Source organism: Dromiciops gliroides, chromosome 2, assembly GCF_019393635.1.
Source record: "Dromiciops gliroides isolate mDroGli1 chromosome 2, mDroGli1.pri, whole genome shotgun sequence".
Classification (NCBI taxonomy): domain Eukaryota; kingdom Metazoa; phylum Chordata; class Mammalia; order Microbiotheria; family Microbiotheriidae; genus Dromiciops; species Dromiciops gliroides.
In genome coordinates this window covers 128788189-129025406 of record NC_057862.1, presented here as the reverse complement: position 1 = coordinate 129025406, position 237218 = coordinate 128788189, and the positions used below count along the sequence as shown (strand labels likewise).

Genomic DNA, 237218 nt, shown 5'->3' with positions numbered 1-237218 from the left:
AATATTAATAATAATAGAATGTTTTATTGTTACAGAGCACTTCACATGTTATCACATTTGATTCTCACAAAAATAAATGGGAATGGAAAACAGAAAAAATTCTGAAAATTCAAGAAAAAAAATCAATTGACATTTTAATTAAAGCAAAATGAAGGAGGGAGGACTGGAGAAAAAAGAAAAGATGGAATAAAGTTCAAAATTACTTAATCAGATCTTTCCAATGTTATGCTGCTAGGGGATTTGGTACTAGCTCATGAACTAACCCATGCTTTTTTTGAGTAGTTGAAAATCAATATTTGCATTGAAAGAGACCTAAGAGGTCATCTAATCCAACCCTTTCCACCTTATTCATTCTCTATCTCTCCCTCTCCACACACATACACAGACTTAATATATAAAATACTATATATTATTGGACTATGAGCATGGATAGATTTCCAAAGACCAGAATCCTATGGAGTAAGAGTTCAGAGTGCACAAAATATCTCCAGTTCACAATAAGGAGAAAATGCTATAGGCCCCAATTAAGAAGATATTCCTAGACTGGAACTTTATCAGAACCAGCAATTTAACCATGGAGAATTAAAAGCACCATCATAGTCAAACTAAGGGAATTTTCATTTTATCAAAAATACAGACTCAAAAGATCTTAGCTAAGTGATTGTCCTGAAGAACAGGGGTGTGTGTGTGTGTGTGTGTGTGTGTGTGTGTGTGTGTGTGTGTGTGTGTGCACGTGCATGCACTATACTCCCATCCTATAGGAAAAAACAAAGCAGTAGACATTTAAGCCAGACCAGAGTTGTATGTAAAACCTGGCACAGTGCCTTATACATAGTAGATGTACATATATAAGTACATGTTGAATGAGCAAATGAATACATTTAGGAATATTTGAGGAAGAAGCAAAAATGACAATTTCTATTGTGTCCTGAATTCTGAACCATACAGTGAGAGCCCTAGGGGTAGCATCATTGACTCTTGCATGCAAAACCAGGAGAGAAACAGTTTTAGAACAAGTAAATAATAGTTATTTGTAAGAAAGGCTCAGTTAACAAGGAGCAAAAGCCCATCAGGAAGGCTGAGCAATAACTACTCAATAAAATACAATGTTTTTCAAATTTTTACTTTTCAGAAAGGATGATATGCTACTCAAAGAATACCTTAAATAGCAAATTAACACAGAAGTGTATGCTTAGAACTATTTTCCAAAAGAATACTTAACTATGTAATTTATAAAGTGTAGGCCAAAGGTCACAAATATGGTGGCGTGGTGGTATAGGCACCAGGCTGGGAATAAGAAGATTCTTCATGAGTTCAAATCCAGCCTCAGACATTTGCTGTGTGATGCTGAGCAAGTCACTTAACCCTGTTTGTCTCAGTTTCTCATCTGTAAAATGAGCTGGAGAAAGAAATGACAAACTGCTCCAGTATCTTTGCCAAGAAAATCCTAAATGGGGTCATGAAGAGTCAGACACAACCAAAAAATGCCTGAACTAAAGATAAAGGCATAACAAGAATATATTTGACAATACTAAGAAAACACAGAATCCATAGGAAAAGACCTAGTGTGCACTTTTTAAGGTAATATGTGTGGAGGGAAAATATATCTCAGTTCATTAACATTTGGCACTGAAGTTCACTTCCCAAATACAGGTAAGTTGCTGTGACTCCTGTTTCATGATCGTGGACTGCATCATCAAAGTCTCAAAGTATGTCCCAGGAGCCTAGAAAAGAATTTTTTATGAATCAGGACTAATCTGCTGAAATGCCATTGCATTTTATTTGTAATCAAAGGACATTCCAGGGAGTCAAGGTGGCCATTTAAAGAGGTGACTTTCAAGGGGAAGAGAGGATCCTTTTTCAAAGAAAGAAACATCTAGTTTACTATGTGTGACAATAGTGTGAATTTTGATGACAATATTACTCCAAAGGATTTTTGGTTTCATACCACTAGTATTTGATTGTTTCTAGCATTTTAAAGATCAATTCTATCACTTGAAAAGTCCTTGCAGACAAGTTGGCATGAAGATGTTAAGTAGAATGTAAACCACTTGAGGGCAAGGACTTTATTTTTTGTCTTTGTCTCCCCATGACTTTGCACAGTGCCCTACGCATAAGAGGTGCTTAATAAACATTTGCTGAATTGAATGGAATGTTACAGAGAATGCTTTCAAAAATAGCTAAAACTAAAGTTAAAGAGTTGCTAAAGTAATTTGTAAATCCTTGATCATGACCAATTGAACATATTAAGGGCGAAAACATTATACCAAGGAACCTTCTACTTGATAATTGCACAGGACTTTGAGAGGCAATGGAATATATTGAGGAAAGAGACCTAGTTTGGGTTTCCAGTTCTGATATTTATGGCTGAGTGCCTCTGGGCAAATAACTTTACCACTCTCAGATTCAGTTTACTTATCTGTAAAAGAAGAATAATACTGGTATTATCTGATTCACATGGTTGATGTGAGGAGAGTAGTGCTACATAAATATGTTATTAATGTTACCATTATGAAAAACGGATGGAAAAATCTATACAAACCTATGACAATGAAAACTTCCGGAAAAAAACCAATCATTGTCACAGGGGAGAGGTACTGGTCCTTAGGTATTCTTCAAGAAAGAATTACACACAGTCCAATTAGAATTAAAGTGGTCTTTTATTTGGCGATAGGAAAGTGACCGAGTGGGAAGGAAAAAACTTCACCCCTTGAGGAAGAGGGCTTAGAAACATTCTCCTCCTCCTCGAACAGAGGGAAGGCAAAAGCTTTTATAAAGGATAAATGGAATGTCCATTTGAAAACTGGAAAGTTCCCTTTTGGGGTAGAGTGGGGAAAACTTGGATGATTGTAATATTCCTGAAAGTTGAGGATTCTTTTGAAATTACGGTCCTGACCTTTGGGGTTTTCTGTCTCCTAGCTCCATTCAGGTAGTACCCATGCCTAATTGACTTTTCTGTTATAGAATTTTATCTCCCCTTACTTCTTAAGTATTTCCATCCTGATATCTAGTTGGTCAATCTAAACTTTAATAGTCCCTCAATTCCTTGATATGTCTGTCCTGTTATCTGGTTATCTTTAGTTTTGCTTCTCACAGGAGAAATTTCTGATTTATTCCAAGCCCATGTCAATCATGGAAGCATAGTTATTTAATATGTCAAAGAGATCCCTAAAACAAATATGTAACTTGCTCCAGAAGAAGTGTCTGGCTCAGAGAAACTTCAGTCATAGATAGTCATATGTCCTACTTTGTTTTGAGAAACCATTGTGATCTAACTATAAAGAAAAAGTTCTGCTTTTCTTCCTCCATCTTGGATCCTGGGAGGCCTCCTGGAAACAGGACTTGTAGAACAGCAAAATGTTTGGAAGAATGTGGTCCAAGGCCATTTTTGCTGACTACAGGTGAGGCCTGTGAAACCAGAGGGAACATACAGCTCTTGAAAATTGAAGGAGTTTATGCTCAGGATGAAACTGAATTCTGTTTGGGCAAGAGGTGTATACAAGGCAAAAAACAATACAGTGACTCCTGGTGGGAAACCCAACAGAAAGAGAGTGATCTGGGAAAGTTACTCAGGTTCATGGTAATAGTGGAATGGTTCGGGACAAGTTCAGAAGCAATCTTCCTGCCAAGGCCATTGGACAGAGGATCTGAGTGATGCTGTATCCCTCAAGGATCTAGAATATGAAAACTGATTGAATAAAATTACACATTTTTTGCAAATGTAAAAAAAAAGAAAAAGTTCTAGTGAGAAGATAAAGAAGAAAACTTGGATCTCAGAGAAGAATTGAGTCTTTTTTTGTTTTGAGATAGTACAGACTCAGACATTCTCTACCAAAGGTGAGCAAGACAGAGGAGACACAAATTCAGAAAAAGGTTAAGATCTACAAATGAAAACATAACATACTTGTTCATTTCAATTCAACAAATACTTGATGAATGGGCATCACCATGTAGGCTCTCTGCCAATCGTTTCCAATCCAAAAAGCATTTCTTAATTACTTACTTAGTGCCAGGTTCTTAGCATACAAAGAAGAAGGGAAAAGAGAGTCCCAGCTTCAAAGAGTTTACATTTTTCTTGGAAATACAATATGTTTGTTTAACATTCTTACTGGTCAGTGTTCTAAGACACTACCACCAACATCTCTCCCTAGGTTATCAACAGATTCTAATACTGACTTATTGCATACTAGTTTTTCAATGCAGAAACAAGGCTAAGGAAAAAAACTGGTAGAACGTTTCCATCTGAATCAGCATAAATTGCGATATTTTTCATATCCTTAAATGATATCAAAAGCATGAAGGCAACACGGCAAGAAGCAATTGTATTAAGGATAAGGTTAGCCATTTAATGGTTCCAGTTCATGGTGATCTCATGTGAACTGGATTCAATCAAGAGACTATAATCCACATGGTAAGTATGCAATCCATTATTATAGTAGAGTGAATGTAATTTTTTTCTGTAAAGTAACAGAATACAGGGAATCTCCATTATGTTAGACCAAGATCAAGGTGCCTCATATTTTGTATTCCCAGTTGTGAGCAGTTAGATGTATCAGATATCAAAGAGCTGGAAGGGATAACGAGTCAACTGTTTCAATTCCCTCATTTTAGAGATAGAAATATAAATTCTGTAAATTGTAATGACTTTCCCAATGCCACCAAAAGAACAGACCCAGGGAATTGATTTCAAGCCTCTAATTCTCCTGTTAAATTCTATACTTTCAAAAGTTCTCCCAAATTTTCAGCCCATGATGACTTCCTTTCTCCACACTCAATAGGTTTCAGGGTTGTTTTGCCTGACCACGGAAATTAATATGAATATTAGTCTCTGCACCAAAATATTTAGCAAGGTAAATTCAATTCAATAAGCATTTATTAAGCACCTTGTCACACCTGAAGTTATGGTAAACTGAAGCACAAAATTCTAAGCATGTTCAATTTATTGGTAAGGCTGTTTCCAATAAAAGGGTCCTTAACTCCTCAGCAAGCCAAAAAGACTGAATGAGGGCTCACAGATTCTTTTTATGGACAGAAGGAAAAGCATAAAAAACCCTAAGAAGGCAGAATCATAGATGGGGAAAACTTTGCTTACAAATCCTGTAGTATCATAGACAGGGAAAACAATGCAATTGGTTTCAAAGTCAGAAACCTCATAGGTGTGGGGAACAATATTGTTGCAAATGGGGAATTCAGGGCTAGCAACCACCTCTCCTTCCATCTCACCACTATGAAAAGCTCATTGGTGGTGTCCATCTGCATGGGTAGTTAGTGTCACAGTGAAAACAGACTAGACTTTCTTGAAAGACAATGTTACAGAGATAACAGATCAGATTCCCTGGCATCCACCTGCATCCTTCCAAGATAACAGGTTTCCTTGACAGAAGAATAGAATAGTCATTAGCAGGAAAACAACTTCTAAATTTAATTCAGAGACAATGTGTTATTTACAGAAAACCTGAACTTCCAAACTTAACTCAGAGATAAATGAAATGTGGCTTAGGTTGCACAAAACACAAAATGATGGTAGTGACACAAAATGATTTTTTAAAAATGGAGACAATATCCATTTGATTTTCTCAATCTGCTGTGTGCTAGGCACTGTGCTAAGCTCTCCAGATACAAAAAGAGGCAAAGGACAATCCATGCCCATGAGGAGCTTGCAATCTAATGGGGGTCAGCATGCAAATATACACACACACACATACTTACATATATACATACATATATAGAGAGAGCAAGCTACCTACAAACTAAATAGGAAATAATTAATAGAGGGAAGGTACTGGAATTAAGAGGGGTTAGGGAAGGTTTCCTATAGGAAGTAGAATTTTAGTTGGGACTTAAAGGAAGCCAAGGAAGCCAGGCGTCAGGGTGATGGAGGGAGAGTATTCTAAGCATGGGAGGCAGCCTGAGAAGTACCTGGATGTGAAAGATCAAGTATCTTGTTCCTGGAACAGTCAGGAGGCCGGTGTCACTAGATCAAAGAGTATGTATTGAGGAGTAAGGTGTAAGAAGACTGCTGAGTAATAATGTATTTATTAATATAATAATTAATATAAAACACTGATGATTAATAATATAATTGGATGTATGATAATAGTGTAATTATATGTTACATGATAATATATGTGGTTATATTAATTATATGCATGATAATATATCATCCATAACTACATAGATAGATAGTATAAGGGACTAAAATTCTAGCTAAACTATCTAAAATCTAATGAGTTGTCACCAATAAATTATAAGCTTTAGCAAGAGCATTTAAATGTTTAACTATTTATTAAAGAGCATTAGGATCAGAGAGAAAGGTAAAAATCTAACTATTTCTAAGAGACCCTATCAGCCAACTCACCATGGCAAGGTCAGGAACCAAAAAGAGACAGAACCCCTCCACCGGTGTCTGCTTCCTACTTCGTGTCCCCCTCCCAGAAATGGGAGGCTCCTCAAGTTGATTGGCTGGTAGCCTTGATAGACAGAACCCATGAGCAAACGTCACTTCCTGACGCTAAGGACCTTGACCACATGGCTTGCCCTCAGAGTCCTCCTCATGGCGGAGCTTTGCTATAGTAAGTCTCCAGCAAGTGGCGTCATTCCAATTGTTATAATAGATATGCATCTATATATTGAATTCTAAATAAAACCAAATGGAAATTTCTTAGGGAATTGCCCAATGGTTATAGACTATCTTTGGAATTTCCACCCTGCCTTCTCTACCAATGTTGATTAAATAATTGAGAGCTCTACTGTTACATCTTAGATCAGTGTTAAAGTCATGATTGTGATGGTCATTGGAGCTAATCATAGAAGGGGAACATAGGGCAGCTAGGCGGCAAGGATAGAGCACTGGCCCTAGAGTCATGAGGACCTGAGTTCAAATCTCACCTCAGACACTTACTAGTCTCTGCACCAAAACATTTCACAAGGTAAATTCAATTCAATAAGCATTTATTAAGCACCTTGTCACAATTGAAATTAAGGTAAACTAAGGCACAAAATTCTAAGTACATGCAATTTATTGGTAAGGCTGTTTCCAATAAAAGAGTCCTTAACTCCTCAGCAAGCCAAAAGACTGAATGAGGTCTGACAGATTATTTTTATGGAAAGAAGAAAAAGCATTCAAAGAAAACCAACTTAGAAGGCAGCATCATTTACTACCTGTGTGACCCTGGGCAAGCTACTTAACTCCAAATGCTTTAAAAAAAAAAAAAAATCTGGGGCCATCTCCAGTGGTCCTGATATATATCTTGCCACTGAACCCAGATGGCTCTGAAGGAAAAAGTGAAGTTGGTGACTTTGCACAGTCCTTCCTCACTTAAATCCATTTTACTGCAAGTTATGACATCACCCCAATGTCATGGTCCACTTCAAGAACAGAAGGACAAACAACAAGAACAGATGGGGAAGAAAAAAAGCAGGGGAATGAAGAGTCCTAAGAACTTAACAGAGAGAGATAATGCTTCAGTCACAACTCAAGGATTAATAAATGGATTTAACCCCACAGGAGTAGCCTGCACAGGAATAATGTTTTGTGTCCACTGGCTAAATCCTGAAAGCTCCACTCTTTTAGAAGCTCAGCCTACTGCCCTGGTTATTATTAAAATAGTTCATCGCATTCCAGATCTAACTTCTTAGTTCCTCAGGTAATCACTTACAAATTGAAACTTTAGGGACCCCACAGGGCACAACACCAGGAATGAGATCATTTCCTATGAGCAACCAACCTCTGAGCATCTATATGGTCCCAATTGTTCTTCTCAGTTGCTCCCTACTAACACCTTGTGAAGCAGCATAAGGGACCCCATTATCCTTTAAATAATAATCATGTGTCCTTCCTATTTTAATCCAAGCAAATTACATGATCACTTGGCAGGTGAAGCAATTCAAGCTTCCCAACCAATCAAACAAGCAGACAAATGGCTAGGAGAAAATAGAAAGAGGCCAAATTTGTCTTCCAATAAGGCTGGTTCTGGCCACCATGAGTGATGGCCACCAGCCCTTACTGCTACTTCCTGAAGAGCAAGGTGATAGGAAGGTACAGGAAAGCAAGGACCATTTCCTACCAATAGGGTAACTTCCTCCCCTTCCAAGGAATATAAAGTGTGACTTAGTTTTCTAGGCTTCACAACTAGAGGCCAGATAGGGTAACCAGCCTAGAAAGAACCCTAGAGAATAGGATTAAAGATCAAAGTCTCACCCTTTGACTCTGTGTGTGTGTGTGTGTGTGTGTGTGTGTGTGTATACACACACACATACACATATACACACAAACATTTATTTATCTGCATGCACATGCATATACATATATACACATAAAATTTGTGTGTGTTTAATGACTTCACCTGGTGCCAGTTTTAGGAGAAAAAAGATGATATGATTTTGGGGGTGCTGATAAGTCCTCCCAACCAAAAATTCTCCAACCTATCCTTCCATCCTTTAAGTGCCTTCTTCTTGGTGGGGGGGAGGGGGTTGGTGAGGCAATTGAGGTTAAATGACTTGCCCAGGGTCACACAGCTAGTAAGTGTCAAGTGTCTGAGGCTGGATTTGAACTCAGGTGCTCCTGACTCCAGGGCCAGTACTCTATCCACTGCACCACCTAGCTGCCCCCATCCTTTAAGTGCCTTCTTAAGAAAACTGCAAGTGTTTGAAAAGGTTGTGCTTAGCATTTAGTGGATGGATCATCCACAGAGATACAACTGAAGATCCAGCAAAATGAAAAGTATTGTAGTATTCAGGGAGAATAGCTAATTAACAAGGCAGATAGTTTGGTACAGTAGTAGGGATTAGTATATTTGGTGAATTCCTACCCATTGTCAAAAAGATCTAGGTCCTAGGAGAAAGAAACTGAGAATCTAAATTGTGACTAGAAGAAAGAGAAGCATAGAGTTGCTGGTAGGAGACTAAAGTGTGGAACTAATGGGAAAGAGGCTCCAGTCAGTCAAGGGTAGAATGAAGGCATCAGGATTGGAGGATTAGTGTTGAAAGGGATCTTAGAAGTCATCTAGTTCAATTGACACATTTTATCAGTGAAGAAACTAGAGTCACACAGGTAGTAAATGACAAAGCCAGGATACAACTCCTTTCCACTGCACTACATGTCTAGGGAATAAGGTACTAAAGGGGCATTAAAAGGAGAGATAGGGTTGAGACATGTGGAAAGCTGATCAAGAGAAGGGCTTCTTAGAAACCAAAGACAGACTTCAGTGATTTCACAACTCTGCCTATGGAACAGCCTTGCTCTGACGTCCCCTTTTGTCAATTAATCAATACTTGACCCACCTTCCCAAGCCCGCTCCCATTTTTACAGATAAAATCCAATTCAATGGTGCTGGAAACCAAATGTATTATACAAAACAAGTACAAACATTTTCTGATTTTTTTTGTCTAGTTGTGACAAGAACTTGTTTCCTGTTACATGGTGAGCCGTCTATTGGACCCAGAAAAAAAAACCAACACTAAACAAGAGTCACCAGTTATTTCACAAAGACTATTTCCAGTATTTCCAGTACAAGCATTCTTCCCAATCTTGGGAAATTTATAAAGACTCTGCACCCATACTGATCCCCCACTAAGATGATCCCAGGATGGGAATGCTTTACTAATAGGATTTTGCAACTTTAGTAGCTTGCCATGAAAGATCACTTTAGCAATGGTCCAAGGGCTCAAGCTACAGAGAGAAAAGTGTTGGATTTTATGTCAGAAAACCTAGATTCAAATATCAGCTCTGCCACTTACTAACTAACCACTATTACTGTGGGTAAATCAGTGTCTGGGTCTCAGTTTCTTCATCTTTTAAAGGAAAGAATTAGACAAGAGGAATTCCAACTCCCTTTCCATTTCTAAATCTGTGATGTAAAATCTATGAAGACAATTGGAAGAGTAGGGGCCTAAAAAATATCCCAACTTCACTAGTACCCAGTGTTTCAGCAAACCTTAATCCCTGTAGAAAAAGACTGATAAGGAGAAACTGAACCCTGCCCACCAAGGAAAGCTCTCTTCTGAATATCCTTCTCTCTCTTCCACCAAATTTATCCACAATTGCCTATTTTCTGGCTAAAGTTGCAACTCAGCAGAAATGACTGAATTTCATGAAGGATAATTTCTTGGATGCCAGACTATTGGGCAGTTTCCTTGAGGGAACGGTTGGCTGTTACTTATGATTACCCTGTCACCTACAGTTGAGCAGTAAAATGGAACAAGGTACAAGTTATCTTCCAGGTCACTAGGGATGAGTCTCCATTGTTCAGGATCTTGGAAATCTAGGTAGGGCACTTGTCATTTTTCTAGGTCATATATAGCTTTCCTCTGTAAAATGGACAGTATATCTGTAGGATACCATCATGAAATTATGGTGAGGTGATCCACATACCCAAACACCAAGTTTCTGCTTCAAGAATATGAAATTGACATAAGTGCTTTCTATAGAAGGATGAAACAATAGAGGGAGCATAACAAACATAGAATACCACTTATTCCTCCCTGCTCTGTCTGTAGAGAAGGGAGGAAAGGGATTAAGCATTGTCTAAAGGGCTTCTAGCTGTAAGATGGGTTGTTTTTTAGAAATTTGCTGCCCTCTAGAGGGTTGCTCTTAAAACAGCACAAGGCAAATCTGATCACAAGCAACTTCTCAGGTTTGGTTTGATCCTGGGTGACCTTGGCATTTGTAAGATGATAGGATTCTAGATATAAAGCAGAAAGAGACCTCAGAGGCCTTTTAGACCAATCCCTTCATTTTACAAATGAAGAAACTGAGTCCTGAGAAGGTCAAGCGATTTACCTAAGGTGATATGTGTTGTAAGCATTAGAGATGCATGAAAATTGTTCTCTGACAGGTTCTCTGACTCCAACAACTCTCCAAGTGTTTTTCCACTGTGTTCTTTATAGCCTCATGCACAGGTGATGACCAAGTATGTAATACTCCTTCCCAAACCACTAATCCTTTTTTCAAAGCATTATTTTTCAGTGTCACATTTGTACATTTTATAACACATTTTCAGTGTCACAGAAAAAAAAAAACCCACTCCAAGCACCAGATGTTAACAGGAAGTGAGATGTAGGAATAAGGAAAGTCAGGAATGTTATACTTATTCTAGTCCCAAGTGTTAGTTCATCAAGGTAAAACTTATTGAAGACTAATCCATCAAGGGGAAATGGCTTGAGGAGTATCTCTTTCAGGTGATAAAAGACTTTCTGTCTCTTGAGTTTCTCTCCTCACTCAGAGTCCATGACACTGCCTTTTTTTTCTCTATCAGTGTGATCTCACCTGCTTGATCTCTTTTACCATCTCATCTTTTTCCACCATACTCTCTACCTAACTTTCTTATTTTTCCAGAAGAAACTGATATCTGATGGGCTGGGTGAGTGGCAAATTGGGAGGGCAGGTCTAATCATGTGACCACCTCTACTTAATAATAACCAGTGATTCCCTTTCACATCGAGTATCAAATAGAGTCATCTTTTAGGCATTTAAAGCCTTTCACAACCTGGACCCTTTCTACCATTACAGTGTTCTTACATTTTACACAGATTCTATGATCCAGCCTTGTCGCTGTTCCTCCCACAAAATGTATTCTCCTCACTCATTACCTTTGCATTATAGATGCTTGCAGTATTTTTTTCTTTGACCTGGAAACTCTGGATTTTGGTCATGACATTCCGGGAAGTTTTCATTTTGGGGTTTCTTTCAGGAAGCAACAAATGGATTCTTTTCATTTTCACTTTGCTCTCTGATTCTAAAAGATCTGAGCAGTTTTCTTTCATAGTTTCTTGAAGTATGGCAGCCCAGCAATGATTTTTAAATTAGTTCTCCTTGATTTTTTTTCCAGTTCAATTGGTTCTGAAATGAGATGCCTTACATTTTTTCTTCTTTGTTTTCAGTCCTTTGACTGTATTATTCCTTGTTGTTTCATGGTATCCTTAACTTCCATTTGGTTCATTCTAATTTTCAATGAATCTGTTAATTGGGCAAGGTTTTATACCTCTTTTTGCTAGGTTTTTAATTCTCTTTCCAAATCATTACCCATAGTTCTAATTTATTTTCCAATTCTTTCCTCCAGCATTATCATTTCATTTATAAAATCATTCTTGACTTTTTTTTTAAACACTTGCTTCATTTCTCCAAAGAAATTCTAGTTAAAATGGTAACCCAACTAAGTTGTTATTGTTATTATTGTTGCTGTTGTTGAGGCTTTATACATAAATGTTTTGGAGTCATTCTCTTCTGTTTGTTGTGTCTTGGGCATCCATTGAGTCATAATAGCTCTTTATGGTGGGGTTCTTTTGTTTGTTTCTTTGTTCATTTTTCTAGCCCTACTTCCCAACTTCAAGCTCTTCTCTTGGGCCATCTTCTATGTATTTGTAGAGGGAGTGTCAGGGCCAGATTTGATCCTGTTTTCTGTTCTCTTGAGGTCTGCTAATTCTTTCTCTTGATGTATAGTGCTGTGTTCTTTTTTTTTTTTTTTTTTTTTTGCCAGGGCAATGGAGGTTAAGTGACTTGCCCAGGGTCACACAACTAGTAAGTGTCAAGTGTCTGAAGCCAGATTTGAACTCGGGTACTCCTGAATCCAGGGCCAGTGCTTTATCCACTGTGCCACCTAGTTGCCCCCCTATAGTGCTGTATTTTTTAACAATCTCAGAATAGCTCAGGCCAGGGACCTGTAAGCTTTCAATGTGCCCAGAGGTATCTGATCTAAGATAGTCTGATCACTGAATTCTTGGTTCCCCTCCTGACTGTGCTTCTGACTTTCCCTGCTTCATCTTCAGTCTCACCTGGGACCATCCATAATCTCCCGTGGCCTTGTCACCCTAGATATCCCTCTGCTATACTGGCCCCCTTTTCTCAGTGGTGAGCTCCTCCCAGGGCCTCCATTTTGAGGAGAGGCCTAACCCTACCAACCTTAATTCTACTCCCAGCTTTGTTTCTTGCTTTCTTGATTTTAACACCATGCCTCTTAATATGTACCTTCAAACACATCCCCATCCCACTTTCTACCTCTCTGTTGCCAGTTGTCTTTCCCCATTAGCTTATTAGCTTTTTGAGGTCAGGAACTGTCATGTTTGTTCATTTATATTTGAATCCCCAGCACTTAACACAGTTCCTAGCACAGAGTAGGCACTTAGGTGATTATTGCCTTGTTTTTCTTGTCTGAACTTTGCAAATTCCTGGCCAGAGTTTGGATCTGAGCAACACTGCTGTGGACTTGCCCCCGGAATAAGTTCTAATAGATTATTCCTGGAGTCACCCACGGTTAACTAGCTGGAAGGCTGAGAGAGATAGAAATGTAGCCTCCCCTTTGGACTGAGTTACTTGCCCTAGTTATTATTTCCCTACAAGCTTCACATAGGGGAGGGGACCAGATCTGATACACTGCTTTGCTCTCAGAGTCAGCACCACAGAGCTGTCACTCCTTTCTGTTTCTGCTCTCTATCTAATATAGTCTTAGGCAACAAACTGCTACCCCTAGGCACAGGATTTCATGAGCAATTCAGTACTCACAGGTATAGCCCCTCTACTCAGTAAACTGGATCTGGAAATCAGCTCTGGGGTACCAGCAGCTGAACTACCAGTTGGCACTAGTTCCTGATCCCAGAACTCTAAAGCCCCTCTCTGCTGGATCCAGGACCTCTTTTAGCCCTGGTGCACAGCTAGAGACCCTCTTTTAGTGTCAGTGCTAGAAGGCTCTGTGTAATACCCTCTCCTGACTAGACCTTGGCCCCTGTTCACAGACTGTCTGCCTAAGCTGACCTGGGTTAGAAAAATGACTCATTGAAAATTTTCTTGTATTTTCTGATCAGGACCTAATCTAACCTGTTTTTTAGATCTTTGTAGAGTAGTTGTGAAGGGGGAGGGGTGCTCATCTTGGCTGGTCTCCCACACTCAGGGCCATTGCATTGGCTGGTGGTCTCCTTATACCAGGAAGGCTTTTTCAACTCACTTCAGATTCTTAACTTCTCTGGCTTTCTTCAAGACTCAGCTCAAATCCCACCTTTGCAAGAGGCCTTTTCCAATCTCCCCATCCCCCACCCGTTAGTGCCTTTCTTCAGAGATCATTTTTTATCTACTCTGCAGATATTTTGTATTTACTTTATATGTCCTCCCCCTTAGTATGTGAGCTTCTTGAGGGCAGAGGTGATGTTTTTGCATTTCTTTGTATCCCCAGAGCTTAACACAGAGCATGACATTAATTAGTAAGCCCTTATTATGTTTGACTGTGAACCCAGATCTTTCAGCCTTCCTCATTTTAGAGGAGAAAACGGATCAGTTGCTAACCAGATAAAAATAAGAATAGGATACAAATACCTTGGGGGGTGGGGGGAGAAGGGAAGAAGGGAAGGGAAAAGATGTAGATGGGTATCCCTTCCAGGAGGAAGGAAAGGAGCCTGATAAGGGGTTGGAAGAATGGCCAAAGATACAAGTTTCACAATTTTGCTTAGGGCCAGGCATGAACTTACTAGGGTTTTTTTTTGGTAAGTACTTTGTAAATCAGCTAGTACTATATAAATGTGAGTCTACTCAAAATTACTTGGTTGGCCTGTCATAGGTTGCCCATAGTTCATCCTCTACACTCCAGGGTCAGTAATTACTTGAGTTAATGTGTACTTCTGTATTAGGCCATCATGTGCTTATAAAAAGACTGCTGGATTTGGAATCAATGCACTTAGAGCTCCGTGTTGGCTTTTCTTACTGCCTGTAAGATATTAGTGTGAAGTTCCTGCCTGATTTCCCTGTTCCTACATTTCACTTCCTATTAACATCTGGTGTTTGTAGGGGGCGAGTCACTCCACCCTGCTGAGCTTCAATTCCCTCATCTATAAAATGAGGGTATTGGACTAGATGCCCATTCATTCAGGTCCCTCTCAGCACTAGATCTATGACCCTTGTGAATCACAACCCTAAAATGGATTTCCCTTGCATTTCCAACATTGTTATTTGAATGGCAAATATGTTGTCATTTCCCAGTTCAAAAATCTTTGGCAGCTCATTATTGCCCCTAGGACAAGATACAAGCTTCTTTGGCATTTGAAGCTCATACTAACCTGATTCCCTCCTTCCTGGATCCTCTCCCCATCTTTAAATTTTCTTACATGTACTTGTTTCTTTATATAACTCCCAGTAGAATGTAATCTTGAGGTCAGAGGCTACTTTTCAACTGTGTCTTCAGCGCCTAGCACAGTTCCTTGTATATAGTAGGCACTTAATAAATTTTTGAATTGTTGCCTTAAAGGAACCTTGGTGATTTACCAGACTTCTCAATGCCTTTTAAGTACCCTCCGTCTCCAGCTTATCTCTTATTACTCCTATACATGTACCTTACATTCCAGCTAAAATAGATTACTCTCTACCCCCTATTCTTGTCCCAACATCTCCTCCTATCTCTGTTCTTTGTGTCTAGAATGGATCCTCCTTTCCCCCATCTCTAACGGCTAAAGTTCTTCCTTTCCTTCAAGATCCAACTCAGGTGGCTCCTCCAGGAAGCCCTCCCTGATGAGCCTCCTTTATTTCCAGCCCCTGGGGCAAAAGTGATGTCTGCTGATTCTTAATATTTCATTGTGAGAGTGTCTCCTTTGAATCTATATTTTCCCTCACAGGTCTTCACCATACCCTATCCTCCCTTCACCCCCATTACATTATAATTTTGTGAAATAGGATCTGGGCTTTATATATATAAGCATCTGCATTGAACTCAGGACCAAATGAAATCACCAAGGGGAAAGAATATAGAAGAGTAATGAGGACCAAGCTTGAGATGACTATACTTGTGAGATTCAAGAGGGGGTTGAATTATATTATTTCTAAAGTTGCTTCCTGCTCTGAATCTCTATGATCTTATCATATCTAATTAGAAATACCCTGCAGACAATTGAAAAGATGCAGTGCATAAATGTATGTAAATATGTATGTGTATATACACACACATACATATTTGACATACTTGATGTTCAAGCACAGAAAAGATCCTCCCAAGAGGATGAGATGATTAAGGGAGATGATATAGAGAAAGCCCAAGACAGGTCCTTGAGGGACACTCTTGTTTAAGGGGCAGGAGGAAGAGGAGTCAGAAACAGAAAGAGCTGGAGATGTGGGAGAACTCTGAAAACTTAAATCACATAGGAACCAGGAGAGAGTCCATTATCAAATGTTGCAGAAGAGAGTATTGGGGCCTTAAGGGTGGAGGGGAGGAAAGAAAGGGGGGTGGGGTGGGAAGATGAGATTTAGTGATAAGATGAATGACCTTGGAGAGAACTTACAGTTGAGTAGAGGGGACAAAAACCAGATGGCATGGGGTTAGGCAGCTTCTAGGAGTGGGATGATAGAAACAAGGGAAAGTTTTAAGAGTTTGTAGAACATTCGAGATCTGAACAAGTCTGTATTGGAGAGAAGGGGATAACATAGAGACGGAAGATGGCAGATTGTTGGTAGAGCAAGGTCACAGGATAGACAGAGATGGAATCAAGGATACAAATGAAGACTGAACCTTGGCCCTAAAAGCCAACCTCTTCTCTCGAGACTAGAAGATGAGTGTGAACAATGAGAAATTTAGAGAAGGGAGAAGAGCTAAAAGAATTCACACCAAATGACCTCATTCTTCTCAATAGAAGAGAATGAAGGGGTAGATTTAGAGAGTCCAACAATGGAATGAAATAACTAGGATTTGGGGAAGTCACTGAGGGAAATGTTGTCAATGGTGTAGGTGGAGTCTAGGCTAGTATACATTTATAGGAGAATGTATGCTTCCAATAATGTAGCTGAGATTGTGTGAGATTGTGTGAGGTGGGCAGTTAATCTCTGGAATGCCTTTTTTATGTAGAATACTGTACCAGATCTCATAGCACTGTATCTAATGCATCTTTCTCACCCTTGAAGATACAAAAAGAATGTACTTCTCTCCCAAAGACAGAACACAGAGAGTTGGGGGGAGTACCCCCAACCTTAACATAGGGCAGAAAAGGACAAACATATAACATTGGTTAAGGCCTAAATTTGTTCTCTATTTCATTTGACACTGTCCCTTTAAGAGTCACAAGTTAAAATTCTGAGTTCTTAGTTCAGCAAAAGTTGTAATAAATGACCTTTATGTTGGCACTAATTGATGAGATTTGACTGGTGCCAGGCATAGGAGGCCCTGCCAAGGATCACAGGCCGGGTTCCTTCCAGTAAAAGGCAGGAGCTTTGGCAGCAGTCAGTTTGAAAGGATCATTACTATTGTAAATCATAATAAGCTGATTATTGCAGCACTTGTTCTTAAAATAAAATTTCCCAAGGCTGTTCCAGCTGGGTTGTGAGTTGCAATAGCCATTATTCTGAGAGTCCTTTATTAGCAGCAATAATCCAGGACACCATTTCAGCACCTTAGTCTCAAAAAATCTCAGTAACTTTACCAACAATGACTGCTGTGGTACCCATTTTCCTATATCTGCAATAATGACTGATGCATGTCAAGATTTTGGTAGGACCTTTCAAAAACTGGTTTCTGGTTGTCTGAGAAATGTAAGGTCCATTCAATACAAACTTTGGCAACTTCTATTAAAACAAGGTACCTCTAATCCCAAATTGCAGCAGCAACTCTTGTCCTTCCAGCTGAGGCCTGCGTCTCCTGAGCCAGTTCTGTCCTCAGTGCCAAGTTAACATTTGTGTCAGTGTTTCCATTATAAAATACATTTTTTTTCCAAGAGTATGTAACTCAGATGTTAAGTCTCCCTCATGGCTGTGAACTTGGCCATCAGAGAAGTTTAGCTGACAAGTCATTTTTATTCCCTTTTGAACACAGTGACATATTCCCCCCCCCCCTTTGGAAAAGTGCATTTTCAGAATGCAGATATGCAAGACAAGGAGTGAAAAACCTCTGTCATGCAGCTAAAGAGCTTCCCCCAAGAAAAGCGGCCACATTTTGCTGCTGCCTTCTATTCCTCTCCCTTTGCCAGTTGGGTAAGACTAGAATTGCTTGTGGAAGTGTGTCCAGAGCCTGAGAAGTGGACCAGGGTTCTGACTCTAACATCTGCTCTGAGTCTTAGAATGCTCAAACACTGTGCTAAAGCAATTAAAGTAGCACTATGAAATGCTATTAGAGCTAGGGACTGGACTTGTGATTGTGATTTCAACGGTACACAAAGTTCCTAAATTAGCAAACTTCCTCTACCAATGCACATCTACACTATCTTCTTTAGAGATTCACTCAGAGTACTGACAGGTTAAGTGACTTTTTCCCAGGTCACACAGCTAGTTTGTGTCCACAGACAGAACTTGAATTCCCAGGTCTTCTTCACTCTAAAGCCAGCTATCAACCCACTATCCCATGTTATCTCTCAAGGTTCTATTAGCCCTTTGAATTAAGCATGTAAAAATGACTATTGTTTTACTTAAAAAAAACAAACAAGGAAACAAGTTCTTCACTAGATGTCAGTGAATGTAGGGACTAAATAGCCACCACTGTAAGACAAGAAGTCACCAAATCACAGTACAATGTAGGCTAGCCCAGTTCTGAAAATCCTTAGTAACACTTTTTAATATACAAGAATCAAAAGTACAGCAGTTTTACAATGTAGGAAAATTTAATACATACTATATAAACAACATATTTACATCAGAAATCACTAGGACAGTGGCATTTTTTCACAAATATAAATTAATATTAATTACTGTTTTAGTTAACAGGTCTTAAAAGTCCACAATTTTACAAGAAAGAGAAATTGTCTGTCCCCACTCTACTGGGGGCAAATGGACTATAGCCGTCTGGATCATTGGCACGGATCTCTTACCTTGATCACAGTAAGATCTCAGACAGTCAGAAGCTCCACGTGTACTGGGCACTGGATCAACAATTTTTGTTGACCATAGGTTTTGGTCTGTAGAATTTCCGGGTCATAGTGTAAATTCATAACTGAATCAGGTTTGCACCACACTTCCTGATGAAATTTTTCAGACATCAGGCTAAAATGTACTTAACTTTAAAATGCAGCAAGAGGTGAGAAGTTTTCACTTTCCCATTAAAAAGGCTTAAGGAATGACTTACTAGGGTAATGTGGAGATATGGAAGGTAGGAGAAAGAAAAGCAGGAAAAGATATTGCCATCAGCCTCAAATCGTGCTCAGCTGTTTCCCCTTTGGACTCTGACTGAATGCTTTAAAAGTTTAGGCTTTAATTTTCTATTATCACTGAAGGCCACGTCATTTCGGCCACTGGCACTGTTTCCCTTCAAGCATTGTTTTTAATGGGTGTGATGTTGCCTTTCTTTCTCTTTCCCGTCACTGCCAAAGAGATCTCTGAACACATCTCTCCAACACAGGGGCCTGAGAACTCCTGAGGCCCTCATGCCAATTCCTCTTTTCTCCAATCATAGATGTAACTTCCATCTATGCATTATTTCTTTTTTTCTTTAAACATACCATTTTGTCACAATGATTTGGATTTTGAAGAAGGAAACACCTTTCTCCTACCCCCTCTTGGCCATAGTTCAGATGCCTAACATGTATAAATATATTTGGGATACTGCAGTTACACAATCAATTTAACACTGATCTGGCCAGCATTGCCTTTTGCTACATCTTATGGCACTAAAAGACTTGACAAAAACATTTCATGAATGTGAACAATGTGAAGTTGTTTTTTCCTCATGATGAGACATCTTTGTGCATAACATCCCTTGCCTAACTAGTTCAATGAAATCAAATATTGGTGAATATCAAAAAGCATATTCTCCAACCATCCACCCATACCTTCATTAAAGACTATTGAAAGCTGTAGGAAAACCCATAATCTGAATTCCCAAAGGGAAAAATATACCAGGGCTCAATCCCTCACCAGCCCACCATTCTATCAGCTGAGATTGAATGGAACTTTCTTAACACTTTCTGGTTTGCCTTGGATAAGACAAACACGTGGATGGCGCCAAAACTATTAGCAAAGCTAAAGGTTTTTGTTTCCATAGCACTTTGTGGCTGATAAAGGGACAGAATAATCTCCCAATTTCCTCAGTTATATCTGCTCTAAATCCTTGATAGGATTATTTCTGATCTGTGCAATATGACACCTTTGGGTGCTTAGCCCCAATGCTTCCACTGTCAAAGTCCAGGCGAAAGACCAAAAGCACCATGGGGTAAAACAAACAAAAAAAAAAACTTCAAAGAAAACGTGCCCACCAAACATTGCTGCATAGCCAACTGCAGAAGCTTCTGAATGTTCTCTGCCTTCCAGGAGGCCCTGGATCACCGGCTGTTTCCATGATATGCTTAGTATGGAGCAATGGACCACGAAACCATTTCTGCTTAAGTGGCATTAGATAATCGAGGCATTTCCTGGGAGTGTCTTTAATAGTTGCCCATAAGCACAGGAAATGAGTAATGGTATTTTCTTAGAGATCCACAAAGCATTTTAAGGACCTTAAACCCCTGGGATTATCCCAACAGAATGGAGGCCCAAAATCATCGTACTTATGTGTACCACTTCTGATCCTGGTTCTTGACACCTGGTAGGCTTAAATGTCTTATTACCAAGTTCATTGCGTATTCTAGTCAAATATCCTCTCTTCCTCTAGTTATGACTTTGGACACTAGCATATTTAAGAATACTGATGAACCAGGGCTTTAAAAATGAATAAAAATAATAGCCCCGAGCCTTCTCGAGATGGGCATAAAATTTTGTCCCTTCATCACACCAACTTTCCCCTCCCCTCACCATTCTGATTCAATTAATCTTGTCAATCTAACTCATTTGGTTCCTTCCCCCCCACCCCCATGCCTCCTTTTTTACCTATAAACCCAATGAGTATCTTCTACTCATCCTGAATGAATTAAAACTGAAGCTAGTCACCTGACAGTCTACTCACTGCAGCTCACCCTTGTTTTTATCTGACCAGCTGGTTATTGGTAGATATGAATTCTACCTCTTTTAATTTGTGCAAAAGGAGTCAAAATCTACAAATGTCAGACTTAAAATACTGAAAACCCCCTCTCATCTGTTAGCATTGCTAAGTATTCCACAATGTAAAGACCCATCAGAATCTACAGCCAGTCTCATATGCTAGCTAGCACCAAATGTTCAATGAGCCTTTTTACTGGGTGAATCAGACACCTCATTAGGGATTCAAGATTTCTGTCCTTTTCCTTCCCTCTTTTACCTCCCTCTTCCCCCCTCAAAAAAATAAAATCCAAGCTAAGTCCAATGTCACAGTACTGAAGTTCAGCCACAGTAGCCAGTTTTCCTCACACTGGAGGTAAACAATGGGACTACAGGAAACCAAACCTTTGAAATGTACAAAGACAATGTGGGAAAATTAGTGTAGACTGGATAGAGACAGCTATGCCAGCGCCACTACCCTCTGCTCTTCCCCGCCCCCCTTTCTAGGTGGGCCACACCTAAGTCTATTGCTTGTACACTTCTAAGGGCATGTTAAGAGCTCATTTAGTCATTTGAGAGGCTCACCTGCTCACCTTCAAATACTCTCGATGCCAGAATAAAATAAGACTTGGTTTTGTTTTTTCCCCCATCAGCAGCATCCATCATATAATAGTGAATCAAATCAAGCACTGTTCATTAATTCCTAAGCAGCAATCGTTCATTCCCTCCCCTGACCAAATCAGAGTACTGAAATACTGCACCTAGTTGTAAAAAACAACAACCAAAAAACCCCAAAAAACCCCAGGTAAAAATCCAAACCAATTCTTGTTCTTCCTTGGGGGGGGGGGGGGTTATAACCCCACAAAAGCCCACAGACAAAATGACACCTCTTTCCTTCTGGCAGCAAGGGAGGGTAGAAATGAAACTGAAACTATGGCAGGAGTGTAAAGGTGGTAACCAAAATCGAATCTCCACCAGAACTAACCCCTAGGAGAAGTCTCCCCCACTCCCTGAAAGTCCTCCTTCAGCCAGTGAGGGTGGTAGCAGCAGCATGTTCAGAGTCCTCCAGTTACTCGTTTTGATACTGGTTATCTTTTGGATCAGACCAAAAATCATCAGATGCTTGCTCACCTCTTGTTCTCCTTTTTGACCTTTGATTTATGTTTTGCGAACATTCCAGTTATAATCTGGGTTGTTTTTTTGTTCTAATGACCTATCCAGGGGAGACCTGTGATCCAGGGGTGATTTTGAATCATGGGGAGATTTCTGAGATGGTGGTGATCGAGGGTCTGTGACTACAGGGTTGGAGGTGTAGTGGCTGTTGTAGTCTCCCGATTTGTCTGTGTGGAAAGATCGGTAATGGTCTGAAGGTCCTTGGCCATGGTAGCCCATAGGAGGCCGATGATCAGACATTCTCCGGAAATCTTGCTGGTGGTAATTTTGAGGCCTGAAACTCATCAGATCTTCGTCGCTATTGAGTCATGATGATGTCTGAAAATTGAGACACAACAATTTTAGAACCAAGAGGAAAAAATAGTCAAGTTTAACCATTCCTTCTCCTATCCCCTCCCTCCTCTATACTCAGTATCACATTCTAGAACAATTCTATGGCACTTTATGAGTGAGCACAAAGGGCACCTTTCAGAATGTGTAAAACCTATTGTTTGAATACAGCTTCTGATGGTTTAAAACAAAGTGGCAGAATAGGGACCAGTTTCCTCGCCACTAGTCCACTCATAAATTCAGATGTATAAAGATCCACAAATGAGTCCTGTGAAATCAAACCAGTCTGATTTCATTCTGGCAGAAGGCAGCTGGAGAGAAGGTGGCAGAGAGAGTTGCCTTAGAGCTGGAAGACCTGCGTTGGAGTTCTGCTTTTGATAGAAATCATAGCCATGTGGTCCTGGGTGACTCACTTGGTGTCCTATTACAGTAGGCTTTAAGATTCTAAGGAACATCTGAGAGCTCCCTGTATTAACGTTATCTCCAACGATGTGGGTGACCTTGAACAAGTCAATTAACTTCTATGGCCTACAATTTCCCCACCTATGAAATGAAGGAGTAGGATTAAGTATACCTAAGGTCTTTCCAGCTCTAATACTTTATGATTCTATGCCTTTCCTCAACCAAACTTTGAGGTGTGATTTTTCCTACAGAACCACAGACTATCAGAGCCAGAATGTGCCCAGAAATCACCTAGTCCAATTCTTTATATATAGTTTAAGAACCCTGAGACACAGAGGCTAGAGAATAGTGTGCCAAATGTCACTGTCAACTTTCCACTATTGATCAAATGTCTTCTGCTTTTCAGGTAGCCAAACTTGTGCTATGGACCACTGTACAATGGGGATAGAAACAAAAAGAATTGGTAATTACATATTTGTAAAAATTTAAGTAAAATTTGAACTTATGGGTTATTTTGCTTTTCCCCCTAAGGAACAGAAACTGTTCTGCACTTTAGTAGCCTATGATCCTGCTTTTCATGACTTTGTGGTAAGGGCTGTTATCATAAAGCTGGGACAAGTTAAAACAGAGTGACCTAAACCAGTATGCTGCTGGGGGGTTTGGATTAGTCTAACAAGTCTAGGAAACAATTGGGAATTATTTCTTTAATTACAAAATTTTAAAACCTTTTGATCCAATAGATCCCATTATTAGATATATACCCTTGAGAAGATCAAAGATAAGGAAAAGAAAAAAAGAACTTATATATATCAAAATATTCATAGTTGCTCTTTTTGTAACAGCAAATAACTAGAGGGAAAAAAGTGAGTGCCCATTAATTAAGGAATGGCTAAAAAAAATTGGAATATGGAATGTGCAGAGAATGGGATATTGTAATTCTGTAAGAATCAATAGGTATAAGGAATTTGGGAGAAATGTGATGAAATTAATATGAATTAATATAAAGGAAAGTAAACAGAACCAGGAAAACAATATACACTGGGACTAGAACTATGTTGAAAAGAACAATGAAATGAAAACTGTTCTTGTTTAGTCGTTTTTCAGGTGTGTCTGACTCTTTGTAACCCCATTTGGGGTTTTCTTGGCAAAGACACTGGAGTGGTTTGCCATTTCTTTCTCTAGCTCATTTTCAGATAAGGAAACTGAGGCAAACAGTGTTTGAGGCCAGACTGAACTCACAAAGAAGAGTCTCCCTGATTCAAGTCCAGTGCTCTGTCCCTACAAAACCGCCTAGCTGCCAAATAAAACTGAGCAATGGGTAAATTATAATGACACATCTTCCCTCTGCAGAAGAGATGAAGCAATTTACCAACTGCCTTTTGCGAGGGCAAGTAAGGGACTATAGAGGTAGAATGTTAGACTTTGCTCAAGGGTGTGCTTAAATCTTTGTTGTTGTTGTTGTTGTTGTTATGAGGGAAGGGGGAAGGATGGAGCATACTACCTGGAAATGACTATGACATAAAAACAAATGGCATTTGGGGGCAGCTAGGTGGTGCAGTGAATAGAGCACCAGCCCTGGAGTTAGGAGGACCTGAGTTCAAATCCAGCCTAAGACACTTGACACTTACTAGCTGTATGATCCTGGGCAAGTCACTTAACCCCAACTGCCTCACAAAAAACAAAAAACAGAAACAGAAAACAAATGGCATTTAAGAAACCTTAAACAACAACAAAAAAAGTGCTACTCAGAATCTTCCAAGCCCTAGAATTCACCAGCTATACCCTATACCCCTAATTTTGTACATCTCATCCTTCCTTACAAGCTGTTTATGAAACATCCTACCTAATACACCCAGCCTTTGATGACCACTGTATCTAGTCATCTACTATCTCCCAGTGCCACTTACCTGGCATTTGTAATATGCTTCTGTTCCTTACCTTTTTCTTATGATCTTATTTTCTCTTGAGCACAGAGACTAGGGTTTACACGATTTCTACATCCCAAGTGCATGCTAACCATAATGGTAGGTTTCTGATTATTACTTTCTAGCTCAGATTCCTGGACCTTAAACAAGAGTACTTTTTACATTATTTAATAAACTCACTACTTGGTAAATGTACTTGATAAAAATCATTTTGTCATACTCACTTCAAACACAATGAATTTTAAGTATAAAAAATAACTTCCCCCAGTTTTTTGCCTTCATTAGCCATAAATCAGATTCCCTCAATACCTGTCATAATAATCTCTGTGTCCTCGATGGTCCTCGGTCACTGCTATATGGGTCATATGGTCTCTTGCGTGGACAGGTTGTTTGGACGTAATTCCTCAGAAACGATGAGGCTCACCATGAGAGCGCCCGGTCCCCATAGTGGTGATCCTTATACCAGTGCTGTTCATACTGGTGATGCCGATCTCCACCCCAGAGCTGGTTGCTGTTGCCGCCGTAATTGAACTTTCTCTCTCTTTGCCAGTCTCCTCGGTCTATAAGAAAAAAATGCCAATCTGGTGACAATGGCAAGCAATGACTGGTTTGCCTTCATTTTTGTCCAAGCCAAAATTCTGGCCCATCTCAAGTGAATAATATCAAATCTACTCTCCTTAAAATTCACTATTCATTATTTACAGAGCAGCTGTGTCTGTCTTAAATTCCTTTTCCCCAGAGTTTTGGGGGGTTTTTTTGTTTGTTTTTAAGTGAGGCAATTGGGGTTAAGTGACTTGCCCAGGATCACACAGGAAAGTAAGTATCTGAGGCCGGATGTGAACTCAGGTACTCCTGACTCCAGGGCCCGTGCTCTATCCACTGTGCCACCTAGCTGCCCCTTCCCCAGAGTTTTAAAAACAATCTTGAACTTAGCCCTCTCTCTCTAACCTTAGGAGGTGCTTACTGTTTAATTTTTCTACCTACCTTGAGATTATAGGAAGAGCTGTGAAATATCATTTCACTTTATGTACTGATTCAAAGGAATCATGATGTTTATTCAGTTAGTGCTGTTCATTTGTTTTTGTGACTTTTGCTACTATAATTGAGAATTTAATGAACAAAGACTTCTTTTATGCCTCTGGACTTAATGATAGTAACTAAAATAAATCTGCAAGATTTTAGAAATCTAACTCATATTAGCCTTTTTCTTATTATTGACTTCATATGGGAGTTAAGTAGTTCTTCCCCACCCCATCAGTTCTGTGATGCTTAAACATTTTTACTGTGGTTATAATAAATTTTTTCAAGAATTAGTTCTGTGTTTATGCACAAACACATCTCCCTTTCATGTTTAATAATTACAAGCTGATTTGTAGAAATTTTACTTTAATTCAGAGGAGTGCTTTTTATATTAATCCTTAGGTGCTAAATAACCTATCTTCCACTCTGCCAAATGTAGGGTTTCTGGTTAAAAGTCAGAGTAAATTGAGAAATATGGCTTTAGTGATGCAGTCCATTGTTTTAAATAAAATCATTTTACATCAGATGAATACAAGAATTTTTTTCTTAAATTGACAAGTATAAAAAAAAATCCCATTTCACTAAGAAATAATCTGGGAAAGCTGTATATATGACTATGTCATGCAGACTAGGTGGCACAGTGGATGGAGCCCTGGACCTGGAGTCAGTAGACCTCAGTTCATATCCATCCTCAAACACTTACCAGCTGTGTGACCTTGGACAAGTTACTTACTGTCCCTTTGCCTCACTTTCCTTAACTATAAAATACAGATAATAACAGCTCTTACCTCACAAGGTTGTTGAGAGGATCAAATGAGATTATTATTTGTAAAGTACCTAAAACAGTGCCAGGCACATAGTTACCACTATATAAATGCTTATTTACCTTTCCCCTTTGCTTCTAGAACATTTAAAGTCAATATTCTCAATATATATTTCAAAAATTTATTTTGCTGATACCCACAAGATTATCTGATACCCAAAAACCTAATAATTATTTGCCCTCTGCTTTAAATAGAAATAAAATATTTTGTATTGTATTTAACTAACTTCTCTAACTGGGGTAACTGAAGATGAGTTTTTCCATAACTCTTCTAGTACACACAGCAGTACTCAGTTAAGTAAGTGACTTCCCCCAGGTAATCATTTCCTATTTATTATGTATATATCTTGCTTGTACATATTTATTTGTTTGTGGTCTCCCTCTTTAAATTGTAAGCCCCTTGAGGGCAGGAGCTTTTGCCACTTTCTATATTCCTACCACTTAACACAGTACCTGGCACATAGCAGATGATAAATACTTCTTAACACACAAAGCCCAAATCCTCATTCAGGTTCTCAATACCTGGACTATTATAATAGCTTCCTGATTGGTCCCCTTATCTCCAAATGATCCCCACTCCAATTCATTTACAACCCAGCTGCAGAATTAATATTCCTAAAACACAGATGTGACCCTGTCACTACCCATACTCAAAAACCTTCAATGGTTCCCTATTATCTCAGGATAAATTACAAAATTCCCACCTTGGCCTTTAAAGATCCCATAAGTCAAAAAAGTAAAATAGAGGACTGGGGATGGACTGGTTCTAAGGGTTTTAAAAGGAACACACTAATATAGTAATATGTCAGAAAGCAGTAGAGCTGGCTAATGCTCATAACTGACAGGAGTGGGTGAGAGAGAATACAAACATGGAAGCAGGGCCAGGGAGAAGTGGGAAAAGAGAACTCAAATGAACATCACTTTTATCTAAAACAAAGGAAGGTTTCTTTTGTGTACATGTACACGGGCGCACACACACACACACACACACACACACACACACACACACACCCTCCTCTTGATGCAGAAACAAATTAAACTCAGCAGGAAAACTACTGAGAATAGAAGTAAGGGGGTTAAGAGAGCAGATAATACTGAGAAGGGAATAGCTGTAAGCAAAATGAACTTCCAGATCATATAAGGGAAATTAAAGAGAGAAAAGAACTTTGATCCAAGCACTGACATTTTTGAAAGACTTAAGAACTCTGATAAATGCAATCACTAACCATGTATCCAGAGAACTTATGGTGAGCTATGTTATTCATCTCCTGACAAAGAGGTAATGGAATAATTCAGCATGTGGAAAGAGATGAATATTTTTGGATATGGTCATTATGTGAGTTTGTTTTGTCTAATGACTATTTGTTACAAGAGATTTTCCCTACTCAGTTTTTAACTGAGGGGAATGGGAGTAAAGGGAGATAGGATAGAAAAAGTAGCAATAGCAATGCAAAAAATGTAATAGGGGAGGGGAAGGTGATGGGACATTTTAAAAAATTAACAATAGAAAAAAATTCCTATATATGATACATATGTGTATGTCCATATGTGTTACATGTAAGGGCACATGAAAATGTGCATATATATTTAAAAGCAAGCAGAGTCATGATTTCATACAATTCTCTTTTTTGTGGAAAAAAAACTAAAACAAAACAATGCCCTCCATAATCTGATGGCACTTGGTTCTAATCAAATTGGACTGCTACTTTTTTCTTGAATTCCTTCCTACCACCTTCTACTTTTTTACAAGTCCCTCCCAACTCCCACCCTACATCTATAATGTACCTTCCTCTCAACTTCCCTATCACTTAGCTTTCTTCAAAGCACAGCTTAGGTACTAACTCCTACATGAGACTTTTCCTGATCTCAGTTATTAGCTCTGAATTTATTTTAAATTACTTTACATTTTTATAAGGCTTTGTGTTGACTCATTTGAATACATCTATTCCCCCATGAAGCTCCTTGGTGGTAGGAACTATTTGGTTTTTGTATTTATAACCCCCTACACCTAGCATAGTACCATGCAACTCATACAAAATAAATGTCTGTTGATACAAATTGTATTCCCAGGGATCAAATGAGCCCTGGATAGAAGGATATATGGATAGAAATAAAAATCACAAACAAAAGGAAAATTGACTTTTCATTTTGCTAGGTAATCTAATGTTTTTTCTGATAGAAACACCAGATGATGACTTCAAAAAAATCTATGTAACAGAAAAATATGGGAGAAATTAAAACCATGAATATAACTTTGCACAAATGCTAACAGTCAACAAGGAGGACTATACTTCAATTCACTGATTTGGTGAAGAAAAAAAACAGTCAAGGGACCTAAAAATGAAAAGCTATTTTCTAACTGACCATACAATTTAAGAAAACACCCACCCACCCACACAGAGCAATTGCTAAAGACAGTTCAAAACCATGCTGGAGAAGAAGGCAATGAACAGGAATATTAATGGCTTAGTATCTATAGCATGTTAGAAATTCTTCAGTAAATTACTAAGCAGCTACTAGGCAGTTCAATGAATAAAGTACTAGACATGGAGTCAGGAAAAGCGGAGTTCAAATCTTGCCTTAGGACACTAGTAAGCTAGTAAGCTAGTAAGCTAGTAAGCTGTGTGACCCTTGATGAGGCCCTTAACGTCCATCTGCCTCCATTTCCTCAATTATAAATGGGGTTAGTGGTAGTAACTACTTCCCAGAGTTGTGGTGAGGATAAAATGAGATAAATGTTAAAGTGTTTGCAAACTTTAGAGTACTACATAAAGTATTATTATTATTAGAATTATTATTATTAGTATAAGTATCTTTAAGCATCATAATGAATCAAGCAATGTTTGCTTTCTTCTTGAGCTCATCACCAAGGAAAGACAAAGGGAAGCTACTGATTATTAAAAAAAAGAAACTACTAGAGGAAAAGGGTGATGAGTACCAAGTTTGTGGGAAACGAAATGGAATAGTCCCATTTCCTTAGTAAATTAGTAAGCTGCTTGCTAAGCAAATAAATCCTTCAGATGCTCCAAAAACTACAATTTTAATGAAGAACATGATACCAGCTGAATATCAGGAAAAACAATGTAATATCTAGAGTTATTATGGAACAAATTCCTGTGAAAAGTTTATAAGGGGGGTGCTGAGCTAGGTGGCGCAGTGGACAGAGCACTGGCCCTTGAGTCAGGAGGACCTGAGTTCAAATTTGGCCTCAGACACTTGACAATTACTAGCTGTGTGACCCTGGGCAAGTCACTTAACCCCAATTGCCTCACCAAAAAAAAAGTTTATAAGCGAGTGATTTTCTGACTTCTAAAAAGCACTCAAGAAGCATTTATAGCAAGATTCAGTTACTGACATCATAAAATGGAAATAATTCTTAATTTGCATCTGTTCTAAAAACCTCATCGAAAAACCTACCAGCATTATACCAATACTAGGTCTATATCCCAAAGAGATCATAAAAAAGGTAAAAAGACCCACATGTACAAAAATATTTAGTGGCAAAGAATTGGAAATTGAAGGGATACCCATCAACTGGGGAATGGCTGAACAAGTTGTGGTTCATGAATGTAATGGAATAGTATTGTGCCATAAGAAATAATGAGCAAGCAGATTCAGAAAAACCTGGAAAGATTTACATGAACTGATGCTGAGTGAAGTGAGCAGAAGCAGGAGAACATTGTATACAGTAATAGCAACATTGTGATGATCAACTGTGATAGACTTAGTTCTTCTCAGCAATACGATGATCCAAGACAATTCCAATAGACTGATGATGGAAAATGCTCTCCACATCCAGAAAAGACTATGAAGTCCTGAATGCAGATCAATGGCATACTACTTTCATTTTTTTTGTTGTTTTTTTTTGTTTCTGTTTTTTTCTTTTGTGTGGTTTTTCCTTTTGTTCTGATCCTTCTTTCACAACATGACAAATGTGGAAATGTGTTTTAACATGACTGTGCGTGTGTATAGCTCATACCGGATTGCTTGCTGTCTTTAGGAGGGGATAGGGAAGGGAGGGAGGAAGAAAAATTTCCAACTAAAATTTACGGAAATGAATGTTGAAAAACTATTTTTATATGTAATTGGAAAAAAAATTAAGTGCTACTAAGAAAAAGAAAAAGAAAGAAATACCTACCTGCATTGCTGAAATGTCTCTTGTTGGGGTGACCATAGTTATCTCGCTGGTGCCCATGCATCTGTGGTCCATGGGAAGGAGGCAAATGAAGCTTCTGAGAGTGAAGGTTGTGAGGTGTGTGAGACTGAGACATCAAAGAATCCCGGCTAGAGCCTGAAGGTTCTGGACGAAATGGTTTTTTACTGCCAGACATGTCATCTTTCTTTTTTGCTCCTGAAAGGGAATAAAATAGAAAAACCTTCAAGAATTAAGACAGATCTTTGACTTAATTCTACTGGTCTGGTTGAATTTTTCCCACTTATTATTATACCCTGCCATAAGTAATTTATACACTGTGGTTCAACAAAGCATGTATAAACCCCATAAACCTCATTTTCCTACTCTGATACTAATACATCTGCCATCACAATTCTGATCCATTACTGCAAGGATACCTCCAGTGGTTCATATCTGATATAATACCAGATGAAAAAGTCTATTAATTCCTACATTTAGGAATGGTCAGATAATTTATAGAAGTTAGAGAAAAACCATTAAGAACCTTTAAAATCGGGGCAGCCTAGATGGCGCAGTGGATAGAGCACCGGCCCTGGATTCAGGAGGACCTGAGTTCAAATCCGACCTCAGACACTTACCACTTACTAGCTGTGTGACCCTGGGCAAGTCACTTAACCCCAATTGCCTCACCAAAAAAAAAAAAAAAAAAGAACCATTTAAAATCCTAAGGACTATTATCCCTATCAAGATGAGCTGAATAAAGAGACTTCCCCCCACATTGTACCAAACAGGAACTAATTGACCTGCTTCTCTCCAACTTTCAGAGTGATCACAGTAAATTAAGCAAAGTGAACTTTAAAATTCATGAGTACCTATTGTAATAAATTCATTATTTTCTTATTCTGCTTATTTCACCACTTTTGATGTCTGTATTACTAAAATAACTTTTTTCAAAGTTAACATTGCAGTTAGTTTTGAATGGCTATTTTTTGGAAAGAGCAATGAATTTGTAGTCGGGAAACCTGGGTTTGAATCCTAGCTCTGCTACTTACCTTCTTCTTGTGACTGTGGGCAATTCCTTTAACTTCTTCCCATCCTTCTTTTCCTCAGCTATGGGAGGAAGTGGCTGTACTCTAAGTGGTTGGATCTCTTAGATCACTTCTAGCTCTAAATCTGTTAATCCTGTAACACAACCCAAAGCCTATTTCTTCCAAGAAGTTTTCCTTGACAACTCTAGTTTACTATGAGTTTTTCTTTTTTAAAAAATTCCTATAATATTTATTCCTACTACAAAATGTAATACTTATGTTATTCTGTTTTTCAATACTCCATATAGCAAACTATAAATTGCTTTGTGGTTAGAAAAGGTATATAAATTCCTAGCTAAGTGCTGAATAGTTAGTTGGTGCTTCCTTTAAGTTGGGGGCAGCTGGTGGCTCAGTGGATAGAGCACAGCCCTGGAGTCGGAGGACTGAGTTCAAATCTGGCCTCAGACACTTAACACTTACTAGCTGTGTGACCCTAGGCCAGTACTTAACCCCAATGCCCCCCCCCAAAAAACAACAACAACAAAAACCACAGGGTTCCAAAACAATCTTGGGGCAGCTAGGTGGCACAGTGGATAGAGCACTGGCCCTGGATTCAGGAGGACCTGAGTTCAAATCCAGCCTCAGACACTTGACACTTAACTAGCTGTGTGACCTTGGGCAAGTCACTTAACCCCAACTGCCTCACCCAAAAATAAAAAAAATAAAATAAAAAAGTAGTACCATATATTAAAAAAAAAAAGCTTTCTTTAAGTTGACTTGACCAAGTGGGCTTTGCCCCCCTGAGCTTTATCCAGCAGAAGACCTTACCATCCACAAATAGGCATGTTTCTCTAAAGAACATACCTTTTGCTGAAGCAATTACTTCAATTCAGTTTTAATGCTCTTTATTGCCAGAAAGGGAAAACACAGGAATCTTCTTTGTACCCCTACTTATACTGTCTTCTAAATAATGGAGTAATAGGTACTCTATGCACAAATAGAAGGGAACTGAGTATGGCCCAGAGAATAATAGAAAATATTCTCTTAGCCACATATTTAGGCTTTATCCTTCTTACACTCTGACCATCAGGTAATAAATGTGACCAAAGTGAATGTCCAAGATCTCTTGTTTATTAGAAAAGTGAAATCAACAAGAATTAGTTAAGCATATTTTATACTAGGCACTGTGTGTGCACATACACACACACACACACACAAACTCCACATGTATGTAAGAAGAGAAAGCTGCTTTATTATTTCAGGATAAATGACTAAAGGGTTTAAGGTTTTTATGCATTTGATACCATGCATTACATTAATGGGGCAGTTAGGTGGCACAGTGGATAGAGCACTGAACCTGGAGTCAGGAAGACCTAAGTTCAAATCCAGACTCATACACTTACTAGCCATGTGACCCTGGACAAATCACTTAACCCTGATTGCCTCAGTTTCCTCATCTATAAAATGAGCTGGAGAAGGAAATGGCAAACCACTCCAGTATCTTTGCCAAGAAAACCCCAAATGGACTCACAAAGAGTTGGACATGACTAAAACAATTAAACAACAACTGGATTCATGCCTTGTACTACTGCTAATAATATTTATTTTGCAAATTCCCTATGTAGGATAAAAGATATGGGCAGTATATTATTGTAAAACACAATATAATCTTCCCAGGGAAAAAAAAAATAAAGGAATCTTGAAAAGGTTTTTATTTTCCTTTCCTAAGATTAGGACTAAATTAGGATCTTACCTCCTCCTCCTGGGATCTTTTCTTATGAGCCATTTTGTATAATTTGTGTAGTTTCCGAGCATCAAATTCTGTGAACTTGGATACAAAAATCCACAGGTTCCTAAAAGAATAGTAAGAGAATTACAGAAATAAGTACCAGCCTTTTCTCTTCTCCCCACCCTTCCCCCACTACCCCACCATATAGAGAGTATATACTACTGAGTTTTTGAGTGGTGTGATCTACTGGTATACACGGTTATAAAAATGTTCTTTCAGGGTTTTGTATAAGTAATTTTAACCAGAGTTGGACTGAAGGTCAAGAGACCTGGTGTTTATTCCTACCTTGAGCAAATCACAATATTCTCTGTTTCAGTTTCCCTTTCTGGGGGAAAAAAAAGGGGGGGGGGCCTTTTAACCCTACCTGCTCCCAGAAATAGTATGGCAAATATCTGCCAAGTGCCTTGAAGGTTTATATAGAAAGCTTTTATATCTTCACAAGAATACCTAAAAATCAGGTTCTTTCTCCCTGCAGAACTAAGGTCTAAAATACCTTTCCTTTCTGCCTCCCCTTCATACCCTAAATTCCTGTATCAGTCAAAGGCAGAACTATTATCCCAATTACTCCTGCTAGAAAACATAGCCATTTCTGACTATTCTTTCTTCTACTTCCTAAGGCACCAAAACATCACACTTTGATATCGTCTCTTCTTTTGCAAAACGAAAATCTCAAAGACCACTTGCAATCATGACAGTCCAGAACCTGCTATAAATTCATGCCAGGATTAATGCAACAGCAGGCGTTATATGATGAAAGAATTTTTTTGATAAGAACAGTCTGGCAGGAGTATGAAGGGTAGCCTGGAGGAAGAAACCTCCCTGATACTCATCTTCTTCACTCCTCTCCCCCTGCCACTTCTAATTACATGAAGCTTAAGCTTTTCTATCTGGCTTTCAAGGACCTGTGGATGTCCCATAGGCATTCTGAACAAGTCCAGAATTCATTATATTTCTCCTTAAATCCACCCTTCTCTAATCTCCTTCTCTGCAGAACTTCCATTCACCAGATCTGAAAACCAATCTTCCCTCTCTCAATTCCTATTTCCCATCAGTTGCTAATTCTTATACCACAACATTTTTCTTGCATCTGTGTCCCCTTAACTCACACAGTTCTGTTTCTCATTTGGATTGTTCTATTAGCCACCTAATTGGTCTCCTCCTTGTTTCCAATTTCTACTCGCTCCAAACTATTCTCCACCCAGATGCTAAACTGATGGTCTTAAAATATAAATCTGATCATGTTTCTCTCATACTCAAATTCTTCCTATGGCTTCCTATTGCTTCTAGGACAAAATATGAAATAATCAGTCTACCACTTAAAGCCTTCCATAATTTGCCTCCCAGGTACCTTTTCAGTCTTATTTTTCCTTACTTCCACTTTGCACCTTCTCTATTCCAGTCAAATTGTCCTAGCTGTTCCTTGTTAAATGACATTCCATCTTCTACCTCTATCTCTTTGCACAAATGGTCTTCTGTGCCTGGAATGCACTCTCTCCTCACCTCTGTATCATAGAATCCTTACCTTCTTTCAAAGCACAGATCAAGTGTTACCTCCTCCAGGAAGACTTTCCTAACCTCCCACTCCATCTATTAGTGTTCTCTTCCTATTGAAACTACTTTGAACAAACTCTTCTTTGTACAAGTTGCATCCCACAATAGAATATAAGCTCCCTGAGGGCAGTGACTATTTTGGTTTTCTCTTTGTAATTCCAGCACCTGGCAAGGTCCTGCAGATAAGAGATACTTGATAAATTTTTACCAAATTAAATTCTTCTGCCATAATATGGCTCTAGCCTACCTATTCAACTTTATTCTTCACCCACATCTAGAAAAATCCCTTTGCTCTGATCTGTCTCACTGTTGCTTCCTGTTTGGAATGCCTTCTCCTTTCTACATAAAGAAATTTAACACATCCTTCAAAGTCCAAATGAAATCCTACCTACTCTCATGAAGCCCTTCCTGATTATTCAGATTCCCAGTGAGTTCTCCCTTCTTTGAATACCCACTTCATTTAAAGTCTATCCCACACCAGTTGGTACTTAACTATGTACTCTCATTTATCATTCTCTAATTGTTTTATAAACACTACTCTATTTATCCTCAGCAACACTGTAAGCTTCTTGAGGGCAGGGACTATACTATACTGTCTATTTCTTCAGTATTCCCCATATTTCTATCCTGGGCTTCTAATTAATAATAGTAATGACAAAGACTGACGTTAACACAAGGTTTATAACATTTGTAATATGCTGTACATCCATTTTCTCATAAGATCCTCATAACAATGCTGTTCGGCAAGAACTTTATTATCTCCATATGGGAAAAACAATCTCAGAGAGGTTAAGTGATTTGCCCATGGTCAAACAATAAGTATCAGAGGTAATTTTTATCCAACTCTTTTTCTGATTTCAAGACCAACACTCTCTATTACAACATCCCAACTCTCTACCGCACTACAGGTATTTAATAAATACTAATTAACTAATGTATCCACCAGGGTTTTTTTTAACATTTATTAGGAAACCTGCTAACATCTGTCTAAGGAACTATCTGGATTTTCAGTCTCTTTTAAACTAGTATAAAATCAGATTTCTAAAAACATGACAGATTAATTCATAGAGACCATATGATAATGGTGTTAGAAGGGAAATAAATCTGCTCTCAAGTGGGTATCAGGAATGACATCTGGTAGGCATTAAGATAGATCCTAAAACCCTATTTACATTTCCCTTCCAAAAGAAGTTCAAAAACAAGTGGACATATTATACATGATAGTTCTATTTAAATATGGAATTTATAAAGACATCTTTTCAAAATAAGTTATTAAAAAATAAACATAAAAAGCAACAATTTTGTCTCCTTTGGAAAGCCTAATAAAATGTTCCCAAACTATTACCAATACATCTCTCAGAACACCAAAGTCTACACTCTAACTCAACAAATATTTATTTTGTTTGTTCGTTCTGCCCTCTTTCTATGTATAGTTCTTGGTATAGGGAGAGACAAAAATAAACAAGATACAGTCCTTATCTTCATGAAGCTTACAATCTTATACACTTTGGGTTGATCATTTCATCTGAAGCTATTCTTCTGAATAATAATTTTTCTAAAAAAAATAGCAATAATAGAATTGATATAACATGATAGCAGAGTACTAATGTCAATTCCCATCCTAGAACTGAATAATAATGTATTTGATTTGGATGAGATTGAACTAGTCTAAGGTCTCTTTCAGCCCTAAAGACTCTTTTCTATGAATCTGGATCTTTATTTCTAGAAGAAACAATTGAAGTCAATATTACTGATACCATTGGTTCTGCTCAGAAAGAGTTTCCTTTCCACTCAAAGGACTGGCTCCCATAGATTAGTGGTACAACTTGGGTTCTGAAGGCAGCTATACCTTCAATGACACTTCCTGTGAATAGTTGGGGAAATAAATTCACATTTTTCCTATTAAAAAAATCACTTTGGCCAAGTCAAAACAGCCAAATTAAATGCAAAGTTCAGTTACCTCCTCCACAGTTTGATGTGCTCCTGATCAGAGTAGGCTTTAAGGCACTCTGATATGCGGTCTCCAATCTTCAGGAGGCAGTTTCGGGTGTGCTCTAGCTGTTCCTGCACAGTGAGTCCCTTGTCTGGTTTATCCAGCTGCTTCAAAGCCTTTTTCACTGGCCTCATCCTCTCTTTGCACTGGGGTAGAGCAACAGAGTAGAGATTACTTTACTTTTACACAGAAATCTTCTACTCCCTTGCTTTTTATGTACAATGTTCCCAACTGAAAAGGGCCTAGAGTTTTAGAGCAAGACACAAAAAAAAAAAACATATACCCTAATAGTACTGTTCTCTGGGGCAACCAAAGAAGAAATATAAAAAAAAAGTCAGAAAATACAGAAGAGTTGTGAATTTTCATTCAGTCAGATACTTTTATAGCTAAGAAACAGTTGAGGCATTTGATTTGCTAAATAAATATTTGATTGAACACTATTAGAAATAACTACTGAACTCCCTCAAGTCATATAGATTCAATTTGGAAACATTTCATAAGCATATATGGACAGAGCACTATGCTAGGCACTAAGGAAAATAAAGAGATAATAAAGGAGACCTTGTTCTGAGGGGGCTTACAATATAGTGAAAGCTACAACATATATATGAAAAATTGTAATACAAAATAGAACTGATCATTATGGTGCATAAGAGAAATGTTAAGTGCTAAGTGAAGTCCAAAGAAAGAAAGATCATTTTAACTGGGGGCTTGGGAATAAGGAAAATAGAGGGGGAAGCATCCGATCTAAGTTTTGAAGGATGGCTGAGATGATTTCAATAGGCTGAAATGGGGGACATTTCAGAGTTAGGAAACGGTGATATGTGTAAAATGCCAACTTAGTACAATGGCTGGCACTCATTCTTTTCCTTTCCTCTAACACACCTCAGAATGTATGGTTAGTACTACACAATTATAGATAGGGAGGATAGAGAGCATGGAGTATTATATTAAGCGGAGGGATGTGAAATGGTGGAATGAAGTGTTGACTAAGAATGGAATTTTGATTTCTGTACCACAATTTAAAATATAGGAACGACAGGGTCCTAGTCAGAGTTGAGTGTACAGCCAATTAAAATTTCCAGACACCAGAAAAGTACTTTTTATCAAAAAACCTTTAGGAGGCAGCTAGGTGGTGCAGTGGATGGAGTCCTGAAGTCAGGAAGGCCTGAGTTCAAATCCAGCCTCAGACACTTGGCACTTACTAGCTGGGTGACCCTGAGCAAGTCACTTAACCCCAGTTGCCGCCCCCCCCCCCCCAAAAAAAGCCTTGAACTAAATAGATGAGGTGAAGAAAAACTGCCCAGGAAGGGCAGCTAGGTGGCGCAGTGGATAGAGCACTGGCCCTGGAGTCAGGAGGACCTGAGTTCAAATCTAGCCTCAGACACTTGAAACTTACTAGCTGTGTGACCCTGGGGCAAGTCACTTAACCTCAATTGCCTCTCTCTCTCTCTCTCTCTCTCTCTCTCTCTCTCTCTCTTACACACACACACACACACACACACACACACACCCCACCACCACCACCACCACCACCACCACAACAAACAAAACTACCCCGGTATATCTACCAAGTTGTATTCCAAAGATTATTACACTTCTTCTTTGATCCTCATTTTCCTACCAATATAGCTAAAAAGGAGAATTTTCAGGGTAAATACCCTGAAATGCTGTTTTTACCTAAATTGAGTCCATATGAATTTAGAGTTAAAAACCTAGGATCAATACCATTCAAACAAATATTTATTGAGCAAATGAATACCTCATCTGCTTTCTGGGTTAATAAATATCTGATCTGTTGAAAATATAAAAAAGCAGGGTAAGAGGTAGTTATGTTGGGAGGAAAAGGAGGATCAAACAACAGAAAAATTTTTGCCTAAATTTTGTACAGTTATATATAAGCATTGGTGGCCATGGATTTAACTACAGGCTTCTTAAGATTATGTCTTTTAGCTGTCAGATTTACAGACAGGGGAAGAGTTCAGAACCAAAAAAGATTAAGAGATACAAAATGCAAAATAGGTAATTTTGATTATATAAAATTAAAAAGCTTTTGCACAAACAAAACAAATGCAACCAAAATTATAAGGAAAGTAGAAAACTGGCAAAGAATTTTTGCAACAAGTATCTCTGATAAAGGCCTCATTTTTCAAATATATAGAGAACTGAGTCAAATTTATGAAATCACAAGTCATTCCCCATTTGATAAATGGTCAAAGGATATAAACAGGCAGTTTTCAGACAAAGAAATCAAAAGCTATCTTTAGTCATGAAAAAATGCTCTAAGTCGTTATTAATTGGAGAGATGCAAATTAGAACAACTTTGAGGTACCAACTCACATGCCAGAGTGGCATATATAACAAAAAAGGAAAATGTTGAACGTTGAAGGGTATGTGGGAAAATTGGGACATTAATGCACATTGGTGTAGCTGTGAACTGATCCAACCATTCAGGAGAGCACTTTAGAACTATGCCCAAAAGGCTATAAAACTATGCATACCCTTTGATTCAGCAATACCACTGATAGCTTTACATCCCAAAGACATCCCCAAAAAAGAGAAAAAGACCTACTTGTACAAAAAATATTTATAGCAGCTCTTTTTGTGGTGGCTAAGAATTGGAAATCAAAAGGATGCTCATTAATTGGGGGGATGCCTAAACAAGATGTGGTATATTATTCTAATGAAATATTACTGTGCTATTAGAAATGACAAGCAGGATGATTTCAGAAAAATCTGGAAAGACTTTTATGAACTGATGTATATTGAAGTCAGAAGAACCAGGAGAATATTATGCATGGTGACAGCAATATTTTTGATGAAGAACTGTGAATGACTTAACTATTCTCAGCAAGACAATCCCAAAGGCCTAATGATGAAGCATACTATCCACTTCCAAAGAACTGATATTGACTGAACAGATTGAAGCATGCTATTTTTTACTTTCTTTCATTTTTTTCTTTTATTTAAATTTCTTACACAAAATGACTAATATGGTAATGTTTTAAATAACTGCATATGTTATAACCTATATCTGATAGTTTACTGCCTCAGGGAGGATTTGGAACTCAAAACTTTAAATAAAAATATTTATTTAAAAAAAAAAAAAAGAGAGACAGTGAATCTACCCAATAAGCTGAAGGGGGAAAAAAAGATGTGTTCTATGAACTTCTGGATGTGTCACTTGCTATATTGATGATCTAAGGAATCTAATTTGGTAGATGTAAATAGGTTAGTACTTCTGGTCAAAATGACTACGTGAAGAGGACACATGCTAGTTTTCACATATCTATTCCAGAAAACCCATGAAGTTTGCACCAGAATGAATGATGATCAAGAAATCAAATGAGATATTACAATAAATCACATCTTCTACTGTGAAGTGCACAAGATGTCAGTCAGAAGCCTATCGGCAATATGAGAGGAGGCTATCAGCCAAAACCAACATCAGTGCATCTGAGTGCTACCAGAGATTGGCCAGAGACACATGTAGCCTGCAAGGCTCTAATGTCTAGAGGAAATAAGAGGAGAAGGCTCTCCCTAGAAAGCCCCAGGGTAATTAGAAATCCCAAGGATAGGGACCCGGCCACTGCAAGGGACTAACAGACAGAAATCAGCACGGTGTCATAGCAGCCAGACAAAGATACTCCAGGTCCAAGAGTTCTAAGGTCCAAAGGCTTATGTCTTTATAGAAAGCCCTGAAAGTCTACAACTATTAATCTCAAAGACTGGGGTGAGAAGAAGGAGGCATTAGCTCAAGAGAGCAAAGTCAGTAAAGTCAGTAAAGGAACCAAGGTGACTGTAGGCAAGACCAAACAGAAATGACCGCCCCACCCAAAAGCCTAGGGTGGAGGACAGGAATAGCTGATGGTGGTACAAATTCTCAAATTAGGAATTAAACCTGGAGAAATGAACAAAACACCCAACAGTACAACAATTATTATAAAACTGGATAGAGATCCTCTAGAAGAAGCAAATAACTACATTAACAAATAACAACTATAAAAACAGACTCAAAGGGACTTTCCAAAAGGATTACATGAATATTTAGAGGAGGGAAAATGAAGACAGAAAATGATATAAATGAACACGAAGAAAGAATTAGAAGGAAAATAATTTAAAACCAAAAGTGGAGGGGCAGCTAGGTGGCATAAAGCACTGGCCCTGAATTCAGGAGGACCTGAGTTCAAATGCAGCCTCAAACACTTGACACTTACTAGCTATGTGACCTTGGGCAAGTCACTGAACCCTCATTGTCCCACCAAAAAAAAAAAAAGAGGGGTAAACCTTACAAGTAATGGAGACTATCTGAAAACTACGATAGCCAAACATAAATCAATGACTCAAAAAAATATGAAATATCAGAACAAAATTAAAGGACTGAAAAAAATAGAAGAAAATATGATATCTGATATTAAAAACTGGGAAAAAGGTCAAGGAGAGATAATTTAGTAATCACTGGAATCCCTGAAAACAAACAAACAAAAAACTTGGATACTATATTTTAAGAAGTCATAAATTAAAATTGCCCAGATTCAAATCAGAGAGCAAGTTAATCAAAAGGGAAGAGTATATGAAAACAGTGGAGCTCAGCTCTATCCCACCACTAAATAATCTAAATAATGTTCTCCTCCTTCTGATGCTGCTGGTCCCATTTCCTTGAGGCAAACCATCGTAATGCCTCTTTTGTGAAGTGGTGACTAATGAGATTGTGGGAGTCACCATAAACAACAAGAAGCCTAGGAAAGAATTCAAGACTGAAAATGACCACATTAATTTGAAGGTAGCAGGGCAAGATGGTTCTGTGGTACAATTTAAAATCAAGAGGCACACACCACTTGGTAAATTAAGGAAAGCCTATTGTGTACGATAGGGTTTGTCAGTGAGAGAGATTCAATTCTGATTTGATGGGAAGCCAATCAATGAAACAGACCCACCTGCACAGCTGGAAATGGAGGTGTTTACTAAAAAGAGAACTTACAACTCTACTCCAGAACTGTTCTCCCAAGGAAAACAATACATTCACAATTTAAAAACTGAGATTTGGTTCATCTAAATCCTGACTACTGCAGTACCATTTTCTCTCTTTTTAAATTTTCTTTCACCATTCCTTAATCATACATAAAAGTAACTAGTAAATGTGCATAGGCATAATGTATTTTGGTCAATGGTACATTTTGATCAACATCAAATGGAAATGAGGAAGGGAAAAAACAAACTAGTTCTGTGAAAATGTCCCTTTTCTCCATTAATGGCAGCTTGCTCATTCAGCTTTTATTTTTATATTCTAGTAAGTTCTTCTGCTCTTACTCTTTAACAACAACAACAAAAAAAAACCACACAAAAACACCACAAAAAATCCTAGTATATCCTGTTTGATTGGATAATTTGGGTGTTTTTCTTTTATTATTGTAAAACCAAGAACAATTTTATAACTTTTTGTATGTAGTTCTTTTAGTAGGGATATATTACTATAAAGAAATTAATACTAGGTACTTTTCCTTCAAGTAAAACATCTTGTTTATTCTCTCTCTCTCTCTCTCACACACACACACACGCACACATGCTACAATCCTTTCCAATAAAATCAGGAGTAAAAGAAAAATGCCCATTGTCACCACTCCTATTTGGCATAGGACTGAAGTGCTAGCTATAGCAATAAGACAAGAAGAAGAAACAGAACCCTAAAGAGTAAATTTTTAAAAAATTAACTGAAACAGTAACTTCAACAAATTTTAAGGGTATAAAATAAATTCACAAAAATCTATTTTTATTTTTTAAATAATATCAATAAAACATAGCAAGAAAATATGGATGCAGAAATACTGTTTAAAATTACTTCAAGGGGGTAGCTAGGTGGCGCAGTGGATAAAGCACCAGTCCTAGATTCAGGAGGACCTGAGTTCAAATCCAGCCTTAGACACTTGACATTTACTAGATATGTGACCCTGGGCAAGTCACTTAAACTTCATTGCCCCCCCCAAACCCCAACAATAAAATCACTTCAAAATATATAAAATACTAAGGAGTCTACTTACTAAGCTACACAGAAAAACTATATAAATCTATAAACCATTGTTTAAAAAATTTTAAACAGACCTAAATAACTGGAAAAATTAATTGCTCATAGGATGAATCAATCTAGTAAAAAGGTCAATTCTACCTAAACTAATTTACTTCTTCAATGCCATGATAACAAAACTATCAAAGGATTACTTTATATAATCTGAAAAAGATAATAACAAAATTGATATGTAGGTAAAAAAAGAAGTAATGAAGAGTGCCCTAGCAATTACATATCTCAAACTACACCACAAAGCAATAATTCTCAAAACAATTTAGTACTAGTTAAAAAATAGAAATCCATCAGTAGCTGTAGAATATATAGAAGTAAATGCTTCTAGTACTGCTATGATAAAGTCTCAATATATGGCAAAAACTTCTGGGAAAATTGGACAGTAGTACAGAAGAAATTAGACCAACACTTCACGCCTACAGCAAAATAAGTTCCTCAATGGATATGTGACCAAGATATAAAAGGTCACAGCAGAAACAAATTAGAAAAGTATGGAAAAAATTACTTATAAGATCAATGAAAAAAGTTTGTAACAAACAAGGGATAGAGAGGATAACAGAAAATAAAATGGATAATTTTTGTTAAATAAAATTCAAAGGTCTTTTCACAAGTATAAGAAAGCTAAGATTAAAACGGAAAAAACTAAATGAGATAAAAATTTGTAAGAAGTTTCTCTGATAAGGGTCTCATTTCCAAGATACATAAGGAACAGATTCAAATTTATAAGAATAAGAGCCATTCCTCAATTGATAAGTGATCTAAGGATATAAATAAGAGTTCTCAAAAGAAGCAGCCCACGATATCAATAACCATATTAAAAAATGCCCCAAACTGCCGTTAATTAGAGAAATGCAACTTAAAATAATTCTGAAATTCCACCTCAAAGCTATCATCAGACTGACAAAGGAAAAAAAAAAAAGCAAAATGATAAATGTTGTAGGGATGTAAAAAAACAGACACAATGATGCATAGTTGGTAGAGCTTTGATTGTGTACCAACCAAATGGTTGGGTACAACCATCCTGGAAAACAATTTGGAATTATACACAAAAAGTTACTGAAGCGTGCATGCCCTTGAACCCATCTATACCAATGTCAGGCCAGTACTAAAAGGTAATCAAAGAAATAGGAAAAGGTCTTATAAAACCAAAATATACTTAACAGTTCTTTTTCTGGCACTCAAGAAAATCCCCACAGAAACTAAAGGGATGTTCACAAATTGAAGAACAAAGAAATAAGTTGTGCTATATGAATGTGATAGAATGGCATTATGTGGTAAAAAATGAAGAATGATTTCAAAAGAGATACAGAAAAATTTACATAACTGATGAAGAGTGAAGTAAGCAGAACCAGAACAATTTATACTGTATTAATGCTATAAGAATAACTATAATAATTTTAATCAACTGATAAAGAATGAAATGACCAAAACGAAGATAATAATTTATACAGTAACAACATTATAAAAACAAAAAACTTTGAAAGACTAATAACTATGATCAATACCCACATACAAATATACACATGATATGTCTCATTCTGCACCCTCAATGCATCACTTCTCTGTCATAATGTGGATGTTATATTTCATCAGCAATCTTTTGAAATCACATATGGTCTTTGTTCTGAATTTGAATATATATAATCAATGAGAAAATTTGTTTTGCTTGACTATGAATATTTGTTGCAAAGAATTTGTTTTCCTTTTTCAGTGGGGAAAGGAAAGAGAGGAAGAGAAAACAGATTTCTATTAATTAAAAAAAAAACAACAATTAAAAAGAGAAAAGTCAGGAGTACCTAGATGTGGATACTGCAAGCACGTTCAGATGAGGTCACTATTTTGTTAGTTTTTGTTTAATTGTTTTACTTTGTTCTAAGAGATTTCTCAAGGACTGGTAGTGATATGTAAATATTTGTAATGTAGAAACAAAACATATCAATAAAACTTGAGGGGAAAAAAGATGACAAAAGCGAAAGAAGCTACAAAAGAAAAGGTCCCAGGAATGTCACAGTATAAATCCAGATTTTCTGGGTCAAAGAAAAAATAATGCAAGCACCCAGAAACAGTTCAAGAACCAAAAGAATAGACAGGATCACACAAGAGTTGGGAGCTTCTACGATAGAGAAAAGGAGATCTTTGAATATAATATTCAAAAAGGAAAAACTTATGGACATATAACCGAGAAAAACAACCTGCTGTGTATAATCCTGTAAGGGGGAAAACAATGCACCTTTAAGGGAATAGAGGACTTTCAAGTATTTATGAAAAGACAAGAATAGGACTGAAATAAAGTCAAGAGAAATCCAGAATAAAGAATCTTGAAAGACTTAGAAATTCAAGAGAAATATAGACCAGAAATGATTGCATAGGATCCTGGGTTAAACACTGAGTAAAGTAAAAAGAATTAAAAGAATAATTTGTATAAGGACAGCAACACTGTAAAGAAAAACTCTGAAAGACTTAAGAACTCAGATCAATACAAAGCTCAATCAAGTCTTCAATAGAACTATGATGAAACAAACTACCTAACTCCTGACAAAGAGGTTATGACACAAGGTACAGAAAGAGACAAACATTACTGGACATAATTGCTTTATGGATTTGTTTTGCTTGATTATGCCTATTTGTCACAAAAGTGTTTTTTTCTTTCTTTTTCTCAGTTTTTATTTGGGGAAGGAGGAGGATAGCAACAGTGATGCCAAGAGATAGCCATTGAAACACTATTTAAAATGCCCAGAAGAAAACAAAAAGAACCCCAGACATGTAGCAGTTTTGAAAGTAATGTGTAGAACTTAAAACACACACACATACACACACATGAATATTTTTTAAGGAGAAAATGGTATGAAATAGACTTACATTTTCATATAGAATCCTTTTTTGTTCTGTTGTGAATATAGGGGTTATTTTGGTGTTTTAAGTTTAAATTTTTAACAAAGAAATACATAGGGGTTTTTTAGCTATGTTGGGAGAAAAAGGAGGATCAAAGAAGAGATCTGACCTTCACTTGGGTCAGATTGGATAAGGATAACTGACAACGGAGAGAAAGCAGAGCTAATGAATTTTTATTTTATTTCATTTTCTCTGTAAAGGAGAAAGACTTGTACACTAGAAATGATAAAACAAAAATTACTAAAAGTGAGTTGATATCTATGATAATAAGAAGATAGTAAGAAAGCACCTAGTTGTCCTTAAAGAATTCAAGACACCTAATTCAAATTAACTATAGTCTCCTATCCTGAAAGAACTGGCAGATGTGATTACTGAACTGTGATTTAGAAATCATTGTTAATGATATTGAAAAGATCATGGAAAATGAAAGTACTACAATATTGGAAAAAAGCAAATATCCTGATTTTCAAAAAAGAGAGGGGCAGCTAGGTGGCACAGTGGATAGAGCACCGGCCCTGGAGTCAGGAGTACCTGAGTTGAAATCCGGCCTCAGACACTTAACACTTACTAGCTGTGTGACCCTGGGCAAGTCACTTAACCCCAATTGCCTTACTTAAAAAAAAAAAAAAAGAAAGAAAGGAAAAAAGAAGAGAACAATATCTGTAGACTCTAGACCAGTTAGTTTTACTTTGATTCCTAAGAAAATTCTAATATAGGTCATTAAAAGATGATTGGCAAATACCTAGAAAGGGAAGCAGCAAATTACAAAGAGCCAGCACAGCTTCATCAAGAACAAGTTATGCCAGGTTAACTTCCTATCCTTTTTTGATAGGATTATTTTACTAATGAATGACAAGAATCTTGTGGATTAGCTTATTTAGACATTAAAAAAGCTTATGATAAAGTATCATAATTTTTTGTGGAAAATATGGAGAAATATGGATTAGATAATAATGAATGGATTCACAACTCACTGGATCACTGGACTCAAAGAATAGTTGTTAATGGCTCAAGAGCAATGTGGCAGAAGGTTTCTAGTGTAGTATCCCAGGGATCTCTACTTGGATCTGTGCTGTTTAACATTCTTATCAATGACTTAGATAATAAAGATATTCATCATATCCTCTTTAAACTTAGAGATAACACAAAACTGGGAGGGTTAACTAACACAGTTGATTACAAAGTCAGGATCCAAAAGGAACTTGACCGACTAGAGCACTGTGTTGTATCTAATAAGATGAAATTCTACTTGAAAAGAGGGAAGTGCGGGGCAGCGAGGTGGCGCAGTGGATAGAGCACCGGCCCTGGAGTCAGGAGGACCTGAGTTCAAATCCGGCCTCAGACACTTAACACTTACTAGCTGTGTGACCCTGGGCAAGTCACTTAACCCCAATCGCCTCACCCAAAAAAAAAAAAAAAAAGAGGGAAGTGCTCTAGAGATATATGCTCCTCAACATTTTTATCAGAAACTTGGATAAAGACATAGATAGCATGCATATCAAATTTACAGATGACATAAAGCTGGGATTGGAATAACTAGTATGCTAAATGATGGACAGAGTCAGGATCCCAAAAAACACTTTGACAGGCTAAAACATGGAAGGATCAAATGAAGTTTAATAGGGATAAAATTTTATATTGGGGTTCAAAACATTAACGTAACTAGCATAGGATGCATGCAGCATAGTTAGTCAACAATTGTCCAAAAAAGATATAGGGGTTTTAGTGGAGGATAAACTCAATATGAATTAAGATTATGACACAGTACTCAAAAGAGCTGATGTCATTAAGAGAAACAGAACTTTTAGCAACAAAGAATTTTGCTATATTTTTTCCATATATGGGATGCTCTGGTCATGTTTGGATGCCACAGTTTGAAAAGGACAATGATGCTAGAGACAAAGAGAAATATAATTGCAGACACCCTTGAGTCCATGCCATATTAGGATTGTTTCAAAGAACATGGGATGTTCAGCTTAGAAAATGGAAGAGAGGGAGAGGATGTGAGGTGGGAAATTATATTTGTTGTCAAATACATGAAGCAGGGTCATATGGGAAAGGGTTTAGATTTGTTCTGTGTAGACCTAGGGAAGAATCAGGAGCAAAAGTTGCAAAGACTAAATTAAGGTATGACGTAAAAGTAGACTTCCTAACAAATACTGCCATCCAGAAAAGGGAGATAATGGATTCTACATTATTGAGGATATCAAAGCAGTGCCTAGATAACTATCTATCAAGGTAGGGTGTGCCCAGGATAAAACTAGGTGTCCATTACGTGTTTTCCAACTCTAAAATTTTTGATTCTATAATTCAAAGTCGTGGGAGAAAAGACTGAAAAGTAGTGAGGTACCAGTCTACAGAGGGGTTTGAATGACAGGCTAAAGTGTTGCCATTGATTCCTCCTACCTTCTCAGCCTTGTTAGTGAAGAAACAAGCAAGCTTTGCTCTTCAACACAATGTAGTACTTTACCAATACAATTTAAGTAAGCTCAACAAATACCTATTTAGCTCTCCAGCCCTATAAACTACCCTTTTTTGTTTTTTGGTTTTTTGCAGGGCAATGAGGGTTAAGTGACTTGCCCAGGGCCACACAGCTAGTATGAAACCACACTTTTAAATTATAATCAATCACATTTATCAGATACTAGAAACTAGAGGACTTCCCAAAGAACCATGGTCTCAAACTCATTTGCCTATATTTTACTATTACTATTATTTTCATTACTATTACTATTACTCATATTTTTAAAATATTACTATCCAAATAATTGTTCTACTCCACAGAGGTCAGTAGATTCCATTATGTAAATGGATAAAGCATGGAACAAAAATGTATCTAATATAGTGAAGAGACTTGAAATAATTTGGGTTAGCCCAGGAAAGCATATGAGAGCCCTACCTTTTTGTTTGTTTTATTTAGGGGGAAAAAAATAAGTCCCTACTGCTTGACAGACACTGTGCTTTATAAATATTACCTCATTTGATGCTTATAACAATCTAGCAAGGTAGGTGTTGTTAATATTCTCATTTTACAGTTGAAGCAAACTGAGGTAAACAGAGGTTAAGTGACTCACCCAGGATAGCTAATGTCTGAGTTCATATTTGAACTCAAGACTTACTAACTCTAAGCCTATCCACTATACTACCTAGCCACCTCTGTTTAGTATGATAATCATGTGATCATGCTAGTTGTTAATCTTCATCAGAGATTTTGTCTTTCACTGAGTGTTTTCTGAGTTGTGACTTTCTCCCAAGGTTCTAAGAACTCCTGTTTTCTGATCTGCAAATACCACTAAGGGATAATTCAATATTTTCAGTCAGGAAAAGGAAAAGATTAAAAACTCCTTTCTTAAGACACTTCTTGATGAACAAGAAAATGTCTTTCCACCAGGACCCAAAATAAAGTCCTTTAGATATGGTGATCTAGTTTAGTGTTTTGAAAATATCATATTAGGAATTTAAATGAATTTTTATTCTGCTAGATTAAGAATCTATGAATAGACCTAGAGAAAAGAGTCCTAGCAAATTAACTTAGACTTTGTTTCAGGAATCCCTAAGGTACCCAATTTTAGTACTTACTATGCTGAATGTTTCCTGGTCCAGTTCATCATCCTCATCTTCTCCAATGGGGATTGGTTCACTTCCTGCGGTAATATGGACAGGACCTTGAGCTCTTTTTGATTTATTTCCAGCTTTGGCATCACCTGCTTTAGGCTTTAAAAAAAAATTAAATGTTATTTTCAGGAAAATCTTTCCCATAGTTAATCTGTCAAGGAGACTGCTTTCCACCAAAATGAAGGAGAATCTGCTTTCAGGCTCCTGTCTTTCAACTTTCAAGTTTTCTTTTCTCTGTCTCTTTTCCTGTCACATGACAAAATGGAAAGAGAATTGACTGGGATTAGAGGACCAGGGTCTCAGGGTAACCTCAGAATGCTACTTGGATAACCAGAGGAAAGTCCATAAACCTCTCTCCAACTGTTTCTACACCTATAAAATGATGGGATTACACTACATGGCCCTAATGAGTTCTAGGTCTATGTTGTTCCCTGATCCAAATAACCACCCCAAAATACAGAGCAGAAAATAAGAGTAAAACCTATGATAATTCCATAAAATACTGAGTATTTAATGTATTCTCCTTTGTAAAAAGAGAGGTTTCTCTATCTCTCCAAGGATAAGAAACCTCTCTAGATCACTAGAGTATCTCTAGACCCCAAAAATGAAAACCTCATTATCATTTCCAACTTCTAAGACAATTCAAAATGATGTATACTTATTAATGTATAAAAAGAAAACAATACCTTTTCTTTCTTATCCTTTGACTTTTTTCTTTCCTTATCACCTTCCTTTTCTTTCTTAGAACCCATCTGTTTTTCCTTGTTCTCTTTGTTTTCTTTTTTCTTCTGCTTTTTTTTCATGGGGCTTTTTTCCAAGCCATCATCCTAAGAATCAAAGAAATCCCACATGACTATGAGTTTTTGCCACAAAGTTTCCTTCAACCATTTACTTGTGTGAAAAAAATAACAAAGAAAAATATAACAAAGCTCCAAGGTCACTTGCTGTTTTTAGAAAAAGACATTTATTTTGAAGTACCCTGACCTGTAATACACTAACTGCACTGCATGCAGTAGGCACTCAATATATGTTTGGTGAATACCGAATAGTCTCACATCTATTGCCTCATGTGTTTAACTGCAGCTGTGTAACCATGGATCAATTTTGACCTATAATAAATATTCGGAAATATACCTGAAACTGTGTAGCAATAATATGAGTAAAGATCCCATATTTATATTCCCAACCAACTATATAGTCAATGTCTCTAATGTGCTTTTCCCTTTCCTTAAAGTAAACTCTATTCTTCTCTGACTAGTTAAGTTTAAAACACAGGAGCATTCTATGGATTTTTTTCACTCTCTCTAAAAAGCCCAAAACAGTAAGTTTCAACTGAACTACTGAAATCTGGCCCCTACCTTGACTTCCCCCTCTTCTGATGGATTGTCTGAATGCCTAGGGGATGAGAATTCATTTCCATGCTCATCTTTCACTCTAGGAGCCTTGTTTTCCTTCTTCACACGGGGCTTTCGCTTCTTTAATTTGGTCTATTGAAAGGGAAGGAACCACTAATGATAAAACTTACTCCAATATTTGTACTTCAAGTATGTGTGATTTCTACCATGTGGGTTCTTCCTCTACCAATACATAGTACATAGTTGAATGTATTGCTTTGGCCACACCAAAAAAAAAATCTAATAGCTAATTTTCTGTTAATGAGCCTCTCTGTACTTCATATGGCTGGTTTTCAGCTAAAGGTAGCTGTAGCATAAACAAAACCTGGAATAAGGTTAAACCTACTTAAATTTGTAGCTGCTTTATTGTTCAGATACAAATTAGCAAAGACTCAAAAGGAATAAGCAAAGAGCAACCTTTAGAAAAAAGAAATGGTGCAACAGCTAAAAGAATTTAGGTGCTCTAAGTGGGAAAAAAAAACCCAACTCTTATCCTAAGGCTGAAACCAATAGCAACTGGGTTTTTCCAATGTTGTTGCTCCTCCCTCCTGTTATGTGACTTGAGGTCACTTTAATACTCATAACCACTTTTTTTTTTTTTAAAGAGGGGTTAGTAACACAAAAAAAGCTCAAATGAATTCATTAATTTCCTTGTCAATAGGTTTCATTTAGAAGGCTGAAACTTTTGACTAAAGACAGGTTGTTGGTTCACTTGTCTTTTTAAATTACCAATACTATTTCTATGGCACATTATCAAGAATAACCAAGAGCTAGACATAATGTAATGAGTGACAAGATTGGGGACCCCATGTATGCCCACTACAGGAATCTAATATATTACATCCAAACTGTAAATAATGTGTTGTTGGTTTCTTTAAGTGACAGAACACCTAGTCTGATAGTATTCTGGTAGAAGGTGAAGGATGGAGAAGGACAGAGTAACTGGGGAATAAGAAGGCTGGTAAGTCATTAGTCCACAAGGGATAGTCTCATTAAAATTCCACAAACATTAGCTTGGGCTTACCTTAAAGCAAATTCTTAATCAACCTAATCCTCTGAAACCTCACAGACAACTATCTTTAGGAAGAACTTAGGGAGCTAAGTCTCAATCTGGGGTAATCCTGGTTTTTGCCATATCCACAACATCCTCACCATCACAAAATAGCAATTTAATTATGGAAACCTTCCCTCCGGAACAGCTAAAGACCGTTCAACTTCACCTACCTCTTCACCCTCTTTAACCAACTCCTTTTTGTCCAAGTCTTTCTTCAGCAGTTTTAACAGGTAGTCAGCTCGAGTTTGCAGCTGCTTTCCCTGAGGTTTTTTATCTGTTTCAACAGGCAATATCTTTGGGAAAAGAAAAAAAGAGAGAACCACCACCCCATTTTGAGGTTAGCAGGCCAGGAAATCCTCTAATGCAATACAGTATTAATAAAATGTTCTTCCCTCCCCACCCCCCAAAAAACTCAGAACCTGTCTATTTTCCAGGGCTCCCAAACACTAAAATCCCTTATGAGCTGTTCTCATTTTACGAAATGGGATGGAGAAATCCAGCTCTCGCACTGGCTCCTACCTGTGCTGTTAACAGGGTAGAACAACTCAGGTAGGGGGAGCTTGTTGGCTTCATCTGCTAGAGCATCCCAGCCGTCGTGGATTTCCTCCTTCCAGGAGCAGGGAATGCCTGGAGCTAGGTTAAAGCTTCATTTTAGATTTAAAATGCTTCTCAGAGCATTGCCAGAGAGCACTGAGCTATTCCAGGATATGATCTATTCCCTGCTGAAATATTTGGACCTGTTAGCCCAGACTGAATTTGAACTCAGTGTTTACAGCAGGGTGTTTTGACCCTCTGAAAAACCACACTGGATGAGCATTGTTTTGTTTTGACGTGCCAGGAAAAGCCCTGCCAGGAGCGCAACATTGAAAGTGGCCTGCTAAAATCTAAGCCTTCCTGCTCTACTCACTACCCCATTTTTTTTTTAAACAACTGCTGTCACATTTTGGTAAAATGATCTGTACTAAATATATTCAGGAGATAGGTTTCAGCTAAAGGTCAAATGCCATTACAAAAAACTCCAAAAAGTTACTCACATTTGTGTGTGTTTGAGGTTGTACTGACTATATCACCTGAACTAATTAAGCCACCAAATGAGGCTTTAAAAATCTTTCTCTGGTATTAGTTGTAAAGGTATTTGACCACTAACAATTTAGATTTTTAAAATTTGACTTAGAACAACACTAAGTTTTTCCCACAATTTAAAAAGGATTCCTGAGTTTGGTTAGCATTTTCTCCTCTCTTCAACTGTAAAAAAAGTACCATATTCCATCAAAAATGGATGTTTCCATAGCAAATGAACAAGAAATCATTCATAAAATTATTCTGATTTTAATATTAAATGTCAGTGAATTGTTTTCTTCAATATTAAATCATTTACCAATACTTAAAAAAAAAACCTGCTACACACCTCTAGTCTTCCAGTTACTTACTTTGTCAGTTAATTTAAGCTCTGGATCTGTTTTAATTAACTCCCAGTTGCCATAGCCATGTTCATAAATCCCCAACAACAGACGAGAATCATCCTCCACTCCCCAGTCTACATCAAAATGTGCAGCTTTGACACGACAGGTTAAGCAGTATCTGAAAAAAATCATAAAAGCAAAAGAATATCATTGAGGAACTTCTCTGAAGTTCTTTTTAAAAAGAAACTTCATTTGGCACAGGAACCAATATTTTAATATATTAAGGAAATTCATTATGTAATTTACACTTATTTTAAAAGATGCTGAAAATAGTAAACATTTGCACAAAACAAACTTCAAAGTGAAGTTTACGTCACCTACACATACTCAGACATATATACTCACTTTTTTTTTTCCTCAGGGTCCACAGGAATAGATTTGTGCAACATCTCAAATTCTTCTTCATGTTGAATAATAGATTTAACATTGACTTGAACCCCAGAAATCTTGATAGTAGGGCCCCTTCTTTTCCCTGGTCCTTTCCCTGAGGAACATCAATTTCATATTAGTGCAAAAAATGTTTAATTATGTATTATGGAACATAAAAGGGTGAATATCCCAACCACCTACTTCCTTCCCCCAAGTTTTTACTTCCTCAGTTTAGATTTCTTGCCTCTTATTAGTTCACAGGAATAAAGTGTAAATGAAATATTCAATTAACATTTTTGGAAATATCCCCAAATTATTTTCAAAGTTAAATATTTAAGACTTCCTTATCCAGTGGTAATTTTCTTTTTCAAGTTTTAATATTTGATTCATTTTTCTTGCTTCCAAAATTAATAACAAGAAGAGGATTTTGGAGGTGTTGAAAAATTAATAGGACTTCCAAACAAAATGATTTCCTGAATGGAGGAAGGCAGTACAGCTCCCACATACCTGCTCTAGTAAAAAACTAAAGATAGTACCATGGTAAATAATAAAACCCAATGAAAAACTACAGTGACTTCATCCACCCAAAGACTGCACAAAAATTCAGTCAGAAGTCAACATACAATAGGAAAAGGATTCCATTAGAATGTAGTGCCAATATACAGCAAACAACATAGAAGTTTCCCAATGAGAAGTGCCAAAGACACCTGTAGGATATAAGGCTCTATATCTGAGGGTTACAAGAACAATGGGCTCCCACAAGAAAGCCCCATAGTGCTCAAAAAACAACACGTAGAATTTGGAAGTAAATGGGGTTGGCAATGTTTGAAATGGGATACCTCAGACCCAGAAGTTCTAAGATCCCTAGCACTCTGACATGAAATACCAGAGAAGTCTTGAAGAAACAGAACTCTGAATATCAAAGATCCAGAGAAAGCTAAAAACTACCCACACTCTTAGCAAAGACAGAACCCTGGAGGTGAACGTCAGTGTAGGAACCAAGGTGGCCTAAGTCAAGACCAGTAAGGTTGACCATCCCACCCAAAAGCACAAAAGGGAGTGGAGTCTGGCTCTGGCACAAGGCGCCAATTCAGGAACTAAGGCTGGAAAGATGAGTAAACAGAAGATACCAACCACTAAGAATTATTATGGATCCAGAGATACCCAAAAATCCAAAGTAGGAGAGAATAACTCCATAACAAATGCAAGGTCTCAAAGGAAAAATGAATGTTCCCAAAGGACTATATGAATACCTAAAAGAAATGAAGCAAGAGATGAAAAATTAAATAAAAACTCTTGGGGAAAGAAGAAAAAAAATAGCTTAGAATAGAAAGTTGTATGCCTTACCCAAGTAATAGACTATCTGAAAACCAAAACAGAACAAACAGAAATCAATGACTCCATCAGAAAATAAGAAATATTATGATAAAATAAAATTTAAAAACTTAAATAGAAGGAAATGTAAGATATCCAATATAAAAAACCAGTCAAGGAGAAGAATCACTGGACTCCCTAAAAACCATGATTAAAAAAAAAGTCTGGATAATATAATTTAAGAAATCATAAATAAAAACTGCATATCTATTAGAACCAGAGGGCAACATAAAATTAAAAATCACCTCATAAAAGGAAATGTCCCAGGAATGTCATAGTCCAAATTCACAGCTTCCAGATTAAAGAAAAAAATACTGCAAGCATCTAGTAAGAAGCAGTTCAAGTACCAAGGGATCAGTCAAGGATCACATAAGACCTGTCAGTTTCTAATAATAAATGAAAGGAAATCTTAGAATACAACATTGAAAAAAGCAAAAAATATGGGCATACAACCAAGAATAAATTACCCTGCAAATCTGAGTATCATCCTACAGGGTAAAAAAAAAAAATGCATCTTTAATAGAATCGAGGATTTTCAAACATTTATGATATAAAGATCAGAACTTGGTAGGCACTTTGAAATGGCAAACACAAGAGTTAAGAAAAACCTTAAAAAGATAAATTTATTCATTCAAGCAATTAGGATGATGTGCTAATCTAACAGGGGGAAGAGAAACAAGTGTTACTGTCAGAACTTTAATGTCTTCAAAACACATATGGAGGGGCAGCTAGTTGGCCCAGTGGATAAAGCACTGGCCCTGGAGTCAGGAGGACCTGAGTTCAAATCTGGCCTCAGACACTTGACACTCACTAGCTGTGTGACCCTGGGCAAGTCACTTAACCCCAATTGCCTCACCAAAAACGAAAGAAAACAAAAAAATATGGAAGAGGATGGGGGAAGAATTAGTTTTGTTCTGAAGGTTTTAAGAAGTGAAAGGAAAGATGTGAAATTAATACATTAGAGCATAATAGAAGAAAAAAGAAGATAGAACTTATTCTCCATAATATGGGAAAAGATTTAAACATGCACATGTGCTTGCATGCACGTGCACACACACACACACACACACACACAGTTTAGTTGAGAAATACTCGACAGAGAGCCCCCCCCCCCCGAAGAAATACTCAACAGAGAAAAAACAAAAAAACCTCAACACAAGCAAGTGAGGAAGGTTAAGATGGAGGAAAATACAGGGGAGGGAAAAGGCAGAGAGGAAGAAAGGAGGAATATAATGGAATATTACTGCACCATAAGAAATGACCAAGAAGCATAAAGAGTTCTCAGGGCACTGGATTATAGGAGTATATATCTGCCCATTCTGGAATTGGGGGAGGGGATAGAAAATATTGCTTCGTTATTATTTTTTCTCCAAAGCTCAGCTGGCATTATTTTAGGCTCCAATCACTGCAATCAGTTATGCTGGGCTCTTTTTGGAATACTGAAGCCTATGATGAAGTATGCTCACCATCTACCGACAGTGCAGTGATGGAATCCAAATGCAGAATTAAAAATATATACATTTTTGGACATAAACACTGAATGGAAATTTTGCTAGACTATTCACATTTGTTTTAAATATTGGATAGGACTTATTTAATCATCAAGAAAATGCAAAATATTAACATCTTAGTCCATAAACAGTAACGTCTTTCTTTTTTTTTTATTTTTTTTTTTGGGGGGGGGGCAATGAGGGTTAAGTGACTTGCCCAGGGTCACACAGCTGGTAAGTGTCAAGTGTCTGAGGCCAGATTTGAACTCAGGTGTTCCTGAATCCAGTGCCGGTGCCTTATCCATTGCACCACCTAGCTGCTCCCCCCCATCTTTCTTTTTAAAAAATTTTGAACTTAAAAATTTTTTTTAAAAGAGCATTTCAGTATACACAGAACATGAGGATTCCCTATTAAAATATAAACATCCATTTCACGCAGCTTGCTCTTTTAAAAAGTACATAATTTTACATGTTACTTTCAAAACTACTGTTTATCTGTGGTTCTCTTTTAATTTAATGTTTCCATAGCCGCCACCACCCCTATTGTTTTACAATGTTAATATTCTTCTTGTATAGACTTTTTGATATGAAGTATCCATGAAAAACATAATTTTTTTTAAAAAGCCTAAATAATATACTTCAAGAAATCATAAATGAAAATTACCCAGATACTTTTATAGTACCACATTTCATCACAGGTCCTCTAGATACATGGTTGGTCAGAGTTCTTAAGTGTGTCAGTTATCTTTCTTTATAATACTGTTTTCATTGTCAAAATTGTTCTCCTGGATCTGTTCACTTCACACTACATTATCTCCTGCTTCCTAGGATTCTCTGAAATACTCTCTTTGGTCATTTCTTATGGTTTAGTAATATTCCATTATATTCATATAACACAATTCATTCAGTCTCCTCCAATTGATGGGAATCCCCTTGATTTTTTCCTCTTTCTCCTCTCTTCCTTTTCCCCTCCCCAATACTTTCCTCTATCTTAAATTCCTTCTTCACTTGCTTGTGTTGAGGATTTTTTTCCTGTTATTTCTCTGTTGAGTATTTCTAAACCAAACTGTGTGTGTGTTTTCTTCTAGTTTTGCTCACGTCTCTTATCTTTTTTTTTTTTTTTACCACTTCTGTTGTAGGTTTTTCTTGACTCTTGAGGTTTTTTTTTAATCTCAAAGTTCCTATTCAGTTTTGGTCTTTTTATCATAAATGCTTCAAAGTCTTCTATTTCAACAAAGGTACATTTTATATGACTATGATGTTTACTCAGCTTTGCAGGTTAAGTTATACTTGGTTGTATGCCCATATAGTTTGTCTTTTAGAATCCTGTATTCCAAGATCTCTTCTCATTTGTTAAAGAAACTCCAAGTCTTCTATCATCCTGACTCATCCCTTGGTACTTAAACTGCTTTTTTCTCAATGCTTACAGTATTTTTTTTTTGATGCAGAATCTCTTTTGATTTGGGCTATGACATTCCTGGGACTTTTCTTTTGGGAGCTTCTTTTAGGAAGTGATCAGTGAATTCTTTCTATCTAATTTTGTTCTGTTTCTTTTTATTTTTCATTGTTCTGTTTTGTTTTTACATTACCAACAATTAACAAAATAAAACAATAAAGCAAAAGCTAAGAATATAGTGACATTCCTGGGAATATTCTTTTGGGAGGTAATTGGTGGGTTTATTTTTCATATGCTCTAGTTCTAATGGACCTGGCCAATTTATTGTTTCTTGAAATATATATTATCCAATATTTAAATCATGGTTTTCAGGGATGGCAGTGATTTTTAAATGACCTCTCTTTGACCTGTTTTCCAGGTCAGTTGTTTTTCTTTTCTTTTTTTTTGGTAAGGCAATTGGGGTTAAGTGACTTGCCCAGGGTCACATAGCTAGTAAGTGTTAAGTTTTTGAGGCCGAATTTGAACTCAGGTACTCCTGACTCCAGGGCTGGTGCTCTATCCACTGCGCCATCTAGCTGTCCCCGGGTCAGTTGTTTTGTTTTGTTTTGTTTTTTGTTTTGTTTTAGTGAGGCAATTGGGGTTAAGTGACTTGCCCAGGGTCACACAGCTAGTAAGTGTTAAGTGTCTGAGGCCGGATTTGAACTCAGGTACTCCTGACTCCAGGGCCGGTGCTCTATCCACTGAGCCATCTAGCTGCCCCCGGGTCAGTTGTTTTTTAAATGAGATCTTACATTTTCTTCAATTATTTTTTTCTGTTTTGTCCTAATAGTTCTTACATCTGGTGGAGCTACTGATTTGTTTGGTCTATTCTGGTTCTCAGGGAGTTCATTACTTAGGCAAGGATTACCACTTTCTGTTCTAAGATATCTGTTCCCCTTCCAATTTTTTCCTTCAGAAGCATTATTTCATTTTTAAATCTATTGCTTCATTTTCCCCAAGGAGGAAATATAAATACATATTCAGTAATAAGTACATATTCATGTAGTCCTTTTGGAAAATCTTTTTTTCCCCCAGAGTCTCTTTTAATAGTCATTAGTTGCTACAAAGTTACTCCTTTTTTGAGATCTCTAGATTTAAATTACTTGTTGATACTGGTGAGTGTTTTTAATCTATATACTCATCTCTCCCTCTTCCTTGATTGAGGCTTTGTGTCAGGTGCAGACCCTTTCTCTTCCCCATCCCCTCCAATGGGCTTTTGGTTAGTATAGTCAATTCTGTTGGTTTTGATCTGGGTCATTTTGGTTCTTTCACTCATCTTCACCTACAAGAGTTAGCTATCTCCCCTGATCTTTGATGTTATCTTCAGGACCTTCTTTGGTGCCTCAGGACAAAATGTAAGGGACCTTAGAGCCAGTTGGCCTGGAAATGTCAATGTCTGAGTATTGCCACACTTTGTTGGTTGCTATTCATTGCATAGGTTCTATCCATGATTCCCAAAGTCCTAACCCTGGGGCTTTCTCAGGGCAGCCTGCTGATCTTGTTTCCTCCAGATACAGAGCCTTAGGAAAAATGTGTCTCTAGCAAGTCTTTAATCACACTCAAGAGTAACCCAACCTGGTATTGGCTTTGCCAGCAGCCTTCTTCCTGTTGCCCTTGGACTTCTGGCTGACTTTTTGTGAAGTTCTGGTATAGAAATAATTCACTTACTATAGTTTCACATTGGGTTTATTGATAATTATTAGTGCTTCAAGGTTTTGCTGGAATAGGTATGTGGGAGCTGGGCAGTCTGCTACATTTTTGGGCAGCCATCTTAGCCAGAAGTCCAATTATGCTTATTTGCTAAAAGTTTTCTTTTCTTCTGTTTTTATTAGGGGTGGTGAAAGCAGTAGTCATGACAACCCAGAGGAGGAAGGAGCATGGAAACATTTTTTTAATGCATATGAGAAACAAAAAAAAAGTTAAGAAGTGCATACTAATAAGTAGAACACTTCTGAAAATTAACAGGTAGAATTGGTAGACACATACATATTTTTTAAAGCAAGCAATACAGAATGGAGTTGTACACTTTCATGTTTTGCTTCATACATGGAATTGTACCTTTTTTAGGGCTTATGTTTAGAATTTTAAAAAAGAAAGATTTTTAAAAGAAAATTTCAGCATCAGTTCTTTAAATATTTCTAATAATAAAAATTTTATCTTATAGGTAGTTCAAAGAAGTTTCAAATACTTTACAAGTTATTCACCCTGCTAATCTTAAAATGATTTCTACTAAAAGAATGGGTAGGTTAAAACTTGATATCTTATAGCTAAGACATAGACAAAGACATTAACTCTTGCCTAACGTTAAAAAGAAAAAAATCATTGGGGTTCAAAAATAAAAACCGATGCCTACTAACTAAATGATGCTATTAAATGACTCAATTTGAAATCCTTGAGATCATTCTACTTTTTGTGGTAACTAATGTATCTCAGAAACTAGGCAAAGGTTTTTCCCCTGAGATAATGAAATGGCCCTGGTTTATTGTAGTAACAAACAGACAAGTATTTTGTGATTCTTATATGAAGAAATCATGACAGCAAATTTCAGTTTCCATCAAACTCAATGATTCCTAGCTGACCTACAGACAAATTAAAATGATTTTCACCACTAAAAAAGAAATCAGGGAGATCCCCACGCATTGGGGAAAGAAGGGACAGGCAAATGTGGAATGTTGTAGGAGAAAGCATTGGACAACAAAAGCTACAAGACGGACCACACAAGAGCTGGTGGATTATAGAACTCAGGTTAAGATCTATGTCCACTGCTGTTCTACAGTATTTCTAAGAACCACGAAATGAGTCACAAAAATAAAAAACATCATCAATGGAAAAAGCCACATAAGTTCTTCCCCAGAGAAATAGCCGCAACTATAGGCCAAATCCTATTGCAACAAAAATCTCACTACAATAAAAATATTTATAAAATTTAACCAATGATATACTTCAAGCACTGTTCTATAAAATTAAATCACAATACAACCACATAAACTGAACAACTTTTCTTAATTTATAAAGACAATAGGGGGCAGCTGGGTGGCACAGTAGATAAAGCACCGGCCCTGGATTCAGGAGGACCTGAGTTCAAATCCGGCCTCAGACACTTGACACTTACTAGCTGTGTGACCTTGGGCAAGTCACTTAATCCTCAGTGCCCCACCAAAAAAATAAAAAATAAATAAAATAAAACATTCCTTGTCAATTTATAAGGACAATAATTTGAGCTTTATGTCAATCCAGGATTACTACCGCTACTTACTTGGTCCACAAAGCACCACTCATCCAAAGCTAAAATAGAAATGGGTTACAATAACTATCAAGTCAGCGCTTCCTGTTGTCATTCAACTTACTCTGAAACCTTTGTAGCACAACAAAGATAAGAATGCACTAATAATATCTTTCTTGTTGAATGCTACCAGCCTACAATTCATTCATGTTCTTTTTTCAAGAAATTGAGTATCTCAGTTACATTTCTTCCTCTCTCTCTCTCTTTTTTTTTTTTTGCGAGGCAATGGGGGTTAAGTGACTTGCCCAGGGTCACACAGCTAGTAAGTGTCAAGTGTCTGAGGCCAGATTTGAACTCAGGAACTCCTGAATCCAGGGCTGGTCCTTTATCCACTGCGCCACCTAGCTGCCCCTCTTCCTCTCTTTTTCAACCCCTGCTTTCATGGTTAGTGATTTATTTTTAATAACACATGTTGATGTCCCTTTGATTACCTTGGGTTCTAACAACCTAAATCTTTATTATCATTCATCTACCCAAAGGGTTGGCATACCACCACTTTGCTAGTCCCATAATCTTGAACTCAAATTCCCCTCTTAGATCATTGTTCTATCTCACCTTCCACCTCCATTTATTTACCTTCTCAGCCTTACCTCCATACTACTGAATGCCACGGCTCTAAGTAAAAAAGTAACATTATTTCTCAAGTGGGCCAAGACAGAATACTTACTTGTGACCTTGTATCCTACTCTCTCTCTCTCTCTCTGCCTCTCTATTATATCTAAACTGATGAATCTCTTTATTATATACATGTGTATTTGTATTTATGAGTATGTGTGTGTGTGTATATATATACACATATGTATGTATGTATGTATGTATGTATGTATGTATGTATGTATGTTTGTATATATAATTACTTAATCCCTCTCCACATTTTAGTCCCACATTTCCAAAAACCTGCTGACATCTCCATTCAGATGTCCCACTGACATCTAAAACAACCAATTATCTACTCTTCTAGACTGCTTATCTGCCATGTTTCCTTAGTTCTGATGAGGGCACCATCTTGAAGTCAACAAGGTTTGGAACTTTAGAGGCATCCTTCACTCTTTTCTCTTCCTCGGCTCATACATCCTCTTGCTGATCCTACCTCCAAATCACCTCTTCCATCTACCCCTTCTCTCCATGGAAAAGGCCACCATTCCTGTTCAGAACTGGACTAGTATACTAGTCTCTTAATTGTTCTCCCTGCTTTCAGTCTCTCCTTTTCCTGATCCACCCTACACATGCATTTTATGTTGTTCCTTGATCACTCTACATTCTATCCATTTCAGTTCATTGCAATGTATAGAATGCAAGCCTTTCTCACCCTTTCCTCATACAATTTCTAGTTTGCTTACTATATATAACTCTGTCCTCCATGAAGCCTTCCATCACATTACACACAACCTGTACTCATTCTCCATTGTTCTATCCCTCCTCAATTGAATTTACATACATATTTCTGCATATAAACATATACTAATTTATATGTACACACACACACACACACACACATACATATATAAAGAAGGGGGCTAGGTTATATATCCTACCCCTAGTAAAATGTAGGATCTTAGAGGCAAGGTACTGTTTTTATTTTTGTCTTTCTTATCACTAGTGGCCTATACATACACACATATACATATACATCCACACATACGTACAATGATTGACTAAATGTTTATTGCCCTGAATTGAGTCTATCATACTATATCCACTGAATTCCTATTTATCAAACAATATTTATTTGTCAACTTCTTTGTTATATATGTATCATCTTTAGTTCTCCATAAACTTAAAATCACTGGAGATGGCACAAAGGCAATGTCAGAACAACTGAAGCAAATAAAGAATTAGGAAATGGAACTACAGCACTTGTGGAAATTTGGGACTACATGTACCAGAGTTCAGCAGAATGACCTTCAGGACTTACCTTCACTGGCATTTTCTTTCAGCTGTTCTTCATATTCTTGCATTGCTGACACACAGCTGTTATGAATCAATTCACCCAATCTCTTCAGATCTGCTACAGACTTATCTACCAGCTCAGCATCCCGAGCAATGCACTCCAGACTGTGGAATGACAAATTTAAGACACTTCAGAAACTATTCCTGATTTTCTAATATTGGACAGAGACCCCTAGCATCATTGCCCTCCCACCTACTTTTGTGAGTAAGAGAATTTTTTCTGCTCTATTTTCCTCACTCTTAGCATGAATGAAGTATGTGAAATTTTATTTTCTATTTTTCAAATAGTACTTGAAATATTCTAAATATAGAATAGAGGAACAGTTTAAGGGTGTTTTCCCCCCACATATGTTTAAACTACCTGGATAGGATGAGCAAGCATTAACTAGTATTCTGTACTGAGAAGTACATCATACAATACCTGGAAGAGTATTCACGTTGATTAATTCCATTGACATGTGATAATGATGAGCTCTTTAAACTTTGGATATCATGTATGTTCAAAGAATCTTAGAGACAGAAGGGACTTCAGAAGTCATCTAATCCAACCTATATAGCCAAAAAGCCCTTCCATTTCATCTCTGACAGGTGATTTTCTAACTTCTTTCTTAAGACTTCTACTAATGAGGGAAGCATTACGTCTTGAGGTAGCCCATCATACCAGGAGAAGCCATAACCACCTTCATTCAGGATACCAGCCTCTATTAATGAGTATGTAGGATACACATGAATTCACTTTTTTGGCTTTCATATCATAGTTGACTCAGACTTCAATCCACTAAAACCCCAGGGGTCTTTCAAAGATACCCCTGTCTAGCCATGCCTTCCCTTTCCTGTACTCGTGAAATTTATTTTTTAAACCCAAATATAGACTTTTACATTTATTTCTGACTTTATGGACTTCAAAATAATGCCTCTATTACTGTCTCATCCTGGAACTTCACTTAATTCCTGAGATCTTCTTGCCCCAGAACATCCTAGTACCCATGCAGCCTTCTCCCCTTGGAGTATTCCTCTTTAAGTCAGCTCCCTGTCTCCCATTAGTGAATTCCTCTGGGAGGGAAGCCTGCTTTCCCTCCCCTCCCAGCCGGTTCCTAACTTTCTAGACTTCAAAACAACACCCCTCCAATGAGTACCTTCACTCCCTCTTCCCCCACCCCTATGTTTTTCAGCCTTTTATGTTTTTCCTCCATTAGAATATAAGAATATAAGCTCCTTGAGGGCAAGGATTGTCTTTCTTTTGCTTGTATTTGTATACCCGCTGCTTAGCACAGTTTCTGGCATAGAGTCAACAACTAACAAATACTTTTTCCACTGTGACCCAGGTACAAAAAACGTATTTGACGTTTCCTGTAACCATCCAGGAGAACATGTTGCCTGCCACAAGATGACATTTTTACTTATTAATCCAGCTAATTCTAAGATCCAACAGGTTCATAGCATTCAGACCTGAATAAATACAACATCCCTAATGAACTAATTCTATTCATTATCTAAACCAGTCAGCAACCTTACTTCAAAACATCTAAAAATATCAGGGTTTTAAAAATAATCTCACTATAGAAATGTATCCTACCTATACAGATACTGACCTAGGAGTTATGTTTGTTGGCTTCTGATCCTGCATGCAAAACTGTGTGCTTATATGATTTTATGCAATATGTATATGTATTTCAGTATACCTGTCTGTAAATAATGGCTAATGATATTTGTTTCTAAAGGGACAACATCCCTTCTCCAAAGAAGAAGCTACACGAATTCTTAATTTCCATGTACTAGAACAGATATTTATCGGTAATAATTTACTCATAATTTATTACTATTAATTTATTAGTAATAAGAATCAGGACAATTTCCCTTAGATCAGTAATATGACTCAAATATTGAAAGATCTGTGATCTCACAGATTTGGAAGTTCTTTCTATGATGCAATTCATAGCCTTCCCATCTTGTGTGAGTCTTGTTTATGTCTTCCCATAAGTTTACCACAAGGAGTCCACCCAACATGGGTTTGTTATGTATTGTATTATATGTGTATAGAGTACAAATGAAAGGAGAAAACTAGACTACTTGAAACAGCTTCAAATTCAATACTGGTACACTCTAAGAAGTATAGCAGAATATGTTAAAGTAACAAACCTAGTTTTTCACTTTGGAATTGTTCAAAATCTAATGATTTGAATGCAAATTGTATCCAGTATTTTCTAAAGAAAGGTAAATGATACCATCACTACTGCATATAAAATATCAAAGAGTATTTTTTTTTTTTGCGGGGCAATGAGGGTTAAGTGACTTGCCCAGGGTCACATGGGTAGTAAGTGTCAAGTGTCTGAGGCCAAATCTGAACTCAGGTCCTCCTGAATCCAGGACCACTGCTTTATCCACTACGCCAACTAGCTTCCCCCAAAGAGTATTTTAATTCAGTTAATAAAGTTTTCATGGCATTGGTTAAACTGTGAATAAAGTATTTGGTGGACAACTACTATTGAACTTACCGCTCAAGAGGAAGCCCAAATTTCTTATATGCTTTGATGAACCTAAGAAAAAACCAATAAAGATGCATAAGGAAGAACTAGATTAAAATGACATAATATTCTAAAATACATACTTTCAAGTGTTCCTCACTTCACTCCGAGTAACATGGAACACTGTGCAAATACCTACAGTCTTTGATGTAAATTCCATTCTATGAATTTTGGAATTGTCATGAACCCAACTACATTTATGCCAATTATTCTAATCCCAGTTTCTCTTTACTTCAGTCTGTGCAGACAAGAAATATGGAGCTAGGGAAAAAAATGTGGTTTGGCACCAGTAAGATATATATAGCACTTTAAAATAGAAAGATTGTAAGAAAGTGGTCTTACAAGACTATACTTCAATAGTCCTTTAATAAGTGCTATGTGCAAGATCCTATGCTAAGAAGTGGGGGTACAAAGACAGAAGTAGACCCAAGTAGTAAGCTCTTTAAAAAGGTGTAGTTAGAGACATACACACAACCAAGCAAAATTCAGAGCAGTGAGTAAGTAAAGAGGTGAGAGAATGTGAAGATGCTGGGCTTTCTTTGAAGTATTAAAACTGAAGAGGGGAGGTGAAGGGGAAAACGGGTTCCATTTTGGACATTCTTAGTTTGAGATGCCTATGGGACCCTGAGGTAGAAATGTCTAGGAGGCAGTTAGTCATGGGAAAATGGCACTTGGGAGATAAAGAAGAGCTAGAGATATAAATCTGGAAGTTGTCTGCACAGAAAATTAAACTGACAGGAGTTAACTAAAAGAGAAAGTCTAAGGAAAGAAGAGAAAATGGCCTGGGACAATGCCATAGGATATAACCATACTTGGGGAGTGAGCCACAGATGATGATTCAGCAAAGAATACCAAGAAGGGACAGTCAGACAGGTGGGATGAGAAATAGAAACAAGCAGGATAGGGGGCAGCTAGGTAGTGCAGTGGATAAAGCATCGGCCCAGGATTCAGGAGGACCTGAGTTCAAATCTGGCCTCAGACACTTCGCACTTACTAGCTGTGTAACCCTCACTGAGCCTCCAGAAAAACAAAACAAGTAGTATAATGAAAGCCAAGGGAGAAGAGAGCATTTAGAAGGTATCAGTGGTGCTGAAAGCTATAGAAATTTCACACAGGATGAGGACTGAAAAAGGCCATTGGATTCAGCAATTAAGAAATCACTGAAGAAGAAATTTTAATCAAAGAATGTGGTCAGAAGCTAGATTGCTTAGCGAGTAAAAAATAAATATATGGTAAGCCAAAAGTCAAAAAGGGGTCTGATGTATTACTTTTTCAAAGTAATAACTTTTTGAAAATTATGTTTTTAATTTTTTGACATTTACAAGATTTGAGTTTTCACATGTAATATAAATTTATTTCCTATATATACTGTATATGATGCTATGTTACTGTAAATTAAAAACAAAACAAAAAAGGAGTTATTAAATATTTGTGACTTTTGATCTACCCTGTAGAAGGTGAGAAATTGGAGACAATTAATATAAGCTACTCTTGTCTGCTTTTTCCCCCTGTGTTTATGAGTGGGGGAGGGGGAAAAGGAATTGTTTTGTTATTTTAAATTTGCCTGTGAAATAAAGGAGAGCAGGGTCAAGTTTACTTGACCTTTTTAAGGGTGGTGGAAACCTAAGTATGTTTGTAGACAGAAAAAAAAAAAAAAGCAGAGGATAAAAAGATTAAAGTTTTTTGGGTAGCACTCAGAAACAGAGAATGGAGTAATGGTGGGGCTAACCTAGGAATGAGAACTGGCAAAGCATAAGCAGCAACAAGACACAGGGATGAGGGATGTCAGAAGACAGTGTTGAGTTAAGCTTGGTAACTAAAGGGTCATATTTCAAAGGAAAGAAAATTTAGCCAAACCAAAAGGAATGAACTTCAAAGAACAGAAAGGGGTGGAGTGACCGGAGGTTATGAGGACAAGAAAAGGCTTAAGAGGAATCCAGTAGAGGAAGAGATGTAAGGATAGGAGGTTATCAAAACAAATAATATTACCTTCACTATAGCCACTAGAACACATGCAGTATTTCTCCATGCACGATACTAATTATTTTAATGCTAGAGATGGCCAGTTCATTCAGAATTTTTTTTTTGCTTGTGTCAAATAATGTTAGGAGTAACCAAAGAACAAAGAGCAGCAAGAAAAGCTGAACAAGACGCAGAATCACCAGAAGACATTAGAGTCTAGGTGTGACGGAGGAGGGGTTCTGTTCCACTCTTCTGGGTTATTAGAATCCAGCTATGCAGCCACAATTTTAATCTTCCAATGCAAATTAGTGTTTGCAAACTGACTGCATTCATGTACTATCAGTTTATTCAAAGTAGCACATAATTTGAAATAAGTATGACTAGAAGCCTCTACTAACCTTCGAATCTCAGCATCTGTAAATCCCTCTACAAGGTCTTTTCTGACACTCCGAGGACGTCCTCTGCGCTTTGGCCTCTTGTCATCATCAGTATCATCTGTCTCACTCTCTGAAGCAGAAGATCTCTGGGCTCTTCTTTTGGATTCAACATCTGAGTCACTATCATTAGCCTGAGGCTGAAAGAGTCAGAAGCAGGTTGATGGTGTAACAAGTGCCAAAGCCTATCATTCAGCTGTGACTTAAAGAACTGAGTTTGAGTTTTATTTCTGCCACTAAGTAGCTATGTGAATTTGGGCAGGTTCTTTTTCTTCTTTTAGCATCAGTATTCTGATCCATCTGAAGGAGCTATAATAATACCTACCTTGTAGCCGCATAGGGTTGTTGTAAGGATCAAATCAGAACAGATGTGAAAGTATTTATGAATACGGCTATCTAAATATAAAGTGTTTAAATGATATTAACAAAATTTATATTTATAACATTTTACTTGTGCTTATATTAATATTGTGGCCCTCTTTTCTAAGTATTTGTAATATATGTGTGATAATCCAATATGGATATAACTGCCTTTCTAGAGATTGTCTGCAAAGCCATTTTGAGTCAATATAAAGAAAAACTTCCTAACAATTAGAGCTATTCAAAAGTGAAATGCACTGCCTCAGTAGGTCATGGATTCCCATTCACTAAAAGTCTTCAAACAGGAGCTAAATGACCATTGGTTGGGAATGTTTTAGAAGAGCTTCTTGCTCAGATTTGTAGTTCAGTGATTCTGGGATCCATGATGATTAATAAATCTGATTCCATAAAAGTATGTTACAAAACAACAACCACTCAAAGTGGCAACTAATTTTGCAATGTTTCTCCACTATTCTAATTTAAAGCCAAGTCTCAAAAGTACTTTATACTTCATTTATAGGTTTATTATCACAGGAATAAGCAACTTATATTTGAAAGGATAAGAGATTTCTTTTTAAAAAGCTTTTAAAGACCCTTATTGGACTTCCCAATTTGAGTAGAGCCATTTCCTTCATTCATAAATAGGCATGATTATCTCTTCTCTCACAGAAGCTACGACATATTGAAATGATATCTTTCCCTTGTCTTTTTCCATTAAACTTCAAATTCCCTAAGGGTTATATTTTCTCCATTATATAATGTAATATAGTATAGTTATATATAACATATATGCATTTTATGTTATATTTTGTATTATATGTGTATAATATATTATATTATAGTCTATATTTAAAACTTTTATTCTCTACATAACTATACAAAAACCCAAGTAATGCACTCTACACATAAAACACATTCAATAAATGTTGATTCATCCTGTCTCTGAGGATGAAATGAAATCTCCATTTATACCTATTGCAGCCTCTCCCCAAGCCCCCCAAATAGCAAGTAATTTTAAATCTTTAATTATATGCAAAAACCTAGATGGGATCTATCCATCTTTAGCATTACAGTCTCTACCGGTATTTATTTCATTATTATCTCAAATGGTCACAGTATAATCTGAAGAACCCTTTATATGCACAAGAAATTCCATTCCATCTTGTTTGGGAAAACAGTTTAACCCTTTTATTATTCCTACCCTTTCATTTATCTTTGATTTTTCCCTGTTTACTGACTGCTTCCCTACAGCCTACAAACATGCCCATGTCTCCTCCATCTTCGCTTGATACATCCTTCCCCACTAGTTATCATCCCATATCTCTCCTTCCTATTATGGCTAAACTATTTGAGAATGCTGTCAACAATCTCTTTTTCTCTCTTTTTAACTCTACATTTTGGTTTCTGACCTCACCATTCAACTGAAATTGCCATCCCTAAAGTTATCAGTGATCTCTTAACCAATAAATCTAATGACCACTTTCTCAATACATAACTTTCCAGACTTCTCTGCAACCTCTGACATTATCCATAACCCTCTTCTCCTTGATACTCTCTTAAAGTTTTCAGAGAAGCTACATTCTAGCTGTTCAATAATCTAACTAGGTCTCTTCCTAACTCTTTGACTAATCCTTCTCAGTTGTGTTTTCTGGATCTCCAGATCACACCCACTAATCCTGGGTGTACCAAAAGGATCTATTGAGTACCCTCTTCTCTTCTCCTGGCATACCATTTTACTTGGAAATCTCATAGCTCCTATTAATTCTGTTATCATCTCTATGGCAACTAGGTGGAACAGTGCACAAGGCACAAGATCTGGAGTCAGAAGGACCCAAGTTCAAATCTGACCTCGGACATTTACTAGCTTATGTGACCCTGGGCAAGTCACTTAACCTCCAGTGCCTCCAATAAATCAACAGAATAAAATTTTAAGAATTAATTTAATTTAAAAAGGAATGTCTTGGGGAAGCTAGGTGGCACAGTGGACACTTGACACTTATTAGCTGTGTGACCCTGGGCAAGTCAATTAACCTCTATTGCCTCACCAAAAAAAAAAAAAAAAAAAGGAATGTCTTGTAGGTAAAAACATCAATATAGAAAATATAAAAACAAATCCAAAGATTTTGCTTATAATTTGAATGAAATACACAATCCAAATCTGCAAGTTTATATGGTCATAATTCCTTCTACCCAACTGATTCCATTCCACCATAAAACAGTGTACCTTTTTTGTGGAGCTCCGAATTCGGGGCAGCATATAAATTTCTTCCAACTCTTTCTGTCGTTCTTCCTCCTCTACTTTCTTCCTCTGATCCTCTGGAATTATCTCATCCCAGTCCTTATGTGATCGTTCTTCCAACTCAGTTTCTTCATCTTCCATGGTTGCAAAATTGGCCACCTTAAAAGAAAAGACCCAGCACTTTGAAAATGATAGCACTGGAAAAAGAGTCTAGCTGGGGCAGAGCCAAGATGGCGGAGGAAAGGCAGTGAGCTCTCAAACTCATGACACGATTGCTCCAAAAAACATCCAAATAACACCATAGGAAAATGCCTGGAGCAGGAAAACTCATAGAAGAATGTGCTGAAATCATCTTCTAACCAAGAACGGCTTGGGTCAGAAGGAGGGAGCTGCCGTGCTGAGACAGGAGTAGAGTCCAACCCCACAGTCACCCTGACACAGATCCAGTCCCAGGAAGGCCTCACCAGAGAAGGAGACCCCCAGAGCCTCTGAATCAGCTGAAGCACCAGTGTTGTCTGGAACTAAGCTCATGGTCTGGTGAGTGAGCTGAGCCCTGGGCAGGGGGGAGACTACAGAGGTCTATGCTGGTGCTAAGGCAGAACTTGGATTTTACACCCCTACTGAAAACCAGGAGGTAGGCTCCAGTAGCAGTAGCCCAGGTGGGGGAGGGGCACAGGCTCATCAGAGCTAACAACCACAACACACAAGGCTGGTTGATTAGCAAGTTGGTCTGGGGTCATCTACAAACCAGGGAACAGGCCAGGCAAGTGAACAACCTGATCCTCCTTAAATCATACTACCTTGGACTTCTTAAGCTTGGGATACTGCAGCCTGGAAACAGTGCCCCACTTTAAGGAGCTAAAAGTCAAGTAAAAGAAAGGCAAGATGAGCAGACAGAGAAAGGTGAGGACCATAGAAAGTTTCTTCAGTGACAAGGAAGATTGAGGTGTACCATCAAAGGAAGATGTCAACATCAGGGCCCCTATATCTAAAACTTCCAAGAAAAATATGAATTGGTCTCAGGCCAAAAAGGTGCTCAAAAAAGACTTTGAAGATAAAGTTAGAGAGGTAGAAGAAAAAATGGAAAGAGAAATGAGAGGGATGCAGGAAAGACATGAGAAAAAAGTCAACGGCTTGAAAAAGTCAAATTGGCCAAATGGAAAAGGAGGTACAAAAGCTTTCTGATAAAAATAATTGCCTAAGAATGAGGATTGAACAAATGGAAGCCAGTGACTTTATGAGAAACCAAGACAAAATGAAGCAAATCCAAATGAAAATGATAGCACCTTCCAATCATAAAAACCTGACATTTAAGTTTATTCAGTGTTTTAAATATGACTTTATATTTCTATCAAGATAATAAGATGCTAGGAGCAGCTAGGTGGTGCAGTGGATAAAGCACTGGCCCTGGATTCACGAGGACCTGAGTTCAAATGTGGTCTCAAACACTTGACACTTACTACCTGTACGACCCTGGGCAAGTCACTTAACCCTCAATGCCCCACAAAAAAAAAAAAAAAAGATAATAAGATGCTATGACTCAGAATATCAAGAAGCTGAGATTTCAAGATGCCTTGTTCCCTGGGATGAACAGTTCTGAAGTAACATTCTCCCTTTAGGTCAATGAGCAGGAGGTTTTCCCCTACTGGATAGCAAATAAAAAAGTTACTTAAATCCTCCTTGGTCCTAAGGGTTAATTAAGTGCTATCTCCTCCTTACCCACCTGCATTTGGTCACACATACTTTTTTCTTAGTTTCTAAAACTTATGGCAAAATGTTAAAGCAGGTTTTTAATTTTAAAAAATCAGATGATGAGCATTATTTATGTTATCTTTACACATATAGTATTATCATACTCATTTCCTTCTCTAAATTATCCCCCATTAGAACTTTGGAAAAGACTGAACACAAACATAAATACAAAAGTCTTAGATGTTTTATACTTGAATTATATTCTTAGTGAAATGAGATGTCTGATGTTAATTGGAAAATTTACACAGGTTTTAATTAAGATATAAAATGCTGAGTCCATAATAAATGGATATTAATACCTCTATAAACGTGATAAACTGATATTCAATAAGAATTTTAAGTTTTTTAGAGTACAAAATTCAAAGCAACAGTTGTTCCTCATTACATTGGATGCTTTATTGACTTTTAATTAAAATACCAAATATCAGAACCCAGCTATTTTAAAGTGAAGGTTTTCCATTTTGAACTTCAAAGGTTCTGCCCTACTAGCAAAGCATACCAATTTGTTCCCTGACTTGGAATGAATGAGTATTATATTAATTCAGAAAACTGACTTTAGGAAAAGAAATCGACTTCAGATTTAAGAAAAGGAAACCTTGGGGCAGCTAGGTGGCGCAGTGGAGAGAGCACTGGCTCTGGATTCAGGAGGTCCTGAATTCAAATCCAGAGTCAGACACTTGACACTTACTAGCTGTGTGACCCTAGGCAAGTCACTTAACCCCCACTGCCCCACAAAAAAAAAAGAAAGAAAAGAAAAGGAAATCTTGACATGAAATATTCAAGAATAATAAACTAGAGCAACCTCATGTGTTTCTGTGTATATAAAGGACAAAGTGACTGCACATTTTGCCATTTGATATTTTTTCATATCTATTGAAAATTACTTCCTGGGACAGAGAATAATATATAAAAGAATGCCAAAGCCCAAAACTCATCATCTTTCCTATACTAAGTCTGTCTTTCCCCCAAACTTTGTGATTCTACTGAGGATACTATCACTCTCCCAACCACCCATTTATCACCCAGAATCATCTTATTATCCTTCTCCCTTATCCCCTATATAAAATCAGTTGTAAAGACCCACCAGATATCACTACATTTCTTACATTTGTCTTCTCTCCACTTATATGCCCTCAACTTGTATTATATTACATTCTTGTATTAACTTATATTCCTTATCTCCATTTCCTGGATTCCTTCAAGTCTCAACTAAAATACCACTTTCTATAAAAAGTTTTTCTTGTTCTACCTTAATGCTAGTGCCGTCCTTCCATGGATTTTCCCTAATTTATTGTGTGTATAGCTTATTTGTGCATAAATATTTGCATGTTGTCTCCTCCATTAGACTGTGAGCTACAAGAAAGCAGGGACTGTTTTTTTGTCTTTCTAGAGCTTAGCATAGTGCCTGGCACACTGCAGGCACTTGATAGATGTTTATTTACTATTGACTGTTGCAACAGCCTCTTAATTAGTCTCCCTACTTGGTCTCTCTCTCTCTCTCTCTCTCTCCAATTCAGCCTCCACACAGCAAAATAACTATCCTAATGAACAGGTTGGTCAATGTCACATTCTTGCTCAGAAACCTTGAGGAATATGTTAAGTGTCTTGCCCTGGGTAACACAGCCAGCATATGTTAGAGACAATTCTTGAACCCAAGTTTTCCTGTCTTTAAAATCAGCTTGCTTTCCTTTCCACTACTACTTAAATGAAGTCCTTAATAAATGTTTGCAGAATGAGTGGAATATGTAGAGCTCTAAGTACATATTAGAGAAAGAAGTGATAAATAGTATGTATAGAATGATTTTACATACATATACATATGTATCTTATGGTAGGCATCTCTAGCGGGGGAGGGAAAAAAGAAAAAAAGTTACGATTGCTTTATTATGTATTTAAAAGGAATAGCAGGTTGTACATAATAGATCTGCAGTTTCATGTGCTATCATCTTTTTTTGTTCTACTGTTTTATGGAAATGATTGTTTATTTCATGAATTAGAAATAAAATAAATACTTTTTTTCTAATTAAAAAAGAAGGGTTAGTAAATTACAGCATATGTAAATAAAGATGGTATCCAGCTCCCACACTCGTGGGACACCCAGGCAGAAATGAAGGTCTGAAGCTCTGAAAAAATAGATCAAATACCATGGCTGATTAAGTAAGTCACCTATATACAAGTAGTAATGAATCTGTGAAATTCAGCAAGACTGCCAAATGAGAATGTACAGAGAATGTGCACACTGAGAGGTCAAGAAGAGGATAGGGAGTCAGTGAAGGACACCGAGAAAAGCAATTCAAAGCACCAGAAGAGTTTGTCTCTGAAAACTAAAGACAGAACACTATGCAGTGGGAGAGTAAAGGCTAAGTGTCAAACCACCGAAAGGTCAAAGCGTACAAGGACTTAAGAAAGACCATTGGATTTGATGATTAGGCAGTCATGGGTGACCTTAAAGAAAGCAGTTTTAGTAAAATAGAGGTAAAAGGCCAATAGTAAGAAAATGAAACAACTGTGTGTGTGATAGGGAACTAGAGGCACTAGTTATATAGACAGTTTTTGTTTTTGTTTTTTTCCCCAAGAAACTTAGCAATGATGAGAAGAGGCAAGGCCTTTTTATGAATAAAGCCCGAAGATATATAAGAAAGAGACAAATGTTTAACAAAAGAACTAAAGAAGATAAGAGGAAGTGGGATCAAGGGCAAAAATAGAGAAATCAGTCTTCCTAAGCCATAAGAATACTCTGGTTTTGTGTCCAGGGAAAAGCAAGATAAAATGATAATGTGGAGAAGGTAGAAAGAATGAACCAGAGATATTATTTGGTCCAGCCTTGTAATTTTACAGATGTTGAAACTGAGGCCAAGACAGGTAAATTGGCTGCAAGTAAGTAAGATGCAGAAATCAAGTTTCTAGTGGGATTAGAAGTCAAATTTTATTTTTGCAGTACAATGTATCAAACCTGACACTTATGCTACATTTATAACTCAGGCCACTGCTTTGCTATGGGTGAGTTTCCTATAAAGAAACCTGACATATTTCAGGAGGCAATGTGAGGCAGGTTCCTGGAGAACTCAGGAGGTTTAGGATAAAACTTTATAGAACCAGTGTTCTTTTTAATGGTTCTGAGTGAAAACTCATCTAAGCCCACTGAATGTTAACCTTAAGATTAATTAAAATGGGGGGCAGCTAGGTGGTACAGTGGATAGAGGACTGGCCTTGGATTCAGGAGGACCTGAGTTCAAATCCGGCCTCAGACACTTAACACTCACTAGCTGTGTGACCCTAGGCAAGTCACTTAACCCCAACTGCCTCACCAAAAAAAAAAAAAAAAAGATTAATTAAAATGGTCAAACATCAGAGAAATGTAGACTCAAGCTTTGAGGAATGGAAAATGTTTTTTGGTATAGACTATTGATTGTAACAGTATATCATGATATTTTATTAACTACTATGCATTCTATTATATTTTTATTTATTAAATTAATGTTGAAAGTACATTATTGTTATTAATGTCAAAAGAAAATACACTTGCCAAGGGCAAAGCAATAATTTGACATGTAGGTGGAACGATGGATAAAATGCTAGTCTGGAAGACCTGAGTTCAAATTCAGATTTAGATACTTACTAGGTATATGTGACCCCAAACAAGTCATTTAAACTCTGTGTTGGGGGCGACTAGGTGGCGCAGTGGATAAAGCACTGGCCCTGGATTCAGGAGTTCCTGAGTTCAAATCTGGCCTCAGACACTTGACACTTACTAGCTGTGTGACCCTGGGCAAGTCACTTAACCCCATTGCCCCGTTAAATTTTAAATAAATAAATAAATAAATAAATAAACTCTGTGTTGCCTTGGTTTCCTCATTTCTAATACTGGTAACAACCTCATAGGATTGTGGTGAGGCTCAAAGGAGATAGTATTTTTAAAGTATTTTGCAAACCTCAAAGGACTAAACAAATGCTAGCTATTATTATTAATAACAACAGTAATATTACTCACACTATGAACATTATTAATAATAGTAATAGCAAATAATGTTATTTAATAGCAATAATAACATCTTACATGAAAAAATTTTTCCAAAGTTCTCATATTTTTAAAATTATATAACAAGACATTTAAAGATTCTGGAAGTAGCATCCCACTCCAGGAATACAGTTTTCTTTTTTTTTTTCTTTTTCTTTTTTAGTGAGGCAATTGGGGTTAAGTGACTTGCCCAGGGTCACACAGCTAGTAAGTGTTAAGTGTCTGAGGTTGGATTTGAACTCAGGTACTCCTGACTCCAGGGCCGGTGCTCTATCCACTGTGCCACCTAGCTGCCAGGAATACAGTTTTCAACTTAGAAAACTGAAAGGTTTGGGGCAGACACCCCAAGTGGATAAGATATCATAAAAAACCCAAATTGGCAAAAACATGTAAGGAATGATACTTATAGTTATTTTATAGTTCACTGAATAACAGGAATGGGAGTTCACACTCAAATCAAACTCCAACACTAAGGACATTTTGTTAAAAAGAACTAGATGTTGGCTCCATACCTTGAACTGTGATAGAAGCTCATCTGTTGCACTTGTTGACACTTCATTCTCTCTTGTTTCAGCCAATCGTAAAATTTCATCTATATCCATTTCCTAGGAAATTAAGAGCAACAGAAATATAATTTAAACTAAGGTTATTTTTAAAAATAGCACTCTTTAATGAAGTAATACTAAATATATTGATGCATTCACTAAAAACTATCAGTGCACCTAGGCCAACTGCCACAAAAGTTTATTCTCTAACTCCCCCAATTCTTTTCATCTCTGTAACTTTCTAACCAATCTTAACTGTTGAAGAGAATTTGAACACAAATAATTAAGTTAAAACTCATATAAAGACTAAAGAATAAGAAATAATTCTAAAGCCACCAGAACCAGTAGGCAAAAAAAGCAGAACCTTCATCACTATTCCTCAAATTGTCCCATTTAATTCTACAGAAACTTGGACAAAATAAAGTAAAATTGGCTAATACCCTTAAGTAATATTTATTCTGGAACAATCCTAAACTAAAATTCAGAATGTGCTTTCAGAAAAGAGATTCTTTAGAACTCTCAAAATCAGGAAATATATATGCATATACCTACATATACAATACCTATACACATGCATATATGCCTACATTTTTTTCCCCAATGTTTAATCACCTGAGGTTCTGACTCCTCCCCTTCCAGTTCTTTGAAGAGATCCTCTGCTCCAAATTTCAAAATAGCTGTTAGTTCTTCTTTGTTGAAAGGATTAGAACTGCGGAGGGGAAAAGGCAATTGTGATCTAAAATACTTAACATAGCCAGTCTTTCCTAACACATCTCCAGGAAAAAGATTCTATACTATCTGAACCATGAAAGATATGGCTTTAGCCTCTTTAGTTACCTTATTCATGAACACAATGGAGCTTTGTTAAGGCAGTCTCACTCTATGGTGTGAATAAAATGAAGAGATGGGCATTTCCATGTTTTCTTCAGCAGTGACCCTGCTCATCTAGAAATACTGCTAAATAACTCTGAAGAAAGAAACTCCTCACATACTTTTGGTCTTAAGAATCATTTGCCCAAGTTGTGGTATATGAATACAATGGAATACTATTGTGCTGTAAGAAATGATGAGCAGGAGGAGTTCAGAGAAACCTGGAGGGTCCTGCGTGAGCTGATGAGTGAGATGAGCAGAACCAGGAGAACATTGTACACAGTATCATCAACATTGAGTGTTGATCTACTGTGATGGACTATATTCTTCTCACCAATGCAATGGCACAGAAGAGTTCCAGGGAACTTGTGATGGAAGAGGATCTCCAAATCCAAGGAAAAAAAAAACAAAAAACTGCGGAGTATAGATGCTGAATGAACTATACTATTTCTTTTGTTTTTGATGCTGTTGTTTTTTTCTATTTTGAGGTTTTTCATCATTGCTCTGGATTTTTTCTCTTATAACATGACTAACACAGAAATATGTTTAATGTTATTATGTGTGTATATATATATATATATATAACCTATATCAGATTACCTGCTGTCTAGGGGAGGGGGGAGAGAGGGGAGGGGGGGAGAAAAATCTGAAATTGTAAAGCTTGTATAAACAAAAGTTGAGAACTATCTTTACATGTAACGGAAAAAAAAATTAAATACTTTATTAATTAAAAAAAAAAGAATCATTTGCCCAGTGAAGTGACAATCACAAAGTATCTTTCTAGTTGCTTGAGTCCAACCACATAGAAAAGAATCAAACTTTTCTCAACTAATTTCACTCTATACATTGAAATTTCCAAGTATGTTATCAAACATAGATTCAAGTCAGTTCCTTTTATTTTGTGCCCAAATAATATAAAACTTCTAAACATTAAAGAAGCAAACATTTAAAAAAAAAAAAAAGAAGAAGCAAACACCTGGGGCAGCTAGGTGGCGCAGTGGATAGAGCACTGGCCCTGGAGTCAGGAAGACCTGAGTTCAAATCCGACCTCAGACACTTGACACATACCTAGCTGTGTGACCCTGGGCAAATCACTTAACCCCAATTGCCTCACCCCCCAAAAAACAACAAAAACAACAATAAAAGAATCAAACATCTAATTCAAACCTATATCACTTCTTCCTGTAACTAAAAAATATCACATCAATTGTTAAATGAAGGAAATTAAGGATCCAAACAGAAACATTTTTATGAAGAGTAAGAAAGTTTCTGATTCTAATTGATTCACTGCTGATTAATAGTTGATAGTGAAAGTATGTCTGTGATTAAAGTCTAATAGGGAGCAGCTAGGAATAAAGGGATAAATCACTGGCCCTGGATTCAGGAAGACCTGAGTTCAAATCTGACCTCAGACACTTGACACTTACTAGCTGTGTGAACTTGGGCAAGTCACTTAACCCTCATGCCACCACGCCCCCCCCCCCAAAATAAAAATCTAGTAGGAAAATGTTAAAATTCCTGCTATAGCTGCTTGGTAGCTTACAGAGGCAAATATTCCTGTAAACACAAGTCTGACTTTCCTGCCCAAGACACAACTTCCTGGGATAAAATACTAACTCCTCTGGTACTTAAAACCCTCCACAATCTGGTTCCAGTTCTCTTTCAAGGCTTACTAAACGTCATTCTCCTTTCCAAACACTGCCTTCCAGCCACACTGGCCTATAATACATAATACTGCAGGGTCCATCTCTGCACCTTCACTCTGGCTGAGCTCCAGACTAGAAAGCTCATTTTTCTTCTTCATCTCTTCCACCTCTTAAGAATGCCCGGCTTCCTTCAAGAGTTATTAATTCAAGCATCAGTTATTCTAAGAAGCCTTCATACTCTCCAATTGCTAGTGATCTTTCTCCAAATTTCTTAGAAACTGCCTTGGATTTCTTTTGTATTTTCTTATCTGTGTTACATGTTGCATCCCCTCAACAGAAAGCAATTACTGATTTGTAAAAAAATTTTATATACCTAACACATAGTACAGTGCCTAGAACACTGGCACTTAAGAAATGTTTACTGAGTTGGAAGCAAAAGGAAAGGGTCAAGAAACAAAAAGAGAAGATAGTAAGAGCCAAGAGAAAAAAACTGGAGCAAGTGTTAGGATATAGAAAAAAGAGAAAGCAAGGAAATAAAAACAAGCCTTCCCCCTACTCAAAACAACAATAATACATATGTTAATGAATTTTTCTTTTGCTCAGTAGCCAGGAATTTCCAACATGACTTCTGAATGAACCCCTCATTATCAGGCACAGCAAAGTCTGATTGGACAACACATAATCTAAAGCCTACAATCAGCTGGATTTCTTTTATCCCCTCCTTCTGGTACTTACTTTGACCTTCCAGAATTGTTATCTAAGACAGTACGGCCTGTGGTATCCATACGCTGGATCACTAAGTGATCCAACACCATCTTCTTTTTGGCTCGTTCAATGATCTCCTCCTCTACTGTCCCTTTTGTAACCAAGCGGTAAATGTTCACCTGTAGAGCAAGGTAAAGTGAGTATTGTATCCAAAGTGTATTATGCAAATTCTCTGGATCTACCCACAGAACAATTGATGTGATGCCTCATTTAGGAGGAAAAAGTCAGTTCTATTCTGCATGAAGTGTAATGTATTTTATCCATTCAGGTAGTAGTCTTAATTAAACATGTATTTTTATTATAGCAGCACATACTCATCCTGCAATAACAGTATTCTTAAATAAATGCATGAAGACTGCTATTAATGGTCATATTGAAATAAAAATCAAATATTGAATACAACACAAAAATGGTCTTTTTGATTAAGCCATATCAACATAAATTGTATTAATGACACATATAGATGGATTTCTACAGCTTCTATTATTAAATGCTCCATGAAAAGCCATCTGTACAGTTCTTCTAATCATAATATGTATGGGAATATCTTACTAGTTGGAAAAACGAGGAAACAGGGCTTACTGAAGAAAATGATAGGTAATGATTACACAAATATAGTAAGGGAAGAAGTTATCTGTCCTGTGTCCAGGCAAAAGAATACCAGCTTTAAGGTAAAGCTCACAGGAACCTGTAGTGGTGTATTATCTACACTCTCAGGTATAATATGTGGTGGGGAGCCAGGGAGGGAGAGGGGGAAAGGAGGGGTATGTACACACTTTTTATTTTTTTTTAACAATTTTTCATTGCATTTTATTGGAAATTGTTTTTTAAAATAAATGAAAATGAGAGTTGGTTGTTTCACAACCTGCTCCCTCCAAATAAACATTGAGATAAGATGGATAGACAGTAGTCAACAATTTATGTTCTCATTGAACTATATGAAGGAGCTCAGGGCTTCTAAAAAAATGAAGGAACAAGTCAGAAGACAACACAGTAATATATATTATAATCACAAGTGTCACTAAAGCCAAAGGATATAGCAGGAAATACACAAAGAAAAGTCAACAAAAAATAACATGTCCTATACAGAAGAGAATTAAGGGAGGAAAAAGAGGTAAATGGTGCTCATGGTATATAATGTTATTTAAAAATTCATTTAAAAGGCAACTCTTAAGCCCAGATCATTTATTTAATCCATATAATTTAGGCCACTATATCCTCCTCAGATGATGGGAAAGGGTGTGTGTGTGTGTGTGTGTGTGTATGCATGCCAAAAGGCACTATTTTTTTATTAATGTCCAACAGGTGTCTAGCCTACCTGAAATGGGATGAAATGGGAGAAAAGCATAAGGTATCCCCAAAATCCTAGCTTTAATTGCTTAAAACTCCCCTAAGATTTTTGGGACAGAGTGCAGTTACAGATGGTCATAAAAGAGCTGAATCCCCGCAAAGACTAAAACTAGAGATATCCTGACATCTCCTCTGACCTGCTTCTTCTGTCCAATTCGATGAGCTCGGGCTTGTGCTTGTAAGTCATTCTGAGGGTTCCAGTCAGAGTCGAAGATGACCACAGTGTCCGCTGAAGCCAAGTTAATTCCTAGGCCACCCGCCCGTGTTGAGAGCAGAAAGCAGAAGTCCTGTACATAAGGCAACAGACCACTTTATGTCGTGTCTGTCTCAAAAACAGTTTCATACTTCAAAAAGCCCTGTATCCCTGGAAACCCCTGCAGTTGTAAAGAAAAGTAAGATATGATGGGCAAACTTCATGGAAGCTAAAAGAATGTCCAGGACCTGATGGCAAAGTGAAATTTCATTGTAAAGAGGAAAGAACAAGCAGTTCACTAAAAGAGGGGTTAGGGCCTGAAAGGGCACAACAGGCACTGTAGTACCCATAATTAACAAACGAGGAAACCAAGAACCTGAAAGACTATTTACTAGACAGCAGTCATATGACAGCTGAGTAGCAGAACCAGAATTCAAACTCCAGACCTCTAACTCTAATTCCAAAGCTCTTTTTATTAGCACCTGCTTTATTTCATATCCCAAGACATGTAATTACATTATCAAACAATGCTCTTAAAATAGTTTTTCTTAATCAATTCAATTTTTTGTGGTGGATAAAATTCAGCAAAATCATCAATATAAAATGACACATGAAAATACTTTATCCATTTCTTAAGACTAGTAAAGAACATAGGAATATCAAATAGATTACAACAGTACAAAGAAAGATAAAATAAAGTACAGACTGGTATATGTATTTAACATATGAGCCCAAGTGTGGGGGGGAAAAAAGCAGCCTGCAAAATGGCGCAGAGGTTTATACATGATTCATATGTCATGGCATTGAAGATAGAAATTACATAGAAACAGTTCAAAGTTAGGATCAGAAGTGCACAAAGAAATATGAAGAACGAAAAATGTATTAGGAAGAAAATGTTTATTCAGAGCTCTGTCTTCAAGTACTTGGGAGCGGGAGATAAGGGCCATGGTTATATCTTAATGTTTATGTATAATTATATTAGAAATACCTATCAGTATATACATATATTGTATGAACGTCTGTACATATATTTATATATCAAAAATTATCTCAGTTTTGCCTGAATTATAATAAAATAATCTTCACTTTCTAATTGGCAGTTATGTTTGTTACCAATTAGATATGGAAATACTGAATGTGAATGGCTAAGCCACAGCCAGTGGAAACAATAAAGACTGACAAGCAGATATCCCAGGGGTCTCATGGGAAAAAAAAAAAGGACAGAACTAAGTCTTTCCATTTAGAAACTAATAACACAGGATACTCCAGATGGAATTTCTCATTTCAGGATGAAAGACACCCTCCCCCCCCCCAAAAAAAAGTAAAATAAGTTCAAAACTCAAAAGGATGAAGTTTTATAGATGAAGTGCAGTAATTTTGTCTGTGGAGGCCTTCCTATATCAAAAATGCAACCAAGAAACACACCAAAAAAGCAACAATTTTATTTCTATTCTTGGAGAAGAAAATATAAAATGTTCAGCTCATGTGTTTGTTTTAAGTAAAAATAGATAATACAAGATTTTATGAGAAAATGAGAGAAAGAGAGACAAAGATACAGAGATAGAGAAAGAGGAGAGAGTGAGGGAAAAGAGAAGAAAAGGAGAGAGATAATAGGTATTCAACCAGTATCCAAAGCTCAACAACTACCTTTTATTCTTAAACCTTTATAAGTTTTATTCTGAGTAGTTGAGCCAGAGTAGCCAATAAGAGTAAATAACTTTTTACTACACTAGTACAACAGTAACCAAAGCAACATTATCTTATTCAGTCCACAAAAATCACAGAATTTGAGAGTTAGAAGAGACCTCAATGACCATCTGGTCTTACCCATATATGAATGGAAGCCTTTTCAACAAACCTGACAACTAACTAGTCTTCCAGGCTTTGCTTTTCTGCCAGATGAAACTATGCCATTGCCCACAGGATCCCTATCCTTGGCCTCAAAGCAAAAAGAGAACCATTACTGATGAACACACACAAGTATTTTAAGAGTGTTCTATGCTCTACAGCTGGGAGGAAAACAAGTCTGTCTCCTATGTTCAAAACATACTCTGGCTTCAGGAATTACTGACATCCCTCCCCCAGACATGTCTGACTTATCTGGTTTTCCCACTGTTTCTCTCCCTCTTGTTTTCCTCTCTGCCCCCTTCAGTCTGACACTTCTGCATTCACACCTCCACACAGCTTCCATTCTTTTTGCTTTCTGAAATCCTATGCTATAGTCTAAAATAATTTACCACTTGATTAATTTAGCATGTATTATCATAATTTTTCTAGTTACTTCACTTGCTCCTCCTATAAAATCCACAACGGAAGAAACTGCCTTATACTTCTCCCAACATTTAGCACAGTGGCACAAAATAAACACTTAATAAATAGGTACTGATTAATTGATTTATACCCCACAGGGTTTAGTAAAAAGCTGGAACCAGCTGGTTGACTGGATGAAAAATATTCCTGTTACTAAAATTAGGAATAATAAAAATACCAACTCTTACATAGTAATGTAAAGAAAGCTCAACAGAAATTTAAACATTTTTTTTGTTTTTTCATAATAAACATTTTTACTTAAAGTTTAATTCCAAATTCTGTCCATCTGTCCTTCCTTCCCTCCCTCCCCTGCCCCTTCCCTGAGGCAGTAAGCAATCAGATATAGGTTATACATGTACAATTATGTAAAACATTATCATATTAGTCAATTTGTACAGGAAAACTTGAATAAAAGAAAAAAATGAAAGAAATAAAGTGAAAAATAGCTTGCATTAGTCTGTTCAATCAATATCAGTTCTTTTTTTGGAGGTGGATGGTATGCTTCATAAACCAATGTTTTCAAGTGATACATGTCTCTTCCTTTTCTTTTTTTTATGGGGCAATGAGGGTTAAGTGACTTGCCCAGGGTAACACAGCTAGTAAGTGTCAAGTGTCTGAGGTCAGATTTGAACTCAGGTGCTCCTGAATCCAGGGTCGATGCTATATTTACTGTGCCACCTAGCTGCCCTGATACATGTCTCTTGTTCTCTCCTAGTGAAACTGAGTCAAAAATAAACCCATATAGTTCATCCTCCGCCACATCCAAAGAGTGGCACAACCCTAATAAGAATTTGGTTATTTCTAACATATAAGCTTTCAAAGTTATCACCTCATCAAAGCCAATCCTTCTGGATAACTCATCCTCTTGCCTTGCTGCCCTCCAAGTCCCAGCAATTTTATCACTTGAACCATATAGAAACGACATTGCTGCTGGCAGAATTTTTTTATTATTCAAACCTGGGAAGGGAAGCAAATCTGAAGATGCTTGCTTCTGAGAGACAAATTATTAATGTGATCTTGTCAAGGTTTGGTAATTCTTATTCCTTTTCCACCCAGAAAGGGAAATGGTGGTGATAAATTGTTTCTAAAACTCAGTATATGAAACTTTACTCTTTCCCCACTGCCTTCCTCACAGTACTTAGAGGAAAAGTACTGCAAAGTACCAAAGACAGACAGACAGAAATAGAGAGACAGATACAGAGAGAGATAGAAACAAAGAGACAGATGATAAATAGAGGGAGAAACTGCAATTATTATTGATTTAGAGTCTAAGCTGCTCATGTAACAAAGCCATGCAAAGAATGCGTTACCTCAGATCCATCTGCATTGAAGTGGTCCAGTGCCTGCTTTCGGATTTCTCCCTTAATTGAACCATCCAGACGCTGTAGAAATAAATCAGTAAAAAATTAACACTCAAGGAGGACCAGCCACACCAAAAGCTGAAAACACTACAGGCTTACAACCTTCATTTGTCCCCACTAGGCACAGACTAAAAATAACCTGAATGCCCTGGCCAGGTCTGCGTAAGTAAGGACTCTGCTTATGCAGCATACCCCCTGACATGGGATCTCTTGTTACAAGATCATAGCTGAGAGGCTCTGATTCAAAGTGTTCTCTTTTAGGCTTATCTGAGGATCAGACCTTACACCAAGGACTATAAAGAAAACGATGGCAACCCAATACTTGCTTAACTGCTTTGTTTCAATTATATCTGTGGGTACCATACAAGTTTGTAGTGAGAAACAATATGGCTGATTACAATGACGTGTGCCCAGGGAAAAGTATTTCCTAAGGAAAGCCTGTTAAGTTTATGAATGATTTAAGCATTTAAAAAAAAATCACAATTTTATTTGTGATAAACTTTTTACTACACTAATATAAATACCATGACATATAGCATGTAGGTATATATAAACATACGTATGAGTATATACACATGCATTTCTGTGTATATACCCACTACTCATTATATTACACAAAACAAAATTAACTTTTATGAAATCCTTTTACCTACATCATTTTATTTCTAATTCACAACGTTCATATGGGTTGAATCAGATAGCTATTATCATCTTCATTTTATAGATAATGAAACCAAGATTAGAGAAATTAAAGTGAATTACCCCAACATTACACAATTGGTAGAAAAGTCAGGAATAAACTTAAATCTCTAAATTCCCAGTTCAGTGTTCTTTATTCTGACCATATCCCCATCTTAAAACTTCATTCCCTCTCTCCCAGAGAATAAAAATTTCATTTGATTTTTCAGCCAAAAGGAAATATGGTCTGTAGTATCCCATTCTGCATTCTGAGATCAGAAAAATCCATTTCATCCCTGCTAGTAATGGAGATGACCCAATGACCAAAGCTACTATGACATAAGAACCCGAAAGAAATGAGTTCTACTTTAGCTCTTGCAAAGAGAAAAGAGGATTGTTAGTTTTACAAAGAGAATTAGATTACCTTCTGATATTATTTGGTATCCAATAAGTCACTAAAGTGAAAGTAATGGGGGGATCAGATACACTACATGAGAATCTATTTCTGTGGAAAAGACGCACAATAAAAACTTACTGAATGGAAGTTATTAAAGAAATATAACCCAAAAGACTGAAAATTCTAAACACTACCCTTCAAAACATTTTGGAAGGGGATCTGCTAGTGGCTCTGAGGGTAGGTAAGACTGGAAAATCTGACACCTACTGACCCAAAAGTTCCTTTAAAACTAATAAATAAATTATGATACTAGTTGATAAGATTACCATTCCAAAGTCAAACACATTAGAAACAAATCTTTAATTCAATCCACTGTAAATACAAAAAACAAAAACAAAATATGTAATTCACTGTATAAACCATGATAAAAAAATCAGAGAAATTTCTGCCAAAATCCATTAATGTCCATATAATGAGATTTTTTTTCTGAATAAATCACAGGAAGATAATACCTAATTGCTTGTCAGTAAATCATCTACATTCTATTCAAAAATTTATTCCAGGAGTCAGTAGACTAACAAAAAAAGAACTTGTTTGAAGTAGGCTACATTTCCAGATTCAATTCCAAGTTCACTGAAAATTTATACAACATACTGTGTCACTTTTTTCTGGTTTGTACTACATTTCTTGAGTTCCTGTGATTCCCACATCAGACAACCAGGTTTTCCTCTCCATTATTAAGAGGTGTAAGAAGCAAACCCACCAAACTTTTTATGTACTTTTTCTTTCTCAAATCAAAAAGATAGACCTGGGGAAGCTAGGTGGTGCAGTGGATAAAGCACCAGTGCTGGACTCAGGAGCATCTGAGTTCAAATCTGGCCTCAGACACTTGACACTTACTACCTGTGTGACCATGGGCAAGTCACTTAACCCTCATTGCCCTGGGAAAAAAAAGAGTAACCATCATATGAGTATTTTATTAAGGAGTAAGTTATTTCAAAATAAGACCGTTCTTAGACTTACTTCTAGATTTAAAACAATTAAAAGAGTGCTGATATTTTCCACTCTGGGTCAGTTAAGTATGCTTCTAACTCCAATTACTGAGCATCCTTACCTGGAAAGGATAATGCTTAATAGTCAGGTATTCAGCCAGGATATCCAACATCCTCACCATCTGGGAGAAGATCAGAACTCTATTTCCCCTCTCTCGAAGTCTTGTTAACAGTTTGTCTAAGAGAATCAGCTTCCCACTGCTCCTGATCAGGGACTGAAGAACTAAAAGTCATTCCAATCATGAGGTTGAAACATTTCCCCATTTTTACACAAGCACAAACTGTGCTTGACTACAAAGGATTCTTCTTCTCATAGATGCTTTTTACATAATATGGTTTGGGACCTACCTATACTCATCCCTCCATTAATAACCCCCATACAATTTGCCTTCTACCATCACTACACTACTAAAAATGTCCTTAAAACAATTACCAACCCAGTGATCTTCTTTTCAAACTTTCTAGAGTATTTGACAGTGGCGATCAACCTTTTTTTAAACTGTCCTTTCCCACAGTTTCCATGCTACTGTACTCTCCTGGCTCTTACTACTTCTCTGTATCTTTTTGGGAGTTCTTTCTTTTCTTTGTACCTTTTATTATTCCCAGAGTTTATTTATTAGTCATTTCTCATCTAATGGTTTTCATTATCATCTCCACAAAGATGACCCACAAACCTACATCTTCCCTACACCTCTGACTTCTCTCACCTGTGCCCTTGCCTTATATTTTCCAATACCTAAAGGCCATTAAACCTTTAATACTCAACTATCTGCAAAAATGTAACATATTCAAATCTAAATCAATCATCTTCCCCTCCCAAAACCAGTTTCCCTTCCCAGCTGTCCACCTACATCAGTGGTACCATAATTCTTCCATTTTACTAGGTTATAGCCAAATAGTTATCCATTCATTCATTGTCTCCTTTACCCAAACCCTGTCACCAAATTTTGTGGTTTCTTTCTTTGAAAAAAAATCTATTTAAGACACCCATTACCACTTGGCCAATCTAATCAAAGCCCTAATCATTTTGTACTTGAATTAGTATTAACTAGTATTAATATTAATTAGTATTTAACTAGTATTTTTGGTTTCTCTTTTCCCATCTCTAATTCTTGCATGGCCTAGCCTAATCTTTCTGAAATATATCCTTTGTGATTCCTTTGATAAAGAACAAACAGTATTTTTTTCCTGCTTACAATAGAAAGTCTTAACTCTGGCCCAATAGCGCAACCTTACATATCCAATTTTTCATCACTCCTTAGCCACAGACACCTTTGGCTATCCAAATTCTCCAAGTTTTTCAAGATCCATTTTATGTATTCCCTCATTCATAAAGCCTTCCCTGATTATTCCACTCTCACCATCCTGACTGCTCAGGACACTTCTTTAATGCATATATGTTTTGGCACTTGATTATAATCACTTTAGCAAATTACTATGTACTCTATCTTGATTTATTGCCCTAATTTTTTAATCTATATAAATCTTGGCACATAAGGAAGACCATAATGGTCCTTTCTCCTCAATAAGTTATTTATTGTATATTTTTCTATTTCCCACAGTACTTATGCTAAGTATAACGGAGGTGCTCAGAATATTTCTTCAAAGTATTTTTAACTAAAGAATTAAGTCACTAATAAAAAATCCACAAACTTAATTTCTTCTTTGGCTATTTTAAACAGATAATTTCTTCAAATAAAAAGTGTTCAATAGAAAAGAAAAGCTTCCCCAAAACGAAATTTCTAAAAGAATGTGAGAGAACAGAATTAATTTGAAGGCAGCTAGGATAGATGAGTTTTTGTTGTAGATTTTATTTTATTTTGTTGTGGGTTTGTTCGGGGATTTTAAAAACAGAGAATACTTATGCAGAGTAAGTACCCACCAGCAAAATCTCCTGCCCATTTTCACGTTCATTCTCTTCAGGAGGCTTAATCAGGTAGCAGTGGTTACAGCATTTTTTCAGTTCCATGACAATATTAAGGAAACCAGATGTGCTGCCTCTTGTCCCTTTGGAGAGGGCCTTGTAATTCCTGGTCAAAATCCACCTGCAGATGTCAGTAATATAATTCTCAGGTCAAATTTTAAAATATAATAGGCCAAACAGGAGAAAATGCAAAAAATCTTCAAGGAAAAGAAAAGGGGGGGGAATGAAAAGTGAATGTTTTTCCAATTCATTTTAGGCCTTCATAACTATAATCATATACATCATTTTATTTAGGCATCTTAACTTCATGACCATGATGGTTCACATTAAGTTTTAAAAACAAATAATGAAGGGAGTTTCTTCTCTCAAGTTATCTTTTTTTTGGGGGGGGGGGCAGGGCAGGGCAGGGCAATGAGGGTTAAGTGACTTGCCCAGGGTCACACAGCTAGTAAGTGTCAAGTGTCTGAGGCCAGATTTGAAGTCAGGTCCTCCTGAATCCAGGACCAGTGCCTGATCCACTGTGCCACCTAGCTGCCCCCCCCCCCCTTAACTGATTTGTGAGATTTCTTACCTCACCTACTTTCTGCTTTCCATTAAATAAAGAAAAGAATATGAAAATGGACGCATTAAAAAAAAAACAGAGTTGAAAAGGACAAATTGAACCAAGGTAAAATTCCTTCTAGATCTCCACTTAACTTAAAATAGGACAGCCTATTTAGGTTAAAGAGATACTTCAAAAGCAGGGTGAAACTGGGAAAACAATCTCAATTTCAGCCTATTTCCAGTGTTTGGTTTTTCCTTTTTAAGGGCACTGTTTACAGACATATTTTAAATAAGACTTATTATTTCTCCCTAAGTATTAGAATACTTTCCATGTCACAACTGAAAAATATTGGACTCCAAATCCAGGTAGGATGTGAGCAACAAAAGAAAACAGAGGGAAAAAATAATTTGTTTTTAAGTATACTATTATTAACAAAGCATGACTCTAAATGGGATGCTTCTTTTTTTTCATTTTTTATTTTAATGGAGATTTCTAATTTTAAAACATTATTATTCAAATATAACCAATCCAAAACTTTGAAGGTAAAGTTTTAAATTACAGAAGCCATGGTCTGAATCAGGGTTGGCCTTCATACAACAGAACCTAAATCAAGGACACAAATCCCTTTGTGGTAAATCTGTTGCATATAATACACTTCAGATGTTCCTCCCTTTGTATCAATTCCAAGGTTACTAGATTAATATTCTTCAATATAATGATCTGATTCCTGGGGCAAGAGGGAAAGATGGAGAAAGCATCATTATTTCTCTGAGAATTGGGCTACACTTTGGGCCATTATGCAAGAACAGAACAGCACTAATTCCCTCCTTTTTTTTAAGTGACTTGCCCAGGGTCACACAGCTAGTAAGTGTTAAGTGTCTGAGGCTGGATTTGAACTCAGGCCCTCCTGAATCCAGGGCCGGTGCTTTATCTACTGTGCCACCTAGCTGCCCCGACTAATTCTCTTTTGTGCTAACAAAAATTGGGGGGTGGGGGGGAGAGACTTGAAAAACACAACAAAACAAAACACTATTATTCAGCACTAACCAAAAATAAAAAAGCAAAGAAGGGTTTTCACTGGGGGTTGCCCAAGTGAAGGCTACAACATACAGTTCATTTCCACCTGTAGCCTGAATACAATTTAATGGCCAACTCAGGAAGTAACTTACTTATAATACTGCTTCTGAAGGACAGACATCTCTACCCTGAGAATCTGTTCCACTTTGGCTGGAAGGGATTTTTCCACATCCTTTTTCACTCTTCGAAGAAGGAAAGGCTCTAGAACCTTATGAAGACTCTGGTAACCATTCTCTCTCCCCTTTCCATGGTCATCTTCAAAATCTTCCCAGAACTCAAACCTAAGGATGAAATACTAATTTTAAATTATATAGGGAAAATATATTTCCTCTATTTGAATTTTTTAAAAAGACCTTAAAATTTTTAATTGTGAAATTAGCCTCTAAAAAAAGGTAACTAACCAAGATTGATTTCCAATTCTTAGAGAAAGAAGATAGAACAGAAAACCAAAAAAAAAAATTAAAACAGAATGAAACAAAAATAATCCAATATTTGAGCACTCAGAAAACTAAAAAACTAATATAACTCCTGGGTTACCTAAACAGGTAATATTTGGTTCATGAAATAATCAGATTTTTGAGACTAGCATACTTCTGTTATATAGGGTTATAAAAATGAATGTAGAAAGCAATTATGAAAATTTAATGAAGGAAAATTTTGGTGATCTATAATTCTTTAACAAAAGGTAATTTACTTGGGAAGAAAAGAGTATCAGACACACTACTAAAATTTCAGTTGCTACTTAAAGAAATGTAATTATAAAAAACCTGACCTGTTCCTGAAAGGAAAGCTTAAAGGGTTCCATTTACATAAAGTCAAAACTGGTTGTCTTTGACATCGACAGAAATCAGGAACACAAAGCACAATCCAAAAGACCAAACTTAATTTAGAAATATGTAACTCACATATACTCGGCCAAAATTATGTACCTAAAAATATGCTGAGCTCAATGGCTAAAGCAAGCCATAATTTTTGGTGAGGCTAACAGTAACTATTACAGTAATTTAGAATAGGGATATTGGGACTACAAACTACCAGATGTATAAAATAAAGGTAAAATTGTTTCATCATATGAAGTATAGTGATTTATCATGGCCAAAAAAAGAAAAAGAAAATTACAGCATTCTTAGAGGATGTGCTACCTCTGTGTTGTACCTACTCAACTTAAACAGAACACAGTGCCTTACATACCAAAAAGGAGGTTGATAAATATTGACTGAACTGTATTAATTGAAGCCAGATATGTGAGTCTGATCACTATATTCCATGATCAATACCATTAATACCACAAACACAAACTGACAGGCAAAACCATGTAGATGAATCAACATAACTAGAAAAACAATTCAAAGCATAGGAAGACTTATCTTTGTACATACAGGATAACATTATAATCTGCTATAACCAGATTAATCTCAGAAATAAAATGATTGAGATTTTACAAGATTTACTTTCCCTAGTATGACTGTGTACCATGTGAACAAACTACCAGTGTTTGAAGCATTAAAAGATAACTAAATCCACAACACAAAATGGTATTTTTGTAATCAGAAGCTGTTATTTCATTGATGTAGTAAATTCTAGGGGAGAAAATTTCTTCAACCAATAAAGATCAGTAATGGTGCTAAGACTTAGACTCCTAGAGTTGCCTAAGAGAGTGAGAGGTTAAATGACTTGCACAGAATCACATCACCAATATATGTAAGAGGTGGGATTTGAACCTAGGTCACCTTGACTCTGAGGCCACCTTTTGATCTACTTTACAATGCAAAATATATTCAATATAATTAATCTTTCTTTGATGATTCAGAAAAAACCTGTTTGGTGGTCACCACTTCATCATAAATGTCACCAATTAACACTACTAAACTGTAAAATGTATAGGAAAAAAGGTTACTTTACATTAACCTTATGATATATACCCTGGAGGTTGTTTTTAAAATAAATATCTGATATTGGCATGTTCATGTCATATTTCTCTTTCTCATAAATGTAAACTACAAAAAGAGTAGATTATTTGAGTTTCCCAAGGTTCTCAATAATAGTTCAAGATGCAACCCAAAATGGCAAAACCAAAAAACATGAGCCAAATAATTAATGAAAAAAAGATGTAGGTTTAATTTTTAAAAGAAGCATTAGAGGTATCACTACCAAAAATTTTTTTTTAAATGAGCACAATATTCAGCTTGAAAACAATCCAAAACAAGAGAAACAAAAGATAATTAAATACAACTACGAAAGAACAATTAACTGAAATAAATTGCCTTTTCTCTAGAGATTATTCTTTTAAAAGAAAGAATGATAAGGTTAAAAAAAATTCTTTTTTTAATTAAGTACACAAAAAGATGAAGATGAAGGTAGAATTTAAAGACTTTATATAGATCAGAAGCAGGTATGTGGAGCCATAGTGCTGACCTGGATTCAAGACGACCTGAGTTCAAATCAGGCCTCAAACATTCGTTAATTATGTGGCTCTAGGAATGTCACTTAATCTCTAACCTCTTCTGTAAAATGGGGATCATAGAACCTAACTCTCAGAGTTGTTGTGAGAATCAAATAAGAAAATATGTGTAAAGCATTTTGCAAACTTTAAAGCATTATGTATATGTATCTAAATGCTAGCTATTGGTATTAGATGGAAAAACAGGCATATCTGTTGGTAGTTACTGATGTTCTCTCAGTCATCTTTTTTTTTTTGCTATCAGTGAAGTCTGAGACTTTTTTCATACTTTTCTTATCTCCCCCTCCTTTAGATACCTTTTATATAGGTCCCAATACACAACTGTATCACTTCCAGTAAAATTTTCCTCTATCTATACTCAATCTAATCAAGCTGCTCTTCCCATCTTTGTTCTCTTTAATGTCATTTGTACTTCTTCTTGGGGCCTATTCTGATTCAGAATAAAAAGGCAGACAACTAAAGGTGAGTACTATAGCCAAAAATGTGTAAAGAGATTAGTTATCAAAAATATGGAAAAAAAGCTGATCAACAAACAAAAAGGGAGAAAACTATGTGAGTTTTATGGGAAATACAGAATGAGGTCAGTTAAAATTTGCTTCCAGGCATTCCTTATTATCTTTTAAATATTTAAGTCCTACCTCTTCAAACAGACTGCAAGATCTTTGAAAATGACTATCAAGACATAGAGAATATTATGAAATGCAAAATGGATGATTTTGATTACATTAAATTAAAAAGGTTTTGTATAAACACAGAAGCAATACATCCAAAATCAGAAGGGAAGCAGAAAGCTGGAAAATAATTTTTACAGTCAGTGTTTCAAGGCCTCATTTCTAAAATATATCAGGAACTAAATCAAATTTGTAAGAATGCAAGCCATTCTCGAATTGAGAAATGGTCAAAGGATATGAACAGGCAGTTTTCTGATGAAGAAATCAAAGCTATCTATTGTCATGTGAGAAAATGCTCTAAATCACTACTGACCAGAGAAATGCAAATTAAAACAACTCTGAGGTACCACCTGACACCTATCAGAAAGACTAATATGACAAAAAAGGAAAATAATAAGTGTTGGAGAGGATGTGGAAAAACTGGAACACTAATGCATTGTTGGTAGAGTTGTGAACTGATCCAACCATTCTAGAGAGCAATTTGGAACTATACCCAAAGGGCTATAAAACTGTGCATACCCTTTGACCCAGCAATACCACTATTAGGTCTACATCCCAAAGAGATCATAAAAAAGGGAAGAGGACCCACATATACAGAAATATTTATAGATGCTCTTTTTGTGGTGACAGAGAATTGGAAATTGAGGAGATGCTCATCAATTGGCTAAACAAGTTGTGGTATTTTAATGTAATGGAATATTATTGTGCTGTAAGAAATGATGAACAGGCAGATTTCAGAAAAACTTGGAAAGACTTATATGAATTGATGCTGAGTGAAATGAGCAGAACCAAGAGAACATTAGATACAGTATCAACAACATTGGGTGATGATCAACTGTGATAGACTTAACTCTTCTCAGCAATACAATGATTCAAGACAATTCCAAAGGACTCATGATAGAAAATGTTCTCCACATCCAGAAAAAAGAACTCTGGAATCTGGATGCAGATTGAACCAAACTGTTTCTACTTTTTTTTTTTTTTTGGTGGGGAGGGGGAGGTGGGGGTTAAGATTTTTCCCTTTTATTTTAATTCTTCTTTCACAACATGATTAATACAGAAATATATTTAATGTGATTGTACACATATAGCCTGTATCAGATTGCTTCCTGTCTTGGGGACGAGGGACGGTGGCAAGGGAGAAAAATTTACAACTAAAAATCTTATATAAACAAATGTTGAAAACTATCTTTATACTAACTAGAAAATAATCAAATTCTTTTATGATTAAAAAAAGAAACTGACTATCATGTCTTAAACCTATATATTGTGAGTTCAGAACCTATAGTTCCTTGAAGATAATACATTCTTACTGAATGAATATTGGTTTAATAACTAAAAAAAAAGAACATAACTAAGTTATAATTATACTAAAGTTCTCTGTCTCACTACAGATTCTGTATTACCTAGCCATAGATTCCTTTAAGTATGAACTTTAGAATATACACACACGCAGACACACACAACACATACACACACACAAACATATATATCATACATACATACATACTGTACTCATTAAGACGACAATATAAAATACTTGTTTCCAGATAACAAGTTTACTATACGACCACAAGATTTGAACCTTTAGATTTCCCTCAAAAAATATATGATTGCTGAAGAAAATGCCACTATTTTACCAAAGCCAGTATCTGTTCTGGAGGACCCCTATGATTGTAACAAATACCAAACAGCTATTTCCAACATGGCTCACAAAATACTTCAGAGAATGTCTTGTTCATTCACTTTAACAACTTTATGAAGAAAATAAGACTACATTTTAGTTTATTAAATAATAAGTTTACTTCATGTTGGTTTATGTTCATATACATGGATGTATATATGTATATACACATATATAACAAGTTGGTTTATGTATGTATATACATTGTGTGTGCATATATACACACATATTAGCACACAAAAAGTATGGATGAAAAGATTGGCTACAAGTATTATTTGTATTAGATTAATATATTCCCTGTCACTGTTTTAATTCTCACCTAGGCAAATTAACTTTTCAGAGAAAAAACATGTTGCTCTCAGTTATCTCATTCACACATTCAAGAAGTCACAAGAGAAAGTAAGGGTTAATTCAATGCAAACTATCAACATTACTGGAAAATCAGGGAGGTTGGGGAATAGGAATAAAATTCAAAGGACATAGACTTTATAGTCAATAATCAGCATTACTTTGGTCTGGATGAAAGACAGCATACATTGGAAAAGCATTTACTATTATAACATAACCACCTGGTAGGTGGAATATAGCAAATACTTAACAGCATCAGAGCAAAAATCTGAATTGTCTTAAAATGCAATTGCAGACCCTAGCCAAATAATTTTGTGGACCTGCATCAAAAAGTAAGCATATTAAATATACAAGAATACTTTTAGCAGAGACACCTTAGTAAATACTGCTTTGCCTTTCTGAGGTATCTCTCAAAATTTCATTTATTTTGAATAATTCTTTTCATTTTCTCAATTAGACTAATTATCTATTATAGTACTTCAGAGAATGACTAATGTTTGCTACTTCACTATTATTTATCACATTTCACATTTATTTGCCTTTACAAATTAGTCAGTTTATAATTTCTGGCAGACAAGATGTGACTTTTAAGAATTCTGACCCCTATACCTTTTTTTAATCCCCAAAATGCCTTGATAGACTATTGTTTCTACATTTACTTTATTAGAAATCATGCTACAACTTCTACTTTGCCCAAATCATGCCATTTATTTTCCTGGATGGGTGATAAAAGATTTAATAGCATTTGGCATTTCAAACACTCTAGCATCTTTTGAAGTACACAGGAAAGAGCTTACTTCTCTGGCATAATAAAGTGCAGCAAGGACCAGAGCTCTTTGAGGGAATTCTGAAGAGGGGTCCCAGTAATCAGGAGCCTATGGTTGGACTTGAAATCAATCAGAGTTTTATACAATAAAGAGTCATCATTCTTCAACCGATGGGCTTCATCCACTCCCAGAAAGGCCCAGTTAATACTGCCCAGCACAGTCTAAAGTAAAAACAAAACAAAACGAGCCACCAAGTCAGATGGGCAAGTGATTTAAGGTGTTAATCATCTCCATGCAAACTTCATTACAAATGTAAGTATGGAAAATATTCCACATTTTCTTAGATATGTAAAAGATCACTTGTGGTCTTAGACGCTTAGACTGGGGCATGCTCTAGTCAAAAGTGAACTACAGTCTGTAAAAAATTATGCAAGTAGGACTCCTTTACCAAATACTCTTGCATATCCCTAGTGTAAGATCAAATAAAAGGAGGTTCTGGGGAAAAATTATTTGTACTCTTCTTTTTATTATACACCATTCTCCTCTTGACTAGAGAAGTCTAGAGTCTATTACAACACTAGAATTTGAGAAATACTCAGAAACTACAGATTGTATCAACCTAAAAACTCTTCCCTTGCCACTAATGGAATATGCCTAGAACTAAAAATATCTGTCTTTTTAAGGAATGTTTTGATTCTCATAAAGTCCATCTCCAAAGGGTTTGGCAAGTTTTACAATCTTCATTTTGTTTTGTATGAAAATTATTTTCCTGTAGAGAGCAAAAAAAGTTTTCTCTTTTAGAAAATAATACAATGGGGGCAGCTAGATGGCGCAGTGGATAGAGCACCGGCCCTGGAATCAGGAGTACCTGAGTTCAAATCCGGCCTCAGACACTTAACACTTAACTAGCTGTGTGACCCTGGGCAAGTCACTTAACCCCAATTGCCTCACTAAAATTAAAAAAAAAAAAAAGAAAAGAAAATAATACAATGGATGATTATAACCACCACCACCACCATTAGACTAGGAACAGAAGAGCCAGTCCCAAATGTATCAGAGACTGGTATTGTCCCAGGAAAGTCCCTTTACTCCTTTGGGCCCAGATTTCCTCTTCTGTAAAATGTGAGGGAGGAACTAGGGAGCTGGGGAGTTGGACTGGGTAATCTCTAAGTGTCCCTTCTAGCATCTGGTTTCTTCACCTGCCCATGTTTTCAAAATACTCTTTTTCCCCCCACAAAGGTCAAAAGCATGAGAAGATTAAACTGTTATGACAGAAAGTGAAAAACACAGGCCCCTACAACTTGCACAAATCATAGATGGTGTTTGTAAATTTGAACCATGCCTTACATACCTTATCTTTTAAGAGGATCTCATATGTTGTTATTAGTGCATTAAATTTCAGCCTCTTGGTTTGAGAATGGATCCATTCATATTCTCGTATCTATAAAAGAAATCAATAATTGAAATCCAAGTGCTACTCAACTTTGTATCACTCAAATAACAAGACAGGCTCTGGCTATCATCCTTCATCTATCCCTCTGTTTCTCAGTCAAATTTCTAGAAAAAGTTGTCTACAACTGTAACCTTTATTTCTTCTCTCATTTTCTTCTCCACCACTTACTTCCAACTTCAGAAAGCAATGAAATACCCTAAGAGAAAGAAAGCAAGTAGCATAAACAGGGCAGGTCAGCCCACCACTGACATCATGATCCCATGAAGTGGAAAACCAGAACCCTACATCCAAAAAACTGCAAATAATAGCACCATCTTCCCTGGGACAGTGGGCCTATTTCCAGCCTACTCTCACGACCACCATGAAAAGGAATAACACTAATGGCCTCAGAAGCTGCCCTTTTTAAATTCATCATTTAACTTAAGTTTCTATCTTCAAAATCATCAATAACCTCTTAATCGCCAAATTTATGGACTTTTCTCAAACCTCATCCTTCTTGACCTCTATAGCATTTGATGCCATTTTGTTACATTATTCTCTCAACAAGGGGGCTAGATCAGATGACCTCTAAAATCCCTTCTAATTCTAAACCTTTGATTTTATAATCCTCCTACCTGACTAACCACTTCTTCTTAGACTCTTTTGCTGGATTATCAGACATACCACACTCTTATCTGTGGGTGTCCCTAAGGCTCTATCCTAGTAGGGCCTCTTATATTGTCTCTTCATTCTCACTTTGTGACCTCATCAAGTCTCATGGCTTATATTATTAACTGCATGAAAATGATTTCTAGATTTACATATTCAGCCCTGGTCTCTTTCCTAAATTCTAGTTCCACATCATCCATTTCCCAAGGAATATTCTGAACTACATGTCCCCCAAGCACCTCAAACTCAGCATGTCCAAAAGAGAATTCATCATCTTCACCTCCCAAACCCAGTCATCTTCCAAATTTCCCAATCATACAGGCTTACAACCTTCATGTCATCCCCAATTCCTCACTCTCACTAACCCCACAACCAGCAATTGCCATATCCTGTCCTTTATGCTTCCACAACATCTCTTCTGTCTGTCTCTCCTCTCTGCCCATATAGCTATGACCTTAGTTCAGGCCCACATTACCTCTTGCCTAGACTATTAAAATAGCCTCATTATTGATATTCCTGCTACAAGTCATTCCCCATTCCAATTCATGCTCTACGTAGCTAGCAGAGTGATTTTCTTCAGGCACAGATCACTTCTTAGTCACTTCTAGTGGCTCCCTATTACCCTAGAATCAAACAGAATTTCCTGTTTGGCATCTAAAACACTTCACAGTCTGGCCCCAACATACCTTGACAAGAGATTACACATCCCTACCCTTTATATTTCCTCTACCTTAGTCAAGCCGACTTTATTACTATCCATCTCCCATCTCCGGGCCTTTCATTACCTATCCCCCACAAATGGAATGCAGTCCTTCTCCTCTTAAGATGTCCTAGTTTAGGACCTAAGTTCAAATCTGGCCTCAGACACTTGATACTTACTAGCTGTGTGACCCTGGCATGTCACTTAAACCTCACTGCCCCACAAAACAAAAACAAAAACAAAAGATTTCCTAGTTTATTTCAGCTCAAAGGCAGTCTTCTGCCTTAGGCCTTTCTTGATTCCCCACAGTGCTAGTGTTTGCTCCAACAAAATCAACTTGAACTATTTTGTTCATGTTTAAATATATACATGTGGTCTCTCCTAATGGAATGTTAGAGTCTTTCAGGGCAAAGACTACTTCATTTTGTCTTTGTATCTCTGGCATCTAGCACTGTGCATAAGATACATATAACATGCGTTTTTAAAATGCTTTTTGTATGACGGATTGATAAATAAACTTGATTTCTATTTTGACTATCTTATAAATACTAAATAACTGAAGATAGTTGAAATATGTAAGGCAAAACTCCAACATGAATTAAAGTATTGGGATTCTAACTTCATCTGCGTGTGTGTGTGTGTGTGTGTGCATGCACGCACACATATGTGTGTTTAAACAAAGGCAATCAACCTACGAATGGTATTAAAATAGACTATTAATAGCTGCTATCCTCATGCCCAAATTTTACAAAAACAATACTTCTGTTCAGCACACATATTAAAATCTCAATAATTTGGATTAATTTGGGGAAGAATATGGATTATAGAACACTTTTAAAAAGGTAAAGTTACAATTTCTGAAACTTTTGTTACCAAAATGAATGAAAACCACTTCTGCACATTAAGTTCAGGCACTATGCTAAGTGCAGGGGATAAAAATACAAGGAATGGCTACGAGAGGAAAAAAATAATCTCTAAGATTGTAGGATTTAGAGCCAAAAGGAAACTTTGAAATCATAAAAACTGCACCCCTTTATTTTATAATGTTGTTAGATGGTACAGTAGATAGAATGCTGAACCTGTAATCAGAAAGACCTGAGTCCAAATCCTGCTTGAAACACTTTCTAGCTGTGTGACCCAGGGCAAGTCACTTAACCTCTGTCTGCCTCATTTCCTCAACTATAAAATGGGAACGATTATAAAACTTACCTCCAAGGATTGTTGGGAAGATCAAATGAAGTAATATTTGTAAAGCATTTTGCAAAACCTTAAAGTACTATATAAATGCCAGCTTTTTAAAACATGTTTTTGTTGTTACAGTTGAGGCCTGAAGAGACTACTGTTGAGCCAAAGTCATGTCAGTAATGGGAGGAAATACATGAGGAAATACTGTTTTTTGTTCAGACCTGAGATTTCATTAGTGTAAGGAATTGCAGGTGAGGAAACTCTCTCTACCAATAGAGATCCACACCTTTTTTTTCAACTCAGTATTAGAGAGTACTCTGACACACTGAGAGACTAAATATCTTGGCATGGTTTATAAAGCCACTATGTGTCAGAGGCAACACTTGACCCTGTATCTTCCTGTCTCTAAGGCTGGCTCTCTATCCACTATGCAAAGCTGAATTTCCAAAATTAATTCATCTCAAGTAAATAAAATCAGCCAGTATCAGGTAGGGCCTTCCTTATTTTGATAAGGGAGAGGAAGAATTGGCACAGGGGAGAAAGGGAAGCTGAAATTCATACATACACATTGATAATTTAATAATTTTGCTTAGTGAAACACTCTTTTTACCTTTAACCCCCATGAGGACAGGTAGACATTGTATGAATTTTTGTCCTGTGTGCTTAATATCCCAAAGACCTGTGACTTCATTGGTATGGTCCCTCTCAATACACTACAACTTCTCTGTGATTCAAAATGAATTTTTTAAAGCATTTTTTTGTATGACAGATCACCCTTTCTACTTTGGCAGTGTGGTGAACCCTATGGACCCCCTTTTTTCAAGATGTTTTTAAATGTATAAGATAAAATACACAGGATTACAAAGAAAACACATTATTTTGAAATACAATTATCAACAATCTTTTTAAAAAAACTGTTCATAGACCCCAAGTTAAGAACCCCAATTTAGAAAGCCTACAAGTTTTGCAACAGCCAAAATATTCATCACTCGGAACTCAATCTGGTGATAAAACTCTCTGAACTTAACTAAGATGATCCTTAAAAAAAAGGTATTCAATCTATCGCCAAGCCCATAAGAAATTAGTTTTCAAGATTGGTAAAGCCTTCCAGACTTAATAAATCACTAGCATGACCTTAGAAAACCTAGTCATGCCCATAGCACAAGAAGGCAGTAAAGTACAACTTTACCAAAAAAAAAAAAGACACCTTAATATCTTCGCTGTGAAAAGCATATGAGTAAAACTTACATAAGAATGATGTAATTGAATCATATGACAATCCAACATTGATCACTATCATTTATGAAGATTGCTTTTGGGTACTAGGTTTTGCTTTGTTTCATTTTAAAGATTGTAATTTATTTTCTGTGGATTCTTTCGTCTGGGTATTATGACACTTAAATGAATCAAAAGTAGAGCACGAAGGTAAAAGCCACTAGAGATCCTTAGGTGACTTGTTTTAATGAAATGGTAAGAATAATTTAAATTAACATATCAAATATTTATAGCCTCCTCATAATCCAGCCAAATCAGTGTATTTATACACCATACTCCATTTCCCATTTCTGTGCCTTGGTACTGCTTGTCCCCACAAACCTAGAATATATACTCTGTCCTCACCTCCATCTCTTAAAATCCTCAATTTCCTTCAAGACTCAGATTAGGTTAACACCTTTAGTGTTACTTGATACCACCTAGTGGTATTTATTGAGTATTTCAAGTACTTAATGTTCAAATTAGTTCTCAATTTTAAATATGGCCCCTACACTACTGTTTATACTAGTAATGTGGAAAAAAAGGAAGCAAATTAAACTTCAGCCACAATCCCTGTTACAAATTCCCGGACTACTAAAGGTATCTTCTCTTCAATTTTTTTTTTTGTGAAGGTAAGGAAACAATCCCAAGGAAGGTAAACTATCTTATCCAAGATCACATAGCCAGTTAGAGGAATATTTGGTGACAAAAATTCCTTTTTCCAAACTCTATCCCTCATTCCACTATCTGCTGATTTTCTTCGTGTTTATAATTACATCCAGATTAATAATTTATTATGTAATCCAAAAATCATTTATTAAATGCCGCCTATGTATGAGGAACTGTGCTAGGCTAAGTACTGAAGATACAAATACAAAATTTAAAACTGTCCTGTCTGTGCTCTCAGATTTATATTCTATGGGGAAGGGGAGAAGGACAACAAATAAACAAATTTGTTATCTATGAAAAGATTATTACCTACATCATTTCAGATGTAACACATCTTCACTTGGTGAACCTTTCACCTTTTTGGCCCTAAGCAGAGAACCCTGGTTTTTAAGAGCTCTGATAAGCTCTTGTGGTTATAACTATTTTCTTATGTCTCTGACTAAAAAGATATAGCATAAGTTAATAGATTTTTAACTCTATTTTATAATTTTAAAAGAAAATTAGGGCAAGACTCTTGGAATGAAGTGGTCCCATATGCTTATTTTGTATCTATACTTATAAGGCACAGAGAGATGAAAACATTTCATAAAGGAGCTATCATTTAAAAGAATAATATTCACATTTATATGATATGGACACTTTACATCTGTTGGGAGTAATGACTGGCAAATGTTTTTAGCTAACATGGTACAAGTGCTTTTCTTTAAATTGAATATTTTTAAAGTCTGTGTTTTTATTGTATTCTTGCAAATGCATAAAAGCAATAAGGCTAACAAGCAGGACTTTCCACAGTACTGATAGCTTTAAGGGAATTTCTATAAAACATGAATGATGCACACTGTATCCAGTTCTCTTTTTGTTTACACACCGTATTTCTGCTCATCAGGTCTCCTATGTAAACCACTACATTAATCTCTGGTGCCCATATTTCAAATTCCCTCTGCCAAGAAGTGAGAGTAGATAAAGGCACCACTACAAGAAAGGGGCCGTACAGCTGGTGTTGATGGAACAAATAGGAGAGGAATGATATGGTCTGGATGGTTTTTCCTAGGCCCATTTCATCAGCAAGAATCACACTGTTACTCCTGGGGGGGAAAAAAAAAAGGAATCATAACTCATCTGTTCAATCTAACGAAAACCAAAATATATAAAAATACCAACTTTTCCAATGAGTCTTTGCATGAGTAGAGTTTCCACTTTTGCCCCTCAATTTCCTTATTATAAAGTAATATAATAATTCTGTGCAAGGCACTAGGCTAAGCACTGAGGACACAAAGACATAAATAATCCCTGTCCTCATTCTCATGAGAGAGACAAATATAAAAACAACTACACACATATAAGATATACACAGAGAAGATGGAAAGTAATCTCAAAGGGGAAAGCACTAGTAGCTTGGAAGAACATATAATTCTTTTTCTAATATTGTTGGGAAAAAATTAATACAATGACTCAGTGTCATCAACATACTACACAATGAATAAATATATAGAGGCCACCTTAAAGCTTCATTCATCAAAATTGGGAGATATATATTTATATACACACTTACATATAGATACATACACACACATACTCATAGACATCCCACACACATATGTTTGTGTATATATATTTACATGTTTATATATATGTCTATATTCAAGTCAAGTCAAATTTCTTTGAGATTTCTCTGCTGCAACCTTGACCTTTATCCCAATACCTGAGCTTTTTCTAAAATGAGAAGTGACAACTGATGAATATTCATGGTCAGAGTTGAATCATTAAGTGACAAAGACTACTTATTCTACCCACATCCATGCATATATCTAATATCTATTCTTTAAACTGAAATGCTATGTGTGTATGTTTGTATGTTTGTATATACACACAAGACACACACAAAACATGTTTGTGTATCGTGCGTGTATGTGTATATATACACATATATTCTGGAATAACTGGAATTCTGAAAGTGAAGTAACATAATAAATATTTAGGCACTGACCCAGAAGAAGGGATGAAATATATTCATCCAAGTGTATAAGCAAATAGCAAATTAAAAAACGGGAAGTATTTTTTTTACATGGGGTGCGGGGGGAGAATGGGGCAATGAGGGTTAAGTGACTTGCCCAGGATCACACAGGTACTAAGTATCAAGTGTCTGAGGCCGAATTTGAACTCAGGTCCTCCTGAATCCAGGGTTGGTGCTTTATCCACTGTGCCACCTAGCTGCCCTCAAAAACAGGAAGTATTAAAGTTGTTATTCACTTTGTTTGTTTGTTTTGGGTTTTTTTGGTGAGGCAATTGGGATTAAGTGACTAAATTATTCACTTTTAAAGTTTGAAACAGGAAACAAAACCAATATTCAATAAATAAACATAAAACTTGAGTTCAATATCGTGGGGAATGAAAGGAGGAGAATAAGCATTTATATAGTGCCTTCCATGTCAGGCACTGTGTTAAGTGCTTTACAAATATTATCTCATTTTATAGTTAGGTAGGGAGGTATGATAGAGAAAACAAGAATGTCTCCATAATGCTCAGATGTCTGCTCAGTTTTGGGTATTTTTATAAATTCCATATTTGAGTTAATTCTTCTGTCCCCCCAAATAATTAATTTTAAGGGTGAATTTTTTCTTTTATATGTTTTTCCTCTTCTTCAGTATGCCTATAAGTGAAAGGTGAGAAAATGGGCAGATATGAAGTGACTTTCTGTGATTTTATGAGATCAGACTACAACAGCATTTCGGTTTAATGTTATTTTATATGCCTTAGACCTGTGATGCTGTTTTTTTCCTTTTGGCAGATTTTGAGGCAAGTATGAGACAGTATAAAGTAAACTGCTCTCACTAGTCTAGTTATTCCCTTCAACTAAGAATAGGTAAAGTTACTACCATTCCAGGGAAATACTCAATTGTTCAAGACAGTAATACTCACAGATGAATGTTCTCAAGCCACAAATGGCTATTTCCACATACAGACAAAGTTGTTCAAGACTTTTCATTTATGTATTTGTCTAGACTGTGCCATGATGGACTCTACCAGGTGTGCAGTAGTATTATATGTTTTTTTAAGTTCATGGGACTGCAAAGTCACTTTCACTTCGAGTGCCACTGCTTCAGACACAGTCGTTTTTAGATATGGTTTGTTTGCTTTTATTTCTAAACTAAAGTTTATTTCTGAATTAGAGTGGGTGAGAGTACATGTGTGTGTGTATGAGACTTTGAGTCACAAAATGGTAAAAGCTGGTAGGAACTTCAGAGATAATATAGTGCAATTCCCTGAGGAACAAAGCACTTAAAGAACTTGCTCAAGTTCTGGAGACTGCTTAGCAGAAGTAAAGTGTTCACTGCCTCTACTAAGTCATGTGGCTTTGAGCAACTAAGGTCTGAGAGAAAAAACCCTTCAGAATAAGCAGATTAGTTAGCCAGAATGCACAAATGACCTTAACAAATCTTCAAAAAAAATCTGTTTTGAATGGGACAACCAAAGCAGCCTTTCAAGTGGCAAATTATACTATAAAAGGTGCAGCACAAGCAACAGTTTTTCCCTGACATAGAGGAAATGAAGATCAAAAGAACATTTTCATCTTTGAAGAGTAAATGTTTCCACTACAATCTAAAATAAATGAACTAATCACCACTAAGCTATGCCATAATAACATGGGACTTTTTCCTTAGGCAAGTTAATATAATAAATTAGCACCTCAGGAAAAAAAACAAAAAAAACAAAAAAAAAAATTAACCAGCTATTTCCTTCTTCATATTAAAATGGGTAGAAATAAATAGCCCCCTGTCAACTAGGAGTGTTCTTTCCATAATACTTTCTTCTATAATAAAAATAAACTACTCCTTGGTATTTCAAGAAAGCCTAACAATGAAGAGTGGAAAGAATGATAAAGAGAATGGTTGTATTTATTTGTTACTTACTTGCACCAGGAGTGAGCAAGCCAATTAAGTCCTTCTAACTGATAATCTCGGAGCTCAAGGTTCTCTCCACCTATATATGCTGGTTGTTTTTTTAAAGCAACAAACCTCGGTCTCTGCTTCAAGACCTAGAAAGGCATAATTGTCATAATATTCTAGAATAAAAGTGATCCATATATGGAAAAAACTTCCTATGATTTTGCTCATATGTTAACCATAACTTACAAATGCTACATGAAGGAATGAAATATTAATTTCATCAGAAGTAGGATTTTTTTCTTTCATTATCAAGTATTTTAAAATAAGAAAGCATAACAAATCATCAAGAAATAAGGTAAAACTCAAAAATCAGGTATTCTGTGCTTAACAACCCAAATCTACACTGGTATATCAGCTATGTTGTAAAAACATGTTCTTTAGACTGTAAGCTTCCAGACAGCAGATTTTTAAGACATTATCACCTGCCACAGCATACTTGCATAGTAGTTGCTCATTTATTAAAAAGACAAGAAAGCTTTGTCATAAGACTGTTCGCTTAATATATAATGTGAATCCAACTTAGCGTCTATCTAAAATAAATTTAGTTATTGAAATACCAAAAACCACCTTGCTGTAACAAGGTGATTTCACTTATAAGGTCACAGTGCATTGATCTTGTGGGCACTATTACAGCAAGGTGTTTATGTTCTAATTGATTATAAAATTAATGATTACCATATTACTTTCCCACTTCCTGAGGAGGGAGGAATTAAGTCATTTTTGACTTCTACCTATTTCCCATTTTAAATCAACTACCACAAAGTCCTCACAATTTCTCTTTTGCAAAATCCCTTGTATCTACTCCACTTATTCCCACTGCTACTTCTCTACAGAGATTTTACAAGTAACTTCCTAACTGTTCTCCCTTTTTGCAGAACTTTCCTTTTCTAATCCATCCTGGTTACCATCAGATAAATTTTTCACTGCTTTCCTCTTTTTGTTTCCATTGCTAAGACAACTTCCATAGCTCCCCAATGTCCTAAGATAAAAATCCAAATTTCTTAGCCTAGCATTCAAAGCCCTAACAATACTAGCATAACTGACTTTTCCCAACCTTATCTTCTATTTCCCTACAGTTCTCTGTTTCAATTGTACTGTTATGCAGAGTCATTTGCATTATGAAGCTGCTTCTTGGCTAGAAAGCCCTGCCCAGCTATTCTTCACCTATTCAAAGCCAATGTATCCTTCAATGTAGAGTTTAAGTCACACTTATTTCCTGAAGGATTCCAGCCATCCTGATCATCTTCCCTCCTCCCAACTCTAACAGCACTAATTCCCTTTATCCCTCATTTGGCACAAGATCACATACTACTTAGTCCTATTACTTAACTTTTTGTGTATTTATAGGTTGTTATTCCCAACTAGGTTGTATAGTTGAGGGAAGAGACTATATCTTCTAATACTTCTTTGTAGCCCTAACAAAACCTATTCACACAGTAAACACCTCAACAAATATGATAACACTGCAACTTGAAAAAACTTAAAGCCCAGAGAAGTGATTTTAAAGTGATAAGTAAATGGACCAGTTAGCATGATTAAAGCATTCTCACTTGAAATTCACTGACCCCATCATTTTTTTCTTTTAAAGGTTAAATTTTTCATTGTTTTTTCCATAATTGTTATATTCCCAATATTACATCAATATTCTAGAGAACAAAACATGCATAATTCTGTAAATTAAATTCTATTTTCCTCCTAGTCCTCTCCATTATTTTTCACATCCCACATTCTTCTAATTGTAGAATGAGTTCATTTTTATTTAATTTCCAACAAAGGGTAATTTTCTTTCCCTAAAAAAGTTCAGGCTATCTGACTTGACCAACCTTCTTTTGGCTCATTTTCTGTCAGGAATACAAATTTTCTAAGAAAAGACAAAATGCCATAGTCACCTACCTTGCAGTCTCTTGTGGGGATGGTTTTTGAATTGTTCCTATTGTGGAAACTATCGATACAGCTTTGGAATTTCTTCCCAATCAGAGCTTCATCTTCCCAACTACATTCTGCATATGGCAGTCCCATCCATTTGCATAGATATTCAGGTTCATTTGATGATGATTTCCGACTGTGAGCTATTTCACATATAAAAACTTGTGAGTAACTCTCCATCTCACATATAATTAAAATAAAACTAAATTACATTCTACCTAACAATAGAATTATAAAATACCTTGTCCAAAAGAAAAAAAGGTACTCCATAAAAATTTTAGTCACAATAAAAACAAGAACATTGACTCACCTGGAAATTCTGTATGACCAGATGCTGATTTACTGGTCTTCACAGCTAGATAGCCAAGAAAAAAAAGGAGTGTTAACTTCTTTCCAGGAAAAAAATAAAAGACATGCTAGAGGTAACAGAATAATTAAAAAAAAAATTCTATTTTTAAAACGTAGTCCTGAGCCATCTACTCTAAATGAACTGTTAAAGTGAATTATTACATTCTTTTAGACTAAAAGGGCAGCAGCTATCTAATTTTTTGTATCTGTATTCCTGGTACCCATTATAACAGGCATTTAATGAATACTAGTTGTTTGTGGACTATGATATGAAATAATAAATAACCTCCACAACTGGTGACAACTAGAGAAGCATTTATTGGCTATGGGCAGCTTAAAAATTAGGCCAACATTGGTTTCAGTGTTAACAAAATAAGGTAGTTTTTATCCATTTAAATCTCTTCCAATTTGGATTTTCAAATAAGCTTTAGTCCTTCAAATGACAAAGGAAACAGACAAACACACACATTTTAATTCTAAAGCCAGCATGTCTTAGATATAGGTCACTTACACAAAACAGCTTAGTATTCCTGTACAGTTGAATAATTCTTTTCTGAAAATAAACCTTTCCTAAGTAAATCATCAAAAGGTAAAAATGAAGTCAAATAGTGGACTCTGAATAGTTGAGAACACCAGTAAAAACATCTATCCAATCAAAAGAATGAATGTTAACACATTTTGATGCGATTCTATTTCGTGTTTTTTAATTTTAAAAAATAATGAATATGAACACCTTATAAAACACCTAAAGTAATTAACAAAAGAAGAATATACAATCTCATGAGGTTGTTGTAAGGAAAGTGCTTTGAAATGCATAAAATATTATAGAAATGTGAACTGACGTTGTTACTGATAAAAATAACCACCAATAGAGACATGTTTGGGTCTTGTGATTCTAGTTTCACATTAATGGCTTTCATAACCCAGATGCAGACAACCTCTCAAGTCCATACTCAATTTCCTTTCTAAAAAAACTTCACTGTACTTACCTATCACTCTCTCCACTATCTGATACTGTTTATTCAGTTCAGAGGCTAACTCTTGTTGGCAGTTGAAGTACTCCACATCTTCTGGTGAAACTTTCCCTAACCTGGATGTTAGGAAAATGGAAAAAACAAATTAAATAGCACTTACATTTGTGTGTATCTTATACATAGTACAAGTCACTTATGAGACTCATTCATATGCTTCTTTTTTTGGGGGGGGAGGCAATTGGGGTTAAGTGACTTGCCTAGGGTCACACAGCTAGTAAGTGTTAAGTGTCTGAGGCTGGATTTGAACTCAGGTCCTCCTGACTCCAGGGCCGGTGCTCTATCCACTGCGCCACCTAGCTGCCCCTCATTCATATACTTCCAACTGCAACATTAAATATCAGTGTTTCAGGCACTTTTGAAGAATCAGAAAGATATCCATGGTCACAAATATAAAAATCAAAAGATGTATATCTAATGGGAGCCTGAGAGAATATCTAATCCAATTCCCTCATTTTTACAAAGGAATTTAGCCCATCACTTGACTGTGAGCTCGTAGATAATAAACAGCAGATATATTTTATTCTGGATTTTGACTCTAAGGCCACATAAGAGTCTATAATTTCATTTGAAAGCAAAAGGTATCTGATATACTAGAAAAACATTTTCTTGTAAAAACAAAGAATCTTTTGTGAAGTACTACAGGTTTCATCACCATTATCTACTTCATTGAAACTGGCTGTTCACAGAAAAAATCTGAAGGTGCCATATTCAATATATCTGAATAACTATTTCCCCTAAATCAAAAGTAAATCAGTCCTGAAAGAAAGACAAATATTCCTATAGAATGTATGTGCTTTAGAAATGCAGGAAATTATATTGGATAATTATCAAACATTAATGGTAATTCTTAAGCTATAGGAATGAATCCCTTCCCCCTACTCTTTCCCAAGTTATCCCCATACAACAATAGCACAATAAAAGTACTGTGACATTAGAAGATACTTTTCTCCTAAAGAATCTCAAGTACTTCATTATTAACCAAACAGATGTAAAGGAAATACACTGTTCAATTTTTATAGACACAAGGATAGGGCCTCTACCTATAACTGGTATAAAGAACTCCTACATGAGGAAAACCCCTTTAATCAATGCAGGTCAGGAGTTACTCTGCAACAAAGTCTTAGAGAGTTATCTAGAGCACTAAATGGTTAAGTGAGTTGTCCAGGGACACAAACCATGTAGGTGTTAGAATTAAAACTTAAACTCAAGGATTCCTGCCTCTATCCACTACATCATGCTGTTCACATGCCCAACATAATTTTGTATTACTAGACTAAGCAGCCACTGAAAATTACTTTAGTAGAGATAATTTAGAACATTTCTTTAGGGTTCTAGATAACTTATGACTTAATTCAGATCTATATATAAGCTGTACTGCTCTATTCTCATTTATATTTATGTAGACCACAAAGGCAATTAAACAAAGTCCATAAAAAGGACTACTACATTTTTAAGGTACTGTTTTCTTAGGAAAGGGAGTAAACACAAACCCACAGGGCTCCATAAACTGTTCACTTCACAACCTATTGATTATCCACAACCATCAATTCTGTGACCTCTGCAATTCTATAAAATGGTAAATATCTCCTGGAAAACAATTAATATAGGCTATATCTCTTAATAAAAATGCAGCTATGACTGGCTCCATTTTAGAATGAAGGCAATACTTTAGTTCCTAGAAAATTGCAAGGTACCGTTTTCTAATTAAAAAAAAATCCTCTCCATGACCTGTCTACAACCCTCTCCACCTCAAGGCCACATAAAACTTATTTCTTTATTCCATGAAGTAAACCATACCATTGTTTGATTTCATCTTCTTTTTTCTTAAAGTTTTCCAGTTTTTTCATCCCCTTCACTTTCTGCTGCTGTAGGGATTCCTCACTCTCCCATGTGCTGTGGATATAGGACCATCCCTTCCATTTAATCAGGTATTGAATTTCTCCCTCGTCCTTTTCAGGGTCAAAGTCAGCACTAGGGTTGCCATTAGCTTCAGTTGCATAAACAGTAGTGGAAGCTCCGGTGGCTGTAAGAAGGGTTTCATTAAAAATTCCACTGTAGTACAGTAGCTGTTAAGTCAAACACTACAACAACTATTTAAATAGGCTGTCAGTTTTCTAAAGACTCTCTTGAGAAACAACATAGAAATAACTTTATGACTGCAAAGAAATGGCGTCTCACTAATCTTAAGAAATGAAGTAATTTACTTTTTTTTTTTTTGCGGGGCAATGAGGGTTAAGTGACTTGCCCAGGGTCACAAACTAGTTAAGTGTCAAGTGTCTAAGGCCACATTTGAACTCAGCTCCTCCTGAATCCAGGGCCAATGCTTTATCCACTGCACCACCTAGTTGCCCCAGTAATTTACTCTTAAAACAGGAAGACATTTTAAAGCTCTCAATTTGTTAACTCAACTTCCATTGAAACTTAGATGAGAACATATAGGTTAAAAAAAGAAATAAAGGATCACTGCTGGGCTCTGAGTCAGATTTTACTCCACAAAAAAGTCTGAAGAACTAATAATCTCCATGATGGAACTTTAAAACAATCAAATTGGATTTTTTCAATGGATATGGAAGTCCCCATTACACATTTAACATGTCTGATGAATGAATACCCTATTAAAATGCTTTTGTAAGACTAAGACCCAGCAAGAAACAACCATAATGTGGATTATATCATATAATCACTGAATTTTTAGAGCTGGAAAGGACTTTAAAGACATATAAGGAAACTAAGTTCCAAAGAGAACAAGTGAGTTAATAGTTAGAGGTATGAATAGTGGGTATGAGAACTTATGTCTACTGACTCTCAACTGCAATGATCTTAGTACTACACCATGCTGCCTCCCAAAAGTCAGCATTATTGAATAAACATTTCTGCTGTGCAATGTTCTGCATAGATACCAACAATATGTTACTATTCTTTACCTCAATTTTTAATCTGAAAAAGATATATAAACTAAATGGATTTTTTTCCCTCTGTCCTTACTACATTAATGCTTAATCTAAAATACTGTGATCATTTCAGTCATGACCTGCGAGGTAATACATTGGCACAGATACAAGGGTCAGAGTATGGCAACAAGTTTTCATAGCCACTATGAATAATACTGAAATATCTCAATTTCAACTCTGTAAAAATTTGCATCTCATCGACCATATTTATGAGAAGCAATCTATTCTTCAAGATACATACCACCTTTTTTCCCAAGTCTTGCATCCATGACCTTTTCAATTGTCTCACTATTATCATGTTGTTCTTCAACTCCTTCTCCAGTCATTTCAATGAGATCATCTGAGTCAGTTTCAAAATCATCATCTTCTTTATAACTGCATTAGAAATAAAATTGATTAAATTGAAAACATTTATCTTTATTTTCAGCTAGCCACCATTCACACATACCACAAAGAATCATGTTAACATTAATATAAATCAGGATACAATATATAGTGCATTAAAGTTTGCAGTGTACTTTATATATATTATCTCAATACATTATTTAAATCAGTCCATTGAGCCAGCAATACCACTACTAGGTCTGTACCCCAAGGGATCAAAGAAAAATACTACAGTAGCTCTTTTTATGGTGGCAAAGAATTGGAAATTGAGAACATGCTCATCATTTGGGAAATGGCTAGACAAGTGGTGGCATATAATTGTGATGCAGTACTATTGTGCTATAGAAATGACAAGGGTGGTAGTTTTAGAAAAATCATGGCAAGATCTATATGACCTGATGCAAAGTAAAGTGAAAAGAACCAGGAGATCATTGTGCACAGCAACAGCAATGCTGTAATGATAATCAACTGTGAAAGACTTGGCTATTCCGATCAATACTAGGATCCAAAAATAATTCCAAAGGACTCATGATGGAAAAATGACATCCACCTCCAGAGAGAGAACTGATGAACTCTTAAGTGCAAACTGAAATATAATTTTCTTGCTTTTTCGGCTTTTTTTGGTGATATGGCTAATATGGAAATATGTTTTACATGATTTCACATGTATCATTTACAATTGATATCACATTGTTTGCTCTTTCAATGGGTTGGGGACAGGTAGGAGGGAAGGAGAGAATCCACAACTCAAAATTTTAAAAGATAAGAATGTTTTAATTATTTTTTAACAAATGAATTTTTTAAAATATATTTAAAAAAGTAAAATCAGAGAATGCAGATATACAAAGCAGTCATTCACTAGGGCCCAAAGTTTCTTCTTTTTGTGTTGAAAGGATAGAGTTATGCCTGAAGCACAAAGCAGTAAAGTTACTTCCTAAGCAGCTCTGTGACTTCACTTCTACTCCTTAAATGACTTGAGAATTTCTTCACTTTATAATACAGCAGCAATTACACTATTCCAAAGAATCTATTAGCTACAAAAAAATGCAATAATGCAACTTCCCACGTTCCATTTTCAAACCAAACTAGCAGAAATGCTCAAACACAAATTTTAAAGATATACACAAAAACAAGTTACTGGTACTTCAGAATACAAAAGAAAAGTAATGCTTCTAAGATAAACATAAAATAGTAATTCTGCTAACAGTTTATCTAGAACAATATTATTAAACTTAGTAACTCCTCAATGGAGGACCTAAAATAATGCACTTTTTGGTGTTCAATAAAGATTATCCTATCATACATTAACAATATTTGATACCAACATTTTATATATACAAAATAAATTGAATATTATGAGCAATAAAAATGGCAAAGTATGGGCTCATTCTTCATTTTAATTAATGCTAGTCTATAGCCACTGGTGAATATCAAAAAAGAGCAGAACAAAATTCTCAGATCCTGAGTAAAATGAAATTTGATATCTACAAGGTTCTATTTTGCATTTATGCACACTCTACTTTTTTTCCAAAGTTGTGGTAGCAATAAAAACAGCATTGGTTAATGCTAATTCCTAATACTTTTTAGAGATGGTAAAAAGCACCTCCATTTTATAGATGGGTAAGCAAAAGTATAAAGGGATTTGTGAGTCACATAGCAATTCAAAATACTCAGAAGTAGAGCATTCATTAGAAAAATATGTGTGGGGCAGCTAGATGGCGCAGTGGATAGAGCACCAGCCCTGGAGTCAGGAGTACCTGAGTTCAAATCTGGCCTCAGACACTTAACACTTACTAGCTGTGTGACCCTGGGCAAGTCACTTAACCCCAATTGCCTCACTTTAAAAAAAAAAGAAAGAAAAAAAGAAAAATATGTGTGTATGTATTACATATATATCGAACATATATGAATGAAAGTGATACTAGTATCAATAGGACATAGACTTTGATTTAGTTTGGGTAGATTAAGCCCAACAACACATCAACATATATACACCTTTATTCTTTTTATTCTTCTTATAAGCAATACAGAACATCTGCAAGATGACTTGCCAATGTTAGACAAGTATTTTCTGGCCACGAAACAATTTTTTTCTCTCTGGAAAACTAATGGAGTCACAGAGGATCAAAGGAAAAAATTTCTTAATAAACATCATCTTTGACTCAATTAGGCTATCCTTCACATGACCAAGCAGTATCACGTAGGTCACAATATACCTGACATTTTTGGCAGCTCTGCGACGAGTTTGCCTTTTTGGAGTCTCGTCATCATCGTCGTCGTCATCATCATCAGAAGATTCTTGTTTCTTTCTTCTTTTTCCACGCTGTGGCTTATGTTGCTTTTTAACACTGGCTTTAGGCACTGCTCTAAAAAGAGTTAACAATAATAATAATACACAAATACATATATATGTATATATATAATGAAAACACACAAATGGCACAATGCCAGTATTTTCACCAAAGAACTTTAAAACTTCAGCAAGTTGCTTACAGCGAAAGAATTTCCAGCCTTAATGAAATGTTTCATAGGCACGTTATACTTTCTCAGAAACAAAATATGGAAAAGTAGGTCATGTAACTGTATCCCCTGTAGTACAGAAGAATCTCTATATAGGGATTGAGAAGTGATATAAGTTCTAGAAGTACCATGAGTAAATTTACCAATATGGTACATAGTAATAAAAGAAGGATAAGGAGGAAAAAAATAGAGAAAAGAAAGTGGAAACCACTAAGACAAAGAAAGGTTCCCAGTAGCAACCTTACCATAACCCCTTTCCAATTCTTACTGAGATGGATGAAGATTTGGAAGAGGGAGTCACTAGACTAGATAAACTCTAAGGGCTGTGTACCAGACTATATTGAATTGAAGGAAGATGAACTATACAGTCTTCTAAAGCAGATCTGCTCTCTTTAACTCAGACTTCAACAAGCAACCATACCCACAACAAAAGTGGCACAAAAGATGAGTTTCAGTAGTGTATAGATTGTTCTGGGAGCCTACACAATATCATTAAAAAGTAGGTAAAATTTGCCATCTCCTGGCCCTTGCCTTTACTCCAACCCATACCCCCACCGAAGCTGGCTTACACTCTTATTCCAAAAACTCACACACAGCCATGTCAACTTTATTCTTGACTAAGCAAAATTCCCATTATTTGTGTATTTAATGATAACACTTCAGATGTTCTAATAGTCTCACTAAAGTAACACTAAGGTATAAACAACTGCCATAACATACCAAGAAACGTTTATTTTTTTTTAAAAAAGCAGGCAAAATGGAATGTTTAAGAAAATACATCAGACTAGGAAGTGCTTCTTCCCCTTCTTCCTAACCTAAACAGTCCACCTAGAGGTTATACTATAATCAGCATCAGAGGGTCTTAACCTCATTTCTATTCCTACACCCTCTCTCATCCCTACAACCTCTGCAAGAAACCCCACACACTGAAATCAGCTTATGCTATCGCATTTATTTCTTGAATTCTGAACTAAAATCACTAAGGTAACAAACAGTCTGAATGAACATTCCCCAGAATTTTGTCCATTATATTTTTAAATAACTCAAGCAATAAGTCTTTTATTATTTCTCATGAGAAACAATCCTGGGGGTGGCTAGGTGGTGCAGTGGTAAAGCACCAGCCCTGGATTCAGGAGTACCTGAGTTCAAATCCGACCTCAGACACTTGACACTTACTAGCTGTGTGACCCTGGGCAAGTCACTTAACCCCCATTGCCCCGCAAAAAAAAAAAAAAAAAAAAAAAGAGAAACAATCCTAAAATTTGCCTTGTACATGGTAATCCTTTTTGTTTCTGTTAAAGAGATCTATCTAGTACTGTGTTTTCCTACCAACCAACAATATATGTAAACCATATAAGCCTCCAGATTCACAGATAAAAGAATCCCTCACCTCCTCAAGACAGGTCGTCTGGCTTTCACTTTTTTTTGTTCTGGTTCACTCTCCGCACTAGTAGCTTGTTCTTGTTCATCTTCCTCATCTTCTTCCTCAGAAGCCTCCTTTTTCCATTTTTCTCTGTGATCAAGTACAAAAAAATTCAAGGATTTTTAATAGAATATCAATTCAGTTGATCCACAAAGAACACATGCAAAGCTAATGAAACAAGTTTTGATCTGCAGAAATTTGCTGAATAAAGAATTCTGTATGTGATTTCCTAAAAGTTTATATCCTTTTCTAATTATTCTCTAAATTGAGGGAAAAAGAGGCAAATTATTATAGACTTGTATTTTTGATAGGTACATTACAAATACATAATTTTGGGGTATTAAATTAAATTAATCTTTTACATGATCAGTATGGTAAAACCCTTATTGGCCATTCAAGAAAAAAATATCCCTGATTTTTCAAAGAATTCAATTTCTTTTTTTTGTTTGTTTGGTTTTTTGTGGGGCAATGAGGGCTAAGTGACTTGCACCGAGTCACACAGCTAATAAGTGTCAAGTGTCTGAGGCCAAGTTTGAACTCAGGTCCTCCTGAATCCAGGGCTGGTTATTTTACCACTGTGCCACCTAGCTGGCCCACCAAAGAATTCAATTTCAAAGAAAAATCAAGGGAAATTTTTGAACTGCAACTTTTCAAGGCTATTTTTCATGAGCCATCTACTGTAAGTAACCCTCTCATTTTACCTAAAAGGACATTGAAGCTGAGGGACTTGGTGAAAGTCAGAGAAGTATGTGATGATAAAACTAAAAACAAAGATCTTTAAAATGATGAAGCACTATATAAAGTGCAAGATCAATACATATATGTAGTGTAAGATCATACACTAAATAATGCTTTATAATTATTAGTCATATTAGCTTTGTAACTATAAAGCACTATAAATAGTAGTTAATCTTTAGATACTGTATTTATATCTAATGATGCTGATTCAATATATATATGTATATGTAGTTCTTTATATTTATAAAGGGCTTTCACTACATGACCATATTTGATCCTCACAACAATCCCACACTCCCCACCTTTACACCTCCCCCAACCACACACTTTAATCCAGCATAATGAATGACATTTACACAACAAATACACTGGCAATTTCTGACACTATATATCCCATTCCACAACTGTCAACCACCTCTCTGACAGCTCTGGGATCAAGATTCACCATAGCATTAGCCAGAGCTCTCAAGTATGTCAATGTTGTTTTCCTCTATATTACAGAGGGCATTGTATAAAATTTTCTTTCAGTTCTGTTTTCCTCTGCATAATTCACATGAGTCTTCTTGAATTCTCTGAAACCATTTCTTATAAACAATAAAATTCCACTATATTCATATACAATTGTTTGCCCACTCTCTAATCAAACTATTTGATATTAATTTTTGCTACTACAAAAGTGCTGCTAAATTTTTGTGTACATGAGACTTTCTTCTGAATTCATTTGGGTTGTCTAGTAGTGATATTCCTGGGTCAAGAGGTATGTACAATTTAATGATTTTTCTTATATCATTCCAAATTGCCTTCCAAAATACTTGGACCTAAAAGTACATCAGCCTCATTATACCATGCCAGGCTGCCATATGCAAAGAATTTACAATCCACCCTCTGGGTAGCACCTAATTGCTAACCTTAATAGGAAACTATCATCCAAATATAGAGTATAGAAGAGGGAAGACTAACAGGCACTAACTATCCCATTCAGATCCTGCCCCAACAGGGAACAACATGTGTGTGATTGAGCAATGAGAAAGTGAGAGGCATCTCTTCTATTCCCAGTCTTAAGTGAATCACAGAGAAATTAAGCTTTGTATTTTCGAAGCAGGCATGAGGCAGAAACCTCCTGTCCCTTGATACAGCCAGCAGAGAAAGCACAAGCTCCATGAGGTCATGTGACCATGTAGCTACTAAATGTCCAGGCTGGGACACAAGCTTGCCAATACTCCCAACATCCAAGAAAACCTACTTAATAATAGAGCTGATAATGCAATTCTTCCATCTTTGAAGAGGTATTTAAAGCATGTGAAAACGGAACTGATTCTGGGTAGGATAATAGTAAATGTTGCCGGTTCATGTATTTTGGGAAGACTCACAGTATAAAAGGAATTAAGTTATTTAAGGCGATTAAAATGAACAATAAATTTTAACTGACACAGATTTTACCAAAAAGTTAAGAAGAATGTTATAAAATACTCACAAATAATATAAGCTCAAAGATTCAGGGGAAGGTCATACCCAGAAAAGCAAAGTATAATTTCATTGTAGCAAATGAGAAGTAGTCATCTTAACTTTTTAAAATGTTATTTATTGCTCTTCCATAAAATGACATACCAAGACTGGTTCATTTCTTCTCTTCTTAGATAAAGACTTATTTAAATCTGTGAGAAAGCACCATGCTATTTATCTGGTGGGCTTGGTGGTGTTTAAGAAAAAGAAATAATTAGATAAAACAAGCTAAGTCAAGGAACTTGCTTATCTGTTCTACAAAGATTAAACTGAGCTACTCAATAGAGACTAGAACTTGAAGCATCAGTAATTTTTCTAAAAATGTACTGTGAAAAACAAAAAGTATAAGAACTATTGGACAAGCAATTACTCCCAGTTAGACTTACTGTTTCTTTAGTATCCTCTGGCCTCTTCTTTTTGGGCTCCCACACTCAGAACCACTACTTGCCTTCAAGAAGGACAATGCAAAAAAGGAAAGAGAGAGAAAAAAATAAAGCAGATAATAACTGTTGGGTTTTTTTAATTTATGGTCCTTATAAATGACACTTTGACACATTGTGGTTGAAAAGGGGTCACAAGTGGAAAAAGTTTAAGAAGCCTGTTATATACTACCAAGTACATGAAAGACTGATTCAATTTCCAAAAAACTGAATGGCCTTTTCTTGTAACTTACATGTAAACAGTACTATGCCACAACAATTATGTAAAACAAAGCCTATATTCAAAGATACTTAAACAATCACCGGCTCTATTCTCTAGAACTGAATGTAAGTGGCATGCCAAGCAAGAAAAAGTTTCAGGTCTAATAATGTCTTAGAGCAGGTGTTTTTTCATTTGGTTAACCAAATACGTTACGCCTTAAAATAAACTGACAAAACCTCCATCTTACATTTTTCCCTCTGAATCCCTATTCACAGAGCAGACTAAGCAGAGTGTCACAGAATAAAGTGTGGGACCATACCGCCTTATAGTTCTCTCTCATTTTCTTACCTCTTCTTTAATATTAAATCTAGATGGTTCTTGTCGGCTTCGATTTGATCTCCTAACCCCATACACATCAGGATACTCTTCCCACATCTGAAAAATAAGAGACACTTAGAGGAGTTGCTTCACTCCATTTAATGTCTTATTTTCAGAATTTTCAATAACTGTACTAAGAATCATTTGGGTTTTGTATGGTTTGTTTGTTTCACTATATTAAGATCATTAAAGCAATAGATTTTTAAAATATGAGAAATGGTATCGCATGGTAACAAATTCAGAGACGTGTCTTGAGCGCTTCTTTTCTTACATATTTTACAAATAGCTTTAAATATGCCACCCATATGAATAGCACTCAAATGATATTTCTACTTGCATTTTTTTTCAAGACTTCTGCAATAAACATTCCTCAGTGTTAAAAAGGGTACACAGAAAATTGTATTACATTATAATGTGGCTATCCTTAATTCCAGTGAAAAACTTTATACGTATACATACACACACAGGAATAATATGCATTTGCATTTTCCTGCGGGTATATTTGTATACCTGAGAGGAATATAATGGGGCAGTGGGAGATGGGGGAAGGTTGGTCCAGACTGATCATTTCTTTGGTATAAGGAATTCCAAATGTGAAAACTCTAAACTGAAGCAGATCTCATGGGCACATATTCAGTATGGGTGAGAAGGAGGACTTGAGCCTGGCTCTGCTTGAGTCCATGCACTAATGCTACATCAGTACATTATTAATAATAATAAAATAACTGACAATAAAAAGCCCTTTAAAATTTATAAGAAACTTTAATCTGAGCCTAACAATAACCCTTTGAGGAAAATTTACTGTTACTGTTGTTTCCACATAATAGATAAGGAATTTGAGACTCCAAGAGTTTAAGTGATTTGCCCATCCTTTTTCCAATCTTCAATCTCTTCCTATATACTTCCCTGATGCCTACAAATGTACCCTTTACTTGGCCCTGATATTCATCAAGACATTAATTTCCTATATGTATCCACCCTTTTTCAGTCAAACTTTTTAAAAATCTCCCTCTATTTCCATTCCTCTTACTTTACACTGAGCCATCCTATTTAGCTCAGGTTCACAGTTGTCTTTCAGTCTAACTATTCTCTCTTCTCTACACTTTAATTTTGGCATCTCCTAAGTTCTATCTTTGGACTTTTTTTTGCACCAACATTCTCCCTTGACAATCTCCTTTATTCCCAAGGATAACCTTTTCACAGATGATTCAAAAAGCTTTAGGCGCACAGATTCCTCAGATCTATCTCACCCAAGCCCAAAAGTCACAATTCCAACTGCCTCCATGGACTATTTCCACCACAGTGCACCCCTTTAACATATGTGTGTCTTTGTCTGTGTATTTCTGTGTATGTGTATTTTTTTTAAATCATTAACATATTTTTTAAAACAGTACCATCATGGACCTAGAGTGGAAAGGAACTGAAGCCATCGAGTCCGACCACTCATTTTACAGATGGTGAAGCTGAGACCCAGGCAAGTTAAGTGTTCTGCCCAAAAATCACACAGGTAGTGTCATACCCAAAATGAACTTATTTTTCTGGTCAAATCTGCCTCTCTTGCTGATTTCCCTTCTTTTCTAAGTGACATAGACCTCTGTTATTGACTCTTACTTCATCCTTACCTTCCACATCTAAGTAGCAAACAATTCAATTCTTCAGCAATCTCACTTCTATCTTCACCGCTGTACTTCCACTGTCATCATCTGAATATAGCCACTAGACTTGTAACAATAGCATCATCCTAATTTATAATCCCATCTCTAGTCTCTACCTACTCCAATCTACCCTTTACACTGTTGCCAGAGTAATTTCTGCTATACAAAAATCTGTTCATGTCTGTCTTCAGTTCCTTAGCTGCCATTCAAAGATCTCTACACTTCAGCTTTATTATACTACTCTCCATTTCCTTGAGTTTGCATTTGATCATACCAATGCCTACACATCCCCTTCTCTCCCTCTCATTATGTCTAAAAAACAGTGAACATGCCTTAATTAAAAAATACCTTATAACTAAAAAATGCTAACCATCATCTGAACCTTCAGTGAGTTATAATCTTTTTGCTGGTGGAGGGTCCTGCCTCAATGTATCTGATGGCTGCTGACTAAACAGGGTGGTGGTTGCTGAAAGAAGGGGGTGGCTATGGCAATTTCTTAAAATATAATGACAATAAAGTTTGCCCCTGTGAGAACTGGAATGACACCCCCTGCTGGGAGGGGCATTGTGAGCTCTGACCTGAAAAGAAAACATGTGACTTCAGCATCCAGAAGTTGTGTCTGCCATCTATGGGTCCTGTTACCAGACAATTAGCTTGGAGCTGTGTGTGTGGACGGCCCTGTTTCCTGTTTCACAGGAAGCTTCTGGGAGGAGTGAGGCCTTTCATTTTGGGACCTGGGCATGGCGGGAGGACAGATGCTGGGCACTCTTAGATAGTTAGATGAAGTTTGCTTTTTACCTCTCTCTCTCTCTCTTCACTAACTTCTGATGGACTTGAATAAATACTTAAAGTCTAAACTCTTGCTAAAGCTTCTAATTTAAGGCAACCACTCATTAGATTTTAGACATCATAGCTAGAATTTTAGGCCCTTATACTCGATCAATTGACTTTTCCTTTCATCTCAACACTTAAGAGGCCTAATTTCAAAATTGTGTCTCAGGGAGAGGGAGGGTGACAGGGAAACAGCTAGTAAGTGGAGCAGTCAGAATGCACACAACATTTATCAATTAAATTCACTGTCTTATATGGGTGCCGTTCGTCGTGCTTCAAAACAATTACAATAGTAAAATCAAAGATCACAGATCACCATAACAGATATAATAATGTAAAAGTTTGAAATACTGTGTAAATTACCAAAATGTGACATAGAAATACCATATGAGCACATGCTATTAGAAAAATGGCACCAACAGAATTGCTCAACACAAGGTTGCCACAAACCTTCGATTTAGAAAAAAATGAATTATCTGTGAAGCACAATAAAATAAGGTATGCCAATCTATAAGCTGTATAGGACTTCTTTGACAAGTAAATTAAAATTACAGTTAAATTTCATTAAGACTTAGGTTAGACCTTAAGACCAAAAACTAGTGAAATGTCTGTTACATCATTATCAAGATACCATATTGCTCATATCATTTGCTTTACTTTTCACCCTTTGCTATAACCATCTCTTTCTCCTACCTATCATTAATAAAAAACTGTAATCAGCATTCTCAGTTAATAAAAACGATTTAGTGGAAATTTCACAAACTGCCATGAGTATCCTTTCTGTTATGCTAAGGACATCTACTTTATGTAAGTGAGGAGAAATCATTTATCAATCTGATAACTAATTATCTTTTGAGCTGATGCTCACATTAACTCTGAGAAGAAAAAGAGTCATATAATTATGTTTATAGTAATATATGCCTTGTTTTACAACTTCTGCTTTCCTTCCCAATAGCTGTGGCCACCCTCCCATGACTCTGAATAAACATGAGGTTCACCTAAACTTCAACCTCAAATTAAATTTCTTGAGGCTCACACATTAAAGTATTCCCAAGTACAAGTAGGAGCTAGCCTCATCCTTTCAAATGACAACCCACTTTCTTTCAGCTTATAATCCTTTCCTGTCTGTCTCCATAAACGCCATTAGCAATTGTGTGCACTTGTGTCCTTCAACTTCCTTTGTCTATGTAAGGCCAGTACACCTCCATTCTTCCATCACATCTCCTTTTTCCCAGCTAGCATTGCTCCATATTCAACTCCTCTCCAGTTTTCTTAAATTTTTTTGGGGGGGGAGGCAATGGAGGTTAAGTGACTTACCCAGGGTCACACAGCTAGTGTCAAGTGTTTGAGGCCGGATTTGAACTCAGGTCCTCCTGAATCCAGAGCCGATGCTTTATCCACTGTGCCACCTAACTGCCCCCTCTGGTTTTCTTAAAATAAACTTTTGCTGTAAATATGGAGTTCTCAACCAGTTACCACATACTATTTGTCAAATGCACTTGACATACTTCCTATTGAAAACTCTGAATATCTGAAAAGGTCTCAATCCCATATTAACAAATTCTAATCTACCCAAGTAAACTCAAAGGACACTTGGCAAAAATAAGTAGTTTATTGGTTTACTCTATTTTTCTTTTCAACTGAGCTGAGTTAAAGCAGTAACTTTGTTTTTTGGTGCATCTTTATGATGACTGGAAATTTAAACCAAAAACAAATGCATTCTCCCTATCCACCGAATCCTAAATGTACTGATATGGATCGTTAAGTATCTTCCGCTTCCTCCCTCACTTTTGTTATTACTGGGGGAAAAAAATTGGTAGATCAATATGGAAGGAAGCAAATGATATAATATGTTACACATAGTAAACAAATAATAAATGTGTTGAATTAATCTAAATTCTATATCCAGAAGAAAGATGTTAACACATCAACAAGAGTTTTCATCTTTCAAGTACAAGCTACAAATTCCATCAACAGAAATGAAGGTCTGACAGTGGATCTTAAAACACACAAGATTTGGACTTCATGAAAATAAGAAATACCTTTTTAACATCAGCTATACGTTCCTTCTTAGAGGCTGGCTTTTCTTTGGCTTCCGGTGGGGTTTGCTGGGATTTGGAACCTGCTGATTCACTTTCGGACTCAGTCTGACTCTCTGAAGATTCGGAACTGCTGTTTGATTCGCTGCCATGCCCACTGCCTGGCTCACTGCCCTGTTCACTTTCAGACTGGCTAGCTGAGTCTGAGCCTGATGCTTCTTCAGATGCTGAATGACTTATTGGGGGAAAAAAAATTAAGGCTATGTTATATTAATCTGATAAAGAAACCAGAAAAACATGATTGAGGTCATTAATTATAGAAATCTTACTTTATTCATATACTACTTTTATTAAATATTCTTCTCAAAAACATCCTCCACACTTTCATCATACCCCTAACACTCCTATGAAGTGGCTAATACTATTGGCTCCTTTATATCGCATACCTCCATTCCACTGCTTAGTGCAGCATTTGTATCTTTTGTATGGCAACTGTGGTAACATTAGATCTCATTCTTACAAGTCTTTGCTCTAAGGGTAGGCAGTGCTATAATACTTACTGTATGACCAGTTAAATTCTTTAAGGCTTACTTTCAAAATCTGTAAAGTGAGGCTAACAAGATTTGCACTGATTACCTCCAAGAATAGTTATAAGGAAAGTGCTCTGTAAATCAGAAAGCTAAACTAGGTATAACATCACTGGATCAGTTTCTGTCTAGATTTTCTATCCTGCAAAATCGGAGCAGCAGTCTCCAAGTCAACAGCCTATCTGAACTCATGGCACCTAGTCATGAAGCATCATTCCCACAGTCACAACGGGAACCTGGCCAAAGACGAATGGGCACAGCCTCTTTTAAATCAAAGCCTCCTCAAAGGACTGCATGTGTCCACACATGTGGCCAGCAGGTGGGGCCCTGAACCATATTCTGGCCTGCAGCTAACTGTGTATACCACAGATGAGAGATAACCCTGGGTCCCCCTAACTAGTAGCATTTGTGAGTACACCTGCTATCTATACTATGCTCCGGCATTAATGCCCATGGTAGCATGCCCAGATTTTTAGTATATTCTCAATGCTTTCCCTTTTAATACTAGAAGGCGGCATGGCATAATGCATAAATAATTGGAAAAAGGAGGACCTTGCTTCAAATTTTACCTCAGACATTTACTAACCGTGACTGTAGGCATGTCACTAAGTAACCTCTCTTGACTTCAGTTTCCTCATTTGAAAAATGCAGCTAATACTTGAAGTGCTTAACTCATATGCATAAGGCTCAAATGGGATAATGTATATAAAGTATTTTGCAAACCTTAAAGTGCTAAATAAAATGTCTATTTTATTACTACTATTTCTGGCTTTCCTGGTTATCGTAACTATATACCTACTGATTGTGCCAGGTCCAAATCACCTGCAAAGTAAAGCATATAATTCGACAACTGACTTGGGGCGAAGAATTTCATGCAAAACAATCTAATTTTATATTGTTGCTTCAATTTTTATCCAATTCTTTACTTGGTATATAAAGAATACTGTTCTGTGGTAGATAGAATATGAACTGTTTTTGAAAATCAAGGTAGGGGCAACTAGGTGGCGCAGTGGATAAAGCACTGGAGGAATTCAGGAGGACCTGAATTCAAATATGGCCTCAGACACTTATACTTACTAGCTGTGTGACCCTGGGCAAGTCACTTAACCCTCACTGCCCTACCAAAACAAAAACAAAAACAAAACAAATAAAAATTGTTTTTGCATGTAACTGGGGAAAACAAAATATTTATAAAAAATAAAAATAAAATGAAGGGGATATAGAAAAAAATTTGGAAAGGTACGAAGAGGACAGGCTATTTCAGATGACATTATATTCAATTCTAGAGGTATTAGGGAGCTACCACAGTTTATTTACTGGGGAAATAATCTGCTAAACCAATAAGAAAATCACTTTAGCAGCTAAGTGGAAAATAACTTTGGAAACTTGAATGGCTTCAAATGAATGGCTTCAAATTTTTCAGTGAAGTATGGAGAGGTCCTCAGCAGAAAGTATAGAAGGAGCAGGTGAAATTGGAGGCTAGAGGAAAAAGAAGAAAATTTGGGATAGCTGTAGTGAACTGATTAGGGAGGAATAGAAAGACAGCCTAATAGTAATGGGCCCAGTTAATAAGACTGAATGACATAAATGTATAGTGGAAGCAACCAGCAGTTTGATGATTTTCTCCAGCAGTATGTGAATAAGAAAAGAGTCAGCCTTGGATTTGGGCAAGGCATAATCAGTGATAGGACAAGAAGGAGAGGAACTGGAAACTAGAGCTGAATTGGTTCAACAAGAGGTCAAAGATGGGAAAGGGAGGAGAATAGAGCCAGTGCAGGGGTAATGGTCTGGAAAAGAATTGAGGGGATGTAGGGAATCGAGATCAGGGGTTGAGGTCAAAAGGAATATAGAAAAATATAAAGATAAAAGATTATATCATTAGATAAAGAAAACTGGGACTTGATGAACATGGAAGTGGAAAATTTGTGAGTGCTAACAAGATCAAGGGCATGACTATCTGTAGATGAATTGGAATAGAGGAGTAGGTCATGTGAATGGGGTGAACTGAAGAAATAAAAAGTTAGGGTATTTGAAGAAGTATCAATATGTATAATGAAGCCCCCTAATATTAGGGCAAGACCTAATACAGAAAGACAGTGAGACAAGTCCTGAACTCAATTTAGAAAGGAAAATGGGAATTGGGGGATATATAAAAATTGTTACACAAATTACTCGATCTCTCTGGCCTTCAGCTATAAAATGAGAGTAACACGTTCCCTACCTAAAAATCAGAGAGTAAACTAGGTAATTTGAGATCCATTCTAGATGAGTTCTTATCCATCACACTCTGTCCCCTTTCCCCAGGACTCCAGGAGCACTCCTCCTTGATGTAGAAGAACATTAGGATCTGGATGAGAGCCCTGGGTTCAAGTATCACCTCCAACATTTCCTTTATGACCTTAGTGAAAGCTTTCATCTTTATATGGGGCTTTAAGTTTTGGAAAAGGCTTTCCTTATAACCTCTAAGGATAAAATATATAAATAGTGTTTTTCCCCATTTTACAAGTAAGGAAAATGGAGCTCCAAGGTTAACTTTCAAGTTTCTAATTAATTACACAGCTAATAATAACTGACATTTATAAAGACTTAAAGCCTTTATATACATTATCTCATCCTTAAAACAGTCTTTCTGAGTAGGTGCTATTATCCCCATTTCACAACTGAGATTCAAAATCAACACTTTAATATACTCAGAAAGGTTAAGTGACTTGTCTAGGATCAAAGAGCTAATAAGAGTTCTAAGACAGGTTTAGAACCCTAGGCTCCTGATTCCACTCCCAGTCCAGGGCACTTAAACTCTGAGTCTCAGAATTCTCAGGTAGAAGATGGGGATTGTAATACTTGTAATAACTTACCTAATAAGAGCTATTTATTGTGAGGATCAAATGTGATTGCATATATTAAAGTGCTTAAGAAAATCTTAAAATAATTGGTTAGCTATTATAGAAAAATAAAGCATTCAATCAAACTTTTAAAATTCAGAACAAAGAATGCTTGCTCAGTTCTTTCATTAAGGACTTAAAATCATTTTGCCTATGATCCAGACACTGTGCAAGACACTGAGAATACAAAGACAAAACAAAGTAGTCTTTATTTTCAAGAAATTTATATTCTATGAGGTAGGGTATAACTTACACAAGTAAATATAAAATATAGGGAAAAATAGGGGCAGCTAGGTGGTGCAGTGGATAGAGCACCGGCCCCGGATTCAAGAGGACCTAAGTTCAAATCCAGCCTCAGACACTTGACACTTACTAGCTGTGTGACCTTGGGCAAGTCATTTAACCCTCATTGCCCCATTAAAAAAAAAAAACATTAAAAACAAAACAAAAAATATATATAGGGAAAAATAAATACAAGGCAATTTTGGGGAGGGGGGCTAACAACCCTGTGTTAAAATTCACTGAGACTTTGGGGGCAGCTAGGTGGCGCAGTGGATAGAACACCGGCCCTGGAGTCAGGTGTACTTGAGTTCAAATCCGGCCTCAGACACTTAACACTTACTAGCTGTGTGACCCTGGGCAAGTCACTCAATCCCCATTGCCCCGCAAAAAACAAACAAAAACAAACAAAAAAATATTTATAGCAACTCTTGGTGGAGGCTAAGAATTGAGAATCAAGGGAATGTCCATCAATTGAGGAATGATGGAAAAAGCTGTGTTATATGATTGTAGTAGAATGGTCTTGTGCTACAGGAAATGACAAACAGTATGATCCCTGGAAAACCTGGAAAGACTAATGAACATCGATGTATAGTGAAGTAAGCAGAGCTGGGAGGACATTGTGCGTAGTGACAGCAGTATTGTTCAGTGAGCAATTGTGAATGACAACTACTCTCAGCAGTGCAATGATCCAAGACAATCCCAAGGAACTAATGAGGAAGCTTACTATGCACCCCCATAGAAAGAACTGATAAAAAAGAACACTTGTGGATTATACATATATAACCTAGTTGCGATCTTGTGGAAGGCGGAAGAAAGGGAGAAAGGGAGGGAGAAAAATTTGGAACTCTAAATTTTATGAAAATGAATGTTGAAAACTAGCCTTACATGTAACTGGAAAAAATAAAAGAAATGAAAAAAAAAAGAAAGAAATGTTACTAAGTATTTTTCAACTTCCTAAAAGTTTTTTTTAATAAAAATAAAAATTCATAAAATCCAAACAAGTAGAAATCTCAGGATTTCTAATTCAACAAATATTAGTATAGAAAAGATAACTGGAAAAGAAAAGAAGAGGAAAGGGAAGTAACTCTATTTGCAGAATGGAATGGAGGGAATCCCTAATAACAGGTTCATAAACTACCAATAATGTTGACTTTAAAAAAGGTCACTTCAGCAAATATAAGAAAAATGGAAAATACTGGATGTTGGAGGGGATATGGGAAAGTTGGGACGCTAATCCACTGTTGCTGAAGTTGTGAAAAGATTCAACCATTCTGGAGAACAATTTGGAACTATGCTCAAAGGGCTATAGAACTGTGCATACCCTTTGATCCAGCAATACCACTGCTAGGTTTATATCCCAAAGACATCCCCAAAAAGAGAAAAAGACCTATTTGTACAAAAATATTTATAGCACCTCTTTCTGTAGTGGCTAAGAATTGGAAAGCAAAGGCATGCCCATCATTGGTGCATGGCTAAATAAGCTGTGGTATTGGAATTGTGGTAATGGAATATTATTGTGTTATTTTAAGAAATGACAAGCAGGATGATTTCAGAAAGACCTGGAAAGACTTCTATGAACTGATGTATAGTGAAGAGAGCAAAACAAAGAGAATATTGTGCACAGAGACAGCAATATTGTTTGATAAAGAACTGTGAAAGACTTAATTATTCTCAACAATACAATGTTCCAAGACAATCCCAAGAACTATATCTACCTCCAAAGAAAGAACTGATATTGATGGAACACAGACTGAAGCAAGCTATTCTTCACTTTCATTTTTTTCTTTTATTCAAGTTTTCTTATACAAAATGACTAATATGGTAATGTTTTACATAATTTTACATGTATAATCTATCTGATTGCTTACTGACTCAGGGAGAAGGGAGGAGAGGGAGGAAAGAGGGATAAAAATTGGAACCCAAAACTATAAATCAAAATGTTTATTACTTAAAAAAAAATGTTTTTTTAAAAAGGTCACTTCTTTGGACTCAGGTCCAAAGATATTTCAAGATAAATGAGTGGGGGAGGAGGAGGGGAGGAAGGTAAGGAGGGATAGAGATTGGAACAGAAAAATCTAAATAAAAATGTTTAATCTGGAAAAAAAATTGTTTTAAGGTGGGGGAGGAGTATGCTGAGAAGGGTATGTATTTATATACATACACACATATATGTTACACATATATGAGTTATTTCGGTTTTATTTATATAGTAATTATATTTAAACAAATTTGTCATATATTATTTATACAAACTGATATGTGTTAATTATAAAAATTATTTAAAGATTTAAAATATTAAGTTATATGTATTAGAATATATCTAGGTATATCTAAATGTAATAATGTAGAAAATTTACATTAGATATGTCATATATGTGTTTATGTATATATTATATCTATGTTTAATATATGTATAAATATAATTATATATATATATCACAAAAATAAATTTTTTTTTAAAATAAATGCACCCTCCTAGTTCTAGCATTCTGAGATACCATACCTGACAAGTTAATCCTTTGAAACTGCAAATGAGTGAAATGAAAAGTGCTATAAGCCCAAGATAAAATATAAGTTGTATTAGGTCAAATGCAGGTAATTAAGCATTCTGGTCAAGTCACAAAGTATAATTATGAAAGGGAGAAAATTACTTTATTTTTCATATTCCTGATAACATAATAAAAGGACAAAGTATCATTCCAAAATCCTTTAGAAATAAACGATAAAACATAGGATTACTGAACCCTTTCTCTATGAGATGGAAGGCAGACTTAATCTTTGAGTTTAAATTTTGGTTTAAAAGCTGCATTTTCCAAGATGACTACCAGAGGGCAGCACTGAAACATTTCATTAAAAAAAAAAAAAAACCCACAGCTTCAGAAATTACAGGGCTCTCTGCCAAACAGAATCCATTTTAGGACACAGACTGCTCCTCCATTTTACAATCCCTATTACACTTATACTTTGCCCTACACATCAATAAACTAGCAAAATGGAAGAAAACTACCTTCAAAGGTCATTATTTGGTTTTTTTCTTACAGTGATTCTGTTTTCCACAATAGGTTTAAAATCGATTCTGTGATTTGATAAGTGGTTTACTTTTAATCATTTACTTATCATTTTGTCTGTTTACCAAGTTGAACATTATTAAATGAGAATTACAACCAATCGTGATACTTCATTACTGATCATTTGTGAGATGGAAAGAACAAAGTTAAGAATTAGCTGTTTTCTCTCTTCTGTCTAGGAAAGATGAGTTCTACCCAGGAGACCAGCTTAAAACATGGCATTCCTCAGTCCAATTGGTATATGAAATGCACTAGAGATTTAGAATTTAAAAAGCTAAAGAAAAAAGAGTCTTCAAGGAGTTTATAATTCATGGGGTAAAGGAGTAGAGGATAAAATCTGCAAAGAGCTAAGTATATACATGAAAATGAGGAAGGAAAGATGACTGACAACTTGGGGAAATCAGTAAAAGTTTCTAGTGAGTAGGAGGTAGCATCTGCGCTGAGCCTTACAGGAAATTAAGGACTTTAAGAAGCAGAGGTGGGGCAGCTAGGTGGTGCAGTGGATAAAGCTCTGGCCCTGGATTCAGGATCTGAGTTCAAATCCGGCCTCAGACACTTACTATCTGTGTGACCCTGGGCAAGTCACTTAACCCTCATTGCCCCACCCAAAGAAAAAAAAGAAAAAAAAAAGCAGAGGTAAGTGAGGGAGTACATTCACCACAAATACCAGCCAGTAGGCCAGTTTGACTATAAAAGTTTTAAGAACATGAAAAGAAGTGATCTGAAATTATTTTGGAAAGATTAAGAGCCAGACTGAAGAACTTTAAATACTAATCTGAGAAAGTTTCTATTTTATTCTTAAAGCAATGGGAAATCATTAAATGTTCTTGAATAGGAGTAACAAGGTCAACCTTGTGATTTAGAGAAACTATTTCAAGAACTATTTGGAAGATAAATTGGGGAAAGGAGAAAATAGAAGCCATCAGTCAATGGGGGGGGGGGGGGCACATACATCCAGTTAAGAGAGAAGGAAACCAGAGGGATGGTCATGTGAGTGGGAAAACAGGGCTTTAAACTATGTTGTAAAGGTAGAATTTGCAAGACATGGTAACTGACTGGGTGTAGGTGAAGCAGTAGATGCTGATCCTGAGTTTGCAAACATGCATGCCTGTAACAATAATTAAAGGAAAATTATTGAAGTATAAGTAGAGATCTGAACTTTTGAACACAGTTATAAGAGAATGGTGAAAAAGTGTGATATCCTAAAAACAAAAACAAACCAAAAAAGTGATATTCTCAATCACCTCCAATTCAATGAAGATATGAATTTGAGTTTTATTTTCCATTTAGCTTTTGCCCTCTAAACATGAAATTTTGAAAAAGCAAAGTGACGTGGTATCATAGAACTTTAGCTGTAAAAGCTGACAGTCTACCCCTTACCTAAGCATCACTCAAATCAAGTAAATCTAGGCGGAGAATAATACACAAACACACATGCACTCACACACATATACATAAAGACACACAGATATATACACATATACATATATATTCCTAAAATGCAATGACATTCTAAATACAAATCAAAGTGTTATGTGAGTTCCCTGGTGAATGATGTAGTTTCTGAATTGGGCTTTAAGGGATGGATAGGAGTAGAAACAGGTAAATAAGGATGTAGATGACTTCCAATAATAGGCCATTCAGTACCTCCTCAGGAATCTGTCCCACTCTGGGGCAACTGTAATTCTTAGGAAATGTCACCTGTCAAGAAAATCTCTACAAAATGAAGAGCAGGAAGATTTCAGAAAAACCTGGAAAGACTTAAGTGAACTGATACTGAGTGAAGTGAGCAGAACCAGGAGAACATTGTACACAGTAACAGCAACATTGTGTGATCAACTTAGCTCTTCTCAGCACTGCAATGATCCAAGACAATTTCAAAGAACTCATGATGGAAAATGTTTTCCACATTCTGAAGGCATATTGAACCATACTGTTTCTACTTTTGTTTTTTTTTCTTTTTTTGAGATTTTTCCCTTTTGTTCTAATTCTTCTTTCACAACGTAACTAATGCAGAAATATGTTTAATGTGATTATACATATATAACCTATATCAGATTGTTTTCTGTCTTGAGGAGAGAGAAAGATTTGGAACTAAAAATCTTACAAAAACAAATGTTGAAAACGATCTTTACATATAACTGGAAAATAAAATACTTTTTTGATTAAAAAAATATCTCTACAACATCCGCTTACTACTGTCATAATGGCATGTGAATTACTTGGGATAAGCAATAATGGTTTCATTTTATGACAGCAGTGGCCATTTGTGTACGCTTCTACTGACATTAGGCTGACCAACAAAGTCTGACTAGATTAAATTATATTGGGCTGGTTTCCCCACCTTTAGTTAGTATTTTGGTTGACTATTAGATTTCTGGCCTTATACAGGTGTTTTATTGCTCTTTTGTTGTGATTTTTTAATTCTGTAATTTTTTTTTTTAAGAATGGATATTGGGCAGCTAGATGGCGCAGTGGATAGAGCACCGGCCCTGGATTCAGGAGTACCCGAGTTCAAATCTGGCCTCAGACACTTAACACTTACTAGCTGTGTGACCCTGGGCAAGTCACTTAACCCCAATTGCCTTACTAAAAAAAAAAATAAAGAATGGATATTACACCAAGTTGAGTTGTAGCTAGGATTTATATAGTACTTGAAGTTGTTTAGGCTACTATTAAGTAGTTTATCAGGTTCCAATTTCTCCCCTTTCTTCTGCAAAGGCCATGCAATACAGTTGACAAAAATATTTCAATTTTTATGTTTGATCATATCCCTTCCCTTAATCAAAAACCTCCTGAAACCTCTATGTTGTCTACAAGATAAAATACAAATTCCTTAACTGGACATTTAAGACCAATCTAATTCCAGTTTAATATTTCCGACTATTTCATACTACTCTCGTGTACTTTACTTTCTAGCCAAATTGGACTACTAGTTATTTTTTAAGTATACATGCATTCTCCCATTTCCATATATTCACAAATATGATCTGCTATGCCTACATCTCCATATCTTCTCAAACTTGTCTTTCAGAATACTTCCCTTTTTCATCTCAACTGCCTCTTCAATTAAGTCTTTCCTGATACTCCCAAGTGAATGTGTTCCATTCCTCCTCAAATTTTCCTAACACACTTCATACCATCTCACCTTAGTTTCTATTATACTTAACTACACACATGCATTTTCTTCTTGTCTTCTTCTCCACCCAGTAAAAATTAACTCCTTTAAGTCAGGGCCAGTAATTCTCAAATCCTGAGATCCCAAGCACTCAAATAAACTTTTCCCAAAAAATCACAGAATTTGAAATTTGGAAATGGAACATCTAGTCCAACCTATACTTGAAAATAGTTCCCATTCTAGCAGATCAAGTTAGTGGTAATCATCCAGCCTCTGCTGAAGACCTCCTCCAAGGAAGAGAAACTAACCATCCTTCTCAGCAGCCCATTTCCATTCTGAAGAATTCAATTGATTATGAATGTTTTCCTGACATTAAAATTGAAATTTGCTCTTTGCAACTTATTCATTGTTTCTGGTTCTTCCATCTGGGGCCAAACATTATAAATCTAGTCTCTGCAACATGAGAGCCCTCAAATACTTGAAGATAGCTATCATGCTTCCCCCAATACCACAACCCCAAGTCTTCTCTCTCCAGGCTAACATCCCCAGTTCCTTCAACCAACCTTCATGACACAGACTCAACACCTCTGACCATCTGGGTTGCTCTCTTCTGGATATTCTCTAGCTTATTAATGTCGTTCTTGAACCAAGAAGCCCAAAACTGAACCCAATCATTCAAATCACTGCTACTAATAACAGAATACAGTGAAAATCATTTTCCTATTCCCAGAAGTTATTCTTCTCTTAATGCGTCCCAGGATTGCATTAGTTTTCTTAGTTGCTACCTAATCCTACCAACTCATATTAAGCTTTCAGTCTAATAACTGACCACCCCCACCCCACCCCGAGATATTTTTCAGGATAACTGCTTACTAACCATTCCTTCCCTATCTTTTATCTGTTGCTTTTCTGTAAGATTATGGGATTTCAACTTCCCAGAGTGAACCCAATGCTCTAGCCTGTCAAGACCCTCTTGGATCCTGACTTTACCATTTACTGTTAGCTGACCCCCTCTCTGTTTTGGGTCATCTACAAATCTGACAAGCATACCACCTATTCCCTCATCCAAGTCATTGATAAAAAAATGTTAAGCAGCACAAGGTTAAGCAGAGATCGCAGGAGTACTCCACGGTAGACCTTCTCCCATGTTGACTTTGAGTCAATGAGCCTGACTATCCAACAAGATCTGTATCCATTTAATTGTATTATCTAAGCCATATCCCACCACCTTCTTCAAAGAATAGCATGATATGTTATCAAATGCTTTGACAACATCTATGCAAATCATATTTGTAAGATTCCCTTCATCTACTAATGTAGTAATCCTGTCAAAAAAAAGGAAATGGGGGCAGCTAGGTGGCGCAGAGGATAAAGCACTGGCCCTGGATTCTGGAGGACCTGAGTTCAAATCTGGCCTTAGACACTTGACACTTACTGGCTGTGTGACCCTGGGCAAGGCACTTAACCCCAATTGCCTCACCAAAAAAAAAAGAAAAAGGAAAAAAAAGAGAAGTCCACAGTGGGATTTGACTACATCTTCTCTACTCAAGACTAACACTCTAACATGCTCCTTTCAGACTGGTATTATATGAAGGGAGTAATAAAGTTCTGTGTACATGCTCCTCTCTTGGTTCTCTCCTGTAAGACTTACTTGTGAGTGTAGGGCACCACCACACTGTCTACGTTCTCTTTTGGTGATCCATCGACTGGAATGGATTTAGTTCTCTACGAAGATACCACCAAACCTACCTAGAGAGCCATCATCCTGCTGATTCAAGTCCTAAATCACTAGCTGCTTCCTGGACATCTTCCTATGGATGTGCATATGCATCTAAGAAATCCTCATGCCCAAAACAGAATTCATTTTCAGATCTAACACTCTTGCTCGCCTTATCAAGAAGCTTCAGTGGCTCCCTACTACATTCTCTAGGTGGCATTTAATGTCTGCACTAATGCAGAGTATGATCACATGACCACTACTACCCTTTTGATGCCGCCCCAGGGGCCAGCCAAAACAGCCTATTTGCCATACCCTGGACTCTGTATTTCATCTCCTCCTCCAAACCTTTGCGCAGGCTGCCCCTCGTGCCTGAATTGCTCTCCCTTCTTTATTGGATCCGTAGCTTACTACAAAACACAACTCATGTGCTACCTCCTAGATGAAGACTTTCCTGATTCCTCCAGTTGTTCACTTCCTCAAATTAACAATTTTCTTAGATTGTTTACCTCTGAATATCCAACTGTTCTATACATTACAACAAAGAGAGTTTTGACATGGAGGGAGCATGGAAAGATATGCAGTTTTATAGACTTATTAACATGGGGTGGGGGTGAGAGGGGGAGTTGATCAAGTAGAAGAGGTTGTTACACGAGTAGCCTGTACACCTGGAGAGAGACCTGCCAGAAAGCAGAAGAGGGACGTGGGAGAAATGGCGATGGGAGGACACCAAAGATAAATGTCACCTATTTCACTTCTCTACCTCCTTCCACGTCTGGCTTTACCCCCTGGGAAACAGTCAGGAACATCCTTTCTTCATCCTCCTTTATAACTTTATCACCAAATATGAAGAAGCAGAATTTAGGCTAATACTTCTACTCAGACAACACTATGACTTCAACAGATGTTGGGTGGTAACCTAGCAACTAATTCCAAATGAATTAGCATGACTTACTAAGTATTTCTACATACAAGATACTAAGGATACACAAGTGAAAAAGGAACAAAATCCCTGCCCTCAAGGACCTTATGACGAGAGAAAAGGAGGTATAATGTGACAACAGGTCTGGATCTAAATTCCCAACTATGCCATGTACCAAGATGACCTTTGGCATTGATTTAATCTCTCTAGACCTCAGTTTCCTCAAGCGAAAAGTCTATACATAAAAATAATACAAACTAGAATGCTATGAGTATAAAAAATCACCAAAGTGCTACAAGAAATTTGAAGAGGAATATATAGTTAAATGAAAAGGAAATTAATGTAGTCTTTGTGGAGAAAGTAGCCCGAGCTAGACTGAGAAATACTGCAACATACAGGGATATCCCTGTCTCTTCTATATGGTAGGAATGCATTCTAATCATGGAATGTACAAGAGGGTTCTGGAGGGTTAATCAGTCTGCATCAATCTGATAAAAGACTAGTATATTAGAGTTAAGAGTCACCGGACCACAGTAGAGTATGGCTAAAGCACAAATAGTATGTGAAAGGTAACCATAGAATGGGCTGAAACGGTTAACTGGAGCCAGATTACAGAGAATGCTAAATTAGATGGCTTGTACATCTGTATATATACATGGGGGGAGGGGGGAAAATGTGTATTTGTGAATATGTATGTTTATATACACAAATATATACATATATACAGTTTTACATGCAGTGATGAGTCGATAAATGTTTTTTGAACAGTAGAGTGATATGATGAGGAACGAGCATCAGGAAGATTATTTTGGCAGCAATTTGAAGGATACTGGAGAGGAAAATAGACTGGAGGCAAAAATCATTCAGGAGGCAATTATACTGGTCCAGGCAAGGTGATGAGAGTATTAACTGAGATGGCATCAATGTGAATGGAGAGAAGCATGCAAGAGAAATTTCCAAGGTAAAATAAATATGGCTCAAAAACACAGGCTTTAGAGCTGAAGCAGATTTATGAGATCTTCTGATCCAAAACCCTTATTTTGTGGACAGGTAAACTGTGGGCCAGAGAGGTTAAGTGACTTGCACATCAAAAAGCTAAAAACTTAAATCCAGGTCCTCTGAGTATAAATCCAATACTTTTTTCACTACAACAAGCTGTGTTTGAATTAGAAATTAAAGGAAGGGGCAGCTAGGTGGCGCAGTGGATAGAGCACCAGCCCTGGAATCAGGAGTACCTGAGTTCAAATCCGGCCTCAGACACTTAACACTTACTAGCTGTGTGACCCTGGGCAAGTCACTTAACCCCAATTGCCTCACTAAAAATTAAAATTAAAAAAAAAAAAAAAGAAATTAAAGGGAATGGGGGCAGCTAGTGGCACAGTAGATAAAGCACCGGCCCTGGATTCAGGAGGACCTGAGTTTAAATCTGGCCTCAGACACTTGATACTTACTAGCTGTGTGACCCTGGGCAAGTCACAACCCTCATTGCCCCGTAAAAACAAAAAACAAAAAACAACAAAAAAAATGAAATGAAAGGGAAGCTGGGAGGTTTGAGTATATGATTTAGTTTACCAAAACTGGTCAACTGAGTAGATGGTATTACCATCAACAAAAATAAAGTTTGTTGAGAGGGGAAAATTAAGAGGGAGACACAGAGGGAAAATAGTGAATTCAATTTTTAATTAGACAAGTGATAGTCCAGTAAAACAAATAGGAGAAAAAGTGTTGGATATGCAGTACTAGAGCTCAGAGAAAAGATAGGACCAGCTCTATAAATTTGGGAGCCATCTGTATAGAGCTGAAGCTATGACAAATGATCAAGAGAGGAGAGAGAAGAGGGTCAAAGAAAGAACTCTGGGGTAAATCCACATTTAATGGGTAGAAAGAAACTAAACCAGTAAGAGATATCCAGAAGAATAATCAGGTAAAATGAGAATCCAGAGAAGATGAATTAAAGAAAGGTTCAATAGTGTCAAATGTTATAGAATTCAATGCAGATAAGGAACAAGGAATGGTTAGCTGGCCTGTCAATAAGAGGTCACTTTTGAAATAGTAGTTGAAGCTTTAAGGCACATGGTGGTAAGAAAGTATCAGTAGTGAATATATACTCTTATTCCTACATGTCACAATGAAGGAGAGAAATATGAATATAGTTTGAAGGAGTCAAGGGGCAGTATACACCTAGGTGACACAGTGGACAGAACACTGGGGTGAGGAAGAACTGAGTTCAACCTGAAAACACTAGCTGTGTAACCTTGGGTTGCCTCAGTTTCTTCTGCTATAAAATGAGAATATAGTTTTACCCCTTCCATATCAAAACTCTCCCCACTGCAGTTTCGCTATATCTTGGGTTGGCACAAGAAATTAAATAGGAAATTCTTGGGAGTTTTGCTGAAGCTGCAGATGTGCCAAAAGTTTAGAAAATCAGAAAAGTATAAAATACATGTATAGTATTATATAATACAACATTTTATCTTTTAATACCATAATTCAGAATTCTTCTCTGGTACAAAAGGAGGGCCAAAAATTTTTACACAGATTTTCCACATCAAGGGAGTGCTGCATACCTAACCTCCTGGAAGGGATAATTGTAATAACAACACCTACCTCAGAGGACTGCTGTGAGGATCAAATGAGGTAATAATCATAAAATGTTTAGCACAGTGCCTGGTAGATATTAAGTGCTATACACATATTAAGTATCATCATTACTATTACAATAAAGGCAAAGGATTTTTTTTTTGGTTTTGTTTTCCGTTTTTTTTAAGGGCAGGGAAGCCTCTGAACATATTTCTAGATAGGAGGACAAATAAGGAAAGATGAAGCTTAGAGGAAATGTTATATGGAATAAGGCCTCAGAAGGGGTGAGAGGGAGGGGGATCAAGAGTCATACTGACAATGCTTCTAAGGAACAATTTTTCTACATTTGCAACTTATAATATGGCTGAACTAAAATCAATGGGTGAATTAGAAGAGGAAATTTCAATTTATTCCTTAATTCCTTAAATCTGCTCAAAACTAAAACAGGCTGCTTCAGGAAACAGTTCTTTCACCTCCAGCTAGAACACCTCCAATGACTGGGTTTAAGAAACTGGCCAGCCATCAGTCTGAATTTTTATGGACTAGTTAATGATGTGGATCAAATGACCTTTTAAGATTCAACTACAGTACCTGGCAAAGTATGCACTTAATGCTAGACAAATTTTATTCAGATTCAAAGAGGAAGCCACCTTAAAAAGAGCTGGCCCAGATGAATATGATGACTCTCAAGACCAGCCTCACCTATTGGGCCTCCCCTTCCCAAGACCCAGCCACCAATACTACAACCTTTTGTTCAACTCCTGATTGGTCTAAAACTGTTTTGTTGTTTAGTAGTTTCTGAATCATGTCTGACTCTTCAAGACAACTTTGGGGTATTCTGGAATGGTCTGTCATTTCCTTCTCTAGCTCATTTGACAGATAAGGAAACTGAGGCAAACCAGATTAAGTGATTTGCCCAGGATAACATAGCTAATAAGTGGATGAAGCTAGATTCTAATTCATCAAGATGACTCTTTCTGAGTCCAGGCCCTGCACTATCCCACTGCACCACTTAGCTGCCCCAAAAAGCATGTGTTGAGCACCTACTATGTGTCAGTTGTTGTTTAGTCATGTCCAACTTTTCAAGACCCCATATGAGATTTTCTTAGCAAAGATACTAGAGTGGTTTGCCATTTCCTTTGACAGCTTATTTTACTGATGAGGAAACTAAGGCAAACAATGTTAAGAGACTTACGCAGGGTCACACAGCTATTAAGTGACTAAATCTGGATTTAAATTCAGGTCTTCTGGATTCCAGGCCCAACACTCTATTCACTGTGACACCTAGCTGCACCTCAAGTTGTTAAGGTCTCCAGATTTGTTCCTTCTTCACTCCTGCTCAGGTTCATCAATAAAATGTTTTTCACCTAAGGAATAAAATACCTTTTCCTCTGAAATACTGATTTTTACCTTAATCTTGAGTACCCAAAATGGTCCATTAACATCTATTTTCAACTTTTCTCTGAAAGGTAAAATTTTAAAGGATTTAATTAAGGAACCTTCACTACTTCATGATCATCCTTAACTTCAAGTTAAGGACGGAGCAAGGAAGTTCTATTCTCTTTCTCACACACAAAAGTGTGAAGAAAGTATTTCTGGCTTGCCAAGTGATTAGTACTACTGCTACCAAATGAATATTTCAGACACATTATAATTCAAGAGATTTTTTTCTTAACCAATCTGGGAACCTAAACACCTGGGGTAAATGTTTCTAAGGGAAAATACACTTAATCACACACAATCAAAAAACTCTGGAGCAAGAGACTTTGCTAAAACTTTTGACACATAACCTGTTAAATAACTTGAGGTAACTCACTCGCCAGGAAATCTACTGGAAAACAAGTCATTCACATATCGAGAAGTTTGTATTGGCTTTACAGTAAGTTTCACAAAGGTGAACTGAATTGATTTATTCCTAGTTGATTAACTTGATTTAGATGAGGATCACTATTAAGTAGTTTAACTGTTCTTGAAAATTAAACTAGAAAAAGGTTTAAGTTCATTGAAGAAAAACAAACAGAAATGAATGCCTGAGTAAAATATAAAGGGAAATGGGGAACAAGAAAACAAGACAGCAATACTTTAATTTACAGCCTTTAGATTGGAAAATTACTGTGTATCTGTAAAAGGAGTTTGGGCTAAGAAATGGTCCCTAAGGTCCCTTGCAACTCAAGATATGATTTTATATTTATCTATTCAATTAAATTAACATTTATTAAGCACCTCTTATGTGCTAGGCACGGTGGATAAAGAGACTGAAAGAAACGGCCCTAGCCATCAAGCTTACATTCTAATGAAAAGAGCATGATGTAAAGTGGGGCTTCTTAAACTTTTTCCACTTGTGACCCCTTTTTGCCCAAAAAATTTTTACACAAGCCCAGGTATATAGGTGGTATATAAGTATACATAACCTTTTACTGTTGCCAAATTTTTCACAACCCCCACACTCAATTATCCACAGTTTAAGAAGCTATCATGTAGAGAAGTGGTGTCAAACTCAAATAGAAACAGGGCCACTAAATTATACATAAAAATCACTGCAAGCTGCATACTGACAGTTTTAAAATGTAATGTTATCTGTGTTTGGTTGTATTTTTATTGTGTAATTTTCTGATTACATTTTGACCTGGTTTCACTGCTGTGATGCTGTGGGAAGCATGTTTTGACTCCTCTGATACAGAAGTTGGAGTCAGGAAAACATTCAAATCTAGACTGACTTTTATTAGTTCTGTAATCACAGATTAATCAGCTAATTTGTCTCAGATTCAGTTTTCTTCATTTGCAAAATGAAAATCCTAACTGTAGTAGCTATAACTCATAGGCTTGTTTAGAAACTCAAATGAAATTCTTTGCAAACTTTAAATACTATCATGTCCTATACATAACACCCAAAAGACAGATAAATATTACCTTTTTCAAAGAATTCAAATCACCTTAAGAAAAAAAAAAAGAATACCACTTATTCCATATATTACTGAAAACGCTTGAAACTCCTTTGTTGACAATTTGGTGATATGGAAAGATCAGGGGTTGGCTGGGTTTGTGACGATGGACAAGTCACATAACCTCCCTAAGAATGGTTTCTCCTGTATAAAACTCAGTCAAAACTTTGCAAGTTTATTGTGAGTAAAATATTTTACAAACCTTAAAAATGATTTCTATATTTCTTCAAAACTGCTTCTATAGACTGCTCTATAATTTTCATGATCCTTGTGATTTCTGTAAACCATTATTTAAAGCAAATTCTAGTGAATTCATTGGTTAATCAAGGTATTCATCCATAATTTGGTAAGAATGTAAGGCAAAAAAATTTAATCTGTGTGATTTGTAAAAAGGGCCCTGAATAGGTCCAAAATATTTTATTTAAACATATTCTTTAATGCCCCTTCCCCCTATAGATTCTAATATCCTATGAACTAAAGCATTTTTAAGTATATAGTTTCCTAAGAAAACTAACTCTGAAGGATGACTCAGTTTGAATAATTTATCATTTCTGTGTGTTTAAAAATAATCTAATTCCACTAAAACCTACAATCCCTAAATATACTTTTACAGAGGAAAAAAAAAACACTGAACTAGAAGTTGGAAAGACCTGGGTTCAAACCTTCCTCAGTCACTTACTACCTATAGAACTTGGGCAGAAGTCAGCCTCAAACTGTTTTCCCATCTGTAAAGTAAGGATTTGCCTTGCTGAAGAAAAGACTTAGCATTCTCTTTAAATTACTTCATAAATAATACTTTGTATTTTCTTGTATACTGGCAAATATACACAAAAATTCAACTATAAATTCCTTGAGAACATAGATCACTTAATTTTTGTTTTGTATAATATCCATAACAGATGTTTGTTGAATCAAATATAAAGAGCTATATAAAATTACAATATACCATAGCTCAAATATACTACTATGGGTTGATTCATATGATCACCCCAGTTGTTCTAACCATTATATAATACTAATTACAGTCCTTGTTTTCCTATTGTTTATAGTCTTATCTATGGCACTATAGAAAGGTTAGGAAATGAAAAATAAATTAGTGAATTCATTTGCTTCTAGTCAAGATATAGATCCTTTCTCATTTACAAACTGGTCTATGCACAACAATGCTCAACATTGAAAAAGGAAGGTTAGAATAAATCTACCAGTGAGTAATATTTTAATCCATCACTGTGTTAACTGTCCTTTAAAAAAAAACACAACTTTTTCTCATTAAGGAAAAAAAAATAAGAAAAACTTTTATTTCTCAATTTCACTACTTAGTCTCTCTCAGTAAATACTGTTTGTTCTACCTCCTTTCCTCAAGGACTCTCTCATTACAAAAAGTCAACAACTGCTAAAGTGACAAGTAAGTTTGATGCTAAACAGTTTTGGAACTACAAGGAATCAGAGTAAGAACAGCTTACAGTGGCTAGAAAGACACTGTATTTATGTTTCTCTTAAAAGTTATAATGTAGAGGAGGGCAGAGAATAGATATAAATGCTCACTCTTAAAAGAATTATGTAAACATTTTCACAGGTTAGAAACTATAGCACAATGAACTTTAAAAATCTCTAATTTGAGCTAACATACAATCAGCAATAATGTATCTCCCCAAAAGAAAAACTCCAACATAATTCTGAATAATGAATTCAATAAGATGGCATCGCAGATAAAGCTAGCCTCAGTCAGAAATACTTTCTGCATGTTGGCTGGCAGTGTGACCCTAGCAACTCTAAATTACTATATAGTAGGTGCTTACCTGCATTGGTACAGGGTTCTTCAATGGAAGAACTCCATATATCAAGTCAGAGGTTCAGCTTTTTTTTAAAAGGGCATAAACTCTATACATGTTTCATTTTGCCTTTTGTTTTAAAAGGTAAGAACAAAAATGTATACATGTCTGCAATTTTTTCCAAACCCACATTTTTAAAAATATGATTTTGCTCCATTAGATACACTCACTACTAAAGGGAGATATGGCTCTTGTTACCTTTAACAAGTCTCACAATATTCAAAGCACAGTTACTTACTAACTAAAGTTAGAGGTCTTTAGTAAATCAGCAATTGATAGATGAGAGCACATATAGAATTTGTACCCTTTTTGGTAATCTCATATTTTCTTAAGTCCATAAAAATGGGCTTCATTTTACAGAAAAATCAAGATAAAGTTTCTTGACACTCCTAGGAATGCAGTGCTCTCTCACTCTGGATCTTTCCCAAAAGTAAATTTTATTTTAATAAAAGTATTCTTATACATGAGATAAGATTTCAAAGAATTTGCCATGACATGAAAACTCAAGATCAGCTTTAAAAATTAAATTATCAGGAGTTTAAACTATCTTCTTCTGCTAGATGATGCTTTAATAAGTAACTGTAGAAATATATTTTCAAAATCTTCCAGTTAGAGGAATCAAGATATACATGATTGTTATGAGAGGAAAGAAGTTTAGATAAAGAACAAGCAACTAAAGTGTTAAATATTCAAACCTAACAGGATTATATAGTAAATGGAAAAAAACAGAAACAGTCTCAAATAAAGAATTTGGTACAGAGGAGAAAAGAAAAATAATTAAAGGTTGGTTTTTGTTTTTGTTTTTTGGAAATAGATTTCCATTTGTAAATATTCTAACAGGTCTCTATTATAATCTTGAGCTTTCTCTGCAAAGGCAAAATTAGCATGAGGGAGGAGGGAACTGTTCCCAGGGGCAGATCAGCTTTAAATGTGCATAGGAATGCACACTGTAAATGCAAATGATCTTGTGTAGAAAGAGCAAAAAGGAGGGGGAAGTAGGGAGGGGGAAAGGGGGAGGGGAAAGGAGAGCAGCAACTGTCGTCCGGCATAAAACCTATTTCTCAGTATTGTCCTCCCAATACCTACTCCCAGCAAAATATCCACTTCCAGATAGATTTCTTTAAGCATAGGCTTTAAGGGGGGGAAAAATCATTCCCAGTTGATTGTTCTACTCTCAACACACGGGAATGTAAAAGCAACGTGGCCCCAGCTGGCTGAGCAAGCAGTAGCTATAGTGCCAGGAGAGGGCGAGGCTTTGACAAGCACTGAGCTAATGCTGACATCACTGGAAGGCAGAGCCTCTCCTACAGAGCCTCTACTGTTGACACTCTTGTTACTAAGTGAGCTAACAACCAATCAGATTCCACAGCCAACACAAGACGGCCTTTGAACTCCCCACCAGCAACTTCCTGCTGTTTTTAGAGTACACAGTGCAATGCAGTATGTCTGTCAGCTATGCGGCACAAAGGAACAGCCATTTTGTGACTGAACTGGACCTGCACCAAAATGCCATGAATTTTGTATTTTAGTTGCCCAGCCACATCTAATTTCTAGTTATTTTAACAGCATGGAAGTAATAAATTAATATGTTTAATTCCTAGTACTAAGTATTATGGATAGTTTTATATTAATCCTCTCCACAAAATCCCAGGTTATAAGAAACAAGATCATAAAATGGCTGCCACAAACTGCATGTTCGGTTCCACAATATGCTGCATTATGCAACTGCTAACTACCACCATCCCTTTGCCTCTTAGAATAACTGTTCTATAGAAGCTTCTTCAGGGAGTGGGGATTGAGGTCTAAAATGTAAGCATTTTAGAAGTAAAGAGGCTGAAAAGCAAACTTCACAGGTTGTTATTTAGCATAAATCAAAGATAAATGCCAATTTGAAAGTTTATGTGATAAGACAACAGAAATAAAAGTGGTCAACTCCCATACACCATCTAGTTCCATGCCTCTTTTAGTAATAGGGTTAAAGCAATCCTCAATTTCTAAATTACTTGCATCAACATTTACGGTATTTGCACCGAGAATATGCAAGGAAAATCTTGTATTTTTCAGTGTTAGAAACTAAAAATTCAAATAAAGTACTCCAATTTTCTTTTTGAAAACATATACGTGTTTTCACTAAAGCATATCAATACTAATAGAGTCAAGAAATCTTAGAAGTGGGGGTACATTCAACTAGGGACACAATTTTCAGTAATAAAAAAATGTTACGGGGTTTGTGTTGAGTTTTGTTTTAACATTCCACATAATGCTATTCCTGTCTTAAAAACATCAAGCTGCAATAAAGAGTGGCACATAATTATTCATTATTACTACAAAATAATTAAATATGTACTCCTAAGGATTATTATAAAGTGTTCCATATTTATAAATGCATCAAAGCAAGAAGCAGTCTGCTAAACTTAGTGAAAGTCACTCTCTCAAGAATTTATTCCTAGTTAATTCTCAGAGGAATTTTTACTTGCTCTGTATAGTCTTTTCCTTTTCTTGACCTAAGGTCCTTAGTTACATTTTCACTAATATTGCCGACAGGTTGAACTATTATTACACCACAGAAACTAAGTATCTTTATAGTTTCAACAGAAACAGTGTGATGAGGAAGGATGGTTTCTTGCCCCAGGACCCGAGTTATTACGGTAAATTAGGGTACCAGTTACCTGGGCTACCTTGCTAACTTCCAACTCAGCTTTCAATCATGTAAGTCATATTACCCAATTACATTAACATATTCCAACATCCTTCAGTGATGGCTCCACAATATAAAAAGGAAGTGAAGTCATGAATATACATTGTGTGTGTGTATGTAGCTGTGTGTGTGTGTATATATATATGTATACACACATACATATATATATATAAAAAGAGAGATAGCTTTTCAGGATATCACATGAACTGAAAAGTAAACTAATTTCTGTAACATTCCTTCATTTTTTGAAGGGAGTTTCTCAAAGTAACAAATCCTTTGAACAGGATGGGCTCATAACTAATAAAACTATACTTGAAAAACTCTTTTACAAGTACATGGTCCTTATTCAATTATACACACAATACTAGAACTTTAAGGGAGTCAAAAAAGTATTTTTGAGGCTAAAAGCTAAGACACAAAAAGTCAACATCACCCTGTGCTTTTTAAATTAGAAACCACACAACTTGACCAAGGATGCTAAACATAATCTATGTATAGAAAAGCTAAACAAGACCCATGTGAAGTTATGCAAATTATAAACCCAGGGGAATACTCTTTTAAAGTACTGGGCCTATAATAACAAGCTTCTCAGATATACCTAGATATCAAATTTTCTCTTTTCTATTTCCTCAAATGCCCCCTATTTTCCCCCACATCTACACATCCCCCCAAAAAAAATCTTCTCAGTATTTCCTGGGCAATAGTCTTTCCTGTGCTTGAAGTAACTCACTTTTATCATCAAAAGAAAAAAAAGTATTTGCACTATTTCTGTTACTAAGTTAATGATCCAAACTGTGTAACAATAAAAAAGCCAAAGACTTTAAAAAAAAAGATTAAAATCAGAGAATCATTTCAAAGTTAAGCAGTTCATTTTTTAAAATGCAAATATTTATTGTGTGCAAAATTTAACAGATATAAAAACCATACATGACACTTACAAAAACACTAATCTATTTTAATATCACTGGATATACTTTATACAGTTTTCAAAGTAGGCAAAAGCAAATTGGGACAGGGGGAATAAAGAGATGGGAAGATACCAGGCAATTGCTCACATTTTCTTTTACCTATACAAAATTAAAATTTTTGAAAACCCTAGTTACAAATAATATCTCTAAGTACATCAATGTAATCATACATGTAAAATTATCAAACATAGGATTATACAACGGTAACATTTTGGAATCTTTATTACCTACTCATTACAAGCTACTAAAAGCTGAATGGAAAACATCACAATTTAATTATGGTATATTTACAAAGTTCGTATAGTGATAAAGCATTCCACATTCCTCTAATGAAGAAAAAAACTAAGAATAAAAACTACAATAAATTCTGTTGGAATGCTGACTAAATATAAGCATCTATATTTGAAATGTTAAGTGGAAGAAAATTCCTTTCTACCCAAATGTTTTGTCTAATTCTACATTTTCAAAATGTATCTGAAAATACCCTTCCTAGTTTTTAACACTAAAGTAAATAAATATAAACATAATAACCAAAACAAATTAAACAAGTATTATAAGTCAAATAAAAGCCTTCTCTACTCCTGTGATCAGTTTTGATTTTATAAGTACATGAACTGTAGCCATCAAATAAAAGATTTGATAAATAGTATCAAAATTTCCTAAAATGTCAAGTGTATAAAAGTATTCTAAGGTCAAATAAAAATATAAACAGAGGAGCATCAGTCAAAGAAGTCTTTTTTGATTTTTATTTTAAAATGTACATTTTTTCATTCATGTAACTTTCTCTAGTGTCTATTTACTATAATTTACTACTACAAGGCTGCTCTATGGCCCTCAGTTAAAGTTTAGATATCCTAGATTCTTCAAAGAAAAATTTGCCTTGTATGTAAAATGGTGCAATGCAGCAATGGCTAAACCGACAAGGTCATTTTTCTGCAGCACAAAAACCTAAAAACTGAAAATTAATGTCCAAAATACTGTAATTTACAGGAAAGACTTCCTTGGATAAAGGTATCATACCTTTTGACTACTATATGGGGCCTTAAGTCACAGCACAACTTTCAGAAATTGCTACCAAAAAATTAGGGTGTGGCATATTAGCAATCTCAAGGTCACTGCTTAAAAAGGGGGAATCCAAATTAGTTAAACATTCAATATCAAATAGACAGCAATCCATGGCTGTCAAGGTAAACAATGTATGCTGAGGTTTCCACCAAAAAAAAAAAAATGGGGGGAGAAAGTTGATAGCTCATACCTCGATGCATTGCTGTGTACTGAACCGTCCTCTTCTTGGCTTTTGTCCTTATTTCTCATCATCTTTTAATTCTTAAATATTAAAAGGGGGGAGGTGAATCTGTGTTTGCTTTGAAGTCTTGTGCTCAGGTATTTACTGTCAAAAGTTGAAAGAAAGGTAAGGTCCCAGAGCTTCTATCAATGATTTTTCATTATCAGGAACAAAGTCCTGACGCTGCAATGATATTGTTATACAAAACCTCAACATCGGAACGCATAATACAATTAAATCCTTTTTAATTTATTTTTTTTGTTTTAAATATAAGCTAAACCGACCAGAGGAAAGCATCCTCCTCGATTGGGAAAGTTTCTCAAAGTAACACACTAGATACAAATAACAATCTCTTTATCTTATTGCGTCATCCGAGAACAAGTCAAATTTACAGAAAATAAAGCAAATTTAACTGCAGAAATCTTTACAATTATCACTAATAATCGTGAACCTTACCTGATCCATGTAGCAGGTCCAAACCGAGAGTATCTAGTAGTAGAAAAACATTAGATTCCCGAATAATTAAAAAATAAACGTTAAATGTTCTCTCAAGAACAAAAAATAAATAAAAACTATCCAAAAAGGTTTACTGTTTTAAAAAAAATAAGCGATAATTAATACAAAAAAGATCCGGGGGAAAAAAGCTCATTAGGAGAGCGCACAAAAATGGAGGTGCGCCATGGCTTCTAAGCTGGAAAAAACAACGACCTGGCTCTCAGTACGGGCTTCTTCTTTCCAACAAGGCACGAAAAAAGACCCCCTAAAAGCTGCTTTTCTCCCTAAAAATGGCTCGAATCTACCCCACCAGGTCACCAGGAGAGGAAGGGGGCTGCGGGGGCCCCCTGAGGCTGCCCGAAAGTTAGAGAAAGTTGCGTAAAGTGTGGAGAAGGCAGGGAGCTGAGCTGAGCGCGCTCTCTAAGGCACAGCCGCCATCTAGAGCCTCCTTCCCAGCTCTGAGAGCTCTGCCTTTGATTGACACTCTCTACATTTACCCCACAACTCAGGTGATGTACCATAGACCCACCCCTTCATTCCTACTAAAAAAAAAAAAAAAAAAAAAAGCTTCCATCTAAGAAGGGAGCCTAAGGACCCCCCACACACACACCCATACACACCCTCTGGCTTCTTCAAATCACCCCCACAGGGAAGAGGGAGGGCATCTTAACCCCCTCTGGTTCAAGCACCCTTTTCAAGCCAGACAAAAATGTAATTTGTTCCTTTTGTTTAAAGATCTGCTAAATATTTCAGTCCTAGAGCTAAAATTACTTCCTCTCTGGACAGGAAGTGGTGCTTTATCAAGCCATTTTGAAAGAGGGGCAGTTCTTAGACTGAGCCATTGATTAAATAATGGCTAATCTTGTTAAAAAAATTTACCCCCTCCTCCCCAAGTAACAAAATTTGCAAATAAAAGAAAGAGCTTAATCTCCTAAGTAACATCCCAGCTTTGTGTAATAATGTTTAAAGTTCTAAAAATGAGAAAAAATTTTATTCTTTTTCCACACCACAGGGCAAAAAAAGGCTAACTTTTTCAACTCAAGAGCGCCTCCCTAGTGTCCAGTTCCATAAGAGCAAAAAATCGAAACCAACTGGTTTTTATTAAACCAACTGACAATTTTTCTTAGTTTTATTTTCACAAAATTCTTTAACCCATTGTAGAGCTTTGTAAATGTTATAAATATAAAAGCAAAGAATTATAACAACAGAATTACTCCAAACAATAACATGAATCTTAAGGCAAATTCCAGAATTACTATCAGGGAACAGCCATATTACCAAATACACAAGCGCTTATACCCCAAAATTTTCCCAAAATCTACACATGAAGTATTAACAAGCCATTCCTTCAAAGGAAGAGCAAAATCCAAGTAACAACGAGTCTGGTTAACACCAGTTTCCACAAAGTTCTGGTAATTTGTTGGCAGTGAAAAAAGGAGAAAATAGAGATTCAAAACCATGTCTTCCAGATTACCAAGAGAAAAATAATTTCTTAAGTCAAACCCCAAATATCCAAGCTGTCCTTTTACTTCACCATATACCTCAAGCAAATAAAAACAAAACCAAAAATTGAAGGAACAGAAAAAAGTCAAATCTTTCTGATTTGATAAGTAATCCCTCAAAGTAGGGTACTACTCCCATCACTAGAAGAATCCAATTTTAGGTATCCAAGAAAAGCAACCACTAAAATTCAAATTAGACCTTGGTAAAAAAAATAATCAAGAATCCATATCAAGGTAACACTCTTCAAAAAGGCAACATTACTATTTTCAAACTAAAATATAAATACACTAAATTAACTAAATTAACCAAGATCAACTACCACAATCTCCAAAGAACATGCCAGTCATGTACACTAGTACATGGAAACTAGTAAATCACTAAATATCATCTGATAATTATGTATAACCAAACATGAACCATCTTTATCAATGAACTTATGTAAGAGGACCTCTAACTTTAGCAACAGAAATCTTAAAAACTCATTCCACCTTTTAAAGGCTATCACATCTTATCACACCAAAAGAACATAGAAGCTACATACTAGCTGCTTAAAAGTTAGCTTTCATCCAACTCATACATTTGTTACTGGATATATACAAACTATCCTAAATGATACTTGGATATACATGAATTTTAAATTGGACATGTATGAAACCTGTGAGGCAGAATAATTTATGAAATCTCAATAATAAATTTTTAGAATACAGCCTGTACAATAAGACAAGCATAGGTTTACAAACACTATTTTATCTTTTTTAATAACCACATACTATAAATGGGTATTACCAACTTTTAAATAAGTTTCATGCCTCTGGGACTTCTTGGCTTCCTTCAAAAGTAGACTATTCTTTCTTCATTATGAAGAAAAGACACAATAGGAAATCCATCAGTTTAATCACAATATTCAAAGTCAACTTTCTAATCCAAAAATATACTTTGCTTTTAATTTTGTCAATTATAGAAAATATTAAGAGATGCCTTGTAATCAAAACAGTTCAGAGTAACTTATTATACAATCCCTCTGAATTTTTGGCCAAATTTAATAATCGAATAGGTTAGATAATATATTCAAGTAAATACCAGTTTACATTGCATTTTCATTAGGGTCACTTATAGCTTGATTTTATGAAATACTGGCCAAGTACTAAGTAACTATTTTCATTCAAGAACTGAGTAATTTATTTCAATAAATCAAACATGACTACCATTTTAAATAAAATTACTCTCAGCACAAGTTATCTGGATAGATTTGTGAGTAACCAAGTGATTGGGGAAAAAAAATTAGCACACTCTCATTTCAAGTAAAATATTCAACATTAAGCAACTTTTAATTTTTACCAACTTTAATTACTACCCTCCAGCCATAATTGTAGTAGTCAAGGAAATTTTTTGCCCCTAATTAAATGGTAATTCTTCAGTCAAAAAATGAACTAGAAAAGTGTAGCAATATTACAAATTTTATTAAAATTAAAAACACATAAGAAATACATTCTTTATACAAACGAGTGATTTATCAAAAATAACTTGTCTCATCTATTTTCTAGTTATATTTTTAATAGTTTTTCTCAAAAAAGTCCAGAATCTATTTGGCCTTGAACAATACAAAAAGTTTGTAGAATATCAAATCCATTGTCCATTTTTCTTAGGTTATCAGAAACCTAGATCTTCACTGAATGCATGGAATCCATGTTAAAACACCCCTGTCTTGGTTGAATATATCACAGCATAACTTGCATTAATCCATTTTCCTTAAACTGTCAATCCACAGTGAACTGCCATCTTGATTTCTCAGGGTAGGCTCCATTTGGGACTCTTCAAGTTGACTGGGTGCTTTATGGGGAAAAAATTAAAAGAAAAAATGCTGTTGGAATACCAATCATTTTTTTTGCTTAAAACAAACATCCACCCACCTTGAAGACATTTAACAGGAAGTGAAACTTTTCAATAAAGTTTAAAACCACAAAAAGTTCCTTAACTTTATAACAAATGGATTACAATGAAGTCTTTTTCTAGCTAAAATCCTTTAAAATGGTTAACTTGAAAGGAATGGTCCTGAGTAGCAATTAAAATAAAGAAATGACAAGAATGTGGGAGATGAAACTGTCTTAAGAGTAAAAACATGTACTAATGAAAAATGCTTCAAAGCTTCAAATAAAATTTAAACATGAAAAAACTAAAAGTTTGTTAAATTATTTAAACAGAAGAGACAAAACAAAGCTTTGAACTAACAATTTTAAATTAAATGTTGAGAAGAACTTGCTAAGGGAAACAAAACTGGCAAACATGATAAAAACTGTCCAGCAAATACATCTTTATTAACTTAGAATTATTTATAAGATGAAATAATATCTAAGGTTATTCGGTGAATCTTCTATCCAAAATAATAAAAACCATACAAAGAGCATTAAAAAGGGGGGATGGAGAGAGAAAGAACCAATATTATAGAAGTTAGAATGGTTTTCAAATTATATGAGATGTTGATTAATCAATTTGCTTAAAAACACAAAGTTCACAAGGGTGCCATCTTTCTCAGCTACTACTGTAGAAAAGCAAAAAAAAAAAGTTCTAATTTGGGGGGGATATGAAATTAGGGAAATTACCAATTAGTTTCATTAACTAAAATCAAGTTTTTATCATTAAGCAAATATAAAACATGGTGCCTTAAATCAAAAGTCAAAACATTGCCTAAAGCATACCAAATATAGGCAAGATGAGGAGCTAGACAATTTTCCAATTAATTTAATTAAACTGAATGCTCTAGAATCAAAAAAATACTTCCTTATCAACAGTATTCTATAGGTCATCAAAATAACCAAACTATTCACTTCAATTATAAAGATAACCATAGCAACTAAGTTAGAAATAATGAAATATATCAATCCATAAAAGGGCACTTAGATCAATAGATGGTTAATTTTCATGTGTCTAAGCTTAGAAATTAAAACATTCATTTCTACTAAAGGCATAAAGATAACAAATCACTTGGCTTACTACCAGGAACTGCAATCTCATATCAACACTAACCAAAACCACTTATGTGGCAAAGAGGTACCTATTATCAAAAATCAAGCATTTCTCCTTAAAGGAGACTAAACAGCACCAAACTTCAAGAAGCTATAATCCATATTCTTTCCCTACCTCATATTTCATTCTACTTGAAAGGTTCAAAATTCAATCACCCAAGACTTAATATAAATAAGCTTTTTACTTCTACCCTTTGATCCATCTATGGCAAACCTTTTCTAAACTGATTCAAACATTTCCCAGTTAACCACAGTTTATTGCTAAGTTTTCTATTTAGTGCTGTTCTTTATTATAGTTAATAAGGAACAGCTTTCTTTTTCTAAGCTCAAACTATTCTAAAATGAGTTAACTAAAGAGTAACATCATCAATTTTATTATAAATATTAAGATCCCAACACCAATGGCTATGACTTGTGTTTTTATATAGCTAAATACCAGCTTAGTAGACATTCCTTTTTAAATTTTTACTTTGAGGTCATTAAAGTAGTATTCCTAGAACATAAAAACAGGAACTGCCCTCTTATTTTATTTTTTAATTTATTACCTTGATTACTGAACTATACTTGATTCTCTTTGAAATTAAGCATTCAACTTGAGTTCATGTAAAATTTATATTTCGTTTCACATGACTACTAAATTTTTCAGATTCAAAAAATACTCATATAGAAAAAGAACTGAAAATTTCAGATTTGATAGTTTGTTAATAAAATGTGTTAGAAAGCACTAATATGATGGATAATCCTGGTACTTTTAAATAACCCCAATATTTTAGAAGTAAATATTAAATGGCAGAATAATTTTACATGAAGAAACACACTTCCCTTATGAATAAAACCCTATGACGAATCTTCAGCATCAAAAATGAACCAGTTCTGTTAAGACATACAAGATCTTATTTATCAAAGTAAGGTTTAAGAAAAAAACCAATACCCATCTTCAAAAGAACTAGAACTTTGGTTTACAAATTACTGTAGAGGGGCAGCTAGGTGGTGCAGTGGATAAAGCACAGGCCCTGGATTGAGGAGGACCTGAGTTCTAATATGGCCTCAGACACTAGCTCTGTGGCACTGAGCAAGTCACTTAACCCCCATTGCCCCACCAAAAACAAAAACAAAAACAAAATTACTGTAGAACTAAGTATAAAATCTATAGATCTGACATATTATTTTGATAAACCAAACCCAGAGATAAATGACTAAATTAAGTGAGTCAAATACCTGAAATTTAGTAATCAATATATTCCCAAATGAGTAGTCACCTTTTATATTACATACATTCAAAACTTTTATGAACAACCTTTTAGACTAGAAATTATTAAATCTTGTATGTAAATACATTAAGGATGTTTTAACTAATAAGGTTCTCTATAATTTCAAAACATAAGAACTGGTAGATACACCTTAGAATTCATATAGCTCAAATGATTTTACAAATAAATGAATTGAATGAAGCCCTTTCCCTTCTCTTCAAACACAAATTTTCTAACTGAATCTGTATGGAAACTTGGAAACCAAAGTTTGGAAATTACTATTACCAACAGCCTCATCATAATCTTAGTTATAATTTTTTTTGCTAGAAAGAACTCAATGCTTTATGTAAATGATAGTTATATAAACCCAATTAGCATACTATTTTCTACAACTAAATTGAACTCCTTTCAAACAATGCTATATAACATTGAATACAAAGGGAGCTTGTGCTTTCAAATGAGTCTAATCAATAATCAAATTTAGAACATTTATACATGTCTTGTCAGTTATTTTCAATAACTGAACTATTTTCAAATTACCTTATAACATGAATACAAGAGATTCCATACACTAACAAATTATCTCAATCAACAATGGATTTTAAATCTTCAAATTTTTCTAATGAAATATAAAAAAGTTACCATGATATTATTTTGTAAAGTTAAAACCCCTCCTAGTTGTTTCATTAATTATTTCATAATCAAACATACTATTTGTTCCATTTAGTTAACTGAGATTCAGACAAATTTCTGGAGTCAAATAAATCCAAGTCCCTGTTACCTTATCCTCTGATTAGTCACATATAAAAATTACTATAGAACAAGGTATAAAATCTATAGACCTGACATATTTTTTGGATTTTTGATATAAAAAGTCAAGTACCTGAAATATACACATTTTTAAAGAGTTGGCCTGTGGAGGGAAAGCGATCAATTTTAATTTCAGATTGTTATGTTTTAAATACCCCCTTTATCTGGTGAAATATTACATTTACTATTTTAAATCCAAGACAAAAAACCAATTCTAAATCTGAAAAAATTTATTTAAAATATTTACTTTTATTCATCTAAGGAAACCTAGTATAATAGTGAAGAAATTAAAAATTATAGAGGATAATGGCAATTATGACTCCAGTCTTAATGGTTTGCCCTAATGACAATCAAGTATGATAATCAAGATGAATGGGCACCTAGACTTGGTACTAAATCCTAGCATATATTAAAGTAGGCCATTACTAGAGACCTGACAAATATGCTGGCTAACAGAAGGAACCCAGATTTATTACCCATCATCCATGGGATTAAGATTATTTTGTAAATTATGGGTCACCTGAAATTCTCTCTGGCCTTAATTTTTGGATCTAACACAATCTCTAGCACATATAAAGGCTATGTTTAAAGGGAGAGAGCATCTCTCAATTTGCCATAGTTGGGTGAAATATCAAACTGATAAGAGTAATGGCTGGTAATTCAACAAATCTGTTTGAAATTTCCAAATTAATGTGAAATGTGAATTCATTTTTTCTTAAAATTGCTCCCCTTTACAGATTATAAATAAGCAAATACAATAACTTTGAAGAAAAAAGGAATTGGAAAAAAAGTCAATTGAAGAACAGCTAGTTGGTATTTCCAGTTACTAATGATTCGCAAAGTTATAAAAAATATCCTCAATCACTGACATAAATATAAAAACTGGTCATGGGAAGAATTATAACTTAATCCAATCTTTGTTTTCTATATTCCTATGGCAATTTGGCATAGTGCTAAATGTTCAGACTGCTAAAAGCAAAAAAAAAAGTTATCTCCCATTATTTTCAAATAAGCACAATTTCTTATAGGAAAAGTTTTAAAAAGTAAATTTGTTAGTTTTAAAGCATAACAGAAAATATATGTGTGTGTGTCTATATATATATATATATATATATATATATATATATATATATATATATATATATATTTATATTTCAGTGACCCATTTAGGTATTTGGGGGGAAGGGGGCAGGACAATTGGGGTTAAATGACTTGCCTAGGGTCACACAGCTATTAAGTGTCTTGAGGTCGAATTTGAACTCAGGCCCTCCTGACTCCAGGGCTGGTGCTTTATTCACTGCGTCACCTAGCTGCCCCCCATTTAGGTATTCTTAACTCAATTCCCACAATCATCCCACAGTAGAATATGAACAAGGGAACTCAAACTAGCCATACAAGGAATCAGATAAAAGGCCTGAGATTGTTTTAGTCTTTTAATGAGGGTTATAGGAATGTTACATCTTCATATAAATGAAAGGTTTTCCTGTGAAAATGATTAAACTTGCTCTGCTTAGCCCTGGAGGGCAGAAATATCCAGGAAGGTAGATTTTTAACTATATAGAATGAAAATATTCCTAACACTTAGAACCATTCACAAATAAAATGGGCTGCCTTAGAGGAAGTCTTCACTGGAAGTCTTAAAGTAAGGACTAAATGACAAGAATTTTGGAATGTTGTAGATAAAGTTCATGCTTTGATCAGATAACCTTGGTGGTTCCTTCAAACTGATCCTACAAGCTGGGGTTATAATTGTCAACGTGTCCAAAAATCACTCATCCACACTGGAACTCTACCCTTACTACAATCCAACAAATAAACTAATTTATATTCAGACCTTCATGATTACATATAGTAGCACAAAGAGCAATAGGAAGCTTAAGTATTCTATATTATCTTGATTTCAAAAAGGCTTAAAAATAATTGTGCAAAATAAAACACCTGAAATGAATAGGTGGTAAATGGTTAGAGCACTGGATCTGGAGTCAGGAAGAGCTTTTTCACAACTACAGACATGAACTAGCTGTGTGACCCTGGGCAAGTCACTTAACCTCATCTAATTTGGTGTCCTCATCTATAAAATGGGAATAATAATAGCACCTATCTTCCAAAGCTGTGATGAGGAGTAAAATGAGATAATATCCATAAAATGCTTTTCCAATTTTAATGAGCTATAAAAATGTTAGCTATTATTGGTAGTATAGCTGCAATTTTAAAATACCTATATATCAGTATTAGAAATTATCATGGGCCAACTGGTTAAAATACTCTAACCCTCCAAAATCTCTGCCTGTTCCTAGATCTATTCATGAGCTGTCTTTCAATCCCTATATTTTCCAAACAATTGAAGAATGAGAGTGAAAAAGTATATTAAAGTCAAAAGGCTAGAGAACTAGAATGAGTTTGATTCAATTAAAAATGATTCGAGACAGCTAGGTGGCGCAGTGGGTAGAGCACTGGCCCTGGAGTCAGGAGGAACTGAGTTCAATTCTGGCATCAGACACTTAACACTTACTATCTGTGTGACCCTGGGCAAGTCACTTAACCCCAACTGCCTCACCAAAAAAAAAAAAAAAAAAAAGAAAGAGGGACAGCTAGGTGGTGCAGTGGATAGAGCACTGGCCCTGGATTCAGGAGGACCTGAGTTCAAATCCGGCCTCAGACACTTAACACTTACTGGCTGTGTGACCCTGGGCAAGTCACTTAACCCCAATTGCCTCACCCCAAAAAAAAAAAAAAGAAAAGGGAAAAAAAGAATGATTCAATACTATCTATTCATCACTAACAAATTCAAGAAGAGGTAATGAAAATGTTAAAAGGTTGGTTAGTCTGTGGAAATTTAACTCTAAAGCTACTTTATATACTGGAAACAATGACTATTGTACACAAACAGCAATGTTCTAAAGGCCTACAATGAAATGTGTAATTCCATCCATTAGCTGAATCTTGACTGCTCATCATGCTGAGATTTACTTGAGTATCTTTAAAAAAAAAACACTGCTATAGGCTCAAAAGACAGTTTCCAAAGCACGGAGAAAGGGAATGTAAAAAATATGCTCTGCTGAATACTATGTTCCCAAATTTTAAACTAAAAAGAAAGCTATTAAGAGTTTTCAATTCAACAAAAATTTATTAAGCACCTACTATGTGTAAGGGTATTTGCTACAACAATCATATTATAGTCCCTGCCATTAAAAAGCTTGTTAGTCTGGGGGCAGCTAGGTGGCGCAGTGGATAGAGCACTGGCCCTGAATTCAGGAGGACCTGAGTTCAAATCCAGCCTCAGACACTTGACACTTACTAGCTGTGTGACTCTGGGCAAGTCACTTCACCCCAATTGCCTCACCCCCAAAAAAAAAAGCTTGTTAGTCTATTTAAAAAAAATCATATCCCATTGCGTTTTGCTCAAGAAAGTTTTCAGCCTACTCTTCTAGTTTGAAACCATATGTAAAATATTAAAGCAAAATAAAGAAACTTATTAATACTTCAACTAGCTCCTATAATTTTTGTAATAGTTAAGTTCTATTTAAATTAGAATCACAATTCTATAGAGGGAAAGAAAAGTATTATCTCACACACAAAATAACAAGGTCAGTTAAATAATATACGCCATGATTTCTAAAAAAATCACTTACCTGCTAAGACTTTTATATATACAAAATAATAATGGTATCCAAAATATAGGAAATGGTTAAATAGCTAACTTATTCTGATCCTTTTCAATCTCTCAATCTAGGATTCTATGATCTTTAATAATTTATAATTGTTAAAACTCTAAAGCCCATACCTACAAATGAAGGTTGTTTGCTCTAAAGGAAAACTACTCACCTGTATAAACTCTCTCAAAATAAGTTCCTACTACAAAAAGCTTAAGATGATAAATTCTAAATTCCTTATTTCATCTCTTCACACTATTTTATGTATATAGAGAGGCAGAGGAGAGAAGGTGGAAGAGAAGAAAAAGAGGGGGAGAAGGAAGAGGAAAAAAGTGGAGACACAGAGATACTAAAATTTAGTGCTTCCTAATATACAAATTATAAATGGCTTTTACCTTTTGTTGTTTTTGTTTTGTTTTTGTTCAAAAGTGTTCAAATAATTCAAACTCCCCTGGTTATTAATTTCATCTCTGTAAATATTATTAAATAAAATACCTACATATCCATATCAAATTCCTCGTTCCTACTACAATTCATAAATCATCTTCCTGGTGCTATGTACCTATTTAGCTTTTCTCGATTGTTCTGTTAGAATGAGATATGACTCTAAAAATTACAAAAATAAGACAAATAATAAATTTGGGGTTTGATCCACAGTAGAAAATGTTAAAAGGGAAGTACACTGAGTGAGACTCATGAGAATGGCATCCATAGAGTTCTGATTAAAAAACAAATACAAATATATATTGACTTCTAAGTTTTAAAAAGAAAATAATAAGTTCAGGCCATAATCACTACTGAAGACTATAATATCCTTACTAAAATGTTGTTTTCCAGAATGTCTGGGGGGAATCTAAGTATCATAAAACAAATTTCTTTGGTTCTTTTTTGATATGAACATGTAGCACAAAAGTAGTAATGACTAACATATGAAGCACACAACTAGTTTCCTAAGTTTGAGTTGACAATATGCTAGAAGACTTTACATTTCTAAATCACATAGTAATTCAAGTAACATAACTCAAATTTATTTTTATTTAAAATTTTTTAAATTTAATAAACTCAACACAACTGCTTACAAAATTATGCCATGTGGAAATATCAATCACAATCAGCCATTATAAATTTAATTTTTAAAGCTGCCAATTTCTTGACTAAAAGTTGACTAAAAAATACTAATAGCTATGTAAAGAAGTACTGGGGGGCAGCTAGGTGGTGCAGTGGATAGAGCACCGGCTCTGGAGTCAGGAGGACCTGAGTTCAAATCCAGCCTCAGACACTTAACACTTACTAGCTGTGTGACCCTGGGCAAGTCACTTAACACCAATTGCCTCACACACAAAAAAAAAGAAGTACTGGAAAAGGATAAAGTTACCTAAAGAATTCAAATGATATAATTTCAATGAAGGAAACACTGAATAATGTTAGCTATCCTTTATATAGTATTTTAAGGTTTGCAAAATACTTTACACATCTCATTTATCGTCACAGTAACCTTAAAACATAGGTGCTATTATCATCTCATTTTACAGATGAAGAACTCAAGATGTCCTGTGTTCTGAGCAACTGCTTGTTGTCTTCATGGGTTCTGGTTCCATCACTGACTGGAGGTATATCATTTTGTGTAAACATAAGCCATATTAACTCTTCTTTAATTTCACTTTTTATTAAAATCAAGCTCTAGAAAGGACCTCAGAGGCTATTTAATTCAATCCCTTCACCTAACAGATGAGTTAACTAATGTCCAAAGAGGTTACATAACTTGCCAAAGGCCATTCAGTTAATCTCATAAGCAGGATTTGAATCCTGGTCCTTTAATTTCAAAGCCAGTTTTCTTTTCACTGTAAAACACTGCCTCCCTCGGCAGTTATGATGTCTGGAAAACTGTTTTGAGCTACTTTAAAAAAAAAACTGGTCTTCAAAAATATTAGACCTCAAGTGATAAAAACTGTTTCCTACCCATTCTTATTTCTGAATTATTTATATATCTAGAGTATATAGTCTCACACACACACACACGCACAGTTTTCCTCAGCTGTTTTTGTACATAGCCTTTGCTTTATGCTAATACCAACACATATTTTGACTTCTTCAAAACCACTATTAAAAGCTATTTAAGTGAGCGGCTGGGTGGCGCAGTGGATAAAGCACCGGCCCTGGATTCAGGAGTACCTGAGTTCAAATCCAGCCTCAGACACTTGACACTAGCTGTGTGACCCTGGGCAAGTCACTTAACCCCCATTGCCCCGCCCCCCCCAAAAAAAGCTATTTAAGTAAGCTTTTTAAAAAGCTTATTATTATAGATGGTATAGCTGTAATAAAAGGCAAAGACAACACAAATCAATAGGTCACAGCCTGTTTGTAGTACTGCTACTCATTGCTTTTAGAAAAAATAAAATCTGAAAGCTTTTGACAAGCCAAAATACTACAAATGGAAGAGGTGTAATGTCATTTTGAAGAAATAAAAAACTTCTGTAACAGAACATAACCAAACTAAAGACAAAGCTAAACAAAATATTGAATTTAGTAATCTAGCCATAAATGACACACTGAATAGCAAATTCAGTAGATGTGCTGTTTTACAAAAGTGTTGCAAGAAAGACTTTAAGTTTCCTGTAGGCAGGTAGGTACCTAGTCCATAATTTCTAAAGAACCTAAAATAGTGTCTTGCATCTGGCACATTCCTAAAAAAAATGAGCCCTTGGGCATATTCTATTTTAAAATCCTTGTTAGTAAAGGACCATTTTCTTTTTTGCACTCCAGTATCCTGGACAGTGTCTTTGCACATTAAAGATACTTAATATTTGTTTAATTTGTTAAAAAAAACTGCATGAGATCAAACTTTTTAGAAAATGAATCCATTTAAAAACATTCAGGGAGCTTGCTATTTGACTAATCTTTTATCTTTCATTCTTTTGTAAAAAAAAAAAATGCCCCATCATTTTATATTGATCTACTTGTTCACACATTGGCTTTAACATTAACAGCAAGGTATATCTGAATGAAAATGAAATGGATAGTTTAATTCAGAAATTGCTGCTACTTTGAAAATTAAACCAGAAATTGATATTTTAGCAACTCATGTAGGAGACATATACAATAAAATGAAGAAAGCTCATCTTCCAAAGCACTTAATAACATGTTCAGTGGCATCTTCTAAATATACATCAAATGAAAATCAAAAAAAATCCTATTCACAATCATGTCTTTTGTAAATTTTGCAAAGTCTGTTTTACAATTTTTGCCATTAGATCAAGTTATGCAAAAAGGGGAGACTTTCCTCATCATTCTGAGAAAACACATTTAATCATCCAATCAAAGCCCAATAAACACAATGTATCTTAATTAAGGTTGCAACAAAATTTTCCAAGATAATTCAATATATTAGCATTAATTTTTTTTATCCTTGAAGAATCTGAATCATACTTTAAAAAACTCTTTGCAATAAGTGTACCTACCTCATTGGGTTGCTGTGAGGAAAAGTACTTGTTAAGTTGAAAAATATCACATAAATGTGAGCTGTAGCTAATTTTAAAACCTTCCCTCCAAGGTCTATTTATCTATATTGTTCTATTAATTTTCTATACTAGAAATTAATTGGACCTAACCCCCTACTGAGGTCCAATGCTCTCTTTATTCCTAACTGGCTTACATTACAAAAATGACAACTTCTTGGTAACAATACACTTCAGGGTCTGCAAAAAGGACTTTATAGTCCCAAACTAAATGTGTGAATCATAACTTTAGAGATGGATGTAAAGTTTCAAATAGAAAACACCTTGTCTTATGACATTTTTTTTAAACAAATGAGACAATTAAGGCCTAGAGAGGTTAAATGATTTTCCCAGAGTCATGTTTTTTAGTCATAGATCGGCACTAAAACTCTGGTTTCCTGCATCCTGGGTTCTTTCCTCTAAACCACATACTTCAATTCACTATAGCAGAAAAGAGGTAGTTTTCAAACAATTTCAAAATAAAGGTCTGTCTCTTCTTTTTTTCTTTTTTACTTTTTTCTTTTGGTAGGGCAATGGGGGCTAAGTGACTTGCCCAGGGTCACACAGCTAGCAAGTGCTAAGTGTCTGAGGCTGGATTTGAACTCAGGTACTCCTGAATCCAGAGCCAGTGCTTTATCCACTGCACCATCTAGCTGCCCCTGGTCTGTCTCTTCTTACCATTAGAAAACAATATATCTAAGTAATGAAGATTATGTTTTCAAAAAAGCAATTGTACTGTTGATCATGGAGTCATTTTTCTAATATTTCTGATCATAATGAAAAATTCATGAAAAGCAACATTCAAAACAATGTTATATGATGAATAACCTAGACTCACATCCCATGTTATAAAACACCTTGGATGATGAGCCTGACTTTTCATTTCTGTGGTATGACGTGTAATTTAAATGACATAATTAGATCCTACCAGCAAGTGAGATACTATCTAAGTCAAAAGCTGACAATCAAGTGACTCAAGATTTTTTTTGAGGTTCCAAGAATCATACAAAATACCAGTACAAAAAAAGGGGCTTATGTATTTGTTATTCCAGTTCATAAACACTGAATATTATGTTGAAAACCTAAAAGTTGTTAGTAACTAACATTAATTTTGTACTTAGATTTTTATTATACATAATACATTAATTTGTAGCTGATCTAACCAGCCAACCACAATGGGAAAATTTAAAGTATCAAAAGTCTGTCACCACAAAAGCAATCATGTCAAGTATGAAATGATAATTACTTAAATGACTCCCTTGTCCACTGTCAAGTTTTAAGCAATAGATTAATTAGAACTCTATCCCATTAGATTAAGGGTAATTTTTGAAATTACAATTTATACAATATTTTACCTTTACTGACATGGGTGGGAAAAGGGTCTTCATATAAACTTCCTAAATTCTTTATATTCTCACCAAAACTTGTTTTTCAACAAGCAAATGACTTAATATTAAGCTTTGACTACAAGTTAAGCTTCAGCCAAATGTGACAAAATTAGAGTATTTCAATTCTTTTCAATAACTGAAGTCCACTATCATTTATTCTATGCCTCATAGAGACACTCATTTTCACTCAGAATTTTTTTTGTAAAGACTGTACAGTTTAAGTATGCTGTTTTTAATCATATGCTACCTGATTCTACAAAAAAAGCCTGAAGTTCACATGCTTTTCCTATGGAAAAAGAGTAAAATTTTAAGCTCACTTTTAGCAAACAATAACCAAAAGAATGAACAAAATAACAGCTCTGGACACATCTATTAACTTGGCTAAAATGTCTTCAGAAAAACTTGTTTTTGACACAATCTAGAGTCTACACTTAAATTTTTAAAAGCAGTAATGTAAAATTTGAGATTATATTACTAGATAGGCTGGATATATTCCAAATCATCAAGAAAGTCCTAATAATTCTTAACTGGATTTTTTGGTGCATGATCTTTCAGTGTCTGAATCTGATTTCCAAATTATATCCTGTTGACTTTATAAGAAAATTGAATGAGTTCCTTACCATTATTACAAACCAAATTTCTAGTGATGTTCCCTTTGGAATACCATTTCTTTCAAAACACTAGTGTTAAAATGTCTATCGCTTAAAAAATTTCAATTTAGAATCTAAGAACATAATTAGTGAAAATGAAAAAAACTAAGAACTATTTTATGACTTAAGCACTATACTGTTTTTTCCCCTGTAGAAGAGTTGGAGTGCTACATATAATATCTAATAATATAAGTGGGAAACACACAATACATTTTAAAAATATACTACAAGGCAGTATAACACTTTTGAAATGTTTATTCAATGATTTTTTTTTAAAAACCATTAGCATTGCCAAAAGGTTCTAAGATCAATTCCATAAAAGACTTGTCATTTTAAAATCACAACGATAAAAAAAATCTTACTGCAAAGATTAAGTTTATCAAAACTATTAAAAATTCAATCATAATCCTGAAGAATTTTACTGTAAATAGCTATAGCCAGATAAATGCACACATAAAATGAGCTTTTTTTAATTAAATGATTTTATACAATATTTATGTAATGGGAAAATTTAAATACATTTCTAAAATTGCAAACAAAAAGGCTAAACAGCCTAGTTTGTCTTCTATGCCTCTGCCAAAATCTGGTGCCATAATACTTAAATTTTTGATTCCAATTCTTCTCACTAAAAGACCATATTCGGGTGTTAAAAAATCCATCCACATACCTGCTGCACAAAAAACAAGGCTTTTTTCAAAGATGCCTTTTTATTTTTCAATGGCTATCCTTCAGCCATCTCAATCTTCAGAGATGAAGCATGTACCTTAAGGGGGGAAAAAACAGTGAACATACTTTAAATAAATTCATCTAAGCATAAGGTCCTATTATACTGAGTAAGATTAATGCTTAAAAAATATTTTATGACTTTTTGAAAAATAAAAGTCTTTAAAATCCAAAGTCAAAATCCTGAATACATTCTGAAATGCCTTAAACAACCTAAGTTGCAGAAAGCTACACAATTTAATTTCTAAATTATTATTTTAAGTTAAAAAGGATACAATGTATACTTTGATTTTACAGTTTCCTCAAAATATAATGAAGATTGGAATGCTTTTAATACTTTACGTTAACAAGAAATGAATTTGTATTGCACAGACATTTATTTCCCTGAAATAGAAAAGAGTCAAAGGCTTGAAATTTAAAACCTAGTGACACTAGATCCAATTACTTCTAAAGAGTCCATTTTAAAAGTGTTAACTGGTTAATTGAAAAGATATAAGCAAGAATAACAGAAGTTAATGAAAATTTAACAAGGTTCTCCCCTAAATTCCAAATAAACTAATGAAGTTTACCAGTTCTTACCTCTGATAAGACCTTCAATTTCTTTGGAAGCATCAATCTGAAGTTCATTGACTCCGTATGTTATCTATAAAAGAAGAAGAAAGAAGGGAAGGGTATTTTAATGTTTTGCGTTTTTTAAATATCATTTTGTCTAAGTACTAAAAAAAAAGGAGTAACATTTAAAAATAAGATCTGTAGCCATATTAACACTAGGGCTCACAAAGGCACCATCTATTTAGGCATTTGTAGTACAGTGATTTCTTAATATTAAATGTTAGGCTTTGTTTTCATTATCTTTGGCTGCAGGGACAGACACTGGAAATGGAGAAGGATGGTGAGACCTGAAGAATGTTACAGGCAAGCAGTCTTTTTTTCTTTTTTTAAGCCAGGTTTATTTCCTCTTACTCCAGTTTATCAGAACATGCAAAACATACAGCAAATGCAATATTCGTTTTCTAAAATTAATGTAGTCTCCATTTCCTTTGTCATCAGAATTTTTTTTCTAATCTTGACCAATAAAAAATAAACTTCCTTAAGAACTGTTGAAGTTAAAATGGCCTCTGCTACTGTAAATTTTAAACCACAAGTTATTTGAGCTCATCACATAGGATATTAGCTTCGTCCTTTTGACCAGTTCTAAAACTTGCAGTATCTATGTATGACCTTTATTCAATTTACAAACTACATTGTTAAAAATTTAACTTCAGATATTTTTCAAAGACTTACCATTGTTAAAAATGCAAAAGCAAAATAAAATATAATTTTCCTAGATTTATCCTAGTAGCAATTAAATGTACCTCTCAGAAATGAAGCTCACTTCTTTTTAAAGCAATTTAGATTGAGAAATTTTAAAATAAGTATAAAAACCAATGTGGAAGTGTAGTAAAACTATTAATTTTACAGTAGATTGATTTAGAAAAACGAAGATGCATGAAATGTAAAGTCAAATATAAAAGCAAAGCTATTTAAGTAAGAAAAAAAGGTCTTGCAACCATGCACCTAAGTCAATCTGCGCCTTTGGTCCACAATTGCTTGCTGAAGGTTATTTTTTTAGTCAGGTACAACCTTTTACAATGTCAGTTTATCCACAATAAAATGAGAATATACTATAGAGTACATAATGGCATATTCACAACATCTATCATTTTTGGATATGAAATTTTTCTAACACTTCCACCTTTAAAACTGTTACCTTCATAAAACTCGACATTTTTAAAACAACGTGTGCTGTTTGATAGAAGGCTAAATGCAACAAATATGGCTCCTCTTCATCCTCAATTACTGAGAAGTCTTACCTAATATTTACACTACAAGTAACTTCATTTAGAGATTAAGTTTGAATATTCCCTTTAAAAAAAAGTTTGTCAGTAGTTCCCTGTCATGTCATGGAACATTTTTTTTTTAATTATTCCAATTGAACTTTTAAAACTCTAACAACTCAGGTAAGTTCTGAGTTATTAGTTGTTCTTAAATACGGTGATCAGAATTTTAAGAAGTTCCAGATAATGGCGACTGATAACCTATAAAAGCCATTAGAAACAGCCCAGTTAATCACTACGGTGAAAACAGGATGTCAAATATTTTCACCTTAATGTCAAATTTTAAAAAACAAAACTGAAGGTAGTAGTGTCTGTTTAAAGATATACACATTACGTTCCCTTTCTAAGCACAATAATCAAATTTAAACCATACATTTGTCATTGAATACTTTATTAAGTATGCAGATATAGGGAGTAAGTTTGTTTTTAAATAGAAACATTCCTGAAACTTATTTTCAAAAGCATTGAATTCAATTTAGACATTTATTCTTTAAGACGAATATTTTTTTTAAATAGTACTCCAAAATATCTTAGACTATATAATCCTGCAGTCCATTTTCTGGAATGGCTTGGAAAGAGTTAAAAGCCAACACCCCAAAAAAAAAAAACCCCAAGTTTTATTTTTAAAAACACAGACAAGGTTCTATCAGTCATTTAAACCGTAGCAATTACATTCCTAATCTCCAGAGGAAGAACCATAAAAAGCTCTAAAAGCAGAATTGAAAGGGTGCCCCCCACAACACGGTAATTTACAAACAGGAGCAAAAAGACAATTCTCTTAACATGTCTCCCCTTTAGGGTGACTCCATCCCCAGCCTACAACATCATCACTCTCATCCATCCCCTTCTTCAGACAGAGTCCCCAGGTTTGGGAGTGGGGACAATTCACAAGCCCCCCACCCCACCCCCCCACCCCCCCACCCCCCACCCCACTCTGCGGTCTCTGCAGCAGTAAGCACCAGCTTCCCCCACACACACACACCTCGATCCTTCGCTCTTCTCCCCTCCCTTCCCCCTAGCTCCAGAACCGGGAGAGCCTCCATAACCCCCTGGCAGCAAATGCACCCTTCTGGGGCGCCCGGACAAATGCCCCTCTCCGCACCCCTGGCTCGGGGGAGGTGGTGAGTCTCGGGGCTGGGGCGAGCAGCCCCTGTGCAGAGCAGGGAGCGCCGCCGACAGGCGTCCCCTCCTCCCCCCCCTCCTCTGAAGCTCAAGGACATTTTGTTTTTCCTCTCAAGGACAAAGGACAATAAAAGGCGTAGAGAAAGGAGACTTACCCGATCCAAGGGTGGCAGGGACCCCGACCCCCCGAGCTCTCCTCACGGCCGGCCTCCCCCGAACCCGACGGGCGACGACCCTCGCCGCGCCTCCTGCGGCCGGCCCAGGGCCGAGGGCGCCAGGGACGGAGTCCGCACCGGGCGAGTGCCGCAGCGGCCGCGGCAGCCGCAGCTACAGCCTACCGGCCCCCCTCCGACCCGATCGCTTTCCTCTGCGGCCCCTGGAAACCCCCGGTGCGCCGAAGCTCGGCGGACCCCCGCCGCCGCGCCCCTCCGAGAGCCCCGGGCGGGCCAGGCGCGGCTCCTCGCCGGGCCGTCCGCATCCCGCCGCCACCGCAGCGGAGCGCCTGACAGCTCGGGGTGCTGCTGCCTCTCCGGCCATCTTGTGCCGTGTGTGTGTGGTGTCTCTCTCCCGTCTCCTCTCTCTGTGTTACTCCCTCCTCCTCCTCCTCCTCCCCCCTCCCCGCCCCACACACACCACACAACATGGCCCCTTCGCTGCGGCGGCGGCGGCGGCTGCAGCAGCGGCAGCAGGAGCTCCACAGCGCTCCAACCCGCCCCCCCCCTTCCCCCATGCAACCTAACTCGCCCCTAACGCAACGGGGCGCGCACTAGCGCGCGTAGCCACCGATGGCTCCCATTGGCTCGAGCTCCTTCCATCTTTCCCCCATCCGAGCAGCGGCCGCGCGCACGCCCGAAAACGTTCTTCACCACCCAACAACAACTCTGCCCTTCCTATTGGCTAAGCCTGATCCCACCTCTTTCCTACGGGCTGATAGGTTTCTTCTCTTGCCAATTGCTACGTCCCTCCGCTCTGCTTTCTTCTTTACTTGGCCCTCAGCTTCCCATTGGCTGGTGCTCAAAGCGCTGGGTTCTGAATTGAGGGGCCGCTCAGGGTTGGTCGCCCCAGACATTCCCCATCACTTCCTCTTTAACCTGGTATTTTTTTTTTAGTATTCTTTTAATTCTAAAATTAATAACCATTAATAAAAAGGAGCATTCAAATAAACACATTTTTAAATGAGATCATGCAAATAGCCATAAGCTTCAAAATACTTTAAACGTTCATTAAAACTTTAACAAAGCAATAAGGAACAAGTGCCATTTGCTTCTATTAGTGATTTCTCCTGTGTCATTTTCCCCACCGTTGCTCAAGACTAAATAACTAGCACAGGAATTGCTCGACCATGACCAGTCCATGGGCCTTTAGAACAACGAGAAAGAAAAACATTGACGATTAGAAATGATAGATTTAGTTCTAAAAGGAACCTTCAGTGTCATGTAGTCCAACTCCTTCACTGAATAAGGAAACAGGCCCAGAGAAGTTGTGACTTCCTCAAAGTCATACAGGTAGTAATAGAAGGAACCAGGGAACAAATCCAGCATTTGTCCCTTTCAAGAAATCACAAACTTAGCTTTTCTGACTCCTGTGCTCCTTCCATAACCTCTCATCAAAAAGGTTTCCTCTTCACAGTACTCTAGTAGAAGCAGTTTAATACCTTTCCTCTGAAAATACCAAAGACTATTAATAACACCATTTAAAACTTCAGGCTCCAAGAAGAGACAAGGAGAAACAGCCACAAGTGATAGGAAAAAGTAGAGTTCCACCAAACTACCAAACCACCAGAATTTACTGTGGTCCAACTGAGGCCTCCACTATATGTCCGTTTCTGAACTACTAAGGTATCCTGTCTCCCCAGCGAAATATTGTAATAACATTCTCCATATTTATTATACTGACACCTTACTAGTAAAGCCCAAGAAATATCTCTAGGGGACTGCCTTCTATTACCTTCACTTTGCCTGAAGTCTTTTTTTTTTTTTTGGCCTGAAGTCTTAATAAAATCAGCAAACATAATCTTAGCTAATCTGGATTTCATGTAATCTCTTGAAGCAGTATTTCTCAAGCAGGGGTTGGGAAAAACTACCCTGAATAAAGGAATTGAGCATAGTTCATTAATATACCTGTCTCTCAACAACTATTCACATCATTTTTATTTGGCTACAGCTTAACATGCCTATTAGAAAGTAAACTCCCTGGGGAGCAATAAGGGCTACATACAGTGTTTTTGTTTTTAATCTCCCCATGGTACATTGTACATACTTCAAAAAAGGTTTTTCCTTTTTCTTTTGCACAGTAGGCAGTAAGTCCCACTTTGGGGGGGGGGGGGGGCAGGGCAACGAGGGTTAAGTGACTTGCCCAGGATCACACAGCTAGTGTCAAGTGTATGAGGCCAGATTTGAACTCAGGTACTCCTGAATCCAGGGCTGGTGATTTATCCACTGTGCCACCTAGCTGCCCTGGCTTTTCTCTTTTTTTTAATAATAAACATTTTTATTTACATTTTTGAGTTCCAAATTCTATCCCTCCTTCCCTCCTCCCTTTCCCCCCTCCCTGAGTCAGTAAGCAGATATAGGTTATATATGTGCGATTATGTAAAACATTACCATATTAGTCATTTTGTACTAGAAAACTCAGTTCTTTCTTTGGAGGTGGATAATATGCTTCATCATTAGTCCTTTGGGATTGTCTTGTATCATTGTATTGCTGACAATAGTTAAGCCATTCACAGTTCTTCATCAAACAATATTGCTGTCATTCTGCATAATGTTCTGCTTCTGCTCACTTCACTATAGATCAGTTCATACAAGTCTTTCCAGGCCTTTCTGAAATTATCCTGCTTGTCATTTTTTATAGCACAATAATATTCCATTACAATCATATGCCACAGATTGTTTATCCATTCCCTAGTTGATGGTCGTCCCTTTGATTTCCAATTCTTAACCACTACAAAAAGAGCTCAAAATAGCTTTTTCTTTGATGTGACCATTTGCCCCACCAAGCAGATTGCAATCCTACCATTCATTCCCTTCATAGACAATGTTCATGGGTTGCTGTAACCATGTAAGTGGCCAACATTCTAGTCAGTCAATTCAATCCAAAAAAAAAGAGCTTGGTAGTACAGTGAAAGGGTGGGAGATTTGGAGTCAGAGAACTTGGGTTCAAATCCCAGCTCTACTGCTTACTAACTATATGACCTGGAGTAAGTCACTTTAGCAGATCTTATTTTTCTTATCTGTAACATAAGAGGGTTGGATTCAATGTCTCATCTAGCTCTAAATCTAGGATACTGTGCTCTTATACTATGTGTAAGGTACTAAACTAGTTGCTGGAAATCAGAGACACAATGAAAAAGAGTTCCTGTCTCCAAGAAGTTTACATTCTACTTGGAGGTGGAGGAGGTGGACGGTATGCACACAAATAAATGTAATACAAGCAACTTCGTGTAGGAAGAAAGTAATAAAAACTAAGGGAATTGGGAATAAAAAGGATCATGGTGGTGCCTGAGCTAAGTAAGCCTTGAAAGAAGACAGGCTTGTGACATACAAAAGATAAGAATGCATGAAGAACAGCTTATGAATGCACAGAGTTAGGAGTTAGACTGTCAAAGTCAGGATATAGTTAGTAGTCCAGTTTTAATGGGATGTAGTATATTCAAGGAAACAATATAAAATAAGACTGGAAAGGAAGGTTGGAGTCAGATTGCAGAGTAATTTGAATGCTAGTCTTAGGAGCTTATATTTTATCCTAGAAGCAATAGGCAATTATAGAAGGATAAAATTAGTGCCACTCCCTATAGCATTTGCAATGAGGACCTTAAAATGAGGAGACTTGATTGGTTTCTCCTACCTATTTCAATTCCTACAATTTGGAGCAAATACCTCTCCAATGAGTGATTACATGGTAACCCAGTATCTGCACTATAGAAGGGGAAAACCCATGCACAAGACTTACATTCCTGAAAATATTTATTTAAGGATACTTCTACAATAAGCTGGAGACTGAAGGGTATGCTGTACCTACTCTAAATATGCATTCAGATCATAGAGGTGGTGTGGTAATGCCTTACAACAGTGGCATCCCAGCTTTCCCTTTTGTATACATTAGGTCTCTCTCCTATGTGTTAGAGTTGTTCCCTCTTTTTCACAGACCCTAGGGTGGGTCATTATTGATAATGCTAAGCCTGATCTGAGTGTAAATACCAGAGGAACAACCCACCTATCTCTGAGTCTCTTTTCCTACCTGATGGCAAGAAAGGTAAAGACTGCTGTGATCTGCCAGGCAGAGGAAGCACTGGTGGCTGCCCTATCTCCTCCCAAACTACTACATGTCTTTGAGAACATAGCACCTCTGTTTCTTTTGTATACATTCTTTTTTTTTTCTTTTTTGGCAGGGCAATGAGGGTTAAATGACTTGCTCAGGGTCACACTGGTAGTAAGTGTCAAGTATCTGAGGCCAGATTTGAACTCAGGTCCTCCTGAATCCAGGGCTGGCACTTTATCCACTGTGCCACCTAGCTTCCCCTCTTTTGTATACATTATTTTCTGATATTAGATGAATGAGTATTCTGAGAGGAGTTTGGGCTGTCCATCATGGCCAGCCACAAGCCCACTGGCAATCAGGCCAGGGGTAGTTGTTAACAATAGAGAAATTACCTAAAGATAGATGTGGGAAAATCCTCATCTGAGGATGGTGGCAGCTTCAGAGATCACCATCCTTCTTGTTGGAAAGAAGTATAGCTATGGACTAAAAAATAATACCCATCCTCAGAGCCTAGCAAAGGGTTACACTCAAGGGAAGATTCATGCAAGAGAAAAGAGAAAAGGACTCCTAGGGTCAGGAATTAAAAAGTACTCTTTGGTCCCATATGTGCCTAACTCCCATTATAGATTAAGTTGGAGCCTACTCTCCTCAAGGACCTTGTGAGTTAAGGAGAATGCCCTCTAGTTTTGAGTGAGTGTTTTGTATGAACTGTTCTTGCTATTACTTTCTCAGTAAATTCTTCTTTGAAAAGTTAATAAGGGGCAGCTAGGTGGCGCAGTGGATAGAGCACCAGCCCTGGAGTAAGGAGTACCTGAGTTCAAATCCGGCCTCAGACACTTGACACTTACTAGCTGTGTGACCCTGGGCAAGTCACTTAACCCCAATTGCCTCACTAAAAAAAAAAAGTTAATAAGTCCATTACTGCTTAATAACAGGAAACACGCCAGTAAGGTACCTGGCCTGTCAATGCAAGTATGAGTTAAAGAGTTAGCCCCAGAGGAAGTGCTACAAATGTTAACACAGATCTATAGGCCAGAGAGAATAAGCTTCCTATACACAAAGATCTTATCAAGAGGAAGAAGAGTTTAATCACTAGAATAGCTGTGTATCAATGTGTATGCACATATATTTCTAACAATCAATATCAATTCATTTACATTTTACAGCAAGGATAGTATTTGCAGTTAGAAATTTTTAAGAAGCAAATACATCCTTCTACATATAAGGAGGATCAGAGAAACCACAAACCAGACATTTTGAAATGAATCACTGAAGTCATAGTTTAAGAGGACCTACAGCAAGGATTTGTAGTAAGGGAGTGACACGAATAGACTCGTTCCCTAGGAAGATTATTTTGGCACCTGTGTGGAGGATTGATTCAAGTGAGGAAAGATGGGAACAGGGAGAACAATTAGGAAGCTAGTACAATAGTACATTGATGATGCTGTCTGAACTTATCTAGGGTGATCTTCAAATGACAAACATATAGTCCATTACTAAACCCATATTCAAATCTTCTCCAATGTAGTAGGATCTGTCTGAACTTGTGCTAGCATAGTCTTCAAGAATTCAATCATCTCCATATCATGATGAAGCATCATAAGATCACAGCCATCTCTAATGACATTCACAGAAAAGTGGAAAAGAATGGACACAACAAGAGACAGAAGCAATGAGACCATCATGTACTATCAGCTCCATGCTGGGTTTAGGGGAAAGAGGACTCAAGGCCTTTCCCCTAACAGGAGGCCCTAAGAAGTCCATCTTCCTTCTCTAATCTAGAAAGAGCCTGCACCAAGGACCTGGCTAACTAGAGACCTTTTGAATATATTCTGTCTCCATAGCAAATCAAAAAAACTTCTCTTCACCATATGGTTAGTGGAATAGAACTAGCTTGTTATTGTTATTGTCCGGTTGTATCTGACTCTTTATGTCCCCATTTAGGATTTCCTTGGCAAAGTGGTTTGCCATTTCCTTATCCAACTCATTTTATAGGTGAGGAAACTAAGGCAGAGTTAAGTGACTTGCTGAGGGTCACACAGCTAGGAAATGTCTGAGGCAGGATTTGAACTCACAAAGAAGAGTCTTCCTGACCCCAAGCCCCTTGTTCTATCCACTGTGCCCCCTACCTACACCCCCAGATTCCAGAACTAGCTACAGAATGACTAGGGATACTCCAAAATCCACATGGGGATTGCCTCAGAGGAGCATTTTGCTCCTCTGTAATAAGGTTCATCCATCCCCAACAACTGAATGACCACTTATTGGGTATGTGATAGTGGCAATGCCTTTCATGAAGCCTTTCATTAAACTAGATGACTGCTGAGGTCTCTTCCAAATCTCCGTGTTTATGTGATTCTATGGCTTGCTGATAATCATAAAAGCAGGAATCTAGCCTAGACCTTCCAGGCTCTGAGTCCAGCATTCTATTACTCTATTCACTAGTAGATGCAATTGTTGTACATAACAGGAGCTTGAGGAAGCTTTAAGTGTTGTCGATTACCCTTATTATTCTCATTTTCTTTTAGAATGTCTTTCCTTGTGATTTCTTCCCTTATCCTTGTTCCCTATCTTTTTCTTTTCTTTTTTAGTGAGGCAATTGGGGTTAAGTGACTTGCCCAGGGTCAAACAGCTAGTAAGTGTTAAGTGTCTGAGGTTGGATTTGAACTCAGGTACTCCTGACTCCAGGGCCGGTGCTCTATCCACTGCGCCATCTAGCTGCCCTGCCCCTATCTTTTCTAATATTCATAGAACAAAAGAAAGCTCTTTTCCAAAGCAAGTGTGATACAATAAGAAAAGTATTAGATTTGGAATCAGAGGACCTGAGTTCATATCCTCACCCTGACACTAAGCACCTGTGTGGATGAGTTACTGAAAATCTCTGGGTTTCAGTTTCTTCATCTGCAAAATCAGGAAACTGGTTTAAATAACCTCTCAAATCCCTGGCAACTCAAGACCTATGAGTCTCAACATTTAAAAAATCTTGTTTAAAGCACCAGCCCTGGATTCAGGAGGACCTGAGTTCAAATCTGACCTCAAACATTTGACACTAGCTGTGTGACCCTGCTCAAGTCACTTAACTCTCATTGCCCTGCAAAACAACAACAACAACAACAAAAATCTTGTCAAAGTTCTTTTTGCATAGCAAATAATATGGGCCTTTAGATGAAATGAAGACAAAAAGGAAGGGATCCATGCATTTTGAGCAGTTTAAGGGCAGAAGTTGTAGTAAAATGTAGCCTAGCAGTTAGAAGACTCCCCAACCATTTCACTAATATCTTCCAACTTGCATGGAGGGATCAGGTATTTCTTTCCCAAAGACTTTGCCTCTAGGCTATAAGATCATAGAATTTTAGAGCTAGATGGAACCTTAGAGATAATTGTGTCCAAGCTTCTCGGTTTTAAAGCTGAGGAAATTTAGAACCAGTAAGGTTAAAAGACAAAAACTGGTCACACCTCTGTGATTAGAATCCAAGTCTTCTATTTCTTTATAGATTATCTTGGAACCCTTTTGTAATGGGCTAGTCATTCTCTTTAATCTCTTTCTTTGCATTTCCCTGCCTGTTCTCAGACAAAGCAGTTTCTTCAGAAATACTGTAGGGCTATTCTTCCTCTCTTCTTCCTGATATTTTCTCGCTTTGTCTTTTGTTAATCCTTAATTAATATCTGTTTTCCATTTCCCCCCCAATACCACTTTAACTGAACAATCACCCTTATTTCTTTCAGAGTTACTTTTGTAAGTCTTTCCAGGAGTTTGTATTTATTTACATAGTCCACAGCCTCCCTGAGGGACCCAGTCTAACTGGATTGCATCATTGGCCCCTTGATTAATGAGGTCTAGAGGTCCAGCTGAAAACAAGAATTGGTAGAATTCCTTTGGTGTCCAGGGCTACTCTTATGAACTCATCAGTCATTCTAGCTATTTCTGTCTACCTGTCTCCTCCCTTCCCTCTAGGAGAAGGTCCAGTTTAACTAGACTGCATCAGATATCTAACCTAGATCTTGATCTCTTTTTTCTTGTCTTCAGGCTGGGTACCTAACTGATCTTTCATTGCACAGAGAATCCTAACTTATTTATCTCTACTGTCTGACCTCTGGACTCTTTGCCTGCCTTTATTTATAGTACCTGACTATTCCTCCCTGTCTTTGCTGTCCTCTCTGAACTAGTATTATGTCCACCTGATTTTTGTTTTTGCCAATCCCCATCCTCTTTAGCTGAACTTGTAAGACCCCAGCTTTTTTGGGGGGCAAAAGACAGCAATCCAGTTGTTTTCTTTCCTTTTTCATTGAGGACTGCTCAGATGTACCTACTTGCCTTTTATTAAGTAAGATACAAGTAGAAAAATACACTTGAGGGCCTTTAGTATTTGTACCCCTAACTGCCCAACACAGTGCCTGGCACACAGTATGTACTGAAATATTTATTGATTTATTGACATCTTCCTGGGTACTTTCCATAGATAGGTCTTTCTTTGTCAAGGAGATTATATATAATCTACTTTTAGCAAAAATTATTGCTAAGGCATTGTCTTCAAACTTAAACATTTGCTAACTGTGCATCTCACTCAGATAGTTTCTTGAATTATATTCAACAATATTTTAGTAAGTATTTATTAATTATAATGAATGGTAAATATTTCTTTTATACTTTAGGGCTTATAAATTATTTTACATATGGTATCTCATTTTGTATTCAATATTGATATTGATATTTTACATATATTATCTCATTTGATCCTCACCTCAACTCTATGAAGCAGCATAATTATCTTCATTTTACAGATGAGAAAACTGAATCTGAAAGAGGTTTTTAACTTGTCCAGGGTCATATTGCTAGTAAATGTGGGAGGTAGGATTTGAATACAGGTCTTTCTAACTCTAAGTCTTATGTTCTCTTTACTACATAACCTAGTTGTTGACACTGAGCTAGTGTTTGGGAATCAGAGATAACATGAAAAACAGTCCCTTACAACTTCATATTAGAGGGAATATAGGCCATATTCAGCTAAATGATGTAACAAAAAGAAGGCTGTCTCCAGAGCAGAGGATGTGAATTTAAATCCTGACTCTCTTAATTACTATCTGTGTACTCTTGTGTAAATCACTGAACTTCTCTCAGTCTCTGCCTCAGTTTCTTTTTTTTTTTTAATGAGGCAATTGGGGTTAAGTGACTTGCCCAGGGTCACACAGCTAGTAAAGTGTTAAGTGTCTGAGGCCAAATTTGAACTCAGGTACTCCTGATTCCAGGGTCTTTGCTCTACCCACTGCACCACCTAGCTGCCCCTCTGCCTCAGTTTCTTTATCCACAGAATGACTGAGTTGCTCGATCTAGAGGACCTCCAAGATCCCTTGCTGCTCTAATGCATGATCCCATGAAATAAGTACAAATTAATTAGAGAAGTGAGAACACATGCACAACTATGGAGATCAGCAAAGGGTCCTCATAGGAGAAGACCTCTGAGTAAGATTCTAAGAGCCAAAGGTGAGTAAGAAGTGCATTGCAAAGGGGGACTGGGGAGGGGCAATGGAGAGTCATAGGGAATAAGAGGCCAGTTTGGTTTGCACAGAGGGTGTGTAAAGGGCAGTCATGTGAAATAAGCCTGGAAAGGTAGGCTGGAGCTAGGCTAAAGGAGGCTTTAAATGCCAATGCAGCTCTCTTCATCCTACAGGTTCTGCATGACTGGTACAACACTATGCCTTCACTGTTCTCTCCCTCCTCCACTTGAATTACTACAGCAAGTTCAAGAGTCTACTTTACACACCCTTTTCACCCTGGAAAATGCTTTCTTCTTCCCAAGGTGCATCTGTCTTGGTGAATGTTGTTTCATCTTCACCCCTCGATGAGAACAACAACAACAACACACACACACACACACACACAAACAGGTATTATCCTTTTTAAAAAAATAACTTTAACTGATGAGAAAGAAAGGTTGTGACTTGTACAGGGTCATACACCTAGTTAGCTGATGTATTAAGACTAGAGATTAGCAACTATTATCTTAAGTGAGAGAATATATGTAAAGTTTAGTGTAGTTTAGTAGGCGTTTGATAATTGCTTGTTCCTTTCCCCCTTCCTTCCCATTCTCATTATTGGACCCTACACAAAATTAAAGCCTAATAAGTATTTGTTGATTGGATGCCATAGACTCCATTCTCCTAGTCTAAAGCTGGACTAGTTCCTGTTCCCCTGTCTTTTCTACCATACCACAAAGTGCAAGGGGAAAAGAGGTCACAAAATATATGTAAACACTTCTCACCCGTAGACTGTGATAACTACAATCCCAATTTAAAACAACAGGGAAATAATAACAATAATTCTGTACATTCTCTATTTTTCTCCCTTAACACGTGACCAGCATTCAGCCTACACTGGTCCATAGCTCAGTTGTTACCTAGCAATCTAGGGAATCCCTCTCCACATCCAAGACCAATCAACTAAAATAGCACCTAAGAAAAGAAAAATCAGGATGTGCTTTCCAGAAAAGCAGAACTAGGCAAATTGAACACTAAGAGGGAACAGGAGTGAAATATGGTGGTTGTTAAAACCCTTTTTCTGTCACAGACTTCTTTGGCAACTGGTAAGGCCTAAGACCCCTTCTCAGAATATTTTAATGCATAAAATAAAATATACAGGATTATAAAGTAATTAATTATGATGAAATATAGTCATCAAAATTTTAGAAAAAAAAAGTTTATGGACCTCATGTTAAGAACCCTGGTGTTGGGGGCAGGTAGGTGGTACAGTAGATAGAGAACCAGACTTGGAGTCAGGAAGACCTGAATTCAAATCCAGACTCAGACAATTGACACTTACTAATTGTGTGACCCTGGGCAAGTCACTTAACCTTCATTGCCCTGCAAAAACAAACAAAACAAACAAACCAAAAAACCCTGGTCTTAGAGGATTACCAAGAGCACTAAGAGGTTAAGTGACTCACATGAGGTCATGTAGCTAGTCTATGTCAGAAGCAGGACTTGAACCCAGGTCATGCTGGCTTTAAGACCACCTCTCTATTGACTCTCACCTATATGATAATGCTTCCTACATTTGTCTATTTTTTAGAATGTTTTAATATGTGTGTGGTTAAATGCAGTGTAACCTGTGTATCACTAGCAGTGATCAAAGATCCTCCACATGGTACATGGTTTGGTTCTTGGAACAGTAATTTTAGATGGCCATGTTTTTATTTTTGTTTCTGGAACAAATAGGTCATAAAAGTATGAAATCAGGGCGGCTAGGTGGCGCAGAGGATAGAGCACCAGCCCTGGATTCAGGAGGACCTGAGTTCAAATCCAGCCTCAGACACTTACTAGCTGTGTGACCCTGGGCAAGTCACTTAACCCCATTTGCCCTGCCCAAAAAAAGAAAAGAAAAGAAAAAAAAAGAAACGTATGAAATTTCACTGGTATAATATTAAGACTATGAACATTCCTCCTATTAATTTGTTTTTGTTTTTGTTTTGTTTTTTGCAGGGCAATGAGGGTTAAGTGACTTGCCCAGGGTCACACAGCTAGTAAGTGTCAAGTGTCTGAGGCCGGATTTGAACTCAGGTACTCCAGAATCCAGGGCCGGTGCTTTACCACTGTGCTATCTAGCTGCCCCCCTCCTATTAATTTTGATGAGTCACTATTTACAGTCACAGTTAGGATCAGTTGAGAAAAGTAGGTCACAAGGTATTTTTCAATACTTAGAATGATCCAAGTATGTGGAAGAGTTTGAGGAATAGTGATCTACAGCAGTGGAATCAGACTCATATACAAATGGAGTCACTAAACTGTATCTGAGGCAGTTAGATGGCTCAGTGGCTAGAGGACTGATCCTGAAGTCAGGAAAACCTGAGTTCAAATCCGCCCTCAGACACTTACTTCCTAGCTGTGTGACCCTTAGCAAGTCATTTAACACTACTTGCCTCAGTTTCCTCATCTGTAAAAGGAGCCAGACAAGGAAATGGCAAACTACTCCAGTACATTTGCTAGAAAAAAAAAAAAAAACAACAAAAAATAAACCCAAATGGGGCCATAAGACTCACTTAAGAACAACAACAAACTGTATCTAAGGATCCCTGCCAGCAGCATATTGACTTAGAAAACCACGTGTTAACATTATCTATGGTCTATTTCATTTTTATTTATTTTGTTAAACATTTCCCAATTACAATTTAATCTGGTCGGACTGCCCTTGAGTGTTGTGGCCTCATGCTGCCTAAAAGCACTATACTCACCATCTCTGCTCTAGAGCACTCCTAATGTTTAGTGGGTGTTCACTAACTAGATCTGTCAACATGACAGAAATATTTCCATATACACCATGTGTGTCCTCTTGCTGCAATGACCACTTCTGTATTCCTTACTTCTATCTCCCATCATTCCATTTTCTTTTTCATGATTCCATAATCCTAGGGGTCTCCCCAGATTCTGTCCATGACCCTCTTCTTTCTCTATCCTCTCTCTTAGCAATGTCATCCATTCCCACTGCTTTAACCCTCTCCTCTATCTGGATGACTTGTGCCTATTTGTCTAAATGAGATCTTTCTACTGAGCCCCAGACCAACTGTCTTCAGCATATATCCACTTTATCCTCCCCCCACATCAAATTCAGTATACCTAAAACTAAAATTATTGCCCCATAATGCTTTTCATTCTGACTTCCCTATCTCTGTCAATAGCACCTCTGTTCACCCAGTAACCCATTTGAAAACTACTTCCTGCTTCTCCCTCTCCCAGATCTTCAATATCCAAAAAGTTGCTGAGTGCAGTTGTTGATTCAGTCCTACATTCTCTCTCAACATCCATCTTCTCTCTATTCCCACTGATATCACCCTAGTATGTTCCTTTGTTGCTATCTGCCTAGACTCTAGCATTAGCTTCCAAATCATTCATTCTGTCTCTGGCCCCTATAATCCATAACACCTACTAGCTGCCAGATGAATCATCCTTATTTGCAGGACTGATCATGTCACTGTTAAAAACTATTCATCCAGGATAGTTTAAAAGAGGAAAAAAGAAAAGAGCTAGAGTATAAGTGGTGCCTTAAATTTCCTCTTGGACAATTCAGTAATAGCTGAACAAACTATAGGATATGAATGTAATAGAATATTATTGACAAAAGAGATTATTTCAGAGAATCTGGGGTGAACTAATTCAGAGTGAAGTAAACAAAAGCAGGGGAATGATTCATTAGCATTATTAAGAAAAACAACTTTGTAAGACTTAAGAACTCTGATCAATCATTTTTCCAAAGGAACTGTGATGAAGCATATTACCCACCTCCTGACAGAGAGATGATAGATAAAAGGAATGGAAAAAGACATATAGGTTTTTGGACATGGCCACTATGTGGATTAGTTTTGCTTGTCTATGCTTATTTGTTACAAGTTTTTAAAAATTTTCTTTTGGTTTTTAATTGGAAACAAGGTCAGTGAGAAGGTTAACTAACAATAGTAATGAAAAATAGAAGAGAACAGAAGGAAGTTCAAAAGGAAGTCCAAACAGGCAGGAGTCATGAATAGAAAGTTATGTATAGAATTTGAAAGACATGTATAGAATTTATTATAAAGGGTTTTTTAAGTAACCATTATGAATGAGAGATTCATGGTTTCACATATAATCCCCTTTTTATGTTTTGCTGCCTATTTGGGAACCCTTTTTTTTTTGATGGTTAAGTCCAAAATTTACAAATACATTTTTAAAACTATGTGTGTCCTCAATAAAAATTATTTTTGAAAATTTCATATTGAGGGGATGCCCATCGGTTGGGAATGGCTGAACAAGTTGTGATATATGAATGTAATGGAATACTATTATGCTGAAAGAAATGAAGGGGAGGCAGATTTCAGAAAAACCTGGGAAGACTTACATGAACGGATGATTAGTGAAATGAGGAGAACCAGGAGAACATTGTACACAGTAACAACAACATTGTGTGATGATCAACTGTGGTAGACTTAGTTCTTCTTAGCAATACAATGATTCAAGACAATTCCAAAAGACTCATGATGAAAAATGATCTCCACGTCCAGAAAAAGAACTATGGAGTCAATGCAGATCAAAGCATACTATTTTCATTTTTGTTGTTGTTGTTGCTGTTTTGTTTCTTCTTTCTTGTGCTTTTTTCCCTTTTTGTTCTGATTCTTCTTTTACAACATGACTAATATTAAAATATGTTTAACATGATTGTACTATATAATCTACATGAGATTGCTTGCTATCTTGGGAAAGGGGGAAGGAATGGGGGGGAAGAAAGAAAAATTTGGAACCCAAAATCTTACAAAAATGAATAATGAAAACTATATATGTGATTGGAAAAAATAAAATACTATTAAACAATAAAAAAAATATTTTTTTAAAAATACTGTTGGGTGGGGCAGCTAGGTGGTATGGTAGATAGAGCACCAGCCCTGGAGTCAAGAAGACCTGGATTCGGGGGGCGGCTAGGTGGCGCAGTGGATAAAGCACCGGCCCTGGATTCAGGAGGACCTGAGTTCAAATCCAGCCTCAGACACTTGACACTTACTAGCTGTATGACCTTGGGCAAGTCACTTAACCCCCATTGCCCCACCAAAAAAAAAAAAAGAAGAAGACCTGGATTCAAATCTGACCTCAAACACTTGACACTTACTAGCTGTGTGACCCTGGGCAAGTCACTTAACCCGAATTACCTCAATAAACCCCAACAACCTGTTTAGTAACTTCCTATTGATTAGAACATAAAAATCAGTCTCCTTGGAGCCAAATTTAAAGTTTCCCACAACCAGACACCAACCTACTTCCTAAATGACTATCCTGTGCTACAGCTAAATTGGACTATTTGCAGTTGTTCATTAATAGTCCATTTTCTCTTCCATTCCTCTGCTTGGAATGTCCTTCCTCCTTTCTCCACCCAACTCCTAAGAGCCAGTTTAAAATGTCACTTTCCTCCTCCCCTCATCAGAATTGATCTTTCCTTCCTCAGACCTTTCATAGCATTTTGTATTTTTCTTATACATTTATGATCTGTTTTTATAACATTTATAAATGTTCATGTGTTCATTTATAGCACATAAGCCTATGTCATGAGAAAATGAACTTTGTCTTTTTCATCTTTGTGTTTCTTCCAGCACCTAACACATTGCTGTGCACAGAAGAAGCACCATTATTATTTCGTCAATTTAAGAGATTGGTTGTGGTACAATCAATGCAGTCATGTTACATAGGTCTCCTATATTTGAGTCATATTAAATGGAACAAGGAGGAAACATACTTCGTGTAGGGGGCCTTGTTTCATCAAACCTTTATACTCATTCATTCATTCAAAAAGTAGCAGTGCTAGACACTGGGAATACAAAAGCACACATACAAAAAAAAGTCCTTACCTTCAAAGAGATTCCATTCTAAGGGTTTTGGGGTGAGGAAAGGAGGAAGCTTACACAGGTAAGTCAATAAAAATCTATATACAAGTGGATGGAGCACTGGCCCTGGAGTTAGGAGTACCTGAGTTCAAATCCGGCCTCAGACACTTAACACTTACTAGCTGTGTGACCCTGGGCAAGTCACTTAAGCCCAATTGCCTCACTAAAAAAACAAAACAAAACAAAATCTATATACAAAATAAATATAAAGTAATTTTGGTAGAGCAGGATGAGGAAAGAACACTATACTGCCTTATGGCTAAAGACAAAAAATAAAGAAATTAATCCCGTTCCTCAACCCTGAAAGCTATAGCCTAACCTTCACCCCAGTACAATCATATTGATGTCTTCCCACCAAGGTTGGCATCTTTTAAGGTTCAGTGACTTTCCCTAAAGCCAACTCTGTGTTCTGCTTCCTTATTACTGTTCCCCACATCATCTGCATTTTCTAGCCTCCATCAACATATCTTTCTTTTTTTTTCAATATTAATAGCATTTTATTTTTTTTCCAGTTACATGTAAAGATGGTTTTCTTTTTTTTTGTTTTTGTTTTTGGGTTTTTTTGCAGGGCAATGGGGGTTAAGTGACTTGCCCAGGGTCACACAGCTGGTAAGTGTCAAGTGTCTGAGGCTAGATTTGAACTCAGGTACTCCTGAATCCAGGGCTGGTGCTTTATCCACTGCGCCACCTGGCCACCCCCTAAAGATGGTTTTCAACATTTGGTTTACAAGATTTTGAGTTCCCGAATTTTTCTCCTTCTCTTCTTTCCCTCCCCACTTCTCAAGACAGAAAGCAATCTGATATAGGTTATATTCAACATATCTTTCAACAGTTCAATTCAATAAAGATCTCTTGAATATCTACTAGTAGCCAGTACTGTGCTTTGGTCTTTAAAAGATAGTACCAGGGGCAGCTAGGTGGCAGAGTGGATGGAGCACTGGCCCTGGAGTCAGGAGTACCTGAGTTCAAATTTGGCCTCAGACACTTAACACTTACTAGCTGTGTGACCCTGGGCAAGTCACTTAACCCCAATTGCCTCACTAAAATTAAAAAAAAAAAAAAGATAGTACCAAATGAGGCAGAGGGAAAGATCAGGAGAAGGTCATTTCTAGAAATTATCATGAAGGAAAAACAAAGGCATTAATAAAATGTGTTTTGAAAGAGAGGTGATTAATAAACTTGTAGAAAATAAAGCAGCTACTACAAAAATCCAACATGGTATTGTCATGGGGGAGAAAGGTGGTGGGGGTTCTTAGGTATTCCTCAGTAAAAAATTACACTCTTGAACACAGTCCAATTAAAATTTAAATGGTCTTTTATTTGGCACTAGAGAGAATGACTTTACCTCTGGGAAGGAGCACTCAAACATTCTCCTCCCCAAAGAGAAGAAAGGCAAAAGCTTTTATAGAGGATAGATGGGGTGACTGCCTGAAAATGGAAAGTTCCTTTTTGGGGTGGGATGGGGAAAGCTTGGATGCTTGTTATTCCTGAGAGTCTAGGGGGATTATTTTTTAAGAATGATGGTCCTGGGGCAGCTAGGTGGCGTAGTGGATGGAGCACCGGCCCTGGATTCAGGAGTACCTGAGTTCAAATCCAGCCTCAGACACTTAACACTTACTAGCTGTGTGACCCTGGGCAAGTCACTTAACCCCAATTGCCTCACTAAAAAAAAAAAATTAAAAAAAAAAAAAAGAATGATGGTCCTGACCTCTGGAGTTATCTCTGTCTCCTGTCTCCAGTGAGATAGTAGCCAAGCCTAATTGACTTTCCTTCTGCTATAGAGTTTTATCTCCCCAAGATCAGAACCAGCAAGATTAGTCTTATTATATTTTTTGACAAGATTACTAAACTAGTAGGTTAGAGGAATATTCTACATATATTCTAGAAAAGAGTTTCAGTCACTCAAGCAATTCTAATGAGTAAAATGGAATGATATAGGCTTTCTTTTTGATAGTTTGGTTGAATAACCAAACCCCAAGAGCATCTATAATATATATAAACATTGTATATTTGTACACATATATGTATGTATGTATGTATGTATATATATACACATATATATACATATATATATATATATATACTACTTTAAAGTTCGCAAAGTATTTTATGTATCTCCTTTGATCTTCACAAGAATTCCGGGAGGGGCAGCTAGGTGGTGCAGTGGATAAAGCACTGGCCCTGGATTCAGGAGGACCTGAGTTCAAATGTGACCTCAGACACTTGACACTTACTAGCTGTGTGACCCTGGGCAAGTCACTTAACCTTCATTGCCCTGAAAAACAAAACAAAAAACAAACAAGAACTCTGGGAGACACTATTATTATCCCTGTTTTACAGATGAGGAAGCTGAGATGGAGAGGTTGTTACCTGGCCAGGGCTGGGAGTGTGACAGCTGCAATGGGGCAATAGGCTGCATGTTTGATTCCTTTGATCTAGCTCACTCCAATGTTTTAGAAATTAGAAAACAGGTCTAGTGTGACTAACCTAAGATCACAGAGCTAACCAGTAATACTTAATTTTTCTTTTTTCCAGGCCCAGGTGAAAGAGAAATAGCCAAGCCCCCAAGTAATACAAATGCAAATTAAATTATTCACATAATAGATAACATTTACTGACATAAATAAAAGCCCAAGTATCCTTTATTTTAATCTAAACTCAATAAATACATGTATTAGGTGATAACATTCGACACTGAAGCCTGACATTACAGTTTAGCGCTAACATTAATGTTAAATATAGGCACAGGAGATAAAAGTAGAAACCAAGTTCCAAGTGCTATTATTAAGAAACCAAAAGAAACTCATGAATGGAAAATGTGTATAGTGAAGGAAAGGTGGGATAAGAGAAACTTTTAAACCTGAAATAAAAAAGTGAATCACTCAGTGATGAGTATAGCTTCAAAAGAGATATTACTAATTCTATGAAACTGACCATCATTTTAATATCTTGCCAGATTTTCATCTGATTCTGTTCTGAGTCATAGATTTAGAGCTGAAAGGGATCTTGGGGGTCATCTGGAACAATCCCTCATTTTATAGAGAAAGAAACTGAGGTTTGCAGAGGTTAAATGTTTTGTCCAAGGACACATAAGCAATAAATATCAAAGGCAGGATTTTAACCTCGGTTCTCTGCCTCTTGAGCCAGTGCATTTTGAATAGTTGTCTCTTTATACTTCACTTAAAGAATATCTAAAATTCACTTTTTAGGAAAGCTTAAGCTACCATAAACTCAACTATCTAATAAGGTTATAGAATTAGAAGTTTTGGTTAATCGTATATTCTTACTATAGAAAATTATCAACTCCTAATTAAGTTTGCTAAATATATAGTATGTAATCAATACTATCATTGAGATTTTCTTAAGAATGATGCTCCATCAAAAGACAAACAATTCTGAAAAGGAAGAACAAGTGATGTTGCCTAAAGAAGCCAACATGGATACTCAGGAAACATTAAAATAAATCTGATTTTGAGAGGACGTGAACAGAAGATGGAAACCAGGACAAATGACTGATGATGAATACACGGTCCCATAAAAACAGTATCAGGAGATGCTAAGATTGGCAGTGAATGCTAACAGCAACATAAAGGGTTTTTGATGGTGGGGGTGGTGTGGTTGGTATTGTTGCTAGTAGTGTTGTTGCTAGTAGTGTTGCTAGTAGTTGTGTTGGTGGTGGTGGTGGTGGTACTTAGTTATAGGCAAAAGAAAAAGAAGAGATGTGCCTACTGTTTGAGGTGGATAGGGTGATAGTAACAGATGACAGAAAGAAATCAGAACTGTTTTTATTTTCTCTGTGAAGGAAAATGATCTTCAGTACAGAAAAGAAAAATAGAACAAAAATGGCTAAGAGGGAACTGAAACTCCAGAAAATTGAAAAGATGAGAAGAAAGGGCACCTAGTAAACCCCAATGAGTTCAAGTCACCAGGCCAAGATAGACTATATCCCAAGGTACTGAAAGAACTTGAGACTGATGATTGTTGAGCTGCTGTTGTTAGCCTTTGAGAAATTGTGAAGAATGGGAGGGATACGACAAGACTGAAGATAGGAAAATGTACACATTTTCAAAAAGGTGAGAAAATTAATTCTTTACGCAGCCTATCTGTCCGGTGTATTTTAACTTCAAATCCTGACAAAATCTTATAACATGCTATAAGGAGGATTTATAAATATACTGAGGGGTAAAGCAAGGGTATGCGATTTTGCTTGGGAAGCTATAGAGATACCCAACTACCTTCCAACAGCATCTACTTAAGAAGCATGAGTATTTAACACAAAAAATGAAATTAAGAATCATCTAATCCAAACCTCTCATTTTAGGAATGAAGAAACTGAGGAACAGAAAGGGGAAGTAACTTGTCTAAGATTATATAAATAATAGAACCAGGATTTAAACTTAGATCCTCTCATTTTAGACACAATACTTTTCTTACTGTAAAATATCATAGGAACTAGCTCATGAAGCATTCTTTCTGGCTTCATGAGGAGGGACACATATTCTGGTTTCTTACCGAAGGGCATGGGCAACCAGAGTCTCCTCCTGGTTAGTCCCCTGAATCTCATGATGGAGAGAGGGGCTCTGTGTCTGGAGACACAGCCAGGAAAAACTACTCCCTCATAGGCATGATAAGAGTTTGAGAAGAAAAGATCCTCCTTCTTTCAAGGTGATCTTGTTTGTTGGGACATGGCCAATACTTAGACTTCCAGTGGAGGAGAAAGGGATTTCCTTCTCCTATTCTCCAAAAGCAATAGCAACCATATGCACATGGCAACTTATCTAGATGAACTGGATCCTGAACCTCAAGCCCCTGGTTTTCTCCCTTGTGCATAGAAGGCTTTACAGCTATCTTGATATGAATGGCTAACTTTGTGCTTACTATAAGAGGTCAAAGGCCATTGATAGGTCTGGGCAATTGTAATGCAATGAGAGGTTCTCTTCTTAAGAATAAGAAGATGACCTACACAAAACCAGGAAGATAAATTACACATATCTGGCTAGACAGAAGATATGAATGTTAAATGAGCTGATCAGACTGTACTCTTCTGGAGTAAAAGTGGGATACCTATTCAGCAGGCCCAAAAAGCATTTCATTTTTTAAGCATCAATTTCCAAGTGAAGTATATTAGCAGTAATAGGTTATTGTTTGCATGTTTTAAATATTTGTCAATGCATACATATGAATCCAGTGTTTTTTAAGGATTTCTTTTGTGGCAGAAGAATAAATGGCTATCCTGTCCTTATTAGCTACCATTTTATACACCAAGAAACTTTTCTATATGGGACTGCCAGTCCCTTTTGAGGAGAACCTATTTTTATTTAAGGAGGGTTTTTTTTGTTTTTTGTTTTGTAGTAACGCCATGTGGGAACATAATGGGTCAGAGAATACAAGAAAAACCAGTCACTCCTCTTGGGGTCAGGCTCCCCTAGAACCTAATGGGTTCTGTGTCAATCTATAAATAGGATCCAGCACGGGAGAAGGATGGCCATTGGGCCATAAGTGACTGTGGCATTGTCTCTAACAATACTTTTGTGCATTAGATAAAGAGATGTGGAGTACATAATGCAGATAGGTGAATTCAGAACTGCTAGAATGAATGGTCATGCCTAAAGAAAAGTGATTAATGGACTGAGGTCAACCTGGAGGGAGGTATCTAATGGAACCTGTCCTTGGTCCTGCTCTGTTCAACATTTTTATCAGTAACTTGGGTAAAAGTAGAGATGACATGTTGATAAAATTCATAGATGACCTGAAATTGGGAGGCATAAGGAACACACTGGATGAAAGAATTGACATTCAGAAAGATCCAGGAAAGATAGTTGCTTGAGTTCTTAAGTAGGGGTGGGGAAGGAAGGAGGAAGAGAATTTGGAACACGAAGTTTTAAAAATCGATGTGAAAATTTCTTTATGCATGTCACTTGGGGAAAATCCTAAACAAACAAACAAATAAATTTAAAAATGCATGAATGGATAGATAGATAAATGAGATAGAATGAGACAACTCTAATAAAATAAATTTAATAGGGATAAATCTTCTAAGTTCAAAAAAATCCATTGTGGAAATACAGGATTCAATTCATTTATTCATTCAATAAACACTTATTTCTTTCCTATATGTGTAAGGAGCTATACTAAGCATTGGAAATTTAAAAATGAAAAGCATCAACACTTTCTGTGCTTTAGGAGAATACCATCTGCTAAAAGGATGTTACAAATATACAAATAATTCAAGATTAAGTGTAATTGGAGGAAAGGAAAGACCCAGAACAAGCTGTTTGGGGAAAATGAGGCAGAGGATAAGACTATCAACTGGCATTATCAGAAAAGGGTTCATGAAGGAGGAGATGCTTGAGTTGGGCCTTTAGAAAAGAAAATTATTTCAGTGGGCAGAGATTAAGTAGGATTGTATCCTGAGCATGGGGATGGCCTTTGTGAAAGAGATCTGGGAACAACAGCAAGGAGTCCAGTTTCAGTGAAATATGACGTATATGAAAGGGAATAATGTGAAACAGGATTAGAAAAGTAAACTGAAGCCATATTGTGGAAGGCCTTAAATGCTAGACTAAGAACCTGGTGTATTATCCTACAGGCAATAGGGAAATACTAAGAGTTTGAGGAAGTAATTGACATGGTAATTCTATGCATTAAGAAGATTATATTGGCAGCTATATGTGCAATATCCTCCATTCAAGACCATTCTCATCATGGTGTGTAGGTGACCTGTTCTTCTCAAAGACTATGCCAACTGAGTACAAACTTAAGTGAGTCCTACTAAGCTAGACAGACTTTCAGCATTCAGTGTTACAGTGTGTGGCTGTCATAGAAGGACCAGCCTAGTTAAAATTAGGAAGGCTAATCACAGGGTCATGCATTTTTCAACCAAAGCATCTCTAAAGAACAAAGAGATGTTGCTCTGCTTTGGTGGAGGGAGTACTCCTACTGGCAAACCCAAAGATCAATAAATTAGTCAAGAAGTGTGAAGGGCTATAGAGAGATTAAAGGCAGGGAGGTTAGTGAGGATGTCATTCATAGCCAAGAAGTGAATCCCAGAGGTGTTGAGGCCATGGAATATACAGGATTTAGCAATAGATTGGATGTGGGAAGAAGAGGGAGGGATACAGTCAAAGATGACTCCAAGGCTCTGATGGAAATGTTGTGATTAGATTAGAGTAAGTAAAGTCTAAGTTCAATATGAGTCAACAATATGGCACAGCAAGCAAAAAAGTTAATAAAATCTTGGGCTGATTTGACAGAAGATCAGAATTTCCACACATAGAGAAAGGCTGTCCTGCTCATGTCAGGCCACAGTTGGGAATATTGTATTTGGTTCCAGATGGCATATTTGTTGAAGGACTTAGATGAGTTGTCCAAGGGAGAGTGCTCAGGAGGTCAAGGGGATTGAAAATCATGCCCCATGAAGGTCAGTGAGGATGGTTAACCTGGAGAAGAAAAAACCTTAAGAGAAATGATAGTTCTCTTCACATTTTTTTTTTTGATGAGGCAATTGGGGTTAAGTGACTTGCCCAGGGTCACACAGCTAGTAAGTGTCAAGGGTCTAAGTCTGGATTTGAACTCAGGTCCTCCTGAATCCAGGGCTGGTACTCTATCCACTGGACCACCTAGCTGCCCTCTTTTCACATGTTTAAGGTCATGTGGAAGAGCAAGTCGGGTGAATTTTGCTTGGTTTCAGAGGAACAAGGGGTGGAAGTTATACAGAAGCAGAATAAGACTGTAGGTAAGGGAAACCTTTCCAGTAATTACAGGTTGTCCACAAATGGAATGAGATTGTTCTAGAAGCATTGGGTTTTTCATTACTAGAAGTCTTCAATCAGAATAAATATAAGCACTTATATGGTAGATTATAAAAGTGTCATTTAATATTTCTGCTAATGGGTTTTCAAATAGGAGATTTTATTATATTTACATTTTTCTAAGTACATAATATCTGATTATATAAATAGGACCTTGCTATTGACTTCACTATTAGGCACCAGGGAATTGTGATAGAATGCATCATAGCTTTCCAATTTTAAAATACTGGTACCATATTTAGTGTGAACACCTAATCAATTTATTCCTACTATAGCTTAACTCAATGAAGCTGCCAGCCTCCACCTTTCCCAGTAATAGGGATTACAGGTCTGGACTACCATGCTCACCACTTTCTCCTTTCTGGGCACCCAAATTCCTACTCGGGACCAAGAAATCAATCTTTTCTATAACTTCTTTATGTTTTCTGAATTTAGAGTTTCTCTAAATGCACCAAGGATTCTTCACAATTCTCCATTCTCTTTCCACCCCCCACCCTACCCCTACTACCCACTTTCCTATGGGATTCTTAAACTTAAATTTTTTTCAAAATGAAAATGTGACCTGCAGATACCTCTGGCCCTTCAGGGATTTGAGTTACAATCCTGAGAAATGTTTGTGTTGATTTACCTATCTTGCTCTAGCTGCCACCAAGTTTTAAGTACCTGGTTTGAGTATTCAGTTGCTCATCATGTTAACAGATCCAAGAATCTGAATCAGTAAACATTTAAAAGGAACATTAATGAATAAGAGCAACAGAAAATACTATTAATCATTTTTCTGTATAAGTACAGTTTCTTTCCCTTTCTTCTGCCTTTAGAGAGTTAGGGGAATTAGCTCATTCAAAATACTAGTACTGGAATAGGGCAAGCTATAGGCCAAGTCTCTCTGCAGCCACAGTGTGTTCTTGGCTGGGTCCTGGGGTTGAAAACTTGTAAAGGGCCAAGTCTGTGTCTAGGATTACCTGCTTTCTCTGCTGTTTGTTACTCACCAGGTTCCAACTTGACTTGCCTAAGGAACTACTTGTTCCAAGTCTTGATCATGTTCATCAGCTTTTCCACAGCCAGAATATCTCATTTTACTCTGCTCTGTGTAAGCATAAAATTAGCAGTAACCCCCATTACTTCTCACTCTGCTTCTTTGTGAGTAAAATGAGTTCTCAGCTGCTTCACTGACAGGAGAGGAAAGAGAGGCATTCTCAGCTCCTGGTTGTACTGCAAAGGGATGTGGGAAGGGTAAATCAGGGAGTATGGGGAGGTGGGAGGGTGGGCTCCCTCTGCCCCTCCTCCAGTATGTTCAGTGAAACTCTCCCTTCTCTTACAAGAGAAGTGGGGAAGAAACTGAATATAGGCTGCCCCAATACTCTGAGGAGTTGTACTCAACAGAAATTAGGGGATCGGCTGGATGCAGTTAGTGAGCCTATTATGCCCTATGCCAACTTCAAAATTTCTCAACCAAGAGTTAATAACTTTGTGAAAAAAAATTACATAATCTTATTATTCTAACAGACAAGTACCCAAAGGGAATAGTACCTAAAACACCTGGACTCTTAATTCTTCACTCTGAATGAAAAGGTTCATCCCAAATAAGGTGGATAAAGCACTAAACTTGGAGTCAGAAAATAACTTGGTTCAAATGACAAAAATTCAAAAATTTAAAACAAAATTCATCCAATTCCTATTCCATGTGACAGACCCTTAAAAGAACAGTCATTTTGGTTCAAATTATAAAGACTTGGTTCAAATCTTGCCTTAGGCATTTCCTAGCTCTTTTACCCTAGCTGGTAGTCACTTAATCACTTTCAGCCTCAGTTTTCCAATTTATAAAATGGGGGCAATAATAGCACCTACTTCCTAGGGTTGTAAAAATATAACGAAATCATAACATGGAAAGAGCTTTGTAAACCTTAAAGCACAAATAAATTCTAGATAATATTATCATTAGAAAGGAATAGCACAAAATGCCCCAATACCAAAAAACTAAAATATATCATCTTTGCACACAGAATTTTAAAAAACCTATGGGCTGCTCATTTTTATGAGTTCATTCCAGAGTGTTGATAATTACAATGAAGATGAATATCACTTTCATAAATCTTTTCTGTTTAAGAATTTCATATGCCTATAATTGAAAAATATAGGGGCAGCTAGGTGGCGCAGTGGATAGAGCACTGGCCCTGGATTCAGGAGGATCTGAGTTCAAATCCAGCATCAGACACTTGACACTAGCTGTGTGACCCTGGGCAAGTCACTTAACCCCAATTGACTCACCAAAAAAACAAACCCAAGTTGGAAAAATATAAAGGAGAATCTTAAGAAGTTATGGTTGCATTTAATAATAATTGACATTTATTTAGCACCTTAAGGTCCACAAAGTCTTTTTGCATACATTATCTTACTTGAGGCTCACAACAATCCTCTGAGTCAGGTAATACAGGTTAATATCTGTAATATTAACCTCATTAATAACTTCTTTTATAAATAAGGAAACTGAGGAGCTGAGAGGTTGAGTGGCTATAACATGGTCATAAGATAATAAGGCTCAAAAGCAGGATTCTAATCTCGTTCTCTCCTGATTTTAAGTGTAGTTCTCTCCTTTCCACAATATGCTGCCTCTCAGATTTAGTAAGAAGGACAATGAAGATTTCTTTTTCTTTGTTTTCTTTTTTTTTTTTTTTGGTGGGGCAATGAGTGACTTGCCCAGGGTCACACAGCTAGTAAGTGTCAAGTGTCTGAGGTCGGATTTGAAGTCAGGTACTCCTGAATCCAGGGCCAGTGCTTTATCCACTGCACCACCTAGCTGCCCCCTATTTTTCTTATAGTAGACTCTGTTCTACTCTTAGGTAAGTATATTTCTAACAGTGACAGAGCAAACAGTAAATAATAAACAATTAAAGGAGATACCTTTCAAGCAGTTCTCATGTATAAATGAGGTTGACTACATTCCCTTGCTAGCTTATAGTAGCAGATTTCTAGTCATCTTTATAAAATTTAAATTAGTTTGTGATGATCTATAATATCAGTAACTAAAATTATCTTTAAGTATGACAAGAATTTACTATTCAAACAAGTTACAACTGAAAATATCTTCATACAAATATGCTAAGACTAGTATGTGCTTTTATTTAATTGAATAATTAAAATACACACATATGCCAAGCTAGGAATACTAATTCTTACTCAAGATCTTTCGGTAGTGTAATTATAATTTTAGCACATAGATGATCTGATCGAATCCAAAGATTGAAGTGTCTTGGTAATATTAGAATCATCTGACTCTGATACCTTACCCCAAAGCTGGGCCCCTCAACACAGTTCTTCCTTTGAATTTATGAAATATAGGGATATGTTTTAAAGGCCTCTGATCCTGTCTCATCATGGCATGAATGTAACCCTGAGTTCTCATAGTCTATGTCAACAAAACACAAACTCTGACAGCTCCTGCCAAGTTGGAAAGGCCTTGAGTCCAGCTGGTAACATATTGCATGTCTATCATTTGAAGATCAGCTTTGCTAAATTCATAAAATTGCATTAACAAGTGGACTGTTGGTTAAGGAATTTTGGGGCCCCATCAACTCATGCATTACCTGTCTGGAATTCACTATTTCCTATGCCTTCATGGAATCTTTTTCTTCCTTCAAAGCACAGCTAAAGGGCCAGTCCCTACACAGATTGTTCTTGATCCCTCTCCACTTCCTGTTCCCCCAAACCCCACCCTTATGAACACTGATACAGCTAGGTTGAATAATGATTAGAACCCTGGACCTGGAATGAAGAAAACTTGAATTCATTTGTGACCCACAGGAAAGTCATTTAACCTTTCTCTACCTCAATTCCCTCATCTATAAAATGGGGATAAAAATAGAGGTTGTTGTAAGGGAAAAAATGAGATGTTCATGAAGTGCTTTGCAACCCGTAAACTGCTCCATAAGTGTTAGCTATTATTACTCTCTTCCAAGCTTTACATAATTTTGTATCGACTTGGCATTTACACATTTATGCATTTATATACATACCATATCTCCCCAGCAGAATATAAATTTCATGAGGTCAAGACTTTTTTCTCTTGGTCTTTATAGATCCAGTACCTAGAACTATGCCCTTTTTGTCTTTGTCTATGCAATGCCTAGCACATAGTAAAAGCTTGATAAATATTTTTAAAAATTAAACTGAAGTTTATCTACTAAAGCACTGAGGAGTTGCTATTTGTATCTATAGACGGCAAACCTACATGGATGAAATTAGACAACTATGAAGTATCAAAATATGTGAATGTATGGTAACTTTTCAGAGGAGCCTATGATAGGTCTTGTTCATCATTAGAGTTTATACTTGCTATTATTTGTAGGTTCCAACTTATTTATATTAATTTTCTTTATACTGACTGACATAAACGACTATTCAGGCTTCCCAAATTTGGGTTCAAAGAGCATTTAATAATTATCTTAACCTCTTCATAATTAGGTTTCATCACGGAGAATGTGCTGATTAATTGGTTTTTGTTATGTATCTATTGTCTTCCATTAAATTACAATTTTTTAAATGTTTTCCCCATTCCTTGGTTGGAGGCTATTGCTGAGCATACGGTAGGAGAAAGACTTTTAATCTGTTATCTTCTTGCACTTTAAACACTTAGTTAAAATGAAATTTAATTAAATGAAATTACAGTGTAGCTTTTGAAATAGCGATTCTCAGGAAATGGCCTTGAAAATAAAACCAAAAAGAAAGCAGTTTAGTTTGGAAAAAAGAAAATTTGGACGTTGATTTGAGTTCTCCTTCCAATCCCAGTCATAAAAGGATATGAAGTCATTAAGTTTACCTCATTTTTAATGGCTAATTTTGGTTTCAAACTGGAAAGACTCAGGGTTTCTATAACAATTTTGATCACCTTTTGTTTTGTGAATATATCAGGGGCAAATATACAGACCATTTTAGCTTATTTCAGAATACTGCATCTTCCCATATTCTTATTTTAAAATATTTAATATATTCCAATAAAGTAGTAATTCTTGTTTCAAATTGCAGCCATTTTGTGAAATCAAGAAGAATCATGGCTGTATATTTGTTTAGCAAGAATTTTCTAACCTAAAAAAAAAAAAGAAGTTAAAACTCTTTCAAAGACAATTTTTACATTAAAAAAAATTACTTCTAGGCATGCTTTTGTATGAGTGCCTTTATCTAGGCCTTTTTTGGGGGGGGAGGGGACAGAGCAATGAGGGTTAAGTGACTTGCCCAGGGTCACACAGCTAGTAAGTGTCACGTGTCTGAGACTGGATTTGAACTCAGGTCCTCCTGAATCCAGGGCCAGTGCTTTATCCACTGCACCACCTAGCTGCCCCCTATCTGGGCTTTTTTAACAGCTGTGTCATCACATAGGTCATTAAAACTTTGGGAGCTCTAGCTTCCTCAACTGTAAGGGAGCTGAACTGCAACACTACTAAATCCTCCTCATGTTCTAAAATAATGCTAAAATGGTTTTAATACCAAATGGCTCATGGTTCAAACCAGAACAGAGTCTAAGGCTTTGTTGTAACAAAACAAAACTTTAAGTAGTCTGAGCATTTTTTGAAACCATCTGTGAAGTGGGAATGCAGATTCAGAACCAGTGCAGAGGGCCATACCCCAGACCTAATAGCAAGTATGGGCCTAGGAACACGGAGAACTTTTGAGCTTAGTTTTATTAGAACAAATCTGGAGGCTTTTTTGCTCAATGGGCACTGGACTCATTAACCTTATTTATCCCTAATACCTGTGCATAGGTGACAGTGAGGCTCAAACAGATTGTATGTTCAAAGGAGTTGGTTTTTCACAATTAACCAATCAATAAATCTTTATTAAGCACCCTGCTATGTGCCAGCCACATATGCACCTTACAAATATTATCTTATTTGATCCTTACAACTTCAGGAAGTAGGTGCTATTTTTATCCCATTTTACAGCTGAAGAAACTGAGGCAGCAGAAGTTAAGTGACATGCCCATGGTTACACAGCCAGTGTCTTGTTGATATTGTTTAATAGTGTCCTACTCTTTGTGACCCTATGTGAAATTTTCTTGGCAAAGATACTTCTCTAGCTCATTTTACAGAAGAGGAAATTGAAACAAACAAACTTAAGTGACTTGCCTGGGGTCACACAGCTAGGAAGTGTCTGAGGCCACATTTGAACTCAAGTCTTCCTGACTCCTGGCCTGGTGCTCTATCCACAGCATTGCCTAGCTGCCCCCAGGCTTTGTGCTAGGTGCTGTGGATATAAGTATAGTAAAGGAAGTAATCCCTACTGTTGAACTTACATTTTAGTAAGAAAATCAGCAAGGATATAGCTATAACTATATTGATATCGATATAGATGTAAAAATATATTCAGAATAAATGTAAAGATAATAAATACCATAGGGCTAATCACAGAAAGGTGGCCCCACATCATGATGTTAATCTAACTATAAAATTAGGGCCACACAAAGTCACCTCTTTATGATACCGAAACAAGTTCTTTGAGTGAATCAGAAAGGAAAAAATACAGGATAAAAAAAAAGGATGAAGAATGATAGATTTTTGCCTTTGCAAAAATTTAAACCTTTGCAAGTTGTCAGTGAGTCCAAGAGAGAGACCTTGAAAAGGTACCCAGATTCTGCGAGGTTCACAGAAGATGCTTGGAGCAGGAAAAGGAGTGGTAAAACAGCTAAGAAGCCGTTCAGGGCCAAGGGAAAAGAAATCACAGAAGTTTCCACTGCCAAGAGAGGAGCAAGGACTTTGAATGCAAGGCTGCTTGGGCAGATCTGAACGGAGTCTTGGGACAAAAGCTGTGTTGTTAGGAACTACCTGCTTATCCTCCCACTGCAGACCCCAAAGGGATAATCCTCTATCTACTTTCTCTGTAAGTGCTCCCTTAGTAGCTTGAAACAGTTCCCTCTGGGCACAACAAAGTTTGTTTACCTTTCTCTCTTTTAAATGTTTGCTGTGGTCTTTATAAAGGGTGTTAACAAGTCTTTGCAGGTCTGGGTACACTGTATTGGGAGGGAAAGCAAGCAATAGAGAGGGGAGCTTCCCCAAAGAAGAGAGAGAGAGATCTAAAACTAAGGTGTTTTTTGCCAGGCTCTGACTGGATGTTTGGATCTAAAAAAGATGGACAGATTTATAGATCCTTAGATGCAACTTCTCAGGCCAAAGGAGATTTTATACCAAGGAACTTATCTAGGCAATGTCAATGGTCAGATGAAGAGGACAAATAGGAGAGGGATGAAAAGCCTACTCACCACCATACCCCACGACTATTATATACAAAGTGTGTTGCACAACCAATAATAAATTCTTGGATTTAGTTAGAAAAGACAAGCATGGGGCAGCTAGGTGGCGCAGTGGATAGAGCACCGGCCCTGGAGTCAGGAGTACCTGAGTTCAAATCCAGCCTCAGACACTTAACACTTACTAGCTGTGTGACCCTGGGCAAGTCACTTAACCCCAACTGCCTCACTTAAAAAAAAAAAAAAGACAAGCATGTAATAGTTGGCTATATATATTTTAACATTCATTTGATATAAATAGAAAATGATTTTTAAAAACTTATTTAAAAGGTGAACTCCCAACTATAATAAACTGAAAGCATGCTTGACTGAAAACTATATACATACATACATATATATTTCTAGATTAGTTCACATCAACATAGCACACAGAGTTTCCCATCCAAGGTGTTCTCAAGCCAGTCTCTATCACTACAACTTGCTCTTCCTTTAGTTTCCAGCTCCTTAAAGTCTGGCTAGCTAGCAGGGTAACAGCTGGTCCCCTACATACATACTCCAAAGACTTCACTGTCAATGGATAGCAGTTCCAACAGCCATACCAAGGATAATCTCAAGGATTTGGAAAATAAAAAGTAGTTTCTTCCTACAAAATAGATAGGAAATCCTTCTATGCCATATCTGAAACTCCTGAACATAATGACATCAGTTAAAAAACCAAACCAAATTTTTAGTCTTTCCTATTTTAAGATATCTCTTAGATTAGATTTGAACGACTTTGCTATCTCCATGCACATTTACAGTTTACTATTAGTAGCCACTCAGATTCTATAGAAGTTTCCTTTCAGAATGTTCATCAGAACTTTAAATTTCATGAAATTTTGCACCAGGTACTACACAATATGGAGGGAGACCTTAGAGAAACACAAATATTTTGTAGCTTATACAACATAAGAGAAAACCTAGGGTTTATTCTGTGTGGAGAATGAGAGTTGTGCATTTAGAAGTGAAAACAACTGAACTGTTCACCTACTCAGACAGTAAGGTAAAATGGAAAGAAACAGGTAGAAACAAGGAAAGGCCAGCCCTCTGAATCTCTATAGAACATTAGTCATTCATGCGTAAGAGGCTGAGCAGAAATAAAGGTTTGTCAAAGGAGCGGTAATGGCATTTCTCCCATCTCCAACTTCAAGTGTTTCTGGTCAGTCTGCTTCTATAAAGCATGCTGGGAAAATTCCCTTGTTACCAGGGCTGGGGAAGAATCCCCGAACCGCCCCCCCACCGCCCCCCACCAACGATGGTTAAGTGACTTGTCTAGGGTCACACAGCTATGGGGAAGAATTTCAAAAGTATTGTTGTTTCTTCTCTCTCATATCCCATCATGGAAAAGATTGTTTTGTTTGTTTGCTTTGTTTTATTTTGTTTTAAAGAAGGAAGTTTATCTTCATAGAACAGTGGAAAATGCACTATATGAAATAAATCCCCTTTTAAAAAAGATTCTTGAGGCAGCTAGGTGGTGAGGTGGATAAAGCATTGGTCTTGAATTCTGGAGGACCTGAGTTCCAATCCAGCCTCAGACACTTGAGGCTTACTAGCTGTGTGACCCTGGGCAAGCCACTTAACCCTCATTGGCCCACCAAAAAAAAAAAAAAAAAGATTCTTCCTTTTTGCTTCCATATGAATACTTATATCTGAGTTAATCTTTTTCAAACTGTTTTACTCACAAATTAATATTCCCATAAGGATTGAAAGTTCTTCAAGGGCAAAGGCTATGTTTGTTATTTATTTTTACCTCCCTTCCCTTCCCCCCATATAGCCCTACACACGTAGCAGATGCTTAGTAAATATTAATAGATTTAAATCTGGTGTTCAGTGATCAGTTGGTTTGTTTGAAAGATCTACAACTATTAAAAAAAGACAGTGTTTTAGGTTATTTTATATTTTCAATCATTATCATACAAAATAGAAATTTTACTAAAGGTTGTACTTTTTAGCAACTTAGTTATACTTGGAATTACCTGTTATCTTTTTTATAATTTAGAATGCTTATAGTTCTTATGTCATCAGCATAGTAGAGAGGAAGTGTATTATGAGAATGTTTTTCCTGTATAAGAAAAATAGGAAAACTATTTTTATGGGGAGATTTGGTTCTTTTGCAGTAAATAAAGTATTTTCTTCTTTTCTGGTTTGGTAAACTAGTGACAGTTTTCTAAACCTATTTAAATTAGCCTGTGATTTAGTTATATTAATTCCCCCCCTCCAAAAAAATGTTTTTTAAACTTTACTTTTAAGGAAATGAACTAGCAAGCAACCCAGAAAAGCAGTATTTCACTGCAGGAATAAACGAAGCTTCTGAAATGCAGTATTTTATTATCCTCTGCCAGCAACTTCAGATGACAAGAAATTGCATTCTCTGCATTGTGTAGCATAATATACTCCACATCTCTCTGTCTCCGAGGGCAAGGACATTCTATACAAAGGAAAGAGGGAGTGGGGAAGAGCAATGGAGGTAAATAGAGGCAAGAATTTTCAATATCAAACATACTTTGAACAGCTGGTCAGAGTTTTTGCTTCTGAAACTGAAAGTTGTTTCTAGCATGTTAAAAGACATTTCAGATCCCTCTAGGAAAAAAAAAAACTGACTCCAGAAAAGGTTGGTTCAATTTGAGTAAACATCATAGGTGTGGTTAATTACATGGGTTATTTAATGTGGGTCAATTGCAAAGAGATAGACTGGTACAGAACTCAATAAAAAATGTAGTAAACAAGCAAAAGACCTTGTAGTTCCAAAAGGCAACGATTTATTGCAAATTTGCCCCAGCATAGGAACTGACAACTAAAAGAAGTTGGTCACATTTAAGATAATGTTATTTGTATAGGGATTAAAATTTTACAATGTGCTTTATGTACATTTGAGGTTCATAATAAATGTTGAGGTGGTCACATCATAGGTGTTATTATTAATGCCTCCCTGTGATTTGTCCATGGTTCAACAACTAGTAAATATCAGAGGCAGGATCTGAAACCACATCTTCATTACTCTAGGTTCAGTTCTTGCTAAAGAAATCAGACCATGGGTAAAACAAAATTTTAATTAAAACTAAGAATCAGGGGCAGCTAGGTTGTGTAGTGGATAAAGCATCGGCCCTGGATTCAGGAGGACCTGAGTTCAAATGTGGCCTCAGACACTTGACACTTACTAGCTGTGTGACGCTGGGCAAGTCATTTAACCCTCATTGCCCTGCAAAAAAACAAACAAAGAATCAAACCCACAGTATTGGTAACATGATTCATTAGAGTTCCATGTCTAAGAACACATAGCTCTGTGACCATAGGAAATGGGGGCACAGAGAAAGGAGACTGGTAAAAATCTAAGAGGATACAGTGTGTGTGTGTGTGGGGGGGGGATTAGTTTATTGTGTTGATTCAATCCTTACCACTTTTTATTTGACAGAAAAATAAGAAGATACCGTATTTGGAGAAATGTTTTTCTGACATCCAAAGGGCACTCAAAAATTGGAGAGCTAAAAAAAATACATGAAAAAAATGTAACAGTAAATGTGAGAAGAGATCATGAGCTATGGCAAGGGAAATCACTACAAATATGAAGAGGAAATCAGCACATAGAGTGGTTCCCACAACATTAAATTAACTTTCACATCTGAAAAAAGAGATAATGAAGTTCTAAGAGAAACATGTCACACCTGTGCAGCAAACGTGAACACACAGCAACCAAAATTAGCAGTTTTTGTTCTGAGAACTATAAGAAACTGTATTTATATATCCTAGAGAAGAAATTGAAAGGAGACTCAATGATGGCCTTCAAAAATATAAAGGCTTTGGTGACTAGCTATTTTAGTCTCTGATGGACAGAAGAAATGGAGAAGGGGTGGCAGGGGAGACTTAATGAGAGAAAGAGGGAAGAGAAACAGAGAGGAGCATAAAAATATATAGCAATGTCTACAACAAAGTAAATAGAAACTACAATAAGCAAAATGAAGATTATACAATCATAATGACCAAGTTTGGCCATGAACAGATGAGAAAATGTACCCCTTTCCTTTCATTGAAGAGGTGGGGTATGAAATGTTACACATGCTGTCAGACATAGATGGCTTGTTTGTTGGTTTTATTCAACTTTTTTCTTTATTCAATTTTTTCTTTTAAAAACTTTGTTATAAGGGAAGGTTCACTAGGCAGAAGAGGGGAGAGATATTTAGAAATAAATATTATATAAATGCAAAAAACATCAATAAAACTTTAAAATATACAAGTATGTGCAAAATAAAAAGATTTTTTAAGTCCTATAGAATTACAAGAATCCATGATTATACATCTTTCACACCTTCATTTCTTTTTTAGTTATGGGTTTGGACCAGAAGGTTGCTGAGGTCTGTTTGAGCTCTGAAATTCTGTGTTATTCCAGAAATAGTCATTTTCATCTTCCTTCTATAACAGGAAGGAAAAAAACCAAAAACCCTGGATTAGACAATTGGCTCTCATAAGGTCATTCCTACAAGTGAGACTACGATTCTATTAGCTTCTAGTTGTCAACCTTACACCCAGTCTATTTGTCCAAACTTTATCCCCCATTGATCTCAGTCCTATGTTTCTATGTGTATTTAATTTTACCAAGAAATAAATATGGTATAATGAAAGGTACATTGGAGTAGGAGTCAGAAGAATCAAGTTCTGTTTTCATCTTTGTCCCCAATGTGCTCTGTGATTTTGGACAAGTCTTCAGTTCTCTAGGCATCAATTTCTTCATCTGTATTGGGAATGTTGTTTTTTTTAATTAGATAGTTTCTCAGATTCCTTTCAATTCTAATATTCTATGAAAAAAAATGGTTGGATGTGGACATAGTGGGGGGGGCGGGAGTCTATTATATCAACCACTCTAGTATGAAGAAGATGAGAATAACTTGGTGATAAACTTTTTTATATTTTTGCTTTACATTTGATAGCAAATTTCATTTAAAACATTTTGTGTCTTTTTATAGCTATCATTCCATTTTTCTTACACAGGTCTTCTGCAAAGGGGTGATGGATAATATAATAGCAAAGTTATTCTTTTATATGTTATGAAAGTAAAATCAGAAGAGCAGAACTGTCGATCAAAAAAGGGTAAAAATAAAATCTTAAAGCACTAAATTGTAGTGAATTACCTGGAACAAATACTATCATCAAAGACAGAAAAAGGCAATCTTGTTCAGTATAGTTCAATATTCCTTTCTGGAATGTTAGGTATACTAATGGGAACAGACAGCATGGTAAATGGATTGAACACTGTATTTGGAGGGAGAAGACCTGAGTTTGAATCTCACTACTATTTACAGTCTGTGTGACCTTGAGGGAGTCATTTTGCTTCAGTTTCTTCCTCAGTAGAATGAGGTGTATTAGGTTCCTATAGTAATAGAATGTAAGAGTTGGTAAGAAGTAAGAGATAATTTAATCCAACCTCTTCTTTTTACTGGTTGGCAAGGAAACTGAGGTCCAGAGATAGGAAGTGTTTTGGCCAGGATTACAAAACTAATTAGTGGCAAATACTTAGGTGCATAAGGTTGCTAGATAAGCTGTGATTCTGATATTTGGTTGGAGGCAGCATAGAGGTGATAGGATTGAAGCTGAAAAGGAACTCAGAAGTCCTGTGGTATAGAAGTGTCAAATTGGGCCAGCTGGCCACACATGAGTGGCCCACAAATGTAGCTGGAACCAGATTAAAATGTAATTGGGAGGGGCAGCTAGGTGGCGAAGTGGATAGAGCACCAGACCTGGATTCAGGAGGACCTGAGTTCAAATTTGACCTCAGACACTTAATACTTACTAGCTCTGTGACCCTGGGCAAGTCACTTAACCCCAATTGCTCTGAAAAAAAAAACAAAACAAAAACAAAAAACTATAATTGGGATATATTTTAAAAAATAAATAAAAATACAAGAAAACATAGATAACATTACATGTCAAAGTTAAGTCACTATATAGTGAGCAGTTGTACAGTTTATCCTTATGTACAGTTTAGTGGAATTAGAAGGATCTGGGTTTAAATCCTACCTCTTAAACTTATTATCTATATGACCACGAATAACTTATTTAACTCTTTGAATCTCCACTGATACTCCTAAAACAGTAAGCTATAGTAAGTGGAGAACATTCCCACTGTGAATTCCCATACTGACAAAAATCACAGGTTCTTGAGGTGGTAACATATATTGAGATATCACTTTATAGTTTTCAAAGTGCTTTCACACCCACTGTATTATTTGATCTTTACAATAACTCTTTAAGATAGAATATGTATAATTGTTCTAGTTTTATAGGTAAAAAATGAGAGGAAAGCCACATGAAGAACATAAAATACCAAGGAACATTCATGGGTACATGTAGGGAACTTGGGTGATCGGAAACAGGAACATCTGAGGGCACACAGATAGGGACATATATGGTCAGGGCAATCAAACCTCTAATTTTACAGAACTGCCACTGTCCTTTGTTTATGTGACTGAACCACTCCTTACTTGGCTCATCATCTGAGCTGGATGTCACATGTCATCTCTTCTGGTTTCCAAGCTGCTTTTAGCTGCCATCTGCACAGTTTCAGCTATGTAGCCTCTGCAAGGCCAGTTGCTACTCTCCAATACTATAGGTTGTATTGCAGTAGCTAGAAAATTCCTACCTGACAGAGGGGAATCTATACTGAAATTTAGCCAAAATCTGTAAGTAAGGTAGCAACCAACAAAGGTTAACTACATATCTCAGGTTAAGATTAATTATGTTTTTTTAAAATTTATAAATATTGACTGTATCACATATTTTTTTGAATTCCATGGTTCCAGATAACTATTTGATTTAGAGTTAGAAAAGTCCTTTTAACTTCTATTACATCTCTGATTAGGCTCTTATACCCCCAAAATCTGTTTTATGGATTCTGTCCTCCTTAACACCCCACAAAAATGCTCTCCATATCCAGAAAAAAGAACTGTGGAATCTGAATGCTGATTGAACCATACTATTTCTACTTTTTTTCTTTTTTGAGGTTTTCTCCGTTTGTTCTGATTCTTCTTTCTCAACATGACTAATGTAGAAATATGTTTAATGTGATTGTACATATATAACCTAAATCAGATTGCTTGCTGCCTTGGGGAGGGAAGGGAGGGAAGGAAGAAAAATTAAGAACTCAAAATCTTATAAAAACAAATGTTGGAAACTCTCTTTACATGTAACTTACAAAAATGAAATACTATTAAGATTGAAAAAGAAAGACCCCACAAAAGCTATATAAAATCTGGGGCAAGGAAGCCTTACTTTATGTCTCTTAATAGCATGGGGGTATTAATGGAACATTCTGACTATCTACCTGTCATCCTAACCCATTCCACATGACAAGTCCATGGGTTCTTCTATCATAAAATTATTTGATGATATCTTTTGCTCCTGTATTTTGAAGTTACCCGTGGATAATATGTTACAATCTACTCAGTCCCATCATGTTACTCACTGTTGCCTTTTGTGTAATATTCATTGTTAGTTCTTTGAAGACTATTGGATTTTATGTCATTCTTCCATATAGCAACACTGACAGAAAATTGGTTGAAAATGATGGTTCTTTGTTTTCATGGGAAGCCCAGTGGCTTAAAAAAAAAAAAAAAAGCTTTAAAATTTCCTGAAGATAAACTAGCCCATAAGTTGTCCATAGATACTGCCTCTTGTAGATATATGGATGGGTGAGCTCTACAATCTGTCTATCCAAGTACCTGCTGTAATCTGGGCAAGAGTCAATCTTTATTCACTTTGACTTTCTTGTACAGAAGGCCAGGTCAAGCTACTTTGAGTGATTACAGATCTATCATATATTCAGGAAGATCTGCAGTGTTTCTGGGCTTGATGTAATCAACACAATGTCATCTGCAAACAGGAGCATCAAGGACCTCACCATTCACAGAGAGTTCCTCTTCAACTTGGATTCTGCTCTGGATCATCTCCATCACCGTGGCAAAGACCTTTGGCAAACATACCTCTTTTTATTTTATGGCTTGCCTGTTGTTTACCATCCAAGGGTCATTGAACAAAGTGATTTCTGTTGTTATGCCTTTCAAAAAAACATGAATGTTTTTAATGTATAGATAGGAGGCACCTTTTTGTAAGAGCCTTTAAAGCAGTGTTTTGTTTTAACAGATCAAATGCTTTTCATAATTAACAAACAATAATCACAGCAGGAATAACATAATGAAAATAGTCCAGTTCATTTCCCTATCTTTGTTTTCTTTATTCTCTTTTCCACTTCTTTATGTTATACATCAGGTGCTACAATGTTAAAGTCAATGCATTTGGTTCCACTCTTTTTGATGTTGAAAAGAAATGGCTATAAAAATCTTAACAGATTCTCTTTTTCATTTTTCATCTGCTTGTTGTCCTTCCATTTACATCCTTGAATACCCTGGGGGTAGTTTTGATTAGTTTGGCCTTTTACCAAGTATTCTATAAACCTGGGTTTGGGGAGGCTTGGGGCCATGCTTCCTCACTGTTGAACAAAAATGTTCATTATTTTCTGTCAATTTTCTCTCTAAGAAACTTCAAATAAGTTTATATTCTAAGTTAATTTGCATTTAGATGTCATATATCTTTCCACTTGACAAAGAATTCAAGTATTTGTTGACTAAAGTTTTTTTTCTAGGCTACCTTATTATCCTTGTTTTGATGATTAATTTATAGCAATTAATTATCCTTTGGAAATGAGACTAGTCTCTGTCAATGTCTGCTTTTCTATCCATTTCCCATTTGTTAGTGACAATAGCTGGGTTAAACAGTTTAGATTGAACTTGCCTCACCTTAACTGCATGCCATACATTTAAAATTGTATTCTTTCTTCTGTCTTAGTATTGATTTTAATATTCGCTTTATCCAGTCAGTGGTCTGACTATACTGACTGTGGAATCAGAAATGATTCCTGCATTGGTAATGTTATTTCCTGTCCGTTAAAATATAATAAATTTTATTTTTGGTGATTCATTTGGTGCTCACCACCTACATTTAAATGAATGAATCAATCAATCAATTTAAGAAATGGGTGAGACTTAAGACTGTTGAAAAAAGCTTTGAATTTGATGAGCATAATTACTGAAATAATAATCAAAAGTACATATTTAGGCAAGGTATCTCAAAAGTATGTTAGCCTTCTTTATGTAAAAGAGCTAGTCTAATTAGGATATAAAAATGCCATTCATTTTACTGAAAAGAAAATAATAGAATGATAGATCTAGAAAAGTAAGGGACATCAGAAACCAAACCTTTCATTTTTTGGATAAGGAAACCAAGGCCCAGGGAGGGTAGTTGACTTGCCCAAAGTCATACAGGTAAGAAATGTCAGCATGTAATATAATTATTATCTGATCAGCAGAAGGAAGTTTGAAATAATATTCATAACAAACAATTGATCAATAAATACTTATTAACTATTTACTATGTGCCAGACAATGTGGCAGATACTAGGGATACAACAACAAAAATTAAATAGTCCTTGCACTCAAGGATCTTATGTTCTATTGAGGAAAAAATATATACACATATAAGTAGATGCAAACTATCTAAAATAAAAGAAATACAAGGTAATGGGGGGGAGGCACTAGAAATCTCATGCTATAATATAAAAATAATTTATTATTCTTGTTGAATTTAGGGTGATGAAATGGGGGAAATCATTGAACAGGAAACCTGGTTTATAGTCGGGGCTCTGTCACTAACCAGCTTAGACAAATCAGTTAATCTCTCCTGGGCACATTTTTGTCATCTGTAAAATAATGGGGGTCGATGTTCTTTCTAGCTCTCCAATGCCCTGTTATGTGATGAATACTATTCTACTCTACGTGTAGTATGTCCACCCTTTCCTACTGTTAACTACAATTGAGGAAGCAGGGAAAATGAACTACATAAGAAAGGAAACACAGCGGCTTGTGCCAGGGGCATTAATGCAGGCACCAGCTGCTTTCCCATTCCCAGGCTGGTTTTAGGTTGCACGCAAAAGCAGAGTTCACAGGCCTCTGGGATGGGACTCGTGAAACTAGCCTTTATACAAAGGCTGCAAATAGGATAATACTGGAAGGAGAAGGAGCAAAATAACTAGCCAGGTGAGACTCCTTTGTGGCAAAGAAACCCAGCTCTGGGGAGGTTTGTCACATATGTGGTTTGTCCCTAAGAGAGTTTTTGCATTGGTCCTTAGGATAAACCACTGGAAGTTTCAGGCAAAGAATGCACCAAAGTCTGGAGAAATGATGCCTGTGTTTCAAGGTCAGCTTGTAGCTCTGTCCTTGAAAACATTCTCTGGGCCCTTCCTTGTTCTCTTGAAGAAGTGGTTCTGTCAGAGGTTTTTGGAGCCTGATAATTATTAACTTTTCTGTTTATAAACTGAGATTCATTTTTTTAAAGTATTTCATTCTCAATTTACCACTAAAATGAATACACAGAAAGACAACATTTCGACTTAAAATTTTGTACACATGTTTACAAACAGTGGCATTCATCTCCACATTGTTAAATGTAGGAGAATGAAAGAAATCCTCTTTGTTAACACTGGATTATTTTGGGGATGAGGAAAGAAGAATTGAGAAGATAGGAAAGAAAGAATTGAAGCGTGGAATCACTTACCGAAATCATAACAAGCTGTTGGGACAAAGGAATTCCATTTCTTCCATTCAGTGCTTTCTTTATTTAGATCCACATTATCATATCTAATAAAACTAAAGGACAATGTTTAAAGTTGTCACCACAAAAATCCCTTCTATCGCGTATAATGCAGAAAATGGTGACAGCATGTTTGGCTGAGTCATATTGGTAGGTCAGTTGCAATGCAGCTTTCCTTTCTGACAGCTATTCAACAGAGAAATAAAGGATTTTCGGCATTAGTGCTGTCACCCAGGTACCTATTCTGAGCAGCCCTGTAACTTAATCCTTCTGATAGCATCTCTGTTGACTTGATTCAAAAAGTAATGCAAATGTTACTTTGCTAACAGATGCTATATTTTAAATCTTACTTAACCATCGTGAACAATTTGAATTCGAGTAGTTCTTCAATTAAAACATCTTCTAGAATGCAGTACCAGGGCTGTAGTCTCCATGACATCCTTTGTTCCCTTCTTTAGCCTTTTTGGGGATTATCTTAATTTCAAATACCTGAGGAATAGGACTTCTAAGGCATTGGAGGAAATAGCTCATATATCAGGAATACCTTTGGGTAAACTGGTCTGCAGTTATAGTCTGGAAGACCCTTTACCTCAAAGATATTTCTGAGATAGGCTGTATTGGATAAATGAGGTTCTAATTCCTAATCCTCAAACAAGTAACTTGGTAGCCTTGGGGATGTAGGATGGGCAAAAATAGAAGGACTGCTAAAATAGAGTTTTAGATCATATGAAAACCCTTCATTACTCTAAATCAGGGGTTCTTACACTTTTTTCTGTCATGGACCCCTTGGCAGTCTATTGAAACCTATAGATTCTTCAGAATAATGTTTTTAAATGTATAAAATGCACAGTTACAATGGAAATCAATCATACTGAAATAGTTATCAAAATAATTTTTAAATTCACACACACTAGGAAATCTATCCACAGACTTCCATGGACCCCAATTTAAGAACACCTGCTCTGTGTTCTATTAATATGTAGGTATTGTTTACACTTCTAGGGCACCAAGGAAAAGAATAGGAAAACATGGGAAACACCATATGTAGACTCAACCAGTTTCAGAATATGGTTGTAACTCAAAGGGTGGGGTATTTATTATTGTTCTTGTTTTGTAGTGTATCTGTGTAAATTTATGTATATATGTGTTGGGGGGGGTAAGGTAGATGGAAAAGTTGGTAATACATGCTTTCCTTAATCATTTAGAAAGGAAGAATGGAAATTCTTTCCATTCTAATGCTTTAAAAGTAGGGTATTTTCCTTCTACTTAGGAACAACTTTGTAACCAACTAACCATATCTATATATGAAATCTTCTAATGGTGTACTCAAACACTTAAGCAAAAAATATGATGGTAATATTAAGATAAGAGAGCGTTAGATCTATGGATTGCCATATTTTAATCTTAGCTTTGCCAAAGACTTGATTAGCTACCCTAGGGTAAATTATATAATTTCACTAGTCAGAATGATATAAATACTAATCAGCCATCTTTTCTTTTGAAACTATAACAAATATAAGTGATTATAAATAAAAATTGAAATGTAATTTTAATAATTTTTAGTCATGAATGGATGGGTTGGTTGTAGGTGGCATTAAAGTAATATGACAAATTTTTAATTGACATACTTAAACTCACACATGTAATCAAATCCCCTTTAAAGTAGTGCCCTTCACAGGTTATTCATTTATCCCAAGGATGCTGACATTCTTTAAAAATCAATAAGCAGGGGGCAGCTAGGTGACGCAATGGATAAAGCACTGGCCCTGGATTCAGGAGTACCTGAGTTCAAATCCAGCCTCAGACACTTGACACTTACTAGCTGTGTGACCCTGGGCAAGTCACTTAACCCCCATAGCCCCACAAAAAAAAAAAAACAATAAGCATTTATTAAGTATCTACTATGCACCAGGCAATGTGCTAAGTAAATACAGAGGACACAAAGATAGGCAAAATACCATTTCCCCATCTCATAAAAAAGGGAAAAGGACTCACATGTACAAAAATATTTATAGCATCTCTCTTTGTGGTGGCAAAGACTTGGAAACAGAGGGAATGCCCATTAATTGGGAAATGGCTGAACAAGTTGTGGTATATGAATGTAATGGAATACTATTGTGTTATAAGAAATGATGAGCAGGCAGATTTCAAAAAAACCTGGAAAGACTTAAGTGGAGCGATGCTGAGTAAAGTGAGCAGAACCAGAATATTGTGCACAGTAACAGCAACATTGTGTGATGATCAACTGTGATAGACTTAGCTCTTCTCAGCAATACAGTGATCTAAGACAATTCCAAAGGATTTATGATTGAAAATTATCTCCACATCCAGAAAAAAGAACTGTGGAATCTGAATGCAGGCTGAACCATACTGTTTCTACTTTTGTTTTGTTTGTTTGTTTTTTGAGGTTTTTTCCTTTTGTTCTGATTCTTCTTTCACAACATAACTAATGTAGAAATTTGTTTAATGTGATTACACATATATAACCTATATCAGATTGCTTTCTGTCTTGGGGAATGGGGAGGGAGAAATATTTAGAACTCGAAATCTTATAAAAACAAATGTTGAAAACTATCTTTATTTGTAACTGGAAAATAATAAAATACTTTTCTGATTTAACAACAACAACAACAACAACAACAACAACAAAATACCCTGATCTCAAGAAGCTCATACTTAATGTGAGAGACGACATGCAAACAACTACATAACAAACAAGAGGTCAAATAATCACCGAAGGAGGACCAGGAAAAGTTAGATTTTAGTTGAGACTTGAAGGAAGCCAGGGGAGCCTGGAGGCATAAAGAGAGAGAGAATTCTAGGTTAGAGGGACAGTCAATGAAAATTCAGAGTTAGGAGTTAAAAAACAGCAAGGAGGTGATTCTCATTGGATCACAGAAAAAGGTAGAGGATGACTAAAAGAAAAAAGCCAGGATATGAATAGCTTCCAAAACCAAGTTGGATGTTATATTTGATCCTAGAGGTAATAGGATAATAAATAAACTGTAAATGTATTGATAGATAGAAAGGATGATATGGTTGGACATAATTTAAGATCAATTTATCAGCTGAGTAGAGGACGCAGTGGATACAGTAGACACAGAAGAGACTTGAGTCAGAGAGACTGACAATAAAGCTATCCCAATGGTACTTGAAATGTAATTTGATTTTTAGGAGCAGCTAAATGGTGCACGGGATAGCTCATTGGCCCTTGAGGCAAGAAGACCGGAATTCAAATGTGACTTCCGACACTTACTAGCTGTGTGACCCTGGGCAAGTCACTTAACCCTGTTTGCCTCATTATCCTTATCTGTAAAATGAACTGGAGAAGGATATGGCAAACCATTCCAGTATTTTTGCCAAGAAAATCCCAAACGGTTTCACAAAGAGTCAAACATGATTTAAAAAACAACTGAACAAACACGACAAACTAAGAAGTTAAATGACCTGCCCAAGGTTACATAGCTTATATGTATCAGAGTCAGAACTTCCCAAGCCAAGGTTGGCTGGCTCTTTATCTTGTTGCAAATTACAGGAACTTAAATCTCCCCATGAATAAGAAGTTTTAAAATTTATTTGTGTAACTCAGGAAAGTTACAGGCTTTCATGTCAAAGTGAAGTTTCTGAGGTTTTTTTTGAAGTGTGCACTCATAATAAATTTCTTCCCATAAATATAATATTAAAATTGAAGCTTTGAGAATTGATTAAAACTTTTCCCACTCTTCATATCTGTAAGGCTTCTATACTGTGTGGATACTCTAAAGTAAGGTTTCTTAACTCAGTCAGTGATCTTAAAAAAAATTGATATCTCTATTTCAATAAAATTGGTTTCCTTTGTAATTCTATGTATCTTATTTTATTCATTTAAAAGTATTATTCTAAGAAGGGGCCATAAGGGAATATGATAACGAAAAAAAGGTTAAGAATCCCTATTCTAAAGATTGTAGTCTCAATCTAGTACTCCATCCTGCTTCTCACAATTTGTAAAATAGAGATTATATGTGTACTACTTAATTCACAGGACTATTGTGAGAAAAATCTTTGTAAATCTTACAGCTTCATGTATATATATATATATGTGTGTGTGTGTGTGTGTGTGTGTATGTGTATATGTATATACATGTAATTGTTTTCAAGCCGGGTGATTGTTGTTGGTTTTTTAAATTGCAAATGAGATGTAAATAAATACCTGCTTGTTTTTGTTGTTGTTTTGGGGTTTTTGCTGAATTTTACTTGGGAGGTTAGGATAAGAGTAGTGGCAGAAATACCTCCAAAATGCTAATGTTTGCTTTTAATATCTTTAGTGACAGATCTATAATTTGGGGGGGGGGGGGGCAGGGCAATGAGGGTTAAGTGACTCGCCCAGGGTCACACAGCTTGTGTGTCAAGTGTCTGGGGTCAGATTTGAACTCAGATACTCCTGAATCCAGGGCTGGTGTTTTATCCACTGTGCTACCTAGCTGCCCCAGATCTATAATTTTTTAAAAAATCTTTACTCTAATAACTATTTCCTTGCTCTCCTTTCTCTCTGCCTTTAAAAGTTGATTATTCAAATAGAGTTTTGGTAAGACTTCACTACCTTTTTCAAATGCAAAGATGACAAGAAACATAAAACACAATGACTCCTTCCTTGTAACATGCTTACAAGGGATGCTAAGTGAAATTATCTTCCAGACATCAGAAGTTACTCTAAAAGGCTCGTTAGCTAAGTCTCTGAATGTTTCCTATCTATGTTATTTCACTTTCCATTAATCCCTAGATTTTGTATTTGTACTTTGTTGGTACTGTATTTCTCTGATAGAAAAAATTCATGTTTCTTAAAAAAAGAATCTAAGAAAAACAAATACTGATTTGAAATTCAGTTACATCTTTTATTATTTGTATTGTGGAATCATTTATAATGCAGGTCAAGCCATGTTCTGTTGTGCACACTGTATTGCATCAACATCTACCCCACTAGAAAGTATCTTACTTACAACATGGGTATTTATCTTTTCTCCCAGACTCCAATGTTAAAATGAGATTCTACTGTAATTATAGCTATCATGCTATAATTGAAGTTTCTACCACTGGCTCACGCACACACATTCATGCACACATACACACATATGCAAAAAGAATACTTATTCTAATGCTGCAAAGTAGTACATAGTGCGCTATTAATATGTGGCCTTTATTTGCAGTAAGACTTTGTGGGATTTTTTTTCCCCTTATATACAGTTACTGCAAAAACAAACAAACAAACAAACAAACAAACAAACAAACAAACTCATGTAATGGAAACAGATGGACTGCCTGCATGGTACATGGATACCTTTGGAATTGTAAGATAGAAAAGGAGTGGAGTCTCTTGTTCACATGGAGGATGGATGAAAGAAACGTGGCCAAAAAACACCCTGGATAAGAAAGTGTAAAGGAGCTGTAATCTCCATCCATGGGAGGAATACTCAGAAGTGCTCACGCATAAAGTCAAGGATCCCTTCAAAGTCTAAGAGCCAGGTGATTGAGATTACAGATTGCAGTCAGTGCATTTTCTGACTAGGAGGAAAGGAAGAGAAGCCATTACTACCTGGTACATCTTTACTATGCTGAAAAGAAACTACAGTAACTAGTGCAGAAATAAATCTTTCATGGTTGGAGACTATGAATTATCTTAAGGAAAACTGGATACCTATCAGGATGTTGGTACTGGCTTTTTACAAAACTATAATTCTTTTAACACTGCAGAAGCCTGTATTACTACAATCAATTAACTGTGGACTCAGGCTAGAGCTTACCCTGTGTAAGAATCTTTGCTGGAAAAATAATATTGTGTCAAATTGTGAATCTTAAAGTACAGATGCTAAAACATTTAAGTTGAAGCCCAAGTTTATTATTAGTGTTGCAAAAATACAGATCTATGCACTGTTAAAAGAACTATGTGAATTCCCGAATCAGATTGTTTAAAATAAAGCTTGAAAGATTGTTTTAAAAAAACAAACAACACCCCACCCCCAGCAATTTTGATACAAAGTGAACTCCCAGAAAATGCAGCATTCTTTCAGACTAAAAGACTAAAATGCAAATGGAAAAATCAAGATGGCTTCAAGTATTTGGCCCATATGGAGTTATGAAAAACATTTCGGTGGCAGGACAAAAGCCCTCTTGTTCAAGCACTTCCAGGGCTGTGCTTCACTAAATATATCCCGTGAAGAGTGTTTCATTTCTCCACCCCTTTGCTAAACCAATCACATTTTTACAAACAGTGCTGGGGTCCCTTGGGATAAGCAATGCAGAGGTAACAATGCCCTAGTTACAAGACTTTAAAATATTTGTTCAGAGCAAACAGCTCCTATCCAGAGCTACGGTGCCTCTTTCACACGTTATTTTGGGAGGAAAAATATACAGAGCAAAGAAAACTGTTAACTTTTTGAAAATGCAAAATCTATGTGTGTCTTTAAAAATACATAACTTTTATATGTATTTAATCATCTATAAAATAGGAATAAACATCTACAGCCAAATACCACCTCTTCTGATGCTTTTAATGGTATAAACCCACTGTTTTTTTCTTCTTTCAGTTGCAGTTTATAGGCATGACTCCCTGCCCTATTTGCTTGCTGATAGACTTGTTCCTTGTAGGTTGTGACTGAGTCAACTCATTTGGTTTACTGCCACTTTAAAACCACTACCCACCTCCTAATTGGACAAATGAATCATTGTTTTCCTTTTTTAAAATTTGAGGGAGGCTGTGATCTTGTAGTTTATAACAGTGGAAAATTAATTTTTAAACTCTCTTTGGACATAATCAATTAGTCAATCAGGAAAAATGATCAGGAATGCTGAGGGAGGAAGCATTAACTCATATTTGTTTCCTTTATGTAAATAGTAGCCTAGTGATGGTCTCACAGTTCTTAAAGGACAAGGAATTTATACTGCAGAAATGCACGTTTAAAGAAGCCTAGAATTAGGGATTTCATTGTTTAGTGTTTGAGAAGTGTCCTATAACCTTAATTTGAAGATTCAGCCTGATTGTTAAAACTTTAGTAACAAGAAATAAAATGGTAATAGGTTTGTGAATTCTGATATAAAATATGTACAAAATTACTTCTTCTTGACTCTCACCACTACCTCATCTCCATTAAAAAAGAATCTTCCTGAAACACTAATGAATTGTTGGTGGAACTGTGAACTGATCCAACCATTCTGTAGAGCAGTTTGAAACTATTCCCAAAGGGCTATAAAGCTGTGCATACCCTTTGACCCAGCAATACCACTTTTGGGTCTTTTTCCCAAAGAGATCATAAAAAAGGGAAAAGGACCCACATGTACAAAAATATTTATAGCTGCTCTTTTTGTGGTGGCAAGGAATTGGAAATTACGGGGCTGTCCATCAATTGGGGAATGGCTAAACAAGTTGTGGTATATGAATGTAATGGAATACTATTGTGCTGTAAGAAATGATGAGCAGAAGTTCAGAGAAACCTGGAAGGACTTGCATGAATTGTTGATGAGTAAGATGAGCAGAACCAGAAGAACATTGGACACAGTATCATCAACATTGTTGATCAACTGTGATAGACTAGATTCTTCTCACTGCCCCCCAGAGTATTTTTTGTAAAGAAATAGTAAATATCTTTGATTATTTTGTAGAAATTCCACTTCTTACTATTTAATCTCAAAATATTTTTGGCAGTAAGAAAATGACTTTGCATTTAGTTGGTTGTATAAGATCTGTTAAGCAATGTTATATATGTGATTGCCTTAAAACATAGATGGAAAGTCTGGCAATAACAAAGACTCCATGACTCTATGATCAAATTCTGAATACTACATTTGGGAGAAATGTTAGGATTGAAATAAGTGTTTATAGGGCAGCTAGGTGGTGGAGTCAGGAGGACCTGAGTTCAAATCCGGCCTTAGACACTTAACACTTACTAGCTGTGTGACCCTAGGTAAGTCACTTAACCCCAATTGCCTCATCAAAAATAAATAAATAAATAAATAAGTAAGTAAGTAAGTAAATAAGTAAATAAATAAATAAATGTTTAGAGTATCTTCCACTTTCTTTTGATAATGTCCTATTCCCACTGCTTGTCATGGCATTGAGGGATGCCTGAGTTTTCAATGGTTTTACCAGGAAACAATAAGCTCTGGCAGGATGGAAGGAAATAAGCATTTATCAAGTGTCTGTTCTGTGCCAAACACCGTGCTAAGAGCTTTATAAATATTATCTCATTTGGTACTCAGATTTGTGATGCCCATTTTACAGATGTGGAAACTATATCAGACTGAGGTTAAGTAACTTGCCCAGAGTCACACAGCTAATAAGTAAGTGACTGAGGTTCTACCATGTTCAAAGGTTTTCAGTATGGTCCCAGCAACATACTAAATCTGCTTTCTGAGGACCAGACTAACTAAATTCATAGAAACTCATAACAAATAGTCTGGACACTTGCTGATAGATTATTTGTCCATGGCAACGCATGAAAAAGGAAAACTATAAATTGATCTTCAAACCTATATGCCATTCTCTTGCTTCTGCTGTGATAGAAAAAGGTGCAGAGGGTGCTATGAATCACACAGTTTTTAGACTGTCTAAAAACATAAACTTGGGTGTTGGTATTCTAAATATGTTATTTTTGTTAAGTGACCATTGAGCATATGTACTACTGGAGAAACTAGGCCATATCTATCTAGCCATTTTTGCTATAAATAACACCAGAAAACAAAAGGAAGTTACATATACTGAGAAGAATGGTTTGGTTCTCCTTGAAAAATGCAAATAAAGGAGTTAGTTTTATCATGTATCAGAAGGTAACAAAGATGTTTTCTCATTTTGTAGTACTCATCATAAATATTTTTTCAAAAGACTGTTCATGGAAAAAAAGGTTATAGCTTATATTACCAACATCTCTTGTAGAGGACAAGGAAATATGGAAAGTCTGAAGAATCTGGTAATACTTTCCAAATGAAATTAACATATATTTTAATATTTTTTACTTCAATGAAAAAGTGGGCATCAGGAAGAAAATGTTTTTTAAAAAACCATGATTCAGAAGCAATAAATAAGAGACCAGACATTTATGAACTATCTAGAAGAAAGTATGAGCAACAATATAAAGAACAATATTAAAAGATTACAGAACTCTGATCAATGCAGTGATCAATCATGACATCAATGAATGTTGAAGCATGCTTCCTTCCTTTTGGCAGAGAAGTAGTAGACTACAGGTATAGAATGAGATAGGCCTTTTCATATATAGTCAAAACATTTTGCCTAATTGTACTTACTTTTACAATGGAGTAGAGTAGGGGGACAGGAGGAATGGAATCACTGGGAAATAACAGGAAAAAAGTTATAGAAAGAAGAAAATATCAATAAACTATTTTAAAGAGAGAACATAAAGAGTCACCAAATGTGGCAAACACTGAACCCCCCCACCTCCCAAACAAATCTGTTAGATTATATTTTAAGACACAGGAAATGACTAATTGTAAATGCAGAAGTTCTATCTTAATCAGCTATTTGTATGTATAGTCAGACCATCAATGCTAAATTCGAAGAATAAATAAAACTGAAAAAGATATGGCATGCAATTATAGCAACTCTGATATGATTTAAAAAATGATGCTGCTAAAAAATGGGATGCTGATAAAAGAACAAACATTGAAACAAAGTAGCAAGCCTTTCTGAAGAAATTTAATGGATGGAAATTTTGTCTTAGTCAGGAAATACTTAACTTCTTTTCCAAGTGGAAAGATATGACACCTTAGGGAAACACTGATGTAGAAGATAAATTAATATGTAAAATCTTGTGGAGAAGGATGGAAGAGTGTGAACAATACTGGTTCATAAAACACAGAGAAGCAATAGAAGAGAAAAAAGTTTCCAGTTAGCTATTTTTTTGGGGGGCAATGAGGGTTAAGTGACTTGCCCAAGGTCACACAGCTAGTAAGTGTCAAGTGTCTGAGGCTGGGTTTGAACTCACGTCCTCCTGAATCCAAGGCCAGTGCTTTATCCACTGTGCCACATAGCTGCCCAGAAGGGAAAAAAATTTTTACAAAAAACTTGGTTAAAGATTCAACTGATCCAAATCATCCCAAGGGCATTTAAGAATGAAATTGGAAGAAAACAATGAAAAGATGAAAAATGGAAAAGATCTGTTAAAATTTCTACAACAACCTTTTTTTTTATCAGTGATATAATAACCACTACATTTGAATTTGAATGTCAAATAGAAATATCATTAAAGAAAATAAACATAGGAAGAACAATTATACTATATCAACTCTATACAAAGAAGGTTTACTAGAGGTGACACAATTTAGATAACTTTGAAGGACTGGTTTTCAGGATTACTGATAAAAGAGAAAAATAGTAAATGCTTAGGGAAAAAATCATGAATTTTATCATTGTCCCCAAAATGGTGACTGAGAAAATATCAGTTATTGCTGATGCATATGCTTGCTTTGTCATTTATACAAAAGTTTTATGCATTAATCTACATACAAACTGTGGGCACCTTTGTGGGAAGGGTGAGAAAGAAAGAAAGAAACAGGTTCTCCCAAATGATATTCTATATCAGAGTGTATCTTTATTGTTCCATAAATAACTAAAGTATTCAAAGAACACAAAGTCCCACCATTATTGTTAATTGACTATTTTTTTAAAGCATTTGACTCAGTAGGAAAAAAAAATTCCACTATAAAGTCTTTCCTTTAGCAAAGTATCTACCATGACTAATGTCAAGATTATGTAAAACTCCTTGAAAGAGATGTAGCAAATATATATATATATGTCTTTTTTCAAACCTCTGATATTTAATAATAGAAACAGAAAATAGGGAGTTATGTGCTCATCAAAGCATTTTGCCATTGTCATGAAAGATGTCTAACACTGAATCCAAATGGAAGTATTTCCCCATGGATGATGAGGTTTTCCAAATGTTCTTATTTGTGGAAGTTATTGTGCTGATGGCATCAAGGTCCAGAATACTGAAAATCTCTGAAACGAGATTTTTAATCACACAAAATAATTTGGCTTAGTTATCCACAGAGGAAAAACCAAGTGTGACAAGAATGCCTATTGTCTAGACTATGCCACACATTCAAATGGACAGTCATAGAGCCAGGCCACCAGTACATATATCTTGGATAGACATTGCCCATATATTGATAATGAGCTAGGCCCAGAATGATAAATGAACTCATTGGGGCTGATGAGATTCCTGGAGTGATTATATAGAGAGAGAGAAGAAAAAAGGGTAGAAGTTAAAGACCTAGAGTACTAGAAGCTGGGAGACCAATCAAGAAACTTTTGTAATAGTCATATGAAGGTGAGGAGGTCCTAAATATGTGTGATGGTTATGTGAGTGGAGAGAAAAGGTTGGGTGCTAGAGATGTGGAGGGAGACTGGAAAGACTTGGCAACTAATGAGAAATGAGGGACATGGGAGAATGTAGAGTCAAGGATGACTCCTAGGTTGTGAATCTGTGTCTTGAAGGATGGTAGTACTTAACAGAATTAGGAAGGTAAATTGTACTTAGGGGATGGGACATGAATAATGGTCCAGCAAAGGAGACTGAGAAAGAGCAGCCAGACAGGTAGGAGAATGTAGAGAGAGTGTATTGTCACATAGGTTGAATTGGCTATCTAGGAGAAAGGATTAGTCAGAAATGTGAAAAGCCACAGAGAGGTCAAGAAAGTCAAGATGATTCATGGAAAAAAGGCCATTGGAAGTAAAGGTTAAGAGATCATTGGTAATCTTGGAGAGAGCAGTTTTCAGTCAGTTACTAGAATCTTCTGATTCTAGTTCGGTGGCAAGAAGCTGAGTAGTTCAGGAGAGATGAGAAAGTAGAGACAATGAATGTAGATGGCTTTATTTAGGAGTTTGTAAAAGGAAGGAGAGATATATGATAGTAGCTTGAGAGGATAAAAGGGTCAAGTAAAAGGTTTTTTTGTTGTTTTGTTTTTGTTTTTTTTTTTAATGGATGGGAGAGATCTCAGTATATTTATAAGGTTCAGGAAAGCAGCTGATAAAGAGATACAAAAAATTAGAAAGTGGCAATGATCTATGGGACAAGTTCCTAAAGGAGATGGTAGGGGCTAGGATCGAGAATACAAGTAGAGGGGGCAGCTAGATGGCACAGTGGATAGAGCACTGGCCCTGAAATCAGGAGGACCTGAGTTCAAATCTGGCCTCAGACACTTGATACTTACTAGCTGTGTGACCCTGGGCAAGTCACTTAACCCCAATTGCCTCACCCCCCCCAAAAAAATCAAGAATGCAAGTAAAGGGGCTGGCCTTGAAAAAGACAATCCCTTTTTCCAAGACCACAGAATAGGAAGAAATAATGGAGGAGCTTGAAGTATGGAATTACGAAGATGGAATTTATGACAGAAGGCTTTTATTTTCTCAGTAAAATATGAGGTAAGGCCTCTGCTGAGAGCAGTGTGGGACAAAGGATAGGCAATGCAACTTGAGGAGAAAAGAGAAAATTTGTCTCAGCTACCGTGTGGAATAGGACAGAAAGTCAATAAGAAATGTGTAAAAATTTTTGCATAACAGCAGTGAGGATCCAGTTTAGATTAGATACTGTAAGTATGTAGTGGACAATCATGTAACTTCTTCCAGAGGTAGCCAGAAACACATTAATGGGAGCAGAGAAAGTCGATAGTGGGTGTAACCCAGGGTTAGGGTTTGACAAAACATAAATAGAAATAGGACCAATGGGTAAGGGATTCAAAGGTAGAGGATAGTGTAATGTTGAACTGTTAACAAAATGGTCGAGACTGAGGAAAGTGGGGCCAAAGCAGAGGAAATTAATTGGGAAAACAGAGGAGTAAAGTGACTAGAAATCACAATGAAAATGAAGAGTAGACATCTTAAGCTAAACATGTTCAACAGGAATTCATTATCTTTCCCTGTAAACCTTACCTTTCTCCTAGCTTCCTGTTACGAGGAAATTGGTTAGTGTAGGGGTTCTTAGGTATTCCTCTTTAAAGAATTACACCCTCTCACACACAAATCCAATTAGAACAAAATAATATTTTATTTGAGCCCCAGAGAAAGGATACCTCGAGAGGAGTCTCAAGGGGAGATAGTTCCAGAGACTTGGTTCTCCCTGAACAGGAGAAAGGCAAAGGCAAAAACTTTTTTTTTTTTTTTTTTTTGCGGGGCAATGGGGGTTAAGTGACTTGCCCAGGGTCACACAGCTAGTAAGTGTCAAGTGTCTGAGATCGGATTTGAACTCAGGTACTCCTGAATCCAGGGCCAGTGCTTTAACCACTGTGCCACCTAGCTGCCCCTCAAAAACTTTTATAGATGTCAGATGGAGTGATCACCACCTGACAATGGGGGTGGGGGAAGACTTGAAGGATGAGGAGGTGGTCCTGACTTCTGGAGTTATCTCTGCTCCCTCTGGCTGATCAGGCAGCTGCCATGCCTAATAGGATTATCTTCCTGAGGGGTGAGGGAGACTGGAATAAATAGTGGTAGTCCTGGAGTTAACTCAGTCCCAAGTGGGTGCCACTTATCTCCCTTGCTTCTGTCTTCTCAACTAGAGTTACACCAGATCCATGTCCTTTAGTTAAGCTGGCCAATTTAAGCTTTAATAGTCCTAACCCCATAACATCCCCAGTCCCTCAGGCTCATAATTTAGGAATCAACATGATCTCTTAGATACCACCCTCCATCCAAATTGTTGTCAAGGCCTGTCAGTTGCACTTTTGCAACATCTCCCAAATATGCTTCCCTTCTCTTCTTCAACACTGCTAACATCTGACACTACCACCACTCTAGTGAAAGCCCTCATCACCTTATGCCTTTATTACTGCAATAGCCTGCTGGTGGGTGGATCTGCCTCAAGTCTCCCCCCCTCCAATCCATTCTCCCTCCATTCAGTCAGCAAAGTGATTTTTCTAAAGTAGAAGTCAGATCATGTCACTCCCCAGCTCAATAAATGCCAGTAGCTCCCTGTTGCTTCCAGGATCAAATACAAAATGTTCTACCTGGCATTCAAAACTCTTTATAACCTAGCCCTTAGACCTTACTTATTCTTCAATTCAGTGACAAAGGACTAGACACTCATCTCTCTCCTCCAGGCATTTTCCCCATCTGTCCTCCATGCCTGGAATGCTCTGTGTCCTAAAAACTCCTAATGACTTCCCTGGTTTCCTTTACATCCCAACTAGGGGGGCAGCTAGGTGATGCAGTGGATAGAGCACTGCCCCTGAAGTTGGGAGGACCTAGGTTCAAATTTCACCTCAGACACTTACTAGCTGTATGACCCTGGGCAAGTCACTTAACCCCCATTGTCTTAAACATCTGGGGCCATCTCCAGTCATCCTGATGTGTATCTTACCACTGGACCCAGATGGTTCTGGAGGAGAGAGTGAGGTTGGTGACCTTGCATAGCCCTCCCTCACTTAAATCCAATTCACTGCAAGTCATGACATCCCCCCAATGTCATGGTCTCCTACATCAATAGGATAGGATTCTCAATTTAGATTCATATTAATATAAAGATAAAAGATAGCTTAGAGATCATTGAGTCCAACCCCTTCATTTTACAAATACTGAAACTGAGACCCAGATAATTGTAAGGTCACACTGCTAGAAAGCTAGCAGAGATTCAAATATATAGAGAACTGAGTCAATTTTATAAGAATATAAGTCATTCCCCAATTGATAGTCAAAGGATATGAACAGGCAGTTTTCAGACAAAGAAATTAATGCTATCTATAGTCATATTAAAAAATGCTCTAAATCACTATTGATTAGAGAAATGCAAATTAAACAACTCTGAAGTACCATCACACCTATCAGATTGGCTAATATAACAAAAAAGGAAAATAATAAATATTGGAGGGGATGTAGGAAAACTGGAACACTGATACATTGTTGGTGGAGTTGTTAACTGATCCAAATATTATGGGAATGCAGTGGGACCCCAAGAAACCTAAAGATCCCAACCTCCCAAGGAATTCTTGAACCCTCCCTGGGAGGGGAAGCTCTGCCTCCCACCTCAGGAATGGATGTTGCCCTGCAAGACCCTGGTACACTGATGTGCAAAATATGAATGGGTGCTGCATATCTTACTGATGCCTCATTATTCCAAATCTCCTCTCTGTTGTTACATTTCCCTCCCAGTTCTCTGTAATGCCCTTCCCTCCCTTTTGTCTGGTAAAAATACAAAAGAGCAGTCTTTTACTCCAGCAGGACAGTCATCAAGGTGATCTGTTCCCAGGTCATATTTCTTTCTCCTAATAAATCTCCTTTTATTTTAAAAGATTTGTGATGAGCCTCCAATTCTTTGGGTGAGCTAGCCCTCCCCCTCCAAAACTAGGTCACAAATCTCCCCAAAACACAACCATCTTGGAGAACAATTTGAAACTATGCCCAAAGGGCTTATCAAACTGTGTATATCCTTTGATCCAGGCAATACTATTACCAGGTCTGTAACCCAAAGAAATTTTTTTTAAAAAAGGAAAGATATATATATATATATATATATATATATATATATATATATACACACACACACACACACACACACACATATATACATATACATACATATATATATATATATATATATACATACACACACACATATTTATAGCAGTTTTTTTAGTGGTGGCAAAGAATTGGAAAATATGGGGATGTAGATCAGCTGGGGAATGTCTGAATAAATTGTGGTATATGATTATAATGAAATATTTTTGTGCTATAAGAAATAACAAGCAGGGGGCAGCTAGGTGGCACAGTGGATAAAGCACTGGCCCTGGATTCAGGAGTACCTGAGTTCAAATCTGGCCTCAGACACTTGACACTTACTAGCTGTGTGACCCTGGGCAAGTCACTTAACCCCCATTGCCCCGCAAAAAAAAAAAAAAAAAGGAAGCAGGATGATTTCAGAAAAACCTGGAAAGAATTACAAAGATACAAAGCAAAGCGAGCAGAACCAGGAGAATACTTTACACAGTAACAGTAATGTTTTATGACAAACTGTGAATGACTTAGCTATTCAGCAATTCAGTGATACTGGGCATTGACAAGGGACTTAAGATGAAAATGCTATCTGCCTTGAAAGAACTGATAGTGGCTGAATACAGACCAAAGAATGCTATTTTTCACTTTCTTCCTTTCTTTTTTTGTTTGACTTTTCTTGCACAAAATGACTAATATGGAAATGTTTTACATGTTTGCACATGTATAACCTATATCACATTGCTTAACCATTTCAGGGAGGGAGGGAGGGAGGAACATAATTTGGAACTTTAAAAAAAACCCCAATAACAAATGTTTAAAACTGTATTTACATGTAATTGGGGGAAAATAAAAACATTTTAAAAAGAAAGTAAGTAGCAGATTAGAATCGTCTCTAAATCCTGTCTGTCTTCTAGAAGTGGGATTTGATTCCAGGCAATTTCCAAGTCTGATGAACTCTATACTAAGGTCCATTGCTTCTCTAAATTCAGGTAAGGAAGGGGGCAACTGACTTAAAATTCTACCTTGATTTTCCTTGATTCTACAGTAAATGAGTACCTGAGGCAAAGTATGACAAAATAATCTTCAGGTATTTTAGTAATTTTTTTTTTCTTTTTAGTGGGGCAATGAGGGTTAAGTGACTTGCCTAGGGTCACACAGCTAGTAAGTGTTAAGTGTCTGAGGCCAGATTTGAACTCAGGTAAAGTGACTTGCCCAGAGTCACACAGCTAGTAAGTTTAAGTATCTAAGGCCAGATTTGAACTCAGGTACTCCTGAATCCAGGGCCATTGCTTTATCCACTGCACCACCTAGCTGCTCCTGTTTTAGTAAATTTTTACAAAGCCATCATTAGTAGTTTGCCAAACAAGAGAAATTTGATATTCTAGTTACTCTGCTGCAACCAAACGTTCTTATCTCTAGTGCCTAGAAAAAAAATGAAGACAATAATTAGACATCCCAGTCATGTAAATATTGATAGAGATTGCCGAGAAAGAATTCCTTTAGAACAGTTGGAGCTTATAAACCTTTGCAAGGGATTCCTTTACTTTGAAAATGTTTTCATATCCCTTATATTTAACTGAAGCATCAGTACTGGCCTGGGGGACAGTCTTGTCTGTGGGCTGATGATATCAGCCTATCAAAAATTGGGAGAAACTCAGCACAGATTAGTGGATTTTTTAAAAACCACAACAGGTTTCAAAGTGCAACTACCAAATTATAGAGATTGATCTATCTTAGAAGCACCTGATGAAATCAATAGAAGCAACTGATGAAATCAATTTCCCTGAGCTGCTGAATAAGTATTAATGCTATCAAGTTCTTTGGAATCATCAAGAATCTGTCTCTGTCTCTGTCTTTCTCTGTGTCTCTGTCTCTCAGAATATCTACCTTTGGAAATGATTTTTGCAAAGAATCCAGATTTTCATGCTGAATGTAAATGTTAGAGACTTTTAGAAGAGGGTATAATAGGATAAAGGGTTGGCTAAATTATTCTGATTCCTTTAAAAAATATATTGGACATCCTAGATGAGATGTGTGTGTGTGTGTACACACACGCGCACACACACACACACACACACACACAAAACAAAGTGGGTAAATAACTACTAAAGTTGACTATAAAATCCTATTCTAGAAACTCAAGTCTAATGGAGGGAGTACAATTTGCTTTCTTCCAAGTATATGCTAAAAGAATTCAAATCCTATCTTAGTAATAAAGATGTTTCCCAGGGATTTGGAGAATAGCCTGCATACTTAGGAAGAAGGGAAGGAAGCATGGGGTAATGGAAAGAGTATGGAATCAGATGACTGGGATATGAATCCTGACTGTTCCTTCCTACTAATGTTTCTTTTGACAAGTCAGCTCATTTCTCTGGGCTTTAGTTCCCTCTTCTACACAATAAGAGACTGAATCCAGTGATCCCTGAAATAACTTTGTTTCTTAATTATATGATCCTAAGAAGCTAAAAGGTGCTAGTACTATATACAGTGACATGGAACTTAGGACAGGCCAGACCTTGACTCCTTGATATGTTTGTCCTGTCATAAGCCCTATGACACGAAGTTTTGTGGTGTCTAGATTATTAAGAAAGAACTATACCACAATCTACTTTTCCTCTTTCCCTAAGAACTTCTTTCTCAATGACACTAAGAAAATTGATAACCTAGCATCTAGAGTTTAGAGACTGACCTCAACTGGAGTCATTTTCTGGGTGGCAAATTTTAGGCTCAAGGTAACCATCTAGTGAAGCCAGGCAAATTCTTTTAGCCTCTGAAAGAAATTAGATATAATTTAAAAGTAACCAGGAAGTAAGCATTTGAGTTAAAATTGAAACTATAACCTAAGAGTACTAAAATTGCAGTTAGAATAATAGAATTTTAAAGCCAAAAGTGACTTTCTAGAGTGTCTACTTTAACCACCCAGTATTTATTTCATCTTCTTTCATTTGCATAAAATGACCTGGAGAGCCATAAAAGTTAAGTGACTTGTCTAAGTTAAACTTAGTAGAATAGCCCAGGGCTTTTCACATCACCCCCCTGGGCCCAAGATTCCTTATCTGAAAAATGAGACTTTCCAGTAGTCCATACCACCTCTTCAGGCTCCTGACATTTAGATAATCACCTGAAGTATTACTGCTGGCTTGGTGAAAAGGCTGCATGTCTGTCCTTGGTAAATTTGGGAAGGCAGAGTGAAAATTTGAATGCAGAAATACATTGTCATGGAGGAAACAGTAGAATGCAGTGCAGAAAGTTTTGGACATGGGTATCAGACATGAATTTGAATCCCTGCTCTGACGCTTGACTACAACCCTAGCTAAGTCACTAAAATTTTGTCTCACTTTTTTCCTCTATCAAATGGGAATAATAACATATTACTACCCCCCTCATAGGGTTGTTATTAAGTAAAGGGTTTGTGAATCATAACACACTGTATATCTGTTAGTTGTCATTATCATCATTGTCATCATTGTTATATTTAAGGCAATTTACAGTGCTGATCTGGTGGTAATGCTACATATCTCAGTAGCTTACAGTTTGTACCTTCTAATATGCCACTGCAGAATAAAAAGAGGATCACTTAAATATTCTGCCTCTAGAAACGTCTGGCAGTTTAACAAACCCGATAGTTAATAGATGGTGACAACCCATTTCAAATTACAAGATATCCATTCCACCTAATTTGAAAGGCAACAAGAAAAATCATAGAAATAGCAGGTAATTTAGTGAATCATTTGTCCAGCCCTCTAATTATCTAGATTAGGAAATTGAGGCTTAAAAAAAGGAAGTCACTTGCTAAGAGTCACACAAATGATAAATAGTAGAACTAGGATTCCAACCCAAGTCCTCTGGCATCAAAACTGGACTTCCACTTGTTTATTCTGTCACTTGAATCCCCTCTTCTAACTCTAAAGATAGCTCTTTTCACTATACTACCCTAGAAGGACAAGTGAAGTGGCAGAAATGGAACCACTATGTGCCTAATTTATGCACAAAACACTCTGCTATGGTAGAAAAAAAAAGACAGTCCCCCCCCCTTCTATTCAGTTATCTATTTGTGTAGGTACAATAATATGTGGAGTTAGAAGGCTATTTAAAATAGGGGTGGTATTTGGATAAACAGGTTCCAAATATACAGAAATAAAAGAGAGATTATGGATTAAGTAGTATGGGGGAGGGAGCAGTTTCCAGGTGCCTCTTGCAAATTCTGTTCCCTCCCCCTAGTTTCCCAATCTGGAATCTAAGACTTTCATCCCTGCCTCAGACCGGCCCTAATTATATAACTCAACCCTTGCAAAGGGGAAAAAAAAGATCCCCACATTTTTCAAAGCTGAAGGACTCCATTACAAGGAGTGGAAAGCATTCTTTTATTTGCTATGACCTCATTCTTTTTAGCAGATAAACCAAATATAAAGAGTAAAGGGAAGTGCCATGTAATTAGTGTTCTCAGTCTAACCAGTAGTAAACGTTCGAAGTCTAATTTAGAGGCAAGAGACTCCTCCCTCCCAGGACTAGTTTGACAGGTAAAGCCAGAATATTTTGTTTAAAGAAACTGTGGTTGTATCTGCAGTTTTTGAGGCAAGAGATTGTTGATTCTGCTATCTATTTAAATGGAAAGGAAAACAGAATATTTTACAAGCCCTAAGGCATTCTTCTGATTTTCTTCGACCATCTAGACAATGTAACTACAAGGATTTTTTTTTTATTCCAGAAGAGTAAATAAATATTGAAGTTGAATATACTTTAAAACCCCATTCTACACTTCTCGCTTTATGTTAAGCTTAATGGGGTGCAATTTGCTTTGTTCCTGCTGTATGAAAACAGAATTCAAATCCCATCTTGGAAACAAAGGAGCTTCCCTGGAGCTCGGCTGACAGCCTGCATACCAAGAGTGGTAACCAGGCAACAGGGGAAAGATCAGAGCCTCACCCATGATGCATCAGCCTTACAACAATTCTTGCCACGTAGGCAGAAGTGTGCAGGGTAATGGAAAATTACTGCAGGGTTTTTCTTAAAGCGACAAAGTACCTTCTTTACCAGAAGCTTCTGAGTTATTCCAGTTTCTATTCAAATCAACTAGAAACTGAAATCTGAAGGGTCCTCTTCATTTTATTTACTTAGAGGAAGTGAAATTCAGCCTTCAGTCAATTTCCAAATCATTATAAGTCTTTGAAATAGGCAAATAATTTTCAAATGGATTTACAATACTCTATATAAAATAGAAATGCTAAAATATTGGTTCTGATAGGAAAAAAAATAGGAACTACTGAATTTATGGGGGGGACAAATAAACAGTTTTATGTAAAATATCATATTTATTGTCCTGCAACAGTTAACATAAATGTGTGCTGTTATAATGACACATTTCTGACACATCTGCAACTGTTGCTTAATAAAAATGCCAAAAGGATTGACTGTTACAATAAAAACTGATTTATTGATCTTGAGTGTAGGCCTACAAATAGGTAAGAATCAGAAATAATTTACCGTTTCATCCTAAATATTTTCAATTATCTCTTCTGAGTTAGAATGAGATTCTCTTGCTACTAAAGATTAAGAAGTATTCTAGTTTCTATTTAAGATAGGTTTTATTGGGTGCTGTATACTTCTCAAAAAACAAACTGTCTATATATACGTACATACATGCAATCATTCTACTGATTTCTGTAAGATGAAAACTGGCGCTATATTAGAGTATAGATCTTTACATTAAACTTCCCCTTTACCAAGCAATACTTAATATAAGCCACACTTGAAGCAATTAGATTGAGAGAAATATTGGTTTTTGCAAGCAGAAACCCCTTTGCTTATTTTACTTCTGAATAGTTTGTTCTGCCCTGTTGCCCCTTTGCACAACATTAAAGAGAATAGTTTCTATGAGTTCTCTCTTTCTACTTGGAGGTCAGTGTTCAGGCTTGGGAGCCTGGAAGGCTATAGATTCTGATTCCTCTTCCCCCTCCTCTCCCTTAAACTTTTTTTTTTTCTGTTATCAATAATGTCTTTAAGAGAGAAACATCCATCCACACTTTTCAGAACTGAGGGTTACATCACTATCAGTCCTAGGATAGATTTTTCAATTGTATGCAGGTATTATGTTTCTGTTGTAACTTTAAGACAAATCAATCTTGTTCTCTAAAAACAGCTCTAAAAATCTTGCCACATTGAAACTTTGTATATTCCTTGGCTAAATTCTAGCTTGACTTGTGCCTCACTTTGCCTCTCTGGTTTAAAAAAAAAAAGTCATTCTCTTACTTCCTAATGACCTGTTTTAAGTACTTTACAAAGTGTTGTACTTTCCTATTCATTTAGCTGCTCATGTGTTTTAAAAGGACACTAAACAGTTTGAGAGTAACTAGCTGAATCAGCCCTTTGCCTGTGTTTTGGTGTTATTGTCAAAGGCTTACATTTGAAAACTCTTTTTTCAGTTTAACCTTTTTTTCTGTCATGGACTCTTTCGGCAGTCTGGTGAAGCTTATGAGTCCCTTCTCAGAATAATGTTCCAAAATGCATTAAAATGAAATCCAAGGCATATAAAGAAAGCAAATTAGATTACAATGCAGTTATCAAAATTTAAAAACTCTCCCAAACTCTAAGTTTACAGATTCCAAGCTAAGAATCCCTTGTTTAAGCTATAGGAAGAGGAACTAAATAAAAACCGGAGGTGCTCTTAGCTTAGAGTTGTCTTCCATTTTAATGCTGCAGGGGAACATGACTATTTTCATGACCACACTACCTTCTAAACAAATATATACGGTAACTGCAGTGGCTGCTTGCTTCACATCCGAAGTAATCATGCACCATACGTATTGCTTGGATACTGAGATCAGAAGTTGCCCCTATCATGTTGGATACAATTTCTAACAATTGTTTTGAAAATTCTGAGAAATTATAGCCCATAGTAACACAAAATGGCTGCTGCAAGAAGACCTCAAGAACGACCTGGAAACCCGCTGAGGCTAGCAGCTGATCCCTTGGATGAAGTGGCTATTCTTAACATCACAGTACTTCGTTATTTTTTAATGATGGAGGAACTTCGGTGTGTGGCTCTTGTGGTAGCATATTGCTGTATTCTCGGGAAGCTTTTCCTGTTCTTTAAGGCATATAGCAGGAGGATAGATCTTTGGGTGGAAAGAATTATCTGACTTTCCAGATAGAGCTCCACCACTCTTGGCAGATGGCTGAGCAACAATAAACACCGACTCATGTTTAAAAATAGCAAATGGGGAAATTGAGGGAGGAAACAAAGGAGAGACTAATTTGTATGTTAATAAAAATTTCATTCTCAAGATGTTTTGCTATTACTTTTATAGGTAAAATGAAAAAGTGTTAGTGAATTTCCCAAAATTTCCTAAGTGAAAATGTTGGGGGAATAGGGAAGTGGGTTTAAGAGTCTGACCAGAGGGCCAGAGGGAGTAAAATGGCTTCAACATAGAGTTTTGGTATTTTGGCCTTTGGGTACAATATAGCGGTGGTGGTGGTGGTGGTGGTGGTGGTGGTGGCAGCAGCAGCTAACATTTATATATCACCTATATATAAATGTGCCAGGCACTGTGCAAAAGATTACAATTTACTATGTCATCTTATCTTTACAACAACCCTGGGAGGAAGGTGCTATTGTTATCCCCATTTTGCAGATGAGGAAACTGAGGCAAACAGAGGTTAAGTGACTTGCCTAGGGTCACACAGCTAGTTAGTGCCTCAGTCAAGATGAGATCTTCCTCATTCTTGGCCCAAGGCTCTATCCATTGCATCTTGTAGTTGGCTCTGTTTGATAAAGGTCTGTAACACCAGTACATGAATGACAAATTCTTAGGCTTCCTAAACTCAGAATGGAAATAAACAAAGCTCCAGTCTTTCAATTTAAGCACCAAAGACTGAGCTGTGGTCAACTGAATTGAAGGTTGTAAACTGCAATCAAGTCAGGGAAAAGAGCCATTCACAGAATCATAGAATGTTGGACATGGGAGGGACCTTAGCAGTCACCTAGTGTAAATCCCCTCATTTAACTAAGGAGGAAACTGAGTTCCTGAAAAGGGAGTGACAAATCTGAGTACCAAGAGCCTGTCCAGCATTGTGCAACATACTGAAAAGGATATATAGGGCTCTTGGTCCCTGACCCTGAAATATTTAGAATCTTGGTAGAAAGAGGATGTGTGTGTGTGTGTATGTGTGTGTATGTGTGTGTGTGTGTGTGTGTGTGAGAGAGAGAGAGAGAGAGAGAGAGAGAGAGAGAGAGAGAGAGAGAGAGAGAGAGAGAGAGAGAGAGATTTTGTTCACAGACTCCTGTTTGGCATTTAAGCCCTTCTTTATCTGGCTCCAACCTATTTTTCTAGACATTACTCTCCCCTCATTCACTCTCACTATAGTTGCAGGTAAATTGGTCTATTTCACTGTCTGTTTCACAGAATGTACATGACATTCTGTCTTCCACTTCTTTCCCTGGCTTTGCTTGGCTCTCCCTCCTTCCTGGATTGCTCTTCCCTTTCAGTTTCACCTTTTGAAACCTTTATCCCCTTTCAAGGCTTCTCTCCTCTGACTCTACCAACACCATGGTGCAGGCCCTTATGAACCTCACACCAGTACTATGGAAATAGTCTGCTGGTTGGTCTCTCTGTTTCATGTTTCTCCCCATTACAAGCCATCTTCCAATCAGATGTTAAAGTGAGTTTCCTAAGTTGAGGGTCTGACCACATGATCCCCATCTCATTTAAAATCCAGTACTTCTCTACCACTTTCAGGATCAAATATAAAATCCTCTGTTTGGCATTCAACTTCATAACCTCTCTCCCCCCACCCTGTTCTGGTTTCTTATACTTAACTTGCCCCATGTACTCTCTGATCCAGTGACATTTTCCTTGCTGTTTTTTGAACAGGACACTCCCCATCTCTGATTTTTTACTGTCTGTCTCCCATGTCTGGAATTTTCTCCCTCCTTATCTTGTTTTCTGGCTTCCCTGACTTTCTTCATGTTTCAGCTACAGTTTCATCTTTTGCAAGAAGCCCTTCTTGATCTCTCTCTCTCCCTCTCTCTTTTTTTTGGGTGGGGCAATAAAGGTTAAGTGACTTGCCCAGGGTCACACAGTTAGTAAGTGTCAAGTGTCTGAGGCCAGATTTGAACTCAGGTCCTCCTGAATCCAGGGCCAGTGCTTCGTCCACTGCACCACCTAGCTGCCCCCTCTTGATCTCTCTTGAGGCTAATGTTGATTATCTCCATTTTATCCTCTAGATATCTTGTCTTCCCATTGTGTCTCCATTAGACTGTGAGCTCTTTGAAAAGTTCAGTTGTTTCAGTTGTGCCCCTTTGTGACCTCGTTTGGGGTTTTCTTGGCAAAGATACTGGAGTGGTTTGTCATTTCTTTTTCCAGCTCATTTTAGAGTTGAGAAAACTGAGGCAAACAGGGTTAAATGACTTGTCCAGGGTCACAAAACTAGTAAGTGTCCAAGGTGAAATTTGAACTCAGAAAGATGAGTCTCTTCCTGACTCCTGGTCAGGCACTATGTCCCCTTGAGAGGAGGGACTGTCTTTTATCTTTGTGTCACATGCTAGGCACTTAATGTTTATTGACTGCCTTCAAAAGTTGTTCTGTTCTCCCCATGCCCCTCCTCCCCCAGCTGTTAATGTTTCAAATGTTTATTTTCATACATCAATATTTATCTATGAGCATGTTCGAGCTCCTCCCCCAGTAGAATGTAAACTTCTAAACATTTTTTTTTGCAGGGCAATGAGGGTTAAGTGACTTACCCAAGATCATACAGCTAGTAAGTGGCAAATGGCTGAGGTCACATTTGAACTCAGGTCCTCCTGAGTCCAGGGTTGGTGCTTTATGCAGTGCGCCAACTAGCTGTCCCAGAATGTAAGCTTCTTGAGGGTGGCAGTTGTCTCATTTTTATATTTTTAATCTCCATCTCCTAACACATAGTAGACACTTCATAAATGTTTGCTGATT

The 237218-nt window shown here is 36.4% G+C and overlaps 1 protein-coding gene across 5 annotated transcripts; it reads right to left on the bottom strand.

Annotated features, from left to right (window-relative positions):
• Positions 1–22155: 22155 nt before the first annotated feature.
• CHD2 (chromodomain helicase DNA binding protein 2) lies at positions 22156–212201 on the bottom strand. Of its 5 annotated transcripts, XM_043983501.1 has the most exons (42): positions 170586–171009; positions 168011–168074; positions 167376–167471; positions 150899–154270; positions 150413–150547; positions 125565–125796; positions 121007–121093; positions 120403–120464; positions 117743–117865; positions 116049–116198; positions 113690–113823; positions 112295–112520; positions 110453–110553; positions 109426–109470; positions 109083–109258; positions 107154–107278; positions 104111–104327; positions 98685–98774; positions 97364–97554; positions 91495–91683; positions 89740–89902; positions 87920–88072; positions 85680–85751; positions 82004–82153; positions 80487–80635; positions 77848–77944; positions 77203–77295; positions 70906–71079; positions 68286–68461; positions 65896–65937; positions 63366–63505; positions 53845–53983; positions 53467–53617; positions 52207–52329; positions 50947–51075; positions 50275–50415; positions 49553–49687; positions 36973–37151; positions 33426–33525; positions 30648–30860; positions 24976–25226; positions 22156–22327 (listed from the first exon to the last, which is right to left on the bottom strand). In XM_043983501.1, the coding sequence occupies exons 5-40, from the start codon at positions 150472–150474 to the stop codon at positions 30780–30782; spliced, it is 4797 nt and encodes a 1598-aa protein (XP_043839436.1). In that variant the 5' UTR covers positions 150475–150547; positions 150899–154270; positions 167376–167471; positions 168011–168074; positions 170586–171009; the 3' UTR covers positions 22156–22327; positions 24976–25226; positions 30648–30779. The 5 variants fall into 5 exon arrangements, with proteins under 5 accessions (XP_043839436.1, XP_043839439.1, XP_043839438.1 ...); XM_043983504.1 differs by lacking the exon at positions 170586–171009 and adding an exon at positions 211764–212201 and having other exon boundaries at positions 150413–154270; XM_043983503.1 differs by lacking the exon at positions 170586–171009 and adding an exon at positions 170291–170496 and having other exon boundaries at positions 150413–154270.
• Positions 212202–237218: the final 25017 nt, after the last annotated feature.

Excerpts from the sequence above, each read along its gene's own strand:
- CHD2 (XM_043983504.1), bottom strand. The coding sequence starts at position 150,474 with ATGATGAGAAATAAGGACAAAAGCCAAGAAGAGGACGGTTCAGTACAC. Across the intron at positions 97,555-98,684 it reads AGATCCTCTTAAAAGATAAG|ACTGTGCTGGGCAGTATTAA; the intron begins GTATGTAAGGCA and ends TTTTTACTTTAG. Across the intron at positions 68,462-70,905 it reads TTCGGAGCTCCACAAAAAAG|CCTCAGGCTAATGATAGTGA; the intron begins GTACACTGTTTT and ends TGACTCTTTCAG.